Source organism: Oreochromis niloticus, linkage group LG18 (assembly GCF_001858045.2).
Source record: "Oreochromis niloticus isolate F11D_XX linkage group LG18, O_niloticus_UMD_NMBU, whole genome shotgun sequence".
Taxonomy (NCBI): Eukaryota; Metazoa; Chordata; class Actinopteri; order Cichliformes; family Cichlidae; genus Oreochromis; species Oreochromis niloticus.
In genome coordinates, this window is record NC_031982.2 from 26,278,190 (window position 1) to 26,564,511 (window position 286,322).

General features: G+C 40.1%; 15 protein-coding genes and 3 long non-coding RNA genes across 31 annotated transcripts; 14 read left to right on the top strand and 4 right to left on the bottom strand.

The window, feature by feature from the left end:
- Positions 1-270: 270 nt before the first annotated feature.
- ncstn (nicastrin) lies at positions 271-15,676 on the top strand. Its single transcript, XM_005476718.4, has 17 exons — positions 271-401; positions 3,222-3,323; positions 3,772-3,895; positions 5,212-5,333; positions 5,873-6,018; positions 7,774-7,918; positions 8,089-8,201; positions 8,699-8,851; positions 8,966-9,070; positions 9,422-9,499; positions 10,578-10,747; positions 10,831-10,933; positions 11,302-11,403; positions 11,701-11,788; positions 12,276-12,439; positions 12,586-12,798; positions 14,424-15,676. The coding sequence occupies exons 1-17, from the start codon at positions 299-301 to the stop codon at positions 14,544-14,546; spliced, it is 2,154 nt and encodes a 717-aa protein (XP_005476775.1). The 5' UTR covers positions 271-298; the 3' UTR covers positions 14,547-15,676.
- Positions 15,677-17,853: 2,177 nt separating this feature from the next.
- On the top strand, positions 17,854-39,583 carry LOC100695400 (vang-like protein 2). 4 transcript variants are annotated; one of them, XM_005476719.4, is made up of 8 exons: positions 17,854-18,071; positions 28,756-29,134; positions 32,149-32,272; positions 33,283-33,890; positions 35,133-35,266; positions 35,467-35,602; positions 35,726-35,969; positions 36,871-39,583. In XM_005476719.4, exons 2-8 carry the CDS (start codon positions 29,064-29,066, stop codon positions 37,129-37,131), a joined length of 1,578 nt encoding a protein of 525 aa, XP_005476776.1. In that variant the 5' UTR covers positions 17,854-18,071; positions 28,756-29,063; the 3' UTR covers positions 37,132-39,583. The 4 variants fall into 4 exon arrangements, with proteins under 4 accessions (XP_005476776.1, XP_005476778.1, XP_019203550.1 ...); XM_005476721.4 differs by lacking the exon at positions 17,854-18,071 and adding an exon at positions 18,143-18,678; XM_019348005.2 differs by lacking the exon at positions 17,854-18,071 and adding an exon at positions 18,143-18,638.
- Positions 39,584-39,846: 263 nt separating this feature from the next.
- Positions 39,847-41,644, top strand: LOC100695137 (uncharacterized). Its single transcript, XR_001224609.3, has 5 exons — positions 39,847-40,007; positions 40,167-40,258; positions 40,570-40,608; positions 41,064-41,093; positions 41,322-41,644. It is a non-coding gene; the product is annotated as an uncharacterized LOC100695137 (long non-coding RNA).
- Positions 41,645-44,030: 2,386 nt separating this feature from the next.
- nectin4b (nectin cell adhesion molecule 4b) lies at positions 44,031-68,265 on the top strand. 3 transcript variants are annotated; one of them, XM_019348006.2, is made up of 11 exons: positions 44,031-44,208; positions 51,299-51,499; positions 54,419-54,586; positions 57,655-57,933; positions 60,739-60,856; positions 64,003-64,154; positions 64,456-64,621; positions 64,768-64,843; positions 65,134-65,190; positions 65,393-65,578; positions 66,680-68,265. In XM_019348006.2, exons 1-11 carry the CDS (start codon positions 44,046-44,048, stop codon positions 66,947-66,949), a joined length of 1,836 nt encoding a protein of 611 aa, XP_019203551.1. In that variant the 5' UTR covers positions 44,031-44,045; the 3' UTR covers positions 66,950-68,265. The 3 variants fall into 3 exon arrangements, with proteins under 3 accessions (XP_019203551.1, XP_019203552.1, XP_005476779.1); XM_019348007.2 differs by having other exon boundaries at positions 66,716-68,265; XM_005476722.3 differs by lacking the exon at positions 44,031-44,208 and adding an exon at positions 45,436-45,926.
- A 2,855-nt stretch (positions 68,266-71,120) lies between these two features.
- Positions 71,121-74,621, bottom strand: LOC102082071 (zinc finger and SCAN domain-containing protein 22). The gene is made up of 3 exons (XM_005476724.4): positions 74,430-74,621; positions 74,053-74,357; positions 71,121-72,188 (listed from the first exon to the last, which is right to left on the bottom strand). The coding sequence occupies exons 2-3, from the start codon at positions 74,327-74,329 to the stop codon at positions 71,281-71,283; spliced, it is 1,185 nt and encodes a 394-aa protein (XP_005476781.1). The 5' UTR covers positions 74,330-74,357; positions 74,430-74,621; the 3' UTR covers positions 71,121-71,280.
- Positions 74,622-76,025: 1,404 nt separating this feature from the next.
- tesk2 (testis associated actin remodelling kinase 2) lies at positions 76,026-108,161 on the top strand. Of its 2 annotated transcripts, none has more exons than XM_005476726.4 (14): positions 76,026-76,458; positions 81,140-81,270; positions 81,382-81,552; positions 81,809-81,922; positions 85,809-85,930; positions 89,229-89,277; positions 94,661-94,807; positions 96,047-96,129; positions 98,385-98,469; positions 98,733-98,816; positions 99,652-99,738; positions 101,822-101,960; positions 103,597-104,130; positions 105,546-108,161. In XM_005476726.4, the coding sequence occupies exons 3-14, from the start codon at positions 81,430-81,432 to the stop codon at positions 105,833-105,835; spliced, it is 1,857 nt and encodes a 618-aa protein (XP_005476783.1). In that variant the 5' UTR covers positions 76,026-76,458; positions 81,140-81,270; positions 81,382-81,429; the 3' UTR covers positions 105,836-108,161. The 2 variants fall into 2 exon arrangements, with proteins under 2 accessions (XP_005476783.1, XP_005476782.1); XM_005476725.4 differs by having other exon boundaries at positions 76,026-76,111; positions 76,256-76,458; positions 81,140-81,552.
- Positions 107,701-134,771, bottom strand: si:ch211-155e24.3 (zinc finger protein with KRAB and SCAN domains 1). Of its 2 annotated transcripts, none has more exons than XM_025900597.1 (5): positions 134,662-134,771; positions 113,474-113,706; positions 113,268-113,389; positions 112,521-112,623; positions 107,701-110,968 (listed from the first exon to the last, which is right to left on the bottom strand). In XM_025900597.1, exons 1-5 carry the CDS (start codon positions 134,664-134,666, stop codon positions 109,998-110,000), a joined length of 1,434 nt encoding a protein of 477 aa, XP_025756382.1. In that variant the 5' UTR covers positions 134,667-134,771; the 3' UTR covers positions 107,701-109,997. The 2 variants fall into 2 exon arrangements, with proteins under 2 accessions (XP_025756382.1, XP_005476784.1); XM_005476727.4 differs by lacking the exon at positions 134,662-134,771 and adding an exon at positions 113,869-114,044.
- On the top strand, positions 116,965-130,361 carry si:dkeyp-68b7.12 (rho GTPase-activating protein 30). 2 transcript variants are annotated; one of them, XM_005476728.4, is made up of 14 exons: positions 116,965-117,079; positions 117,639-118,018; positions 120,179-120,281; positions 120,387-120,531; positions 120,624-120,706; positions 121,463-121,570; positions 121,883-122,001; positions 122,091-122,262; positions 122,485-122,582; positions 122,919-122,996; positions 124,999-125,706; positions 126,376-126,584; positions 126,726-127,342; positions 128,357-130,361. In XM_005476728.4, exons 2-14 carry the CDS (start codon positions 117,931-117,933, stop codon positions 129,687-129,689), a joined length of 3,861 nt encoding a protein of 1,286 aa, XP_005476785.1. In that variant the 5' UTR covers positions 116,965-117,079; positions 117,639-117,930; the 3' UTR covers positions 129,690-130,361. The 2 variants fall into 2 exon arrangements, with proteins under 2 accessions (XP_005476785.1, XP_005476786.1); XM_005476729.4 differs by having other exon boundaries at positions 124,999-125,658.
- On the top strand, positions 134,500-140,041 carry LOC102082604 (zinc finger protein 354C). Its single transcript, XM_005476730.4, has 2 exons — positions 134,500-134,999; positions 137,194-140,041. Exons 1-2 carry the CDS (start codon positions 134,729-134,731, stop codon positions 138,174-138,176), a joined length of 1,254 nt encoding a protein of 417 aa, XP_005476787.1. The 5' UTR covers positions 134,500-134,728; the 3' UTR covers positions 138,177-140,041.
- Positions 137,847-141,450, bottom strand: LOC112842947 (uncharacterized). The gene is made up of 2 exons (XR_003215024.1): positions 141,335-141,450; positions 137,847-138,122 (listed from the first exon to the last, which is right to left on the bottom strand). It is a non-coding gene; the product is annotated as an uncharacterized LOC112842947 (long non-coding RNA).
- On the top strand, positions 141,190-155,131 carry LOC102082686 (zinc finger protein 184). 2 transcript variants are annotated; one of them, XM_005476731.3, is made up of 5 exons: positions 141,190-141,652; positions 144,867-145,454; positions 150,064-150,819; positions 151,326-152,149; positions 154,952-155,131. In XM_005476731.3, the coding sequence occupies exons 1-4, from the start codon at positions 141,415-141,417 to the stop codon at positions 152,132-152,134; spliced, it is 2,391 nt and encodes a 796-aa protein (XP_005476788.1). In that variant the 5' UTR covers positions 141,190-141,414; the 3' UTR covers positions 152,135-152,149; positions 154,952-155,131. The 2 variants fall into 2 exon arrangements, with proteins under 2 accessions (XP_005476788.1, XP_019203488.1); XM_019347943.2 differs by having other exon boundaries at positions 141,191-141,652; positions 151,326-155,131.
- A 1,781-nt stretch (positions 155,132-156,912) lies between these two features.
- LOC102082804 (zinc finger protein 615) lies at positions 156,913-161,449 on the top strand. Its single transcript, XM_005476732.4, has 4 exons — positions 156,913-157,411; positions 157,652-157,716; positions 159,548-159,641; positions 159,733-161,449. The coding sequence occupies exons 1-4, from the start codon at positions 157,204-157,206 to the stop codon at positions 160,797-160,799; spliced, it is 1,434 nt and encodes a 477-aa protein (XP_005476789.1). The 5' UTR covers positions 156,913-157,203; the 3' UTR covers positions 160,800-161,449.
- A 4,322-nt stretch (positions 161,450-165,771) lies between these two features.
- Positions 165,772-173,653, bottom strand: LOC100707455 (purine nucleoside phosphorylase). The gene is made up of 6 exons (XM_003447503.5): positions 173,496-173,653; positions 170,969-171,138; positions 170,444-170,547; positions 169,161-169,336; positions 167,839-168,029; positions 165,772-166,739 (listed from the first exon to the last, which is right to left on the bottom strand). The coding sequence occupies exons 1-6, from the start codon at positions 173,513-173,515 to the stop codon at positions 166,525-166,527; spliced, it is 876 nt and encodes a 291-aa protein (XP_003447551.1). The 5' UTR covers positions 173,516-173,653; the 3' UTR covers positions 165,772-166,524.
- Positions 173,654-182,648: 8,995 nt separating this feature from the next.
- On the top strand, positions 182,649-197,240 carry LOC100694690 (ATP-sensitive inward rectifier potassium channel 10). Of its 3 annotated transcripts, none has more exons than XM_005476733.4 (6): positions 182,649-183,073; positions 190,458-190,803; positions 192,720-192,931; positions 193,187-193,318; positions 193,999-194,176; positions 195,735-197,240. In XM_005476733.4, the coding sequence occupies exons 2-6, from the start codon at positions 190,458-190,460 to the stop codon at positions 196,130-196,132; spliced, it is 1,266 nt and encodes a 421-aa protein (XP_005476790.1). In that variant the 5' UTR covers positions 182,649-183,073; the 3' UTR covers positions 196,133-197,240. The 3 variants fall into 3 exon arrangements, with proteins under 3 accessions (XP_005476790.1, XP_019203801.1, XP_005476791.1); XM_019348256.2 differs by lacking the exon at positions 182,649-183,073 and adding an exon at positions 184,691-184,880; XM_005476734.4 differs by lacking the exon at positions 182,649-183,073 and adding an exon at positions 184,735-184,880 and having other exon boundaries at positions 190,490-190,803.
- A 10,287-nt stretch (positions 197,241-207,527) lies between these two features.
- Positions 207,528-209,560, top strand: LOC106098398 (uncharacterized). The gene is made up of 3 exons (XR_001224614.2): positions 207,528-207,592; positions 208,767-208,816; positions 209,240-209,560. It is a non-coding gene; the product is annotated as an uncharacterized LOC106098398 (long non-coding RNA).
- Positions 209,561-234,764: 25,204 nt separating this feature from the next.
- Positions 234,765-236,064, top strand: LOC112842720 (uncharacterized). Its single transcript, XM_025899965.1, has 2 exons — positions 234,765-234,973; positions 235,081-236,064. The coding sequence occupies exons 1-2, from the start codon at positions 234,959-234,961 to the stop codon at positions 235,969-235,971; spliced, it is 906 nt and encodes a 301-aa protein (XP_025755750.1). The 5' UTR covers positions 234,765-234,958; the 3' UTR covers positions 235,972-236,064.
- A 28-nt stretch (positions 236,065-236,092) lies between these two features.
- Positions 236,093-239,390, top strand: LOC112842911 (uncharacterized). Its single transcript, XM_025900454.1, has 4 exons — positions 236,093-236,114; positions 238,294-238,593; positions 238,675-238,959; positions 239,299-239,390. The coding sequence occupies exons 1-4, from the start codon at positions 236,093-236,095 to the stop codon at positions 239,388-239,390; spliced, it is 699 nt and encodes a 232-aa protein (XP_025756239.1).
- Positions 239,391-267,382: 27,992 nt separating this feature from the next.
- LOC102077505 (SLAM family member 5) lies at positions 267,383-282,119 on the top strand. Of its 3 annotated transcripts, XM_025900655.1 has the most exons (7): positions 267,383-267,491; positions 274,671-274,970; positions 275,058-275,333; positions 275,521-275,622; positions 277,882-277,925; positions 279,955-279,999; positions 280,979-281,116. In XM_025900655.1, the coding sequence occupies exons 1-6, from the start codon at positions 267,434-267,436 to the stop codon at positions 279,970-279,972; spliced, it is 798 nt and encodes a 265-aa protein (XP_025756440.1). In that variant the 5' UTR covers positions 267,383-267,433; the 3' UTR covers positions 279,973-279,999; positions 280,979-281,116. The 3 variants fall into 3 exon arrangements, with proteins under 3 accessions (XP_025756440.1, XP_013128144.1, XP_025756441.1); XM_013272690.3 differs by lacking the exon at positions 279,955-279,999 and having other exon boundaries at positions 280,979-282,119; XM_025900656.1 differs by lacking the exons at positions 277,882-277,925; positions 279,955-279,999 and having other exon boundaries at positions 280,979-281,156.
- Positions 282,120-286,322: the final 4,203 nt, after the last annotated feature.

Consider the following 286,322-nt stretch of genomic DNA (forward strand, 5'->3'; position numbering starts at 1 on the left):
CCACTTTCTCTTAAAAAAAAAATACACAATTTTTTTAATGTGTGATCTTTCAATATCTAAACTTCTAAAACTTTGCCCGTAACAAATATTATATTATACGACTATGAAAAAGACTCTAACTGAAACTAAATAAAAAAATAAAAAGTTTCAAAACAATAAAAACAAACTAACAGAAACATAGCTGAATCAAAATCAACATTTAACGAATATATATAATATATAACTTTAGTCCACCTCGACTGAGTCCGCCCCTTTTTCTGTAAACCGGACCCAAACGGGAAAACCCGGATGTTTCCCCATGTCAACACTTCCTGTTGTGTTTTCAGCTTTTCAAACCAGGAAGATGGATTTGCTGTCGAACAAATGGATCATTAACTTGATATTTTGTTTGTTTTTCACAGGTGAGTTGTATTCCCCTGTTGCTAAACTTGTGTCTTCGTCTAACTGCTGAAGAACGAAGTGTGTTTCGCTTTCGGACTGTTAGCTTCGAGGACTTCTTTGTGTCCGGTGCTAGCTGAATGCTAAGCTAAATTAGCGTTAGCAGGAGGTTTTCTGTCTGCCTTTAGAATCTATGTCCCGGTTTTAAAATGAGTTTTTCAACTGAGTTCGGTGCTGCGACTGTTCTCTATGCATTTCAGCCAAGTGGATGTGCAAAAGAAACCCAGTATCTCTTGTGTTAATTAAGCCTTTGTGGTGACTTTGTAGTGACAGATTGGGTCAGCCCTCTTCTTAACTCAGCATCAGCGTGACCGCTCGTGATTTCACCGCTGCGGCCGCCCCCGGAGGGATTAAAGGCTGGACCGCCACGCCAGATTATATACATTATATACATATTTCTTGTAGTTTACGTGACTCTCTAATGAAATTAAACACAAGAGAAGCCACTTTCAAATATTTAGAATATCCTGGTAAATCGGCACATAGGTGGACACAGCATCACTTGAGATGAAAAAAAAAAAAAAAAAAATCAGTTTTTCATTTCCTTTTTCTGTTGCTGTGGGGAGATCAGTTAAAAAAAAAAAACCCTGAACAGTTGTGTTTTCTTTTCATTCTAAACTTGACCTTTATTTTAGTGTTGAGTGATCATTTTTAGTATTTTGATAAAAATAAATGCCAGAGATATTATTATAATAAAGACAGCACTAACACTAACATTTAAAATGAATTAAAACAAAATGTTTTCAAACAATAAAAGCTTAAAAACAAGGGAACTTACCCAGTATGGAAAGTAGAAAACGAAACAGAATTAAAATATTTAGAAAATAAGGAACTGTAATAAGTCTTGAACTTACTATAGTTTAAGTGTGGTAAAAGTGTTGTGTAAAAAGAAAAACACCTGAGCATGCTTTAAGAAATAAAAGTCAAAATATATATCTGTGGTGCCCATTACCCTCTTTTAAAACCTTAGCTGGTGTTCGCAAACGTCTGTGGATTTAGTCTCAATAACATGTGTCTTCACGCTTTTATATATCATCTGGGTAATGTGTTTCTATTTTTTGTTAGGCAGCAAATTCTTTGGTATGCATGAACCCTATTTATGTATAATAATTGTAAACAATTCTATGAATTTTTCCGCTTCTTGAAGTGCAAAAACGTACATTTGAAAATGCCATCCTGGACCATATTAAAAAGATGAAACCATGAGCTCAGGTTAAAGCCCCGGAGTGCGAGGACACTGATCCCTCTCATGTAAAGTTTTTGAACCCAGATACCAAGAATATTTTATGTCTTTATGACTCAAGCATATCAAGATTTAGAAACACGTTAAGTATTTTACAACTTCACTGCAAATTTTAAAGCTGACAATCTTCCCGGTGTCTGAATGGGATCCGCTGGCCTGTTTTAGACTGTTGCTGTTTTAGACTGTTGTTGACTTTCAGCAGTATTAATTCACGAGTGATTAGATGCTGTTATAGTGTAACATTGGAAGGATGACAGTTTGAAACCCTGACGTGCCTTGCACAGTATACCATATATTACTTGAGGAATAAAGCAGCATTGTATTCCTTACATTTCATAAAGAACGTAGTTCTATTATTATCCAAATAAAAGACATTAAATAAGCGGCCTGTGACGCAGGATTTATTTGAAAATTATTTCTACAAAGCATGTTAAAGGAAAAGCTCCTCTAATTTCAATGTGGTTCTTAGACATAAAAACAGGCATCTTAACTCTCAATCAGGAATCTTTGGATGTATAGTAGGGGTAACCCTTGTTTCTCTTTTGTGAACTGAGGGGTGAGCAAAGAAGCAAGTAATAGTGATCGCTGTCTGTACAGCTTTCAATAGGCCTATACTTGTAACAACCTGCAACCAGATCTTTATTCATATATACTGAGGTGTCAAAACTTGTCAATAAGGGTATTTCCAAAACTGCGGCTTGGTTCTTTCTTTGGTTTTCAGTTCACACCTCGTTTTTGAACCCATGTTTCGGTGTATACTTCTGCTTCTGCTTTTTTTTGTTGTTGTTTTAAGAAAGAGAATGAAATAACAACACATTTTTTTTTATATATATACAAACTTTGTCATCAAAAGATGAACTCCATTATTCTGCTCCAGTTCACTTGTTTCCCAAACAACCTTTAAACATTACAGTGGGTATTAGCATCTTCATGTGTTCTATGGAAACAGTGGTGCGACATTTATGCCGTGCTGACTAGGCCTCGGAAAGGGCCTCTTTGACAACTTTGTGTTGTCTAATAGTCAAAAACAGCTAGTTGTAAGTGCCGGTTATAAAAATAAGAATTAGTGTTGCTGTCATGCTTGGGGAACCTGCCTACTTATAACATTACTACAGGGACCAGGCTCGTGATAGAAACTATAAGAAATGAGAAAATGGGAAATTGGCCTGTTGTGCCCGGACCTCTGTGTGGATATTTTTAATGCACTGGGAGCTCAGAGTTCATGGTTTCTTCATAGAGAATGAAGCTTGGAGTAGATTGGGATCTAGCATGCTTAAAAGTGTTTAGAAAGTTTGATTGATTTAAATGATTTCTAATAAAACAAATCAGGGGACAATAGTGTGAGTGGAATAGTAAAGATGAAATTTTCCTATTTGTATATGCTTGTGTTTCAAAATTAGGAATGTTTGTATTTGCTGAGCGCATATAGGATATAGCTATTCGTTTTAGACCTTGTAATCATTACATTAAATTAAATTAAATGGCTGAACCTCTGTGTTATGTTATGTGTATGTTCAAATATTTGTTTTTCTTCTTGCAGGTATCAGCTGTAATTCAGTGGAAAACAAGATTTATGTGCATCTTAATTACAGTATCCCGTGTGTGCGACTGCTAAACGCAACACATCAAATAGGCTGTCAGTGTGAGTACATCAGCTTATATTATATTTTGATATTATTGTCCAAGTTGAACCTAGTACATAAAAGTATTTGTTGTAGTTTGGAGTATCTTAGATACACCGTGAGCAATAGTAAAATGCTTAGTGAGCATTAACCTACAAACACAGTTTCCTGTGTTTTTGCTTCAGTTGTTCAAGTTCACAAATGCACATCTGTGCAGCTGTGACAGAAAAGAGTTCTTAAAGATAAAAGCCTGCAGTAAAACAAATATTTCCTGTGGTAACTACTTAAATATCAAAAAACTGAACATCCATAGAAGTGTGTGCTGGTGTCACACTACAAAAGCCTCACCAGCAGCAGTTTTTCCTCTGCTGAATGAAAGTAATGGAGAATGATTGAAAAGCTTTTAAGGACGTTTTATGTCTTGGACAGCAGTAACACAGATATTTCATTCCTTGTTTCGTGTTTCAGCGTCTTTATCAGGTGATGTTGGCGTGCTCCATGTGCTTGAATCAGAAGCAAACCTGGACTGGGTCCTGCAAAATGGTCCCAACCCTCCTTATATGGTTATTCTGGATTCTACACTCTTTACAAGGTACGCTCAACATGTCTCACCCTGTAGTGAAAGCCCCACGGTAGTTTTTAGTGAACATAATCCTCATTTACTCACACTTTAAATCTGTTACTGATTTGCTCCATATTTGATTTTATTTCAAACAGTCAATCGACATCAAAACAGAATTGCAGTTTGAAACTATACTATTACTACCGTAAATCCCGGACTACAGAGCGCACCTGATTAAAAGCCGCATGCTCTAATTGTAGAAAGAAAATCAATTTTGTACTTGTACAGGCCACGCCGGATTTTAAACCGTATGCGTTCCACTTGTAATATGAGATATTTACACAGAAATATTACACGTGAGGATTTTTAACTTTTAATTTAATCCGTAAGGTAACATAAACATGGTAACATAAACGCTATGGTAACATACAAAAATACATACTGCAAATGCTTTTTTTCCTCGAACAGCGCCTGTAACACAGCTACCTTTAAGTATACGTACGTACCGGTAACACACAAATTACGTTGCTTATGGTTTTTTTACGGAACAGTGCACAAACAACATTACAACGTCTCTTAACAACCGATAAAAATATATACCGTATATATACTACTTATCATTTTGATTGGTCTACTGTTACCAGGCAAAATGTTTTTGGCCGCATGAAAAAAAATATGCATTAGCCGCACGTCAGTATAAGCCGCAGTGTTCACAGTGTGGGAAAAAAGTAGAGGCTTATGACCCGAAAACTACGGTAAATGTAAAAGCTGCACTTGGTCCACACTTTGTATATTGTCTATGATCCTGCTAGCCAATCAGAATTGATGCAAGACAGCTGCATTTACACCCAACAATAACATGCATGTGGAGTAGTTGTAAATTATTAGGTTAGAATTAGCTCATATTTCTATGTTTTGATTTCGGCCAATGTGGTAATGCTACATGTCATGTTATAAATTATTGCACTTTGAGTATCAAACTGGAGTTGACTTTAAGAAATGAAATTAAGAAATTTTTCTCTTTCAGCCCTATTTTAGATATTTTAATACTTAACAAAAAACAAAATCTTTGGTAATAAAAATAAATCAGTGGAGCAATGTGATTGTGGCTCTGTTAAGGAGGCCAAGCTGCTATAAGTTGTCATTTACTAACATGCATAATATAATAGATGTGTGTCTAATAGCAGCTGCTAAACTTCAGGAAAGAAACTTGAACCATATTTCAAAAGAATTAACGCACCTATGATCTCTGTGTGTTTTTTGTTTTTTTTATCTTTCTTTGTTTTTTTTGTTTTTTTTTAACCTGTATCATCTCCTGTACTGTGTGCTGGCTGTCTGCTCATCAGATCTGTCATGATGAAACTTAAGACTGGCTCCAGTAGGGTTGCTGGTGTTGTTGTTGTGGCGCCAAGCTCAAATCCAGCTGAGGGTTTCTCTCCACACACCACCTGCCCCAACGAGAACTCAGGTGGGTGGGGGGTTACATGTTAAGGCTTGCTCCACAGTTTTACACAAGCTACAGAAATAAATTATAGTTTGATGATCCTCAGAGAGCATAGCTCATAAAACCACAAGTTGTACCTGGGTCATATTTCATGTTCTGCGCTTGACCTCTGAAACATTGCAGTGTCTGCAAAATGTCTTGTTTACACTCAACAGAGATTTAATTAGAATGCCTTTTATTATCACTGTACACATGTACAGTGAGATAAAGAGCATCTCCTACCCAGTGCAGACATGTGGGAAAAGAAAGGGGGGTGAAGTGCACAGTTCTGCAGCAATATATCAGGTGAAAAAAGGGGATTCACGTCCTTTACTGAAGTTTAAAAAAAAAAAGGTAATTTCACAGTATGAAAATGCTTTGCTGACACCATATACTGTTAAATAGTCCTGGATTCAAACTTTAAATCATTTTAGGAAAGTTAGCTGCTTGCTCGATGGGGAAAAAATCCAACCTTAACTTAAGGTTAAGGTTAACGTTTTTTCCCCTCTCTCTTCCCCCCATAGGTGTGTATTCAGAGAGCTATGACCCAGCCTTGGCCCACTGTAACGTGACCAAGTGGAACCCTCTGGGAAATGGCTTGTCCTACGAGGAGTATGACTTCCCGATGTTCTCCCTGAAAGACGACAACGACACTCAGGCCATAAAACAGGTTATTTGTTTTCCACTTCATGTTGGAGGGTACAAGATTGTGCAGTCACATGATAAGCTACTCATATACTACGAGTCCAAATCTGAACTTGCCTCACTGGTCGTTGAGTTTAGAAATAATGCTCTAAAGCTGTTTCAGCAGCAAACAAGGTCATCTTCATGTAGATCACATTAGTTTAAAACAGAATGGCACAATATTCAAAGAGAAGTTACGTTCCTTCCCTTATAAAATAGACGTGTAAAAGATATCAAATTCAGATTATATTCATAGTATGGAGTCTGAGCTGCTTGGTTTAACCTGAACTACAACTTTTTGTTATGATTTCAGTTTTGACTCTTTGAAATCTGTGGATTAAGGATTTAAAGTTGCTCATAAATAACTACAGTGCTAAGTAAAAGGCAGATGAAATGCCACAGTTTCACCTACTGAAATATTCTGAATGTTGTGTACCAAACAGAGTCATACTATTTGTCAGGTATTTCCATAAAAAAAATGGCTCCAAAAGGCAGTAGATGCACAACATACAGTACAGCGGTCTGCTTTAATTAGCAAATGTGAAGGCTAGCAGCATTCAGCTGCAGCTTTCTGTGTTTATATACACATTATTTAAAGCAGCTATGCTCCTCATTTTAACCCTTACAACTATCCAAATGCAATTAAGCTTGTTTCTTTTGTGTCACATAGTTGGACATTTTAACGTGGGAATCGGGTTTTGCTTTTAAAGCCAGCCTCAATTGGCCATTAGAAGATTTGCAGTTTTTGACACTTTCATGTTTATGGGTTTAAACTTGTGTGCCACTAGTCCACTCATCGGCGCTGTTGTGACTAGTTAGTGCTAGATGTACTAGTCGCTTAATCCAATTTTTTAAATTTATTTGATGCTGAATGCTGGTACACTGTTGTATCCTAAATATTATGCAGTTGTTTGCCACCAGATTGAGCATGCTTGTTGAGAAATGCCATAAATCTGTTAATCAGGCCTGATCGTTTTGTTAACACTAATAATGGTTAGTTCCTTTAAAGGCAAAAGAGTGAGATTGCGAATACAAACAGTGGAAGGGTGGACAGTCTCTCGCTTAGTGATAGGGTGAGGAGTTCAGTTGTATGGGAGGGGCTCAGAGCAGAGCCGCTGCTCCTCCACATTGAAAGGAGCCAGTTGAGGTGGTCGCCTCCTGGGTAAGGTGTTCCAGCCGTGTGTGTCTTACCCTGGTAAGACAGGGTAAGACACACCCCGGGGCAGACCCAGGCCACGCTGGAGAGATTGCGTCTCTCAGCTGGCCTGGGAACGCCTCAATGTGATAGCAAGGTCTAGGCTCCCTGCTCAGTCCCAGAACCTCACTTCAGATAAGTGGAAGGAAACAGCTGGATGACTTATTGTTTTATTATTTTAGATTTTTACCTCTTTTGAAGTGGTTGGTCTGAATTTTCAAACAGCGTACATCATTCATAATGCACGGCACAGTGCGGCACACTTTTGAGTTACAATTTCTTAGTTTTTCAGATGTTGCTTTGTCATATTAATTCATTAATGAAGACCGATTAACGGTTTCAGATTCCTTTTGTTTAGGGAGTTTCTGACATCATTGATTAAACATTCCTCAAATTTAACGTGATATTGTCAATATTATTGACTAGTCGGTTAGTCTAATTTTTTTCCCTCATGCAGTCGACTACGAAATTTGTCCCCAGGAACATTCTTAGTTCAAACCTGTGTATACAGGCGTTTTTCATCTGTGCGCTTTTCTTCATTCACAGTGCTACTACGATCATAACCATGTTGTGAATGGCAGTAGTCCTCGGTACCCACTGTGCGCGATGCAGCTCTACTCACACATGTCTGCCGTCACCGACACTGCCACCTGCATGAGGAGAAATGGCATCAACTTCAGCTTAAACCCAGGTATTTTTCAAGTGTAATTATCTAAACATTACTTAACGTTTTTACAATACGTGGGAAATATTTTCAGAAACATGCTGCAAAAATATTTAAATAAAAGAGTTTTTATTATTATTATTTTATTATATTGCTAATCACTGTTTCTTTGGTCCTTGTTTTTTTTCACCCTGAAGAGACAGTATGTGACCCACTTGGAGACTTTAATGTTTTGGCCTCGACCAGGCCTCTGAACTACACAGATAAGGGCCACAAGACGGGGGAGAGCGTGGTCATCGCAGCAGCGAGGGTGAGTTCAGGCAACAGTGGTTTAAAAACAAAACCACAGTACCACATGTGTTACTTATTAACATGCTGAGAATGATGTGAGTTTGTGAGAATTCAGTATTACCCTCACATAGAGTTTATTTGGGTCGACAGCTGAGGTCAAAATTTTATTCATCTTGCTTTTATTTTGAAAGTCGGTCATTCCTAACCACCTAGACCTGGACTTTCCTGTTTGGCTGAGTGGTGGTTCTGACTGACTTTTATGCCAGCAATCTCTCAGTGCAGTTCTTGTATCCATGACATAAAATGAAGATGAATAATGGCCAAAATATCAAAGTGACTGCTCACTTTTGAGTAAAGGATGTACTATAAATGGTAGAAGTGGCTGATCTGCAGTGTACAGTGGTAGAGTTTGTGTTTACATTTTGATTAATAAAAATGTTCATGGCTAGTTAAATTGAACAACTTGTGTAGATAAATTCTCTGCTTAATTCCTGTCCTCTCCTGTCCTGTCTGCAGCTGGACAGCCGGTCTTTTTTCTTTGACATTGCTCCAGGCGCAGAGAGTGCAGCCTCGGGGTTTGTCACCTTGCTGGCAGCGGCACACGCTCTGCGCAACGCCACCCAGGACGCCCAACCCAACCGCACCATCCTCTACGCATTCTTCCAGGGGGTCAGTTCTTTGTTTTTTCTTTTTTTCTGTAGTCGGTACAGTGCTCAACTAACATTTTAAAATTGTTTAAGTTTTGACTGTCCTGCCATTCATCCATTTGTCTGTTGACCACAGGAAACCTTTGACTACATCGGCAGCTCGAGGTTGGTGTACGACATGGACAATAAACAGTTTCCTTTGGACCTGGACAATGTTCACTCAGTGGTGGAGATTGGACAGGTGTGTATTATATTACTGGTAGCTTTCCACGTAACTGTCATGTGGCACAAACTGCTGAAGTTTAAGGAAAATTTTGTTTGAATTTGGGTATATTTTTTTCATACCTGCATTTGTTTATATTTTCAATACTTTTGGATTTAAGAATAATGAAACTAGAATACCTCTTTACTTGACAATTGAATGGCTTTTAAAAAAACAAATTAAAACTTCTGATTATATATAATGTTTGTTTTTGTACCGTGTGCAGATTTCTTTTGTATTACTTAATAATAATTATTTAATATTAGTTGTGGGTTATGTTTCTGAAGATGTGCAAGTACAATATGATTACTTCGGACTTTCCTGATCTAGGTGGGACTCCATGGAGAATCAAAGCTCTGGGTTCACACTGATCCCGTGTCTCGGAGGAACAGCAGTGTGAATGAAGAGGTTGGTCTCTCTCCGTACCTATATCCCTCTCACCTCCCAAACACTCACGTTTCTGAGCCTTCATTTCTTCCTGTTAAATCGGAGTGCTTCCTCCCCGTTTTTGTCTACTCATATGAGGTCGTCTTATTATTACAGTTTTCTCTAAAATACTGTAGGGTTTTTACTTCACAATATAAAGTGCTCTGAGGTGACCTAGGTGTGAACTAGCGTTATATACATGAAACTAAATTGAACTGAATAGTTGTGCCAAAAGCTAAACTTTGTTTATGTACATACAGTGTCTATCTTTGTGAACTGCTGTTCACAAACGCTGTCCATCTAATCTGACTGAGCTGGAGCTGTTTTGCAAAGAAGAATGGGCAAGGATTTCAGTCTCTAGATGTGCAAAGCTGGTAGAGACATACCCTAAAAGATTGGCAGCTGTAACTGCAGCAAAAGGTGGTTCTACAAAGTATTGACTCAGGGGGCTGAATAATTACGCACACCCCACTTTTCAGTTATTTATTTGTAAAAAATGTTTGGAATCATGTATGATTTTTGTTCCACTTCTCACGTGTACACCACTTTGTATTGGTCTTTCACGTGGAATTCCAATAAAATTGATTCATGTTTGTGGCTGTAATGTGACAAAATGTGGAAAAGTTCAAGGGGGCCGAATACTTTTGCAAGACACTGTATTAGTACACAAGACAAGGCTCTTTGTGTTAGACTGGTGACCAGGCTAGGTTGTACCCCGCATTTCCAGTCATACCAGCTGGGAGAGCCTGGGGTCTTCCTGGGGTCTTCCTGGGGGTCTCCTCACAACCCTAAATAGTATAGGCACTTAGGAAAAAGCATGGATGGATGGGTAAAAGTCCAACATGAGCACTCATTTACATTCCTCTATGCTTTAGTTTTATGTATTTATATACTTGTTATTCTCACCCCATGGCAGCTGGGATGGGCTCCTGTGTCCATGTAACTTGTGCAGAAAAACATCATAACTCTCAGATAAACGGAAAAAAACTGAAACCAGAGCTCACAGTGTGTGTATTACTGCTAACATTTAGTCTTTATTCCCTTCACTGATCTGTTTTAGGTGGAAAAGCTCATCAGAAACTTGAACTCGTCTGCCTTAAATCTCAGCTTGTCATTGCAAGAGCCCAGTTTCTCTCAGCCACTGCCTCCGTCATCCTTCCAGCGTTTCCTGCGAGCTCGGCCAATCCCTGGTGTCGTTATCCAGAATCATAACTCTTCTTTCACCAACAAGTACTTTGCATTTTCTTCAATATAAATAATCATCAATCCAGAGCTAGGGATTTTTTTTAATCTATTTCCTGTTCTGTGCACAGGTACTATGAAAGTATGTATGATAATGCAGAGTACCTGAACATGTCTTACCCACCAAACCTGACGCCAGAGGAGCAGCTGGAATACGTAACAGATGCTGCAAAGGTATAGCTGTTGTTAAAACCGTTTAAAAGTGTGTTAACCTACATTTAAAGTGATTTTTACTTATATTTTTTAAATGCATTAAAAGTATTAAGAGCAACATGACCCTTACTTATTGATCTTTTCTTCTTATTTTTAGCTTGAAAGAGTTTAAATAAAATATATTTTTTTAAATTTAAGATCAGCTTGTTTGAATTATCTTTTCACATTAATAATTTTCCAAAATATAGCAAGTCTATTTTTCTTTAAGCTGCAGAAAGTCACATTATCGTCTAAACATTGTTGCTCTGTTGTGTTGATTTACTGTGGAGAGCTTCATATGAAGTCTTTTAAGCTCTGAAAAACATTCTTTGTTTCCTTGCATCATCAAGGCTCTGACTGAAGTGGCGACCATTGTGGCTCGAGCTCTGTACACACAGGCAGGAGGATCGGACCCCATCCAGCTGAAGAACATTAACGCAGATAGTCAGATGGTAAGTTTATTTATTTTAATAAATGCTGTTTTATTTACAAGCTCATTATTCTTATTTAAATTATCTTTAACTCTTGTCTAAGAAATCTTCAAAAATAAGGACGTTTAAAAACTAACAACTTCTTCAGTCACTTCATTCATTCATTTTGAAATAGAAATTTATTTATTTCAAACTTTGCAGCAAAAGTTCAATAATAATAAATTGTAGATTCTTTGTAAGTGCTTTTTATTTTCTCCTTGATGCTGCTGTTACCTTGTGGGGCTGAACAAAAGTGAATTTGTCTTCCTTTCCTCACAGGTGACCCAAATGCTGTACGGTTTCCTTGTTAAGTCAAATAACTCCTGGTTCCAGCAAATAGTACCTTCAGATTTTGCGATTCATCTGCGTAAGTTGATCCTGTTTTATACTGGACTGTTATGAAAGTTGTAGGAATAAAAAGGCTTGTTATGTGTCTTCAATATGTTTTATGATGATGATGATGATAATGGGAAATTCATCATCATCATCTTTATTTATAAAGCACTTTAAAACAACCACAGCAAAGTGCTCTACATTGGAACTTAAAAATAAAATTACACAAGATATAAATAAAATCCAAATAAAAGTAAATTAATGAAATTAGTTTATAACAAATTTAGTTAAAAGGAAAAATGAAGTCTCTTTGAGGCCAAAAGCCAAAGAATAAAAATGGGTTTTAAGCTGTGTTCTAAAACCCATTTTTATGGGTTTTGTTGATACATGTTGCTTCTTAACACCTATTTAGATGCTGTTTACAATATTGTCCTATTGTTGTTTTGAAGTATAAAGCCTTAAATGAAGCTCATCTTTTTATCAAAACTTTATTTCCTCACAAAATACTTTCTTTCTCTCAGGTGACAGACCCACAAACTTCTACGTGGGGGTGACACAGCAGCACAGTGAACCGACTCTGCTGGTCCAGTACCTGCTGGCCAACCTGACTGGCACCACCGTCAACATCACCCAGGACAACTGCCAGAACCAGAGAGAGGACGAAGATGACAAAGAGAGCAAACATGTAAGATTTACAACAGTGTGTATTTTCTTTAAAGTCAACTTGGGTGTAAGTTGCCCTCTGGCAATTTAAGTAAGAACTTTAAAACCTTTGGAACATCATTTATCTAATTCCCCCCTTTAACACATTGTTCTCAACCTGTCCCTCAGATATACAGCTACATGTGGGTTCAAGGTGCAGCACCTCCCAACAGTACAGAACGAGTGGCGTTCTGCGTTCGCTCCACAGTTCGTCTCTCCAAAGCGCTGTCCCCGGCCTTCGACCTGGAGGAGTACACCTCCAAAGATTACTCAACGTGGACGGAGTCCAGGTGGAAGAGCATTAAAGGGCGCATATTCCTGGTGGCCAGTCATGAACTGGAGGTAAACTTTCCCTCAAAGACACCACAGAAGTGACTGATGCACACACACAGCAGAGAAGTTGTTCTACAACTGAAAAGTTTGATATCTCATAGAAGCCTGAAAGGATTAATAATGTGGGGCGATCGTGGCTCAAAAAGTTGGGAGTTCGCCTTGTAATCGGAAGGTTGCCGGTTCAAGCCCCGGCTTGGACAGTCTCGGTTGTTGTGTCCTTGGGCAAGACACTTCACCCGTTGCCTACTGGTGGTGGTCAGAGGGCCCGGTGGCGCCAGTGTTCGACAGCCTCGCCTCTGTCAGTGTGCCCCAGGGTGGCTGTGGCTACAATGTAGCTTGCCATCACCAGTGTGTGAATGTGTGCGTGAATGGGTGGATGACTGGATGTGTAAAGCACTTTGGGGTCCTTAGGGACTTGTAAAGCGCTATACAAATACAGGCCATATACCATTTTACCAAAAATGAGATATGTTGGCAGCCATTGTACAAGTATGAAAATCAAGTGGTTGATAAAGGAGATTCATGTTCCCTTTTTACCCCGTGAGCATGCAAGTTTGTGAATGCAATAACTCGAGAACGAGGTGACGTAGGAGTTTGAAATTGTTACCAAAGGTGTATCTACTTAAAATCTCAAGTTCTAATCTCAGTGACCTTACTGTCAAGGTCAGAGGTCAAATTTTCTGTAAATCTTGTGAATGCAATAACTAGAGACAAGCCAACGTAGGATTTTGAAATTGATGCCATTGATAGTTGCATCTACTAGGAGGCTGAGGGGTAGCACTGTTGGCCTCCAGTACTTTTTTTGTAAGCAGTGATCTCATTGTTAGTGGAGGGCAGGGATTGTTTTAAGGCACGCGAGTGCTTGTGGGAAAGTCTCATGTTGAAAAAATGGCTTCCAAACAGCAACAAGAGACCAAATTTGCATGGTAATTGTAACAGTGTTCATGATTGGTTGTTGTTTTCTCTCTGATCTAGATTTTCTCACAGTAGTGTTTGTGATTTTAGCGGCCGATCCGGCCTAAACCAACAACTCCGGTTTCCAGAACTACAGCAACAAAAGAGCCTAACAACAGAAACAAAACTGGTTAAATCCTGGCAGTGATTGATTGCATGCGTTGAACAAATTTCAGGTCTCTGCATGTTCATCAACACATTGTACTAAAACAAATTGAAACTCTTTTATCTCAGCATTTGATACAATCCAATTTTGTTGATGTGGTAACTGCATCTCATTGCTTAAACTGGCGCCTTTGGGTTCACCCTGTTTGTATCACTGCAGCTTTAAAGTCACATGAGTTATTTGTAATATAACAGCTCATCACATGAGTGCAAAGCCACAGGCAGCTGGAACTCGACTTCCCTCATTCTTCAGACAGTTTTAGCCCTGTGATAGCTGGAATAATCGCTTCCATAGTGAAGCATTTAGAGGCTTTTTTGTTGATAGCTACATTTAGAACTACTTGATGTTTAAATGTGACTATAAATAAAGGTGATGATATCTTGCTGCTGCTGTGTACACCCTGGGGGATAACAGAAGTTGATACAGTAACTTTGTGGTATGTTTAGAAGTTAAAACTGCGTGTGAAAACCTGAAAATCTTGTTCTATCTGTAACGATTCCCCTTTCTCCTCCAGATGTTGACGCTCGGAGTCGGTGTCGCTGTGCTGATAGCATCCTTAATGTTGACGTACATCATCAGCTCAAAGGCCGACATACTCTTCAGCTCAGGGAGGGAGCCCACCGCCGCCACCTACTGATTCACTCAGAAGTGTCTCAGACCCACGACCACTACTTCTACTACTATTGCTACTACTACTACTTTTATCCCAACCAGACATGGACAGTTTTCTTTAAAACACACCACGAGTAGGTACACAGACAGGTTAGTCTCAGCTGCATCGATGTGGGGGAGGGGGTCGGGGGTGGGGGTTTCCTTTTAGACGACGACTCCGTGTTTATGGACTCACTCATGTGAGGCGTGACATGAGGACTGGACCGGACTGGATTGGCCTGGATGGATCTGGACTCATCAGGGTCATAAAACACACTGGTCAGGCACCAGCAGGCCCTGCCAGTGGAAACGATGTTTATATTTTTTGTTTTAGGTTTTTTTGTTTTGTTTTGTTGTTTTTTTCCCTTTTATCCTAAAAGAATGTTTTGTTTACTGTGTCATGGGATAGGCACTAAACATTGAGCATTACTTTGAGCTGTGTGTATGATTTTGAAAACGTGAATGCAACCGTGTGTGTGTGTGTGTGTGTGTGTGTGTGTGTGTGTGTGTGTGTGTGTGTGTGTGTGAGAACTTTGTATGAGGATTGCGATGGTATGTGCAATACTGTAGCTGTCTTCTCTGTCAGTGTAGTTAACTTATCAATCAGTTTTAATGATAAGAAACCACTTTGAGTCAATGAGCAAGTAGTAATATTAAAAATTTAACATTTTGCAAAATCTGGAAATGTGCAGTGAAATATTTTGATAAGTTTTAGGTTTTGGGGAGTTCTTATAAAATCTGTATCATTCAGTCCAAGTACACATGATGAAACTGTACTTGTAGACCCACTGCAGTTTCACATATTGTGATATTTGAATGGGAATTTTCCAAGAGTCTGGCATGGCTGAAAAAAACAGTTTATTTCTCATCAGTCAGCGGCCATAATGTATTAAAAAAGCAGTCAGAAAGATCCGTTTTAGCAGTGAAAAACAACAGGCTGGTACTCTGCCTTTGCACTCTTTGGTTTTTTGTCTTTTGGTCTTTTTTTTCCCCCCTATGAAGTTTAATTTCTGAAAATTGTATGACACATGGTGATGGGTGTTTGTTTTAAGAGATGGAATTAAAAGACCAATTGTGATGCCTTGATGAAGAAATAAACATTGCTTCTTTTCCAAACTTGTATTTCACAGTCCTTTGACTTTGGCACAGAAAAGCAGGGAAATGTTGAAAAGGGGATCACAAGGAAGGAAATTAGTTTGTTTATTATTTTTTTATTAACCACACACACACACAGGAGATACTAATTTCCACTACTGCAAGGCAAATTTACCTTTAGAAAGTACATGGAAAGAGAATAGAATAGAATAATCCTTTAATTGTCCCACAAGGGGAAATTTGGTTGTAACAGCAGCCAGAAAGACACATATACAAACAAACAGGACACAGAACAGAAACATACACAATTTTTTTTTCTTACAATTTTACATCAAGGACAATGGTTACTATAAACAGAGTACTGTACAGTTATTAAATAAAATTAACTACAGATAAGAGGCAAACCCAGGTTGTAGTGCAAATCGGTTGATTAAATTATTGCAGTTACGGCGCAGATGTAAACATCTATGATTGTTGGGAGCAGTTTAGATTGTACAGTCTGACAGCTGCAGGGACGAAGGACCTGCGGAAACGCTCCTTCATGCATCTAGGATGTAGCAGTCTGTCACTGCTACATCCTAGATGTAGAAGAAAGGCACTGTCTTCTAAATTGCCACATTAACGAAGCATCTAAATCACTGAGAGGAAGACCCACTAGAGCAAGTGTACCTTTTCAAATGCAGCTGACAGCTTCAATCCTTCATCAGATGCAGGATCCATAAATTAGGCCTCGGTGCAGCTCCTCAGCTTATCAAGCAGTTTTAACTCCCTGCCCCTCCTTTCTTTAAGACCGCTTTTTATTCTGATTGGCTACCCCCCAACACAGATGTGACAGTGTTACCCACTGCCACTATTGATGCCTGTGAAGCCTCTGGCTGTTTTTGAAGTGGATGTGATGAGTGAGGAGTGAATTTGACTATCAAGCAGAATTGATTGACATTTATCCTGGATAATCCTTTTTTTCTGACTCCAGCAGACTTCACATTCTTTTCCGTATAAACTTAAACTACCAATTGTGCTCATCAAGGCAGCAGAAGAGTGTTTACTGAAGTCACAGAGTGAGGGAGCCAATAGTTGTTTTTTGACCTTCACAGAGCTGGATTTGCAACCGGAGGAGTCGCCCCCTGCTGGGCATCAAAAGGAATGCATGTTTAAGGCACATGTATTGGCTTGACTTTTCTGACCTGCAGGCATTTTTCTATTGTGCGAGTCAGACCTGTGTGGTTGAGAGATTACCCTGTTAAGAATATCCCCTCGTCATGATGTCACACAGATCCAAGAGTGGAAAAAACTCTTAAACTGAGTGCTTAAAGCAGTGTGAAGCTTTGGCTACCTGCACACATAATTTGAAACTTTGGTCATGTTTAATATGATCATCCATCCATTATCTTCCCCTTAAGCTCACAATGACAGCAATCGAAGCCTTTTATAGACTCGAAAGGCGGGTTTTGAGTTGATAAATTGTTTTAAGAGTCCTTGGACAATAAGCAAGAAAGTAGAGAAACACAATGTGACCTAAGTAATGTAAAGTAGTTAGTGGTAAACCTTAGTCTGCATTTTGTTGGAAAGTAGTTGTAAAACAAATATTGTAATATTTTTAGTAAAACGCAGTACAGAAAAACCTGAATCCTCTGCCAAAAATCTACAGTGAGATCATTTTGAGCTACAGTACTGTGAAAAATGTTTGAGTCACCCTTAATTTCTTTAGATTTTGCTGGGAAAATGGAAAATACGTGCAGCGATTTGCAGAAACAAGTCTCTTAGGTAAAATCGCTTCTAATTTCTGTAAGTAGTCATCATGAATAGTCCTCCAGGCTTCCTGAAGGACATTTGGCATACCTCAACATTTCCTCCCTGTTTCCCTTTTTTAAGAAGCCACCCTTCCATTTCTGACGAGGCTTCAGGGAACACGGATCAGCTGGCAAGGACCTGTGCCAGGCCTTTCCTAGAGTCCAACCATTTATTAATATACATTATTCATGTTGTACAAATTCGTTGTATAATACAAAAAATGTTTTCTTCTTACCTCTAAACTATACGACATATTAAAACCTATTCGTGCTGCATGTCTGGATTCGTAACCATCTTCTTAGCTGCACGGAGGTCAGGAGGTCTGAAAGCATCTAATGATGATGGCGCTTTTAGATGTTCCCGTCAGCAGCTCCATAAACCGCCTCTCTGTTTTAAGAGCCACATTACTCTGTCCCGGTCCCTCTCATCGAGCGCACACTCTCAGAGACATCAGCGCGGTGATAGATGCGCCGTGGCTGAACTACACTCTCTCACGGGCCTGGTCCCCCAGGGGGGGAAACCAGAGGAGGGGCCAGAGTGAAGCGGAGGCGGGGCGCACGGTGCTACGGCTGAGTGGAAGGAGAGTGGAAAGTGAGAAAATACCTGAATGGACGATCCGGAATAAGTAAGTAGTATTTCTTTGTGGAAATGTGTTAAAATGTTAGAAGTGGTGCTGTGGACGCTTGCGCGCTGTTGTAACGCGGAGAGGGGAGCTGGGAAGCTTCGGGGCGCCGGAGATCTCCGGTTTCCCCAAACAATAGTCGAGAGGACGCGATGGTCGCCCTTTTTTTTTTTTTTGAATCCGAAGGGAAGTTTAGGACCCTCATCGGCGCTATTGTTGACCCCACGGAGGCCACGTAGCTACCTGGATCGATTTTAAACGTGGGAGGAAGAGTTGCCTTTATTAATGTGAACAGAAGCGTAAAAAAAGGAGACGGAGAGTGATGCGCCTGGAAGCAAAGAGCGCGTCCGGTGTGACTGCAGGCCGGAGGGTTTGAATTTTGTCCTCGGCGAAGGGCTGGTGGGAATTTGAGTGCGTCCATTCATTTTACTGCGAGGGCGTCCCGTTTGGAAAAGGAAAGGGGAAAGAAAGGGAGCGGGCGTTGGGATCATTTGGCATCAGGACGCCACCGGTGGGGCCTGGGAGTCTCCCATTGTCCTGCCTTTCTCCAACACCCTCCTTTTTCATTTTGTAGGTCGCACAACTCTTTATACTCGCCCGGTTCTTCGCAGTAAGTTAGCCTTTGGTGGCTCTTTGTGCATGTGGAATATTGTTGAAATATTAATGAATGCAGCTCGACTCTTGAGCCACGCTGCCGTAGCCTGCAGCACGGTGCTAAAATGTGTCTAAACACAGGCTGTAATTCAAAGTGAAACAGGATAACGTTGCTGCAGCCGAAACAGGCCCTGATTACGCACAGATCCAGTGCTTGAAACGTCTGTTCGCCCTTCAACTTCTAATTTCTAAGATTTGAGTCCTGCTTTTGCGAGATAAAACTACACAATGCTATCACCAGGCTTTAAAAAAATACCACAGAATGGCTGTAAACTGCTTCCAGTGGGGATGTTTTAGTGATAAAACGGGTCGTAAACATAGCAGGGGCTTAGTGGAAATGGACTGAAGAAGGAATTTTACACAGTGATACCACAGAGATTAAGAAATATGAAGCACAGCTGGTTCATTGTGGAAGTATTGGTGCCCATTAATTTAGGAAATCTGAAGTATTAAGGAATGCTGGCAAAAATCAACTAGATTTCTCCCCTTATTGTTAGAGTTAAAAGAAAAGCTCCAGTATTTTAAATACTACAAATACTATACTTAATACTACTGTTTGTCAAACAGTACAATTATCAAACAGAGAAAAACACCAAGACCTTCAATATTCAAGAAGCTGATGGAGAAAATGTTGTTTTCCTCAAAAAATTACCTCAGATATAAATAACGCTTATTTGAGACACCAAAGCAGAAAATCTTAGACTGTATTTCTTTATAAATAAACTGAGGTATTACTTAACAATTCAAATTGTCCACTGGCCCTTCTTTTCATCTGTAAATTGACTAATTTACCGTTTCAGCTCTTCAGACAGCCCCGCTTTCTGCTTAAAGGGTCTGTCCACACAAACACAGACAATACAGCTTCTCCTCTGACCCCCTGCTGTGTGCCTTCTACTTTGGTTCAATTAATGTATAAGAGAAGCATGACAACTAGTAATGTGAGTGCAGAGAGAATTATGCATGTATTTTCAGGAAGCAAACATGGTAGAAGATTTCTAGTCTTCATATTTGTGTTTAATCACATGGAATCACATTTTGTTTTCTTTTTAAGTCAATGTGTTTGCTTCAGGTTGAAAAAATGTACAAAAAAGCTTCCAAACGTCTTGTGATAAAACATAATTTTGGATGTTTAAAGCACTTAAACAAGGAGTCAAATTGATGTTTGTCGGGTGACTCACAAATTAAATCGTAATTAAGAAATTACCGCAATATCTACATTAATATTGCCATCATTAAAAGATTTCAGTGCTCAGAAACTTTCCTGAGGGGAATACGAGTGTTTTCTATTCAAAATAAATGCATCTGTTTTTGACTCATACAGTTTGACTCTTTTTGACTGCCTTAAAAAATGCAATAGAGTTTCTGATTCCAGTCTGATCCCCACATTTGAACTTCTGCTGTTTTTGTAATCTCTGATAGTGAATTATGACACGCCTCTGCATTTTTGGACTTTTTCAAGCAACTCCTGACGTTTTATAACCCAAACAAAGAGAATAATGATGCTCTGATTTATCAGTAACACATAGTTGGCTGCTGTTGTGAGACTCGCCATAGTCATGAATCATCTCAGTCGCTTCCTGTCTCTGCAGTACTTTTGTTTGGATATGAAGACAAATCTATGCAGAACCAGAAGACAGGCCTGTTGATTCAAACACACCCTATTAGATTTGCTCACACGCACACACACACACACACACACACACACACACACACACACACACACACACACACACACACACACACACAAAAACACCTGCTCCCGTTTGCTCGCCATGTGTGCGCAGACCTGGACAGAAGCAGTTGTCTTGTTGTTCACTGGTTTTACTGATGTGGGTGGCGGTCTCTGTTCTGTCTGTGTGTGTGTGGCCCTTGTTACACTGATGAGCCTCTTCCCCTGTTGGACTCTGGGCGTGTGCATGCTTATTTTCACAGTTGGTGGACTATATCTGGCCTAAAATGGCTATGGAGCAGAGCTGGTCACTTCAGAGGTGTCCCGGCTTGCTTTTCCACCCTGACAGCTGCCGTCCCAGTGCCAGCAGCTCGGCTCCAAAAGTTTTAACAGCAGCTTGATTTCTTTTTGCCGCGGGGAAGTTAGCTGTAAAATCATACATGTGCTTGTTTTGATTACCGTGTGACTAGATCTGCATGCTTGCAGCAAAACAATTACACTGTTAATGGTTTGATTTCCTTGTTGGAATCATTTTTATGGATGAGCATAACCAAAACGGTCTTCTATGAACTTCTGCACTGTTTGAAGCTGTATAGTTACTTTAAATGATGCATGAAGAAATGCATATGAAATCCAAACTGCAAGCCAAAGATGTTTAAACTATGGATTTGACTCAGGAGCGTTGTTGCTTTGGGCTACATTAATTGATTTTGGATGCACTGAGTCATAAACCAGATTGATTTAAATTGAAAACAAAAGGAGTTGGTACATTAAATTCCACAATAAAAAATAATGAAGTTGATTTTAGCTGTTAGGAAGTTGAGGATTGGGACCCTGTGTGGAGGCTGTGTTGTGTGCATATGAGATTTGGTTCCTTCGCTCAGGCTGTTTGTCTTCTGTTTTCAGAGGAAGCTGTTGTCTTTGCTCTCAGTTGATGGCGCATATTAAATGACTTTACACTCCCTTTGGCCTGAGCCATAAAACCTTTGAGCCGTGGCTCTAGTAGGCCTGAAGCCCAGCATCATAACTGTTTAATCTTAGACCACACACACACACACACAGGTTTCTGGACTGGCTTGCAGTGGACAACCCTGGTGAAATCGATCAGAGCTTTTTTTATTTTTTAGAAATTTGACTCTTTTTGCATAAGACTATCTGGAAAAAGTCACACCGGTGTTTGGTTAACAATGTCAGGAGGAACAATGGCTTAGCTGGATGAAAAGAAATGAACCTTTTGTGTAAGGTGCTAATCAAAAACTAGAACCAGTGGTAGGTTGTTAATGCTTTACTGAACAGATTTGTGCTAAGATGTACTTTTACACTCTGGGTGTGTGGTTTCTTTTTTTTTTATACTAATGCTGCTGATTAAAGTTGGAAGGGGAGAATCCTCTTGAAGTCCATGAAGTAGGTCATAGAGGACGGTGGGATGAATAGGAAACCTTATCCATCTTCGTACCGGACCACACCTTTGTAGATCAAGTGTTCAGTCATATTCTCACTATCAGGCCAGCAGAGAGGCAGGTAGGTTGGCAACAGGATTATTTCAGACTGTAAAGGTCAGCAGACCATGTGCAATCTAGATTTACTCATATCAAAATTTTCTGGTAGCTTAGTGCTTTAAGCCACTTGAAAGTGATGTAATATTTGCAACTTTCCTTTCATACTTTCTTTAGAGAGCACGGGCCTTTTGCAGGCCTTGCTTGCAGAGACGGCCCCGTGCGCATTACTTTTTTCAAGCATATGTCTCTCATTATACATATAACAGGCCGAATGTAATGTTTACAAGAAGCTGTTTTATCTACCTCAAAGGTCAAATGCTGAAAGATGATGTCAGCGTTTCAGCATAAAAACAGAGTTAATTTTACACTCGACTCCAGCCTTCGTACAGAGAAATCATTCACTGAAGCTGGAAAAAAGCCTCTTTTTTTTTTTTTAAATTGACAGGAGCCTCAAAAACCCAGAATGCAGTGCTGCCATGGATCCACCTATTTATCCATGTTTTACATCATCCAGCAGTTATTTATACTGTACAAGTCAATTTATGTTATGTTATTTAGAACAGGTAAAATGCTACAGAGAGCTCTCGTCTCCTTACCAGTCGGCAGATATCGTCCAGCCACAAATTTAACATTATTGCTTATGTTTACTTGGATACTGTCAAAACTTTTTAAAACAACATAAAGCAGAAGGACATGTTTGGAAAGTAATTTAGATAACGCATCATCACATAGCTTATCCTGCAGAGCAGCTCTAACTGCGAAAGCTGCAGCATATGCAGCAAAGTAGCATCACAGCTGAGCAAACGGTGGAGTCAAACAGTGCCGTCAGTGCTCACTAGTTTGGGAAGTGCAAAGTTGAAGAGTTGAGAAACATTAACGCTGTGTTTATGTGCCCGTGCATGTAAAACTCAGCAAAACTCTAAAACTGCCCCAAATATTAAGTTCAGTCCCTCACGGCCTCAATGTGCAGCTTCTGAATGTATAGTTCACATTTTGAGATGCGATGTCGTGACTCTGAAGTTTCCTTTACAGCGTTACCACTTAAATACTGATTTTTAAAGGTCAGATAGACTATACCCAGTTCAGTAATTTGCAGCAGTGATTATGATTGTGAGTCCATTCTTTCATTCTTTGGTGAATACCAAATGTTTATCGATACGCCATAGTAAGTGTTATAATGCTAATGTTTCTCATTGTTGCACAGTCTTGGTTTCAGTGCATGTTGTCATAAATGTTGTGGTTAAGCGTAAAAAGTCAGTGTGCCATGATGTGATTAACTGGAATAGAAGGGCACTTGGCAGGAAACAGAAAATGCAGGAATTTAATTACAAACATTACCCTGCTATGTTTGCTAGTTTGTGAGTAAATGTGTGTATTTGGCCGGAGGGCTTTTGTGAACAGTGAGCTCTGCTAGTCTGTGTATTCTACATGTCGTTGATTCAGAGGATTTCACAAGAACCATAATTACTAGTTAAACTTTCAAAACATGTAGCGGATGATTTATCTTCTGTTTAATCTAAATTAAACTTTCACATCAAATCCTAAGATTCATGTTTTAGATGTAGCCTGTAGGTTTCTCCAGCTAAATTAGCTATCCTAATTTCTGAGACGTTAGTTGGTTAAATGCCTTTTGAATTTTTTGTTGTCTTTCATCAGATGCCATCATCAGGCACGAAATTTCTCATGACCTCTTAAGTCCATCTTTCATTGACTTGTAACATGAAATCAAGTCTTCACGTTCACAATGAATGTTCGCTGTGTTAGACAGTAATACTTTCATTTAATTATCTTACCTCTTTGAGAATATGTCAATATTACCTGAGTGCTTTCACGCTCCGCTGATGATAAATCTTTTTTTTTCCCTTTCATGAAACTGTCACCACTCCGCCCACAATGGGAGGAAATGTCAACATATTAAGGTGATAAATATTATGTTTGAATGTCTTTTCTCGTTGCCTTTGTCCAACGTGTTTGTGTTGTATCTCCATACGTCTCTAGGGGGAATTTAGACTCCCATGCTTGGCCTTTTAATTGCTCTCTAAGGCTTTTGGATACATATAACCGTGACAGTCTTCACAACATTTGTCTTTACATGCAAGCAAAAGCACCATTTATGTCAGCAGCATATTTTTGTATGGCAAGAGTGTCCAAGGAGGGTTTGCTAAGGGCTGTGCTGCAAAATGGGAATTATACCAAGGGCCAGACATACAGGATACGGTTTATAGACGTGCTTTAATTAAATCACCAGAACAAAATAAGATCATTAGTCTTTATAAAATGTAGTTAAGCAAACTAACTCTACAAAGAAGGCTTTCCTTCAGCCGACTTATAACAACCTGTTCCACAAGCTTGAAGTTGGGGCATTTAATAAAATCTTGTTAAGTCCTAATGTCAAAGCATAAAACCAGTCTTTTGTTTCAGTCTTGCACAGAGTGCGTCCTCAGCTCTGGCATTGCCTGTGTCACAGGCCCGAACACGACAGCTCAATATTTGTGCAGGAAGCTAATTTAAGAAAAAAAGAAGAAGAAGAAGGCAAAAGCTCTTTGATCACCTAGTCTACCTGTACCATAGAGAGCAGCCTCCTGGCACGAAACAAAAATGAAGCTTGCAGCAAACTCTGCAGCTTCAACACTTTGAGATCAGGACTGAAAGGAGAAACATGTTTTGCTTTAGCTGCATACCTGTTTGCAGTATGTATGACTTCATATCTTTGCTGCTGTATATGTTCAAATGGGAACTATGTTCTTTGAAAACAAATTGTTTCATGATAGGCGTCTGTTAACACTCAGTTAGACATGGACTGTGTAGTCTTGTCACGTTCATTGTTTGCAGGCTTGTCAGATTGCTGATGCAGCGGAGGGTTAGTTTGCCATGAGCACAGGGCGGTGCAGACCACAGGCCAAACTTTCTTGAGAATCTAAAATAATTTGTGAGTTGGATTAAAATTGACAGACGGCTAGGTTGTGGGCTTTGATTTTGACACATATTATAAAGAGCACTAATCTGAGTAATGCTTTTGTTTTCTTTTTATCACTCATGCATTCAAAAAATGACCCATTTTCTTCTGTCTCTGTGCTGTTAGAGTTTCAGATGTAGAGGAGTAAATATGCTGCTGAAACAAGACGTTACGCCTCCATTTTCCTGTGTCGTTGCTTGGAAAGGCAGACTGCATCATTATAATTGCTTAATTGTTATTTATGTGCGTTGGTGGGACGAGCATTATGGGCAGTGATGATTTCCGATTGTTATTTTGGCCAGCATTTCTCTGTCTGGGAGAGCAAATACCGGCTAAGCTTCTACAGCCATTAGATTAAAACACTGTTTAGATTTGTGTCTCTTGCCTGTGTAGAGTATTTGGCTTGTCTGGGAATCTCTGAGTCCTCTCCACTTGTTGTCCTTGTATTATTTTGCTGAGAAGCTCTACCCATATCTGCTCCTCTATCTGTCCCTGAATGCCATGTTTAAAAGAACTTGTGGAGGAGTTTGTTTAACGCGCTTTTCTTTGGTTTGATGCCATGCAGCTTAACTTGATCTAAAATAAGAATCCTCTTGCTTTGCGTGACATTCAGAATGCAGACTTCTGTCTGTTGCAGAGGTTGCATGAAACACAGCTTTTAAGCACTTTATTTGGCCTAAAAGCACAGCACGATTCTGCTTATTCCTCTGCTAAAGCTGAAGATAAAAGCCGATCGTGATGCACCAGAAAGCAGCTGTTAGTCATTGGAGTTTTGTGGTTTTGGAATAAGCATGCTGTTGAGGTTTTGCACATGGCTGCAAGGGTCCAAAATCTTCTCTGGTCTGCTAAAAGTTAGTGATTCCGGATAAGGGGGGATTTCTCATAAAGTTGAGCTATTAAACTTTTCATTATTTGCTGTCATATTTATGCTGGTGGTTAGTGGTGTTTATTTTAAACAGGAAGAAACTTTCAGAAACTGAGATCAGCGCATGTGTGAGTAATCCCTGTGAGGGGACTGGCCTGGTTGTGCGCTGATCATACGCAGAGCTTGGTAGACTGTTGTTTGCATGTTATAGCTGTGCACAACCAGGGGCCGTTAAAAGTCTGTGGGCTGCTCTTGTTTCAGCCACTGATAATCTTCAAGATTATTAGAAAGGCCCTGTTTGCAGGGAAATGGAACAGACTTGCTGCCAGGAGTGGGTGATATTGTCAAAACATCAATTATCGTTTTCCCAAATTTCCTTGAAATATATCTATTAAAAAGATATAGTGAACAATGTTTTATCAGTGATTGCAGCCTGCAGGAAGCACTATTTATTTATTTATTACTACAACACAAAGAAACTGTCCTCCTGATGACACACTATCGAATTCGAAGTGTGACTCTATAGAAACAAGATGCTAGCAGTAGCATTATAGTGCACTGATAGTGGCACAGTTTAATGTAAGCATTAAAAGTAACCTAAGTAACGTTTTCCATGGAAGTTTTAAGTAAAAGTATAAAACAAATGCTTAACATTTTAATAATAATAATATTACTAATAATTAAAGTAGCTTAACCTTAACTTAGACTTACAATATTTTCACATAACACTGAAAAATATTTTCTACCTGGGATCTTGGGTATAGCTTTATCAGGAGTTGCTTGAAGCCCTGCTTTTCCATCATGTAACTGCACCCATAATTTCCATCCACCGTTTTGCTCTCCCTGTCATACAGACAACTAGCAGTGCTCCGGCGGTGCCCGGCGGAGTCTCCGTTGTTTACTTTTTCCAGCACATCATCAGCTCCTAGTATCTCCTCCTCGCATGGCGTCATAGCTTGGTTGTGCTCCATGGTGTCTTTTTAGCACGAGTGTTCAAACAAGTGTGGTGTTTCCACCTTTAGCCGGAACAGCCGGAATCGCATATTTTGCAAAGTACTGTAATTTTTGTTTGAGGTTGTTGAAGGGACTCCCTGTTTACTAAATTATTATTGGAGGCTGCCTCTTGCTGTAACGCGTCTGGGCTTGTTTCATGTGCACTATGAAACTAAACGTATGGGATCTCTTTATCATTAATATCACGCTCTGACACTCGTGCATTTGTCACATACCATTAATCTTTTGCTTTCTATAACCAAGCCAAAAGACACACATGTAGTTTCACTTGAAATAAAGGCTTGGGTGCTCCAAAGGCTCTAAAAGACTCTCTTTCAGTCTTTATGATGTCAGAGAGAGTGGAGCATTGATGCCCCACCCAACCTATTATTCAAACCCTTTGTTTGTGAGGAACAACCAATGAGAAGAAAGATGACTTAAGTTGGGGGGCTTGTTGCAGACAGTGGATGAACTGATGCTTTACCATGGTCCAGTATTTGTGTATAAGCAAATAATGGACCATTAAAAATGATGGTGATGATAATACTACTAATAATAATAATAATGCAAAGAGAGATGGGGAAAATGTGGATGAACTTTAACCGAGAGATTTGGTTTCATGCAGGACTTGGATGAAGGGAAGTGGATTTTAAACTCAATGGTCTTGATGGGGCATAAAAGCATCGTTAAGTGGAATCTGTCCGGCATTGATAGCAGCTAGCCTCCCTCTCCATTTCCCAAAGAGGGCCAATCAAAGCCAGTGAGCCACGCCCTCCCTTTATCGATTAACCACCATGTGACAGCCAAACATCCGTCACGCCGATACTTTTATTTTGGTGATTTTTTTTCCTCCCTCGTGGACAGACAGCGTGTCAGAGGGCGGTGTGAGGTCAGGTTTCCACAGTAACTGTCAGCCTCCAATCCCCCTACAGCTGAACACCCTCATTCATTACCATGGCAGCGGAGAGGCCCCGTTTCCCGGGGGACGAGGGGCGTGAGGGACGGAATGTGAGACAGCGAGAGAGGGAGGGAGAGGGCAAACAAGTTTAGTGAAAACACAGTAATCCAATATGGCTGCCATTGTGACACAGCTAACGGCGGCTAATGCTCGCTGCTTGGAGAGAGGAGATACAGTCGTGTGATGATTAACCTCAGCTGAGACCTGGAAGCGATGAAAGCGTTTGAAGTGAAACCGAAGCCTCAGTTTAGAAGGTTAATGTGTTTTATAGTGGATGTGGGTACCAACCACATAAATGGACTCTTATAAAGGGTCATTTCACTTTACTTTAAAAAGGGAGGAGTTTTGAGGCTTCCTCTTAAGTGTGAGATTAAGAGAGTTGGTGACCTCCCTTTAAAAAAAAAAAAACAAAAAAAAAAACTTTTATGTTTTTTCTGTTTTGTGCCATTTAGTTACCTGTGCAGCCCACAAAGAAGGATGCCCATATTCCTGTCTGTGCCTGTCAGTTAATGATGGTTTATAGGTCAGACCTTGTATGACTGCCGTAGTGATTTTAATGGAAAATGACCACATTAAGACGTGCAAATGAAGCATGCAGACGCCCTCAGACTAGTGGAAAGGAGTTGACGTCTGGCTTATGACTTTAACCTTCCATGTGTTCGCAGACGCCTGCGTTGTTACTTCTTTCTAAAGTTAGGCTTCAGGCGCATTCCTCAGACAGCATTTTGAAATGTGTTATGCTTTTCGATGCCTGATATGAAGCCAGTGTTTCCAAAATGATCTTTATCTTGTAAATTGTTCCAAGGCCGTGATGCATATTATGAAAAGGAGCTTTTGCCCAAGTTTAGAAGTGACGCCCGGGACCCTGTTTTGTACCATCTAGATGGTCTGGTGTGATTGCTGTTAGGAGCACAAGGCAGGAAGCTCAGGCAGGAAAAGGGAAAAGATAATATGAAGCCTACGGTGTATTTTTAGTGTGTTGTCAGTTCAGGTCAACTGCAACTTAGGAGCACAAATAGTAGCTCAGGCAGAGAAATGGCTACATGCGATGCTGAGTTTTAACCAGCGCTCTCTTTTTGTTCTTCTCTTTCAGATCTCAGCAACCTCAGCTCTCCCCTGTTGCAACTCTCCTGCCCATCATCCTCTCCCACCCCTATTCCTTCCTCATCATCTCCTCGTTTTAGCCTCCCCTGCCCTCCCATCCTCCCTTCTCTTGCTCCCCCCTCATCGGCCTCCAAGATAGATTCCCTCAGGAGTAAGGTTGACCTACTCAAACTGCCCCTGGCTCTCTCCACCAAGTCCATCTCCGAGCGCAAAAACCAACTGGGAGGCGTCGGCGAGCAGCGCGGCACGGCGGGAGGAGGCGGGGCTCGTAAAGCCCGCTCACCGCCGACCCGAGACATGGACAACGAGTCGCAGTACTCGGGCTACTCATACAAGTCTTCCCATTCCCGAAGCTCCCGAAAGCACAGGTGGGTAAGACCCATTGAAGTAGGCACACTCAGGCTCATAACTTCATGTATTTGTTTCTGGTCTGTTGTTTGGACTGATTCGAATATTGGTTGGTTTAAATATTGGATCTCTAAGTAAATATTGTGATAACAACATAACTAGAATGACAGCAACAACAACTGTTTTTCTGTATTTGTATTTTTTAATCAAATATTTATGCAACTGCAGCAAGGAAACTCCCCAGTCACTGAAACTCAGCACTGAATCCAAATCTGCAGCTGGTGCCTGATAAATCAGTGATTGTGGAGCTTATATTAGTTAGAAAATAACAGTTTTTAAAGGTTTCGAGTTTATATACAGGTTTTTACCTCATGTGTATGTGGTTTCTAAACTCCAGACCAACACTAGCCATCTGAAAGGATAATTAATCATCAAATGTTTTATCACTTTGTAACAGGTAGTGACATGTGAGGTTTCATAATCAAATTCTCCCTATAAGAAGTCGTCAGTAACAGTAGGGTGTCTGGTATGCAGCGCGAAAGCTTTACAGATGCTGTGGATGAAAACCACATGCTGAGATCCACACTAGGAGACATAGTGGCACATATTTTAATACTGAACACTCACACATCACACATCTATATTGAAAATAGGAATTATAAAGTATACTTACTCATACATAACCTCATATAGAGCCAGGAAGACAGATTTAATTCCAAACACATCCATCAAAGTCACTACAGTTAACTAAGAAAGCAGTTTGCTGATTAACCACTCAAAGAAGCTGAGTGACCCCTGGGCTGCTTTTATACATGTTATCCAGGGAAACCTTAAGGAAGCATTTTCCCTGAATCTATGCGAACGTCTGTTTGCTTGATTAAACTTCAAAGTGTTTAAGCTCCAATCTCAGTTGATAAATTGGAGGTGGTGAGCGATGGCCATGCCTTTAATTTTCCTTTCTGGCAGTATTGTTTTGTTATGCTTTTGAAAAACACCACTGTTCATTGGGTAAAAAAAAAAAAGCTATGAGCGAATTAATCATTCTGACTGTTTTTAAATGAGAGGAAAAAGACATTTAAAACGGATGTAATTCAATTAGTGACTATACCGAGGAATGTAAGACCCATTTCTTTGTTTACGAGGAATTTTAAAAAGTTACAGTTGTGGTCAAAAGTTTCATACACTCATCATGGGCATGAAGGTCACAGTAATTTTGGGCTTTTAACTTTTTCTTTGAACTGTTTTTTTTCCCGGGTGGAACCATACTACAGCATGTGTCTTTAATGAGTGTCTGGATGCACAAGTTTGAATTTATTTTGGAGTGTCTGTATTTCTCACAGGGTCAAAAGTATAAATACAGGCTCAGATATAAACATACACTGACTTAAATCTTTTAACAAGTGGTGCTGAAGATACAATGTCTTTTAACTCGACAAGACCAAGGCCTATTAACCTCTCATTGCTGATCATGATTGTGGGGAAACTGGTTTCTTTTAGCCAGCATAAAAAGCAGTTGTTTGACATCCACTGCTCAAAAGAATGGGGAAACCCAGACTTGCATAAGTTGGGAAGGTCCCTTGTAGCCATTTCTAAACTATTCCAAATCCCAAGATCATCCGTTCAAACAATTGTACGTAAGTAGAACTTATTCACATGTGTCACGACTTTGATCCAAAAAGATCCAAACCGGTCCCCCTCAGATGAGAGGAAATTGGTTAGGATGTTCAGAAACAACCCAGGAACCACGGACATGAACTGGAAACAGCTGGTCCACCAGCGTCACTGTCCACAGTGAAGCTTGACTGAAATTTGCACCTGGCCACAAGGCCATTGACATGATTAGACAAGATAAAGACTAAAATATTTCTATTTGGCCTCAATGACAAAAGGTTTGGAGGATTAAAGGTGAGGCTTTCAAACCTAAGAACACCAAATGTCACGCATGGTGGTGGTAGCATCATGCTCTGTGGCTGTTTTGCTGTCAGTGGTGCTGATATATGATACAAAGTGGAATTATGAACAAGGAAGACTACTTATGACATCTTCAACTTCACATCAAATCAACAGCTAGAGCAGGGGTCCCCAATCCCAGTCCACGAGGGCCGGTGTCCCTGCAGGTTTTAGATGTGTCCTTGATCCATCACAGCTGATTTAAATTGATAAATTACCTCCTCAACATGTCTTGAAGTTCTCCAGAGGCCTGGTAATGAACTAATCATGTGATTCAGGTGTGTTGATCCAGGGTGAGATCTAAAACCTGCAGGGACACCGGCCCTCGTGGACTGGGATTGGGGACCCCTGAGCTAGAGGGTTGAAACTTGGACACATCTGGATGTTCTAACAGGACAAACGTATCAAAACCCGGTTTTGGAGGGAATAATGGAGGCTAATATTAAGATTCTGGAACAGATTGGCCAAAGACTTTAATCCCTATTGAAAATTTGTGGATTATGCTTAAAAACTGGGTCCATGCAAAAAAAAAAAAGAAAGAAAGGAAAACACAAACAAAAAAACAACCAATTTAAGTGAACTTTATCAGTTTTGTCAAGATGAGTGGTCAAATAACAAACCAGAGTTATGGCAGAAACTTAATTCTGGTTAATGGCTATCAAAAGTGTCTGGTTGAGGTGGAGCTTGCTAAGGGACATTCAACCAAATATTAGTGAGGTGTATGTGTATATTTAAGTCTGTGTGGATTAGCGCACAAATCTAAAATAATTTTTTTTTAAAGCTACTAAAGATGTATGTTGTGTAATTATTCCAGCCTGGAAAAGTAACAGTTAAAAAAATCTTTAAAAGCCCTAAATTACCATGACATTCATGCCCAGGATGAGTATATGTGCACTGAACACAACTGTGTCTTCTGTCACAAAGATTCACCACAGCAACTTTGACAGATGATCTGCTAAGACAATAAATAAAAAATGGATAACTAATAGCAGATTGTGTCACGGTGTAACATTGTCACATCATTCGACGCGTCTGTGACTAATGTAGCCCTTTATGATGTGATATATAATTTCTTTGTCTTCAGGGATCGGCGGGACCGTCACCGCTCTAAGAGCCGAGACAGCAGCAGTCGTGGAGACAAATCGGTCACCATCCAAACACCTGGAGAGCCGCTTCTCGATGCAGAGTCGACCCGCGGAGATGACAGGGTCAGTTACAGTGTTTTCTACTTTTTTCTGTTCATACATCGTCATCTTTGACCTCATTTAATCACTGGGCATTACTGCAATTAATGGTTAACATTGTGCATATCTTATCTCACCGATGTTTCTTAAAACTACAATTTGTTCAAAAAATGTTTGTGACTTTCGGTCCTTTAGCTGCATGTCACTAACATTAACAAAGTTAATAGGCTCAGATTACCCTGGAGCTGTATGTTTAATTAAAGTCAAACACTCAGCTGAACTACAAATAGGCCTTTAAACCAAAACTTTGACTTCTCTACTCTTTAGTCAGGTCAAAAATCTGTTGCTGAATTCCCCATCAGTTTTCTTTCTTTCCCTTGTTATCCATTCAAAGTGGTTTCTCAGATTCTTTCAACAGCTCAAGTGTGTTTTCTTAGAGGTGTTAATTATATCGTTTCAGTCCTTTTCTGCCCCGTCAGTTAGCGGGGAGACAGCAGGTGCTGACTTTAAAATAATCTGACTTCACTATTTAAAGTGCAGAGACGTGCTTTCATTAAGGAGCCTGAGGGGACGTATTTGTTCTCAGATGAAGTGAAGAGTCCTTCTTAAAATAGTAAAGGGGCACTTGCATTAAAGCTTAACCAACCTGCAATCGCTCTTGGGACAAAGCTGTTGAGGGCTTAAGCCCTTAACTTCTAATTTTAAGTTTAGGGCTTGTCAGCTACTCAAAAAAGATTTTTAAAAAAGCAAGAACTGTTCATTTGTATTTACTCAGATTATAATTGCCTTCCAACCAGCCCTTTCATGTAAACATCTTGTGTTCATATAAGTAGCTTCAGATTTTGTTTCACACCCTCATTTTCTTAGGTATGACTGAGCAACTCCTGTTCACACATACAATCCCAGCATCCTTAGCCTCTTGAAGAGGTGCAACTTAAGTCAAAGCTGGGGGTGAACTTAATATATTACTCAGCATAGAGATTAAAATGAGTCTGAGTTCCGTATGATGACTAATTGTTTTCTTTGTTGTGCAGGATGACAACTGGGGAGAGACCACCACTGTGGTCACTGGCACCTCAGAGCACAGCATCTCAAACGAGGACCTGACCCGCGTCACCAAAGATTTGGAGGAGTCAACTCCACTGGAGTGCAAGCGTTTTGTGGGTCCAGCATTGGGAGGCTGCCTGAGCTTCTTCGCCCTGGTCACGCCATTAGCCTTCCTCATCCTGCCGCAGGTCTTGTGGCGTGACGCCCTCGAGCCTTGCGGCACGCCCTGTGAGGGCCTCTACGTCTCCCTGGCCTTCAAGCTCTTGGTCCTGCTCATCTCCTCCTGGGCCCTGTTCCTCCGCCCTCCCCGCGCCACTCTCCCACGCTTTTTTGTCTTCCGCTGCCTCCTGATGGTGCTGGTGTTCCTGTTTGTGGCGTCGTACTGGTTGTTCTACGGTGTGCGTGTGTTGGAGCCCAGAGAACGGGACTATAGGGGGATTGTGGAGTACGCTGCCTCGCTGGTGGATGCTCTGCTCTTCATCCAGTACCTGGCTCTGGTGTTGCTGGAAGTCCGACACCTTCAGCCAGCCTTCTGCCTTAAGGTGGTGCGGAGCACAGATGGTGCCAGCAAGTTCTACAACGTGGGCCACCTCAGGTTTGTGACACCAGTCATGGCATTTAGTTAATATCTTTACAGAATTGTTGTTTGTTTCTGGGTTGCCTTCTAGTAACAAAATACGATAAACCTGTTGACAGGCAGAAGATTAACCTCCTGAGACCCAAACTCTTGTTTGACCACAGGTCTGTGCTGAGCAGCATGAAGTATAAGTTGCAGAAAAGCTAAATGCTATGTCCTTACATTAGGATGCAGGGTCGCCTGAAGTCCCACAAAATGAGGGGATCCAGTGGCTCAGTTACTCTGTGGGGTGATTTTTGCTGGCATGCATTGGGTCCTTTGTCTTTACAAAGGAAAGAGTCACTGCAAATCAATACAAAGTTGTCTTAAGTGGGTTTAAGATGTCGTAAGTTGATACTTGGGTGTGTTCACGCTTGTATTTGAGAAGCTTTAGCAAGCTTTTTTTCTCTGCCTGTTCTCTGAACCCACATCCTACAGCAGAAAAATGTATTTTTAAGTTGTCAAAGTCAATCACACAGATTGTTTTTTGGAAACAAACTGAAGGGGAAGTGTGTGTGCATGCATATCTCCATCAGGCCATTATTTTGTTTTAAACTTGAGCAGCATGCAGAGGCATCACAACTTAAATCTGATTTCCTTTTTCCTTTTTTGATGACTCAAGTATTTAATCCATCCCCAGCAGTCACACCTACATCGCGTACACGGTCATTATTTTAAGTAACTTATGTAAGATTTCAGTGAAATACAAAAAAAACATGACACTGCCAGGGACACTCCATGGTTTTGGTGAATCTGGTGGTCAAGAACTGTTTGATGGAAATATAATATATGCTCAATTATTTTGATTATCCCAATGGACTGGGTAAAAATGTGCATATATTTCTTAGCATATTGCATATATTTATTGTTGTCGAAACATTTCTTAGTTTCAACAACAATAAATCTATTAACTTTAAAGCAGAAGTGTCACAAAACCCAGGTAAATATTAGACTACACCAAAAACCAGTTTGGGGGATGTGAGGGGATGCGTTTTACTTTGAAGTATTTTACTGTCCAAACATCAGTGTATCTTATTTTAAAATAATAGTTGAGGTGTGACATTAAACGAGATCACCATCAAAGGCAGAAATGTGAGGAAGGTGCTGAGATATAGTTTACATTTACGTCTGTATTAACTGCAGCCTGTCCGTTGTGCAGTCAGCAGCTGTTGTTTGACCTGTACTTACTGTGACACTGACGACGGATACTCTGTGTTTTAGCATTCAGCGGGCAGCTGTCTGGGTTTTGGACCGTTATTACAGCGACTTCCCCGTCTATAACCCAGCTCTCCTCAACCTGCCCAAGTCCATCCTGTCCAAGAAGATGACAGGCTTCAAAGTTTACTCTCTGGATGGTAAATATAGCTTCCTTCTGCCTCTGACGTCTGTCTTTAATCCAGAAGTAAATCGTTTTTTCTTTAATTTTCGTTGCCGTTTGTTGGTCTACGTCAAAAGCAGGTGGCTTTATAGCAAGAACGGGAAACATAAAGAACTCCTTAAACTACCTGTCTGAGTTCTAATGTGCAGTCCAATAATTCCTCCTTCGGTCTTACAGAAAACACCACCAATAACTCCACTGGCCAGTCCCGGGCCATGATAGCAGCTGCTGCCAGGCGGAGAGACAACTCCCACAACGAGTATTACTACGAGGAGGCCGAGATGGACCGAAGGATCCGCAAACGGAAGGCCAGGTCAGATACACTCCACGCTGCTCGTCGGATGAGGATGAGGGCCATTTATCATCCGCAGAACTTTTCGGGTTTTCATCTTTGATCTGTTGGGTATGTCACCACAGTCTTCTGTTACTCTAATAGGTTGGTGGTGGCGGTGGAAGAGGCCTTCACACACATCAAGCGCCTCCAAGAGGAAGAGGCGGCCTCATCTCCCAAGCACCCCAGAGAGGTAATGGATCCTCGAGAGGCGGCTCAAGCCATCTTTGCCCCGATGGCCCGGGCCATGCAGAAGTACCTGAGAACCACACGGCAGCAGGCCTTCCACAGTATGGAGAGCATCCTCACACACCTTCAGTTCTGCATCACGCACAACATGACGCCCAAGGTGAGTCGACAATAGTTCCAATACACCAAACAGCCTAACTGATATTAAAAGATTTGCTTGTTGGTCTTTGTGGTGGTTTTTTGTTTTTGTTTTTGTTTTTTGTTCTTGTTTTTTTTACATGTTTGAGTATTGATGGCTGTTTTTTTTTTTTTAGCAGAATTTTCTACTAGAGAATTGAATACATCTCTAATGCAGAGGCGCCTGAGTCCCTGATGATAGCAGCCACTTGATACTGTTTTCAGTCTTGTCCTGTGTGTACAGATACTTTCTATTGATTATCAGAACCCTTCTATGATATTAATTACCATAATGATGGTTTTATTCATTTATTTTTTGCTATTTAAGCCCAAACGGTCCCTCATTGAGTGCAGATCTACCTACCTTTACTCCTGAATACTCTCTTTTTGGGATACTTTCTTTTATTTAAAAAACAAAACAGCTTCTATCAGTTGCTATCTTATTCAGAAGAGGTCAACACACTGGATCAGTGTGCATATTTGATCTGGTATGGATGCTCCTTCCATCCCAACATGGCCCATCCGGGGGATTTGTGCTTCCTTTCGGTCTCGAGAGGAGACACCAAGGATCTAGTGTTAGCCAAATATGTTACCACTGTACGACAGAGCCACTTTAAATATAAAATAAATACAACACATTAATAGGATCTTTGCCACTGCTGAAAGGCAGAATTATTGTTCTAATTTTGCAAAACTAGAGTTTGGATTTTTGGAGAGGCTAGTGTTTCTTTTACTTGTTTTAGCGAACAGTGTAGATTGATGAATTGATCTTCAAAGCCGCATCATTAGTGATGTAAATGTAGTTAAGTGCTTCATGGTACTGTAGCGCTAAGACATTAACTGGTGTTTCCTTGGTGATTAAACTCCAACATCCTCCTTTTCAGGCTTTCCTGGAGCGTTACCTCACCGCCGGCCCCACCATGCAGTACCAGCAGCAGAACGGTAGGGGGCGCCAGTGGACTCTGGTGAGCGAGGAGCCGGTGACCTCAGCCCTGCGTCAGGGTTTGGTCTTCTCCCTGCGACGCCTGGACTTCTCACTTGTTGTGACGGTGACGCCGCTCCCCTTCCTACGGCTCGGGGAGGAGTTCATCGACCCAAAGAGCCACAAGTTCGTCATGAGGCTGCAATCTGAGACCTCGGTGTAAAGGCGTCCAGTAAAACGTCTTCTTTTTCCCACACTTTCCTCTCCCCTCGTGCTCACTCCTCCTGGATCACTGATGCGGTGGGACATGTGGAGGCCATGTGGTCTATTCTCGCCCAATCATTTCCCCTCTCATCAACAAACAAACCATTCAGAGAGGAACATCTCTGCGGGCCTCCTCCTTCCTGTTTTGTGATCAACACAGATGCTTGGCGTCAGACTGTGATCAGCTCAACGATTGTTCAAACCCTGGAAGTAAACAGATGCCTTGACCTTTTCTTTTCTTGACGTTGTCTTTACAGCACGATGTAAAATTCTTTGTTCCTCTAAATGGGGACTTTTCCTCCTTTTGCCTCTTCTTTTGCTGTAACCACTGGACTAGTTTACTGTGCTGACTCAACACGTAAACACCAGAGGAAGGGGATTACATCACACGTGTCACTTCCTCTTACTTGTGTCTTAAAATCAGTCCAACTGGATTTCAGCTCTGACTGCAACGCTGGTGTACCACTGCCCTCTGGTCCCCTGTCAGTCGTTGTGTTTAACATAAGCAGGACTGTTGTTGTTTTTTTACATATATATGTTAGAGGAGTGACTTTTTAACTTTCAGAATGTAGCATTTTGTGCAGTGAGTTAACATGTTTCTCTCCTCTGGCCTTGAACGGCCAGTATGTCTTTTTTTTTTTTTTTTTTTTTTTTAATTTTTATGTAACTATTAAGTAAAATGGAAGTACATTCCTAACTCATTGCAACTCCAAACTGTACGTTCATGATTGTTTAAATATGCAGCTTTAGTTTATTTAACACTGGTACTTTTACTATTGATGTCACAGTTTTAGCAGGCCGTGTTACAGAATAAAAATGACATTTTCACCTGGTATTAACTGAGATTCTGAACATTACTTGCATGAGGATTTTAAAATGTGAGCTTGACGGTGTTCTGAATTTTTCATACTGTCAAAAAATCAAAAAGACCAACGGTGCACTCGTCTCAAGTGTCATTACTTGGAATCTATTCATTGCTGCTACTTCCTAAGAACAACTCATACATGCATTATGCTGTTATTATTCTTTTTTTAACTTATAGATACTATGTTTTGGGAAATGTTACTCATGCCTAAGTAGTAAGTGGATTTACTCAGTGCTATTTATAGCTGGTGACTTTTAGATACAATTGAGTATTTTTGGCAGCAGGATGGCGTGAGTGGAAGAATAAATTGCACAGCAATGGAAAAACTGGAGCCAATAACAGGCGGATGCCACTCTTTACAGAGTAAAACATTTCTAATGTCACAATGTTTGACAATATGAAAAACAAGAGTATTACCAGCCTCACTGTTTAATGCAAATGCAATCTGTACGTCCGATGTGTTGAAATGCTGGTAAAATCTTTGCATTTTAAGCGATAAATTCTGCAGATTTTCTGTGACTGATTGGAAAAAAGCATACTGTGCTAAATTCAAGTTAACTGTTTGTGCAACCATGTTTCAAGAATTTCCTTAACAGATACCAACAGAGTTTCTGCATTATTGAGGGTATATTTAGATTCTGCGGAAGAAGTTACGCCTGCACACTAACTCTAAGCCACCCTAATAATCAGATAACAGCATTTTGAGTCACTGTGTGCAGGCGCTCATCTCATAAAACTTCAGTCTATCTGAAAATGGCCTGATTATTAATATTGGAAGTGAAATAATACAGTGTATCGTTACAGTGTAATACCAGGTGTAAATGTAGTCAGTCTCACACTTTTTACACAATTAAATGAATCCAGATGAGGCAGCTGTAGTTTAACTATGAGCTGGCTTATTGGTTTTTTTTTTTTTTGTGTTTGGTTTTTTTTACATGCATATCTACAAGAATCCCAAACCAGACATGTGATTGTAACTCCTCTCTGCAGCTCCTCTGCAGCAGTAGCTTATCACCGCCTCGCCTTGTGCCACGAGCTGAAACGGACACAGTGAACATGCTGCCTACGACCTTTCCTCAGCCTTAGTTTCCAGATGTGGAGGAGCAGCAGACTCTGACTCCGCCACCCCTTCGTCTGCAGGTCCCGATACTTAACCTGATGTTTCCACCCCACAGTTTGCTGAGCCACAGACAAAAGCAGGCTGACTGTCTGCTTTTGTCAAATGCGGTTTTAAAAAGTCCTTCACATTTCTGAAAAATGAAACCAACAAACGCCAGGTCCGATTTGTTCGATATTTCATCTGGTTTTTGTAAAAAAAAAAAAATACAAACGAACAAAAGAATGCATGCATAGATTTATTTTGGGCTCCAAATCCTTTTTATAATAAGTTGTTTTCTATCATTTTTACGGTGCCTAAGTTATGATGATGCAATTTTCAGAATGTAAAAAAAAATTTGTAGATCTGTGTTGTATTTTGTTCTTTTTGGTAACTGTAGCTTGTATAGTGTGCTAGGCTTTTTTCCATTATTAAACCATTTATTACTTACAAGTCTCCTTGTTTCCTAATTTGCAGCATGGGGAACTTTAGTCTGTAAAGCAAAACATGTGACTGAAGCAAAAGGAGCTGAGACTTCTTTTTTTTAATGGGGTTGAAGAAAATGAATATCTGCATTTGATCATTTTGGTTTGCTTTTGTAAGAATCTGTTCTTGAATGCTGTCACCAAAGGCCGATTTGGGTCTTTGGACATGAGCAATTTTCAGCAAAGTTTTTCGCAAGATTTTTAGAGGAACTTCTGTGAAGTTGGGGGATGGCAGTGTGGTAGGCGTGTGGTTTCATAGCTTCAAAACGGACAGAGAGCCATTGACTTCCTGTTCGCGGCTTCTCATCTCTGTGAGTATAAGACATTTCGCTGACAGCCTACAAGGGGAAAAACAAAGCAGATCAACCATCTTATCTTCAGCCCACCCGGTAAGAGCACTCTGCTCTCTTTTTGATCCTGCTCTAGTAGGAGTACTTTTGAGATACCTGTAGCATTGAAAAGGGATGACACGGAGTTAGTGTCTCTTAACATTTTTCTTCTGGTTGTGTCGAGGATCGCGACTAAGTCTGTGTGTTATGTGTGTACAGACAGCATTGAAGGCATGGATATATGTTTTATCCTGGATGGTATTCTCATCCTATATGGCATCATCCTTACTGTGCTGTACTGCAGACTGAGGGTAAGGCAAACAGGAACCATACACACACACAGATCGCCATGATGGACTGTAGAAAGTGTACAGCTGTTCCTTCTTCCTTCTAAATGCAGCAGTTTGTTTAAAGTTGCTCTTTATGTTAGGCTGGAAAAAGTATAGCAAATGTTCTACTAATCTTATAAAACTTCCTCAATTGTGTTCCTTGTAATTGCGTACGAGCATTCTTTTGAGCCAGTTATGTAGAATCATTTCACATCCTCTTCAACATTTCACATGATTAATAAACTACAATGGGAGTCACCCAATCACATGCTTTCTTATTTCTTTTTTGACAGATGCGTCCATCCAGCAGCTCGTCTGGCAGTTACTCAGAGGTAAAATTAAATCTGTGTTATTGCGGAAAATTACAAGAAATGGGGAATTTAATATAAACTCAAGTGTGTATAGAAAAGGGTTTTTTTGGTGTGTCAAAGCTGTTTTTTCTCTGTAACATCATAGTTCAGCTTAAACACCAACCCGTTTTTATAATTTCCTGTAAGCAAGCTGACCACCGACCTATATTATTTATACTCTATGTATGTCGTCACAGTTTCCATCAGTGTTTTTTCGCACCAAGTAACAGTGTCAGATCCCACTTCCTGTAAAAAGGGTCTAGAGTTGCACATTACTCGTATCTCAAAATCTTAGAGTAAATAAAAAAAAAAAGAAAGACTGCCAAATGCCAGTCAGTACCTGAAGAAGCATCTAGTTATTTCACATGTCCAACAATTAGTTGAAAGAATTGCCCCTGAACGCACTCTTGATCATGTCTTTATTTCCATTCACACAGAAACAACCCGCTGGGGGAGGCATCTATGCGGTGAGACTTCTCATTCTAATGCTTAAAAACATATTTAAAATGGCACATGATGGAAAAGTGACAGCACATTGCACAGTAGATGTTTTTCTTTTTTATTCATCTCGCTGGCTGTCACAAAATCACACTTAGGAGTCAGTGCAGGAAATGAACAGTGTCGTTTTAGAGGCGCTTTCACATCAAGTTTGTGCCACTTCACAGTATGTGTGTCTGTCTGCTTGCGTCCTGCAGGGTCTGACCTCCCAAAGTACTGACACCTACGAGACCATCAGAATGGACAAAAAGCCCATTGTCTGAAATAACACAGATTTGGTTCAATGAGGATGCTGTTCACAAAAACACAGTGTTACACCTGTTGAAGCTTTATACTGTATAATACGTTGTGTTGTCTTGTAGCGGGCCGGGGCATAGACTTCCTATATGCACATTTTTCACATTTACTTTGTAAAAAATGCTTCCTGTATTCTTGAACTTTATAGTGTGCATGCATGAGATGTAAAATTACTAAATTTATTTAACTGTTTACTAATAAAAGCTGTGTCGATGAGTTTAAACTGTGTGACTCTTTGTGTCTCACAGCTGGTCTTACTGAAGTTACAAAGAAAAGAGAAGTTTGAGGTTTCTGTTCAAGTGTTCCCTTTTTTGATTTGAGCTGTCTGGACTAGAACTTCGAGTCATGCAAACAGAGCTTAACTTCACTAACCGACCTTTAGGGAAAGCTTTATAATCCCATTGCTTTAATCTGTCATTGCTTTAGTTTAATTCTAGCTGATCGATGCTTTGTGTCAGAAAATTCTGATGACTATAAATACCGGCTTCTTAAAAGCTTCTTTTAATGTCTTTAAGAGGCTTTATTTTTAAAGATCTGACTAACAGTTGAAAACACAAAGACGCTCAATTTGCAGATGACGTCAAAGAGGTTTATGATGATAACTGAGAAGCTGGAACCAAATTGGCAATAATGAAACAATTGTTTCTGCATTTCTTCCTTTCTTAATAAAGACTTTATGATTAGTGGTTAAAGTCAGGTAACGCTTTTAGAGTTTTTAGACTAGTTGCAAAACCAAATGTAACACAGTGACTGATGCAGAAAGATTTTTATTTTTTAATATTGGCCTTTTCCTACTTTGGAAACATCTTATTTCTTTGTGTTAGCTTTTTCATTATGGATGTCACCTTTTTAGAAGAAATTCCATTTCTGAACCAACTATTATGTATTGGTATTGCTCATAACTCAAAATGTTTCAAAGAAACTCAACGTATGATGGTATTTCACAAGTAATCCAAATTATGCAAAAAGTCAGTATTTTACAATTTTGATCCTTTTTTTTGATAACGTGTGCTAATCTCTGAGGCCCAGCTTCAGTGATTCATCTTTATCACAGTTTGTATAGCAGAAAATTAATTGATGATACTAAAAACATCGTCACAGACCAACTTCTTCCAAAGGCCCTGAAAGTTTTCTGTATGATAAAGTACCACGTTAAGAGCCAGATGTGATAATTAAGTTGTACAGAGATCAGCAAATTAACACTTTGGATCCTATCCCCTGATCTTACGCCAATCAAGAATCTACTGCCAGGATGTAAATGGCAGGTGGACAAGCAGGACCCCACAAATTGTCATCAGCTTCCAGCACTGCTACAGCAGGAATGGATCGCCATCAAGCTTTGGGCCAAAAGCTGATATCCAGCATGCCACAAAACTGTAGAAGTTACATTAACTCTCTGGAGAAATTTGATTTATTGGCCAATAAAAGTGTGCACAAAATGCACAAAAACCTAAATACAAATGTAGGTGTATGAAACAAAACTACTCAACTTCTTTCTTCCTTAAAAAAAAATAGAACAGATGTCATAAGACAAAAACACACAAATACTTTAGAAAATTGTCAAAAAGCTAAAACTGCATTCTTCTTCTTCTTTTTTTTTTAAAGGAAAATTAAAAACAAAATTCATGTTTTTGTACCCAAATTAGAGCTGGAACACTACTCTGGTACACTACACTTCTGTTCAAGTAAATAAATAATAGCACAAACAATAACTTGCTTTACAGTTTTTAATGGATAACAACAATAATGAAATTGAAAGATTAAAAAATATAATTTTGATTAAAAGAAAAAAGTCTAAATGTGAAAATCATTGTAATGAAAAAATAAGTATGTCACATTTTTTGTAACATGCTCTCTGTTGATTGCAGACAGGTAAGACCAGATAATACCACCAACAGAAAATCCTGATTTGCATATATATGTGACTGTTCTGTTTAGGTGTCATCTCACAGATAAATGTAGCTGCAGTGGCAGCGGGCAACAAAGGACGTTTAAAATGTCTTTATTTGTCTCACCTACCTTTGACACGGTAATATAACTGGAAATGTATTCAAAACAGACTCGCAGGAGGCTGTACTCACCGGCTGTGTGCAGTTTTCCCCGAGGCTCCTGGCAATGACAGGACAAACTTGCTCACACTGAAGCGTCACACAAGCATTCTGCTGTTACAACATACCCGCATTATCTCGTGAATCAAAGGAAGAAGTAAACATTTATGTTTGTGATTCCCACAGCTCAACTATAATGCATATTTTTTCCTTTTTATCTCGGGGGTCTGCCCCCCCCCTTTTTTTTTTTTACTGCTGCTTTTTATGCAGTCTGCAAAATGATAGATGCGTCTTTAAAAGGCCATTTAAAAATATAACAGGAAATGGTTTAAATACAAAGCTGATACGTCGCAGACTGAGTGGATAGAGTGTTAGAAGGTGCAGCAAAGGTCTCAGGTCTTGCTGAACAAGTGTTGTCACAAACTGTCCGCAAGTCTAAAGCTTCCTGTTTGCTGTGTGGGTTTGTGGATCAGGCCATCTGAGCTTAGGCCAACAAATAAACCACTGAAACTAAAAACAAAAACCCTGACAAACGTTCAGATTATTTTGGAAAAATAGAACAAACTGGCGTCGATAATGGTGTTGCCTTCAAGTACTCCTGGGGAAATCAGTTTGATGAATGCTGTAAAAACAACAGGTAAAAACACGTCCACGTCCTCATCACCGGAAGCCTCCACCTGGTGGGAGGAGCTCTCAAACACCTGGACCCAGCAGCAAAAACTACTACTATTCGCAACAAGTAGGTGATATCACAGTCCATTCATCCACCCATTTTCTTCCACAGAGACGAATTGGGGTCACATTCTGAAAAGAAATGAATGTCTCAGTGTTAATTATATTTTAAAAAAACCTTTCAGTTTATATTCTGGTATAAATGGAAGATGACCGGGGGGGACTTAAAGCATACGCGGTTATGTGAGGATTGTTAAACAAAGGGGGCCAGAACCAGGCCGCGGAAAGGGTTAAATCTAGTCCACTAGATGGCTTTGGAAGACGTGAAAACAGCAATGACAGAGGGCATAAATACTTTCTACCAAACGAGACAGTGTAAGAAAGGAGAAAAATTCATAACATAATGTGTATTTATGTTATGTCTAAAAACAACTTGGTCATACGTGGTATGCATGCTGCCCACGTAAGACTATGTTGTGGCCCACCGTGTAAGATAAGTTTGACACCCCTGGTTTACACAAAGAAACAACAACAACACTTGCACTACTGAAGTAATCTTCACTGTCTCCCCACAATGAATACTTTCTAATGGCTAATGCTACTTGCGGCTTTTCAGAACATTTAGATGCTGTCATTTAAAAAAAGAAATGTTCATCTTTTTAGCATCTAAAATTCTTCCTAACAAACAGGAAAGTAACTATTCTACACTCATACAAGCACGAAAGCCAGTCATTTGAAACCACGTTTGTACACTTTACCTGTTTATTTCAGTTCCATTGTCACTGGTAAGCCTCAGTAGTGGAGGTTTTAACCACACAATATTAACTACTGTTTTATTCTTCATGTTCTTTTCTCTCTTTGACCCTTTTTCCTTTACTTTTTGATCTTGTTTTTCTTCTCTTATTTTGTTCAGTTTTTTCTTTGTGATCTGTTATCTTGAATATAAAAGGTTCTTGATCTTGGTGATTAGCAAAAGGGGAAAAACAAACAAACAAACAAGCAAACAAACAAACAAACAAACAAAAAAGAAAATGCAAGTTTAGCTGATAGACAAAATAGATTCATAAATAAATAAGTAGCCACTACTAATACAATCGTTTCAAACAAAGCCTGATAAATACTCTCCAGAGTAAGGATTTTATTTACTTGCATAATTGTAAGATGACATTGTTGGATTTGTCCAAGAAGAGTAGGGCTGTTAATTAGTGTTACTTTATCTTGCGCCACCTGAACGCAGCGCCAGTGGGCGTGTCAGTGGGCGGAGCGGAGGGAAACAGGTGTAGCGACTCAAACCAAACCTGTATTCTGGTGCTTCTGCCTTCGCGTGACAAGCGAGGTTGTTCTATTATAAACACACACTTTATTTTCCTGTCGTGTGCAAGCTCAAATACAGATTTAACAGTTTCCGTTTTTTGTTCATTTCATTGGAAAAGAACATGGAGCCTCTATCAGCTTTTTGCTAACCTTTGTTCTTTTATCAGTGGAAGTGTGATTTTTTAAAACATTATTTCCCAGTTGAACAGGAAACATCTGCTGCCCCTGGCTTCTTGCTGCGGATTTTCTTTTCCTTTTCTTTTCTTTTCTTTTCTTTTTCTTTTCTTTTTTTTTTTTTTTTAAAGTTTTTTAAACCTGACCTCAGTTTCCCAAATGAATTTGAACATGGAAGCTTAACACGAGATCTGAACTTCCTAGTAAGAGGCTAATAAAAAGAAACTTTTACTTTGGAACCAAACATGAAGTCAGCTGGAAAAAGTGCTGCGCTCCTGGCATTGCTTTCTGTAATCGGTGAGTTTTCTGTTACATCGATTTGCATGTAAATTAATAGTGACACTGCTTCATAAAACACGAATCACCTAAGCAAGTCATTTGGAGAATACTCTGTTCTCTTTTCTGTTAATTGGGTCTGTGACGATTAAGCATTTGACAGACGTGGCTTTAAGCTTGGATATAGTGTCTAAAGTCTATACATTTTGGACTTCGTGGCAGCTTCTTGTGCTTAATGGTGGTGTAATTAACCCAGCAATCTTCCTATGAGTGCTAAAACAATGTCCTTTAATATAGAAGGGATCTTTTTTTTTTTAAGATACTTTATTATTATTGCAGTCTCCATAAGTCTCCATGCCTTTGCTTTACTTGCCATGGTTTTGGCCCAATTGTGCAAAATTGTTCTGTTACAACATGCAATGATTTCTGTCTCCAAATCTTAAGCTCATCATGTCACCGAAGATTCATAAATTTAGAAAACTTTTTAATTTCTGCTTTTTCTAAACAGACATATTGGATTTTTTGGCTACTTCTGATCTCTTAATTGCATTAACTCAACTGGAGAAAAAAATAAAATGAAAAACCTGAACTACAGCCATCTTTAAACACTTTAACTTGTGACAAGCTGTTACAAGCAGGGGCGTTTCTAGGATCTTTTTAATGCGGTGGCTGGGGGCATGGCAAAAAATCAGCCAGGTGGGGTGGTGTGGGGGCAGTTTTGCTAACCTCCACTGCAAAGTCAGAAAATGATCAACCACAAGATGTAACATCTATATAGACAAAAGTAAAGCTGGCTGCGTTACTAAACAGATATCAGATGACTGCAAAACGTCTCAGTCTAAGCTGATGTCGTATAATAAAGACTATTCGTGTATTTACGGAGAGTAATGTCAGAATAAAGCAAAAAGACTAAATTTCAAGTTTTTGTTGAGCTGCAATTTAAGGTGCTGGTGAGAAACCATATTAGTTTCACATTGTGTGTAGTTGTTTTTCTTTTTCTTTTTTTAATTGCAAAACTATTGACTACAACTCCCTACAGAAATGTAACCCAATAATAAGTTTTTAGATTGCAGTGAGATTCTAGGGTGTGCCTCATCAAATTACTTTTTACATTCTTAATTCATTGCACACAGATTTACTCGAAAGCAAGAAAGTAATACCCAGGGTAGGATTTAAACCTGTACAACATGTATAAAAGGAACAATAATTTAGAAGACAATCATTTGTTTCCTTTCCTTCTTTGCATGTGCATTAGCTGCACCATCACACAGCTAGGCTTTTTTTCTGCTGGCTACTAAATATATATTTAAAAAAAAACCCTCAAATGAGTCAGAGTTTATGGACAGGTGCCACCTCATGCCCTTCTGGACCTGCCCTGGGTTGCAAGTAGCTTTATATGGTACAACAAGCCAATAAAACAAATGTTTGTTTTGGACAACAGTGTCCTTCCAAATTTTTGGCAATATATTTGGGAATGCCTTTTGCTTTTTTAGATAACCTGTATTGACCTGTGCAACAGATCTAGCTACCCTCAGATAAATGGTTCTCAATTCAATTCATTTCAGTTGTATTTATATAATGTCAAATAACCACACAGTCACCCCAAGGTGCTTTATACTGTAAGGTAAAGCACCTACAGGAGAGAAATCCCCAACAATAAGATGATATAATATGAGCAAGCACACAGGACAAATTCCCTTTTAACAGGAAGGGGCCTCCAGCAGAACAAGGCCTGTTGGGGGGGGTGAGGGAAAAGAGGAAAGACTGAGAGCGAAGTGCTCTGCTGGGACAGTATGATACTATGAGATCTTCGATATGATGCGGTCTGATTATTCAAGTCAAAGGATTATTCAAGATTATTGAAGAGAAGGTAATATTAGAGAAATATGCTCTTTCTTTCTAGTCCCTGTCAGTACTCTTGCTGCAGCATTTTAGATCACCTGTAGGCTTTTCAGGGAGGTTTTAGGACAGCCTGATAATAATAAATTACAGTCCAGCCTAGAAGTAAGCAGTTTTCCTCATCACTCTGAGACAGGATGCTTCTAAGCAGTCCTGCATATTTGTTTAATGTCAGCACTGAGAGAAATATCCTGGTCAAAAATGACTCCTCACAGTGTTATTGGAGGCCAAGGTAATGCCATCCACAGTGAAAGTCTGGTTAGTCACCAAGTCGCTAAGGTTTTTAATGCAGAGTACAGTAACCTCAGTTTTATTTGAATTTGGAGGCAGGAAATTGGAGTTCATCCAGGCCTTTATGGATTTAAGCCGAGCCTGTAGTTTAACTAGTTTGTTTGTATCGTCTGGCTTCATGGATAAATATAGTTGGGTGTCATCTGCACAGCAATGAAAATGCATGCAGTTTTTTCTAGTATTGCCTAAAGGAAGCATGTATTATGCAAAACGTCCCAGCACAGGTACCGGTGGAGTATGGAAATATATATATATTTATATTAAAAAAAAGGGGTGGAACTCCATGACCAACTTTTATATGTGAAGAAGTCTCCTCATTTACATTTACACAAATTGGAATCTATCAGATGGATATAATTCAAAGCCGTGCAGCACATTTCCTTTAACACTGATGGTCTGTTTGAATCTCTGCAGTAAAATGTTGTGATCAAGAATATCAAATGCTGCACTGAGGGCTGACAGGACACGCATAGTGACAAGTCCACCTTCACCAATACTGTTTCAGTGATATGACGAACTTTAAATCCTGATTCGTGTTCTTAGAATGAACCATTCCTCTTCAGACAATCACATAGCTGCACTAAAACTCCCTTTTTGAGAAGCTTTGAAGTAAAAAGTGGGATTTGCGAAGACAGCTAGATCAAGTAAATGCTTTACAGACAGCTTAAACGTCTGTAGCTTGAAGCATCTTAACAGAGATAAGTTGATCGTATTTCAAATTGTAGCATTAATTAACAGTCTGCTGTTCTGTTGCACTCGCGAGGCCAGCTGACTATCTCCGAGTTATCAGTAATGCTGCAGCCATGAACATGGGTGAACTGTTCTGGTGTCCGCATACTTTGTCCGTGCAGGTGTGGAGAAAGAAGCAGCAGAACAGAATGCAGCTCCGTTGCATTCTTACTCTAAGTGATTTAGAAGTCGTGGCCCAACCTGCGTCTTCCCGTTTTTTGGTGACTAATTCTAATAATGCTCGTCTGCTTTTGTTTCCTCATCAAGTCGAGATTAACGCCATTTTACATTTAGTTTGGACTGTTCTGCTCCAGTTGAAGGAGCAAACAGATGAATGTGAATGTGTTATTTTTACTCTTGACCACAGCTGTGATAAAGTTACGGTCAGTTTGAATGAACAAGAAAAGCTTGTACAACAGCTTTGTGGCGCCCCAGTGTTTGTCTAGAGTGTGTATGTGTGTGTGTGTGTTTGTATAATTCTTTCTTTCAGTTTATCTCTCGGCTCACATTGTCATCTCGTCTCCTTCCTCCAAAAATCTGAGTCTATGTCTGTCTCGAGCTGTCTCTCTCTCTGTCTGGTCCTCATTTATGTCAGCCACACTGTAGTTCTTTGTACCTACTTTTAAACTTTCTGTCTGTGTGAAGAGGCATGTCGCCTCTCCTGTCTGTGCCACCGCTTTGTCAGTGTGTCCTTGTCCTGACTATATCAGATCTGTGGGAGTCCCTGTCCTATATTGGCTTCTTTGTAATCATTGATTAAGCGTGTGAATCAGTAACCACTCAGCAAGGAAGAAAAAAACTTTAAACCCAGAAATCAAAGTGCAAATGTTTTGCATCTCCTGTTTGAATTGTTGATGTGGCTCTCACACCCATTCCTGTTTGTCCCGCGGTTACACGTAGACATTTTACCAGGTGTGATAAATGATCCAGCCATTAGTCAGTTCCGATTCATGGCTTTTCAACAGTTTTGATAGTGAAATACATCACTGAGAGTCGACAAGAACGAGTAGTTGTCTTTTTGTGCTTGAGTTGCTAAAATGGTGGGTAAATCCTGCATTTTCTATAAAACATCATTAAAAAGCGTATACTTTTGTGCCAGAATGGATTCAGTGTGCAGGCAACGTTTTGCAAAACACTGAATTTCCATAAACTTACAGCACTGAGTTAATTAATGTATTCCTCACACAGAAACCTGAGCTCAGGTGATGGAGAATTTGTTTTAGTTTTACTCTGTCGCAAAGCATTCTTTAAAATAAAAGCAAGTCAAACTTGAAACATGGAGATGCAGAAAGTCAATACGAAATGAAACCGAATAAAGCAAACTTTAAGCAGCGGGAAGATCATAGGACACAAAATGAAATCAGTCAACAAACAATGAGACAGCAAAACAAAAAAATGAAACGAGATCCAATGGATAAGATGGAAATATGTGAAATGCAAAACAATAGAAGCGTAAACATGTGTTGGCGGGCAGATGTTCATAGTCTTTACCCCCTTGGATGCCTACTAGGAGTAAACCTTGTTTCTCTCTCTCGTAGTTCAAGCCTGCTTCGAAAAATTAATGACTGGTTTTACATAAGAAAAAAAAAGCAATTCCAGGACCTTTTCTAATGGTGGTCAAACCATGTCTTTATTGATATATACTGTGGTGTCAGATCTCGTCACTGAGGGCTCAGTGGAGTCAAATGCTCTTTTTATGTGGGAAAGAGTTAAAAGAAACTACACACGCAGAAACTTTTCCGTGTTTCCGAATATAAAGGCAGTCTGTCTAAATTGTTTACTGTCAACAAGGAAAAATGAAGTAACAAAGTTTTTGCTCTGTCATGAATAGCAAGTTTGTTCACAAACAAGAGGCAATTTCTGCTTTTAAAAGTCACCTAAAACCAGTTTTTAGCGACTTTCTCGGTGTTGGCATGTCAACAGACCAGCTGGTTAGGTGAATGAGCCAATGCCTGTAGTTGTAAATGTTTGCCTATAGACAAACCTGTATAAGCTATACCCGACCTGCTGCCTGGAGCATTATAGGATAATATCAAGCTTTTTATGATCACCCTGAACAGGATTGGTCATAAGAGCTGTCTGGAAGGAAGCACAAACACTTTGGATAACAAAAGAGTGTCAAAAACACTAAATAGTAGCAAAATAGTTGTCACAGGTTCCCAGGCCCTAAGGTCATGTCTGTTTTGTATTTCTTCACTTTGAGGAGCTGGAACAATATATTTGGGTGTGTTGGCACTGACAGTCTGGCGGGTCTCTGTGAAATCACGGAGAGATTACTATGATGAGTAAAAATGACTGCATGCTTCATCACTTGATTAGGAAATTCCATGTTATTGCGAAATACCATAAATGTAATTTAGCCTTCAAAATGTACAAATGCCAATGATTCGCTGTGTTTCCTAATCCAAACCGCACTCTCCAAATATGCCTTATCTTCCACTGATTAAATCCACATGTTTCTCTTCCCTCCTCAGCCATCTGCGTGGAGGGTGGATTTGTGGAGCCTGCTAACCCCGTCACCACCCAGCGCTCCATGACAGAGACTCAAACCAGACTCCCCTGTCAGTATCAGGTGGAGGGGGAGGAGAAGGTGGTGCAGGTCACCTGGTACAAGGAGCTTTCAGACGGCAGCAAAGATCAGATCATCACAGCTCACTTCATGGATGGCCACACAGGTACTTGACTGAAGAAGCTCCTGTAAAGTCCCTGGGGAAAATAAATATTTCAGTAATAACATCGTGGCAAAGCTTTTTTCTTTTCTCTTTTTTTGGGGGGTAATGAGCGAGGTGCAAGTCAAGCATTGTTTTCCCAGCAGATACTACAGCTGCAGTTGCAGCAGTCCTTGGACATGATACTTAGTGCAAGCATTTATTATCAAGACCAAAACAACTATTTGGTGCATCCTTTGGTTCCAAATACACTTACAGACACTGCCCTCATCAGGTTATTGTTTATGGATTTGAACCTCAGTTATTAAATGCTACATCTGCTTTATAACTGCTTTATCTTAAAAAATATATTGATAATGCAACCTAAGTATTAACGACTTGACAAATGCCAACCATACCTACACTTATTATAATATGCTCTATAATAATCAGGAACGCTAAGGTAAGGTGGTTCTTCATTACTGCAGACCAAAGTTCACTCAAAACCATAAGCACATTTAATAAATTGCACGTGACTGTGCATATAGGTTAAATCATATTGAGAAAGAAATACTATAAAAGTGGTCAGCTAATAACAAAATATAGGAAAGACTTTGCTCTTTGTAATTTTGTGTGCTTTGATACTAATAACATTAAGAATATCTGTATTTCATTTAATTGTTCCATTTTTCAGGTTATTAGAAACATGTATTGTTGTGTTGCTAAAGTTTAAGTGTACCGATTAAGCTCAGTTTCAGCTCTGTATTCTTGTTCTTGGAGCTTTACTTGATTTACAGCAAACACCTCTCAGTTTAAAGATACAGTCAGAAATAAAAAAAAAAACATTATTTAATGAAAAATATATATATTTTACCAATAAATACACATTAGTGTGTAATTATGTCTTCTAATAACTGATGCATTATGATTAACTCAGAATTAATCAATTAGAAATACATAGAAGCAGGCGATGGTTTGTCATGTTGGCCTGCCATCTTGGATACAGTAGCTGAGATTCACACATAAAACATGACGTCAGTAGAGACTGGCCACGTGTGCAGTATGCCCAATATGGAAGAGAACAGGGCTCACGGTTGTTCGCATGCTGTGGTGGCAAATTTGAATTTGTATCTGAACTTTCAGACTCAAGATATAAAGAATCATATTAATGTTTTATAGTGTGAGAAGGGTTCATTTCACCAAAGAAGCAAAAACGCAAAGGAAAGATACAACATGGCAATCGTCTAGATCAGGGACGTCAAACTCATTTTATATTGAGGGGCACATACAGCCCACTTTGATAGTATGTGGGCTGGATCAGTTAAACTCCAATTTCTGTCAGTGTAAAATGTTTAGCTACGCATTCGATCAATGAGATGTCTTAATATAAGACGTGGAAGAGCAATTTCAACATTGTCTTAGGTTTTCTACATGGCAAAAAAAATGCTGCTGTAGTAAATAAAAGAAATTTGTTCACATTAGTCTTTAAGCTTCAATTGTAAGAACTTATGTGTAAAATTACAGAAATCTATAATTGAATTACTTTGGTATATTGTGAATGGCCATGAGAGAGGTTTTATGGGTAGGAAAATCTGTAAAAAAAAGAAATGTACGCTGTCTTTCACAGTTTCCAAAGCCATCCAGCGGATTGGGGTCTTTGCCAGGCTAATTGCGGCCCCTGCCCTTATGTTTGACACCCCTGGTTTAGACGTAATATCATCCTTTTCCTCAAGCCTCAGGCCTCAAGCCTCATCTCCAGAACTGAAGTCAGGGCTCTGACACATAAAAACGTGCATAAACATGCTTATCTATTCCCAATATTGTCACAATTACTTTGTGTCAGCAGATTAGACATCAGCATGAACATCACTGACTCATCGACTCATATCAGACTCCTTTCACAAAGTTTTACAGCTCCCTTCCAAATCGACATGGACACGTATTGACAGCTGAGGTAAACAGCGGACTGTCAACCAGTGCTCACTAAAGATGAACTTCAGTCAGAGTTTGTTTGTCCTACAGCGAGTATTATGCACTTCATTTGGGAGAGGCAACAAAACAGAGTGCAGTTCACTGCAATCTGCAATCTATCGACATCTAGTAAGAGATTTTAGATACTGTAACTTTAAGCAGACTTTCTTCTGATTGGCTGCCCCTCATAAAGTTTTGAACAGCAGGTGGGTGGAGCTTCTGTGCTCTTAGCCAGAGCTTTGTGCCTGAAATTATGATATTAGGGATATCCACTTTCAGTAACACCGTATGGAGCTAAGAATAGAAAAAAATGTCTGAAACTGAGCATAAAGAGCAGACTGAAGCCCAAGCTTAAAGGAAAAGCATTTTAACATTTACAGCCTCAGTGCAAGATCTAGAGGTTGGAGATTGAAGCCCATGTGCTTTGTGAATTGGTGGAGAAGTCAGAAGGTCAAGGTGCTGGTTAATAGAAATGTAATTTGATCCAGAGGCCCACGGCTGGTCCAGTGGGCCATGATTATATGAGTGAATGTGAATCATGTGCTACATCTACCTTTGTTAATTGTTTAAATACCTTTTTCCTCACTGCTGTTGTTAAAGAGTACTCACTACTATGAGTAGACCTGATTTAACGGCTGTTACATTACTCAGCTTATAACACACATCATTTCACTTTCAGATTTATTCATGTAAAGAGTACACACACGAGAAAATAAAACAAAATAATTGTTGCTGTGTTTGTCTCTAATTGGGATGTGGTTTTTTGAAATGAGCTCATCCCAGCAGACCATTGTTTTGTACCTGGATTACTCTTTATTATTTGTCTGTTGTGACGCTGCCTGATAACCGCAGGCTTATTTTAACAATGTCTAACCATTTATTCTCCTTTCCTGGAGCTAATGCTTTTGACAAAGGGTCTGTTTGCCGTTTTGTGAGTGTTGAAGGTGCTCACCTGATGTTTTTGTTGTTTGTCAGAGTTTGGGCGTTACTCTGGTCGGGTGAGGTTCGAGAACAGCAACCCCATCAAGAACTCTGCTCTGATCATCCTGAACACAGAGCAGTCGGACGAGGGCAGCTACACCTGCCATATCTCCACCTTCCCCAGTGGAAATTTTGAGAGGAAGATCGCTCTCACCGTCTGGAGTAAGACTCATCATCCTTTCTCTCTCTCTTTTTTTAATCTTCTTGCCCACATATCCCTAATCCTGAGAGAGCTGCTGTAATGATGTTTACACCATCACCGTCTTCATAGAGGAACTGGTGACCGGGGGAATTCAGAAGGTGTGCCAGCATGGCCACAAGCACTGCCAGCTTATTTTAGGTTTTAGCATGTGAAAAGCTAAAAGGGAAATTCTTTTAATTCTATATTATTCTGTTACTCCAAGTAAAAATTAAGAAAAAGTTTAAAATATTCTCAAGTATAAAAAAGCACCACAGAATCTGCATACACCAAAAATATGTTATGCAGATTCTGATTCTGGTAGGTAGATAGCAGCTCAGCTGTCAAAACATTTCCAAGTTTATTTGGTGTTCCAGAAAGGTGGGGAGGGTTTTCCAAGATCCAAGATAAACAGGTTTCCACCACGAGGAGTGATTGAGTTGAGATAAGTTTGGCATTGATGTAAGTTTCGTATATAGCCTTAAATCACAAGTTTACATAAAGAGCTTTACACCCCCATAATCTTTATAATCTTAATTCTTCCTCTCCAAAGAAGGGAGGACGATAGAGAAACGACTGGAAAAAGCATGTTGTGTATATACAAAGAAAAGCGAAATAAAAAAGTATAATCACTATTAAACAGTATGATATAATTGTGGAAACAGGGTTATGCTTTAAAGAGCTGCCAACTTCGATTTCCCAGGTCTGTGGCAGAAGAAAAGTTTCCTCTTTAGCCTAAAGTCACCTGTTTCCACTCCTTATTTTGTCTTTTGAAAGATCTTTGCAGAACTTTTGCACCCAACTAAAGCCTGGCACAAGTAATTTCCCACTGAGAAAGGAGCTTAAAATTCTGTCCCCTTTCAAATGTTTTAAAAACTCATTTTGATGCAAACAGTTTCTGCGGTGCCGCTGTTGTCCCCAGGCTTCCTCCTTTACAACCATAATAACAGCCCTGGGAATGCTGTTTTTGGACGGATCCTTTGTGAAGTAAATCCTGGAATGATGCTATCATTTTTAAACAACTTTCTCATTTCGCTGCCAGTCATCAGCAGTAACAGACCTGTCTCAACACGCCCCAGATCTGACAAATCAACAGAAACACACAGAGACAACCTCTAGCACCAAATTCCCTCCATGTTGGAACATTCAGGTGTAAAATGTTGGTTTGTAAGTGGAGAAACTGATGCATGAGGCTACCTGCACACGTGTTACTGTCAAAAACTGTAAACTGAACAAACTGGGCATGTTGTTCTTAACGTGAATCGGTTTTAGAGAAATTACCCTACTATGAAAGCACTATGCCGAAAAGTCACATTTGGACTTGGAATTTTTGTTAAAAACTGGGTGTTTGGTTTACAGATACATTTATTTTAATTGGATGAAAAATGATCAGGATAGACGTATCAGCATATTTTACAACACAGCTTCTCTCATGAAGGCACTTTTCAGATAAGTTTGTCAGGTAAATAATGTGAGAGCTGAAATATTTGGAGGGGAGAACATCTCCCCTGCTCACTTTTTCTTGAATTGTGTCTTTTCTTGGCTGTGAGTCAGTCATTTATCACTGAGAAAGCTGGAATCATTCCTTTATTACTGTAAGCCAATGAGTGAAGCATATTTCCCTTGCTGATATGCCGCGCTGTGCTTTTGTGTGTGTGTGTGTGTGTGTGTGTTTTTTTTTTTTTTTTACTAGTTTCTGTTTTTAAAGGTTTGAGCTTTCCTCAGGTGGTGCCCTTTTCTTTGTCAGTTAATCCATAATAGTTGTTGTTGTTAATGCTACCTACTTGTTTTGTCTGATGTATTAATAATCCAAACATTAGTGGAAAGAGTTAACCAGCCAGTGACTGTTTACAACAGTCATGACTGAGTGTGAATCACAATCGTGTTAAACCAGTTGGTGACAGGGCAACGAAAAAACAAAATGTAGCTGTGTGAAAACATCTCAGGTGACCAGTTCTGAGAGAGTTTTGCAACTTTGTGTTCTTACACAATTCCAATGAATTTGATGGTACGTTTAGTTGGAAACCCACAACTATAATATGTGGGAAATTCTCCAAAGTAGAAGATTACTCTATTTATACACTGTATATAAAAGATGGAAGAAGATTTGCATTAGCTGGATAGCTTTTCCCATTTTGATTTTTTTTTACGTTTCTTTTTAGTGTTGCGACCTGCTAACACTTGGTGCAAGTTGCATTAATGCACATGGTACAGAAACGGATGCCTGCTAATTTATAATAAAAAAAAATACTATAATTTAATTGTTACATGTATTACATCAAAAATACATCAAAAATAGTCAAATTCCACAAATACCATGGAGAGGTCCAGTTCAGTGACTCATTATCAGGTGAGGCTGAGCAGACAGCTAGAGCTACATGTGTGTCTGCCTGCACCTGTCAGTCACATAAGCCACACCCACTAACAATGCCTAATTCCGGCAAGGTGGAATGAATGGGCGACAATGGCTATAAAGATCAAGACCTTTTCTTTCTTTCTTTTTTTTAACCAGGTTTTAAACATGTCCACATGTCCAAGTGGTTATTTGAAGATAGGAATCTAGAGGGATCAATGAAGGTCACCCTGCTGGTGGCACTAAATAAAAAGTCAGTGGATCTGTAGCTGGTTCAGCAACATAGAAGATTTCACTGCACTCTGTCTGTTTTTTTTGCTTTAACTTTGCATTTAACTTTCGTAGATCAAATAACATTTTTACAAGAGGTATGCGGAAAAACACAAATGTGAAGCTGTTGTTGTTACTGCAGGAACATTTTTGAATCGTCAGGCAGTTCTATGACTTGAAATTCTGTACAAACTTTCATGCTAATCCCTCAAACAGATTTCATTTGCCAGTCAGGACAAGTGTTGGATCATCTACCCCCTTACCTCTAAGAGCCAAGAAGTGAAAAAGAAACTAACTTGGGAAAGAGACTTTGTAATCTGATGACTGAACTCATTGTGCATTTTTTTTTCTTTAGTACTTCAGCAAAGGATCAACTAGAAAGTCAAAACCAGAAGACTTAAATGAACCTCTTTTCTTTTCTTTGTTTAGTTTTACCCATCTCCTCCCTGGATCCAGTAACTCTTGTGGAGGGCCAATCCTTCCGTGTGGCAGCCACCTGCCGAGCTATAGGTCACCCACTTCCCATTCTCTCGTGGGACACCGACATGTCAGGAACGGTCCAGAACCGCACCAGCGAGACTGGGTCAGTGTCCAGCTACTTCTCGCTCCACCCCCTGCGTAGCATGAATGGGAAAAAGCTGGACTGTTTAGTGTGGCATCCCGGCCTGGAGGAGCCGCGTAGGATCAGCAACCGCCTGGAGGTTCAATGTGAGTATAGCTGTGGAGCAGAAGTAAGGCAGACTGGAGCTGTGGCAATAACCTCATATTTTTAAATGCAGAGTGGGTTTTACTCCAGAAATAATATTGCTGGTTCAAGGAAGAACAATAGAAGGAACCAGAAAGGTCACCGAGTATCATATGGAAAAATAAAGGAGAGATTGGTACCCCTCACTGACCCCTGCCCATTCTTTACAGGTCGGGGATCACACATCGCTCATTCTTGCCCGTCAGCAAAACATTTCCTGAAATAATTCAAGCAAATATAAAATGTGGAGAAGTTAGAATGTTATCTGTTTTTACCAAGTTATTTGGTAGCAAATTCTGTCTCCATACAATGTACAGCTCTATAATTTAGCCTTAACATACAGCACACCAAGCTCGAGCACTGATCAGACATCTTAAATCGCCATAGTAGGATCAGTCGTGGTGGATCGTTGCCACCGAAACTGTCGCCACCGAGTCGCTCAGTGATACTGTGACAGTGACAAAAGCGCTATGGCGGTGACCTTGTTTTCTTTCCTCATGTCTGAAACAAATGTCTCACTTCAAACTTCATTCATGGGAAAGTGCAGGAATGTGAGCTTTGGTTTTGTATACACTGTCCATCCGTCAGACACCTGACTTGCAGAAACCGAGCGAAGGGTGTGGATATTGAACAAAGCAGTTTTAGTCAATTAACCATGAAAGTTTTAAAACAACATGAAATAATTTATCTTGGCATTCGTCAGTAACTAATTTGCACATGTACTACACAAAAGTCACATGTAGTGGCGGCTGCTGCTTAATAAATGCCTGGACCTGCTACTATTTACTAGTTTAATTAGTAGATCATCACGCCCCAATACTGCTTTCTCAGTGCCATCCATATTTGTTTTGGTGTGTTTTGCAGCTGTAAATAGATACTCCGTAACCTTGCATTGTATGAAACAGTGTACGTCACTGCAAAGGGTTTTAAATTACTACACTTATGCTGTTAAGTGCAAACTATATGCTCATATAGAATATGTAAAGAACTGGGACACGCCTGGCTTTTTAGTTAATAACAAGAACAAATAAAGGAAAAAAATGACATAAGTGTTTTTACTCTCAGATTTCTTAAACACTGTTTTTATAGTCCCACCTTTCTCCTTTCACTTCAAGCTTTGCGCTGATCCTTGACGTATCGCGATTTAATCCTCTTCCCTCTGCTGTTAAATATTTATAGGTTATTACTTAAACCAGCCTACGTGTTTTAAAAGCAGAAATTTGAATGCATAACAGCAGTTATGCCAGTTATAGAAGGTAACATGACAAAAACAAACATTAGATTCATGTTTTTTACAGATTTCTTACAGTATTGTAGAAACTATGAACACTATGAACAAATGACAAAAAACGATTAGGTTAAAAAAAAAACAACATTTCTCCTACATCTCATCCAAAATAATAATATTCACTTCAAATGGACACTTGTTAAATATTCAGCCCATACCAAGAATATCACATGTTGACCTAATAAGTTGGTCCCTCCCTTTTATGTAGGTGTGTTTGCGACGATACGAAGCCACTAAGTTAATATTTATGTTTGAACAACTCCGAAGACTAACACTTAAATGCAACACAGCTATAACTAACAGTATTAACCATGCCCATGTTTTTCCTCTAATGGTGTCAAAATGTCAGCATTGAAATCAATAAAAATATTACATTTTTGAAGGTTTTTACATTTTATACTCGAAGTTGAAGTTCTATAACCATTTTTGATACTGCCAAATTCTCCCGTAAAATTAATACTTGAGTGTACAGTATGTATACTACCTGTATATATCAATAACATTACCTAAATGAAGATATTATGGTGATGTAGTATAACAGGAGCATTATGTGTGTGGTCCGCCGTCCATCAGTCTATCACTGATAACTCAACTTCATGCATCTGAGCAAAAGTTACTTTCAAAATATTAAATTTATTCTTTATAACCTTGATCATTCTTGCACTTTCTTCAGCACGTTTTCATTCTTGTATCTTTGAGTACCACCTTAATGTCTCTTTTTTGTGAGTGTGTCGTGGTGGGAAAGACGGAGCTGTTTTCAGCATACATACTAAATCAGCTCATACTTATTAGTATGCTGTCTGGAATGACACTGCGGTTACTCTTTGCTGGGCTATGGGCCAAATTTTAAGCTCTTCCCTTTAATGGGAACGTAAGCCAATTAGATTTTGTTTCACTCTAGTTGCCCAGCAAATTATATTTATAAAGCTTAACTGTCAGTCTTTGAGATTAAAGAGCTGGGTAAATATTAGCTACTATCGGCAGATTTGATCCTGCGGTGGGAAAGTTTATCAGTGATAGGCTGTCCTTGACTACTGTTACTGTATAACTGTGCCAAAACTTGAATTGTTTCAACAATTCCTCTTTGTCTGATTTGAAGGACATTTGTTACAGGTGTGGGAGTGAGCTGTGCCAGCTTGCTTTTAAAATGGGATTAAATACAAGGTTTCAAGCTGAACTTTTCTGCTAATCTTATGTACTCACTGTTACTGTTAAAATCACTGAACTGGTGCTCAATACGCTTAGTAATGACTCCAAACCTCCCAGATAACATTTGAAATTCTGAGACTTGCGAAACATCTTTTTCTCGGCTTTGTAGATTTAAGAGGAGGAAATAACTTCATCTGTTGTGTTTATGGTGCAAACAAACTTCTTTGTATCTTCTCTGCTGCTCTACAGAGTTCTCTATTTGATCTATTATGCAGCATAGGAGACACTAGTTTGTGATGCTGCTTACTTAATATTTGTGTTTCTGTGTCAGACCCCCCAGATGCTACGATCACGACGTCCTCATCTCGCTGGTATGTGGGTTTGGAGAAAGCTGAGCTGGTGTGCGAAGGCAGGGGACACCCCAAACCTCGAAACTTCACCTGGACATGGTACTTTCTGCATTTTCACATACACATCTGTCACTCTGGCAGTCAACAAGACTGTGATGATATCATGTTAAATCCCACCTCCCCCCTTTCTAATACTATTTATGCTGCTAATGTTCTTTTTACATGGTGCTGGAATGTAAGTCAAAACATGGATAAGCCACTGCTAACACGCATACACATGGAGTACACACCTGCAAACAACAAAGGAGTGCGCTCCCATCTAAAGGGGGGGTCCTATCCTCTGCTGGCTCAAATCACGGCTGAATAAAAGGTGCGGTGTCGCGTTGCGAAATTTGAAGTTAGAAGATTTGGTTTCACACGAGGGAGGGAGTGAGCGACACAAGGAAGAGCAGGAGACACATGCTAAGCGTTTAATCATAGTGCCATGCTTTAAATATCACTCTAATGCCTGGTAAAACACTGGGTCTGTACTTTAATTAAAGACGCCAGCCATTACAGCTCTCCCTGTGCACACAGTGATCAAATGTTTTGTGCTGAGTGAAAAATATTTGGGTCATGAGGCAATCTTGAAATATTAAAGTTTTGCTAGTTTCAACCTCTCCACTAAGCCATCCATCACTGAGGCCCCACTGTGAGGAAATCCACTGATTAATTTTAGTTATAATGTCAGTAAACATTTTGAAATGTTGACTTTTTTCCCCTTTGTTTGCTTTTTAACAATGTAAATATATAAAAATACAACCAATAGTCAATATGAGTGGCTAACTGCTGGTCTCTCCATGTGAGCATTTACAGAACAAATCTGTAGTTTAATCTGCATTGAAAACACTGCGTAAAAGAAGCCATTTGTCATTTAGTGGGGTTATGTGAAAGATAGTTGACTAAGGAAATGATCCTACACGTAAGCCATGTGTGGAATAAACAAACTATCATTTCAGCTTTAAATATAAGAAGTCATGCTAGCTGTTTCCGTGTGTCGAGTCTTAATGCTAAATTCTTGGTTCCAGCTTTACATGAATTGGCAGATAACATAAATGTTATCAGCAACCTGTGCATTTCCCACAATGTCTCACTGTTCCTCTAATGGTTTCCAAGTCAGCATTTATGTACATTACATCTACACCCGCCATCCACTTTATTAGATACAATTGCGCTCTCGGCCCTAATCAGCTGTGGATGCATGTAGACGTGGTCGAGACAAGCTAGTGAAGTTAAAACTGAGCTTCAGAACTGGGGAAAAAGTGTGATTCAAGTGACTTTGAATGTGGAATGGATGTGGGTGCAAGCCAGACTATTTGAGAAATAGTGGATCTATTGGGATTTTTCTCAGGTGGCCATCTGTAGAGCTTAGAGAGATTGTCCACGAACATCCACTCGATCCATCTCTATCCACAAGACAATATTTTAGATGTAGTGGATGTAGGAGAGTCACAGCATGTACAGTACTGTGCAAAAGTTTTAGGCAGGTGATTAAAAAATGCTATAAACAAAGAATGCTTTCAAAGATGGAAGCGTTAATCATTTATTTTAATCAATCAACAAAATGCAGTGAATGAACAGAAGAGAAATCCAAATCAAACCAATATTTGGTGTGACCACCCTTTGCCTTCAAAACAGCATCAATACTTCAAGGTAGACTTGCACACAGTTTTTGAAGGAACTCGGCTGGTAGGTTGTTCCAAACATCTTGGAGAACTAACCATGGATCTTCTGTGGATGTAGGCTTCCTCACATCCTTCTGTCTCTTCATGTAATCCTAAACACACTCGATGATGTTGAGATCAGGGCTCTGTGGGGGCCATACCATCACTTCCAGTACTTCTTGCTCTTCTTTACGCTGAAGATAGCTCTCAATGACTTTGGCTGTATGTTTGGGGTCGTTGTCCTGCTGCAGAATACATTTGGGGCCAATAAACAATTATTTATATTTCTGAAAGCATTCTTTGTTTACAGCATTTTTTCACACCTGCCTAAAACGTTTGCATAATGCTGTATGTGCGGCCCAGAAACTGTGTGATGCTGTCATGGGAATGTGGACCAAAATCTCTGAACAGTGTTTCCAGAATCTTGTTGAATCTCTTCTCTCAGGTGTGAAGGAAAGGGGGGCGTCCAACCAGTGCTAATAAAGTGGCAGATGAGTGCATATTTTATTAATCAGAGCAACCCTAAAAATATAAAATGTGTATGTACAACAAGTGTATAAAATTCACAAATGCCTTTCTTGATCTTCTTATATCCTCCAAAGACAAAGTCATTGTTAAATATAAGAGATAACGCCATAAAACATGCAATTTGCTTTATCTAGTAAACTTTTACTTTTACTTTTGGCGCTATCGAGGCCAGCTACGTTCTTATCCTCAGTTTTTTGATTAAAAAAAAAGTGGCAGTAGTTTCACAATATGTTTTTATGTATAACTCATGTAGTGAAACTATATTGTACTCTAGTTTCAGTCATTTCACAATAGCTCTTCGCTTCATTGCACTGATACTGTGGTAAGTCTCAAAAAGAATAAGCCACGGGAGAGATTACAATCTTTTTGGCCAGTGAAGCTGTATTGCACACCTTATCTGTATCATTTCCACCATCCTCGCTGTGTCAGATGCAATCTCCACCTCTGACTCGATTTAGAAAAGGCTGGTCAGAGAAGCTAGGCGGGGTGTTGAGAAAAGAAATCTGAGCCGGGGCGACTTTGACGGGGGGGTAAAGCAGTAGTTAAATAGCTGGTGGAGCACAGTGAAACCAGGGGGGAATATGACCCCTCTCAGTGGACCTGATCAGAAACTGCCTCTCCATTATGTGGCCTGAACAATTTAGGGCTCAGAAGTTGGGCTTGTTTCAATCCCCCAAACCTAGTATTTACCTGGTTTATACAGATGAGCCCGGCATGCTTTGGTTCAGGTGGTTTCACTCTGTGGTGAACCTGATCCTTCACAGTGTTTATCTAAGCGGATAACTTCCTTGATTCAAACCAGTTTTTGAGTTTTTCCTGTTGCTTGCGAGCAAATGTCATTAAATATTTGTATATTTCCAGCTCTCTGGTTTGAACTCTTCTCCTTTCATTTTGTCGTTTGCAGCTATGAGTCACAGCTGTTGTTTCAAACAGTGAGTCACAGGCTTCTGCGTAGTTCACCTCTTTGTGACATTTGCAAGTTAATGGTAACATTTTTCTTCTGATTACTTGCAGGGAAGGGGGAGCTCTGCCTGACGGGGTGTCTGCGGTTGGAGGGAAGCTCGTCTTTCAGCGGCCCGTTCACTTGAGTGACCGTGGGGCCTATGAGTGCATGGTCACGAACAGTGTGGGAAGGGGAAAAACTGAGTATATGCTCAATATAGATGGTAAGTGCAATAAAGCTAATTTTGCATACATTTGCATTGGATTTAATGGAGAAACTGTGCTGCTGCCATGCGCTTTGTTGATGTTTTTGCAGGTGGAAATTTGGACTCATTTGCCAAATTCCTTCTGAGTTGGTGTAATTTTTAACATTTGTTGCCCCCTAGTGGCATTAACAGGGCATTAACAGTTGAGCTCAGTCTGGATTACAAATAAATATTTAAGGAAAGCTGTAGCTGTGTTGTTGTTTGAATGTATTTATGTGCGTGAGTCATCTAATCACTTTATACTTTTATATTCTTTTAGAGGTGCAATGGCGCATTGGTGAAACCCCAACTGATAACCTGATGCTGATCACAATTTGTGCCTCCGCCGGAGGTTTAGTCCTCCTCCTGATCATCATCATCCTGGTGGTTCTCCGCCATCATCGACGCAGAACGAAAAAGCTTAAGAGACAGCTATCTGAAAAAACGTGAGCTAAAGCACATATTGTTGAAGAAGGCTTTTATTAATAACTTCAACTGGGATTTAAACTGATCTATTTTCTGAACATGCTGATTTTCCATGAATCCTCCAAATGTGTGTTATTTTTGTTTGTTTGTTTTTTTCCTCCCCCAGGGATGAAATTAGGAGTTTCTCTAGACAAGCCTCTTTCAGGAGAGTAAACTCTACCAGCACAGACTTCAGATTTCAGGTAGGAATACGCACAGTATTCAAGCCTAACTTCAGAGACAGACACACAAACTCTCCTGCTGACAACAATAAGCTGCAAGCTTGAAGGAAGCCAGGTTGACACACCTGTCCTGCTCGGGTGGAGCCGCTGGCAGCTCAGGCTGATGATTACAGGCTGCTGCAGCTTCAAACAACACTGAAATGTGCAGCATTCATAGACACATATCATTAATATCTCATTCTTGGTGGTTTGTTATATTCCTCTTTGTGTTCAGGTTCACTAATTTTTTGCCACTTTCTATTTTTCTCCAGGGTGAAGACTCCATGCTCAGAATAGACAGCCGAATGAAAAACAGCCAAATGTCTCTGGTGAGTGTCTCGTTGTGATGAAATATATCCAGGTAGAGGTAGAATACTGCTGATCTTGGTTCTGCCTGCGCTGTCTCTAAGGAATTGTTCATATAGCGTCTTCTTTCTAATGTTGAAGGTTTTTTCAAAAATAAAATGCTTTAAGATCTTGTCTCAAATTTGCACTTTATCATTAAATTGAATGTCCTCTCCCTGCCTACAGGAGCATACCCATTCCACTCTGGGTGGGAGGTGGGGGCCAGAAGACGTAGAACTGGATGAACTGGGACGTCCAGTCATCTGGTATGAAGGCAGCGATATACCAGGAGGAGCTGAGGTTGACGGAGTGAAGGAGGAGCAAAGGAAGAGGGTGGAGTCATACGTGAAGAGCAGTAGCAACATGTCGCTGGTATGTGTCAGCGTCTGAGAGATTAAGTTTGAAATGTGTTTAGATTTGTTTGTAATGTGTCATATGGTAACAGCATGCTGTATTTATTGTTGAGTTTGCATCGTAACTGAGGGTGACGTGGTATGTGACATAGAGAAAGGCTGAAGGACTAAAAACAAAAAGGATTCAAATGACAGGAAACGTTTTAGGAAACAACAGCAAGAAACGTCATCTCTGTTTTATTAGTCACTTTATAATTGTTCCTGTCTTCTACAAATGATGACGCTTTATTTAGAAGCAGGATCAGGAATGTAAAGTTGACTGTTTTGCTAAATCTGGATTACAACCTGATGTCGTCACGATTGGCTAATTTCTTAAAGGCTTTCCAAAGCTTCACTTATTAGAGGTTTCATACAACAGAGATTGAATACCAGTGTGCATTCTCTCCTAGCAATTATTACCACAAAAAACGTCATAAGAAATATTGGATGGTCCATGTTGTGTTAGGAGCTTTTTTTCTTTTTTAATCTAGACTTCTACCTCAATAAACTGGTTTTCACTGATCCCATAGACAGTTTTGGTAGAAATATAATGTTTATCTGCAGAATATCCAACTTGAATTTGGATTTTTAGTGCAAGTATCATCAGCCCAGTTTTATCCCCTCTGTGCCTTTTTCAGTCCAACTTCAATTTTTTGGTTATATAAAGGGGACCTATGATGCTCATTTCCAACTAAATGTGTATTCTTGGACTCCAGTAAAAAAGCTTTGCCTGACTCACAGTTTATCCTCTTTATAGAGCAATCAATTTTAGCCATTTTCTTTCTTAAGGCCACCATCTCCAAGCCAACTTTCATCTCATTGGCTTATCATACAGAGCCAAAACTAGAATAAACAGTGTGAAACCAAGTGGTAGGGCAGATTGAACCCTGAGGTTTTGGCTTGTAGGAATTACCTGTTCATCTCCTGACCTCAGTGTTTAAAACTTCAGTTTCAACATTAACTGTTGTAGCTGTATATTTGAGAGAAAATAAGGAAAGGCATAATAGGTCCTCCTTAATATTGGTAACTTTCAGGACAAATCAGGAAAAACGGTATTCTATTTTTATACTGTTTCTACCAGGACTCAGGTCTTCCTTCATCTTTGGTTCCTCTGAAGGCTCAGCAGGATGACGGCAGCGGGCCCAGAGAACCAGACGCCTGCCAGCCCAGGGAGAGAGAGGACTGGGCTCCCACACAGTCTGTAGCAGAAGGACAGGACAATGACGAAGATGGGAACCCCTACCAGTTATCACAGACTCTCAAGTCTTTGTTTGACTACAGTAATGGAGTCCTCAGGCCCAAGCCAAGTAACAATTCCATTATTCTACACCCCAGAGGACAGCTGATCTAGACAGGACTCTCATCTGTGGTATGAAAAGAGAGACGGTCTGTATCTCTGCAGTGACTCTGACTGTGACTTTTGATGTTTGCTTTGAATATATCGGAAGGGTAATTCGTCTCAGGTACTACCCCAATGCTGATGATTGTTGACTTTTACTTGAGAGATTCTTCCTTATTTCTATTAATCAAAAGAAGGTTTTGAGTTGCTCTTGTGAGGATTTTATGACTTCATCTGTGAGGTAATAAAAAAGAGATGAGGAATAATTTGGGGGAAGAAAAAAAAAGTCCTGAGCCAGATACAACTGGTATGGTAGAACTACTCCGTAACTGAAACGTTTTGGACCCAAATTATTTTGAAGTTCCACTAATGTAGAATTAAGTTTATAGAGAGTTTTGCCCTGAAAGTTATGCAAATGAAAAGTATTTTTGTTCTTTAATGTATTGTATTAAGAATCCTGTTACAAATGTTTACTATGTTTGGTGCAAAGCTGAGTTTTGCATCCAGTGCTTCTTGTTTAAATACATGTGAATAGATACAAAGGACTTGAGAATCCTGCCTCATGCAGGACAATATGTATATATTGCATATGTCTATATACACTGATCATCCATGACATTAAAACTGTTGAAAGGTGAAGTGAATAACATTGACTCACTTGTTAAACCTTAGATCTGGCACACCTTTCAGCAACTCCACATCACAAAAATTACTTGAGGAACTTGGTAAAGAGTCCAAGGTGCTGATACAAACTATCAGCTCCTCAGATCCAAATTGAATTAAGGTTTTTGAGGCTCACGCCCTGATGGGTCAGAGCTATTTTTACATTGTTTCCACATCAACTCTTGCACATTAGGTGTTCTAATGTTAATGTCTGATATGTTTGTGTGTACATTTGTTTATTAATACATCTTTACAGCCACCTGCTGCTGTCAGCTTAAAAAAAACCCTCCTTAATATGAAGAACAAAAGAGACAATGCTGAAAGTTCTTTGAACAGCTGGTGTTGAAATGCAGCAAACTGGGTCAGTTTCATCCATATAACTATATAACTATAACTTTTTAGTGCTGTAAATACCTTTTGTAAAAAAAAAAACATTGTGATGATACAAATACACTGTAAATTTTTCTATGCTTTTTTTTTTTAAGAAGATCAGGAAGTGATGTGTATATGTTGAAAATCTTTATTTGTAAAAGTGCAGCTTACAAATGTCCTTTTTAAAAAAACTTAAAGCTATTTCGGGAACTTCATGAAACAGCAGAAACTTTATGGGTTATTCTGTGATAGGTTGATGAATTTAAATAAATTTTCTATTGAAGAAAAAGTTAGGATTTTTGAGAAATGTTTTTTTTTTTTCTTGTCATTATTTATCGATGCAAACACTGATACTACCTTCATATATGAATGATAAAGACATGGAAGACAATTAACTTTGATGCAAAATAAAACATGGTTGTAGTTTTGGGAAGTGTTTACAGGACAGATATTTGCTTGGCCAGATGCCCTAACCCTGTTATGAGGTTATTAGGGACTAGCAGGTCACTGCATTCAGCTAAAAAATAACCCATGGCATTACGTACTGTAAAAAAGATCCAAGAACTAGTACAGGCCACTGTATTTGGCATTAATTTTGTACCAGAAATAACACTGTACCTGTAGGGGGAGTAGTACCACTGCAGTTGGTGTGTGGATGACCAGTGGACAAAAATGCACTAAGAAGATTGAATAAACAAGTACTGAGACTGCGCTTATTATGGTAACAAATGATACTAAGAACTGCGGATACTGATGAATATTTTATTCATGTGCTGCTTGACGTAAGTGCACCATTTGACACAGTAGACCATAAAATTTAGATTGAGAGGCTCCAGGACTGGGTTGGTAAAGGTCAGATGGTTTAGGTCCTATCTGACAATCCAAAAAATTTTGTTTTCATTGGTGACAAACGGCTCTCCTTACTCTATAATAAGTTGTGGAGTTCCTCAGAGATCCATACTGGGACCTATCTATTTTCCCCCATCATATATGCTACCAATGGAACCTTAGGAATATCCCAAGGATAAACTGAATACTGAGTTTTACTGAGACTCAGACTATTATTCATGCTTTTATTCCCTCTGAGTTGGGTTTTTGTAATGGTTTTTCAAAGGTACCAATCAGAAATAACAATAAATAGACTTCAGATTGTGCAAAATGCAGCTGTAAGACTTTTTGCACATGTGACCATATTATCCCAGTTTAGCCCCTTTACAATTCATTTCAACAGTCGCCACAAGCTGCTTTATATTGTAAGGTCCAGACCCTACAGTATTACAGAGAAAACCCGAACAATCAGACCCTGGATGCCCAATACTTTTACAATTGATTTTAAGATTTACCTTATTACTTGTAAAGGCATTTAGGCTTGGACCGAGATTATATACGTAAGAGGTGCGGAGCTCACGCCTCAAGGGCCGGTGTTCTGCAGGTTTTAGATGTGTCCTTGTTCCAACACAGCTGATTTAAATGACTAAATTACCTCCTCAACATGTCTTGAAGTTTTCCAGAGGGCTGGTAGTAATCATTTTATTCAGGTGTGTTGACCCAGGGTAATATCTAAAACCTGCAGAACACCGGCCCTTGAGGCCTGGAGATCCCCAGCCCTGATATATGTGAACAGCTGTTTGCTGTACTGACCAGTGTGCAGCCTGAGATACTCAGGCAGAAACCTGTTAACTGTTCCCACCTCATGCTTAAAGCAAAAAGGTGATCAAGTGTCTGCTTTTAGGGCTCCACGGCTGACTCATTTATATTGTAAGATTTTTTTTTTTTAAATACTGGTATTGATAAGTGCTACACAACCAAACATCATTTCACTAGGCTGCAGCTGTTCACCAAGGTTTGAGCTGACATGGACAACTGTTGCAAACCTTTGGCTGTCATCCTACAACTATAGCCCAGTTAGAATCTGCCCCCTACGGCTTGATGATTGTGAGTGCACATGTAGTCACTCTTGAGATTGTTGAAGGGTCTTAATTAAAGTATTGGGTACAAATACAGTTGAAAACTCTGTGATGCCCTTATCTCTGTGATGAAACTTACACTCAGCATCTTTGATGTTTTACACAGATTGGAATTAAGATGGAATTAAGGATTTACAAAATTTCATTATCTTCACCGTTCTCCGTCCCCTTTTATTAGCATTTATTTTTAAAAAAATCAATAACAAAGACTTTTAAAAAAAGAATATAGAAATCATATCTGTAAAAATGTGGAGTTTGTTCCTAAGGATATATAAAATTTGTGGTATATGTTAAATTCTCTTACAATTGTTTTGAGCCCAGGAGGACACACAAACCCAGCCTCTGAGAATTACAAGCTCGTGTACTCTTTGTGCCAGGGAGTCTTTTGTCATAATGGCAGCTGTAAACTTGGTGCCAGTTCAAACTTGCACTGTGATGACCCCTTGGAAAATAAGTGAGCAGCTCAAAGTACCTGTCCCTCCACATACCAGACAAAAATGATGTTTTATTGCAAGTAAAAGTAATGGAGTTGATAAACCTGAATTAAGGCTGATGTTACATTAGATGGCGTTATTTAATGCTAATGCTAGGTTTAGAACAACAATTAATGTTTCTGACCCTCCGAGTGAACAAGCAAAGTGTGTATGGGGTGGGCCTAAGCCTAGGGCTACAAGGTCTACATCTCCTACCATGATTGGCTATGGATCCTGTGGAAAAACTTTGGAGGAAGTAACTGAATGTTTTGGAAGTTAAAGATGCTTCAGAATAGGAACATTTTAACTCGACTGACCCATGAACATCTAAGCTGCAGTGCAAGGCTGAACAACATGTTTTTTTTCTCTGCTAACAGGAAACTGAAATAATCTCACTTTACCTTAATTTTCTGCTAAAGCAGTATCACAAACACACAATTTAGGCTGTCATGCGGTGACCAACAAATTCTTTGTCCTCTTTTTACATCCTTAGTGCTCTGTGGTGAACCAATTTATCAAATGTCTTGTGACTTTTCCTCACCATCTTTCCATCAGGTCGAGGAAAACTAAGCGGTTAGATGCTGGATGTTTCCTGTCTATCTTAAACTGAATGTCTTAGAGGTCATATGTTCCTAGTATGTCATATGTGTGTTAAAAATCTCTTATCTGGCAGTTCATATGTTCCTGTTTCAGTTCTTAAAAGCCACACTGTGTCAAAATTTTTGTTTATTTCACAAAAAGAGGGCACAGTTAAATCAGTCTGCTACATTATATTTCCAGAAATATCAAAAGACAAACAGAATTTGTTAATAAATCTAGATCTAAAAGCCACTTAGATATTTCTAGCTTTTCTTCAAAATCTACTGAATTAAACTGCGTTCTGTGTGAGAGCCTCTTTGTGAGTCCTTTGATGAGTGCGAAGGTTACTCCTCTGAGAAAAGCACTTGCCACATGTGTCGCATGTGTACGGTTTCTCTCCTGTGTGAATTCGCTGGTGTATCTCGAGGTGGCTGATGCGATCAAAGCTCTTCCCACAGAACGGGCAGATGTACCACTTCTCCCTAATGCGGCGCCCCGCTATAGTTTTGTGCAACTCTGGGTCGTTTAAATGAAAGAGTCTGTTGTCTGTGTTAAAGGTCGACATGTTTTTAGTCTGTGGTTGCTGTTTTTCTGAGAGGAATCTAATGGACATTCCTCTCTCTGAGTGATTTATTGCTTCTATAGGTTGACTTGGCTGAGACTGGCTGAAAGTCACAGGAGCCCTTGATTTACTTGATGCACCTTGAACCGTTTCATTGTCCCTCATAAACCTGTCCGAGTATGCTCCCTCTGCTGAATTATCGAAAATGTCCAAGGCATTTTGAATGAGCAAGATTTCGGAGTCCAGATTTTGAGACAACTGCTTTGGTTCGAAAAAGCACTCCGAGTCATCTGCAGTGTCGCTGTCTCCCACCGAAACAGTCAGCCACTGCTGCGACTCTTGCTCTTCTACAACCTCAGCAGGCTGGTGGTTCAGATTCATCTCGTGGGGACCTGCTCCACTGTTAACGCTGTGATCCGAGTCCACAACCTGCTCCACAATCTGGACGTCATCCTCGTCTTCTAGCTTGACTACTAAGTCTTCGTCATCTTTGCCTGTACTGTCAGATTTGCGCTGCTCACTGCGTTTCTCTTCTGTTTGAGGAGGTGATGACGTTCCCTGATTTGGTGAAATATCCACCTTATCTCTCACGCTCTGATCCGAAGACAAGGTCTGGACCGACTCTATCGTAGGCCCTGAAAGGACACAGCAGACTGTTTAAATTGTTAAGGAAAATCAAAGTTCTCTTAAAAAGTCATTTTTTTAAACAGGTTAACTTTCTAATTAATCGCCTCAGCAATAGAGGCAGCAAATACTGTGAATTATAAAGAAAGGTACCCAAATAACATGCACCTGCTTCATTACAGCGCTGTCTGAAAATGTGACTTTGAACACTGGGAAACTTTTTGACTTAAGTAACAAGCAGATACACCGACGCTTTTAATGACTGTTAGCTGCAGGGACAGTCAAGCCAACTACAATGACATATCACTAAGAAAATCATCATATCACAGTGGAAAAGCTGGCAGTAGAAAATATTTGGCAAGTTTTCCTACAAAATGGCAAAAGTCACTTAAAAGATTTTCTGCCTGTTGACAAATTAGGTAAATCTAGTGAACACAGACCCGTTTGTTATCTACAAACCCAAAACTGAAACCTTTGGGACACGATGTAAAATGCAAATAAAGAGACTGCAATGATTTCCCAAGCTCATAAACCACTTTTTTTTTTAATTCAAGGCATAACTTAGAAAACATCAACAGACAAAACTGAGACATTTTACTAATTCATAAAAATATTAGTTTATTTTGAATGTGACTGCAGTGATGTGTCTCAAAAAGGTTGGATCTTTTGCCAGTCTTTAGGCACATTTTTTCTTTCTTATACTTTGACCTTTTTCTTCTTTAGTAACCCAGTGTGTGTAACTTTGGCTGTGTTCTGTGGATCATTACCATGCTGATATACACCTCTTTTACCACTGGAGGTAAAAGAGGTGTATATCAGGATCCAGTGACAAAGTCAGGAACCTTGGCCCCATTTTGGACAGTGATCTCAGTTTTGATAATCATATTAATCAGGCCACCAGAACTGCCTTCTATCGCTTCAAAAACACATCAAATGTTAAAAAACCCTATCTCAAAGTGAATCTCGGCCCATGCATTTATATGAAGCAGGTTATACTACTGTAATGCTCTATTTGCTGGATTATCCAAATCATCAATAGGACGACTTCAGCTTGTTAAGAATGCAGGAGCCAATCCGTACACGCACATGGAAATTTGACCATATAACCCAGTAATGAAGTCACTTAATTGGCTCTCACTTCAACACAGAATTACCTTTAAAATCCTTCTATTAGTTCATAAAGCTCTCAATGATTCCCACCCCCTTCCTGTACATCTCCGGCTTACTCAGTGTTTATAATCCGATTAGACCTCTCAGGCAGGTGCAGATCTTTTAACACTTCCCAGAATTAGATCTAAGTGTGCTGAAGGTGCTTTCAGTTGCTGTGGTCCTGTCCTTTGGAAGGAGCTAACTGTTATCAATTACAACTGTGCCTAAACAAACTTAAAACATTTTTATTCTCACAGGCTTACAACAAGTAACAGTGTAAGTGGGTGTATATGTGTATGTGTGTGTATTAACTTTCATTTATCATCAGGCTTCTTTTCATCATCAAACTTAAGTCATGCAGGTTTGTGCCAAGGAGCAAGAAAGAAACTACTCTCCTTCTAAACCCAATGTTGACATTACTGTGAGTTGACACTGTTTTAAGCTGCAATGTTAAACAATACAGATGTGCTAAAAACTCCTCCTGTGTACACTTACAAATAGAAGGTGCGGTATAGAGAATATAGTTGTTATATTGTTAAATAGGGGAGAATATAATTGTTTGGAAACGCTGTACTTAAACAAACACATGTCCTCATATGTGCACAAACATTACAGTGTGTTACAAATATTTTGCAAACGGACTTTTTCATCCACGGGGTATTAAATTGTGTGTTTTAAGACAAATATCGTTTATTGATCCCTTGTTTCTGCCGCGGTTGTTCTTACCATCACCGGCGGGCGGCAGCAGCTTATTCTGCTGCTCTCTCTTGGAAAAAGATGATGAGGAGTTATTTGCAGTCTGAGCCCGAGCTGCTAACCGCTCCTTTTCCATCAACAACAACTTTCTGTTCAGAGCCTCGATTTCAATCTCTCTCCTCCGAAGCTCGACCTGGACCAAAGCGAAGCCGTCCTCCCACAGTTTGCCGATTTCCACCACGGCTGCTTTAGTTAGCATCTCCATGATCGAGGTTAACTTGCTCTGGAAAGCTACACTGTTGGCCATTTTCCCCGCGATCAGCAGCTCTGCTGGACTATAAGGACGAGGCAGGACGTTAAACGGACTCGGTGCGTGGAGACAGATCACACAGAAGGAGCGAACTCACGGCGGTAGTTTACATCACAGACGCTCTTTGAGGTGAAAAATATGGAAGTGTAATACAATAGCAACAGGAAACTGGAGTGCTCACGTGATGCTGAGAGTTTACGGTGCCCCTGATGGGTCAAACTTTCTCACCAGCGATATAAATATAATGAAGTGTGGCAGTGTTTGGTCGTTTAAATGAACTGTATAAACAAACAAAAGCAGTTTTGCTGTCTGTAATAAATACAGGGTTGAAATCATCTGTATATTTATTGTTTTTTTTTTATATTGGATTACATTATAATACAACATGTGTTATCTATTCTTGAATAACTGAGGTCAGCTAGAGTCTAAGTAGGGTCTTGACTATGAATATTTCACGCAATTATTAGTTTACAATTAAAAAATTATAATAACAAATGTTGAACGTGAACATATTGACAAAGCAAAGCAAGTGCTTTTCTCAGAGGAGTAACCTTCGCACTCATCAAAGGACTCACAAAGAGGCTCTCACACAGAACGCAGTTTAATTCAGTAGATTTGGGAGAAAAGCTAGAAATATCTAAGTGGCTTTTAGATCCAGATTTATTAACAAATTCTGTTTGTCTTTTGATATTTCTGGAAAAATAATCACATGTGAACATAAAAAAATTAAATAAACGAATATATATACATATATATATATATATGTATATATATTCGTTTATTTATATATATATATATATATATATATTATTATTCGTTTTTATATATATATATATATATATATATATATATATATATATATATATATATGTATATATATACGTATATATATATACGTATATATATATATATATGTAGTTGCCGGGCCTCACCCATCTTAGTAGTCAGCGTATTTGTTATGCGGTTCAGATTCTGTTTGTTACTCTGACACTATCAGGACACGCAGGAGTGGCTGAGATATGTTCTAAAAAGCAATCAGCGCCTATTCAAACATTACCATCGTGTGTGCAAATAACTACAGACCTTTTCTTTGAAAGATATTAGAAAATGTCATCTAGAACAAATTCAGGTGTGCCGCTTGTTTCTTGATTTTGTGAGCGATATAGCTTGGTTAGAAGTGCTGACTGATTTTCTCCACTAGATGAGGCTGTTTTTCCACGAGAGGTCATAAAAGCTGGCGTTAAAGCACCTTGCGAGCAAAAAAAATCATTATAAATAAGGCTTATTAAATATATGGTGCTCAAGTTTGTGATTATTTTACCAGGCAATATATGCCAGATTTTAAATGTGACCACACAAAATAGATCAGAAGTCTTAACGTATCATTGAATGAAATCACATGTGTTTATTGACTAATAAACCAATAAAATGTCACATGAAAATGGGATGGATTTAACAAAAGCAGTGGGGTTGCTGGAGTTGTTACTGGGCAATTCAAAGTTCAGAAATACTTTGAAATCTAAATAAATAAGGGTGAAGTCGTTGTCATGGAATCATCAGCAATGAACTTAAAAATTGCATATCTAGGTATATAGGTATATTTCTCTCATTTTACAGCTCTGACAAGTTAACTAACGCTCGCGCAAATTTCCGCGTGCTCATTGGCTTGTAGACGTGCCAGTCGAATGTAGGCGGGGCCAGTGGGAGTTACTTGGATGAGAGACGAAAGACGACGGAGCTGTCAAACACCAACAATCGACTGAAATATTATCCCGGGCGGTACAAAAACACGGTCATTTGGTCATTTGTGGATACAAGGACAACATAAGCAGTCTCTGAATTGATTGTGACACTTGAGCCTTTGGGAATTTGGACTTTTCAATCGTCGCGACGAGAAACTTCTTGTTTTGTGTGTGTTTGCAGGATCCAGGGGCTAATGTCTGTTAGCTCTCTGCTCAGCTCCAGTTTTGTTGACAAACTAGCCCGTCCGCTAGTCACGAAGCTAGCCTCGCTCCCAGCCCTGCTGTTTTGGCGTTAATTGGACGTTTTCGGCAAATGGCACCTGGTAAAAGACACGAAAACGAGTTTGCACCGTTACTGCAAACACCTCTATGAAATAAAAACAGGTGAGTCAGCTGAACTCGAGGGGAGCACACGCCAATGCTGACTGTTTCTTCTGTGGTTTGTTTACATTTCTGTCGCTGCCAAAAAAACCCCACTTAAAATAACAGAAGAAATGCTGATCGAGAAGTTCATTATTTAGCATATTATTTATACCTCATAAGATATGAATCATGCTTTTTTCCCTTCGCTCGTGCTGTTTATGGCTCTCAGTAAATAAAGTAGTTTTTTCTCCTCTACTCCACGGTGTCTCTCCCCTGGGTTTGTTCCATTATTTCAAAACTTTGAAGAATGAGAGGTATGCATAGGCTCACGTATTCTGTAATAGATTGTGGTCAGATATGATGCTATTCTCTTTTGTTAAATTTGACCTTGTTTAAATTTTTTGCATGGCTTTTTCCAGTGAGTTGGTATCTACAACTCACCAAAGAAAGGGCCTATCAGATTACTGAAATTCTAAAAATTGTTTACAGAATTTATCATTAGAGATAGAGACTATCATAACTTTTACATTGTGTTTGAATGTAGTAAGAACAGGTCTTTGCTCATTGCAGAAATGTGTATGTAGACTCTTACACGTTCACTCACGCCCATTTAATTCCTCTCGCTCCTCAGAGACACTAATCCTAGCTACAAACCTATCATTAGAGCATCACTTAAGTATTTTTTTCTTTTATTTATTGCTGACATTTTCTATTAGTCTCTGGTCCACTGAGACACAGTGGCATGGTGTTCAGGCCCCCAAACTACTGTTAAAACATTTGGCCTGAGGCTGCTTTGGTGATGCCCCATCTGTTTCAGAGTAGCAACAAGCCACATTTTACAGACCCCAAGAAAAAGTCTGCCTTTGAAATTTCCACCCTTTTCCACGTAGAGTGTCTTTAGTGTGGTGTTTTTTAAGTGCACGCCTTTTGGATATGTAGGCAACAGGGTATAGTTTGGAAACAAATATAGTTATGAACTCTGTTGGTTTGCCTACATTTTCTTTTTATCATTTCCAGTGTGATAGAGGGTTATCATATTGCTTAAAATTACAGCTTTCTGTAGTATGATCTTATTTTTTTTAATTGGACTAAGTCATGTTATAGTATGCAGCTGTGGTTGTTTTCCCCATAATTGAATTCTTTTTTTATTGCCAGGAAGTGACCCTGAATGATGTGTGTTTCATTTTTACCTAATGAGTAGGCGTTTAAATTATTACTATGGTTGTCATCATCTTTTGCATATAAAAATAATCATTGTGACTGAAAATCCTTTTTTAACCACCCACTGAACATTAGGCTTTTACAAGTATCATGTGCGTGTCTGAAGTGTTTGTGAGAATGGGAAGTTTTTATTTAGTCAGTTAGGGCAGCTTTGACCACTGATGTGGGTGTGTGAATGCAGAAGCTTTTTTCTGTTGCTTCTCGGTTATGAATATAGGGAGAATTTATGTTCTACTTGCTGGCCTATTCTTGTCTACTCAGATACAGAATAGATGTGATGTATCTGTGTTCTTGGCCTTGGACGGAAACCCCACTGAAATTAGATAGGAACGTTTGGGCCTGGTACTTGTGGCTTGCATTTTTCTTGGCACAGCCACTTTTATTCCTGCCGTACTGTTTCAGCAAGGCGTAAAATGAGGTGTCACTGTTAGGGGGAAAAAAAAAGAAAGAGGAGGATGAAAAGCCTTTTAAGGATGTGGCTGGGACAGAGAATGATCTCAGAAATTGTCCAGTAGGACTACAGCAACTCTCTTAAGGGTCTAGTGTCACTGCTGTTTTTAGGATCTTATGAAACCTCATCTGGGCCCATCATTGACTTTTGCATTTCTGCTTTGCTTTAATGGGCCTCTTTAATATATTCATTTAAAACACTGCACCTGTTTTAAGCTTTTGTCATTATTCCTCTCAAACACAGAAAGGCCAGAGTACATAATGACAGTATTTATAGTATTAGCGATAATGTGAAGTCCGACTTCTACGTATGAGCTCATTGTTGGAACCCGTACTTAAAGGAATCGTTTAACCACAACACCTAGTCTTTGTTTACGTTCTGTTCTTACATCAGGGAAGAAGTTGAAGTCAAATTTCCACATTGGTGCAACATTATGCAAGCGTTTCTAAAATAGCAAAAGTGGATGAGAGTAAGGATGAAGTTGTTGTTAAAAATACCCGTTACAATTTCCTGAAACCCAAAGTGATGTCCATTTTTTGTATATTCACTAGTTCAGAACCTTTTTTTCACATTTTGAGCTTTTTTCTTTTTTTATGAGATCATGAGTCCAAAGATCTCAGCTTCAGAGGGAGAGAGTTCCAGAGTCTGCAGGCAATTGTTGCAAAAGCTCTGTCTACTTTGTTTGATGCACAGTCAGCAGGCCCTGATCACATGACCCCAGACACCTGGTGGGGATATATATTGGTGTTAACGTTCTCTGATGTACCCTGGTGCTTGTCAATGCAGAGTTAATACCAGAATCTGAAATGGACTTTGAAGTTAACAGGGAGCCAATGCAACTTAATTTTACTTTCAGCGACATACTACACAACCTATAGATGTTCCAAGGGTAACAGTGATAAAAATGTTCCTAAATGTGCTTAAAAATGTGCAGAAGGGCTAACAGGTATAACGGAAACAATAAAGAACTTGTAGGCAAGAGAAGTGGAGCATGACCTGTACTTAGAAGCAGCTGCAGAAAAGAATCATTCAGACACATCTGAAGAGAACTACCCCAGAGCAGACCCTGATACACCAACCTACTATCTCAGCTTATCAATGTGATGGTCAACAATATACAAAGCAGATGTCAAGTCAGAAATCAGAATCTTTATTGCCATTGTAGCAATAAAACACTGAACATTGAAAAATGAAAGTGCAACATTGGCATCAGGTACCTTTCTGTGTGGACAAGGGAAACAATAGTTTTGTTTTGCGACATCAATAGTGTATGCCTGCGTCAGACTGTGCCCCGTGTTATTGTTTGTAGGCTTATGATTGGCCAACATTTATATACAGTTAGGATTATTGCTACCTGTTGCACCTGACATCATTTTTTTGTATTGTCATTTAGATGCAGACATCTTTAAATATGAAAGCAGAAAATCCCTAGTGGCAAAACTTGAGGTTGTGAAATAACTCAAATTATTTCACAATGTGTTTTATGGATTGAACACATTCAATCCATAAAACCAAACTCAAAAATCATTTTAATTTCTGACTTCCATGGATAAATGGAACAAACTCCAGTCAACCCTAGTAATATTAATGCAGTGTTACATCAGCATGGTGGTGACAGTTCACCTCTATTTGAGGTGACTTGACTTATGCAGCTTTTTTGTTTTTGTTAATGTCCAACATTGTGGGGGAAAAAACGGGTTCTAAACTTTACTCAGAAGTTAAAACCCCCAAAACAAAAGTCAGAATCACAGACGAACCTACATTTAGAAGTAGTAATGGTTGACTAGTTGACCCAAATGACAGAACCGAACCTTTGTAAATCATGCTGTCAGGTCACATTGCCTTTATTTCAATATTTCTATAATCTTCTGTTTGCAAGTAGGAGGACATTGTTGGAAAAGAAATGGCAAATACTTGTAAAGCATAATTTCTTGGCAGGTTATACCTGTTTTTAAATTGTTATAGACAATATAGTCCATTATCTTTAAATTCAGCTGGCAAACAGTTTATAATTGGATGCTTCTTTCTTTATTACATTAAAATTAACAGGTCACAAGCAATTTGCTGCGTGAAGGTTATTATTTCTCACTGAACTTTATTCTTATTTAAAGGTGTATGTTCTTTTCAGCACACATAAGATGCTCAGTCATCAGGTTAATCTTTAACTTGCTGTTGAGACATAGGATCTCAAAACTGTCTTCAGTGGAAATGTACAGTGAGTGGAAATTTTCTGCTTATGACTTTAAGCAAAGGAAGGCATTTTTTTGGGTACTCTTCAGCATTTACAGGGAAAGATTTATAGGGTGGCTCAACATGTTTTTATCACCTAAAGAAATCTTCCTCTAGCATAAAGTATTCTTAAGATATGAAAGCCACATTGTTTACAGGCATTTAAAGACCTTTAGCTGCAGACGTGCTTTCCTGTTCGCCTTTGTACCCTGCTGACTTTGTTTTGGATGGCAGAAAGGTCCAAGACCTGAGCTATTCCTTGGCTAATCTCCCATAATTGGACAATGGGCCCCTATTACAGCCATTTCATTTGAGCCTGTTGAGTAATATTGGCTTGTCTCGTCCCTCCTGAGACAGGACCCAGTCTATAGTTGCATTTGCTTTTAAATACCTTTAGAATAACATGAAATTGTAACTTGCTCCTTCTTTATTGTTTAGGACAATGTGTAAGACTGCTGGTCAATAAGGAGCCGTAAAATGTCCCAGAGGCACATTCAATACCAAAACGTTATAGTAAAAGAACTGAATTGACTTAAATTCAGTTTGCATAGGTCTTAAATGTGTTTTTTTAGTCTCAGACACTCTCTAGACATTTTGTTTTTGTGACATGACTGCATCAAAAAGTTCTTGCTCTATAATTAAATAGATAATGTCAAAAGGACCATTTTAAATATACAAAATTGAATTTGCTTATACCTCTCATTGGCTACGATGGCTACTTCAATCAGCAGCATAGGAAAAAAAAAAGTCTGCCATGGGGCTTACTCGTTAAATTTCTTCTTTCTTTCTTTCTTTCTACAGGTCTCCAGGGATATACCATACCTCTGTCAAACATGTGAAATCCTTATCTGGGCGAAGTTCTCAGTTACAAGCAGTGATGATTTGGATTACTTGGAAAATTCTTGGGCTCAGATTCAGAAACAGAAGTCTATGTGTGTGATATATTTTCTCCCGCAACACAAACTGTGCAAATACTGTTCTGCCGTGAAACCCTCGGCTCCGCTAAAACCAACCAGTCCACTTGTCATGCGGGTACATTACAGAAAAACACCCATAATACCCTCACTGGTATCACCGTCATTCACGTCACCATGGAACGGAATAAACGCAACTCCATTGCTGGGTTCCCTACACGACCTGAACACCTCAATGAGAACAGAGATGATATCGGAGGGGTAGGAGTGTGTGAGATGGGAATGGCTCCACCTTTGCAGGTTGGTTTTTAGTTTAAAATTGTCACATGTTATACACTATACAGGGCTCCTGTGCACTCTACAACTCAATATAAAGCCAGTGTAGAGCTCGGACAACATTGTAATTATAACCTGTACAGTGTTGTAGTCTGTACTTAGCTATAGATTAGTGGCTTTTTTCAGAAACTGTTTGTAACAACCTCTTCAGCCCAAACAAAGTTGTGGTATGGTCCCGCAACATGCTCATCAAACATGTCCTTTTTTCTGTGTTCTCCAGGTGTCTTCCCCATCATCCTACCGAGCCCTCATCAGTGCCTTCTCCTGTCTTACACGCCTTGATGACTTCTCCCGCGAGTGGATTGGCTCAGGATTTTTCTCTGATGTATTCAGGGTGTGTAGAGATCAGATATTACCTCACTCTTTTCTCAGGTTCAGTCTTTTCTTTCAGTGTCTTCTCATTTTATAACCTTGCCTCATTTCATACCTCAAGCAAGAGTGTCAGATTTGACCTCAGCTGAATTCTTCACCCTTGGTGCCTGACATAGTTTTATTTTGTGGTTCGATTGCAGCCAGTCTCATTATTAGTTATGCTCTGCTAAATGAAGCTGCAGCAGAAGAAACTTTTTTTTTTTTCGGTCTGTTGTATTATTAATCCACCATGACAGTTACAAATTTTTGCATGACTCATTGTGGTTTAGATAAGCAGTGTGACTGCTCATCTAGGAATAGAGCCCGGTTGCATATATTAGAAATAAATGATGATGGCCTAATAATGTTTAAATGTGTTTGTTTTAGTATATCATCAGATGCATTCTTCCTTGGGGTTTTTTTTCCAAGACAGACAATAAAGACCGATCTCTTGTTTCTTAAAGGGTTAACATAGAAGACAAAGGTGACAACTTTGGGGTTTGTTATCTTATTCATTAAGCAAGTTAAGGCTCACTTTTATTTCACTCTATTTTATTTATCAGACTGTATTATAATTTAATTTTCCTTGTCAGCTTTTGTGTATTGGAATTTCAACTTGGCCTTAGAGCAGGAGGATTTGCCATGTACTGCATTGTATGCAACATGAGACCTCCAGTGGAGATGACCTGCTTTGACATTTGGTTTCCATTGTGTCCTGGGTGGGCTGATTGATGATACTGTTGTTTGGTGTCTGACAGCCAATGGTGTTTGAGTGACGTGTGTGTTGTTAGGAACAGCTCAAGCTGATCCAGAAGATTTGTATTGGAGCAGATCTATGCATATTGTAATTGTTTTTTATTAGCCACATTAAGCTTGTAGAAAGTGCTGTTATTCAGCACTATTCTAACCCATTGTGTACTTTGTATGCAGCTCTCAGAAACATGCCACGTTATCTGTGTAAAATCCCTGTAAGTTATTCATAACTCACAGTGCTGCAACTGGGCTAAAGAGTGGATTAAACAAACAAAAAATAAACAAAGCAAACACCATTAATGAATGATTTTAGAGACATTTGGAGTGTGTTTCATTGAAGGGAAACAAGCATAATCACTGTGAGATAAACATTACTCACTTTGTTTCTACACTGCTATAGAAAATTCATTGAACTTCACTATTTTGTTGGTGTTGGAGATGAGCAGATGGTGTTAAATTCCTGTACAAAGATTGTGTATAATACACTTTCTTGCTCTAAGTTTTCGATGCTCTTGCTAGCAGAATTGCTTCTGACCTGCCATTTAATGTAGGTTCAACTTGAATCTCTCCAGAGATTTTTTGTCCTCTGTAGGAAAAGAAAGTGGAAATGATAGATTAGTGATGACATGCTCAAGGAGAATGATGAACAGATAAAGGAACAAAAGGTGGTGAAATTGGGGATGATCTGAGCTGAGGCCAAAGGAGGAGTTTAAAGAGGAGGGACGGATTCTGGTGGATGCTGGGGTGGTGTGGAAAGACTGATGAACGGGATGTGGTGCTTCAGAAGAGGTTTTAGGTGTTTACTGAGTACAAAGGAAGGCGAGGATGAGGGCTGCAGAGGAGAGGGAGAGGAGGGGGGTGTAAGGATTGGTTAGAGGTTGAGTTATTTTGGGGTGGCAGGGGGTTGGTAAAGGGTTTGAGACAGACACTAGGGTTATGGTTTCCATCTGAGAAGGGAGGTGGAAAAATGGGGAGACACTAGAGAGGAAGATGGGAGAGGGGGGAAAAAAATGCTACCCCTACAGACTTGATGATTACTTGGGCATGATGATTTGCTGGAGCCCACAGAGGGGAGAAAAAGGGGGGGATGAGGAATAACTGCAGATGGGGGGATGTGAAGAGTGAGGAATTGGGGGTCGGACGGATGTGGGGGAGGAGGCCTTCAGAGGAGTGGCCATCTGTTGTTTCTGCTGTCCTGTGGTGGGGACTGTCGGCTCTTTTAGCCACGCCCACTCCTTTGAACTTGAACAGAGACATTTTTGTGCATGTGTGAGACACAGAGAGAAGTTGATACAGAAAACTCTCACAGACTAAATTCAAGTTCATTATCCTTTTTTGAAGTTCTGTTTATGGATTGTATATAATAGGGATCATCTTGCACTAAGTAATGAACCTGCAGTGCAGAGAAACCGGTGTTATTCTGTATACTTTCCTTTAATTGTTAATGTTGACTGTGTAATGCACATTGATTTTTGTCCGTGTTGTCAACTTCCCATCCTGCTGATGGGATACCACAGTGGCTGTGTATTGGATGATACTTGCTATAAGATAACATAAATGTGCCTTTTATTTATTTTTAGTCAATATAAGTGTTTTTGGGACTGTATCCCCATTGAATCGAATCTGTTTGTGCTTGTTTGCGCTTTTTAAAAATGTATGCACAACTAAAAGTGACCAAAACTCTTTTACTAACAAACCACATTTATCCAGCATCCAGTATTGAGTCAGTGTCCAAAACAAACCAATATATGTGACAGGTGAACCTTTGTTCTTGTAATGGTTCATGCTTTACCAAACAAAGAATGCACAATGGCTCATACAGTGACATTAGCGGCACTGAAACCTTTTATTCACTGTGCAGTTTAAAATGGTCTTTTAAGTGTTGGTTTAAGTTGCAGCAGAATAAATGATAGCATAACTGCTATACTAATGTGCCAGTTAGCAGGTCTGTTTTGCATGCATCTATGAATAATTTCCCACAGTTAACACCTCATCTGGAGCTTATGATATTTGAATAGTTGCCTTATGTACTGAAGCTCGTCTCTCCTTAGATACAGGATTCATTTAGACTTTTAAAATGACTTTCTTAAAAGCTTTTTAAATGCTTGTGATGGGAGGAAAGAGTTTGCATGTGTAGGTAGATAGATTTGCATACAGTGTCTTAGTCATTTGGTCTGCTGATGTCTAGACAGGCACATTGGGGCTTTCTACCTTTAATAGTAACCGCAGGAATCTATAAAATAATCAGTATTTCCTTCAGTAGATATTAAATATACTAAGCAAATTGAACTGCTGATATTTTAGAACGCGTGTATGTGTGTGCAATGGCTCCAAAGTATAGCTTTAAATTTGGGATAAAAACAAACAAAATCAAAATCTGCATATACGTCTGTATTTCTTGTTACATTTGATGTTGACAAAGAAATATTTGCTTCTAAATTTTGATTCAACTTTGTTGCTTTTGACTTTTAGGCATTTAAATTCCAACATGCTACCAACATAGCACCTCTTGCTGGTCAATTGCAGTCAATGACAAATAAATGCTAGTAGAGTGTAAAAAAAGGTAGCTATTACTTCACTTGCTATGTTATGTGAAACGGTCTGTACTGTTTTAAAGCTTCAACAGGAAATGTTTTAAAGTTGTCACAATCCAGTGACCTGTTAGGTTTGCTGTGCTGGGATAGTCTCCAGCCAGCCATGGAGGGATTGAGTGTGATGCCACAGCTATGTAACAAATCGATGGAAACTAAATCCTGACGCAGAATCATACAAAATTGATTGTGAAGCACTGACCTGACTGTTTCCTTTGTCATGGCTGGTCAGCATTGACTGACCTCATTTCACTTCTCTTTCATATCCTGCCTTCGTTTTTGGCTTCCTCTGTTTTCTTGCCTGAAGAGCCAGATTTTTTTTTAAATATTATTTTGGTTATAATTGCAGAAGAGCTTGGTTACAAGCTGTTCAAGGCCTTAACTGTTGTGCTCATTTTAGGCATTATGCAATCATAGTTTTCTTGCTACAAGAATATGATTAATCTGCCCTAGATATGAAGGATGAGACAGTGTTTGGTTGTATTTGAGTGTAACTGAACACATTTTCATTTGACTTTTTTCCAGGTACGTCATCGAGCTTCAGACCAAGTTATGGCTCTAAAGATGAACAAGCTCAGCAGTAACAGGGCTAATATGTTGAGAGAAGTCCAGCTAATGAACCGGCTTAATCATCCAAACATACTCAGGTTAGTAATCGAATGAAAGTAATTTATTTTCCAGCCAGGGCTCTTAAAAATAAAAAAAATAATTAAAAATTAAAATGCATTAATTTAACTTTTAAAACAAAGCAAGCAAAGTAATTGTTTTGTTCTAGATAATTATTACATTATGATGCAGATTTTAAGAAACTCATTCTTAGTAATAATTTCAGAAACTCTAGATTATATTCAGCACAAATGACTTTGTGCAGAAAATAATTTCTACTAACACCTGCCTGTGTGACGATAAACAAAATATATTTATAGTCTGCCACCCCCTTCACCACCACTTCTCTTCTGTCATTTGCTCATGTGCTTGTGGTTGTGACCTGTTTCCTTTGGAGTTGGTTTGAAACTGTGTCAAACATAGAGCCTATTAGCAATGGATTTTCTAAGCTGCCAACTCCTGTTAGGGTTTCACCAGATGCCTGGAGGCAAAAAGCAAGGAGGGCCCTCTCTGTCAAAGGGAAGGGGAAAGGCAGGAGCTGTATACAGTCATGAACATTTTATTTTCAATTATCTGCTCTGTGATTGACAAAGTGTCAAAAGGTTGATGAAATTTGTGGTCCTTGCTGATTTGTGTTGTCTCCATTTAACATTTTTCAGACTATGAATTAAGTAGAAATCAATGTCAAACAGTTTTAAAAGTGCAGTTGCAGTTTTGCTTTTCTTCTGTTTTTTTTGGACCTAGTACTAAATAAATAGGAATGCTGGTAAGCAGGATGCATTGATAGACTCAACAAGTGCCTCGCTCACCCAGATACCTGCTAATTAGCACCAAGTAATGTAAAAATAAGGTGGCTACTGTCCTAATAGTATGTTAACTTTAAGCCTTAATAAAATTCAAAGTGGTGAGATATACACAAAAATTGGCTACATAGTGTAGTAGTTTATATCTTAGCTTAAAAAGTGAAAAGTTCCCAGTTCGATCCCAGGAGGAGACACAAATGTCTTTGGGGTTGCGTCAGGAAAGGCATCTGATGTTAAAGTCTGCCAAAACAAATGTGATCCCCTGTGAATAAGTGAGCAGCTGAAAGTAGCTTTTTTCACTCTGTGCTGTTCTTATGAAAGGGAAAATTGGATACATGTAGCAAAGCCTGTTTTAGTTGTAAAATTTTAACATGGGATTCTAGAGGACTTGACTCACTTTTGGAGCCTCAAGTTGCCATTTAAGGAACTCTTATTTTTGGCATTTGTGTGTGGGCTTCACATTTCAGCACCACAGGTTGCAACTAGGTCAGAACCTAGGCATCATGATGAAGTTGCCTTTAAGTTCGACTTTCTTTAAAGTCTAACTTCCTGTTGAAGTTAAATGCACATAATCTTTGGTCACTTTCAAATTTGAATCTATAATTACGCTGCTGTCCTGTTGACTAATTTCTCTAATGTCCTTAAAATTATTCTGTCTCTGTAGTGTAACGCCACTTTATTTGACTTTATTTTGTTTTGCTTTGTTTAAACATTAAGAACATTGACACAAATGATCACTGGACAAAGGCCAAAACAAAACTGGAAGCTAGTAAAGATCGAAAAAAGACCCATAAATATGTGAAGACTCCTAAGCCTGTGGATTTGAGCAAGGCTGCCTCTGTTAATAGTTACAGTTACTTATATATGTATAACTTTGCATATTAATGATTTTTCCCAGTCTTTTAAAAAGTGTGCTTTTTTTCAGTTTCAGTTAGTCTGTTGTTAGTTACAGTTTTCTTTGCCGCTGCCAGAAAAATCTTACACAGGTATTGGTGTTTGCACACCTCTGTCCTTTAAGGTGACCCGAGTATAAAATCAAACGTGCTTGTGGAAGTATATAACCAATGGCTGCTGTCCCAGAAAAGTTTTAGTTTTCCACATCTGAAAAATATGAATAGTATGTTTTAATTCCTTGGATTTTATTTGTTTTATGGTGTTTAAATGCAGATCTTATTCATATTTAAACCTCTTCAAATGACATCTGTGGTAAAATGCAAAGGCTATACAAATATATTTAACTTTAATTTTACTGCAGGAAAGTATGGAAAGTGGGTACACTTAATAAAACGTTGAATATGAGATGTTATTTCAATTAGAGCAACTGTTTTGCTACAAAATATGTTTGTTATTTTGTCTTTGTAGTAAATATTTCACATTCTGCTTTGGGCATGTGTGTGGAGGAGTGTGTGTTTACGGCCATGCACACATATGCATAAATATCTTTGTGTGTTCACGGACACACAAGCACACATCTTTTACAATGCCATCTTTGTTAAGCGTGCCTTGTGGATTGTGTGTCTGTGTGTTAACAAGCTTACACTGAAGGGGTCATTGTTAGCTAAAGTCCAATAAGGACCCACAGAGTTGACCTTTTCGTTGCCTTCAGAATTACGAGGTCCTCAACTGAGTTTGTGAACAGTTGGTTCATGTGTTGCTCTGAACACACATAAACACACATACCATTAGATTTCAAGTGAAGGGGTACACAGCCCTCTCTGGGCTAGATATATTTTATAAATAAAGATGAATAAAACGTCATCCAAAATTGAGGAAGAATGATCTGACATCATGATAAGTTGAGGCAGTGTTTATCCTTGATTAAAAGATTTGTCATTGTGGTGGGTTTATTTATTTAGTTATTTAGTTTAATACCAGAAATCAAATTTGTCAGTGTGATTATGAAACACTGACACAACAGAAAGGGTGTTAGCATGATTGTGGTTTTGTTTATTACTAGATTAAAATTTGCAGGCAAGGCAGAGGGAGAAATGGAAGGAATGCAGGTGAAGCAGCTGAGCTGTTATTATCCTGCTGTTATGAGACTGTCTCACAGTAATCACCTGTCCAGTCTTGCCTACTGGAATTTTAATCTTTTCTCAACTGTTGTTGCTGTTTTCTTCTCTTCACTCATAACAGAAAAGGTCAAAAAGTATTTTAATCTATTTTTTATACACACTACATAGCAAGTGATTCTATAGTGTAATGGTTAACACATTTGCTTGGCAAGCAAAAGGCCGTTACTTTGATTCCAGCTGGAAGCACAAATGCCCTTTGGGCTTGCATGAGGAAGGGTATCTAGTGTAAAACACCTCTTGTGATAAGGGAGCAGACAACTTCTTCTTCTAGCAAGTTATTGAACTAGTTAGAAACTGTGTTTGTGGTTTGGAAAGATAAGAACATGTGTCTGTCAGTGTCTCAACCACATTTTTCTTTTATCAAGTCAAATTATTACACACATCTTCAATTAATCTTTGAAATGGTGCTTATAAAACATGTTTTAACAACAACTTAATTTTTCATTGCATCTGTCTTCTAGGTTTAAAGGAGTTTGTGTCCATGAGGGCCAGCTTCATGCTCTCACAGAGGTAGGAGAACATATGCACAAACACACAATTTCACACTGAAGCTTCTGTGCACACTACTATGTGAGATCAAAGCGTGGCTGCTAATGAAAGGTCGAGCACTGGGGCACCTTTGCTATAATTCTTTTTGTGTTAGTGTGGCTTGTGTGTGTTCCTGTTATTTTCAAGTGAACATCACGTAATCCATGAGCACAACACAGAAGTGTACAAGCCTGTAATTGTGGAAAACCAAGAGAACTGAATGTCCTTAGTTATGTGTAACCCTTGGCCTCTGTGTGAGTAAGAGGGAGGGAGAATTCTAATCTAGCTTTCCAGGGACGATAAAGTTTGGATATTATTGTGATTAATGTTATTTAAATTCACATAGACCCATTATAGAAATGTAACATTTTGGTTGTGATAGACAAAATTAGTCACAGAAAATGTCTGCTAGGCAGGTGACATATCTGAGTCTGAATGAAAGGATGAGTTGTACAGAACATCAGGTCTTATCCTCCAAATTACAGAAGAATAAACTGAGCCTGAAACAGAACCCTTGTGGCGTTTATGTTATAGTAAAGGGCCCATCATTACCAAGTAGCTTTGATTTTTCTTAAGTCATTGTGAATACTGAGCAGTATTCTCCAACACTGCAAGTTGCTTTTTGCTTCGCATGTGTGTTTTTTTTGTTGGGGGGGTAATTTAACTAATAAATGCAATGGGGTAGCTATAGCTTGGGAGGTAGAACAGGTCATCAACTAATTTGAAAGTTGGTGGTTCGATCCCTGACTGCTTCAAAGTCTCTTCGGGCAACTACTGAACCCCAAGTTGCTCTCCGATGTGTTCACCGGGGTGTGAATGCTAGATAGAAAACAGGCGTAGAAAAAAGTGCTTCTATACATGTGAGTGAAAAAGACATGTTGTATAAAGCAATTGAAAAGTGCTACACAAGAACCAGTCCATTTACTATAAAATAAATTTGTCTACGTTTTTTTGATTGGATTTTTAAAGTTGTGAATCATGTTTTCTGTTATTTCTCTATGATTTTTCTTCTGTAAGGCAACAGCAAAAGCTCTTTGCTTCGGTCTGTCTCAGGGCTCGAGGCATTCAGACATGGATTTCTTTTTGTCTGTATTTCTGTAACAAAAGGTTTTAACAGGAGTTTATTAGCCTTGTTCTAACCCCTAACATGGAGATTACTAAATGATTAATTAATTAATTTACAAATGGTAATGTTATGCAAACTACAACTCCTGTTTTCTTGCAACACGTGTTTCACATGTTGCAATAAAATTTGCCGTCTGCTGCTTAATGCAGTGTAAATTTAGTCATATCACAGACTGACTTTTCTGTTTGATAGGTTTTAACATTTTATACACACGTAAACTGCCTGAACACTCATTTTATGACAGATGTGCTAATCTCAATCTACATGAACTTTCATTTATACAGATATACATCAACACTTCAGCCACTGATGAGCCAATTCATCTCTGCAAATGATTATATTTGAATTTGCATGATATGGTCAGTTAGATGTAAATGTGGGGTGATAGTCATGGACTATCTGAAGAAAGCATACACTGTTAGAGATGCTCCCAGACTCACACATATGTTCTAAATTACACTGCTGTGCTGCACAGTGAATGTGCTTATTGTAGCCTTGACAAATAGAGACTGACACCAGTTTTATAATAGAACACATCTTGAGTTGCTGAATTTGCACACATGCTTGATCATTGATCGTAGTTGCAAAGGGAAGTACTGCATATTGTACTATGCATACACACTGTGGTAGGTCTTGTATTCCTTCCTTCAGCGTAAACAGATCCTGTTGTGTCGTGTCAGGGCCAAGCTGTATGGTCTGACTCTGGTAGCAGGCTCATGGCGTTTTGTTACCTGACCCCCACTATGTGGCTGTGCTCAGAGGAAGAGGAGAATGAAGTTACTGCATGGCCTCAAGCTGCTTCAGTAACACTGACTGACACGCAGACACAAGCACATCCTATGTCCCACTGAAGCGCTGAAGTGCTGTTAGCATTAAAGAGAGCAAAAGTTGAAAATGATAGATATGATTTTATTATAGTTTCATGCACAGAAAATAAGCCCAGTGTGAAGGAGCTGATAAGACACGAATAGCAAAAGAAAGAAGAAAAGAAAAAGAAGAAAATTAAATAGTGTTGGAAAAGCACCATAACTCACAACTGCTAAATAAATAATCCAGTCTGACGTCTTCTCCAGGGTTTAGATATAAAGGCATCCAGTTAATAAACAACCATTTCATTCTGTCAGTGCACAAAAACATGTCTGGATTTTTAACAGACGTTTCATTAAATAAAGTCCTTCTTAACTCGTCTAAATAAGAATAATACAGGAGAACACTGAAAAACTGAAGAGTACAACCTGCATACCTCCCTTGTATTAATTCTAAAACTTAAAATTATAGTTTTTGCATTTTTTTTTCCTTCTTGTTTCAAAGATTGGCTTTGAATGGTCTATAGCATATGATAGAATTAAAACCTGTTTCACCATTTAGGTAAGGAAATCCTTGATATCTGCAGCTGTTTTTTAACCTTTATTGGATTATGGTGATCTGCTCTTTATAAATGTGCCTGATAGTAACTAGATAAGGTCTACCTGTACATAATTATGCTTTATGTTTTGTTATTAGCTATGTAAATTGTACACACATCATTGCTGTTTGTCTTCAAACTTTCCTGTTAGATTCTTTTTATATCGAAGTCTCCCCTCCTGCTTCCTTCTTACGTCTGCGCATACACGTGTATCAGGAAGGCTTTTGCTTTTATATATTTGATAAATGTTTCTCCACAGAGTAAGACATGAATCAGACAGAAACTTTTAAATTTGTCTGTTTTTCCTGGAAGTGTATAAAGAAGTACCTGAAATTCTCAGAACTGGTTATAGTGGAGGATTTAAAGTCAATTTTAAAGGATCATGAAAATGCTACTCTTGGTTAACATGGTTTCTCCTCAGATTTGCACTGAAATTGGTTTTAACCTTTATATTTTATTAAATATGTTTTGGATATTGTGCTGTGTGCTGCCCTCTTGGCCAGGGCCCTCCTAAAAAGTATCTCAGAGAGTCTTTGACCTGCATAAATATATATAGGGTATAATATAGGATAAATATAGGATATAATAATAAAAAGAATCGTTGCAAGATGTGGGTATCCGGCATCTGGACTGGATTACCCTTTCACATGCAAATTATCCTTTGAAGACTTAGCACAATGTACAGTGATCTAGACCTCAAAGACTTGTTCTGCGTCTGCTCAGCTTCATCTTAATGCATGTTATATGAACTGCTTCTGCAATCGTAATCTGGGCTAATGGTAAGTCATGACCCATGGCAGGATTATACTGCTGTTTGAAGCTGCTCCCGGCAGCAAACAAGAACTCTTTGTTTGAGTCTTTCCAGGTTTTTTAACCTGAAACACAGACAGTCCTCCAGAACAATTGTGACCAACCATATGTTTCTTATTTCCTCAGCTCACTGCATCTTAAATGGTCAGACATGGTACTTGCATGGCCCAAACGTGCTATGTTTAATGATCAGTTTAGTACATCAGTACCTCCATAAACAGGATGAGGTAAATTCCGGGAAATATACAATGCATGAGTGAGAGGCTTTTTAAAATATAACTTTACTTCCACTTTGCTGCTTTTAGTTTACACAACAGGTGCACTCTTCTGTAAAATCGTGTGATTTGCTTTTCTGACTAGGCATACTTTGTGTGTATTCTGTTGGTGTGCTTATAAACTGCACGAAGCAGGGAAGTTGGATTAGTCAGAATTTTTTATTTTATTTTAATTGACTGCACTTGGGATTTCTCCTGTTGTGTTTCTCTGTTTGGAAACTCCAGTCAGGCGTAGACAACAGATGTTGAACTCTGTGGCTACTGAGGAATTTACTGGACAAATACTGTAATCCTCTGACATCTTGAAGCAGTGTGTGCATGTGTGTCACGGCATATCTGAGGGTAAAAGCTCAATATTTTGGGTCCAATCGTCCAGTTGCTTGAAATCCACAAACATTCAAAGCCACAAAAAGCACCTCTGCTGATCTTCTATAGAAATTGAGAAAGACCGTAGTCCGGTACATGTAATTATCATCTGTGGAGATTAAGACAAACATTTCGACAAACTTATGTGAAGAATATTGTTGGTAGTCACTGATGACGGGGCACAGTTTTTACTTATTTTTGCAAAATAATTTGCATTCTTTCCTTATTTTCTTTTAGTTTTAAGTTATGTGGATTTGTTTGTTGGCATATCTAATTTATGTTGGGCTTTGGAATCTAAACCTTTATGACACTTAACCCTGAAATGATCTGGCTAATGTTCAGTTGTTTAAAAAAAGATTCAGCTTGATTGGTACTAATCTGACTAGAAGCCCAGTTTATTTATTGCATGAAGAAGTAGAGGACAGTATCAGCCCTCATTGCTCTAATTCAACACCTGTCAGTCATACAGTAACCACAGTTAAACCCGAGCATCTCCTTATCTCATCTCTCACAGTTTCAACTACAGTTGTTTTTGATATGTGACCGGATTAGAAGGTCCTTGCATGCAAGACCCGAGGTCAGCCACGTTCTTCTGGACCAAAGCTGACGGACAAACTGAAGGTCCCAGTATAGCTTAAACCCACGGAGCAGGTTTACTAATTTGCCTGCACGTTCTTCAGCCTACATGGTGGGCAGATGGTTCCCATTCATGTAAGGAAACCAGCCATTCTGCCTGCCAGTTGAACAGGCTGCAGGCCAGATTTTGTTCAGGCAGTTGGTCGATACATCACCTAACCCACCAAGCAGGCTGTCAGTAGTCACTGAATCCAACTGATCAGTCCTCTACTCTGAGCTGTCAAATGAGCAGCTAGTTTGAGTAACATGATTAGTCAGAACCTCTGTGCAGCTTGAATTTACCTCTGTATTTTAATGATGATGAGTGTGATTGCACCACTGTGACTAATGAATTATGAATTGTAAAGCCAGCAAGTCGTTCTGTTCTGTCGCTGGCAACAGGGAGTGTTATCTTGCCATGACTGGAGTATTCACACTAACTCAGTATCTAATTCCACTGAAAGCAATTTGATATCTCCCCAGCTCACTGTTATAATGACCTGTGTAGGAAGGAAATGTTTTGTTTTTTCAAGCATAGTAAAGCAGTTCCTGGTTCAGTAATACCAATAATATGAAATCATTTGTTCTTCCGCACATTTTGAAACCATATTGCATGATGTCTGTTCTCGACCTTCAGTATTTTAAAAACAGTTTTCTGTGTTCCGCTTTCATCTATTCAGGGTTATTTTAGGGCTGAATGTAAATCTTGTTTAAAAATAATTGGATATTTGCCAGTTAATTTATAAATCTGTCTATGTCTTCCTGTAGTACATCAATGGTGGGAACCTGGAGCAGCTTCTGGACAGCAACAAACACCTGAGCTGGCCAACCAGGGTGAAATTAGCCTGTGATATCGCCAGCGGTCTGGCCTACTTGCACTCTAAAGGCATATTCCACCGGGACCTCACCTCCAAGGTTAGCTAAATGGGTGAATGTGTCATTAAGAGGTGAAACAGGAGCTAAAAATGGTCTGCTTACAGCCCCCAAAAAATGAACACTTGGACATCTTCAGATTAGAACCCCTGTGGTGTATTTCTTGCAAGTGTTTTTGTGGGGAGAACAATATAAAATGTTTGACTTTGGCTTCTTTACGAGTTTTCTGTGGCTAGTATATAATAAAATACTAGTTGGACTAAACAGATGATTGTTTTTCCATTTTCTCATCCCAGCATAATATTCATAAGACTTTCTTAGTGTTATTTAGAAACATTAAAATATGTTCAGGTGTGTCCTTGTAACACAGTTTACAAAGAGGTCAGCAGGTTTAGGAGTAAGTGGAACCTAAAGACCACTATCACTGTCAGATGTGATATTTTGTACCAAGCAGCTTCTAGTTTTCCAACTTGATCCAGAGCCATGTTGGCACAGCGAGGGAACATGAGCAGTATGCACTCTGCTGTAAAATCATATTTATTTCCTCTCTCTGCTTATAGCTCGTCACCTGTTTAAAGAATAAACAAATACCTGCAAAAAAAATAAAGTGTGTGAAATTTTCCACTGGACTAGATGAAAACGCAACACGCAAGAGAAGCCTTTTGTGGTCATATGTGTATTCATAACCTTGCATATTATACTTCCTCAAATTAGTAGAGAGTCTATTTACTTGGAGTCATACCGGTCGGGGAAGTAAATGAACAAAGCAACATTGTCTGCTTTGTATTTATTTAAAGCTATGCAGTGTTCTAAAGACTTATTGTACTTTCCTCCTTTATTGTAGAAATTATTTTGTAGTTTACAGAGCAACATGTTTGTGTACCATTTATAAAGGCAGGATAGACATCTAGTTGTGCACTCAATGTGTCGTACGTTACTCCAGTCAGTTGAGCTGAATGTTAATGTTCTACGCACTCACAGTTTATTTATATGCCAGTCTGAGTAGCTGTGACTACTAAATGTCACAGTTAAGTTACACAGGGTTGTGCAGATGAAGTCAGAAGTGCATGTGCATTAGAAATTTCAATAAACAGCATATTTACAGCCTGTTAACTTAATCTGAAGAGGAATGTTCAACAGGAAAGTTGCAACACCATTTAGAGTAATGGTGAATGCAAGTTCAATAGGAAGTAGAGGTTTGGACTGGTATTACTAGCTCACAAAAGGGGTTTTTTTTTTTTTGCAACTTCCTCAAGCTAACGTGTCTTTCTGCATTCACAGAACTGCCTGATAAAGAGTGATGACGGCATGTACACAGCAGTGGTGGGAGACTTTGGCCTGGCAGAAAAGATCCCTACCAATCTGTAAGGAGGACTCAGTGATCTCAGCACATATTTACCTGGATCATTACTAGTATTAAAAATAATAAACAGTAACTTCACTGACAGAGAAGCATTTGGAGGCCGTGCTTCCATTTTTCTACCAGAGTTACAGTCGCGCTTACTCATATTAACACTGAATCTAAATTGCGTTGTGAAAGGGGCAGGCTGTAACAGTGAAGTCATTGATAATTATCACCCAGTGTTAGCTTGATCTCTCCTCGTACCCTCTCATTTACTCACTGTTTTTAGTTTTTACATTTAGCATGTTTGCGTCACTGCTGCTCTCATCCACCTTGTACTAGACTCAGTAATTTACACCTGTCAAAAACCACACGCACCCCACGTACTGATCGCCAAAGAGTAAGGGAAACGCTGATGAACAGAAGCACATTTAGTAGGTGAAACCACAGGCCCTTTTTTTTTTTTTTTTTTTTTTTTTTTTTTCTTTTCAAAAACTCAGAACTAAAATTAGATTGATTTTAAGACGGATGACTCAAAACTGAAGGTTAACAAGGCTGATGTCTGTTAGTATGTAACCAAACTGAGATATCCGCTCACTTGTTTTATCTGGTTAAAAAAAGTTTATAAAACTTCAAAGCTGTATTGGACCAGTTTTTTGCAGTAAAGTGCTTGCTTGTAGTGGCCACTAACACCTCTAGGTGTGCCACATAGTTTGGTTTATGTAATGTAATTGACTGGGATGATGTATTTGCGGGGTAGCCTTTTTAGCTTTGTCTTGATTTGTTTTAATTTATCTGCACCACACATCCATTTGTGTCAGGAATAAATTATCATATTGCTACTCCATTCAAATGCTGCTCATTGTAATGAGTGGCAGAGAATATTACAGGTCATAAGATTAATATTCCAGCCTGTTTTTTGTTCATTACTGCTCTCCACATGATTCTTTTTGTACCTTTCTGTTGTTGCTGTTACAGCTAACTCACTTAAGAGTCTTCCTCCTCTTCTTCCTCCTCCTCCTCATACCACTCACAGGGTTATTTATTGACACATAGGTCAGGCACTAACATTAACAGCCGCCTCTACAGTTCACATTCTCTTCTTTAGTGTTTTGATAACAGTAGGATAGTATCAGTGCCGGGTTTTACTTTTTTAATCCTGCAGCAGAGTAAAGAAGGAGGGTCTCTGTTTTGTCTTTTCTAAACTATATTCAGGAGCGCTGCAGAGAGACCAAATAATAACTTATGTAATGCTTTATGCATGTGCATATGTAAACATGTATGGGTGTTACTGTGCTGAAAGTAGCCACTCCCGTTATTATTTATTATTAAGTGGGAGAGTGCAGTTTGTCAGGAAATGATGAATCTTGGCTTGCTTGATCCAGTTTAAAAATATATGGAGCAAAGGTCATTTAAGTGGAAGAATTGGGGAGTTAAGAGAAATGATACTGTATCATTTTAAATGTCATAAAAGGTGATTAAAAGGTCTGCCTGGTAGAGTCAATACCAAAAACCATTGGTTGCAAATGAAAATAGAATATGGTTATTTGTAAATCTTATAGACCTCATAGACTTCTTTTAATAACAATTTATAAAGTGTCTGAGAACTTAGGAGACCTGCTGCTAGACCTTTGGGAGAGAAATATTGCCTCATTCTTGTCCGATACGCGATTCTTGCTGCTCAAAAGTCCTGGGTGTTCTTGTTTTGTATTTTTCATTCCATGATGTACCAAATGTTTGCAATTGGTAAAAATTGACCTGCCTGCAGTTCAGACTCTTCTATGACGAAGCCATGCTGCAGTAATGGATGCAGTATGTGTTTTAGCATTGTCTTGCTGAAATATGCAATCTCTGCAAAAGAAGCTGTCTGGATAGGAGCATATGTTGCTCTAAAACCTGCATGTACCTTTCAGCATTAATGGTGAGGTTAGAGTTTGCATGTTTTCACTGATGTTCTATATCTATTTACTCCACTAATGCACTCAAACAGGCTTTTACTTTTTAGTACACGGGTAATATAAAGCCTCAGGTTGTATTAAACATCCTTCCTTTACCCACTTTGTGAACAGGGTCAGCTCTCTTCCTCGTTCTACACTCTCTCTTGTCTTCCTCAAGTTAAAAACAACTCTGAGTAAAAACATTTTACATCAGTGAAGCAGGAAAACAGAGTTCTAGATTCATCTTAAAGCTGCAAAGTTTCTTACATTTTCTGGCTTTTTTACTACTATGGCATGCTGCATATAATACATTATTCTGTTTCTGTGATGGTGTGTTTAGCGCTGAAGGAGAGAAGCTTTCAGTGGTTGGGTCTCCTTTCTGGATGGCTCCGGAGGTGCTGAGAGATGAACCCTACAATGAGAAGGTAGATGTTTATCTTTACAGCCAGCGTTGCTATGGCCTCAGACTGGATTGAACAGAAACTTTGATTAGACATTGTTAGAATAGTTTTGATTAAACCTAAACAAACCCCGATGGAAACCGAATCTTCTGAACTGTCAATAATAGCAGATGATTCGCAGTTTCTCTGATCTGAATTGTGAGAAGGGGGAATTTTCTATTTTTATAAGCAGTCTTTCTTTGCTCTTGTGGGTATGTGTGTAAATATTAACGTCTATCTGTTTTCAGGCCGACGTGTTCTCCTATGGAATAATCCTGTGTGAAATCATCGCAAGGATTCAGGCCGACCCCGACTTCCTTCCCCGCACAGAGGTGACTGCTCATCTGCCTCGTATCTCTTTTCCAATCACATGACCTTGTAATACTAAGTCTACATGTTTGCACTGTACACAGACTAATCCTGTTGCTATACCGTGCCTCTCACCATGTGTATACGGTAAAATAGTTTTTCACAGAACAAAAAGAGTGTCAACCATTTTCCCACCCTTTTTAGAAAAAGATAAGTGAACTTCAAATATTTACTATTTATTCATCTACTGAACTTTCTCATTGTGCTTATGTCCAGGCCATCTTTGCACAAGGCTGACGTTTACCGTTTATGAAGGCTCAGAATATAGCTCTTCAAATTAGTTAAAACCACCCTTTTCAGTTTGATTTATAACTGCAATAGCATCGTACACTGGCATTAAAATTATGAAATGCATGTTAATAAAATACAGAAACTTTAATCACCTGTACATTTGTTTTGCACACCGTTTAACATCAAAATCCCTTACCAAGCATCTGCTGTATGCAAGTTGGCATGAATTCATTAAGAATGATAACTGGTCAAAAGGGTAATCCTTTGCATTCCAGTGTGAATTGTGCCCTTAAGCCGGGCTTAGAAGTGAATCCAAGTTAATAATAAAGTGGCTGATTACTAGTCCTTGATGGTCTAAAGCAAAAGAAAACTTGGCAGCCAGCAGGATCATGTCAGAGGGATTAGTTTGACATGAAGCTGGCTTTGGCAGCTGAGTTACAGTATGTCAAACATCTGCTGAAGCGCTGTCAGTCTCCGTCTTTATCCCACTGTTAGAATATGAATTTCCTGTTTGTCCTTTATGTATCTCAAACCCCTTTGTCCCTCTCGCTTCGCCCTCCTGACCAGAACTTCGGCCTGGACTATCACACGTTCCAGCACATGGTTGGAGACTGTCCGCCTGACTTCCTCCAGCTGGCCTTTAACTGCTGCAATGTGAGTCCGTTATACAACCTCATTCTTTGTAATTTCAGAAATATTAAAAGTTCAGGATTCAAATAATCCTAGTAGTGTCTGTGAGGCTTCAGGCTGCTCTGATTGCTCTGTTTCTAAAAAAATTTTCCTACTATTTAAATCAGTATGATGTCAAAAAGAGCAGATATCTGTCATATAGCCATTTGAGGCCCACCTGCTCTTCAGTCCTTGCGTTTGCAACCGGCAGCCAATCGGAATAAAGTTGGCTTGATAGGGTAGAGAAGCTAACATAGCTTATTTCAGACCAAGTGAAATGAGCGGCTTCATCAAAACCCATGAGATAAATGACTGTTTTGAACTGTGATTCATTTAAAGTGGCTCTTTTAAAGCCCAATAAGCAGCTTAGGTTTATTTTAAGCATAAAAACATGTTGTTTACTGGGAGATGTACGTGGTCATTGCTTATCAATTTCCAATCCTCTGCTTTCAGTCTTGTGCAACGAGCATTTAGGGCTGCTTATCTCTGACCAGCATTTACAGGAAGGAAACAAAACATAACTGTTAAATATTTAAAATTCAATAGAAAAAAATGAATGTGCTTGTTAGCACAAGTTCACTGATAATAAAGACCCACTGTCTGCTTGTGAGAAAACAGCTTGCAGGCAGCAGTAGCTTTAAAGTAGCTCATAAAGTTGAGGCTTCAGTCTGTTTTTATAATGTGTTTACCACAAACTCTGCTATGTTGAGACAACATTTCCCAATTGGCTTTGTCCTGGAGTTTCTACTGTTTTATTTCTAATTAGTTAAGTAACGTTCATTCCCTTTTTCAGAAATAAAGGAGCAATCTGATTATGTGAATAATCGGATTTAGCTTCCTCTCCAGAAGGGGTTCTGTTCTCTAAAAGCGGACCCACTCACTTGGCACGTTCTGCTTTTCTTAAGTCATATACTGGTTTGTTGTAAAAGTATCTAGAATAAGCAGCAAGTAAATGAAACCATAAAATAAAATATATTTGCTTATAGACTTTAAATGAGATTTTGCTGCTTTGTTTTACTCACATGATCACTGAACTGAAAACACGAGTTCTTTTTCACTAAAGTTAATTACAACCACAGATGATGAGAGCATTAAAGATCTTACAGCACCCTGCTGATTAAGACTAGATAGGCTCTTCTATCCCTTCTCATCCTTATCTCTTGTCTTGCTTTTATCATCCTTATCCTTATTCAAGTCTGTTTCCAAGTCTGTCTCTTTCTGGCATTTCCTTGTTACTTCTTTTCCACTTCTTTGCCAGTTGAATATCATCTTTTAGCAACACTTTCATTCTTTTTCACACTTTGTATTTCCTCCCAGCTGTCTACTGCCACAATTTCTTCTTCTTCCATCTGCCTCCCCTTATTTCTCTTGCTTTTATTTTGCCTCTCAGCTTTATCTTTTTCATTTTAATTTCATAAATTTCTATCCTCAATAAATTCAGTCAGTCACTATTCTTGGAAAGGAGGGGCTTTCCTGCATAGGGGAAGTTTTGTAATTTTCTTATAGGGATTTTTAGCTAGAGCCAAATGTTAATCAACTGCTGTAAAATATTAAACACGTTTGAGTTTACATTTCTGTCACATAGGGTGACTCATTGCCTTTAATGTAAGGATATGATTGTACTTGTATGTGCTGGCACCACCCAAAGGTAAATCAAATTCTTAGCCATAAAAGAAACATTTTATTACCAGATTTTATCGCTGAGGTCAGTTGAAAATCGTAGTGACCTCAGATGTTCATTTTACTACTCGTCTTAGTATTATACCACAGTCTGCTGAGCAACTGAACATTTCCCAACTAGAGTGCCAATAAAATTATAAAACAGTCCTTTCTTTATGCCACTAAAGCACCAACCTGTAAACTACAGTTTAAGGGTTTTGGTGTCATCGAGTAATGTAATGTGAACTATGACATTGTTACATAATCAACGCAGTTTTCATATTAAGATAAATGCAATTCTATGTATGTGCGTTTCCCTTTAGCTAGAAAATAATTTACAAAGTGCAACCTTTGATAATGTTTATTACTGTCACTGTCTTCATATCTCCTTTTTTTTTTTCTCCTTTAGATGGATCCTAAACTCCGTCCATCCTTCTCAGACCTCGTCAGGCATCTCGAGGAGATTTTCGCACACCTTAAAGTTGAAGATATGGAGCATGAGTGTGTCCCGCTCACTGGGGACAATGACAAGAAAACCATAGCCAAAGGTAACAGTCCCGCCTCCCACCCTCACATAAAACTTCAGCTTTACAGTCCATAAAGGCTACACACGAAGATGCTTGTAAATTCCTGTGAGGGGAGGTGAAAGGAGGGGAAACTGTAAGCAAACAAGGGAACAGAAATTTCCCCCACCTCACCCTTGCCACTTACAACAGTACAGACTCTGCTTGTCTTATCTTCTCAGCCTGTCAACTAGTCTGTATTTCACCATTTATCCAACGAGTGTCAAGCCTGGCACTTTCTTCTTTTTCCTCCTAACACCACAGCGCTTCTCATCTCAAAGCAAACGGTCACTTACAAAGGTGCTGTTTACACTGCCCTCACCCTAAACACACAGCCAGACTTGCTCAGGCCAGATTTTGCTCCTTCCAAACAGCCTGGTCTTCAGCAGTGTAATAGCCCTTATTTCACTGACGTCTGTATTCACTATTATCGCACTCAAGCGAGCTATTTAAAGTACATCATGTTAACATTTATCTGAGTATCCCTATCACTGACCCAGAGCTCTAACCGTGAATCACTTTGATTCCTGAAAATATAAACTTCATCCACGGTAGGAGAGGAAATTTGGTCAGAGATGAACATTCCTGCTTGAGACACTTAATCCATGCAGGCCCAGGTTTCACTTCTAATTTGGTCCCACGTAGAGCCGCCTGCATGTCTGACACATCATGGAGTCATGAGGAGCCAGTAATGATTTTGTTTAGGCAAGCCCCAGAGCTCCTTTTTTCCCCCCCACTACATGTTATGTCACAGCTGTGACACAAAGCATTTATACAGCTGTCAAGATTATTGTTTTCTTTTTATCCGATGAAGGTGACAGAACATATAACACGCAGTCTTAGCCTGCTGGCATGGGGATGATCCCTCATGTAGCTGTTACCGTGTGGAAAACAGGGCCTGACTGTGACACCTCTCATCTGCTGTTGGTTGTTACATCATAAACTTCCTTTTCGCCATTCCTCCTCTCCTCTGTGTACCCATCCTCCTCCTCCTCCTCCATCTCCCTCTCTCTGCTGATAATATCAATGTTTCCTGAGACCAGGATCACCCTGACAGTAGGAAATGTTTCTGTTGCATAACGAAAACGTAAAAGCTAAATATTTTTCCAAAGTAGCCTTTTTTTAGTCCACATGAGTAAAAGGAGTTTCCTGGAATAAAAGAGACACCCGGGGGTGCACTACAAGCTTTGAGAGAAGCTCTTTTGTGTAGATATATTTATGCTGTTTGGAACAGTTTTCTCAGTACTTAACTTTAAAAAATATTTATACAAGTAAACCCTTTGTTTTTGAACAATGTTTAACAACCACCGGCGAGACTGTTTCTGTAATCCTCCTGTTTTTCCTGCCATGATTTCAGCGTTGCGAGAATTAAACCAAACCACACCACTGAAAACGTCTGTTTAAATAATCCCATGCAGCACCTTGGGAAACTGTTAACATACAGGCTTTGTGGAGCATCTGCATACACTGACTTTAGCCTATTCTGCCATCTAGTGGTTTTAAAATGTTCCTGCTTCACCTTCAGTATGGCTGTGTCAGAAGAAAACCTGAATACACTTCTGTACATTCTGTAGATTTTATGTAAGATGATCACAGAAAGCTCTTGTTCTCTTCATTTAAGGTGAGAAGATTCAAGGCTTCAAGCGAGGTAATCCTCTTGGTTTCCAGAACGATAAAATCCCTCCTAAATCACCCCGCCCCAGACGAAACATCTGGCTCAGCCGCAGCCAATCAGACATCTTCTCCTGCAAGCCAGGAAGAAAAGTCAACGTCCAGGACCCTTACTATAACCCCCCTACTGCCAAGAGAGCCTCCAAAGCCCGCAAGATCAACCCTTTTACAGCCCGAGAAGATCTGTGCGGTGGGAAGATTAAGTTTTACGACGTGCCCAGCAAGTCCGTCTTCTCCCTGGTGTTTGACCTCCACTCGCCACCTGGAAGTGTGTTCAGTAACCAACCGTGTGCTCTCGGGCCCGGAGGAGCCCAACAGGAGGCGTCTTATTACTGGCAGCAGCTGCCGGGAAGACAGTGTCACTCCTTACCGGTATCGCCCCAGCTTCCTCGCTCTGAGATCTTCCACCTCGCCGCTGCTGTTAGCACCAACAACAACGGTTCTGTTAACTGTAACTCCAGTCAGCTGTCCACAACTCTTCCAGGTGAGCTCAGCAAATATTTGTGGAAAGATAAAAGATGAGCTTCAAGTAGAAAACAATCAACTAGATTAGATTTTTATGACTTAAAAAGCTGGCTGATTGTCTCTATTGAAGTGACATGTCAGGGACATTTGTGATTAACCAAGCAGTTAGCATGTAATATGCACAGTATGCATTGTAAATAAATAACAATTTAAATTTCTGCGTGTGTAGGTAACTTGCTCGCTTTGTAGTTTAAATTCTAAGCTAGAGGATTGTGAACTCGTGATATGTTTCTTTTCAGCTAAGAGTGCTAACAGTGCACCATACATAAGGCAAATAAGGCAATAATAACCAGAAATAAGGAACTCATGTTCAGTGCTACTTTTGAGCAGGAGAAAAGATCATGGTTTTAAATAAGAGCACAACACGTTATCTTCTGTCAGTGATGACCACAGTAATGACCACACCATATGTGTCATATTATTACATTGCCTGTTCACTTTTAGGTTACTGTAACAGTCTTCAGTCATCATCTGTGAAGTCAGTTTCATTCAGTCTGTTTCATATAAATAAAACAGGGTGGGCCATTCTGCAGGAGCAGGAACAGAACAGTGTGTAATTATTAAGGCGGTTTCCTCGTTGATCAGTTTTTGCTCCTTTAGTGTAGGTTGACATGTTAATGGGATTATTTGAGTTCCAGTGTAGAGAACACTGGAACAAGGACCATTACTGTATCGATATGGTAATGGTCATCGATGGTTCCACATAATTAGAAGCTAAAGTTTGGAAACTTGCAGGTTTAAATGAAAAGCCATGTTTGAGGTTGATGAATAACAGGCAATATTTGTCTGCAGACGCCATGTGCGACCTTATTAAAGTCGTTCTTTATGATCTCAAAATAATAATGCACTTTGTATGTCAGACAGGAAATTCCGGTGGCAATCAAATATAGCAACAATGTAACTGATAGTAGCTTTCTATGACTTAGTGTCACCAATTTACCCTATTTACACAAGTTTATGTTTAGCCATAGATCAACATGTCTGTCTTACTGATAGTGTGAGAAATCTGTGTTCATCTGATTATCAACAACGCTGCATCCAAACTACTTCAGACTTGGTTGGTTAATTACCAGGAGCCAGAATAAGTTCACTGCTGAGTTTGATGTTGCTTGGATGAAGGATTCCCATATTTTGACTAGAAGTTGTTTGACCAAATTACATGCTCTGCTCTGTGTGTAGGAGAAGTGACACACACACACACACACACACACACACACACACACACACACACACACACACACACAGTACTATTGTTGTATCCTGTAAATTGTAGCTACAAAGAGTTGATTGATGATTTACGGCAGTCTTTTTGTTGTAACCTTTTATCCTTACTCTTTCTGCTTTTTTAAAGAAATTTATTTATTTTTTTTACAGGTACTAACTCACGATCTGATACAGGCCAGATGGGAAATGACATCCGGCAAAAGGTGGCGCTGAGCGGCTGGGCGAAGAAATACGTTGTGGTTGAAATCCCACCCTACTGCAGGCAGAGAAGAGGGGAGGATGACGGGGAGGTAGAGGGAAGCAAGGAGGACTCGTTAGGGGAGAGCTGGTCTCCGATGATCCCCAGCAGTGAGAGAGACAGTGGAGAGGCCATGGACTGCTCGAGCAGCCCGGAGGAGGAGCAGGAATGGGAACGGGGGACAAACACATGCCCAATGTAATGCACCCCCGCAAAACACGCAAACACACTGAGGTGGTGGAAAAGAAAGCAGGGAGGACTCTGACTCCACGGGGGCAGCGGAAAACTGCTTTTAAAAGTAGACTGGACACATTTCAAAGGTTTTTGGAGAAGAAAAGATAAAAGGAAAAATCACTTGATTGTGATCTTTCAAGTGAATGTATCACCTGTTGAATCAGTCAAGCATACTTGATTTGGATAAATAATTATTTTTCAAAGTTTCCGCCCAGGTGTGAAAGTCGCCAATAGCACAAAAAGCTTTTTATCAACGCAACGGACCCTCTGCATAGAGATTATTTTTCTGAAAAGGTTGTTTATATTTAATTTTGTGAGATGTAGATTTTTTTCTTTTTCCTCTAGTCAGTGTTTTGTCTATGATGAGAGGTATTGAAGAGCCATTGTGTTGTTTAGGTTTTGATACTTGTTGTGTTCATTGAGATACAAATGCTTATACTGAATCATAAAAACCCCACAGATTGACAAGACCGTACGCTGATATTCAGATGAGAACGTGCCTAAAAGCACTCATGAGACCGATGTTGACAGTTGACAGAGTTAAGGGTTCGTCACTGATTTCTCTGTGAAATTGGGAAAAGGGTGGTTCCTCACTGCTCATTCCTCCAAATTTAAAAAACAAAAATAAAAACAGGCAACTGAAATCTTTCAGGAACATTTCTTGTTCTTTTGACATTTTTTAGCCCGCTAACTTAAAAGTACAGAAATCTGGTAGCCACTTGAAGCCAAGGTAGTCTTTTGATGCGATCAGAAGAGAGATAAACTAGTCAAACTAAAGCCAGCCAGTCTAAGCATTTTTTATTTCTACCCTGTGTTGGCAAACATAGCTATTGTAATAAATGTCTTGTACATTTCTGAACTTAAAAGTTGCTGTCAGGCCAGATTTCCAAAACAGTCCCTTGTCCCTCCAAAAAAGAAGCAAGCCAAAACACAGGTTATTTACTTGGATGTGTTCCAACTCAAGACAAGTTTAAAGCCACACGATGCAACTTTTAAAGAGCACAATTTCCTCCAATAAATAAAAAGCCAAATGTCTGAGATCATACCACCACAAAGGCTGAAAATCCTTCCACGTTATGCATGAATTATCCCTGGATTCAGAAGGATATCTGGATCTAGCTTCATATACATCTCAAAAATATATCACAAACTCGGTCTCCCAGTTTTGATCATGTAAAGTTTTGATGCAAAGTTTCCAGTTTTTCGCCATCTCTCTGTGGTGATAAATCCTTCCAAAAATTCCTGCATGTAAATTTGTATGTACTCCAAAAATTAATCAGTCCTGCGTTTGCCAAGTCTCACCACTGATTTTGTTTTTTTTTTAAAAAGGGAAAAAAAAAGATAAAATAATAATATTAAATAATCCGTCCATAATATTTGAGTGCTTCTACTAGCAGACGAACCATCCAATGTGTGATGGGTTTGAAGTAACAACCTGTTTCCCACATTACTCTTCTGATTAAATATTACAGGATGAAGCTACTGAAGCATAATTAAATCCACGATAAGGTTGATTACTGTAAGTTATACAAACAGTGTTATCAAACAGTCCTTACAGATATGTGCGTTGTCAGAAACTTTTCATGGTGGTATTGTTTTAACATTGGTGATACTGGAATCACTTAAAAGGACTTGTTGATGATTGGGTTTAAATATGTTTTCCAGTTTAACGTCACAACCTGAAGTTTCAAAGTCTTTCGTGGTGACTTTTCCGCTCTAGTGGAGGGAAAATATTTAGGCAACAGGAAGTGCCGCAAATAAATGCAATTGTTATTTGGTAAAACTGAATAATTACAGCGTACAGTACAGATTTTTTTTTTGAAGCTGCTAACATTTGGTTCGGTTTGTTTAATGAACTATGAGACCCTGTGACTTGTTGTACTTTACACTCCACTGAATTGAATCAGTCGTCTTTAGTTTTTCCATGTCTATCTCCACTTTGAGTATTAAAATCCTTGTAAATGTCTATCCGAACAGCTCTCAGTGTACAAACTAAATGGCTCATAAAAATTAGATTCATAGTGTTGAACATCAGCGCCGGTATTTTTTCCTTCATGTGGCTTTTGTTGCGTTCTGCTGATCTCAGTCTGATCCCTCCAATAGAAACTAAAATGCACATGTAGAGTGATATATACAGTCCTTTCCTATCACTACTCCTCTATGCAACTTTTATCACAGATTTACAGGATAAAGGATCTAATTTCATATTTATAATGAAAAAGTAATGTCTTACCTTTGTATATTTGTGTAAAATGTTTGTGGTACTTGCCTTGTCGAATACAGATTAAGATGTTTTTTGTTTTTTCTGATTGAATAACAAGTTTCCCTGAGTTTTTCTTGCATTTCTCATTTTGTCCTTATTCAATTCAGATTCCAGAGCCTATTTTAGCTTTCAGAAAAGATCAACCAGTCAGTCTTTAATCAGTTTCTAATCACCAATAACCCTAACAAGCATCACTGGATTGGAGGAGGAAGCTAGAGTACCTGAAGCTACACGGGCAACATGGGAACATTGAAACTCTAGACAGATTCAAACCCAGGAACCTTCTTGCTGTGAGGCATTTGTGCTAACCACTGGACCATCCTAAGCGAGATCTGTTTCTAAAATAAATAAATAAAACTTTGGCTCCACAATTTGATTTCCATGCCCTGAGACTGAAAACAAGCGGTGCCAAAAGATCGTTAGTTTAATTCTCATGAGTCATATATTTAAATAAAGTAGTCTGACACTTTCCAAAACCCTTCAAGTCTAATCTGGTTAAATTTCTTTCAGTTTACTGAAATGTATTTATTGTAATGAGTGGTCACAGCCATCCATCTGCAGGCTATCTGCATCCATCTCCAGTTCAGGGTCATGGGCCGAGAGACTTATCCCAGCTGTCACAGGGTGGGAGGTGGGGTACGGCCTGCAGAGGTCGCCTTTCTGTTTTATGACCAGTAACATTCAATAAAATTCAAATCAAACTTAATCCTCAATTGACTGTTTGTAAAAATGTGACCTAGAGGTTTAAACATACCACAGTTCCTACTTCAGTTTGCAGTTGTAAGAAGTTATTTAAAACATATCTAATTTATAATCAAATGATTTCCAGCTTATAAAAACACTGACATTGTGCTTGAAAATGTAAAAACAACAACATGGGAGGGGAGGGGGTGCAGAGATTACTGCTTTTGTTAGAACCAGACAATCTCTTCTTGACGGCCCATCAGTTTTTTTGTACTTCTTTGATTTACCCCCAGCATGAGTAACTTTGTTATTTACTGGAAACACCACACACCGATCTAACCTCTGATAGGGCTGAGATGTGTTCAAACACAGAGGACCAAGTTCAAATGCAGAGCAACTTTATTTACTTGTTCAAATGTGCAGTTTGGGCTCCAGAGGGACAAACTTATCAGGATTAAATTAACATAAGTTAATATCAAAGACAATGGATATGAAATTGGTAATTTAGGAAAAACAACACGGTTGAAGATGAAGAGAGAAGAATGGGAGGTAGAAAGCCTCTTTAGCTTTTCATTAGCCTCTCATTAAGGCTGATGGATTAACACACAAAGCTACGTTTCATGAGTCATTAAAGTGATTTGAAACCAGTAATTAAAAGGACTGAAGCTAGCATTAGTATTGCAGTCTGATCACAGACTGTATATGAAACACTGACATATCCTTCAGGTCTGAATTTTAAGCCATTGGAGAAGTGCTTTCAACCTGCATTCTTTTAAAAAGCCAGTAGAGGGCGACTCTATGAAAAAAGAACTCCGTTTTACTCAGTTTGTGACCTCAGTAAACATGTCTCACTGAATAAATGTGTTCCTAGTTGGAGTAAAACAGCGTACCCTGTCTATGAGTTCATTTCCACCCTTTACTCACCACAGCTGGCTTAAAAAAAGAAAAATAAACTTAAAAAGATAAAACACTTAATAACAACTTTCCACAATCCATCTTTTGCATGCAGCCTGTGTGGAGCCTGATGGAAACACATTAGCCGGGCCATAAACCTGACTGTAGTTTTATAATTCTGTCCCACTCAGTCTAAAATTATGTATATATGTAACATCACAAAAACAAAACCAATTAGGAAAGCCATGAAAATGTTCTCCACACGGGCGGCGGTTGTATAAAATAAACGTTATAAGTGCGCTGTTTTCTGATGAGACTTGAGGCTGGAGCGCTGGGTGAAGCACTTCCCGCACAGTGAGCACTCGTAGGGCTTCTCCCCGCTGTGGACCACCGCATGTCTGATGAGGTTGCACTGTTTGGTGAAGCTCCGGCCGCACTGCATGCAGCTGAACGGCTTCTCGCCCGTGTGACTCCTCAGGTGCTCTTTGAGCTGGCTGAACCTGGTGAAGCTTTTGTCGCAGTACGTGCAGCTGAACCGCTTCTCGCCGAGCCCGGACCTCCAGGGCGTCCTCATCCTCCTCGCCAGGCTCAAGCTGCTGCCAACCCTGTGTGTGGGGAAGGGGCCTGCGGGGTTCGGCCCAGTCCGGTTCTCGTCTGGATTACTCGCGTGAGGAGCAGTGTCTCTGCTCTGATGCTGTAACTGTTGAGGAATCAAGGTGGGATCTGTGGAGTTCATCTGGGATGCAGAGTTTTGTCCTTCCTCTGACTGTGGCATCTTACATCCAAAACTTCTCCCTCGTCTTTTCACTCGTGCAGAACTTTGCACAAGAGAATTGAATTTCCCAACAGAGTGAACTCTGGGTGCCACATCCTCCAAATGCAACTGGGCTGGAGATGCAAATGCAGCAGGAATCTGCTCAAACTGCTGCCCGGTGTACGGGACACCTGGGTCACCCATGTCTCTGCACATGCTGGATGGCCACAGCTGCCCCTCAGCTGTCTCTGTCACAACAGTGTGTGCTGAACCGAGTGGAGCTGCGTCCTCATCGGCCTCTTCCTCTTTCTCGTGTTTCACTACAAGTTCAATCCCATTTTGGCTGCTGTTCAGCTGCTGCTCTGGGAAAGCGCTGTAGCCGTCTACTTGGGAAACCAGATCTTCAGAGAGGGCCGGGTTTTCAGCCGAGCAGTAAAGCTCTGCAAAGCTGTCGGCCTGGTCAGGATTTGTTGTGTCGAAATACGGCTGATGCTTGGCTCCAGAGACTAAAGAGAACACACAACCAGAGAGATGCCTTTAATAAAACCTCTAATCATTTAGAGCAAAGGTGTCAAACATGAGGCCAGGTCTCCAGAGTCACCCCACTGGACAGCTTTGGAAAATGTGAAGGAGGGCGTAAATTTTTCACATTTTTATTTTCATATATTTCTGTATTTTCATAAATTTGACAGCCTGCCCAACTATTAAAGCTCTTCCCCGTGGCTATTCATATTACACCAATGTAATTAAGTAATAATTAAACAATTAAATTAGAGAAAATCTCCTGTTTTTTTTCACAATTTGTCCACAGTAAAATACATAAATAAATAAAATGGGACACTTTTGTGAATTAACAAAAACTTTCTGCTTTATAATTACAGGACAGTCTGAACAGTGATAATTTTACACATTTATTTCTTACAACTTAATCCCAAAGAGTCAAGCTGACAGATTTATTTTATTAAGCAGAGCAGCATTTCTTTATCGTGATGTGAAAGTAAAAGTAAAATTGTGCTTCTTTTTCCTCATATTGCGATATATCAGGGATTAAATGTGCAGTTAAACCTCTCTGCACCAATAGAAAGGGAGGTTTCACTGGTCTGGCCCACTTGGCCTCTGAGTTTGACATCTCTGATTTATAGTCAGCAAATAACAGTTTGGCTCATTTGAAATTAATTTATAGTTGTAGTTCTTATCAGATCATATCCTGGGCTTTGCATTCAGTGCAATGCTGTTAAACTGCAAACCTAGACAAGGGTCTACAATGAATTGCTATATCTTACTGCCAAAGAACACAGACCGTCACTTTAAAACAAGTTTTTTTTACACTTAAAAATAAGTGTTTTGTTATACAGCAGGTATAAATCACTACATATCTGTTTTTGCTTTATGGTCCGAGCCACTCACCGGTTGAGCCTCATTGTTAGAGAGTACATGTAACAGTGACAAACAGAACTCCTCTACACTGAGTTTAGGAGAAAGCTTGTGTAGTTAGTCTGCCTTCTCTCCCTTTTAGGATCTACAACACATCTAGTGTCTTGTATTCAGGGGGTGATGTATGGAGAGAAAGCGCCCTGTTGTCAGAGTGGCACACAGGGTGTGTGGCTCCTAAATGTCCTCAGGTGTAATCGATTGACTGCCCCACCATTTAAAGGAAACCTTCCCATCTTTTGCGTGATGTTCTCTTCTTTTGAGATGGAAGCTCTCGTGGTCTGTTTTTTTTCCACCTTTCATTCACTATTTAGTTTAGGGAAGTAAATACTGAGTTCTATGGCACCTTTTTGTTTCTTTTAGCCAGGCCTCCAGACCGCGTATACTTCTTATGTCTCTGTTTACAGAAAATAATTTGTCTGTAAACTGGGGGTGTAGCATCAGCTCTGGTGCACATTAGCACACGTACATATTAATTTGTACTCAGACTCAGGCTTCTCATCTTATGACCTGTATATAAACAGTGCATTTATTTACCTTTACAGCTTAACTGAGCAAAATTAAGTATTCCTTGTGCCTTAAACATCACATTGTTTTATTTCTTCACTATAAAAGGTGTGGACTCACTTGATCTGTCCTCTGCATCATTTTTCCACATATCCTCTTCTGCACACTCCTCTTTGATCCGTATGTGATCAGGCCCATTAGCAAGCTCCACGGCCTCAGCACACTGCAACAGCAGGCGTAGCATTAGTGGTTAAATAAGATGACACATGCACTGCGTGGTCAAGCAAATGCATCAGTGCTTATATGCAAGTTGTGCTAGTAGAGCTCTAGCCCATCTACACTGAGGTTAAATAAGGTTAACATCACAAAGTTATAAAGTTTTGTACTTATGAGTCAATATAAAACAATTATTACATATAGTTTAATTTACTTTCCTGTGTTTGCATCTTAAGGATGTAAGTTTTTAAAATAAAAACGTCCTTAAAGCAACTTCTGAAGCTTAATCTTAGAAATAGAGAGCGTGTCTCTGTCTTCCACAGCATGTCTTCTATCCTGTCTTCCTTCTCTCACTCCAACTGGTCGCGGCAGATGGCCCCGCCCCTCCCTGAGCCTGGTTCTGTTTTTCCTTCCCACTGTAGCCAAAGTGCTTGCTCATAGGGGTCATATGATTGTTGGGTTTTTCTCTGTATATATTATCGTAGGTTCTACCTTATAATATAAAGTGCCTTGAGGCGACGGTTGTTGTGATTTGGAGCTGTATATTTCAAGACTGGGCTCTTCTAGCTAAAGGCTCTGTCTCCCACTCTCACTTTTGGAACTTCTATGAATGGAATAATATGGTGCACTGGTATAATAGCAGTACCCTACCTGCTGGGGTTGATCTGGAGCCTGAGCTTCCACCGGTGTGTCCCAGTGCGAGCGCTGAGTTTCTTTGTTCAGAACTACTTTGACGAGAGGAGAGAATCTCCCCGCTGATGGATTGTTAAACACTAAGAGAGAAGATCACACAAAAACTATCAGTTATAAACAACAAAAACATGACTCCTCAGCATCTCTCAGGCAGGTGTCCCCACCTTTTCTCCTGGCCCTCATCCGGCTCTTCCTCAGCTCTGCCTCCATCACCTCACACTTGCTCTTCAGCAGGTCGATGTCCCGCCGGCTCTGGCTCACCTCCAGCCTGAGCACCGTGCAGCTCTGGTCCACACGCCGGTTTATCTCAGCTACAGCCGCCTTGGCCAGGACTTCCATGACGGACAGCAGCTGACTCTGGAAGTCGCAGCTCTCCATCTCGCACCGGTTTCGGCTCCTTGTTACAGCACAAATAAACGCGTTAAGTTGCACACGTCTACGCGTGCTGTGCGTGAGTCTGTGTGAAAGTATTAGAGCAGTGCATCCATCACCGAAGCACAGTGGCAGATGTAACTGCAGGTTCTTCCGCGTATGCTAGAGGGACGCTTGTTTTTAGTACCTCTGTGATCCAGACAGACGGTCACGACTGAATCCTTCCAGACAAAATTCATGCAAAAAACAACAACAAGCTGATAAATGCGTCTGTGCGTGTTTAAAAATGTAGTTTCCACCATTACAGGAAGTACTTAAACCACACACCAAACTCACTTGCAGCCACAGGTGACGTTGTGCTATTACCGTAATTATTGCATACAAGCGCACTGCGCGTTTAGCAAGTGTGATTGCGGGTGACCGTTTTTTGGGGTTTTTAAAAAAAAATTAATTTAGTTTTTTGTTAACAAGTTAAGCATCTACAAGAAGTTTGTGAAAAAAGTAAAGGCCTAACCAGATTTAAATATCCACATTTTATATGTAACTCCAATTATAATACGCTGTAACCTATCTACTACCTTTATAAACAGTCAGATATGGACTTAACTGTACGTACAACAACTACTATTTTTCCGAGATACAGATGTCTGACATATTGGATGTGTAATATGACTTTGAAATTTTGGGGGGTTATTTTTTTAGGCATGGTTTAGGTTGTCATGTCCATTTAGTGCAAAGATTAAAGTGATGTTGGGCCGCAAAAGCCACAAGGAAAGAAGCTCCTCCTTTGACTGTAGTTACAGTGTGCGTAGCATGGCTAGTGTGGCCAAAGGAGCATTTTTCTGCTGTTTCAGTACTTTTATTCTAAGAAGAGACTTAACCTTCCTGTAGCATTTATAAACACATCTGAAAAGAAAGAAAGAAAGAAAGAAAGAAAGAAAGCCATATGGGACGTAACAGCCAATTTAAGTGGTGAAAAAATTATGATAACAAAAAAAAGAGAAAGAAAAACATCATCAACTTAGGTTACAGTTACTAATATAAACCACTCTGTCCAGGTTTTATCCCTTAAGTTTTCGTCCAAACTTTGAGACACTCCACCTTAGATGAAAAAGCTCACTGCAAATCGGCATTAAGTTGTTCTGAGTGATGGGCTTCACCCTGTAATCAACTCTTACAGGATGGGGATGATTATACTGGTCTTTTTATACTATCTTTTGGAAAAATGATGATTGTCCAGTAAAGTTCATGAGACTTGTAGAGTCAATCAGTGGGCATGCGGTGGCCCAGCAGCTTACTAACACACTTTTCCTTGTTTTACCTTTAATTTGTCCTGTATGCTGTTTTTTGTCTATAGTCTAATCATCACATAAAATTATTCCGAAAAAGGTTATGCAGGTATAAGGTATAAAAAACAAAAACTATCATGGCGTGAATGATGCAGGAACGCACAAAGGCAGGCTAACAGAGACTCCGACAAGGACAAAGGAGGGGTTATGTAAACCCACATGAGTAGGTATAGTAGAAACACCAGGGTAAACGAGATGCAACTGAAACTAATTAGGACAAAAACAAAACAAGTTTAACTAATGACTAAGAAAACAAAACAAAACAGAAAGTAACCACATGGGGAATTCCATGACAAAGACAAAATCTTGAGGAGGCAAGAAGGAAAGGAACATAAGAAATCAAATATAGATAATATTAATAAATTATTTTTTTAATATAAAACACAGCCTTAAACCGAGGCTAAACCAGCAAATATACACTAAAAAAACAAAACAGAAACAAAAAACCCACACGTGGCCATCCATAAAAATGACCAACCTGCAAGAAAGCAAAAAACAAAAAGAAATAACGATCCATCCATTTTCTTCTGGTTATCAAGTTCAGGGTGGCAGTGGGGTTGAAGCCTGTCCCATCTGTCCTCGGGTGAGAAGTGAGGTACACACTAGAAGATGAGGACACCATTCTGCTGCAGGCCTAAAACAAACAACCATCCATGCTCATGTTCACACCAACAGCCAGGTTAGAAGGTGGTGGATTTGAATCCAGGACCTTCTTGCACTGCACCACTATGTAATTTCTTAGTTAGAGCCTTCATAGATTTTGGGAATGCCTTGCAGAGTAATGGCTCAATAACCTACAGGAAAATTCAAAACCTTAAAATCCACAAGACTAACTAAATGATTTTCCAACAATTACATGTGCAATATTAACCAAGTGCACAACCTGGCAAATTTAAGGTTATTGTTAAAACACTGTATAAAGCACTGATATAAACCCATTACTAATGACCTAAGAGTGAATTATAAGTGGTGACTATGTTGTGCCAATTTGTTAGAGATGATACAGCAAGAAAATTGCATGATAACAGCTGAAGAAGCAATGGAGCATATTAAAATACAGGAAGTTACAAAACTGTAGCTCAGAGATGCAAATAAGTAAAGGAAGGTAAACCATCCAGAGAAAAACAATCGGAGAACAATCAGGTGTGATAAGTATTCCACACTTACCTGGTTTAACAGGGATTCTTACAATTAAACCTTTTACAGTAGAAACCATCTGTGATGAACTGTAAAAGGGGAAAAGCCCAGCAGGTCCACAGAAACTCATCATAAACATAATGTTTTGAGGGCTTTATTTCAAATAACAGGATACTGCAAGAATAGCATCAACACAGACAGTGTTGTATGTACATGTACACACACACACACACACACACACACACACACACACACACACACACACACCTAGACTTTGTGTTTCTCTGCAGTGCTTTGTGACTCTTTCGTTACTTTGTGGTGCATTCGTGTCCTTTGTGGTTTTCTGAACTACTTTTCTTGCTCGTGTGTTTGTCTTCTCCTCCAGTGGCACAGTGTCATACTGCTTCGTGATCTGTGCCCATTTGTATTTGGTAATTAGTAACTAGCTTTAGTTTGTCATATGATTTCACTGACACACTGAATCTTTGTATGACAGCTGTGTGGAACTCCAGTGATAATTCTTGAGCCCCTATGTGATACTTTCCTGGTACTTATATTAGTATTTATGTTTATATTTATATTTAGCTATGATGTAAAACTGTTAAAATGGAAGAAAATGCAATCAGATTGGTTTTCCTCATCTTTAAGGTACGTACAGATCTACTTATTTCAGTCAGGGTGATGGAGCTCAGCCCACAGAGAGACAAACACAGCACATATGAGGGAAATAGATGAACTATACAGATACTATGAACTGATTTCCCTACTCAGCAGAGGCGGAGAAACAGAGGGCCAAATACAGAGAGAAAGCACAAGAGAAGGAGAGACACTCAGGAAGTTAAACAGGGGAAGTTTAGTGGTTTGTTGCGTCATCGTTTTATGCTGCTACTTGTGTGCCGATGCAGAGTGAAGGTAGGAACACTTGTGTTCGCTTTTTAATTTGTTTGTTTCCTCACATTTAAAGTCTTTTCAAAAACGTGGACCGATAGGGAGGGGTGGTGGATGATAGGAGAGCAGCGGCAGGTGTCAGGAAGATGGAGAGAGTGGGGAGAGAGTTTGAGCGTCTCTGTGAATCTATATGTTCAGTGCTCGACTTCCGCTGAAATGAGAACAGGGCCGCGATGGCCCTGACATGAGGGCACGGAGGACAGACCGGGCTCCGTAGTGAGCGTAGTCCTCAGGCAGGAGCGGGGATTAGAAGCTTAAGTGGGCCCACCACCTCAGAGAAACCTTATAGCATGATTGGAGCGAAACATTCAGGGGCTCTTTTCAGTGAATACGAGAAGTACAGACGCAAGGGTGTGGCCTTTCATTCGAAAATAAATTGAGTGCATCAGGGGGAAGTGAAGAGCCACATATGCAAGCCGAGCATTCAGTGCAGTTTGTTTGATTTCAGCTGTGAGATTGTTCATTGTTACAACGTGAAACTGCTATATCCACAAAGAAACCGTTATCATTTCTGCTTTTGCAGGGAGGAAGACACAACAAAGTATGTCCTAACACTCAGTTTTACGTGACAGCCCCAATGCAGCGCAGCTCACAGAGGAAACAACCTGCACCTAACAACATGCACTGAGGCAAAGGAAACATAAGCAACAGCAGCACAGTCAAATCTCTGAAATGTGCAACGTTTTATCAGAGTCATCTTCACTTTAACCATTTTGGTCAACACATCCAGAACAGACAGTCAGTGAGCCTGACCGTCACCAGCAGGGTAGAGGGGACCAGTCTGAATGTGAGGTGAAAAGAGAAGACAGGAAGAGATGAGGAGAGTTCGAAGAAGAGGGGGCAACAAAGAGAAGGTGTTTGGATGTGATCTGTTGGAGCATCTAAACACCTCTGGTCAAGAGGGTAAGTGAGCAACCCTGACTGGAAAACATGTCCCACTCTTATTGATGTTTTCTGCTCTTGCCATAGTTTTCTTCATTGCATTAAAACCATCCTGCAGAGATAAATCATTTACATATGGGTGTAAAACATCAGCAGAAGTACCGCTCATACCATTTAGATAAAACAAGTCATAGAAGTGTTACTAAAAGTACAAATTTAATTCTCTGACAGGTTTGCTTTAAGCAACCTGCTATTAAGCATGTTTGATGGGATATTTCTCATGTTTCTTAACTGCTTAGCATCTCACTCTGCAGTAATACTTCGAGAAGATATAAACCCAATAAAGTGCTTGCCTATGCTTTTTTAAAAAGCATAGGCAAGTAGTGAAGGCCAACGTTCAGGTTATGACTTTGCTTGTCAAACCACACCAGGCTGACTCAAACATTTGAAAAAGTCTTGATCATTTTATAATGTGACCCCGACTGACTCATTGTGGGCAAAGCGTGGGACATCGCAGGGCAAATTACTTTGGGGGTAAGTAAAAAAAGGCAAAGACTTTTGGGAAAGTATTCTGGCACTGACGAGACAAAGGTTGACTTTTTTGGAAGAACATCAGACCAACAGTCATAAGTGGGCATAGTGTGATGGTCTGGGGCTGCTTTGCTGCTTCAGCACGACTTTCTGTAACTGATGGAACCATCTCTCTACCAGAAATGCTCAAGGAGAACGTCTGGCAAACAGTTCATGCCCTAAACCTCAAACAGAGTTGAGCTGTAAAGAAGGACAGTGATCTGAAACACCAGCAAGTCCACCTCTGATTGGCTTAAAACACTCCAAAATGATGGTGTTGGAGCGTCATAGTCAAAGATTCGACTGACATCCTTTAGCATGACCTTAAACTGGTCATGCTTGAAAACCCTCCAGTGTGGCTGAATTTATTCATTCTGCAAACATGAGTGAGCCAAAATTCCTCCAGAGCAAAGTGAAAAACTTCTTGCAGTGATCACAAATGTTTCATTGCAGTATTTGTTGCCATGGGTGGCACAGCCAATTATGAGGTTTAGGGGACAATTGGACAATGAAATCACAATTTTAAAGCTGCATTTTATATTTATTCAGGTTGTCTTTGTCTAATATTACAATTTGTTAGATAATCTGAAACATATAAAATATAACTGTGACAGATATGCAAGAAACTAAGAAATCAGATGGGGGCAAACACTTTTTTGTGGTACTATAACTGGAGAAACAATGATTTTTGCACTTAAGCTCCTGTTTTATTTGCTGGTATTTTAAGATTTTAGCAGGGATGCAACACATTTCTTGTCAGTAATATTTTCACTTAATAAAATAAACAAAAAATATCGGACATAATGTCAATAAATGGGGTGAAAGGATGAGGCAGGTATCTGCTGTGCGCCTGGCCAACTTAACTGCGACCCTTAGAACAGAAATATTCCTCTCAGGGATCCATGTAGTCTTTGGCACTTCTGTGCTTCAAGCTAAATGCCCACATGTCAACAATGACAAAGCAAATATGATTATTTTAAGCAGACAGAATATTTGCTGTATTCACAGTCATAGTTTGGTATGCTAATTTTTCTCACCATCAATAAGCAAAGACAAAACAACAACAAAGCTGTGGCTGAAATCAGTTTCATGTTTCTTTGTGTCAAATCTCAGTATTACAGAAATTTACACCACAATACAAGTTTTTTATATATAGTATAAATGGTGTGGTGACTTTGACCCTAAAATAAGTTTTTAAAAAGGTTTTTAACCCTGGAAATTATATTCATTACAACAGTCTTTCATAGGTTTTGATTGAGGAGTCTTTGAGTCATATGTCTGATGCTCTGCAGGAACGTCTAGATGTCAGAGGATCATTATCTATAAGATCCGTGGACCATGAGAAACCGGGCAAATTTTCATGGTCAAAAGTCATCAGTATGCCTTGGTTATAAAATTATAGATTTGATAGACTTATTTTATTAATATTAAAAGGAAGTAATAGATAAATATAAAGTATATAGATGGCATCAGACTTTTTGCAACATACTTAAAAACAGACACAAAATTTGTAATATGAAAAATATTTGTATCTAAAGATGACAGATTGAACATGTTCCATGCTTTTATTAGGTCAGTATCCAGGTTATTCATGTCAGTCTCCTTTCACAGTTCCACTGGTGCTGCGATGCTGCAGTGAGTTTGTGGAGCATCATGGGATTGTTGATGGGATCTACAGGTTGTCTGGAGTGTCATCCAATATACAAAAACTCAGGTAAAATGTGTTTTTGTGGTAAAGCTTTACCTGTAAATAAACCTGTAAATATAATCCACATATATTTTAATGGATATTCGGTTATGTTATTATCATTCAAAACAGGGGTGAGTTTGAGAGTGATGGTAATCCTGAACTGAACAAGGATCTGTACCTGCAGGACATCCACTGTGTCAGCTCTTTGTGTAAAGCTTATTTCAGAGAGCTGCCCAACCCTCTGCTCACATATCAGCTGTATGACAAATTTGCTGTGAGTATCCCAGACATGCGAAAAACTAAACTAAAAATCCTTGACTGGTCTACTACAGGCATGAAAACAGAAAATAACACATATTCTTACAGGAGGCTGTGGCCATCCAGCTAGAGGAGGAGAGGCTAGTAAAGATTGGTGATGTCCTGAAAGAGCTACCAGCACCTCATTACAGGTACAGGCCTCTGCATCCCAATGACAGTTGCTTTTACTATATAACAACCTGTATTTCTGCACTGAAGCAAAGGGCATCTCCTCCTATTTCTCTCCAGTAATTATCACAACAGATCAGCTCAATTTTATTACTTCACCAGAGATTAGTTTTAGGGCTTTTACAAAGTGCACACTATTTGGTAAAATAATTTTTTTACAGGCTTTAGTAAATTCTTCTATATGTAGATTTTAGTTCACTGCCACGTGGAAACCAGGCAGGAAAACATTACAAAACTGTACATTTACAGATAATAACACTGGATCCAGTGAAGCTGCTTAAATACATGTAAATGGGCTGAACTGGGAGACCAGAACCTAACTTCATGGTTTTGGTCCGGTATCATCCATCTATTATCATGAAACATAAGCACAGATGTCGACACTCTTCTCTCCCTAACCACCTCCTCCTCCAGGGGCATCCAAGGCATTCCAAAGCCAGCCAAGAGAGCGTGCCCTGGGTCTACCCTGGGCTCTCATTACAGTTCAACATGGCTGAAATACTTCACTTAGTTGGATCACATAGTCCAAAAGTCCAGTACAGCTACCAATTAAAAAGCAAAGAACTGACCAGATACAGTATCACCTTTAGGAAAACCACCATTAATCCCACATTTATGAATCCAAACAGATGATAATATTGCTCAGTACATGGCTGATGTGTAAAATAATACAAGGTTGCAGAATTAAAAGCTGATCATGTATCATGTGTGTCCTTCAGGACTCTGGAGTTTCTCATGCGTCATCTTGTCAGAATGGCCTCGTATTCGTCAGAAACCAACATGCACGCCAGGAACCTGGCCATTGTCTGGGCTCCCAACCTGCTCAGGTGTGTTAGTGAAAAATCACTGTGTGTTGGATATGTGCTCTTGTGAACTGAGGGATATACTACCTGCTTTCATTTTGAGGGAAAATATATATATAAACTGTAGAAAGTTACAGTAATTTCAATTTATATTGTATGTGATTCAGTACCTTGTATCGTGTACCGCTCCCTTTGCTTAACTGTTCCTTGTTCCTTTTCTGCTTCACTGTGTTCTTCTGCTGTTTTCATCCATTCCTTCCTCTCCTTTAGCTCATAGTCATGTCTTGTAGTTCTGATAATCAATCAGTAAACCAATCTATCAATCTGCATGAAAAGGTCTAAAGACATTGAAGCGACAGGATTCAATGGCACTGCGGCCTTCATGGAGGTCAGGGTCCAGTCCATCGTGGTGGAGTTCATTCTCACACACGTCCCTCAGCTGTTTCCCGACGCAGGTCAGAACACAGATATGCATCCACAGATACTCACGTGCAGAGATAAACTTATGTACCGCTGCTTAAAATCTTTCCTCTAACCTCTTCAGACATATCAAATGAGAGAAGGAAGTCCCTCCCATCCCCATCAGCATTCCCCAACCCGGAGGAATGTTTATTCCGGCCTGTTCCCACCCCAGCTTGTAGCTATGGGAACATCAGTCCAGGAGATGGTCCACTTCCCATAAGACCTTACCATGCCATCATTGAAGGCACAGACAAGTGAGTAAACCATTCCTTTATCTGGGTCACCATTACTGTCCGTTATACACAAAATGCTTAGTCGCTTACACTTTTTAGAGTATCAGGTGAAGATGAGATGAACTGAAGTCAGCAGCAAGTTAAGCTTATCTCAGGAATAATGCAAGTGATGCTTGTATTTTAGAAAACAGCATTTCTTTTCATATGAACTTCTTGCAAATGTGCGTGTCTTGCTCGCCTCAGGAGGAAAGGATCCCTTAAAGGCAGGAAGTGGATGTCCATCTTTAACATTGGAGGAAGATTCCCGGATCCACGGCGAAGACACAAACCTTCAACCAAAAGTACAAAATCTTCACATAGAAATGAGTCACAACATTTATTCCTACTAAGTTAATTTCTCCTTTTCCATAAACAGGTTTGCGTGTTGTTAACTTTATTCTCTTTGGTTTGTTTTCTAATTTCTTTTCACTTTATGGAATAGTAACATTTAAACTGACATTCAAACTCACATACTTTTAAATATAAATATTTAAAAATGTAAATATAATTTGTTTGTGGTTTGGCACATTTCATTAATGTACTTTTAGAAAACTGCAGTTCTCCCATAGATCAGTGCCAACAGCTTCTCTATATATATTATCTCACTTATCTTAGAAATATTTTTTATATTTTTTCAGCTCCAGAGAAAGAAAGGCCTGCTCTGAGACCTGCAAGAAGCATGGACTCCCTCAGCTCCCCATCCTATCCAAATGAAGGTATCGTCTTCTGAAACATTAAAAAGATGAATTTGTGACTTAGAATAATAAATAAATGCAGTAAAAATGTTAACAAGTAAGTGAATTTCATATTTATTTAGATGTAAACTCCTCTCTAAAGAATTTTAAATGTTGATTTAATTTGTTTGATTTGATTAAGCTGTAAGACTCTGAGGTTTGTTAAAATGTGAACTCACAGTGCTTACGTATAAGAAAAAAAGAGCAGATAAAATTTCATTTAAATGCATCTGGTGATAATGAAAAGCTGACTGTGAACTTCTTCCACTATAGAGTTGAATGGAGTTTGTTTTCTGATGTCTTGAAGATAAAATCGCTTTTACATGACATCTCGTAGAGTCCCGCTTTGAAGCAATTAAGCCACCCCCATCTCAGTTTTTGGACCGTGCTGGTATTTATATAGTGCTTTTAATTTTTCTAGTCTTACTGATCTCTCAGAGCACTTTACCAGCAGTGACTACAAGTCATATTTTGAAGTAAGAAGTGACCACACTTACTAGTGGTTTAACTACAACCACTAGCAAGAATGGCTAGCTAGAAACATTTATAGACTGCATCAGTGCAATGCAAAGAGTGACACATGCAAATTAATCTTAAGTAGCACAAAGTAAAATGCTAGAATTTAACCCAGTCTCGTGACAAAATGTGAAATCCATTAGCGTTTATAGGCACCAGTTGATTTGTTTTTTCCCATGAGAGCTAGCGTAAATTTGAAGCTAATCAGTGCATCAAAATGAATCATTCAGTTTGAAGAGGCTATGTTTTTTAAAGCAATGGACATAGAAACTTGCGGTAAATCTTAAAATATTATTAAGGTTTTACATACAAAACAGCACTTCGCACATCATGTTCTACCTACATTTTGCCTCCCCACCCATAACCTTCATTTAAGTTTTAATTTATATTCTAATATCTATAGGTATTTAGTATATATTCTTATTTATTGTATTTATATAGAGAAATATATATTATATATACTGTAAATACTACATATTCTGTTTCTGTATCAATGACACCAGGAAAAATTCCCCGTTTGTGTAAAACCTTTGCAAAAAACGTGATTCTGATTCTGAAAATGTACAATGTTCAAAAGTGCTCAATATTGAGCAAGCCATATGTCCATGTGATAGTCAAACTCGTGCCATACTTTTACGAGCATGTCTGGAGTCACTGTAGCCACTGCTGTTGTTAATATTTAACCTACCGTACACCATGTGGAACTAACAAATCTCTAACGAACCCTTAACAGAGCAGTTAAAATAAATGTCCTAAAATACCCATTGGCACCACCAATCCCAAGTCTCCTAATGTGGACCTGTTCTCCACTTAAACAAGAGAAATGATTTTGTGTACCTGGAAAAAAATTACTACATATAAGATGAGATTGTTTGGAGTAAATGAAAATACAACACAAAATACATGAAGTTGGTATCAGACATACACAAACTCATGTTTGAAAAAGAGAAGATAGAAATTTAACACATCAAGACCTCCCCTCTAATATAAATACAAATAGAATGAATAAGTACATGAACATAGAAATGGGATATTTGTGTAAAGGAAAGACACGATTATTTACAAACTGCTGTGAGAATATTTTGCCACACTGGTGCAAAGCATACTTTAACTAGATTTTCACTTGTCAAACCTGGAGCATAGACCTTTTGTTGGGTTTTTCAATACAAGTAAGCACAAAGAAAGCCACATCATTAGATAAGCTCAAAATACTCCAAAAGGCACCAAAAGCACAAATACAGTCAAGAGGTCATGGTTCAGACCAGCCCAGTGAAATTAGCTGAGATCAAGTCAGCGCCCAAGGTGCACAGTTGGGTGTTTCAACATGGATAATCATGCATAAACTTGATTTTGTCAATCTTGGAGGATTCATTGTTGATTCTAATGATTGTTTGATGGTTATATCAAAATTTAAACTCAACTTTACCTTTAACGTAGGCTAAACTCGTATTTGTCATTATATTTTTAGGTACCAGGCGTTCTGGCCAGCGCCCTCCTTCCACCAACATGTCTCCCCTTGTCACTACCACCCCTCAGGCTGTCTCTGAGCTCCCAGTAACTTCAGGTGGATTAGGTGCCAGTGAATATGCTGTGACCTACCGCAGGGGAACAGGGCTAGTAAGCGGTGGTGCAGGCGTACAGGGTACCTACACAGCTCTTGATCCAGAAGGTTTAGGATTAGCAGGCAATGATACTGTCCAATCCAGATCTCCAGGAATATCCACTAAAGCTGGTCGGAGAGCAGCCATGCACATCACAGGACCCACCATGGTTACTGTGCCACTACATATCACCTCTAACCTGGCTTTAGGGGTTCTTCAAGGGGGCGGGGCTGACAGGATCATACACCGTAGAGACAAAAACGGGGGAGACAAGGCGGGAGCAGAAAAGGCAGCGAAAAAGGTAAGCAGAGTAATGGAATGGAACGTGGAAGAAACCAAGAAGGAGGAGGAGGAAGTGAAAAGTCAAAAGGAGAAAAGCAGTGAAGAAGACGTGGAGACGACAGAGGATTCGGTGGCAGCAGTTGGTGCTGAGGAGAAAACGGAAGAAGCAGCAGAAGAGAAAGGAGATGAACCTAAGAGACAACGAGCCAAAAGCCTCCTGTCCAACTCAGAAGAAGATAACAAAGGTGACGCCAAAAATGCTGAACAAAATGCTGAAGATGATGAATATATGGGTAATTTGAACTTGTTTATTACAATGGCCACTTTTCCTTTCAAGGACTGCAAATAATAACTGTTTTGCATATCATTTATTGATTATGTGGTTCAAACTTAAACGTCTTAGCTGCTACTACAAAGATTGCTTTAAAATAGTTAAGAGCTCCAGTGGACGTATCGAGGAAACACTCCCAGGGAGATTAGTAACTTTTCTCTTTGCTAACTTTTTCTAGTGTAACCCTGAGTTCTAATGTGATTTTATATAAAATTCCACAGTTCTGTTAAGTTTCATAAACGGGTCAAACGTTTGAGCTTTGACTTTTCCGATGGTGCCCTTTAACAGGAATACCAAATGCCTGCCAATCTGACTTCTGTACGTGTTTTGTGCAAATGACCACATTAGGGTAATCTGAAGGATGAAATCCATTCAGCTGCTCTGAGTCCTTTTCCCCCAGCCTTTGACTGTAGCCTTTTAAAATACTTGAGCATTTTTGTTTTTATTTATTTCCTCCAAGCACATTTTGAGAATCAGTCAAAAAATAAGCCCAATAATCTTACCCTCATATTTTCCCCAGAAATTTGTTTTTTCTCTTTGTTTTTCTGCAGCTGTCTTAGAATTGAACTATTGCAAGTACAGTGCAACAACAGTGAAACTCATTAACTCATGACCGTTGTTTCATTGACAGAAATGAAAGTTAGTGAGACGTCTAAGCTTCAGCCAGAGGACACTCAGCACGAAGATAATGGAGAGTTCGATGCTTCTGATGTTCTCAACTCAACAGAGGTGGCAGGCGACAACCAGAATATGTTTGGCTACATTCAAGACAACTTTGAATTCCTGGACCAAATGGACTGCAGTGGAATGGAACATATGGACTGCAGTGTCTCTTATCAGGTGTGTTTTTGTATGGTTGCAAATCTTTCTTAGCACAGAAGAAGTTGGAGGTTTGCAGAAGAAAATGGTTATTTGCACAGGAGCAGTATTACGCTGTATTTGTGAAAACTTTTTAATGTGGTTCCTCTTTTTTCCCATTAGGTGCAGGAGTTCTCTGTTGAACCTCCTTGTCACTCAGACGATGAGTATGAAACAATGGCGCAAGCTCAGACTTCTCCTTGTCCTCCAGAGCCACAGTCACGCCTGCGTCCAGGCCCTCAAAGTCCCAGCGAGTCAAATCCACACAGACCGCTCAGCCTTGACTTGCACAGTCGACACACAAAATCCCTCAGCCTGCCTTACATGACCTCGCCTGTCCACGGACCAGATGAGTCTTCATCTGAAGACGAGGCTATGGGGGACGACATTGGTGATAACGAATACAGTAGCGAGGAAGACGAGAGCATGTTTGTTAAAAGCCTTCCACCGGATTTCTTTTTGAACACAATCTCTGGGTTGGAACTAGAAACCGATGGACAAGAAAGTTCCCCTCATGATAGCGTTTCTGTGCATTACATAGAGAGCTCTGAAGAAAGAGACTGCCAGTCACTGAAAACTGAACATTCGGCATGTACAGAAACAACTACGGGAGAGCGGGAGCAGGTAGAAGTGAAAGACAGAGAAGATAAAAATGGACTGGATGAAAAGGAGATGATAGAAAAACAAGAGGAAACTAAAGTTCATCAGGAAGGAGACCAGCTGGAAAACGACATGCAAAGGTGACAACTGATTACAGTCTCAGATTTTAGTATTTATCATTATAGTTACCATGCATGTTCATTTTTGTCTTAATCTTTACTGACTGGCAGACCGAGAAAGCACAATAACAACTACTGTATCTATTATTTTACACTAACAGTGAGCCAGATAACCACAACAGTATGTGTGATTGTAGCTTAAATGTTTGATGTTTAATTAGAATACGACCAGGTTCTGCACTTCCTGTCTGACATATGATGTTTGAGCATCTTTCAGTTCGTTATTTTGGTTTTAAACTCGCCTTATTGTTTTCGTCTTCTCGGCAACCGGGTCCAGCAGCAGGAGCAGCTATTTTCAGAAACAAACAACCTAATAATCTGAATATACCCAGACAACAGTCAGCCAGTGAAACCTTCAGACTGTAATGACCCAGATATTTCCCTCAGGAGTTTGAGAAGGCCAAACAAAAATAGAATGGAGAGCGAACAGGCTATTCGACCTTTCTTATGAGAAACGTTATTCCACATGAATGATAAAGATGTAAATAGTGCTAGCATGCATATAAACTTTCAAAGGTTTACATGTCAGTTATGTTTTTGTGGCTGATTCTGGAGAAGAAACCCAACTGCACGCTTTTCAAACTATAATCACTTCACTCTTGTTTTGCTGTGGTGTTTTGTTTTCCAGTAACCAGTAGTTAAGTTGTGTGGTCACAGTGGCCACTACTTGGATGATTTGAAGGCTAATGTCTGAAACTTGTGTGCACCCCCTGGTGGAAAAAAATTAAAAGTACAGTGTGGCAGATAGCACCACATAGCCTTCCCGTCCCTCCATTAGAAAATCACAACGAACTGAGCAGCTTGAGAAATGCTACAAGAATAAACTGCTACAAGTTTAATTAAATCAGGAAGAAATATTAAATAAGAAGCTCAAAATCAGAGCTCCAAAAATCCTATAAATAAATGTTAATATGTCTTAAAGTCTCACTTATATTGTACGCGTCTAAACTGTTTTTGTTTCTTATTTATCTGCAGCAGAGAAACAGAGGAACATCTGGATATTATGAAAGAGGCTGAAAGTGAAATAGCCTCAACAACCTGCTGTACAGAGTTTCCACTGCCAGTCACCGAGGACACTGATGAATCCAGCAGTGTGGCTGGCATGAGCGTTGAGGAGGTGAAGGAAGTAGTTGAAATTGCTCACAGCGATTGTCCATCTCAGGAAATGATTAACCAGAAAGAAACTGAATCAACAAATCATACCGGAAGCTGTAATGGAGGGGGTACAACAGAGAGAGACAATAAGGAGGGGGAGAACGGTGTGATATGCAATGAAATGGAGGACATGTGCGAACAGTTTGTACTGAAAATAGAGGAAAGTGACGAGAAAATGAGGGAAGAAACCTCAGAGGGAAAAGCTGACAGAGAACACGACAGTAGCAATGAGCAGGATACCCAAATCTGTGGGACACACAATGACATTTGGGAAGAACTTGAGGACATTGTATCTGAAGTGATAGAGGATGAGGAAAAGGCGCAGTCTGAGAGGGAGGGTGATGTTGGGCAAGAACATTTGGTAAAAGATGAACAGGACGAAGAGCACGGATCGAAGGAAATGGTGGAAGACGACAAAGAGGAGGCGAAGAAGACGGAAGGTAGGATAGAAGTAGACGGTGAACCAATGGAGACGGCTGAAGGAGCGCTAACAAGTTTAGAAATGCAACAAGAGTTTAAGGAAGATGAGACCCAGAGAGAAACTCATGAGAAGATGGCCAGCAAGGAAGACTCTCAGGAACATGTCACAGCAGAAGCGTTTTCAGATCAGCCAGAGAAAGAGAACGATGGTAAACAGACAGCTGATGAGGAACTTGAAACTGCGCTAAGTGAAGATAACCAATTTAAAGAGGTGGGCTCTGATATGAAAGAGGGAAGAGAGAGTGAGAAGAGTGACGGCCACTTAGAGGGTGTCGGAAGCACGCTGGTCTCCTCACAGCCGAAGATCTACCAAGTTAAAGCCGTGCCGGTTGTGCCTCCGAAGCCGCAGCACTGCAGAATCACCGCCCTGACCATCCGACAGCAGCAGCAGCAAAGAGAGAGAAGAGACGCCGACAGAGGGAGAGACAACGCGCTGAGAGTCCCAGGAGAGCAGGACAAGGACGGAGACCAGAGCGACGAGGGCTCTGAGAAAAAAGAGAGTCCAAAACTCAGGGGAGATAGCCGGGAGAGAGAGGGGAGGAGGGACAGGGCCGAAGTCAGAAACAGTCCCCTCAGCATGTGCTTTGATGAGGCTGTGGCCATTGCAACCATGAGGCGAGAGAAAGAGAGGGTGAGAGAAGGAGAGGCGGAGGCAGAGGCGCTGGGGAAGTGACGTAGAGATTTGAATTGTACAAACTAGTTTTCCGCACACAGAGTTAAAGGCTGTATTTTCTTATGTAGACAGGTGAATTTATTCCATTATACATTACAGGAACAGCAGCACTGCCTATTTAAGGCAACTGATTTAGCCGTTTCGGTATTTCTTTGTAGCATGCAGAAACTCGACGTGCAGTCATAACCAACAGTTTTCTAATATAAATATTGTTCAAGGGAAGATTTGTTCTCTGTTTGTTTGCCAGAACAGAATAGACCGCTGAGATGATTATAAAGGGAATCAGATGGGGTGGGGTGGGGGGTGGGGTTTGGATTTACACGGTCAGCATCTTGAATCCTGATATTAAGAGGAATAAACTGAAACAGGTGACAAACACTGAAGTGCTGCTCCAGTGTGACAAACCATCTGGATGAACTGCTAGTTTCAAGAGTCAGGGTTGCTAATCTCAAAGTAAAAATATTCGCATTGAATACACTCCCTGTTACACTCGGTGTTTGCACGAGTAACGAGTTTTCTCTCTCGTTACAGAAAAGTGTACATAAAAATAGAGATTTGATGCCAAATACAAATGTGTTTAAAAAGATGCATAGACTATATCATTTAGCAGGAATATGATGTCAACAGATTCAAAGTTGTTTTGCATTGTGTGAATAAAACATGTTTTCAATATGCTGTGTCTTCTTCAGTCCTTCTTTATTTAAACTTTATCAGAACAAACAAAGTGTTGGTGCTGGAGCTATAAATAGCTTTTATTGTTACGTTATAATATTGCTGCTGGTGTGATATTTGCTTACATCTTCAGGATTTTAGCTGACAGATAAGCTGATAAGGTAAATACAACAAATCATTAAAATAATTTCTTGGCTAAATTCGACTACTGTGCGCATCAGCTTTAGAAATCACTCCAAAACTAACTTGACTTCCTTTTCGTTGATAACACCGTCTAATAAACATATATCACACATCACTACCATCTTGTTAACCTTCATTTTACTCTTGCTGCCATCCTTGTGTCGCAAATCACCCCCGACACTCTTCTCCACCCACCCCACCCTACCTGCACTCTTCTTCACCTCTCTTGTGCACTGTTCATTGCTTTTGATGGTTGACCCCTTGCATTTATACTCATCCACCTTCACTACCTTTGCTCCTTATATTCACCTTTTTCTACCTGCCTCCCTCTCATTCACACACATGTATTCTGTCTTGCTTCTGTAACCTGAAGCTGAAGGTCCTTAAAACAAAAGAACTCATAATGGACTTCAGGAGGCACAGACAGGTCCATTCCCCTCTCATTATAAATGAAGAACGGGTGGATTCTGTCTCCATCTTCAGGTTTCTGGGCACCCACATCTCCATCGATCTTACCTGGACCCACAGCAACATCGCCCTGATAAAGAAGGTCCAGCAGCGGCTGCACTAACTCCAAGAATAACCTGGAACAGAAGCTGCTGCTGGCCTTCTACTGCTCCTCAGTGGAGAGCGTGCTCTTCTACTGCCTGGGTGTTTGGTACGCAGTGGCCACAACTGACAACAGGAAGGCTGTGCAGAGGGTAATTAACACCTCCCAAAAAAATCATTGGCTGCCCTCTGCCTCTCCTGGAGGCCATCTCCAGATCCTCCTGTCTCAGGAGAACCAGGGCCATCACAGGTGACCCCTCAATGTCCCACTGCCCTCTGGTCGACACCTCAGGTCAATCCGGTCCTACACCTCCAGACACAAACAGCTTCTTCCATTCGGACTGTAAACAAACACTGTCCTCCCACACCCCACCCCTGCCCACCCACCTCATCAATCTGAGCCATGGTCTGAGTAACCCCCATCACTCAGGCCACTCACACACGGACTCTATTCAGACCAAGTCGTTTCTTTGCAATACTTCCAAACACTTTGCAACTATTTTGTTCTCTAGTGTGTCTTTTTTTCTATATATTTCAACTGTTTGCTTTTTATTTCTGCTGTAAAGTCATAGAAACAAAACAATGGTTTAAACAGAAAGGAAGAAAAAAATTACATTAAATTAAACTAGAAAGCGAAAATTTCAGAAGAAATTTTAAGTGTGCCTATGCCGCTGCTAATCAGTGTAGTTTGCCATTCATACGGCTGCTTAGGGCAAAACTCAGAAGAGCAGCCATTCTCCACCATGAACTATGGTAAAAACAAACACCGCTCACGCTTCACAGATAACAGGTTACAGTTTTGTGTAAAGATGAAGTTACTTCGTACAGCGCCGATTTGCAGACGCTGTGCACACAGGTTCATGAGCAGAAGTCCCATTGTACCACGGCAGATCCGACAATGTTTGCATGAACACGCTTTGAAGCATTACGTTATGAACCACTTTTCACACATGGTTGGTTTACCCAAACAGCCGGCTGTAGCTTTTCAACTCACAGCCCGACACACACCAAAAAAACAGCCGAGAGAGCACAGACTACGCCCGAGAGGCGTGATTGCAGGTGCCGCTCAGGTGGGTCCACCTCCCCTGCAGCGGCACTGCAGACCATGCCCTGCCACACACATCAAACACGTAAAATAAATATTTATGCACTTTCGCATTCACTTTTTGTTTTTTGTTATTTTTACACAGTGTTCTGAATGATGAACAATGGTCTACAGCCAATCTTGTGTATTATTATACAAACTTTGGTTGTAAGATTCAGATAACTATTTAATAAAAGCTAAGTATTTTATATGAGAGTAAGAAATCAAAGTTTAACTTTGTGTCCACCTTTCCCTGTTAATGCCCTACCTGGCCCCCTGGCAAAAGCTTTGCTAGATCCGCCCCTGCACAGTTACCAGCTGTCAGCTACACAAAAACAGGAGGTTGGTGTTTATTTGTCTCTCAGAAACAGTTCATAACTTCCCTTCAACTCATTCATGTCACCTAAAAGGTAAACCTGTTTCTCCATCACCAGTTCAGCTCTGATGATTCAGTAAGGACATCTCCTGGTTTGGAACAGCCGCTTCTACAGCTGTGGCTCCAGCAAACATCAGCTGATACTAGAAATTAAAATCAAATGAATTCTAACAACAGCTGATCAAGCTTAAACGTGCTGCTGTTGTTTAGCGCAATAAACAAGAGCGAAAAGCCAATCGTTGATCAGTTTCACGATTGAAGTTGCAACAGGCGAGAGAATCACACGGGAGGCTTTGTAAGGACAGAATAAATCGTAATATTTTCTCTGAATGTGGGACAATTCCCTTTGTACGGCAACTCTATGAACTAACCCTTGTGAATAAAATAAAGTCCAACGTCAGTAACTTAGTGCGCACACAGCTGTATATAAACTCCCGTGGCAGTACGATTGTAAAAGGTCAACGAAAATAAATTACACCTAAACTCGGTTTATATCTGACCCAAATAGAGTGCAGTTCATAACTTCTTACCTGAAATTCAGTTCACCTCATGCTCCTGCCTTCGGTTTCCAGCATCATCGGCCCATATAAACGAAAAATAAGTCCAGCTAAAACACATACTGTCGGCGAGCGACCGGGTGCTGACACGAGTTTCACCCGCCTCAATGTAAGCCAAGCCTGGGTGCTTTTTCACGAAGGGTCGCTAGCGGTGCTAGCTAGCTAGCCGGCTATCAGCAACACGTAAGAGAATTGTCGCTAATATGGGATGTCTCCATAAAACGAGCAGATATTTGAAGTTTACACACCTACATTCTCGCCTGAAAATATCTTAAAAGTGTATTTTGTGACCTAGAAACACGACATATAAAACGAAGTGGTGTCCGCCATTGTTTGACTCGGTAGAGGCATGCTATGAAAAGCATTGCGGTTATAGAAATTAAAATCAAATGAATTCTAACAACAGCTTATCAAGCTTAAACGTGCTGCTGTGTTTAGCGCGATAAACAAGAGCGAAAAGCCGATCGTTGATCAGTTTCATGATTGAAGTTGCAACAGGCCAGAGAATGACAGGGGAGGCTTCATAAAGACAGAATAAATCGTAATATTTTCTCTGAATGTGGGATCTGACCCAAATAGAGTGCAGTTCATAACTTCTTACCTGAAATTCAGTTCAACTCACGCTCCTGCCTGTTAGCAACCACCGGCGGTCGCCTCGCTGCCTCTTATGTCTCGTTCGCGGCATGTCCTTTCTGTCACACACTGCTGCCCTCGGTTGTAGCTCCACCATCTAACAACTCAGTTAATTTTTCCACATCGACCAGCATCATCGGCCCATATAAACGAAAAATAAGTCCAGCTAAAACAGACTGTTGGCGAGCGATCGGGTGGTGAAACGTTTCAGGCGCCTCACTGCAAGACAAGTCCGGGTTCTTTTTCAGGAAGGGTCGCTAGCGGCGCTAGCTAGACATAAGGCACACATAATAAGAATAATAAATCCGAGGAATAGTAATATGTGTGCCTCTTGGAATAGGCACACATAATAAAGAATAAAGAGAAACAGGAACTCAATAGTGTGGATGCCTCCACACAATAATAAAGTATAATAATAAAGTAGAATAAAGAATAAAGAGAAACAGGAACTCAATAGTGTGGATGCCTCCAGCATCCACACAATAATAATAATAAATCCGACGAATAGTAATATGTGTGCCTCTTGGCATAGGCACACATAATAATAATAATAATAAATCCGACGAATAGTAATATGTGTGCCTCTTGGCATAGGCAGCACACATAATAATAATAATAATAATAAATCCGACGAATAGTAATATGTGTGCCTCTTGGCATAGGCACACATAATAATAATAATAAATCCGACGAATAGTAATATGTGTGCCTCTTGGCATAGGCACACATAACTAAAGTAACGAAGTCTTGATAGTCTTTTGTGAGGAGGAGATTGTAGGCACTGCTCCGTTTATTATGAGAGATTTATAATCATTATTATGTTTATTAGATGTTTTACAGCAGTCGCTTTTACATCATATCCGCCTTTTAATTTTCCCGGAAGGGAACCAAAATAACAGCAGGGGAGTTGGATCTTACCACATGTATCAGCTGGTAGTGCAGCTTATATCTGAAGCCTGCTGAGTTTTAATCTTCGGGTCGGAGGATGTCTTTTCCCTCATCGTTTCCTGCGCAAGTCGCAGCCATCATGGACGTCCTGGCGAAGGCGGCGGTGGCAGAAATCACGAAGCTGGTGGAGGACGGGAGTCTGGTCCTGCGCCTGGAGCTGAGTCGGAGGGAAGACGAGAATCAGGAGCTCCGAGCAAGTTTGAAGCTGATAGAGGCTGAGCTCAAGAAAGCCCAAGAAGCTGCCGCAAGCACAGCTACAGAGGCCAAACACACGCAGACGACAGCCGAGGACCTGGTGCTCCGAACGGGTAAGAAACTGCAACATCTGGAACTGACCCAACGAACCCCATTCAAAAAATCTCAAATTTTAACTTCCTTTGCTTATAAAAAATGTTTCCTGCACATTAGAACATAAATGATCATCCCTATCATGTTGTGATGGTTCAAGGTTAAGTTCGGCTTCAGTATGAATCTTTAGTAAGTGAAATGTATTTATAAAGCACACTCAAACACTGCTTTCACTTATGGAGGACCACAAGAGCCACACGCATCAAAATAAAGAATTCTGTGCTTAAATAATGAATTGTAGAATAAATTCTGCATTTGTAAATTCATTCTTGAAATTATTTAATTTCTTCAAACATTATTAAATATTACGTTACTTTAGTAATTTATTTTAAATAAAAACACTATTTTAAAATCTATTTTTCAAAATTAATTATTAATCCATCAATAAATACTTCAAACCAAAAATGAATTTCACAAAAAAAGAATTAAACTCTCAATAAAAACCTCATTTCAAAAACTATTTTCGAATTCCAAATTAAAAAACTGATTTTCAAAATCTTTTTTTAAAACACAATTTGAAAAAAGAGAAATAAGTAAATGGTTTCAAAAATCAACGATTTACTTCAGACATTTAAGATTCCACTCCTCATTTGAAAATCCATTTCAAATGGAAAGAGTAAAGGGAAGTTAAAGTCCAGACTTAAAAGTACAGATGGAAGGTGCTCTGCTTATGTCAAGCAGTAACAGTCTAAGGAGAAAGCTACTGGACTTCTTTATGTTTTGTTTAGACCTTTCACCTCTCATCCAAGAGGCTTCGTCAGTTCTAAAACCAGTGGCTTATGCGTTTATGTTCCTCATCACATGAGCCAAGGTCATTACCACCAGATGTTTCAGGTGAAACCACTGTGAGACCTTGCCTCACCATATCGTGTGACCCACTGAGGTCATCTGATGTGAGGTTAAGGAATCTCAAGAGTGCATTATAGGTGACTGAATCCTTTACCAACATTTTATTTTAGTCTTTGTAGTTTATTTATAAAGATAGTTAAATGTAAATTTCTGTATAGTGTCTTTCTAACTGCTGGGATATTTTTTTTATTATGTCTTGGTCAAATTTGATGAATTAAAGTAATTCATTTATTACATTCATTTTCAGATTCAACAGACTGTCGTTTTAGCAATATATCAATCAGATAAAACTCTCAAGAACCTATGAAGATAAAATGGTTTATTGCAGTATATCAAGACTTATATATATCAACATTTTAAAACAAGAGTTTATCAGGAAGCAGTCCTTTGTGACTGACTTGTGTAACCTTTTCCAGTAAACAAGTAAGGAAAGCACTAAAACACTTCTACTGGTGAAACCGGTTAAATGCTGGGGCTGTGCGATATGACGAAATATATCGGATGACAAAATGAAAACGTCTATCATTTCAAATTATATGCTATTGTTTCTTTCGTGGTGTCACAAAATACACAGTTTACGGCAATGTTTTTTCATCAGGGCAGAGAAAATACCAGCATAGCCAGTGAAGATGAGGTTCTGCCTCATCTTCACTGGCTACCAGGTGGCTCCAAACAGAAGGACCAGTCAAAACAAATCAAGGAGCTTATTCCTAAACGAGGGGCTACCTCTCTCGCATGGACATGGTTTGATTATGAAAAGTCTGACACAGACCAGAAAACTGTACTATGCAAATTACGCCGCAAACTGGTCCCCACCTCAGACTCAAACACGACAAACCTCTTCTACCACCTACGCAAGAATCACGTGAAAGAGTATGGAGAGAGTTTACGGATGAGAAGCAAAAAAGAGCCATCAGGTGCTCAAAATAAACCTGAGACTCAAATGTTAGAACGGGCTTTTCCCCGCAGCACACCATGAAATAAATGCTCACAAAGAAAATGGCAGCCGTTACAACTCATATCTAAAAATATACAGTTTCACGCATCGGTCAAAACACTCGACTCCAGGTACACGACGCCCAGCTGAAAACACTTCACACATGTTCAGTTGCCTGAGATTCACAGAATTGACAGAAAAAGTGCTATTTTGGGATATATTTCGTTATCAGGATGAGAAGCTTCTTGTATTGGGATATGAGGATTTTGGTCATATTGCACAGCTCTATTAAATGCTCGGTTGACTAATATTTGTTGGTTGAAAATCGAAATCGAGTGTTATCACGGGTGTCACTCTTTTGATTGCAGACAAAAACGAAGCTCAGGACATGGTTGCAGTGTCTCTTCAACCAAAAACTGCCCCAAATTGGACAGAGGAGAGCCAAAACATCTGGCCAGTGGTGAAGCACGAGCCAGAGGATGAACCTGCTAACACCGAAACAGAAGACAACACAGCGAGAACAGGCGTTTGCTTCAAGGCAGAGCAGGATGACTTGGTGTGGCCTGCTTGTAGCATGTTTGAGAGTAACCCTGTGGCGTTGCAGCAGCACATGCAGATCCTCCCCTCTCACGCTGAACAGTATTCTCCTCAGAGGAACACAGAAAGTTCCTATAATTCTTTACCGTCTGCTGCAGAGGAAACTGCAAGCGTGCCAGTGAGAGTGGAGATAGAGACGCACCCCGCGTGTATGGGAGGCATCGCTTCAGACTCTGTTCATAATAAAGAGTACAGACGTATTTCACCCCCTGCAGGCAGTCAGGGTGACTGCTTGCGAGCTGAGCCGTTACTCCCTCTGCCTCACGTGGAAACAGCCGCAGCAATCTCAGCAAGATTAAATCCTGAAGCTCTTAACCAGAGTAGAGATGTCTTTAAAGCCAAAAGGCTGATGAAGGTGTGCAGACCTCATCAGAAAGTCTACATCTGCTCTTTGTGCAACAAGAGTTTCTCGTGCCTTTCTCAATTGGAGAAACACGTAGCCGCCCACCAACCCTCCAAACGATTCAGGTGCCTCGAGTGTGGGAAATCTTTCACCCAGAAGACCCGGCTGAGGACGCACCAAAGCGTGCACACCGGGGAGAGGCCGTTTAGTTGCAAAATCTGCGGTAAGATGTTTTCAAGGCAGGACAACTGCCTCAGACACGAGCGGTTCCATAGCGGGCTGAAGCCGTACAGCTGCAGGCAGTGCGGTAAAAACTTCACGGTGCTTGGTAACCTCAAAATACATCAAGAGATCCACCTGCAAGGAAGACAGCGATCAGATACTGCAGCTCTCAGAGATGGACTGCAGTAGTTTGAACATTTGCATGAACCTTTTATTTTACAAGTGTGCTTTGACAGTTTTATTGGAGTGAATGAACGGAAACATAAAAAACCTTCTGATTTGCATTACAGGGGGGCAGATGCATGAGAGTCATTATATTTATCATTTCCTTTCACTTGCTTTTCCATTGGCCGCACACCTCTTTGTGAGATATTACACATAATTAAACAAATATAATTTGACATTGGTCCCATTAATGTGACAAAATTCATCTCCTGGGAAATTAAACATAAAAAACATTGAAACTTTTTTCAAAAATAATAGTTACAATGTCTTTTTTTCCTGATTGCATGATCATAATGAACCTAAAAAAAAATCACTGCTCTGTAGATTATTTACTTTTAAGGGAATATTATTGTGTTTTTGAAAAAACATATAGGAGTGGGTAACATGTATTGATGGGTAACAGATAATAGGCATTGATTTGTAAATAACTGTATATGAAGAATTTGAGCTTATTATATAATTTGTCTGACTAGGCAGCTCATTCTCTTTTTCATGACCATATGTGATGCAGATGTGAAATGTAAACGTGAGGTCAGAGGTATAATTAGATAGTTAGAGTCCCCGTATAGCAGTAACAATTCGTAAATGTTGCAAATAAACAAATGCAGCAGACTTTTAATCTAGTTTTAAAGATTAAACACATTTTATGAAAGTTTGACCTTATTTGACCACAACCAGCACAACCTACACAGACAGAAAACATTAAATAAAACAGAAACTAAAAAGTAACCACTAACTGATAAATAAAGGTTGATGTAAAAGTTATTTGATTTCCATAAATGTCAACTATTGATTGATTCTCAGGCTGGGAGTAGGAACTACTAGAGAGGAGGGGAAGATTTTCTTTTTCTGTGTTCTCATATAAATATTAGATGGCCTTTAAATGCAGTCTGAGTAGCAAAAAACTCTCTCAGGCATTGAAACTGCACGAGCGTGGTGACGTGTGAAGGGCTCAGAGGAATATATTCAGTCTTTGTTTTCAGTTTCCCCAAACATACCACCAGCAGACTGTGTAGTGTAGATGTTCCTGTCGTGTCAGGGGCTTCCTGGAGGGTGCCTGCACTCATTTCTCTGAGAATGGCTTCTGTGGTTAACTCCAACAACTTATATGAACCGGCATTCTTCAGATGTTTTTGCTGCTGGGCACATTGAACTGAAAAGAGTTTCCATTAAATTATGTTAAGCTTTTCTTGAACCTGCTGGCTGGGAAAAGGATCTCTTAAATAAAACCAGCAGGAAATGGAAGAGACCAACTGTGAGATGCCCTCCCTCTGCCATTGTGACTCTTTTTATGTTAGCTTGCATGCATACAAACGTCCTCTGTGACACATTAGTAAGAAATGGTCTGTTTATTGATGTTAACCGTGATGCTGATTATGCTCCCATGTGGATGCGCACATGGACAGCTGTGTCCATGGTGTGTCGTTGTTTTATACTACTTTTAAGTCCACATGCAGGGAGCACATTGCACTGTAGTTGGAGGGCACATGGATGTCTGATGATACCCTGCAGGTCCCTTTCAAATTCACAGATGTGGAAACATATTTTTTTTCCATAAGCCATTTGTGTGTTACTGTGTTTGGGTCATTCTTATGCAGTTTTAGATTCTTGTTCAAGAAAATGTTTCATTTGGAAGTTTTAGCTACCTTATTTTTTCTTAATTTTTAATTCTTCAATGACTGTAAAAATACTCAAAGAAAACTGTGATTGGTGTGTTTGTAACTTTGTCATAGTTCTGTATTCAGAAGTATTACAGTGCCTTGAAAATATACTGGTATCTGTTGTTGAAACATGTCTGAAGCAATTAAATGGTTGGTCCGTTTCTAATATTTGCTCTTGTGATGTAGTTATTAACAGGACAAACTGTGTATGTGACTGAAGATTACTTGTCAGATCTTAATTACACACATTTAATGAAAAAGTAAAAACTTTTAAGTGTGCCAGGGATAATGATTGTGTGTGTATATTCATTGTCTTTTGTGGGGGGGTTCTAACAGTTTAACAAAGTGCAGACAGCACAACAATGAGTTAATTGCCTTTTTTTGAATTGAAAGTGCTTTTTTCATTTAAAGCTTCAACTCTGGGATTCAAATGGTTAGATAAACCTGTATAGCTGCTCAAATATCTAATCAGATGACAGTAGCTCAATCCATTTAGGCCTTTAGACATGGTCAGCAGGATCGGTTCAAATCAAGCATCAGAATGGGGAAGAAATGTGATTTAAGTGATTTTGAACACAACATGGTTGTTGATATTAGATGGGATAATCTGAGTAGTTCAGAAAGTGCTCATCTACTGATATTTTTGTGGGTCTCACGGCCCAAGTCAGTGGTGCTTGTTTCAGTCATGCAAATATACTGTTTATAAGGTTGAGGAAACCTGCGGTCAGCAGAGAATGAAGACGTCACTTTGCCTTTCTAACTTTGTCTCCAAAGCACTCAACCTGAGCTGTCCCTCTGATATATTCATTTCTAATCGTCTCCATTCTGGTTACTCCAAATAAAAATGAGAAAATCTTCAACTGAATATGTACACGTACATGTATGGTACATATTAATTTTACTCTCAAGCGTTCCTAAAACTTAGCAGCTCTCCATTGTGTTGGTGCATAGAACTGAAGGGAATTTGAAATAATCCCCAACTCTGGTTACAACACTTTTAGATGAACATAATCCAGATTCAAATGTTATAAAAGCGTATGATTTCTTTTGTCGTGTTGCACTTTGTATACGGTCCCTGCAAACTCCTCTCACAGCTGCTGTGTGTGTGTTGTATTGAAGTTGGTGAGGCTGTTTTAATGATGTGATTGGAAACATTGTAAACTTCTTATGAGTAAATGCTTGAAGAGTAAATATGGTTCCTTTAAATCTTTTGAAGACTTTTTGTTTTTGGTTGAAAAGAAAAAAAAGGGTCCAGCAGCCCCAGACGTGCGGTGACAATATGCGTTGCGCTCTTCTCCGCGTTTTTACGGTATGTGTGTCATCACTTCCGTAAAACGGGAAAGTGTTTATCTCTTTGTACTCATTAAAAACCAACATCAGGCTAACCAAATGCCTGCAGGCTGGGAAGAGCCAGCGGCTCCCGCATCGGCCTGCTTCGCTTAAACCCAGCCGTTAACTCACCTCCCTGACGCGGGACCCACCGAGCCGCTTCTCTGGCTTTAAAGTTCAGCCCTCCTTCACTCCTTGGTCGGTTCACGATAATGTTGAGCAGCGTTGCTCTGCGCTCCCAGATCGCCTCCGTGATTGATGCCTTGTCCAAAGCAGCCGTGGCAGAAATCGCCAAAGTTGTGGAGGATGGCATGGTGGTGCTGCGGCTGGAAATGTGCCAGCGTGAAAACGAGATCAAGAAGCTGAAGAGCAACATCGAGCTCCTGCACGGCGAGCTGAGAGCAGCCCAGCAGGCGGTGACCCTGAGACCCGACCACCACGGGAGAGATGGTGAGCTGGACCCGAGCTAAACCACACCTCAACACCCTGTAGCTGCCGTGCTAACCTGGCACCTCTTTGCTGAGAGGTGCCAACTTACTGGTACACTGATGCAAGGTTTGTCAGGGACGAAAATGCACAAATCTCAGTTTTAAAACTTTTATAAACGGGTGACGTAAAGGTAGAGAAATACTTTATTAAATTCTAGAGTAAAAAATTATTTATAAACAAATGTTTGTGTTGCCACGTTGTGAAAAATCCCCCAGCACAGGCTTTGGCTTTTACTTGCTCTGCAATATTATGGGAAATCGTTCCAGTGGTCATTTTGGATCATTTATCTTTTGGCTGCAGGACATGAGGACCAAAATAGGTCTTTTTAATGAGCTGGCATGTTTGCAGTTATATAGTGTAAAGAAAAGAATGTAAGTATTACAAAATTGTTTCTCTTCTTTGCGATAAGATATTAGCAGAACTTACTTAGAAATAGATTTTTGTCCAGATGCCATGTGGACCTTTTCTGGGGACAGATATGAAATACACAAATCTATTTTCTCACTTTGTTGTAGATCTTTGAGTGATTCATTTCATTTTGAAGAACATTTGGTACAAATATTTGGTTTGTTTCATGAGTCAAAGTCTTATCCCGCCTGCTCACATAGGTCAGAATAAACAGTATTACTTACACGGGGATGAGTTCAGTGCACCAGTTGTGCTTACCATATTTATTGCTTAATTGCCATTAAAAACAAGAAAGAACATATTTTAGAAATCTGTCATGTTTAAAACAAAAACGACTGAATTCATATCTGATTACTCACACTGGAGCTGGCACACTGGAAGTCAGAAATTAATCAAACAGTTATCCAGTAAAATTAATATTATTTTTTGTTTGTGAATGCAAGTAAATAACAGTAATTTGTCATCTTACTTTAAAAAAGTAATAGTTTTGTCTGCTTTTTTGTAAAACCAAATTAAAAGTTATTGGATGTAAACAATAGTTATATTAAAATATTAAAAATATCACTTCAATAAAAGAGCTTGTGGATACGGTGGGTTAACCGTTACAGAAACATAAAGATTGATTTTTGGTAATTACTGTTAATTTAGGGCAGCTGTGGCATAAGTCTTATATTGGATGGTGGTCTAAAAATGTATTAAGCGCTGTATCTTTCCAAAATGTACAAGAAGTCGAGATAGTGATGCTTTTACATATTACTAATATTCACATATTTAGCGAGCTGTACAGCTCATGGATTTGTGGCATAGGAGATAAAGCAGGTCGTCAGCTAATTGCAGGGTGGGTGGTTGAATCCTTGGCTCCGCCAACGAATCCATCAGAGTGAGAGATGGTTTGAAAGCTCTGAGTCAATGGGCAATATTAAACAAATATGTAGGGCTGCTGTCTTGCATTTGCGCAGTATCTCTAAAATTAGAAACATCCAGTCTCAGAGTGATGCTGAAAAACTAGTTCATGCATTTATTACTTCTAGGCTGGGCTATTGTAATTCATTATTATCAGGCTGTCCTAAAAACTCAGTTAATCCAAAAGGCTGCAGCGAGAGTACTGACAGGGACTAGAAAAAGAGAGCATATTTCTCTCACACTGGCTTCTCTTTGTTGGCTTCCTGTTAAATCCAGAATCTAATTTTACAATCCTTCTCCTCACATGCAACATCGGTTCAGTTCAATTTTATTTATATAGTGCAAAACACAACAACAGTGAAAGGTACTTTATATTGTAAGGTAAAGACACTAATCAAACAACCCCACTTTGAGCAAGCACTTGGCGACAATGGAAAGGAAAAACTTCCTTTTAAAGAGGAAAAAACCTCCAGCAGAATGTCCTCAGGGAAGCTCAGCCATCTGCCAGGACCAGCAGGGGTTGTCTGAATAATCAGGCCCCATCTTATCTTAAAGACCCCAATAGAGCACTTAGCTCTCAGATTGCTGCCTTACTTATGATTCCTATGATGTTTAAAAGTAAAATGGGAGGCATCTGTGGAACCAGCTCCCAGTATGGATTTGGGACACCCTCTCTATTTTTAAGATTACGCTTCAATTTTTCTTTTATGACACAGTTGTCAAACTCCAGGCCTCGAGGGCCGGTGTCCTGCAGGTTTTAGATGCGTCCTTGATCCAACACAGCTGATTTAAATGGCTAAATTACCTCCTCAACATGTCTCGTAATTCTCCAGAGGCTGGTAATGAACTAATCATTTGATTCAGGTGTGTTGACCCAGGGTGATATCTAAAACCTGCAGGACACCGGCCCTCGAGGCCTGGAGTTCGACACCCCTGGTGATAAACCGTATAGTTAGAGCTGGATCAGTTAACCCTGAATCCTCCCTTAGTTATACTACAGTAGGCCTAAGTTGAGTATTTGCTCTTGCTCCTTTCACTCACTATGTTTGGTCATGGGACGTTGCCCCTCCCTGTGCCTCTTTCTACCAGAAATTTCCTTCTGTTAAAAAGGGAGTTTTTCCTTCCCACCATCGCCAAAGCGCTTCTTTACAGGGGATCATTTCATTGTTGGGGTTTTCTGTCTATTGCTGTAGGTTTCTTTACCTTACACTATCAAATGCCTTGAGGCAACTGTTGTTGTGATTTGGTGCTACATAAATAGAATTGAATTAAATGAGGCTTGTAGTAAAAGGCATGTTGAATGCTCGTTTAGAGTAGAAAAGCAGGTTACAGAACACTTTTAGCTTTGCTATTTATGAGGTCCAAAATAAATCTGTGCACTTTGTGAAACGTTTTAAACTCACGCATAGTGTTTGGAGATATTGCCATGTAACAGTTTTGCAAGTTTTACCATGGACTTGATTTCAAAACTTGAATAATGTGAAACTAAAGTGGTGCGTCCATACCCTGCCAAGACCAATGTCCTGTTTTGCAAACTTTTAGAACATAATAACAGACGGAAGTTTAATAAGTTCTTCCTTTGCCACTGCTTCAGCTCTCCATTAAACTTCATGAAAAGCAGATCAAAAGTTGTGTAAACACAAAATCAGATGAACAAATGGCATTCAGCTAATGTCTATCTTGACTCTCATCTTGGGGAAGAATTAAAGGTAAACACTTTAATGTATGTTATTGGTTTGTTTCTGTCATTTCACATATCTCACCATCATCCTGGGGAAATTATTTCCTCCGGCTTCTAATTGTTTTGGAATTAAGTTAGTGATGGTTTAATTCAGTTATAACATCAATGTTTATCTTTCTGCAGAAAGCCAGGGTGGTGCTGGTGATGCGAAGAACTCTCTTGAAAATGTGCATGCTGATGATGGACCCGGCACCCTGTCTGCTCCTGAAGTGAAGGTCAAATGTGAACCTGTGGAGGAGGAAAATCAAGAGGCCAGCAGACAGTCCGGCAAACCAGGAGAAGAGCTGCCTCTGTATGAAAGTGGACAGTGGAGATCGACGACACAAAATGAGACTGGACACAACAGCTCTGATTATTTAAGTTTAGGACAGAACTCCCTGTCGTGTCTTTCAGAATCGTCTTTGGACAGTGGGCTGGTTGTGTCCTGCAGCAGCTCTGGTGGATTTCAGCAGAACCACTTTGGTCGTGGGTTACTGGGTTATAGTCTGTACCGCAACGCGTACAACACGGTACGGAGGAGGACGGTAAAGAGGTTGCTGTTTAAGAAAGGCTTTATCTGTCCGTACTGCGGCAAATGTTTCGAGCGCGCGGGGCATCTCGAGCGACATAAAAGGATTCACACTGGCGAGAAGCCGTATCGCTGCGAGATATGTGGGAGGCGCTTCAATCAGAAATGCAGCCTCAAGGAGCACACAAAGATTCACAGAAGATGTAAGTAAAATGCTTCTGACTATGAGGTTTTTGGTTTGTAGCTTTAAGTTGGATTGTAACCAGCTCTCATCAGTGAAACACTTGGTCAGTTAAAGCTTGTGGTTAAGAAACTGTTGTGGAAATGAACATAGTGTTCATCTTCAATGCTTTCAAGCACTGAACAACTGAACAAGCAAACTATTCTGAGGGTGCAGGTATAGACACATATTTCTCATGTACTCGTCTAAAACTTCTCCCACCCTGTTTGCCGACTCCCTGCTTTCTTTTTTTGCTGATATATGCCTGTTAAAGATATTTATCATGCAATATTATTCCTTCTACTAGCACATCCCCATGTATACTATTATTTGACGTTATGTATTTTTGGCTCTGAAATGAAAATTAAATTCAATCTTATTTATATAGAAACAAATCACAACAACAGTCTCATCTAGGTGCTTTATATTGTAAGCTAAAGACCCAACAATAAGAGAGAAATCCCCAACAATCGGACAAGCTCCTATGAGCAAGCTATTGCAGTATAACAAAGGGAGGGTTCAGGAGCCCCAACTATATGCTTCATCAAAAAGGAAAGATTTAAGAAGAGAAGAAGAGGGGCCTGAAAGCTGAAGGCTCTGCCTCCTATTCTACTTTTTAATCCCTAAGAACCAGTAAAGTGCTCTGGTGGGGGGATATTGTATTATAAGGTCTTTAAGATAATATTGGGACTGATTCTTCAAGACTTTGCATGTGAGAAGAATATGTATAATGTTAAATGTTGATTATGAGACGGAGTGTTTCAGCTATTTTACAGAGTAACATGAAGGTATTGTAACAAGTAGTATAACAAATAACTTTTTCCTGAGAGAAATTGAGTAACGTTTTAAGAAATTTTAATTACTATAGTTGAGCATCGAAGTTTTTCAGCATAAATTTGAGACAGGACATGCCTAAATAAGTCTTTGGATCTAAATGAGATGTTATTGTGAACTTAAAATTATACAATACTTTTCATAAGGTGTTATAGGTGCATAGATGATAATAATTGATCATTTATACCTACCTACCTATTGTTTGGTGGTTGCTAGGCAACATGATGGCAGGATATACTTGATAGAGATATGAACTTTGTTCATGCTGAAAGTACTTTGCTTGTTGCACTTTGCTGTGAAGCTGACAGCTGCTCACTTGCTGACATTCCAGGTTCTGGTTGCCTTGGTAACTCTCTAAGATTGTATGCCAGTCAACAGTATCCTGTACTCTCATTGGTCCTGTACTCTCATGTTGGCGTCCTGCCCCACTTCAGCTGCCAGCAGTTATTTCACTCGTAGTCACCTGAAGTCACCAAATGTCATTCATGTTCTTTTCTCCTCACTTTTTTTCTTCCATGTTGCTTCCATCTTTAGATGTACCGGTCCTCCAAGTTTGGTTGCTCAACTCACGATTGTTTAAGTGTAGTTGGCAGACAAAGAAACAAACAGAACAGATGATTTCAGACACAAAGACAAACACAAAAGCTTCTTATTAGAGTTTTTCAGGAGCATCAACCACAGTCACAAACTCTGTCCTAGGCAATGTCTCTGTCAGATTAAGCCATTGTTCTGAAGAACTACAAACTGATTGACAGCTCTCCCTACTGGTGGCAGGGTTGGCAAAACAAAAACTAAATAAATGTGACGCTTGCATTTAGTGCCATATTTATCATAAAGGTTTGAGCTATTTTCACACAGGAACTTCATACAACGCTAAAAAGGAACCTGTCACAAAATAGTTTGAAGCTGCCTGTTCTCACTTCTAACGCAACAGGAAATCTGCTTCAGAAGGTTTCTTACTAGCAGAAATACTGTTGATTTTAGGTGATAATGCCATTCAGGTATGGGACCAAAACTAACTCGAGTGTGACTTTGCGCTGACAGTTGAAAGACCGTTGTTCTACATCCTCGCATGCAGCTCCTTTTGTACAATGACTAAAAAGGTTCAGGGTGAAAGCAGCCCTGGACCCAGTTAAGCTGCTTCTCTGCTTTTCTAACAGTCTGAACATGAGCAGAGGAAAAGTTGTGAAAACAACTGTCGTACATACTCAAATATTTCAGTAACTGCACAATCATTGTCGCTCTCAGAAGGGCCAAAAGACTTTGTGTTACCCTTGGCAGTTTTCAAGTCTCCAGTAGTTTGGAGGTACATGAAAATCAGGGTGTTGCTGCATAATGGTCTGTGCACTCAGGCAGTATCCTCCTGATAAACGTCTGGATTTAAGTTGTAGAACGAAGACATTCTTTCCTCTGTTTTCCTACTGAAGGAGGTCAGGACCGGTGGCTGTTTGGTTGGTGGGGAATTACTGCATTGCTCAACGATTCTTCAGCAGGGCTGGATTAGGGAGGTTCACGGATTTGTGGAGGATCAAACTTGGATGCCTGGGGTCATTGGCTCTCTGCCAGCGTACAGTATTTAGATTTTACTTATAAGAATGAATGAAAGATTAAAGACACATTTAAAATTATATGTAATTTATATGAAACATATAGAAGCAGTAATTTTATCTTTTAATTTGAAGGTTCATGTCACTCACATGACACTTTAGTTGCTAGTTGTACGCCGTGGTGTGTTATTTTTATCTTCTGTCTCTGAGTCTTGGTTCACAGTTTGAAGTCAGTAAGCACAGGAAAAATTATGTGGGTTAGGTGTGACGACAGTGAGTGAGTGGAGGGGAACGTGACTTAAAGGGTCTCAGTGAACAGCAGAGTCCCCCTTCCTGCCTCGTAGAGCCAACCTTTAGCTTTGTGCTACCCAGGGCAAGACCACCTGCGTCTGTACAAGACCCACTGGATATTAGTTACCGAGGTTGAAACCCAGTTCATGCATGTAACGTGACACTATTGAGATGTTCAGTGCCCTCAAGACCTTCAGGCAATTAACCAATTTTCAGCTTATTTTCTGCTCATTTTAGCAGAGCATAGTGAGCAATACAGAGGACAAAAATGACCCTCTGTGTTTGCAGGCAGATGAAACATAATAAATCATTTCAGGGGTTCCCTCAAAGTATTTAGCATAGTTGGTAAGCCACCATAACTTTGTGTTCAATGTGTTCATGTGTGGCGTCAAATCCAAACCATTTCCAGATGTCTTCTTAGACGACATCATGATTATTGTCAAGCAGGGGTCGTGAGTTTCCTTCACTGTGGGTGTTTAAAGGAAAGAATTTCTAAAGCTTAAACTGCTGATGGTAAAGAAGCAGGAGCATTATTTTCCATACCAGCTGATCACTTTGGTCTCAACGAAACCTTTTCAGGTATGACCTGCTCAAAAAAACAAAAAAATGTTTACACCTCATATTTTTATCAATCATTAACAATAAAAAAGGAGTTTGTTACATTTAACTTAAGGGTGAGCAGAATATTCCTTTAAGCCAATAAATAAACAAATTCAAAATGATTAAATAAGTTTGATTGCTGTTTCAACCCTCAGTTGCTCTGTGGCTGCCAGTGGGGCTACCATTTCTGTAGTGTGAGGTCGAAACCTGCTAACCCCGTGAATATACCAAACATGGCTGCATGTTCTGGCTCGGAAGCCTCTGGAGCTAATTGCACCCACTCAAAATGATGATTACAGTTCCACCAGATGTGCTGCTGTGTGATTCAGAAGCATTGTAGGAGTGACTTGAGGTCTCAGTGCTGCTTAAAATGGAGCCGGGTCTATTTTTGATGAAGAGGCCTCAAGTTGCACAGAGCAGATTAGGGAGGCGGAGAATCTGGTCAGTTTTCAATATGAAAGACACCCCCCCCCCCCCCCCCCCCAAAGACTAAACGCTTCACTTCTGGTGTGAACTGACACTCTGAAAAGCGCTGAACAAAAAACTGGAGGTCACAAAACACCACAGACATACACCTGACTCAAATTTGACAACATGTACCAGTTTAATCTTTGTTTTTGTTTTTTGCCTAAATAATAACTAAAATAACTTTTGAATAATGAAAAATGCTTATTTTTGATGAACTTATCCATTAATTAAATAACTGGAACACTATAGTAGACGTCGTAGCAGACCTTAGTCCAGCCACTATTTTCATGCGCACCTCTGAAGTTGCAGTGACAGCGTGTTGAGTGTTTTCAGGCGTCATTTTCCCAGCAATGTTTTCTCCAGTTCCTCCTGGAGGTCCTGAGGTGTCCGCAGGCCGAATTCTGGCCAAAAACATCAGTGTGTCATTTATATTCAGTCTGGACAGGAAACCTATATTTAATATTAATTTTTCCACATTCTTGGAGGGTCTTTCAGTGTGCTTTAAATGAAATCTAGCCTTTAATTCAGATGAGGCTGGCACCATAAAAAAAAATATTTGCTACTGGATAAATTTACATTATATTAAATCATATCCATCCATCCATTCGCTTCTGCTTATCCTTTTCAGGGTTGCAGGGGGTTGAAGCCAATCCCAGCTGTCTTAGGGTACACCCTGGACGGGTCGCCAGTTTGTCGCAGGGCTGACTCATAGACAGAGACAACCAGTCGCACTCACATTCACACCTAGTGATTGAATATAAGATGATCCCTTCTGAAACCAGAATAAACTCTAAATCGTCGATGTTTAAAAGGTGAATTGTCTTATTTGTCCTCCTCTCTCTGCTTAAACAGGTAATCAGTCAGGACCAGTCGAGATCCAAGTGGCTGAGCAGAAACTGATTCCTGAGGTGAATCCACCTATTGATGCGCATCGCCCTGAAGAAGCGAGTGTTAAGGATGCTCTACTTAAGAGTGAGGACATTCTGCCAACACCTGTACAGGTTAAATCTGAGCCCGCAGAGAAGAACATCACACCGCCACCGCTCTTTCACGCGGGGAACGAGCAGACAAGAGAAGGAGTTGAAACCCTCGGCGACACCTTCACAGCGTTTGAGAGAGACAGCCAGCAGTGGATGCCCAGACTACAAAACAACCCTGAGATGGGCAGTGCAGAATTCCTTAGCAGCTCGGAGCAAAACATGCCATCATTCCCCGGGATGGCTCAGTTACTCCCACCACCAGCTGAAGCTTCTTGTAGCACCTTCTCTTTCCCAGGAAAACCGTACGGCGAACTCAAAAACAGCATGATCTCCCAAACGCCCTTTGGATCCTCAGACCCTCTTATGATCTCCCAAGAAGGAGGCTTACACGGTATGACAGAGACCTTGATGAATCACGTGCATCAGAGGAGAAGCAGATCTTTTCAGGTAATCAAACCAAAGAAGTGCTTCATCTGCTCGTATTGTGGCAAGATCTTCGAGCGAGCCGGACACCTTGAAAGGCATTTGCGAATTCATACCGGTGAGAAGCCGTACGGCTGCCACATCTGTGGGAGGTGCTTCAATCAGAAGAGTAGCCTCAAAGGCCACATGAAGACACACAGAAACGGTAAGAAAGGGGCAAAAGTATCGTTTGAAAGACAGAACTTATCTGTAACATTATAGATGATTGGAAAAAAGCAGGTTCACGTTTTGGTAGCTGGAACAGTGCATCTTTGTTTGGAAAAGCTTAAAAATTGGTACTTTTTTCTTAATGAGACACAGGTTTCACAACATGGTAAGAAATTTATTTCTGAAGAAATTCATTAGGGGGAAAAAAGCAAATTAACAGTATAATTCATTTAGTTTTGGTCATGATAAATATGAGTTTATCAATTCTGAAACCAGGATTAAACTGTGACACAGCTTCCTGTGGAGCAGTTTGTGGCAGTCTGGTGAAAGCTGTGAATTGGTTTTTTGTTTGCTGATCATATTGGAGATTTTCTACATCCCCATTAAATGTGTATTTTCCAGTTTATGGGATCCATATGTGAAAACAACCAGCACTACTGTATATAACATTTGTTGGCTAACACTATCTGCTAATTAACGTCTGTTCTTGTTTTTTCTGGAAAGGAGAAAACCCAGATGTGCTGGAGCCACAGCACATGATGTTTACACTTCCTGATAACCAACTGTTGCAGAACTTGGCAGAATCTAAGAATGGACTACCACCTTTTGAGGAACCCTTACCAGGCCCCACATACGGTGGGATGGCCAGGGAGGAAACGGTTATGGTAAAGCTGGAGCCTAATGGAGAGGATTTTCAGGCTGTAGGTCAGGGAGGGACTGATAATGGCACGGCAGCACCAGATCAAAGTCAGCTGTGGACATCTGGGATGGAGAAGAGCAGCGATGCCCCTGAACAAACTGTCTGTGTACTTCTACAAGATGTCAAGTATCACCTCAGTCCTGCTGCCGGAGGTGCGAGTGAGCAGCAGGGATATACGTCGCCAATCAAGGATCTGCCTTTTCTAGACAACAAAGAAAATGAAGAAATGATGCTCGGCGACCAGTATTCTGTCATAGGCATGCAACCCAGCAGCTCTGATATAACTCTCACACCTGAGCCACACGATCAGCATATCATACACAAGGTGGCTGTGAGTGATTACAACACGGCGAGTGACCGGACTCCTGAAGGGGGTGTTTTTGGATTTAACATGAACTCGTCAACCGACCACGAGGGAAACTGTGGCGAGGACTCTGCCACGCAAAACTGCTTCATATGCTCGAATTGTGGCCAAAGCTTTGATAGCTTCGATATATTTCAGAGACACCAGTGTGAGAAAATCACAGAGCAGCCTTTCAGCTGTGAGATCTGTGGAAAGAGTTTTAACCAGATGAGCATCCTGAAACTGCATCTTAAACTGCATGTGGACTGAAATATACAAAAATATGTAAGCACAGCACACACGTACAGTTATTCCTATTATTTATATAAACACTTGACATGTAGTAAAACTCTCAAAGGCTGAATCTGAAGAACAAAATGTTGAGGTAGGTTTTTGGTTTTTTCCAAGCTCAAAAATGATCCGTCTGACTTCTGTGACATTTTTAAGTGCTCACAGAAATGTTTTCCTGCTGCTTCGAACCACTTCATCTGTTTTTGAATTGATTGAGGAGTGTAATTGCTCTGCAACACAACTGCTCTTTACTTGCTCTGTATTGTTCTGTGCTGGGCTCTTGAGTGCCTTTCACAATAGTGTAATTAATATGAGGAGAGAAACAAAGTTGAGAGTATGGAAGCGCGATGCTTTCACTTGACATGAACAAAAATACACCTGTTTTTTTTCTGAATTAATATAATTATCTTGGAAATCCAAAGAAAAGCTTAAGATCTTAAAATCCTAAAAGAGGAGAAAGTCTTTGAGTCATGTAGTTGATAACATTACAAACTGTTTGCTGTATATTTATGTGTTTTTCTGGGATCCCTTAAACATCAACATACAGAAATAGCAGTATCTCCCAATGTTTTAAACGTAAGCAAATGAACATCCATCTTCCACTTATGGGGGGCCAGATTGTGGGGGCAGCAGCCTAAGCAGAGAAGCCCAGACCTCCCTCTCCCCAGCTACCTCCTCCAGCTTGTTCCCAGGCCAGCCGAGAGATATAATCTCTCCAGCACGTCCTGGGTCTACCCCGGGGCCTCCTCCCGGCGGGACATGCCCTGCACACCTCGCCCAGGAGGCGCCCAGGAGGCATCCTTGTCAGATGCCCGAACCACCTCAACTGGCTCCTTTCGATGTGGAGGAGCAGCGGCTCTACTCTTAGCCCCTCCCAGATGGCTGAAATTCTCACCCTATCTCTAAGGGAGAGGCCAGCCACCCTTCATAGAATCTCATTTCTAACTGTGTAACACTAAGTGGGGAGTCAGGAATCATCATTACTGTTCAAGAAATCAAGCTTTCGTGTTCTTTTGAGATCTTACGTGAAATATGTTTCTTTGGTTGCCTCAAACGACTCATTTTTAGCATTTATGCACCTGCAACACCTTTATTTTCATAAAGGTGAATTATATAAGCCTAGAAAACCACCTTTTAATGGGCTAGAATGACCCATTTTAGCATCTAAACAATATCTGACACCTGGGTTAACCAGCAGCACAGAGAGAACAAACAGTGCTGCAGCATGTGCGTGTACTGGTCTCATTAATTCAGAAAAACAGGAGCATTTTTGCACAAGTGAATCCATTATGTCTCTATAGGTGAGAAACATTAGAAGCTGTCAGATGTTCTTGTCTGTAAACAGAGCAGTGACTCAGACTTGTCATTAGTTTATGTGTTACTAACTTTTTTTTTTTTTTTAAGTAACAGGCCAAAAACAAATGCTTGATATTTGCAAGCTACTAACTAAAAGCTTTTTCTGTTATTTAAATGCAAAACTTCAATTTTCTTTTAATGTAAACTACTCAAAGACATTTATTTTGTGTCAAAAGTACTTTATTTTATTATAGTAGACAGTACAGTCCTGTAATCAACCATTACCTCAACCCATATGACACTGTTCAGCTTTTTGATGGAATTTTAAAGGGCCTTGCTTCTTAAAATGTTTCCTTTACATTTGAATTACATTTTTAAAAGATAGACAGAATAGTTACAAACATAGATTTCATTTCTCATTATCACATAGTCAATTTGAAAATATTTAATTGTTTTTATTGGTACAAGTGCGTGCATTATTTTAACATATTACATTGAAATTTAGCGCTTTCTGCTCTTTTATTTGCTATTCCATACTATAGCATATATAACGAAGCAAGTTACTGGACCAGTTTTTCTGAGCTTTGGTTGAGACATCATGCCATTGCTGTTAAAGTGAAATAATTTAATTTTGCATCAGTAAAATAGATTTTGAGATATGGGCTGATATTTAGTTCTCCCACAAGGAGTTTAACTGTTATAGAAGTTAGTGTAAGGTAAGTTTTAAACTTAGTTAAAGACATTCAAATAGTTTCATTTTATTTCTGTCTTCTTGTGGGCTGCACACTCAACCTCAAATCACAGTATCTTCTAAAGTTGCATGAAATGTGTGCTTGCACTGTAGTGCCACATTCTGCGAGTTTGGTCTTAAACAAGACAAATTACAAGCGGATATTCTTTAACTTTCCAGTCGAGCCAAGATTTCAATTATGTGACATTTTCCACTAACCAAAAAAACAATTTCCATGAAGAAATGAAAGGATGAGAGTTAATGATGAAGAATCAAAGAGATGGTTGTGCATTAAATACCTCATTTACATCTATGGTGACTATCAAGAATTTCAAATGGTCAAAGACTTAAGTTTCTCTTTGTTTCTTTGACTACCTATACCTACCTACGCTGATATTTATTGTGTCAAATGTATTTTTATTTATGACCTGGGTCAAAGACATAATCCAGAAACTAGTTACTAAAGCAGTGTTGAGTATTTTATATAGACAACGTTGTCCTGAATTGTTAGAAGGACAAATGGACTTAAAGAGGCCATTAAAATAGCACCGACCAAGCCTACAGAGAGACTGAGGCAGGCATTGTGTCACAAAACCATTTATTGTATCATACGAGTGCTTCTGTTTGGTTTGTTTTTTTTGTTTTTTTCCATGGGAATGAAATTCCTAACCTGCCACTGCAGTGTTGATGCTTCTCAAAAGTGCATCACAAAGTTAACCTCCTATAATTTTTCTCCTTCCTTTATATGAAGTGTTTTCTGTTTACTTTAGTACAGTGGCTTATACACAAGGCTGCTGATCAACAATTGCTGAAACCCAAGGCCGTTGTGGAAAGATTTACATTCACTTTGTACATGAAGTTGGATTACATATGAAAGGATGGGTAATATGTGAATAACAAAATGCAATTTTCCTCTTTTGTATTTTCTAATAAATGCAAAATTCTGTGTTTGAGTTGTGGATTATTTTCGTATTGATCAGTCTAAGTAATTACTAAATGTTAAATCTTTCCAGTGCTGATTTCTTCCTTATCTCCATTCTGTTATATCTCCTACCTTCCTCCTAGTCTTCCAGTTTTTCCATATTCATGGAAAAAATGTAAAATTGGGACCCTGTAGGGATCCTTGAAGGAGCCTAATTTACACAAAATGTATAAGTTCTCAAATCACAGATGGGACCTTTGACGGTACGTTTTTTTTTTTCAATTACTAAGATGCTATAATTTTTTTAGGATCCCTGGATACGTCTGATACAGTAACTGTGCATATTCTAAAGTGGGCCAGTGTGCGACTTGGGAAGATGAATGGCTGATGAGCAAAGTCTGTGAGTTAGTTGAGGCAGACATCACATCGCACCAAGTCTGTTTAAGTGTAAAGAATCTTTCTCTCTGACATCTCATGCCAGCATCTACCTGTAGTTCTGGAGGGATCTGACTCATCACTGTGCAGTTTCTATGTGTAGCATGTTTGTGGGGAGTAATAAGCTCAGTAATAAGAGAGTCATTAAACTTTAGTTGTGTAGTTGAGATTAAGAGGAGGAGATTTAAAAGATGGGCGATGTTACCGTGACTACCCTGATCTTGAACCCCAATAACGGCATTTTGGTTGTTGCCATGTTGTGTTTCTTGACATCCTGCCGTGGGCACATTTGGATGAATAGGTGGAGTTTTTAGTTATCACATTAAGGCTTGTTAAATTCTGTTATGAAGGGAGTTATTACTTCTAGAGACAATCAACTGTCTGTGGCACCAAGCCATAAACATTTAAAATTTTGCTTGCCACAAATGCCCTGTGACAATGTGCACGTGTTTCTTTTGGTTCTGTCTGCTTGGTGTCGGCTTCATTCTGAGTCGAGGGCAGTGGTAAAGGCACAATTCCACAATGTCTTTAAACTGACAGTGAAAGATGGACTCAATGAAAGTTTGTATTAATTGTGACCCACCACGAGTGGCTGAATTTAGGTTTCTCAAATCGGTTTTGTGTGTTTCAAACTTTTTTGAAAACAGCACACTGGGTGCTGGCAGCTAAGAACAAGAAACTGAGGCTACAGTTCACACAGGCTCACCAAAACTGTACAATATGAGTGATGAGTCTTGATTTCTGTTGCAAAAATCAGATTTTAGGGTCACAATCTGAGGAAAAATTGGGGTTCGGAGTGCTACTGGTGGTGTAGCAGTGTGGGGGATCTTTCCTTGGCACAGTTCGGTGCACCTTGGTACCAATTGAGCTTTTTTAAACACCACAGTCTGAGTATTGTTGCTTGCTCATCCCTTTATGACCACAGTGTACCCATCTACCGATGACTACTTCCAGAAGGATAACACACCCGTCAAAAATATGTTAAGGGTTTAGTCTAGAGGTATGATTGGTCTGGTACTCATTTGTATCAAGAGACCTATTTCACAGGTTTTTCTTACACAAAAAAAAGTCTCCAAACAAATTCATATAAAAGCAAATCAAACCCACGTAGGTTTTCTTGTATTTTCTAAATATTGTACTGATGTCCTGGAGTCCCAAAGAGAAGGTCTGTTGTTCCATTTGCACACATTTCCTGAACTTTCTTTATTCAAACATTTTTTTTCTATCTTTCTTTAGTTTTTACTACTACTGCAGTTAGTATTTGTATGTACAATCTGATTTGTTTTTTGAGACCACGTGGCATATTTCCCAATTAAACACAACAAGAATCAAAACTAATCTTTGGGCTGGTTATTGACTTTTATCTCTATCTTATTTCTTAACCCACAATTTCCTTTCTACGTGCAGTTTTAGCTCGAATTTAACACCCATGGGTGATGACTCAGAAGGATGAAGGCCTCGTACCTGTTATTCCACCGCGCCTCTATTAGTGTATTTATGGTAAAGCCCTCCGCCACACGGAAGAAAGCTTTCAGCTAGCATGATGCTCACAGGGATGTAAAAATTTTCTACTGCGTCGCTTCTTTTCACATTTTTTAAACCACTGCTTGGAAGCACTTACTAATTCTTCATTTACCTGGCATATATTACTTTGAATGAGTCAACATGGCGACGTGCATTCCCTTTCAAACACAGTTATCCTCAATAATGGAGGTTCTGGTGAAGGCAGCAGTGGCAGAGATATCCAAACTAGTCGATGACAAATGTGCGTTTCTGCATCTTGAAATATCCCGAAAGCAGAGCGAGAACGAGATGCTGAAGAGGAAACTGCTGATGATGGAGAGCAAAAATGCGCAGCTGCAGCGAGGATTCGGTAAGATTTTCATCACTGTTTGTTCCAACTGACAACTCAGTGTGTTGTGCATCTGAACGTAGAAGTAGAACAAAACGCAGGAGGAATTTGATTTAAAAAGCCACCGCTGCTGTGTTTTATATTAACCTCTGCTTATTTTTGTAAATTAATTTCGAGATATTTTACTCCCCCTCCAAATAATATCTACTTTTCCTCGGCTCGAGCTTTCAAATTGAGATTTTTCTCTCCTTCTGCAACCAGAAAACTACATGGACAGAGGAACTGATGTAGGGAGCAACTGTCCGCACCCTGCAGGAGACATGAAGGTCTGTGTTTACTACATGCTCTAATAATTGTTGCCTTTTGGACAACATTTGCTCTTTTTTAAAAAAAAACAAAACTTTTTTGTTTTTAGAGAAGTCCTACATAAAATGAACATGTTGCTGCAAATTTCAATGTTTACACAGTTTAAAAACATACCAGCTACATGGAAAAAGTAACTACGCTTATTTAGATATTTTAAAAGGGAGACCTGGCATTTAAACAACCATGAAGTGACATGTAAGGGATAATTTTGCAACAGCAAAAATGGTGATTGAAGGATAAAAAAAATGTTTTAAAGGAAAGTCAACAAACTGTTAATTTTAGTCCTTGTTAAGTTAAAGTTATTTCAATAATTCTTCAAAATAGCACCTGTAGGTGTTTCATGATGGTTACGGTGGGGTAAGATTTGCCTCTAGAGTGATTTTGTTACCCCTCTATGTGTCACACACCTAGTCTTAAAATCAGTTCCAGGTTAGGCGTCAGCGATTTGAGCTTCCTTTAACAGTGACAGCTGAAAGCTGTGAGGTTTGTGCTCTGCTCTTCTCTTTGCTGTTGAAGTTTGTGGTTGTCATCAAGACAATATCTGAAGAGTGTCTTCATTAAAAAAAACAAACCCAAACAAATCAAAACAAGAAAACCTGTACTGCCTGTGAGCATTCAAAAATATCTCCAAATGATATGAAATAAAATCCCCCACATGTGGAAGGTCAGTTCAACCCAGGGGCAGATTGATTGATGCAACAAGAAGTCTTGCAAAAACTTGAGCATTTATTCATTTATTCTTTAGCTGTTAGTGTCAAAGTGTTAACATCAGAAAAATAAAGAAACAGTAGAGCTGTATGGTGCAGAAAAAAGACAGCTTTTCATGAGAAAAACTGTTCACCATCTGTGAAGTTTAGTGGTGGAAGAGTTGTGGTTTTGCACTGTTTCGTTGCCTCTGCAGTGAGGTTGCTTATACTCATTTATTTACTTGTGAGTTCTACTTTATATTAAAAACTGCTTAGATATAATGTGAGGTCATCTGTTGAGTTTGCATTGAGGGGATTCTCAAAAATCTTTCATGTTAGAGTGATCAGAGATTTTCACACCAAGACTGATGAACACTTGAGAAAAGCCTACAAAAAGTTACAGTGTTAGGACGTGGATATACGTTTTGTAGTTTTGTACACCAGCACAGTGGATTTTAAATTAAACAATCGAGATGTGGCTAAAATTCAGACTTTCAGCCTTTATTTCAAGGGGTTTAACAAAACTGTTGCATTAACATCTTATTATCTTTATTTTGTTTTTCAAAACAATTAAAAGTTTGCCTGTCTAAACAAAAAAGCAAGACATTTTAGTGGATATATGTACTTATATGTATATCTGTATGTGTGTGTGTGTGTGTGTGTGTCTATTCACAAATTGTAAAGAAAAATGAGCAGCTGACACTGGTGACAAACTAGTTCAAAAACTGGATCAAAAACCTGTGTGTTATTCTAATAGTGTCAGTTGTATGATAAATGTCACCTCGCTGCGGAAATGTCACCTCTTAATCTTATAGTTTTGGTTTCATTGCTGAGACTTTGCTAATGTGCCACCACTCCCATAGGTGTTTATTTATGGCAGGTAGCTGTGTTAGAACAGAAAAGCTGAAAAAGGGTTTAAAAACACCAAAAATGGTGGATTAATAATTAGTTAGTTGTTTGTAGAGGGGAAAACAAAGCTAAAAGAAGTGAAATATAAAACTTAATTTGGCAGAGTCCGGTGTTGCAATCTCTATATTGTTACCATATATCTTTGAAGTTCTCAAGTAGAAAAACAAGTCAGGTAATCCATCCCGTTTTTGTGTAGTTTCCTGAGATCGAGGATGCCACTGTTTCCTTTACAATTAAAGAAGAAAGTCCAGATGAGGCACTATGGATCAGTGATTCTGCTGGACCAATTGGTGAGTTGAAGGCCTAGGTTTTGTGCAAGAATTAAACCTTAATTGAACTTTACACCCCCATCTAAAGTCTCCTAACATGTCTCACCTGCAGGTTCTGCTGTTCAGTACCCTAACACTGCTAGTGCTCCAGAGAACCAGCAGTTTGAAGAGGGCCACCAGTTAACCCATCCAGAGGTTGCCAGACAGAAGCCATCAGAATTCAGTGACTCATTTAACTCTGCCCAGCATGCAGTAGACATCAGTGGCCTTCAGTTCACAGTGAAGACAGAAAAGGAGGAAGACCGACTGGCATTCAGACAGGATGGGTGCCAGCACAATGTGGGGAAGCAGACTCAACTTGCTGCTGAATTTTCATTGGATGAAAGGGAGAACCAAATTTGGTCGTCCATAATTGAAGGTAATGACATTGACACTGGTTTCCCAGACTTCTCTAGCGTTGTAGAGGAGTATTCCAACACGTACCCGGACCATTCAGATCCAAATGTAGCTTCTAACCCGAGCAAGTCGACTAACGTCCAGCAGTTGCCTTCTCAGAGGATTTGCAATGGGATTTACAGCAACGAGTATCAGAAGGACGGTCCACAGTCGTCAGATTTCCAGCCCAGGTCGCAGGCTCCGTTGTTGCAGCAAGACAAGCAGAAGGAACAAATATACTCGCAGAGAAATGCGTCACACTCCACTCATCTGAGCCAGCTAGAGGAAGACCCTGAGAGGGAGACCGCAACTCGAGACGGACCAGTTGTAACTCAGTCGCACAACACGTTCACACCGAGCAGCTTTAACCCTCACAGCCTACACAAACCCCTCTCCGGGACCGCCCGATGCTACGGGTGCTCGCAGTGCGGAAAGTCGTTCAGCCGCCTGCACCAGTTCAAGCTGCACCAGCAGAGCCACAAGAGAAAGCGAGCGTTTTGGTGCACGGTGTGCGGGAAGAGCTTCCAGTGCTCGTCGCACCTCAGCATACACCACCGGACTCACACGGGAGAGAAGCCGTACGGTTGCGGACAGTGTGGGAAGAGGTTCACGCAGCAGAGCAGCCTGAGGGTGCACCAGCGGACGCACAGCGGGGAACGACCATACAGCTGCTCACAGTGCGGGAAAACCTTCATCCTCATGCATCATTTAAAGCGGCACAGAATCATTCACACCTACAGCTGAGGTGGTGCAAGAGGTTCAGGTGAAAGATGACGGTCTGAGAATCAAATATTCAGTGAACGGCAGCTTTTTTTTCCAGTGGGATTTTTTTTTCACCATATGGCATTACCGAACAACTTTGTATATTAATGCATATTTTACTATGCAAAATCCATCTGCGTGGATATCGACATGTTTGCTTCTTTTTAAGTACTTAAAATGATCAAAATGTGAAACTGAACTGCACCCTCATTCACACATTTGTGAAACCCTTCCAAAGCTAGAAATCCAAAAAAAGAAGAAAAAAAAAGGAAAACAAACCAAGCTCTTAAATTGCTGAGTCATCATCTAAAACCACGCGGCTTTGCTCTTACTGTTACCTGCATAAGTGCAGATCTGCTCTGACTTCCTGTTTGTTTTTGCTTCTCATGTCGAACTGGGGTTCGTGTCATCTCAGTACTGAAACCTTACAAGCACAAGATGCTGATTACCCCCATTCACTCTGACAAAGGTTTTTCATTCAAATTCATTCAAACTTTTCTCAGGTTTGTGCTTTAATGTCAGACGTTCTAAGCCTGCCTGACTCGTCCTCTCTGTTAGATTTTCCATGAAACTCTTCCCATAAACCCTTTGCTATTTGTTATGCTTTATATTAAAACTGTTATCAAAACCAATAGATGCTTTTTTTTTTTTTTTTTTTACTGTTATACTCGCATGAAAGACTCTTAAATTCAGACCTTTAGATGTCAGTATTTCTGGTTTTGGACGTCACACTTTTTCATCAGCAAACTTCGAGCTCTTGGGTGCAGCTACTCGGGTAGTAAAAATGAATGTCACGTTGTGGTTTGTACTCACAGTTATGTGACTATAACTCACAGGTACACACTTCTGTTTGCTCCACTTCACGTGCCCGGCCGTGGAGCCCTGGCTGCTCTGAAAACTTTCACTGTGAGGTTAATTAGCTATGCGAGACAGGTGTGCCTCTGCTCAGCTGGCAGTGCTCCCACCACACCACTCCAGCTCTCCTTCTTACAGCTGAACCAGGAAACCACTCCCTGCTGACACGGAGTTCCTCAAACTTCTTGCCTGAGTTCACTATCATTCAAAATTAGCCCTGCAAATATTATTTTAGTCCATTAACTGTCAAAAAAGATATATGACTGATTCAAGTGATTTAACTCTTCCTCAGACCTTTCCAACACTCTTGTCACGTTGACCATTAAGTAATTCACTATTTTGTGAGTCGTTAACAATAGAAATGGATCCGAGCTGAATTTTAGCATTAGTAAAACCTTTGGGGGTTTTTCCCCTTAAAACAAAAAGTTTGAAAACCACAGTTTTAACTTTTTGTGTCTTGAATAACCTTTGCGACACAATTTGGTCCAAAGACATCCAAATATGCAACAGGCAGACACACAGACATATAAACACTGTTGCTAGGGGACCACCTTTGTAGCAGTTCTTGTTGGTTTCTATAGGATTAAATTTTGCCCTGATGACACACCGACAGGTTCACAAAGAAAAACAACTGTCCAAAAACCAATTATATGAAAGACGAGAAAAAAACAAGCATTTGATTTTAAGATTTGATTTTGTAACACATACAAGATACTGAACTGGAACATTTGCTATTTAATTTACTCTGTCAGCAATCAGTCAGCGTTGCTCAGATCATAGCATCCTACTTTAATCCACCAAATTTCTGTCTGCTTCTCTGCAAACTACAAGACTTCAGCAATAGTCATGGCAACTAATCTTAATCTTCTGGATGTCCTTATCTAGATTAAATTTTATTTTACCTAACAAACACCCACCAACATGTTAAAATGACCCTTTTTTAGCATTTATACATTTATCATTTTATTTAAGGATTGTAGCATTTTAATTGCACAACAATTAAACGTCTCTATTGTTGTGGGCTCTTTAACTTAAGCATAAAGCGCCTTGAGGCGACTGTTGGGATCTGGCGTTATAGAAATCAAATCAAATTGAAGTGACAATAACGTGATTTATATCTGCAAAACTTGCCTGCCGACCACCGAACAACAGACTGAAATCGCAGACAGACATTACTGCAGCATGCCATGTACTCATCAGATTTGCAGTCAGTCCATTAGATGAGATACCAGCAGAGGGCGTTGGAACTCATCCAGGGTGACTGTGCAAAAAGGGAACTATGCTGCTGCTTGAACAGGAACAGGGAGTTCACACTTTGATGTTTATTACAGGAACTAACAGCAACCACCTGCCTGTGAACTTCATGAATTTTACAGCCTCTTACATAAACCTTCACTGAGAACCTTCACTGAGAACCTTCACAGACGTACTCTTACATAAACTGCTCTCAGGACTGTCCTGCCACAGGCACATCAGCCTCTGTCTCTTTGCGTTATCCCACCTCTTCATGCTTTGTGTTCTTCACTCACTGTTTTCTCTTGGACTGTCAGGCTCTCAAAGAGGAGAAACCCTGTAACACTGAGACAGTAGATTGAGTCGTACACAGGCTGGAACAGGCCTGAGATCATTTGGATAAAACTGATTCCTGTAGTTTATAAGATAAGCCTTTTGGATTGTGGGATTGCTCCAGTGACAGTAATGCCAGCTCACCTGGTTTATACTGAAATCTCTAAACAGCAGTGGATTACTGCGAAATTTACTTCTATGGTCTCCAGATAACAGATCCATGAAATAACACATTCATTCTGAGAAAAATAATGCTGGCATACCTGAAATAAATTTTTTTTTAAATTTTGCCTCCATCAAGTAAATATCCCAGTTTTACTACCAAATATGGCCTTACTCTAGGTTTGTTCTGTTAATAAATGTTGGAAATATACAATTCTAAAGTATGATTATTCTGCTATAATGTTAAATATTAACCTTGGTTAACATGAACATTTCAATATCATCCTTATGAACACATCAACACTGTCACATCAGTCTTCTGTGTGAGGTGACCTTGAGTGTTTTGAAAGGCGTCTAAAATAAAATGTATTATTATTACTATTGTTATTACCTCACTGTCCCCTTTGCGAGGGTTCAGACTCTTGGCCTTGTTCAAAACCTGTCAGAATATTTAGTAAGAGCACGTGCACAGAACTAATATGGAAAGTCTTGTTGGTTAAATTTAAAGTTTATCTTTGTGGGTAGGATTAAATACACAGTATTAATGTGGCTGGTGCAGTGTGCCCCGGTAGACAGCGTGTGAAAAACACTTCCTTTTTCTTCTACATTATCTTTCGAGAACAGCTGTCATATTTGTGAGACTTACTGCATAATAGTTTTTTTTTTTTCGCGTGCATGCACACTAAGAGGTTAGTGGAGGAAGTTTTCAAAGCTAAAATGGGGCTTATTTGTCCAAAAATTGGCCGTTTTAATGCAACCCCTCAGTTTATCCTCTGTGTAAAACATCCTGTTTTAGTTCACTTCACCTACCATTGAGCCAACTTTCTGTCAGCTGGATGCCACAAGGGTTAAACAGTAGGTGGGCGGGGCTTCTGTGTTCTTAGTTTTATAGCTGCGATGACAGTAATCGTGTTCCCTCTAAATAATATCACTCAGAGCTGAAGCGGAAATGTCTAAACCTTTGACTCTTAACTAATAACTTGCACACATGCGGACACGTTATTTGTGTGTGCGTTTTCAACTATTGTTCAGCTGTTTGTCTTGTGTAAATATCTGATCATGACTGCAACTCAATGCATTTCAACATCTAAGTTAAACTGGTGACACAGTTTACAGAAAATCATCCGAAAAAGAGAACAAATCCTGTGAACTTCACTTTTCTAGGTTAAAATGCTTTGTTGATGCCAGAGGTCAGAGGAGAATGGCCAGACTGCTTCGAGTACATTCAGAGATGCAGAGGTGCAATCTATTTGTATGGCCTTATTTGTAATCCTGTATATATTTCCACTCACATTTCAGCAGAATCTGTCTTTTGCCGTCTTTTACCTCAGCTGGAAGTTGTAGAACGTGTTATCTGTGGAGATTCAAAGCTTATATGTAAGGTGTGTTCAAGTCAAATAGTGTGGATCAGTACCTTGACTTTCTTGTTTGAAGGAGGAACCAGAAGTGAAAATATGTCAACCGCCTTGCGTTTAACATATTTTTATGAATAGCAAATTACTTGCAGTACATTGTGGACTCACAGAGGTTTATGTGCGTACTTTTCCATAAATGTAACCTTCACACCCACAGGATGCCTCTTTGTTTCTGTGTATTTATTCAGCACATTTTGTGCAGACACCTGATCGCCCTCTTTTGGATGCTGGATTACAGACAGCTTGTAAAATTCTCACGACCTTGTTTGGCTATAAACAGCAGTGCCTGAGCGTCATGGAATTTTTTTTCTTTTCATGGGTGGAGGAAGGGAACAAATGGCAGTGGGTGATATTTGGGTAAGAAAGTGACCAGAGGTGGCATGCAGACTAGAAAATGCATGGGAAAGTTAAGGGAGGCTGTCAGTGATAAGAAAGGACGATAAGGATTGCAGAGAAAATGAGAAACAAACTGAGTACTCAGGGACACTTACACTGAGCTAGCAGGTTGTGCTTTAATTGAAGGTTTTCTTCCAACAGGCTCCTTTATGTGTGGACACAGTTTGGATTTCTGCACCTTTTTGGTCCAACAGTTTTTCTTTGTCCTTTAGGTGAAGCCGAATATTAAAAATAACATTAAAAATTTAGGAGTTACTTAAATTAAGCTGATTGGATTGTCTTTACTTTAGTGGCACATTTACAAGGTAATAAATAAACCAAAGGGGTACAAAAATATTACTTGAATGAAAGATACTAACTTCACAAATAAAAGGTAAGAACAGTCAGGAAATGTTTGCACACGAATAACAAAAAAACATGACTTTAATGAGTCTCTTAATGCTTTAGCACGAAAACGAAGATTGATTTAAATCATTTCAAGATGACTGGAGAGCGACATCCTGTGATTGATCACAGAACCATTCAGCCCTACAGTTTCAAACGCAGCACACAAAAACCACTTTAGTTTTCCAGCAGAGTAATTTATTGTAAAAGCTGAGCCATAGTTGTTACAGATCTTAGTAAAGTACCACTAAAAGCACAGACTGACGCACAGCCGGCTCGTTAGTTTACACGGTGACAGGAAATGGCAAGACATTTTTTATCTAATCTACTTTCTTTCATAACTGTGCCATGTCTCTTTCTTCAATGTAGTCTATACATTTTAAAAAAAACAAATATAAAAAACCTACTTAAATACATTTTCTATAAATAGTTTATATTTTACATTTTCTCTACAAAAAAGGAACATTATTACCACTTTTGTCAAATTGACAGGAACGTATGCTGAATGAGTTGGTCCTCTTAAATAAAAAAAATGTGAACATCATTTGTTTTTCATATTAGCGAATAGTTGACGTGAGGGAATGTAAGAGAATGAGAGAATAAATAGATTAATAATTTAGGTTTCATAACGCGATACTGTTTCACTGAATCCCTTTGCAGAGTACAGTATAGAGTACAGTATACTACAACAGGAAATAGTTGAGAACTTTTGTCCTAAAACAGTATCTGTACAGTGTAAATGTAAACAAAGCTCATGTGTGGACCAGTTTCCAAGCTCATAAGACTAAAATGTTTTTGCTAAGAAAGCAGTTCATCATACTACAAGCATTGTGCTTTAAAAATTGCTTTTTTCTTTAAGCGTTTTGATAGAAATCCTCTAGCTGTGATGCAGAGATCAAGTGCAGTGATGGTGGCCACCAGGTCATCTATCAGTTATTGATGTTGTGCTCCAGCTGAGCCACAATGGTGGACACCAGCTTCTCCATCTGCTCGGCCCTCAGCCTGCCCGTCTCCAGGACCTCTTCGTGGTTTGCCTTCTCGTGGCTGTCGTAGTCCATCACTGCGCGGTTGCTGATCAGAGACAAGGCGAAGCAGCGCATCCCGGTGTGGCGGGCGACGATCACCTCGTGTACTGTGCTCATCCCTGCATTAAAAATTGAAAAGGTAAGTTATAACACTGACGTTCTCAATATGCTTCCTTCATTAAATGGCATAAAGCTTATCCTTAAATGAGAAGACCAAATATGAAATTATTGTCAGATTTTATTTAGTATTGTACATCTGGAGGTAGTTTTGGGGGCAATCATTTTCTATAGAGGGATAAGACGTTTCGTCTGCGAGAAGTATGCTGATATGTTGATTATTATTTTATCCATTAAATGCCATTAAATGCCTTTTTTGTGTTTTACGGTCCCTAACAAGAATTTTCCTTTGCCTTACTTCTGAAAATGGCCTTTTCTGCGTATCATATTATAAAAGAGACTGTTTAATCAATTAAAGCTTAGTGAGAAAAATGTTAAAGCAGCTCCTTTAACAAGTAAATTAATCTGATAAGACTTTCAACAGGCCTCCTAAAAGCTCAAGCACCGATCCTGAGCTCCCCATGAGTAACACAGCTCTTCACCTTATCTCTCAGGGTAAACATGGATCTGTGATTTTATTCTTTCAGCCACGACACACAGTTTGCAGACACAGATGAGAGTAGGAACCTAGATCAACCAGTAAACTGACTGCTTTACTTTTGAACTCTGCTTCACCCCCCATCCTGAACAAGACTATTATCTGAACTCTTCTCCTTAAATAAGCAACTAATATCCATCCTAGAGCAAGAAATCCATCCTTTCTGACTGAGAACCATGTCTTCTGACCATTCCCTTGATTCCTTACTAGCTTATATGAGTTTGCTGTGACACTAGAGCCTTTGTTTCTCCTTGCTTAGCTAGTTTTTTTTGACAGTCCCTTTTGGAACTAGTTCTACCTGACTGGTACAAGATTACCTGCCTGTGTATCGTACTATGATGTGTATCAGTGTCTACACTGTAATAGGGCTGACTCCCAAAATAATCCTTTTGCTTTTGTGAAAATTTAATGTATATATTGAAATTGGGGAGATTTTCCACTCATTCAAAAAGATTTCTGCTTGTAGTTCTGATGATTTGGGACAGGGACAACATGAGGCGCGTAGAAATATTAAAACAGAAGTCGATGTGTTTTTGTGTGAGAGAGCAACATTTAAAACTCACCGACAGCATCAGCGCCTAGCATGTGCAGCATGCGGCACTCGGCGATGGTTTCGAAGGAGGGGCCTCCGAGGACGCAGTACACGCCTTCGCGCACAAATTCACTAAAGCTCAGCTCTGCCGCCACGTCGTGCGCCAGCTGCCGGAGCTTGCGGTCGTAGGCATCAGACATGCAGGGGAAACGCAAGCCAAACCTGAAGGGAGAACGGGAGTGTTGATGCAAAAGAATCTACACAACAAAAGACAGGAATCTACACAGCTATGACTCAGTACTGAAGTTACCCAACAAATAGATACTCAGAGTTTTTTAATGCGCTCATGAGAAGATAAAAAGCTCACAAAGGATATTTTTCATCAGTCAAATTGTCTTATCTTTCAGCATCTCTTGTGCTATCTTCATTATAATAGACCAACATAAGCTGATCATAGTTTTAAGTTATTAATGTCTCACCCTGGCTCTGTGGCCAGCATTAATAAAGTGTCACGCAAAGCCTCCAGTGTGAAGCCATCCTAAACAACAGGCATGCTTGCTGACCCTAAAAATCAAATGCCTATTGTTGTTAAAGGTCTGAAGAGTCACAGTTTTGTGTAGGAGGGCTCAACAATGCACATTTGTCATGGTGGAGGAGGGAGCTTAGAACAGCTCAGTTGTCTGCACAGTGACAGTGTAGCCCTCACTTGAATTATTTAACCAAATGATTTGGGGACCATGAGTTGCTTACAAACATAAAATTTGCGATCTTTAGGAGGACAATAGTCAGTTATGATAAAATAAGTAACAGAATGAGCAAATTCTGTTACTGCAGCGCATCTTTTCTAACATTCATGTAAATGTGTTTGTACCAAGGTTAAACCTGAACAAACTAAAGTCCAAAAGGTGACTCTCTTGTGGCCCCAGGGCTACTTTTACTCTGACTAAATTTCAACCATGTGTACGCTGAGAATGTAGCACCGTGTAGCACCAGGGTGAGGCATTTTCCGAGGTCTTGTTAATGATTTTAGCGGTCGGTCTGTCTAAATGTTTATACTGAGCTAAAGAACGGCTCATTAATAACAGTTTGTTTTTAATTCAGAGGAAATCTTCTCCAGCGCTTCTTGTTACACAGGTTCACATTCAGCCTGCTTTATTTATAACAACAGAAGTGCACAGCCCTTAGACTGATAGTGGACTGGTTGACTTTCCTAGCTACAGGGAAATGTTAACAATGACTGGAACAGCAAAATTTAATGCTTAATGTACTGAGAAAAAAATTAGCTAGAAAAGCTTCAAACCAAAAAATGCTGCCTTAAATATCTGCTTCTACCCCTCCCTCACCTCCACCTACCTGTCATCATTGGGTCCAGACAGCGGGTTGACCCCAGCAAACCCTGGCATGTTGATGTGGTCCTTGATGACCATGATGTCCCCCACTTTGTAGTCCTGGTTGAGGCCTCCGGCTGCGTTGGTCATTATCATCGTCTCTACGCCCATCAGCTTGAAGACGCGCATGGGCAATGTGATCTAGTAGGAATAAGTGAATATAAAACACACAAAAAAACGTGTGTTAACATTATAAGACAAACAAGCAAACCTCATGCAAAGCGAACATTGAATAACACAAGAGAAATGAAATGTGTGGAAGGAAACTGCTCTCAGTTATCGATTTGCCACATTCACCTTCATTTTTTAACACACTGATGTAACAATAGACACAAAGAAATTTCCTACACTGATAACCTGAAGACAGTTGTCTTCTCCCGAGAACAGTGGACATAACAAACTTACATCAATATTATATTTAAGGAGCCATCCAAGTCAGAGAGAGCACTAATTTTCTCATTGTTTAGTCTCCATGTGCTCCACAGCAACAGTCTGGGACTGAGTAATCTTCCAGAAGCCTTAAAAACCTGAGATTTAGATTTGAGATGCTCAGCAGCTGTGTGTGTCTGCAAAGCTCCGAGCTGGCACTTTTTGTGGGAATAACTTTCAACTAGATAAACTGTTCCACTGTAAACACTGGACAGAAAAGCCTGTGGATAACCCTGTATAATCCTGACCAGTGTCTGAGGGGAAAAAGTTCCTGCTGAGTTTTTAAAATGTTTTTATTCAAATCTTTCTGGAGTACAGAAAATTTTATTCATCCACATTTTGTATCTTTATGATTGGAGGTATATTACGAGCAAATCTCTCTAAAACCTTGTAAAACAAATCTAAGTCATCTCTATTGTGCGATTAGGTAAAACGTACATTAGAATAAATATCTGCTGTGTTGTGTGAGGGACACAAACCTTTAATTTAGCATTTTATGATACGGACTACAGGGGTTTAAAGTACTGGGACTTAAGTGCTGCTAACACTCACAAACCACAAAGCTAACATCGGGTGTGGAGTATCGATACAGAACATTTACAATGTTCAGCCATCCAGAAATGACTGTGACTGCGTGCTTCCTCTCCCCATCCCTGCCTCAGGTTTCCTTTTGTCCTCTGACTGAATACAACCTAATGACCCTGTCAGACTGATATGGAAGGCCCTCTAAATGGAAGAACCTGTTCTAGACCAGAAGACTCTGATAACAAAAAAACGACAAGCTTTTAGTGCCCTTGTTAGCTTTTTGTCTCTACTCACCTTCTGAATGGGGTAGCCCTCGTACAGGTGGAACCTGCCCTGCATGCATACACATGGCTTCCCTTTTAGTGTTCCAAACACGAGCCGGCCAGCATGACCATGCACTGCAACACACACACACACACACTGTTAGACACCCAGTGAAATTCACAACAGCCCAATCTTATGGCAAAGTGTGAAGTAGTCATGAGTCAGCACAGTTGGAAAGCTGGATTTGACAACCAAAAAGATGAAGCTCTACACCTCTTTCTACACCTAATCCAGTATTTGTATTTCTTAATTCTAACTGAACAGTTTATATGGATTAACTCACCCTTTTCTAAGAGCAGTGTAATGAAAATTCATGTCCAAGAATAAAAAAAATCAGCAGATTATATCTTATGACTGTTTCATAAAGTGCCATGGGACTGTGTTGAATAAAGGTCACAAACATGTACAGACACACACACACACACACACACACACTCACACACACACACACACACCAACAGTTGTGTTCCCCAAACAGCTGGAGGCTGTGGATACCTGTACTCCGGGGGAAGTTGGGAATATCGCTGTATTTGAAGATCTGCGGGTCCTTGATCATTTCAGCCAGACCTCCCAGGCCTGAACCGCACACGATTCCCACAATCGGCCGCACCTGTGTGTTTGACAGCAGCCAATCAGCTGTGGTCTTGCATTCGTCATAGCTGACGCTAGAAAGCAAGAGAAAAAAAAAACAAAACACATCAGCCAAGTGTGTGGTCACATATGAAAACATGAAGTTATGCAGTGCTACAAAACAGAACGTGGCCTAACATGTGCGGACACCCAAACAAAGTCAGTTTTTATTTATAGTATTTATCTCAGAGGTCTGAAACAGAGCCTTTAGTCTTCTTACACACAAATGCATACTGCATACAGCATTCCTTTACCAGGAAATAACAGTGATTTGCCTTTTTAGCCGATGGAATTTGTAAGGAGGAGCATCCTGTACAGTTCCTGAGCTGAAATGAATGTCTTGAAAAGACATGTACAAACACACTTAATTTCCTGTTATTGTGCAAACATACAGTGTGTCACGGTCAGGTGGTTGAGTGAAATGCCTGTGTGATGTAAACAGTATGAAATGTTTCTCAACCAAACATCGATGCACTTTTTATTGTTCAGTTTTGTTTGTCTGTACATTTAAGGAGTCAATTCTCACATCAACACTGACGGTTTTCTGCCTTCTTTGCCCTGATCTCACCCACCAGCACGACCCTTTAACTTTACTTATAACCCTGTTAATTTCCTGAGGGATATCACTGTTTTTTAACTATATAAATAATAAAGTGTTGTAAAGCCACTTGATTACAGCCACTAGGTTATTCCACATGAAATAGAACCAATGAAATAACATAAAACCTTAAAAAAAACCCCAAAAGTAAATAGTTTAATCAAAAACTAACTAAACATTGTTTAACCTGTCTGTGCTCTTTTCTACAAACACTTTATCTTTAACCGGATCAAAGTAAGCTGTTAACAAGCTCATCCGATATAAGACATTAACAAAGACTGGGGAAGTGTCTCATTAAAACACATCCAAGCTGAATATTAGCATAAAAAGGGGCAACAAGATAGCATCAGAGAACTTGTTTATTCTGCCTATTACACACCAATTATTGCCAAATTAGCTTCACTGCATGCTTGCCCTCTGGCCACCCCCCTCATCCTATGCAGTAGATGCAGACACATGTGGTTAGGCACTGATTTGTAGAGTGGATGCATATCCCCAATGGAAATATCACATGTAGTTTTAAATATCTTTCATTTCATTAGTGGTACAAAGCATCCCAACCCTTCCCCCACTCACCCACCCAAGTGGAGCTTTTGTAATTAAAATCACCACAGTGTAATTACCACAAGAATAACTGAAGACTCTGGAGGAGTTTGGGAGTTAATCCCGCCCTTTGAATCCCAAAAGCCCTTTAAAGACCTTCTTTTTCGTTCAGAAAGAAGCTTCACAGTAGTTGGAAAAAATCCTTTTCCTTTTGATTTTGTATTTGTTGGACCAGCTGTGGCCCAGGTGGTAGAGTGGGTCTATTAATGATGCTACTTCGATCCGGTGTTTTAACCAGTACAAGATTCAAGATTCAAGATCCTTTATCTGTAACATGCATAGTTATAAGAGTACAACACGCAGTGAAATCTGTCGTAATGTCCACTATAATAATGGCAGTATATTCTTATTTTATATAAGGATAACAAAACGATAATAATATAGAAATCGGGGGAAAGTGAAGAGATGTTCTTTTTTTACGCACTCAACATAAAAAACAGAATAAAACAAACAGAAATTATATTCTAATCTTTCTGTTCAATCGTTTCCAATGTTTTCATTCTTTTCCTCTTCCAACGTGGTACGTGCGCTCCGTCACTAACCCAGCCCACACATTTATGTGATGGTGGTGGAGCCCGTAGCTGACTCACGGACACCTCATTGGTCCCATATGTGGTCAAATGAAACAAACTGCGACATGAAGGAAGCATTACGGCAACGAGGAGATTACAGTGTGGGTTCACTGTGAATAAACCACCTTGCTGTGCCAGTAATGGGACAGCGGGTTGCAGTGACGTCACGGAGGATCTCGTGTGGGGTTTTTCCGCCCCATCCATCAGTGCCGGTGGGCACGTTGTAGCTCTTCCGCGCGTAATTGCGCTTTCAAAGACTGCGGAAGAACTCAGGAAAATTGCCAGCGGAGCGGAGAGATGTTAAAGCCTCAGGCAGTTTTTCTTTTTTCTTTTTTTACATTAGGACCACCGTAATTAAGCAGTTCGAGGATATTAGTTTCCTTATTGATGTTCGACAGAAGCAGCTATACACATTCAACAGAATAGAAACCCGGTGATGGACTACACAAAGTTAATCCAACCTCCACACAGAAAACGTGTGCCAGAGGTGCGAGTGTTTGGTATTTGAGGGATTAATACATCATAAATACAGTCTGCCCACACGAGTAGTTCTAATCACACACTGATGTCTTTAGTCTTTAATACGAATAAAAAAGGAAAGTACGAATAGTTCACTCACCCAGAGATAAAGTCGGACATGATGGAATGTGATTCAGATGGAGTCAGCAGGTTGTTCTGTGTTGGAGTGAGTCCTGTCGGTATTATCCGGGTTTCCTGATGTGGGACCGGTTTTAGGTTTACGCCTCCACCCTTCTATGTCACTGCTGGCATAGCATGACATCGGAGGCTCTGATTGGTCCACCCACAGGCGTGTGCCTCTGATGCACTGGTTAACACAAGTAGTCATAGCAATAGGTGCTGCGTTCAGGATACAGCGCGTCGACATAAGGAAGGGGGTGTGTTGACGGGAATTAAGACAAAAATCCACACGAGGCAGCTTCTTGAGTAGCCGGGATCCGTCCTCTGTTTTTGTTACAAGAGGAAATTAGTGAGACTGCTCCCACTTTGACTGAAATACACCTCTAATACTTAAGAATGAAACTGAAAAAATAACTACAAATTATTAATACGCATTTGTCCAAATATACCAACTGTAAGACATTCTTTATTAATTATATATAATATTCCTGTAAGATGAGTTAAACTTGTTAGCCTTTTATTATAAACCATTTAAATGTACTTACTTAGCTCATATATTCTATATTACCTCACTTTATTAACTTTCTCGAGCTTTTATTTAGCGTCTTTTTACACCCAAATGAAACTAGCTGCTGCGCCACAAGAATATACCCACTTTGGGATAGATAAAGAACAACAACATTTTTAATAACGGGATCAAAAACAAGCAAATGTTTCTGAGGGATGTTAATATTATACTATTTGAAAAGGAGATGGAAGGTAAGATGTTGGGAGTTATTCTTTAGCTTTTTGAACAAGCATTAAAACTTTGGACGAATTTCCCACAGGACTTGAAGGCAGCACCAAACCCCATTCATGAACGTGGTCGTGCAGCTTTTGGTGCTGATGCAATCGCCCTGCACGTGACTGGCCATAGGCTACACAATATCCGGCATATTTTAATTTTCTTCTAGTATTTACTAGAAATATTAGAAGAAATAAATTGTCATAGATCAGAAAGCTTACCACATACACACTTTGTTGACAAATGGTTGGGAAAGGAAAATCAACTTTCCAGAGTAACTTAGCCACACGTGGTAAGAGTAGGCATTTCTTCATGTACTTCAAACAATGAAAATTTCTAGTTTATCACCGATCTGTGTTTGGAGGTAAGAACTGAAGAATTTTTTTAAGCAACAGTTTGCAATCATTTACTATAAATATTCAATTCAATTCAATTTTATTTATATAGCGCCAAATCACAACTACAGTCGCCTCAAGGCGAGTCAGTCATTTAAAAAAGAAAAGAAAAAGTAAACCCACTTTCAGTTCTAAGGTTTTATCTTTATATCTCTCAGGACATTTTTTTTTTTTAAAGTCATCTGTCGGGTACAGAGGGTGATGCATTTGGATTTGTTTTGTAAACACAAGACCTGGACACCTCGCGGTTAATGAGTTGACCATGACCTACACTGTATACCAAAGTATTCTACAGTCACATAGAGCTTGGGCCCTGCAAAAGGAAAATGATCCCAAGCAGTGCAGCAAACAGAATGGTTGAATGGTGGGTTGTAATTAGTTTTTTCACTCAGCATTTTTGCTGAATTTCTCTTGGATATATAATAACACTGTAATATATCATGTACCATCAATCATCTGAGGTTGCACTTAAATAAGTTTAGAACCTGCTGAGAATTATTTTTAATTGTTTCCTGATATGTTCCCTTTTTTAATGCCGTATATTTATAAGATGAGTGTAAGTTGTTGTCAAAAGAGCTGAAAAAACATTTTTCAGTCAGTTCAGATTATTTTGTCAGTCTGCTATTTTCCTACAGCTGTTGCTGCTTACAGAAATGAACTGTCACGACTGGCGACCATTCCTCTGCTCATGGCTGAACATGCACTTCTCCTCAGGCATGAGGGGACACTTGGGTAAAAGGGCTGGGCTTCTTTAACATTAAAACGTTTCATTTCATTGGTAGTGAGGAGTTCAGCACTAAATCTGCCCTTGGGCTCTTACATAATGAAATACTACACTTCAGAGAAGACATACTGCAGATGTTGGTGGAACTCGAAGAGAAGTATATGTTCCAAAACGGAGGATATATTACTCATGAGATTTAGTGAATATTTTCCATGGGTTTTACCACAAACACTGGGTCTAAACTCCTAAAGATCATTGCAAGTGTTGCCCCAAATTTCACCAAAATCTGGCGAGCACTGTTTAAGCACCAGTCATTCTTTAAAGTGTTGACTAAGTAAAAATCCTAACTTGATGTTTTTACAAAAGGAAGGCCGAACACTTTTCCAAAATAATGAGGAAGAGTACTTCAAGTACAAGTTAAATGGCAGCCCATTTGTATGCATGTGAACATAACTGTAGCTTTAGTGAATAAAGAGTTTTAAAACCAGATGGTTTTAAAATGACAGGTTCATACACGTGTAATGTATGCATGCCAGAGTTTATGTGTTCACTATATCACAGCGTGTCCTGTGTTATATACCTGCTTTGGCAGCTGTACAGAGCAGCCAGTGTTCTGTTACATACTGTTATGTAACTGCTGGTTTGTATTCACACGGCTTCCTGACGTGCCAGCCAAAACCCGCTTCTCTCTCTCTGAATACAAATTAGAAACAGGTCACAAGTGCAAGAATTCTGCTTTGATAACCCAAAGCAGATTCGAGCTACTGTTTAATTGTAGGTTAATTGTCCTTTTACGTCCTTCTATGGAGCAACAGCTCCACAATGAATTAACCAGAATTCCAGATAAAATTGGAGTTTATTATTTAGGCCCGGCCTTAATGAAATTTGTTACATGCATACTTTGTTTTACTCTTTTTTTTTTCCTTTTACTTCCTCCACAACATCCACAACCTCAACCCTTCATGTTGAATTTATTACATATTCATGTTATTTCCTGTTGTTTGTAGGCCTCAAACCTAACCAAGCTAACCAGTTAGATTTGATCTGCAGTAGTGAGGCATCCATGCCATGTGGATATTTTATATACAAACACAGTCAACAGATAGGTAACATACAAAATGCTGAATGAATTAATAAATCAATAAATCAATATTAACGACTTAATTTAGCAAAGCAGAGCTATGATTTGTTTATTTGAGTGTTGGATCCTAGAACAAATTATTGTTCTGCACTAAAAACCTTTTTTCCAGAAGCAGGAAACTCAAAGTCGCTACGCAAAGGCTGAGAGTCGTCAAGTAAAACTGTCTGCACAAGGATGACTGGTTCAGCTGTGGCTCACCAATCAGCCTCTTAGACGATTTAACATTTTGGTTGAGTAACTTTCTACTTTCTGTTCTTTTAGAGATAAACTTCCAAACCATGATACCAAGGAAAAGGATAAAACAAACTTGATCTTCTTCTGGTTTCTGTTGTTTCCTGTAGGGGTCGCCACAGCCCTCTGATAAAGGAAGAATGAGGCTTAATTGTGAAGCTGAAGAAACTTTTGCCTTTAACACACATTTATGTGTTTCAGTGTGTCTTTGAAGGTGAGCATGTCCTACTGGATACAATGCTTATTCTGTAACATGCATTTCTTAACAATGAAAGAAAGTGGGTCATTTTTTGTGTTCTGACTACAGACCTATGAGCTGACTTTAGCCCTCATGTTGTGTTCATTTCGTGTCAAACAATTTTGTGTTCCCACTTTATTAATCTCATTAATCTGAGCTTATATGTCTTGAATTTGAGTTCTAAGAAACATAATTTCTGTCTTATTTTGATTATAAGAAATAATCGGATGAAACGGTATACTGTGTATTAGAGACTACTCTGGGTCAATATTATAATGAACATTTGTTTTGAAACCATCTAAAAAGTTTTATACAGTCACATAATGTAACCTGTTGTGTTCCTGGTCAAAAGTAACCAGGAATGTTTTACTTGTGCACCGAGGAAAGTATCCCAAAACTACACTTGCTTCTGACACATCTCCTGACCAAGACCGTAGGAGATGAAGAAATTGTCATCTTATGTCCCTGAGACCAATCAATCTCCAGAACCACAACCTTTGCTTGTTTCTTTTCAGGAAATCTTCTTTGTCGACAAAGGCATGGAATCTTAGGTCAGTCTGATAAGTTAACTACATTTTTTGGAGGTAAAACTTTTAAATTGGTCAAATTTGACCTAACACAACATTGGGGTTAAAAGCATCATGTCACTAATGATGGCAGTTTTGAATCGTTAGATAATCAACATGTATTCCCATTATTTTGTCAAAATAAAGAAAATAATAAGAAGTATCATATCCATCCCTAAAGACGGGAGGCGGCGTGGTATAAAGTGGTTATTATGGTTGCTTTCATCATCTTTCATGAAACCTTTAACAATGAAGTCACACACTAACTATTCGAGCATAAAATGAGGTTTGGTGCCTTCGGCCACCAGTAAGGGGCGCTCCATCCTTAAAAGCTGCTGATTCTGTAGGGGACGCTGATGCTTCACCAGGTAATGATTTGGAATTCAAAGCAGAATTCTCATACTGAGCAACTGTGGTTCTAGCAGCAGCGCCAGAGGTATTATAAGTGTTGTTTGGACACCAGATCAGAGAAGCTTTCATGAGGACTTGCTTAAAATTCCTTGCTCTTGGACTTATGCATATAATAATCTTGCATCTAAGGTACACTGCAGTAACATATATGTCTGTATGTTGCAGAAATATGTAAATATATATATATATATATATATATATATATAACCAAGTGGCCGGCATAGTGTACAGGAACATCTGTGCCAAGTATAACCTGGAAGTCCCGAGGTCAAAATGGGAGACGCCCCCAAGGGTGATGGAGAATGACTGAGCTAAGATCCTGTGGGACTTCCAGATACAGACGGACAAAATGGTGATGGCTAACCAACCGGACATAGTTGTGGTAGACAAACAGAAGAAACAAACAGAAGAAGACGGCCATAGTGATCGATGTAGCGGTCCCGAATGACAGCAACATCAGAAAGAAGGAACACGAGAAGCTGGAGAAATACCAAGGGCTCAGAGAAGAGTTCGAGAGGATGTGGAGGGTGAAGGTAATGGTGGTCCCCGTGGTAATCGGAGCACTAGGTGCGGTGACTCCCAAGCTAGGCGAGTGGCTCCAGCAGATCCCGGGAACAACATCGGAGATCTCTGTCCAGAAGAGCGCAGTCCTGGGAACAGCTAAGATACTGCGCAGGACCCTCAAGCTCCCAGGCCTCTGGTAGAGGACCCGAGCTTGAAGGATAAACCGCCCGCAGGGGCGAGATGGGTGTTTTTATATATATATATATATATATATATGCCCCACAGCTGGATACTGGAATGCCTAGAATTGTACAAGATCAACAGGACCCTAAGAGCCTTCATCAGGAACTCAATGGGGATGTGGCGTACAACACTGGAGGCCACCTCCAAGCCCATAGCACAAGTCACCATCAAGTGCGGGATCTACCAAGGAGATGCTCTGTCCCCACTGCTGTTCTGCATAGGCCTGAACCCCCTCAGTGAGCTCATTAACAAGACTGGCTACGGATACCGACTACGGAACGGAGCAGTTGTCAGCCACCTCCTGTACATGGATGACATCAAGCTGTATGCCAAGAGTGAACGAGACATCGATTCACTGATACACACTACCAGGCTATACAGCAATGATATCGGGATGTCATTCAGGCTGGAGAAGTGTAGTCGGATGGTAACAAAGAGAGGGAAGGTAGTCAGAACTGAGGGGATCGAACTACCAGAAGGCAACATTGCAGACATAGAGGACAGTTACAAGTACCTGGGGATCCCGCAGGCGAATGGGAACCATGAAGAGGCCGCTAGGAAAGCTGCAACCACCAAGTACCTGCAGAGGGTCAGGCAAGTCCTGAGGAGTCAGCTGAATGGTAAGAACAAGATCCTGGCCATCAACACCTACGCCCTGCCCGTGATCAGGTACCCTGCTGGGGTAATAGGCTGGCCAAAGGAGGAGATAGAAGCCACTGACATAAAGACAAGAACGCTCCTTACCATGCATGGAGGGTTTCACCCCAAGTCCAGCACCCTGAGGCTGTACGCTAAGCGGAAGGAAGGGGGCCGGGGACTGGTGAGTGTCAGCACCACAGTCCAGGATGAGACAAGAAACATCCACGAATACATCACGAAGATGGCCCCAACTGACAGCGTGCTCAGTGAATACCTCAGGCAGCAGAAACCCAAGAAAGAGGAGGAAGGCGAGGAACCATCATGGAAGGACAGGCCCCTGCACGGTATGTACCACCGGCAGATAGAGGAGGTGGCTGATATCCAGAAATCCTACCAGTGGCTGGACAAAGCTGGACTGAAAGACAGCACAGAGGCACTAATCATGGCAGCTGTGTAAAGATGCCCATATACACACACACACACACACACACACACACACATATATATATATATATATATATTTCTGCAATGTATCTAAAGTGTTGCTGAGGAGATGAAATACCATCAGGTGTGAGTGACTGGGCCTGCAAAGAGCATAGCAACTGGTGGCCTGAATGTTTGCTGTAAACTCACATATAGTACCTCAGATATTGAGGTCATTACCCAAACTTCCTGTTCCTGTTAAGCACATTTTCACCTTAACTTTATCATATGGAAACTTGCTGTTTTTTCCTTGCAAGGGAAACAGGTCCCTATGATGTGGCTGTGTGAAGAAATAAAGGTCATCTGAAAATGAGTAATACGTCTACCACACACACACACACACACACACACACACACACACACATATTTCTAGCCTAAACCACAGTGAGTTATACTATAATGACTTGTTTTTGATCTTAAAAGGGAGATTATTCTTCAAATGATCAATAGTAGGAAACACTGTCATATGTTTCCCTCTGCTGACTAAATCTGGAATTGCAGCAAGAGTCAAACGTCTGCAATTGGCACAGCTACTATTTTTTTAAACAAAACATCAAACATCCATCCATCCATTTGTCCATCGCCTAAAGCTTATCTGAAGCTGACAGATATTGAAAGGAACATACTATGATAATGTATTTTTATTGTTATTATTGCGGCATCATAATTACACAATGCTGGATGCTAAACATAATGAATAAATGAACCAAGTCTACATTTTAAATAAACCCTGAATTTGTAAGTCTGTCATGAATATTGGCAACAAGTTTTTCTTTTAAACTCTCTGTAACCTGTTTTCACCTTAGCGAATTCACCAAGCAGAAGTAAGAACCGGAAGGAAGTGGGAAAAACAGCAAAACAGCAACTAAATATGCAGAGAGAATCAGATAAAAGGCTGCAGAGAGAAAAAGGAGGGTGAGAAAAAGAGTTTCTAAAGAACGGAGGTAAGTTCACCAACACCACCACTAGCATGAGCCAAGAGCACTGACTGACCCCACCACACACACACAAACACACACACACACCCCTACTTTTCTTTCCTAGCATGCACGTGAAGAGAAAAAGCAGTAAACAGCTGATTTTTTTTAACAGCTTTTCACACTGAAACTGAATCACATGCATGCAGGTATGTATGTCTCGACGTCTCGAGCACTTAGCACCTTGAGGTTTTAGATGATCAAAGTCATGCTCAAAAAGAGAAGATGGTGAGATCATCATTTTTTTGCAGATACCACATTTGATGACATATCTTCAGTTAGAATATGTTGATACTAATACTTTTTAACTAAGTGAGAAAAAAACGATCAGTAAGTGGTATAATAAAGATAAAGTTTTACAGTAAAAGGGAAGCCATATTTTTATCGTTACCCCTTGCTTGGTCCAACTTCCTAGTCAAGTCAGAAGTACTGACTATAATTTACAAGAACTGTGGAGGAAACTGAATGTGGTTGAGTGAGGCTCGTACAGGGCTGTGTTGGGGTAAAATTAGCACTGAGGGTCGGTGCACAAACTTACATATAATTAGTGTGCAGTACAGCAACTTTATTTGGACAGATACTTTCCTCACATAGTTACATAGTTAATAAAGATAGTTTCTGCAGCGCTTTGCACATAATATACCTGCCAAAAACAGACAAACACTAGACTGGGGGGCTATTAATGCACAAAGGTTAGCATGCATTATTTTAACAAAGTGAAATACTTGGCTAAATGCTTGAATGTTGTTGTGTTGTGATAACTGGATTTTCAGGCTAAATGACTTAGAGCTTGCTGTCACTGTGACCACAAAACAACCCTTGAAGAAACTATTACTTCTACTTTTACTTTAAACTTTATAAACAAACACACACTTTATAATTCTTGCGCTCATACACTAATGTTGAAGTACAAGCACCTTGCGTGGAGATGCCCTGCAAAATGCAAGAACAAATAACCAACTAACTGCCACAAATGAGAAGAATACAAGTTCATGCTGCTTCAGCCTACGCTTTGATTTTAGGATTTTTGCTCCTGCAGCTTTATAGACGTGCATGCAAAAACTTACTGTATAAGAAAAGCTCAGACAGCGGGGTTTAATCTTATCTTTTTCCTTCCTCTTCAAAGGCCACACGCTCATCGCCACGATCACACATATTTTCCGTTTCTTTTGAATGCACAGAAAACTTTTACACAGTTTCACAGTGGTTTTGTAGTTTCCACAGTACTGACTTCCTCTTCATCTATATGTCTTGTTTTTTTGGCGGTGCGGGGGGAATACAGAAAGGCTCCAGTGTTGCTTTAAAATAGAACATCTTGATGGCAACAATAACAACACAAAAATAAAGTTCAGGACTGATCCTGCACTTTGTTCAAAGTGGACTCTTCTGCACATGTGACCAATGGTCCTCATTGACTATCCCTCTTTCTATTAAATAATGCTTTGTCACCCTCTCCTGAGCCAGACCATGGGGTTGTATTCACCTCACGGATGCCCCTCTTTATGTGGCGGAGCTTAACAGGATGCTCCGTACAGACGCTCTTGGACACAGCAAACGCCGGGCACAGAAGAAATGAATAGGGTGCTCTGTGGTTTCCCTTAAAAGAGTGTTTGTGTGTGCACTTGTGTGTGTGGGTTTGCTGCAGGGGCTGGTCTGTTAGGGCCATTTGTTGGCGCGTGCACATGTGCTTGTGTGCATTTGTGCAGAATGTGCATGCGAGGCCCTGAACATGTGCGTTTATTTCTCTCTGCATGAATCTGGTGTGCTGCCTGTATGATGTATTCATGGCCCTTTGTGTCATTTTAATAAAAAAAAAAGGAAAAAGGGGAGACTGTGGGGAGTGGCGATCAATTATTACACCAATTACACAGACTTTCAGGACACAACAGGGATTCAGGAATGAGAGAGCTCAGAGGGAAAAGTGAGAGAGGGGCCTGTTATAAAGCCAAGTCCTGTCACTTTGGGAAGAATTTGTAGCCAGTGAGACCGGGCTTTGGGTCCCAAACAAGAGCCCGATGAGCCAATGACTGTCTCCATAATTCTCCTCAGCGGTGTATCAGTGTCGTGGGACGCAGGCTGTTGAAGTTACTCCTGTAGAGTTACAGTCCCAATCGTGTCCTGTGAGCATGACAACAAAGCAGCCATGTGGACGAAAGGCTGAGGCTCCAGGCTCCTAACTCCTCTCTGTACGGGTCAATTAGATTGCAGCCTGCGCTGAAAAGGTAAGCAAATGAATTCTCAACAAAGTGCACTGGAAATACCAAAAAAATAAATCAGAGTCGGACACGGTGATCATTATTCTTAAAGTAATAATTCTCCATGGAATTAATTCTCCAGGACAAAGCGATTAGTATAGATGTGTGTAGTTATATATTTGAGCTTATTAAATTGATTTGATTTTTTATTGCATGTATTGTTAAACCTAAAAAATATTTCAGAAAATGCTGACTTACTGCAAATTAGATCATGAGAGCATTGCCTTGCACAGTCAGAGGTTGCAAAACATAAAAATCCATGAGAGTAGCATAAACGATGTTGAATATATCATTTACAAAATAAAAAGTTAACAAAGGGGACATTTCTTTTGTGCTGCATTTTGAACTAACGTTTCTCAGTTCCTCAGTGTTTCTCTAAATAGCCTGGTTTCTGGAAGATGATAGATAGATGGACATTTTTTATCAGCAATCAGTTTGTCAGCAATCATCAGTTTGTTCTTTCCATCACTATAAAACATACCATATAGAACAAACTTAAAAATGCTTTGAAAGCTGTGCATACAAATCGAGTTCAGTTCATTTTACAGTGTAAACCAGGCAGAAGGTTTATTATTGTGCATACTTGCTCCAGTTTATTATTTCAGTTTACCTAAAAAAAGCTCCAATGCTGCCTTAAAAGAGGTAAATCAACAGTTTTTGGTGAAAGTCTGATCAACACTTGAAGAAGTTTACACTTCCCCGCATCTCCATCGCAATGAAACTATAGCATGATATTGTTGATTATATTTCCCCAAATCTGATCTTTAAAGAGGGAGAACACGTCTAATACATGAACTTTAGATCGTCAGTAAAAAGACGCTTAGAGGATGAGAAAAAAAGTTTTTATTTCTTAGTGAATCTTACGTTATTTGGGAGTCTTATGAGATTCTGTTGAGGTGAAATTTTTGACAGAAGGAAAGAAACAGAAATAACAAATAAAATAAGAAGGGGGAGAAAAGTGTGTGTGAGTGTGTCTGGAGGGGAGGGAGGGGGATTACTCCTCACTCCAGAATACTAATGAGGGCCTTTTGTCACAGATCTTTCACTCTTTCCCCTTCTGTCTGTGTGCTCGTTTTTCCCCTTTACTCATTTCTCCCTCTCTCTCTTTCATTTTCACGCACACACACACACACACACACACACACACACACACACACACACACACGCATCACATGAGGAGATTCCCTGACTTTCACTCATTCATTCACTCAAAAAACTTTAATATAAGCTTCCCTACCTACAAGCCTAATTCAACCAAAATGTACTGATTTTTGTTTACATTGTGATGACTTGCTTTTCTTCCACCAGTGAAACGTTGAGTCTTCACAATGTGAAGACGTATTTATACTCATACAACATGACTGGTACACATGCATAGCTGTGCACTTGTATTTACATACATACAAAATGACACACCTACATTCACATAAAAACACATGTAATTTCAATCCTACTCTCACATAATCACACACTGACACACGCACACACACGGATGGGTACAGAGTCGTTTTTGTCAATGGCGCCTTTTGTTTCTTTTATCTGAGCTCACAACAAAGCATTCCTGTGTACACAGAGGGGAGAGAGATAGAGAGAAGGAAGGAAGGCGAGAGAAAGAGGAAAGGAGGAAAAGAGAAAGAGGGAGATCAGGAAAACATCCACCGCTCTTTTTGTCAGACAAAAGTTTTGATTGGGTTCTTGGATTCGGCTCACTGAGGCCGCAGGTACAGTAAAGTTGTAGCGCTGCCATGGAGATGGAATACATCCTGCTGGAGAGGTTCGTTAATAGTTTCCCTCTCATTTACTCCCATTTACTCTATTAGTTATCTGATACATGGCTGTAGTGGAATTTGCGAGCGTATTCGTGTGTGCGCGGCTGACAGGGAGAGGGCTGGGTAAGAGGGTGATGCAGAGTTGAAAGAGTGAAGTTTTCAATTGATCCATTGTAAGTGCAAAGCCTTTGAATGGCTCACAAAAGTGTGATGTAATTAAAGCTGATCAGTTATGTAATCCACGATCAGCAAAGGAGCTATTTTTGATTTATGCTATGAGGCAAAAGTATATGGACACACTAGAGATGAGAATGGTGAATAATATTTTCACATCTGTGCAAAAAAGTAAAAAAATGTTTGCAGAAGTTTAGAATTTATCGAAAACACTGACCTCAGCCCTGTCTAATGCCTTTGGCATAGATGCATGCTACAGGCTGGGCTGTAACAGTGTATAATAATTAAGTGCTTTACTGCACCTAAATGCAGTTCACCGGAAATTTATTTGACATCGCATTGTTTGCGTGCAAACTTCCTCAAAAACATCTCTAGGCCTGTTGTCTTGTTTCAGATGTCTGTGAATTGTTACAAATGTCAGCAAAGCGATTTTTCTCTGAACTGTTTATATGAATTAATTTTATTTTGATCAAATTTTTAAGGGACAAAATCTGTTATTTAGAAAAAGGAGAAAAATCAAGAGTGAATTGTTTTTCTTTCCTATACCTTTTACGCATTTTTGTTTTTATTGTGAACATCCAAGTAGGGCCCAAACCCTGCTGAGAATCCAAGTAAATGATAATTTTCATTCACATGAAGATGACACATGTAAGTCACCCTAAAGTGAAACATAGGAGACAGCAAAGCAGTCCCCAGCACAGCGGCTGAGACTATTGAATGAGGGCATTTTAAAGTTTTGCTTTCAGATTCTGTTCGGCAGTCTTGCCATTAATTCCTTTTATGGAAAAAACCCTCAAAACTTTGCTTTGTTGTTTGCGTGATGTGATGGTGATTACCCCAGACCTCATTTGCAAGACAGCTGAAGCTTGCCCAACTTATTCTTGCACAAGTAATTTACATTGTCATTTTCTGAGGAAGCTAGTCTGTCAGAATTAAGCAAATGCTTTAAAAAACAGTGTAAATGCAGCTGAAAATAATGTCAGTTTGACTAGCTACAAGAATAAAATGCTGTTGAGCCACAAATTCACAATGTTTTTAGTAATATGTCTGTCACACTGATCATTATATGCAGAACATAATAAACACAATTTTATTACAAAAGATTTCGGTTGCATTGCAAGACTTTTTCTTACTTAGGTAATACATCTGAGTACTACTACACCACTAATATACGTTTGGAGCTGTCATTGAGTGGGATCAAATCCCTGAAGCCAGGCTCCAAAATTTTATCAAGAATCAGGAAGCTGGAATAAGATTCCCAGTAATCACAAATTATCATGTTAACAGGTGCCCACTTACTTTTTGGCCTGAGAGGACCATGAAGACCAGAGAGCTTATATTCTTTTACATGAGAGGTAGAATTTTACATTCTGCTTTAATGAGCATGAGAAGTTCTCACAGAGTGATCTTGTGAGGATCCAGAGTGTAAAACACCCATGAAAAGACTTCACAGGAGTCAAGTCTCAGGCTGAACAAGGCCAAAGCGCACAGAAAGCTAAACTGGCCTTTTCCCTATCCATCTCTCACTGTCTCTTGCCGTCTCTGGTTTCCAGTCAGAAGTTCACTCTTTGTCCACTAAAGGTCTCCCTGATCAGAATCAACAGTAAGCTTTTTAAATAAACTTTATCTTGATAAATGTCTGAGTTTCCAACAAAGATTTTGACCTTAATTGACTCTTTCAAGTTTCTTTTCTGTCCTTTGGATCACAAATGAGTCTCTGTGTGGGTTGTTTGTTGCGTCAATGAATGCATCCTAATTACTGTCTTCTTTCTTTTCACCTTCCTCTTCCTTATCTCCCTCTTTTGTGGGCTATTCTCTCACTTGACCGCCATCATTTGTTGAACGTAAGTGAGCGTGTCAAATTATGCAGGAGCTTAGCTGTCTGACATGACTTGTATCTAAATGCTCGTTCATCTACACATTCATGCAAACATATCAAAATGTAAAAACTGAAATACTTGCTATCAGATTACGGGGACATTTGAATTTCAATTTATCTTCCTAAAGACAGAAATAGACAGGTCTTTTATGTTAGATGAGGGTTAGTCCAAATATGGGACTAAACATTGATTAGCAGCTGTTTCTCTTCCTGTTTTTCATGTCACATCAAATATACCTCGCCCAAACCTGGTCTTAATAAAGATCTAACCACACTAACAGATGTGTGAGCTTGTACTTCCTCTTATGCCACATCTGCTCTTGAGCATTCACCATCATGTTAACTGACACAAAGTGGAGACAGGGCTGGACTGGGACAAAAAATCGGCCCGGGCATTTTGACTAGAGACCGGCCCACCAGGTATTATAGGAAAAACCATAAATCCTTTGAATGAAAACAAACGCTGTTGTCACAGTGATGTACACTGTCTTGTTGGTATATGTGTATCAGTCTAATAAACTTAAACCTACACCATCCTCCCTATTCTGGTATTCTAAACAGTACCCGAAAGTAGACTGCCTGGTCGAGTTAACCTCCTGAACTATCTACAACACATGGTGAAAACCTGAAATTAAGACAGAGAAGACTAGAGTTGAGACATGATCATTACTGATGACAGATTTAGATATATTTTCATAAACCATTCATTTGCCACATCAATAAACAGCATGGCAGGGCAAAATATTTTTTCTAACATGGCAACCTTTAAAAAGTGAAAGGAGATAGAAAGACAGGTGAGAAAGATGATGGCATTTTACACACAGTACTGGTACAGTATCTAGAAAATGTGGGAAAATGCTGGCATCATAAACAGTACTTAGCTACTTCTGAAGAAATTATGATGGGACCCTAAAAAAATACTATGTACAATAATGGATTTCAATACATTTTACATCAGATGAAAACGTTTGTTGTAAGATTCAGAGCGATGAACAAACAAGAGAGAAAAGCCGATCAGCTGATCACTGATCAGTTTCATGACTGAAGTAGAAACAGGAGAGAGACGGGGAGAGAATGAGAGAAGAAGAAACAGCTGTGCAGCGTAAACATGGAATAACTCCAGCTTTGTGTCTTTTTCATTGTAGCTGAAGTCCAGGACAAACTGTTCCTTTTCACCTCAATACTAAACGCGCAATATTTTCTCTGTATACGAGACGATTACGTTTTTTAAAGGGACGGTTGGAAACTCTAATAACTAACCTTATAAATAAGATAAAAGTTCAACATCAATAATATCACAGCACCCGCCCAGCAGTATAGAAACTCCGTCATGCTAGCTAGTACGCAGTATGTAACTGACTGTAAAAAGTCAGCATAACGAAAATAAACTCCACCTAAACTTGGTTTATATCTGACCCGGATAGACTGCAGGTCATAACTTCTTACCTGAAGTTGAGTTCACCGCCTCGGGTCTCTGCTCCTCCTGACTTTCCGCCATCCACCTGCCAGCGTGTTGCATCTGCTGGCCTCCACCACTTGCTAATGTTACTGAATCTGTAGAAGCTCCGCAATAGCCACCACCAAACAATTGAGTTATTTTTACACATCTCCCTTCATCTGGCCAATCCACCACCTTTCAGTGTTTATACCGTTACGGAAAAAAACGAAGAAAAAAACCCCTCATCGGCCCATAAAAACGAAAAATCACCATCGGCCCACCGGGCAAATGCCCAGTATGCCCGATGGCCAGTCCAGCTATGAGTGGAGCTGACAGCTGATAGTGATGGAGATGCTGTCAGTCTGAAGAAATGCATGAATTTCAAAGAACATGCTAAAGGAGTTAGCATCTATGAGTCAGAAATGTCTGTCAGAAAGCTATGTGACATTTTACTGTTGTGTTTGAGGACATACAGCCAGTGTTATTCTGGTCTGAAGCATGCTACATACTTGTGTGTGTAGTTTATCTTTCCATCACTGGTCACATGTTTGTTAGTTTGCTTTTTTCTTTAGTACTTTACAGCTAGTGATTCACAGGCACCACGTGGTGAGAAAATGTATGACTTCCATGCATAACTATACTTAGTCACTGAAATTTACTATTTGAACCCACATTTTAATGACTCACTCTACCGTTTAACCACCGTAAAAAGCACCAAGCAGCCCACCTTACCTGAAAAACATGTACAGACTATTCTAAAGAAATGATTTACACAAGAGGAGAGTTCTGTATCTTCTATGTGACACAACACATGAAGCTGAAACCCCTTAAGTTTTGAAACGTGAGGAAATGTTTGTTCTTCCTGTTTCAGGTTTTAGTTTCAAAGATTACAATCAAAAGAAGAACAAAGCGCCCCTTTTGGGGCACACAGTGATGGCATATGTCACTTCTTCTTCATGACAATATTTCAGTAAATTTCCAAACACCAAGAATGCCTATTTACGGAAATAATGGGCAGAGTACAGAAATTTAAAATGTGTTAGTGTTAACTTGCCCTCTAAGGTTTTTTTCTTTTATTTCTCACATTTTTTTAATGGTGTTATCTGTTTTATATTTTTAGGGTTTACACAGTCTAACCCATCCATACTATAAGAACAGCCAGATGGCACTGGCCATACCTTCTCATAATCCTTGATTTCCTGCCTCTAAACTGTTGGCAGGGTGGCATTTGTCATTGCTGCTAAAATATTCATGCTTCAGAAAACTTTCCTTGAGCCATGATATTGGAAATGAAATATATGGTACATGTTAATATGTGTATTTATTCATTCTTCTGTCAGAACTACGCACTGAATATGGGGTGTTCTAATATTAACACAGTGAATTTTAGTAAATTCCACTAACTATTATTACATTCAGTCAGTTTCTGTTGGAGAGTGACTCATGACCAGAGTGGATTCCTGTCTGAGCAAACTCCCAGAACAGTTTCACCAACTAAAGGATTTCCTGCAACAACATGTGTGGGTCTGCATGACCTTTCATCTTTGTTATTCTGTTATTAAAATTATTACCAGGCTGAAACAAACACATATTAGACACATAGTTTAAATGTGTTAATGTGAGAGCAGATATCTGCAGGGAAGTTACTAACACCTGCAGCTAGTCATTGTGATAAGTTTGTAGTCTGTATACAGGAAGCCACTGTTATCAGATTGGCTCTGCTTAAATGTGAAACTAAAGTTCCTCTAACATAGATGTGACGGATGTCACACTCAGCTTGTCTCTTTTCAGCTAGCAGGCTTACTGTTGTGAAGGAGCTCAAATCATGAGCTTTTTTTGAAATCCAACCAATTAACTTTGTGCCTACACCTAAAAAGAAAGTAAAAGCAAAGTAAAAAGCACAAAACCACAAAATGCAAAGGTTTCCTGCAGCTTACACAACAGCTTATACCTCCAGACCCCTAACAAGGATTGTGCAGATCCTGTATATTTTAAAGCATAATATATTTTGCGCTCCAGGATGAGAATGTGTACTTTGTGTCAGACAAATGACAAATAAAAACATTTTATTCCATTTTTTCTATTTCCCAGATGACATCTGCCACACCTCCTTCCTCCCGTAGCTCCTCTCCACATAAAGTTTGCCACTCACAGACACAGACAGATGTCTTAAAACCTTTACTTGGTGGTGGCATATCTAGTGGGGTAGGGTCTCTGAGGAAGAGGAGACGTGTCCTGTCCAAAGATGGGCGAAGCAACGTGCGCATCGAGCATGTCAGCGGACGGAGTGCTCTGTACATGCGTGACCTCTGGACAACATTTCTGGACATGCAGTGGCGCTACAAGTTCTTCCTGTTCACTGCCACTTTTGCAGGGACCTGGTTCGTGTTCGGGGTGCTGTGGTACCTGGTCGCACTGGTGCATGGAGACCTTCTTGGTGAGAAAGCAGGGAGAAATTTAAAAGAGCAAAGACCAGGTCATAGGTTCATACTGACGCTCCTCCCCGGCCTTCAGTTTAACACATGGAGTCATTCTAAGTGATCTACATGCGGGTTTTCAGTTAAAAGTTTCAACTGACATTAACAATCATTCACTATTACACCTGAAAAGTGTTTTTCAGTTACATAATTAGTAACTGAATCATACAGAAAGTTTCCAGTTTTGACTTCAAGTCATCTGCACAAAAAGTACCTAATCTTCCTGAGCAGGTTTGTGGTTTTTATGGGTCAAATACAGGAAATGTCTGAAAAAATGTCAGTGCTGACTTTAAAACCCCAAATTATTTATACATTTGAGAAACACTAAAACCTGCGGGTCAGGGCAAAAATATCTAACTATTCAAGTGTTTCAGTTGTCTTCCACTGACAGTTTAATACTTAGACTTCCTGCTGACTTCCTGTAAAAAGCGAAAAACCGCTGTGCTGTGTGTGTGAGTTCAAACCCATTCAAACCGAATGCACGCAGTCATTGCATAAACTGAAACAGGAGTGTTTGCTAAAAAGCCTCCCAGACTTCAGGTGTTCATTGCGCTGTACACATCATGACTTCTTGCAAAACCTCAGTCATGTCTGTTTAGGACATTCAGCCTCAATGTTTGTGCAACTGAGCAATGCAAGAAGAAGTGTGAAACAGATCTCATTGCCTTCTTCACACCAAAACAAAGAGACCACAGAAAAGTGCGAAAACAGCCATAATAGTGAATATAACCTTGACTAAAGCAGTGTGTTGGTGCACAGCAATACTGTAAGGGAAAGTGGAGCCAACAAGATCTCCTGTTCAAATCAAATCAAATCAAAGTTTATTTCTATAGCACATTTTAAAAGACCGGAGTACATCAAACTGTTTCACAATTGTACCGCAATGCGGGTAAAATTAGGGGCAGAGCATGACAGGTAAAACACGGTAAGAACAGTACAATTACATAGTGCAATGCAGCGGGTCAAAGTCAAACTAATTTGCTTCAAAAGCCGAGTTAAACAATTGAATGGACTCAGCTGTGCGGACATCGACTGGGAGATTGTTCCAGAGTCGGGCGGCCATAGCAAAGGCAGGGTCACCTCTGGTCTTTAATCAAGACCTTGGTTGCACTAAGAACAGTTGGCTAGACGATCATAGTACTGTCTTAGGGTTATACAAGTCGAGGAGATCAGATAGCTAGGCACCAGGTTATTTTGAATTTTAAGAGTAAGCAAAAGTATTTTAAAATCAATACGGTATTTAACGGGGAGCCAGTGTAAGTTAGCTAGGACAGGGGTGATGTGATCATGCCTTCTCCTGTCTTAAAGCTGCCAGTGCTTTTCAGTTTAATTGCTATATATTTTGTTATTTGTTTGAATTTGAATCTAATCATGCATTTAATAAAGCATTTTACTTACAAATATGGAACCATTTACGAGGCTTTCCAAGAGATCTATTGTCAAGAAGCATTGTTAAACAAAAAAATAACTAACTAATGTCCTTACTTTTTGTGCTAACCAGGATACACATGCAGTGAGGTTGAATGTTATAGGAGGCTTGTAAAGAGATGCAGAGGCTGTTGTTTCTTTTTTTACTGAACTTATCTTGCGGTTAAAGTGAAGTTTTAGATATAATCTGGCAACTATATCATATCTTTATTCTATCTTAGTTTTCGTTTAACACATGCTTCTCCCCCTCTTCCTCTGATGTCACTCGTGTTTCAGCAGACAGTGTGTTTAACAGTAAATAACAATATCCAGACTTTAAATATTCTGGTCTGTTGTTCCATAATAATGTGTATAAAACTAAAGAGTAAATAATAATAAAAGTGTTTATTTTTATATTTTAGAATTACTTAAAAGAGCTATTGATGCTTTTTTAAACATGTTCCTCCAGAGTTTGACCCTCCATCAAACCACACGCCCTGTGTGATGCAGATGCAGACGCTTACGGGGGCTTTCCTCTTCTCCCTGGAGTCCCAAACAACCATTGGTTACGGTTTTCGCTGCATCACTGAGGAATGTCCAGCTGCCATAATCCTTCTCATAGTTCAACTGGTTATCACCATGCTCATGGAAATCTTCATCACCGGTACCTTTCTGGCCAAGGTAGCCAATACATGACATATCCTTGTAAGATGCAATGAAAAGAGACAAGTGCCTTGTATCAACAAAGCCATGCAGGCCTTAATTTGTGTTTTGAAAACATTTTAAAAAAAAAAGCAGAAGTTGTCTAGTCTTAAACAACACATGCAGAGCAGCATGCAGCGCACTGCAGAGTACATGTGAGCTGCATGTTTACTCAATAATTTTTATTACATAATCATTAACAAAGATGACTCTGACCAAGTTCCTCCTGATCAGGTTGCCCGGCCAAAGAAGCGTGGTGAGACAGTGAAGTTTAGCCAACATGCTGTGGTGTCCGCCCACGAGGGCCGACCCTGCCTCATGATCCGGGTGGCCAACATGCGCAAAAGTCTCCTAATTGGGTGTCAGGCAAGTATGCATGCAGATACTGTGAGTATACAGTAGCTGGGAAAAGTTCCACTTGTTACAGCCAGTCTAGGGGACCCGACCGCAACAAGAGGAATGATCCACCCCCAGTTCGACCCCAAGCAGCACATCACACCATAAGTTAAAATAAAAGATGGTTTATTTACAAGAACAAAACAAAAATGGGTTTCACAGGAGTCACTCAGGCTTCGGGGTGGACCCACGCCAAAATAACAAACAAAAGGAAACTAACTCAGAGGAGTGACTGCTTGCCTAGCCCCAAAGAAACATAACCAAACGACAATCACTTACCTCCCTGACTAACAAAACATGAGAAAACTGTGCCCAACTGAAAAGGCGATCCACCCCTACTTCCTCCTGGATTCACAAAACAACACAGGGCATGTCCCAGCCCCAGCCAGTCTTATACTCCGCCTCCAGATCATCATCCAATCCGGGCACACCATCTTCAGGATCCACCACTCCTGGAGGCGCACCTGCACACTCACATTTACATGTCAGAACCCCAGCCCACGACAGCAGCTGTAACACACTCCATACTTGTAAAGACTAGATAATAAAATAGGTTTAGAGTTCATAATTTGTAGATTAATGTGAATAAGAAATTTGTCAAACTGGGAACCAGTTGAGCTAAAGCAACATGTGCATAATATTCCTATCAGGTGACTGGAAAACTGCTCCAGACGTCTCTGACCAAGGAAGGGGAGACGGTTCGCCTGGATCAGAGAAATGTTCCCTTTCAAGTGGACACTTCCAGTGACAGCCCCTTCCTCATCCTGCCCCTTACCTTCTACCATGTCATCGATGACAACAGTCCCTTGCGAGCCTGGGCAGCCAAGGGTGAGTTTGGTGATGAGAGCAGTAGACTCGGTGGGTGGTGTCACAAACTGCATCAGAATGCCTTCTTTGACATTGACCTTTGTGTCTCATTCCTCTGTCATTCAAACATCTGGCCCTGAAAAGTTTCTAGTATAATTTTACCTCCTTCCAAGCTGCTTGGAGGAAAAGGCAAATGATTTCAGCAACACTTGTGTTGTAGAGAAAAACATCATCATCATTTGGACAACCATTCTTGTTTTCTCCCTTTCTGGTGTATGTGGAGGCTTTAACAATAGACATGCTTCCCACAAATTGTAGTTAGTTAATAAGCCTAGTAATGAACTGTTAAAAATAGCTTCAGTTTCTGAGAAATGTCATGACTAGGTTTACAAAAATTGAATTTATGCAGAAACAAATTTCCTCTTTTTGGTTGTGAAGTCAGAAGAAGAAGCTGTATTTGTTAATGTAGTAAATATGTCACATTTTTCAGGGGTGTCAAACTCATTTTAGTTTATGAGCCACATTATAGTTATTTATTGATCACTGATTAAATAGTGCCTAAATAAACCCCACCTATTTTAAAAACAGATGAGCATTTGGAAAATTTTAACAGTACTTCCAACTGAGACAGTTTTCATAGTTTTGTTTCACTGAAAACGCAACAAAACTGTCTCAGTTCTTCCAAAAGTGTCTACAGTCATTTGAAAAAAAGAAATGTGAAATGAAACAGCATGGTCTCTGATTCCCAACCAGACCATGAGTGATGTCCCTTTAGTAATTAAATGGCTGTAAAACTGATGACAGTTCTGTCTCTGCCTCAGATGAAAAATACACAATTATAACGCGATTCTTCGGCAGCACAATGTTTTCTGGAGCACAGAACAGTGGAGAGACTCCAAATGATGCCGGCCTCCTCTGTAATTTCCAATCGACCCCTCGGAGGGCTGATTTTGAGACATGTTTCATTTTCAAGACTTAGTTTGACATATTTTGTATGTCTATTACTTCTTTATCTGTATGGACACTTGTTTTTAACACCAGTTTTCATCTGTATGAAGATTCACAAGCTGGGCTGACGTCCTCATTTTAGGTTTGACAGCGTTTTAGTAGGTAAAGGTGAATGGCTTGGACATGAATTGAGCTGCGATTTGGGGAAGGCCTCGAAGGGGACTGTCGATGGCTCCCGGGCCTGGCAGATCCCTGTGTACTAAATAGAACTGAAGAAGTTAAGAATTGAAAACAAGGAGTGAGGGAGGGAGGGTGGGGCACGTAAACGAGAATGAACAGCTCGCAGAACTGGGGGAACCTATATAGATGACAACCAGAAGGAGCGTGTTTGGAGGCGTTGTCCTGCTCCTGAAATTCAGATAATAATCGAAATAATCTCCAATTAAAAGAAGATACACACAAAATGCTCATAGTAACATAAATTAAGAGCACTACTAGTGGTTAAAAAACCTTTACTGTAAGTCTTTAAGTTAAATATTTTTATTACTTTCTTTCATCCATTTGTCCTAAGGATATTCTTGGTCTTTAACTTTAATGTGCCATTTCTTTCCATTGTATGTACCGTCTTCAGGTGGTGGCTGGACTGACCCAGAATTGGCTGACTTTGAGTTGCTGGTGATCATGAGCGCCACTGTGGAGCCAACCTCAGCCACCTGCCAGGTTCGCACCTCCTACCTGCCAGATGAGATCCTCTGGGGCTACGAGTTTCCCCCGGTAGTTTCCCTGTCTCCCTCAGGGAAATATGTAGCGGACTTTGCCTTCTTCGACAAAGTGGCCAAGACCAAGACCACCCCCATTTTTAAGCCATCCAGCCCCCAGCAGGGGTACCAGAGCAATGGAGGGGGGACTGTACCTGAGGCGACTGATCCAGAGAAGATTCGTCTGGAGCAGAGCTACAGGGAGCAACGAGGAGAGGACCGAGGTCGGGTCAGGGACGCTCCTCTGAGTGTTCGCATCAGCAACGTGTGAAGAGTTTAAACAAGAAGGTTTAAAAAGCAACAGGAGACGTCGCCAAGTTCAGTGTAAATAACAAATCAGTGAAACATCATATCGATGAACAGAACAGATTAATGTTGAGTACTGTATGAACATGTGGAGTATGTTATTGTCAAATGCTTGCTGGGTATGATATATATATATATAGATACACTCATCTGACTGTATTCATATGAAGGAATAACGTCATAACTGGCATAACTACAGCTCTTTACATCTGATGACGGCACAAGTCCATTCACTCCGAATACACTACCTACAGTTTTTAACTCAAAAAACTACAATACAAATGATACAAAAATCAAGTAAAGAAGATGGAAATCTCAGTGGCCACTAACCAAGTTACAAAAAGGTGTGAGACAGTGGTGTTTAATTTCCATTTTTTTCAAAAGTAGAGCAGAATAAAGAGCAGGTTTGGAGACGTTATTATGACAAAGTAAGATGGAAACACCCACCCACTTAAGTAGAAGCACTGAACCTTGTATAATACGCCTAAAATGCATGTAAATGTGTGGTTAATATACATACCACGTTACATGTAAACATTTATGTACAAAGGTCATATGACTCTGAGTTTTTGCAGTAAAACACATCAGCTGTAAAAGCAGTTTTTCTGCCTCCTGCAACCCCCCACCCCCAATTTCCTCTAAATGAGTAACGTATTTTTATACTTCCTGGTAAAAACCCAAACATGTACTGTGATAGTTCAATAAAATGTAGCACTACAACTGAAAAGTAGACAAAGCTGATACGTTCAGTGTGACCTGCATGTTGGTAATGGTGTTTGTATTTCATGATTTCTGTCATGCGTGACTGATGTTGCTGCTTCAGAACATAGCACTTTATGTATATGATGTAAATTTGCACCTTGAAAAGTAAAGTTGAATGTGTGTTAAATTTTGAGTCTACTAAAAGCACTCAAACACTGAAAATCATTGAATTGTTAGTTTTAAAAAACAGATGATTAATTTTTTTTAACAAATCAAACTGTAACGGTTTTTTGTACGTCTCTGTAGCTTTAATAATATTAATGTGTCCAGATATGCACAAATATTAAAGGAACTCTCCTTTATGCAAAAAACAGTAGCCTACTATTCCTTGAACACTTCTGTGATCACTTTGTTAAATCCCCTTATTTTTTTTAGTATACAAATCACACAAAAAGGGGAACAGTAGGATACATCACAGGTGAGTGCTGAGATGTGAGAATGTGGAATAGTAATAGTTAGAAATGAAGTGATCCATGAGCTTAATGGATCTGAATAGGATGAAAAATACATGTTTTGTAATACTTGCTTCACATTATGAGTGTAAAGTGTCTTTAAAGACCAGCTTAGTGACTTATTCTTATCTTTGGTTTTCTTCATCCTCCTCTTGTACACCACTTGGACCACTTGAGCTTGTACCACCCTGGAAACTATCTCTGGAAGACTCTCACTCTTCTAGGAAAAATCTTGCACCATGTGGACTTTCCGCTGCTTGTCAGGGAATTCTCATCTCATTTTGCACTTTCCTGACTTTTGTAAACATTTTTTTCTCTGAGCTGTGACAGATATGCTCTTATTTTAGTCAGTTTATTAATCCACATACTACTAAACAGCGTTTCTGGCCTCTGATATACATAATTAAAATGATTGTGTATAGGTCTTAGCTATATGCTCATGTGGAACCATCTGTTTAGACTGTAAGACTTAAAATGAAACTGCAATTGGGGTTTAAGTCTTACTGATACTATGTTAACCTCAGCTGCATCCTACTGAAACCCTAACATAAATTTATCAGCATGTCTGTAGATTTGTAACATATCTACCAAACACAGCTTTGCTAACATGATCATTTGTCTTTGGTCCGGTCATAAAGGGGGTGGGATCTAGTTGGATGTCTTTGTCTCTCTTTGATGTCATTTCTGACGCTGACACATGTCAAAGATACATTTGTATTGCTTAAAACACTGAAAATAACCCTTTCATTGCTCATCTTGTTAACAATTATAACGGAAAAGCCTCTTTAAACTATTTATTTCTCACTGAAACATTTTTAATAAAAACTAAAAACAAATAAACATTCAACTAATCCAAAAAAGGAAAGAAAAGCTGACAGGAACCAGGTCTGGTTTGACAAAACGTTACGCTGCTTCCTCATTGATCATTTGAGAGAATCATGACTCGTGGTGTAGTCCTGTTTGCGCTATTTTTGTTCTACATAATAGAAGTACAAGGTAAGAACTTGTTCTTTTTTCACAGCTACTGTGTTATTTTTAAAGACCTTTTAGCAATTAAAATCAAATAACAAAAAATGCTGTTTTCAGTAATGCCTTTATTTTAGTCATGATGCTAATAAAATTCAAAATGATCCAGTAGTTTCTACTGAGATGTTGATTTAGTAGTGTGAATATCTGCTCACATTTGATTTGATTTGATTTGATTGGTAATTTATTTCAAACATGTAAACAATATACAGGTACATTTAGAAAAGAAAATAAGAGAGAGAAAAAAAATACTATACAAAAAAATCAATACATTTCAATATAGCTGCCGTTCTGATTAATTTACATGTTGAAAGGGAATGGGAAGAAGTAAACACTTATTTAATCCCACCCCTTTGCCATAAATTATCAGTTAATATTTAGTTAGCTTTCTTACTGATATAATTTGTAATAAAATATAGTGAACAGATTTCTGATATACTATATACTATACTATATATTTGCTGTTGGGGCATGGGGGGAACAATAACATATCAATACTGCCTTACTAGGATAATCTACTCAGTATTAACATTGCTTTGAAATAATACAATGGTTCAAATGTAGTATGTACTATAAAATATGACGTAGAAACACAAATGAATCATAACTCTGTACGCTCTAGATACTGGAAATACTACAATATAAACTTTATGAAAAAGTGAAAAATAAAATAATCTTTTCTGTTTCATGTCAGTATCTGTATGTCTGGCTGTATGTTGTATATAATATATGTATATTATATTTATCTTTGTGTAAAATTAGTTTCTTCTGCTGCACAGCAAAAACCCAACGAGGAAACCAGAGTTGGAAATAACTTTTTTTTTCTGAGGATTTCGGTATTTCCTTTGTACTGTTTGAATAAATATTCAGAATTATTACACGTTTGAGTGGAACCAGCTGTACATTGGCCGGCATGACTATCATAAGATGTTCTTTTAATTTTTATGCCACCAATTCATAACCAGTCAGACAGGCATAGTATTAATATCTTCATTAACACACAGCAGGCTCATGAGCTGATGCTAAAAAATTTTTGGTCCTCTTCTACACTTTGCACAGGTCAGCCTGTAAGGTTTATTTGGTGGCTTTGTTTGTAATACTGCTGCTCCCCTCATGACAAATCTTGAGCTCCACCAGAGTCTTGGTGCTCAGTGCCCAGCAGTTTGTATGAGAAGGGTTTACCCTACATTTAAAAAACATAAAGATTCTATCTTGATCTGAATTACCTCACTGAGAGAGACAGAGAGAGCGCTCTCTCTTCAGTATCTTTATCAGGTCTGCTGGAGTTTTATTCAGTTATTTTTCCTGCTAATGCCAGAATGCTGGTTATTACTGACGTGTAGGGGCTGGAGCTTATTTCTCCTTAAATTATGGCTCAAAGTTAGTATCACCCTGTGACTTTAGCATCACAGTAATTTTCCTCACTGTCTCAATCTTCTCTTGATTTATCTTTTATATAAGCTAATCTGAAGCAAAAATGCATTTATGATGATGCAAACTGTATTATACTGAGCCTTAAAAACACTTTGATCAGTTAATAAATATCTTAATCTTATTTTAGAAATCTTACATCGATCTTGTTAATGCAAGACAACAACTTGACAAAAAGCAGCTTTTATTACAGCAGCATTAATTTAACATATTGTTTTTAAATTTTTATAGCATTTAGCACGTTATGGAAGGAATTTGAATATGGAGTTACAGTTAATGTTTGAATAATCTGTGCTACTTTGCGCCACCGTCCAATCATTTGTTTTCATGAATGCTCAGCTGGTCTGTCATTATCAATTATGGGACTGCATTTTCTCCTCTTATTTCATAAAGGATGATCACAGTGCATCCTTTGCTAAAGTAATAAATTAATAAAGGAAGCACTGAAGCTTCCTTTCCTTAGCAACTGAACAGATCAAACAATTCTTAATGTGTCCACTACACAGATACTCAGATAGGTCACTTCAGTCATTTAGGAACCTTCTTAAGCAAAATGGACTCTTTGAAGTGACCCAAGAAGTTTCTTATTTTAGCAATATTGCATAGATGAAATAAGGCAGTCCTAATTTTTTTTTTAATGAGTGCATTACTGGGTTACTGGAGACCACAGTAACCCCATTCATATAGGGTTAGGGATATGATCTGCTTTCACTGATTAACAATAAATGGGTATCATCTTCATAACAATAAAAATAAATCCAGGGTTTCATATATAAAATAAATATGAACCCAGTGCAGCAATACCTATTTCTATATTTTGATATCTGTAGTGCAGGTCTCTAGACTAACTTTTTGCCACAGTTGCACTGGTGCACCTAACTTTTTCTCTTAGGTGTACCAGCACAAAAGTTAGGTGCACCCAAATTTTTCAACTACATCGCTTAACACCGCAGTTTTACATGTTCACTTTAAAAAAAAAATTCTGTCTATACAGACAATATTGATTTGGGAATGATTAACTAAAAATCTTGTCAACACAAAGTTCTTTATTTGGAGCACAGTTCTACAGGACAGATAAGTTACCGTATTTTTCGGACTACAAGGCGCACCGGATTATAAGGCGCATTAAGCGAAACAAAACTTTACTCAGCACATTCTTCTTGCTTCCTCCACTTCCGTACAATTGATTCATTAATGTTAAATTCTCTCGCAGCTGCTCTATCTCCATGTTCTCCTGCGTGACTGATAGAGTTTGAAATCCGCTTCGTAACCATGTCTCTTAACAGCTGCCATTTTGGGGGCCTTATGCACACACAATACGGTAATATTATGTTGAAGCACGGCTCCGAGAGGCTTCTGACTGCGGTAGCCATATTGCTCTGACAATCCGTCAAGCGGTGCGGCTTCGTAGCTTACCAAAGTCGTACTAACACATTTTAATGGATCATTGAGCATCATGTACCATATAAAATCACTTTGTGATCAGTAAGCACAACCAGAATTGATACATAAGGCGCACTTTTGAGAAAATTAAATGATTTTAAGTGTGCCTTATTGTCAAAAAATACGGTACTAAAAACTCTTGTGCTTTAAGTGCTTCATTGAGCTGAAATTTAAACTTAAAATATCTCAAGATATATAAAACAAAAAGAAAGTCAAAATTAAAAGTGCCTCAAAGGCTTCGAACTGAACATCTTATCTTGGGCATGGGCATCTGAGAGCTTCCGCCCTTGGCTATCTATTAATTAATTTAGGCCACGATATGGACATGATGTGTGTCTGTTGTTGACCACACAGAGACTTTCAGAGTTGAGAAGACGCACTGGTGCGACCTAGGATTTTTTTGGCAGAACATTGGCACATTGGTGGAATGTGCAGCTGTTGCCGCATGCTTTCGGATTATTGGGGGAATTCCCTACGTCATTTCCCCTTTCTGCGTGTCTGTGCAGAGGTGCGCGTGACACACAAATCATTCGAACAGTGCAGCACGGATTCGGTGCTGCAGCGCTTCAGTGGTGCGTTCAGCTACTCTGAGCAGCACCTTCATGATTGGTTTAGGCCACAATATGGTCAAGTTGTCTACTGTTGGCCACACAGAGACTATGAGAGTTGCAGAGACTTTTTTTTTAATTGGAACGGCTGGTGTGACCTACGATTTTTTTATTCGCACCATTGAGAATTTAGGTCCCATTTGCGACAAAATTGGTTGCACTCCAGAGCCCTGCTCTGGTAAGATGTTGGGATCAGCTGTATCGGATGCTGCAGTGAGGTCTAACAGGACAAGCACAGAGGCCAAAGAATCATTCACTAGTGCCATTTTGTGTTATAATGAATCTCTGTAAATGCTCACATAGCTGTTTTACAACAACTTGTTATTTATGTATTTTTTTTAAAGGAAGATGACACTTATCCATAAGTAGCTAAGGCTTTGAGAAAGGGACTTTTATGAGTTTATTTGCAGCCATCTTAAACGCCTGTGATAAATAAAAAATAGAATATGATCAATTTAGCATATCCCCCCCAACCCCCCAAAAAACAACAACAAAAAACCAAAAACAAAACAAAGCAAAACAACCCCCCCAAACTAAAGCAATAATTAAGTGACAGCAAGCAAGCATAAGCAAGACTTATGTGAACAGGTTTGTAGGGATGAAGTCCGAGAAACAGTAATTACTGAGGTTATAGCTGAGGGAGATCATTGAGAAAGAAGGAGTCTAGAATATCAGAAGTTAATAAATCTGGGAAGGCTGTGATTAATTTTTTTTTATAATAAGTAGCATTTTATTTATAAAGATATTCACGAATTTATTTCAAAAGTAACACAAGGCTTAACAGAGCTCTCAGTCTTTGTCAGCAAGGTACAGTGTTGAAAAGAAATGTGTGACTATTTCTTATTTTTCCACCTGAATATTAAGGATTACTTTATTATTTTTTTTAGACAACAGTCTTTCACATTGCTGGAAAGCCGCTTCCTTTTTAGGTTATTCCTTCTAAATTGTATGAAGGAGAATCCTTGATGCAGACTATCCTGTGTCATACTAAATGAGGAAAAAAACTTAAGATGAACTTTTGTGAGATCTTGCTAAACTAACTCGGGATCTGATCTCGCAAAATAGACTGCATACTTCGCAGGTCGTATTTGAAGGCCGGGGGTGTCCAAATTCATGGGCTGCATCCTCCTGAGGACGCATTTGTAGGCTGATTATGTCACAGCGACGCAATGAAGGCTGTCCAAATTCGTAGACTCCTCCGAATGCAGCCGACAAATGCACCCTCCTTTTCCCCAAATTTTGAAGGATGGGTCGAGTGTGTCCTTTGTGGCCCACCATATCCCAGAATTCATAGCGCGGCTCAGCCAATTCAGTTTTCAACAATGGCGGCCGTTACTAAGTTTCTAATAATACTCTTATTACTCTTTCTGGGTATCAAAATAAACTTCTAACATATTTTCAGGCGAGAATGTAGCTGTGTAAACTTCAAATATCTGCTTGGTTTATCAAGACATCACATATTTGCAAAAGTGCTCCGATGTTTTCGGAGACGTCTGTTATCCACCAGCTCGATAGCTAGCCGGGAGCTCGAGGGTCACTAGAGCTGCCGAGAACGGCAAACTCCCGGCACATCATTTTCAGATCACTGCTGTCTTTCTTTTTTCTTGTCTTTCTTTTGCTGCTCAGGTTAAAAGTGATATATAAGTCACTTAAATAACCTAAAAATGTTATTGTTTGGCTTTTTTCAGTGTTTTATTTGTTCATGAGTAAATTGGTTTGGCTGAGATTAAAGTTATTGGATTAGATTAGATAAAATACAACTTTATTAATCTCTCTGGTGGGTTCCTCCTTGGTTTTCACACAGCTGAATAAAGGTCAAACAGAAAACTGATTAACTCTCTGGGGCCCAGGGTATAATTGGCCGTTTTTGACTACTTTTTAACCTTTATATTTCACCTTTAAAAAACTGTTTGTCTTGCCTTGTTTGGTATCATTATTTTCAGCACAACCTCAAATATCTGAAATTGGAGTTAGTTTTTCATTTTGACATACTATATTTGCACAATTGATCTAAATTCAGACAAAACATTTAAAATCCGAGTAGAAAAAAGTTATATTTTTTACTGTAAAAACCACAAACATGTTTAACAAATAATTTTCATAACTTGAAATGCAAATAGAAATGATACTTTTCTAAAAATTATGCACAAGTTTTGCAAACAACAAAGTTATATGGTACTATTTACCTAAAAATGCAGCCAAGGCCTCAGGCGTTTCTTATATAACAATTTACAACTATTTACAGAACAATCAGGTGTTCTGCAGCAAATAAGAAGGCACACAAATTATTTGTGCCATTACAAAACAATAGTTTGTGTCCACTATAAGACAGAGGAGAACACCACAGGCCTAAATCCTGCAGGTCTGACAACAGGACGTGTATCAGTCCAGTTTTCCATGTGGGAACAGGTTTACACTGGAATCTGCCTTTGATGGCTTTTTTGGAGCAAATGTGACATTCACAATTAGAACTGACACACAAAACAAAACAATGACTACACAACACACTAACTATAGCCTCCTAACACGCTAAACGTCACTAATGTCTCACACGTGAAAACTCGCTCTCTCTTGTTCTTTCGCTCGCCCTCTTTCGCTCGCCCACTTTCTCTCGTCGTCACTCCTAAAACTTCCCCCTCTTCCTAAACAACCAAATGCCACATGTTGCCATATCATTTTTGATTGGTTGACATGGTGGATTTTAACACCAATAGGAAAGGGGTGTTTTTTCTTTTTCTTTTTTCACTCGCAAGCCGAGAGTATTTGCTAGCGCTGTCCTTAGAAAACGCAGTTTTTACCGTTTCTTCCCGCTGTAAACACCACTGTTTTGTTCAGAAAAAAAAACATCGCGTGTATTTTTTATCATAACTCTGGTTTTACGTGGCTCATGGACACAATTCAAAAACTGGTATATAAAGTCCACGCTTTCGACCCAAGTTGAAATGGAGACTGAGTCGCTGCATCTTGTAGCTGTAGCATCTTAATTTGGTCATGTCACTTTGACACGCGCGTCCGTCGACCCCAGAGGGTTAAACAGAAGTGTGAGATGGTCAAGAATTTACACCAGTGTCCTGTTATATTTTACATAGCAAGGAGTAGACGGCTGAGATTAATAAACTTCACCGACACAGCGGTGACGCAAATCTGAAGGCTAGACTGTCCAATTTCACAGCCGCTCACCTCTGGCCTACCCGACCTTCTGAGGACCTGGGCCACGTAGACCGCGAAGGCCAGGTCCTCAGGATGATGCAGCCCATGAATTTGGACATGACGACGTATCCTTCGTAACCCAACCTATCCCAAAATGAGACCAAAACATTTGTGAGATCTCGCAAAACTTCAGCTTTATTTTTTTTCTCCCATGTCCCTTGCGGGGCTCCATATTTGGTTGATGTAGAGTGAAATTCTGTTTTTCAGATGTGTTTGAGGATTTTGGCAGTTAGTAAGACTTGATTATTAAAATCATTCACCACCATGAACTTTGACCAAATATTCACTAACTAATACATAACAGTTTTCCTCTTTGGTGTATCTGAAATCATTTTGAATAATTTTTATTTATGAATTTTGAGGGTATTTTGTTTTCTGGTTCATTTTCTGTGGCTTGTGAGAAGACTGTAGGGATGGGGTCTTGGTGGGCATTTAATGAGACGTAAGCAGCTGAAAGATATGTAAGACTGCCTCTCTGCTTCCTGGTCTCAACCCTGCATAGATATGTTTCGGGTGGATGATATATTCATTCATATGTCTAGCTATTAAAGGTGCACCACCAGCATGGGATGGAAGCTGTAACTCCAACCAACCAGGTTTATTTGTCGTGTGAAGCCTACACCATTTTCTGTACATCGTAGGCAGCAAGCAGTTAGATGTGACTAAACAATAATGAAAATAAACAAACAAATAAATAATAAAAAGCTGCATTTGATTTAGGAGGATTGCTGTTGTATTCTCACTATTTCCCTTGTTATGTATTGTCTCTGTCTCCTTTTGCTCTTTGTTGTGTCCTTCCTTGTAGTCTGTTTTCCCTGAAGACTCATAGATTTACCCAAAAGTTTGATTCTGTTCATCTGGATATACGTTTTTAGTAAGAGAAACATTTTGTCACTCATCCAAGTGACTTCTTCAGTCTTGGATCAGTGATGAAATGTTTCTCCCAGTGAAAACGCTGCACCCAGATGAACAGAATCAACTTTTTGGGATGTCCTTACCTGGATGATTGAGCATGCATCAACACACTTATAGATTGTTTTCCTTGTTTTTCAGCCTGCATTATTCAGTTCTATGTTCAGCAATAAAACTGCCTTTTAGTTTACCTCCCTTGTTTCCAACTCCTGCATTTGGATCTGACTCTGCCTGCCACACAGTCAACACTGACATGTTTTTTGTTTTTTGGACAGGAGAATTAAATACTATTCCAATTTAATTTTTTGTGATCTTAAGTTGACATAACCTTCTGTCATTATAGTAAATTTTTTATGTATAGCTATGCACACAATTCTGACATCAGTGTTGTTATTACTGTTGTTAATTTTTTTTAATTGTTTTCTTTTAGGTCTTCCACATGTGTTTGTGCTGCATGGAAAGGACTTACACTTGGATATAGAGAAACCTGTTAAACTTGACGAACAGACAGATTTGTTCTGGAAAGTTAATTCCAGGAACAATATAGCTAAATGTGGTTTTAATAATGATCCAGTAGTGTATAACAAATATGCAGGAAGGGTTGAGTTGTTTGGACCAAATTTCTCTTTGAAATTAAAGAATGTACAACACAGTGACAGTGGAGATTATAAAGCAGTTGTGGTTGGGGGACGAGACCAGACTGTGGCTGAATACAAGGTCATAGTTCAAGGTAGGTTTCTCTTTTCATTATTATTTTGAAATGTTGATATGTTATAGACCTGTTTTAAATACTTTAACACCTGTTTTTCCCCAGATCCAGTGACTCCTGCTGAGCTGACAGTGGAGTCTGTGTCCAAGAACTCAGACTCCTGTAACCTGACTGTGACCTGCAGCACAGTGGACCTAAAAATCAGCAGTAGTTTTAGATGTGATGGTAAAAACTGCTCTCATGCAGGAGCAAAGGATTTGAAGGCCACAAAAAATATTTCCTCTCTGATTGTTTACCTGCAGCAAGACACCGTTTTCTGTAATCACAGCAACCAAGTGAGCTGGAATGAGACTAAGAAGGTGCTCAAATCTTACTGTGAAACAGAGACAGGTGAGAATAAAGGTCATAATGAATGAAAAACTGATATAACCAGATTTTAAAGGACTTGTTGTGTGGTGTTTGCATGTTCTCCCCATGTCGAACTACTTGTCCAAAGACATAGTTTTTGGGATTAACTAAACTGATGATTGAATGTAGGTGTGAACTGAGCAGTGACTGTGAATGGTTGTCAACAAAATCTGTATTGCCTTCTTAAAGAACTTGTTTAAGCAAACTGCCACAACCAGGGGTGTGAAATGTAATATTGTAGGGATCAGTAAAAGATTTGCTGCTATAATATTTTTTTTGCAAATAAATCCTGAAGAAGAAGGAGAAGATGGATGGCAAATAAATCCTAGTACTGAACTTGGTCAGAATTTTTGTGATATAATAATTTAATTTCATTACAGTGTCCAGTGGAGCCACCATAATTGCAGTACCTACTTCTGTTCTCTTGTTGACTCTCTTCATTACCCCTTGTGTCATCATGAAATGTAAGTTCCAATGTTTTTTATTGAATTGGTAATATGTAAAGCGCACAAAAATTATATTTTGCCTTTAAGCATACACTTTATACAAATACACATTCCTCATATGATTAGTTAATGCCACAAGAAGCACAGATGAAGATATATTTTAGTACAGCAGTAAGGATCTACTTTTGAGTATGCTCTCTGTGTGTTTATAACTGTGTTCATTCATTGTGGAATGAGAGATTTAAGATGTAAATTAAAAATGAATAACAATATCAAGTATATATATCAAGTATATATAAATAATAACAAAGCCATTAAAATTATAAAACAAAGATGGGAAGTGGTCAGAAGGAAATTCTTGAATTAATTTTGTTGTTTTCCCTTCCCCCCTTTTTAAAAAACACAAAACAAAAAGTTAAAGACCACAAGGAAGAATGACAGAGGAGAAAAGGTCCCTAGCTGTGCCAGTGTACATATAGACTTGGAAAACATTGGAACAGTAAACATTGTTTTATTATCTTTAAGAGGTCGTGTAATGATGGTTACAACAATTCAAAGGCAATCTTGACTTCCACAACCCATTAGAGAAAATTGAAATTTGCATTATCTATGTAAAGATGTATGTTGTCTGTAAATATATGATAAATATACCTCAAACTACTCAAATATTATATAAGATGATAAATGTCAGTGTTAAATTGATATGTAGTGTATATTCTGTAAATATGTGGGGGTTACAGTGTAGTCATTACAATAGTATGGCTGCTGTTCTTGTTTTTGTGTGTGTATGTGTGTCTATGACAGCAACCATAGGCATGTTTTTTCACACTTAATGAAAGCTATAAAAATATAAATCACTTTGACTGCAAAGAGGGATGAGTTTTTTTCTGTCGCGTTTTTTTTTTTTTTTTTTTGGTAAGCAGACTGAACTGTTTACAGTCTACTGACAGAACAGGGTTGTATCAAAGTTCTGTGTATCTAGCATGAGTTAACATAGAAAATCTGGAATAAATGTTATTGAATTAGTCCACTATATCACTTCTGTTTGGCTACAGTGAGATCGTTTTTTATGTACTAAAAAAATCACCATGTAGAAAATGTAAATATAACACTTTAATAAGGAAATAAAATTTGTCGTGTAAAATATAAATTTCAAGCAAGTCAATCTATATTTTCTATGACTGACTTACAGGTAAAAGTAGAAGAGGGAACCAGGAAAATACTATATATGCGGTTCCTGAGGTAAGCGGAAACTTTTTTTGAAAAAACAAAACAAAACAAAACAAAACAAAACAAAACAAACAAAAAAAAAAAACAGAAGAAGAACCTCTCCCACTTTGCTAGTCAAACTGTACGAACAAATGGTTTAATTGTACAAAATCTTTAGTTTGTTAAACAGTGTTTGCTCATGTGTAGTTGTAGACTTCAGTGTAGTTTAAAATTCAACTTTCTAAAATCAACCGTATCTCCTTTCTACACCAACTATTGCATCCAGTTTGCTGATGCAGATCCAACATTATGCTTCTTCCTCCCACATTTAGACATCAATGTTTGAGATAGTTTCTTGCATTCAGACTTCCTGGCTTATTATTGTATAACATATGTAAGATAAAGTAATCATGACTGTGACATTTTCCTAACAAAGCACTTTTGGTTTATTTCCAGGACATCATTTCAGGCCAGACTCAAAATCAGACTCCCTCAGGACATGAATCATGTAATTCTCCAACATCTACTTATGCTTTGGTGGAGTTTCATACTGGACAAAAATCCACTAAGACTGAAAACATCCCTCAGCCAGAGACGGTGTATGCTCAGGTTGACAGAGCGGTAAAGCCCAATTCTACAGTCCAACAACAAACACCCAGAGCTGAAGAAAATCAATAACTGTATTTATAATGATCAACAGAGTTCACTGATGTACCATATGTGCAAAACGTGGATGTTCATTTTACTGTGACCAAGAGAGAAACATGTGAATCAGAAGATTATGGGTCTGTTCACTCACATGTAGCTCACTTTAGACACAAGAGACTGGTTGCTGAGTGATATTGTGGTCTAGCTTAGAGGAAGCTGGATATTTCTCTTAATTTGAATTAACAGAGCTAGTTCACCCAATTTTTATTCTTTCAAAGTTTTTTTTTTGAGAAAATGAAATAGGCACAGAGTTTACAGACATACCAACAAAGTGGGTAGAGTCAGCTAAGAACCAGTGAGTTAGTGTATGTAGCTCCAGACTATTGTGAAATATCTGCAATATTTAGTAAGTACTGTTATTACATTAATAACATTACATTACATGTACATATGTTTTCTTTTTATTTCTATCATAGATAATGGTTGTTGCATGAGTAATTGTGTCCGCACAAGCATTTTTACAGCATGTTGTACTCTGCATGATGACTGTGCATGTGACAAATAAAGGTTGTTTGTTGCTTGTTTGTTTTGTTTTAATTGTACTCTAACTACTTTGGTTTTATTATACACAAATCCAATGCAGTTCTTTTTAACTTTAAAAAATATTCTAAGATGATACAGTCTTGAAAATGTGAAACTATTTATAGGTAGATATAATGGCAGAGGTATCAAAGAGGAGGAGAATACATGAACTAACAATATATATTTAAGTCTTAAATGAGATGCCAATTTATTTGGACTCATTTAAACTTGAAACCATTCATAGGCAGATAAGGTAACATCCCTTTTATCACACTGTGCAACACAGCTAATCATACAGATAAATAGACTTTGGTAATAAATTACCAATGGTCATTTTTTCAAACTTCACAAATGTCACGTGGTTGTAAAAACAGTAGCCATAAGTGTGTAGTCTGTATGGGCTTGTGTGCAATTGTGGCAGCGATGGAGAAAACAGAAAAGCAATTTTTTCTGTATTTTTTTCATGTCTAGTCAGATTGACTGCAGTAACATGTTTTCTTTGTAGAGATCGAAACGATAAAGAGATTAGCACCAAGTCAGTTTGAGAGACTTTTGCATATGTACATGGATTCCTCTTACATGCAGTAAGGAAGAACATCAAGACGCTTTTAACTACAGTATATAGTATATAGTGTCCATCCCCTTTGTCCATACATATTGGCAGCTGTATGATAACCCATATCTCCTAAAGGTCACTGATCACATGCTTCCCACTTAACTTTGGATGTCTGTAAATACATCCAAAAGTATATGTCGTATGAACCACATGAAACCAGATGCATCTAACACTAATTATAAGTGCATAGGTGTGTGTGTGTGTGTGTGTATACTTCTCAATTTCATTTGTTTTTTCACAGATATGAGAAAAGCCTCTGTGTTCTTTTTGATCAGCTGTGGTTTTCTCTTTGAATTCTCCCATGGATGCCATTAATTCCCCAGTCTCTTTGTTTTCAAATCATGAACTCTGACTTTCACTGAGTGTCAAGCTCTTTAAGTTTGTGCAGCTTCCCCGCTTGAAAGGGATTGATGCATCTACCACAGGTGTTTAACTGGATTTCACTCAATGACCAGGCAGATCTTTTGTTTTCCGTTTTCTTTAATCTTCTTTTCGGCCATAGTCAGCCATAGGTGAAAAACCTTTAAATACAAACCAAAAAAACAAAATACAAATTATGTTTGTTATCACACATCTGAGAATATTGTGAACAATACCAAACACATCTTTTTTTAAAACACATCAATGCAGTGCATAAGCTTCGTAGCACAATATTTACTTGAGTATTTTTAAATGCTCAAATTACATAGTTCACTCTAACAATTGTACATACAACTTAAAAGATACTGCTTTCTATAAAGTGCTTGTCACGGGGTGCCGAGGCAGGCCGTGTGAAAATATAACAAAAGCAAAACAAAACAGGCGCACTAGAAAGCAACAAACAAAACACGAGTCCAAAACCAAAAGAAGACAAAAAGGAAACACACCAGAGCTCAAGAAAACAAAGTCCAAAGCAGAACAGTTCAGGGGGCCGACAGCACAGGAGCCCAAACAGTTCAGGGGGCCGGCCGTGTGGAAGGCAACGGTGGCGACGACGTAGAAACAGTTCAGGGGGCCGACCGTGCGGACGGCAACGGCAGCGACCCAGGCGAAGGGAGTCTGGGGGCCGCCCACGACGGCGATGGTGCCTGGCCAGTGGTCTGGAAAGTGGCCGGTTAGCTGCAGACCCAGATGAGGCAGGACCAGGCGACGCTGAAGGCGGAGACACGGAGGCTGGACCAGGCGGCGCTGAAGGCGAAGACACGGAGGCTGGACCAGGCGACGCAGAAGCAGAAGCTGCAGCTGGCATGGATAATGAGGCCGAGGCTGGACCAGATGAGGATGAAGACTCAGAGGCTGGGCCAGACGAGGATGAAACAGAAGCAGCAGCAGACGAGGATGATGAGGCTGCAGCTGGCGTGGATGATGAGGCAGCTAACTGAGCTGAGAGTGGCTGCTGCTGAGCAGAGGATAAGCTGTTCACACTTCTATCTGCAGCACAAATGACAGCCCCTGAATGAACAGTCCCACAGCTCGACACAGAGAAAGAGTCCTCACTCACCACAGCCGGTGATTTAAAAGTCCGAACGTCCGGCTGTGGGGTGGCGCACTGGCAGCGCGATCGTCGTTTTTTCCCCGCAGATGGCTCCGACGGGCCGGGTAAAACCACATCCGGCAAGTGAGGCTGACGCGGCTGCTCCGGGTGGCTGTAGTCTGTTGCTGCTGGACCAAGTCTGATATTTCCCGAGCTCGCGCCGCCTCCCGGGCTTCATACAAGTTGGCCAATAAGTCCAAACATCCTCTGACCTGGCGGAGATAGGGATTTCCTTTGAGGATCACCTCAATAGCATTTATCCCCACGATCCTTGCTCTCATATTAGAGGTGTGGGTTATCCACTCGACCAGGCGTTGGACTCGCATCAGATCGCTCTCCCCGGGTAAGTCTGCTGGATCCATGTTGTGGCTGGTTCGTACTGTCACGGGGTGCCGAGGCAGGCTGTGTGAAAATATAAATGGACCCAAGATGCAGACTGCATAGTAGGGAGCGAGCTTTATTTAACCGAAGGTGAAATACAACACAAAAGAAAGGGTGGCGAGAAACAGAACTGTAAAAACACTAAACACAAAACCAGAACACGAATGAAGGTACCTTGCATGGAGAATGACCAGGAAGACGGAGGAATAAACACAGAATGACGGAGGGGACTAACGCAGACGAACCAGCAACAAGGACGAGGTAACACACACTATAAATACACACGCCACGAATCAGGGATGGGAAACAGGAGGGGAACACACCTGGAAGACATCACAGCTGACGAGGCAGGGGAAACATAAACAGAACACACTGACATAAGACACAGACCTTCACAATAAAACAGGAACTTACACAAGCAAGGACACAGACTAAGAAACGCGGACTAAACACAGGAATACATGGGCAGAACCGAATAAACACTAAACAGAGGAAGAACAGAACCAAAATCACAATAGAAATACACAAAACGCTGGGTCAAAAGGACCCAGGATCATGACAGTGCTAAATTAAATGATCAATCTGCATTAGAACTTAAGCAATAACAATAGTATTTATAACCAGCTTCTCTTAACCATCTTCCATATGCAGACCAACAATAAACAATGGTGCCGCTCGTAAACAGGCGACCAACTCACGGCACAATGCTTTTTCCTCAGGGCTCTCCACCTCCTACTCGGTTTGACTTGACACCTCCCACTCGATCTTCCCTTGGAACACGGGAGATCGCCAAGTTCACAAGCAAACCGCAGTTTAACTCATCCAATTGAAGCATGATGCTGACGGCTTGGTTCCATTTTGCTCCTCCACAGGTAATAGAACAACTAGACGTCTGATGTCCCTATGAAGGATGGTAGCTTGAGTCACTGGAGTCGCTCCCTTTGAACCAGAGCTTAAGTCCTCCGCTCTCAAGGACTTAGCCACAGAACCGCTGTAACTTGAGCATACCCGGACATTGACGTCCCTCACAATACTCTTTTTGTCTGGATTAGTGCTGACAACTATGCCCATCTTGAAGTGTCCTCTCAGCGCATTCTGATCACTTAACCAAATGACATCTCCAACAGCGACATTTCTGCGTGCAGTGTGCCACTTGCTCCTTACAAACAAATTAGGGCCAGCAAGTTGGCTCCAGGACCTCCAAAACTTGCTCACTTCTGCCTGAATCGCCTGCAGTCTCTTATAGGGGTAAACGGAAAAGTCAAACATCTTGAAGTCCCCATTTTGGGATGCTCGACCAAGCAAAAGACTGTTGGGTGTGATGTAATGAATACAACCTTCCCGACTTTGTACTCTGGCATCAATCGGGCGCTCATTTGCAAGGTTAGCTGCCACATGAAGAGCTGTCTGGAACTCACTGTAACTTAGTCCAGACTCCCTTCCAAGACTCTGGAGCGCTCTCTTCACAATGCGCACAGCAGCCTCAGCAACTCCATTCCTATGTGGGGAATCAGCTGGATTAACTTTCCACATCCACTCTGTTCCATTCTTTGCCGCAGTCTCCTCCAACTTGTTCTGACTTTCCAAAAATCCGTAAAGTTCCTTCAAGACAGACTTTGCTCCTATGGTGCCTGGGTCTGACCAGATCTTTCTTGGATGTCCTCTAATTGCTGTAAATCTCTGATAAGCCATCAAGAAGCCTTCAGTCGACAAGGAGTTTACTAACTCCGTGTGAATCGCCCTGCTGGCCATACAACAGAATACAACCCCCCAAACCTTTATCATGACTCTTTTCTTGACGTCATCCTTCACTTGGTAGGGTCCAAAGAGATCCACTGTTGTGAACTCAAAAGGTAAAGCAGGTTGAGTTCTTTCCGGAGGTAAGTCACCCATTATTTGCCGGCAACTCTGTGCTTTTGCTTTCTGGCAAACCACACAACCATCAACAACCTTTTGAGCAATCCTTCTCCCTCTTATGACCCACGCTTTCTTCCTCATTCTGAACAGGGTCCCAGCAACTCCCTCATGACTCTCATTGTGGGCCTCCCGGGCTAACAGTGTAGACACCCAAGCATCATAAGCCAAGATGGGAACACTAATCTTGTCTTTCTTAAAAGCTTGCACTCGGCCACCACAAACAAAGAGCCCAGAGCCTGGGTCTTTGTATACTACCAGTCTATCTGTAGTAGTGCTTGGGAAGACTGCGCTGTTTTGTGCTGCAAGGAAGATGTCTCTTAGGGCATCTTCACGTTCCTTCACTGAAATTACTCCTGCCAACGGGACTGCCTCCCACTTTGGGTCATTAGCAGCTGGATTTCCCCCAAGAAACTTTCTAGCTGCTCTCCAAGTCCAAGCAACTGATCTAACCAATCGAGTTAGGTCACTGAACCGCTTGACATCTACAAGGTTCTTGATGATTGACCCTGGAGGTGGTCTTCGCTGCTCTCCCTGGGCCTCAGCCCGACTTTGCTTTTCTTCTTGCCCTCTTATCTCGGCCCTTGTCAAGGCAGTGACAAATGCCTTTCTTTGCAGCTTATTGACGTTTTCTTTGGCAGTGGCGGCTAACTCTTTAGCTGACCTAACTGGCCACTCACTGACAGGCAAACTCAAGAACTTTGGACCATTTTGCCATTCTGAGTCTTCATCTAGATCTCTGGGACTAGCTCCTCTTGTGACTACATCCGCAATGTTCTGAGGGCCAGGGATCCACCACCAATCTTGAATCCTTGTGCTGCTCTGTATTTCTCCAATCCTATTTGCGAAAAAGGTCTGATAACCATAGCTCTCCCGCTGTATTGCCCCGATGACGGTTTGGCTGTCGACAAAGTGATATCACCTCTCAACCTGAATCCGGCTTTGCGCCTCAAAGTATTTCTTTAGGCGTGAGGCAAACACTGCCCCACACAGCTCTGCTTTGACATCCCCTTTGTGGTCCAATGGAGTTAACTTAGCTTTGGACTCCACCAACCTGATGATTGTGCCCAGATCTGAATTCCACCTTAAGTACAACACTGCCCCATAGGCTTGCTCACTTCCATTGGAGAAAGTAATTGCACAGGGTTCTTCGGTGAAGCATGGGGGAGTTAGCGTCCTTGCAAATGTGACTTTGCTGAGCTGGGCATACTCCTCAAAAAGCCTAATGGCGTCCTCCCTCAGGGCATCTGAGAGCGCCATGTCCCAAGTGTCCTTGACCAAGCAGCTTTCTACTTTTGTCTCTTGGAATGCTCTGCGAACTAAGATTGCTCCTTTTTGCTTTGCAGGGGTGACCAAACCGACTGGATCATACAACCCATTCCAGTTACTGATCATCCCCTTGGACAACTTGACTGCAGCTCCACGCTCCACCATGTCATGCACTTGAGCGGCATAAGCGGCTTTCCATTCAGGCTCCTTGGCCAATTGCTTCTCTGTCCGGAGGAATGTGCTCTCAACTCCTCTTTTGTTGTCTGGTAAGGATGCTGGATCTTCAACCCAGGGGTACTTGGCATGCCAGTGTGGTTCTTCGCTGTGGCCATCACCTGTGACATAGGTGAGCCCTTCTCTTATTATTTCAAGCTCTCTCTCCTTGGCCAGTGTCATTTCTTTCCCACCTGGCTGGCAATTTCCGCAACGGCAACCCCCACACTTTGGCTCACATGCAGCACCAATACTATCCCACTTCCACCACTCTAAGAATTCTCAACTGGCGGTTGAGTTGCTTGACCTCTGAAGCTTAGCAGGAACATGCTTCCTTGTTGAAGACTGGTCTGAGGCCTCGCCAATGAGCTCCTCATACTTGACAGCTGCTGCTCTCATTGACCTGGCAAAGTGTGTCTTGGACATGTGGGCAGAGACAGTAAGCTCCTCGAAGAGCTCAGGGTGAGTTCCCCCAACCGTCTTTCCAAGTGGCCCATCCCATAACACAAGGTCACCAATGACTCTGCTCCTCTGAGGCGCTAGCCGACCTTCTTTATGACTTATAAGCAGATGAATGTCTTACATTCATCTGGGTTTTTTATAGCGCCCGTGTCACCGAGGTCAACCAGGTCTTGAAGCGCCTTCTCCACAGCTTGAATTAATTCCACTATTTTTCTTGGCTGGTGGCTCTTAACAGCTGGCATTCTCTGTAACTCCTCCACTATTTCAATAGCAATTGATGTTTGATTGCCGAACCGATTCTCCAAAACGCGAAAGATGTCATCTGCAGTGTTGTAAGTGGTGAGTCGAAGTTCTCTCGTTATTTTCTCATCTACACTATCAAGTAGCTGAAACTTTTTGATCTCTTTCGAACCAGATGGCTCCGCCTGCCCCTGAAGAGCCTCCCATTCCTTCTTTCATCTGTGGAAGTCTCGTTTATTTCCAAGAAACTTGGGAAGGGCTGTTGGCTTCAGCTTGATGATTGGCATGGGGCAGCTGGAGGTAGCTGGCAATGACGTCAGGTGATCAGCATCCTCCTTTATTCTCATCTCCAGAAAGTCAGCTTTTCTGGAAACCAGCCTGGGGATGCAGAGTTCCAGCTTCTGGAGATTGCTTTGAAGATCCCTTCGAACACTCGATGGGATCCAATGCTTCCACTTGCTATACCTCTCCTTTGCCACTCCCACCAGTTCCTTCAGGTGGCCAAGTACGAAATCATACACTTCATAATTACTGTCAGGCTTAATGGCAGCGACATGTTCACACTCAGCCTCTGCTGCCTGTAGTGCTGTGGACAATTCTGCACTTCCAAAGTTGGCCCAGAGAGTCTCTCTGACTAGAGTTTTTATTGCCTTCAGTTTTAACTCACATTCATTTGCAGTCTTTGCTAAGTCGACTTTCTGCTGTTCTGTCAGCACAACTGCTTCACTTGTGTCAAGCTTTGCCTCTAGTTCTGCAATGAAACCGGCCTCTAGATCATCACTGGCCTCCATGAGTTTCTCTGCTTCCATTGTCAGTCTATTGAAACTGTCTTTGAGTTCTCCTTCAGTCATATCCTCATGCGTCCTCGTAATGCCATTAACCAGACGAGAGAATGATCTCTTTGCTGTTGTCCTCACTCCTTTGAGTTGTTCAACTGACTTCCCAGCAGCTTGGTCTGCCATTTTTGTATGCTCAGGCTTGAACTGGGGTTTAATTACTAATAGGAATGGCACATGCAAGTTGAGGGATTCTCCGAATTTTCTCTTTGCACTAATTATTCCCTTTTCCCAGGACTCCAGGTCAATACTCCCAGATTTTGATTTCCTGGTTTTTCACTGTCAAGCTCTTTAAGTTTGTGCAGCTTCCCCGCTTGAAAGGGATTGATGCATCTACCACAGGTGTTTAACTGGATTTCACTCAATAACTAGGCAGATCTTTTGTTTTCCTTTTTCTTTAATCTTCTTTTCGGCCATAGTCAGCCATAGGTGAAAAACCTTTAAATACAAACCAAAAAAACAAAATACAAATTATGTTTGTTATCACACATCTGAGAATATTGTGAACAATACCAAACACATTTTTTTAAAACACATCAATTCAGTGCATAAGCTTCGTAGCACAATATTTACTTGAGTATTTTTAAATGCTCAAATTACATAGTTCACTCTAACAATTGTACATACAACTTAAAACATACTGCTTTCTATAAAGTGCTAAATTAAATGATCAATCTGCATTAGAACTTAAGCAGTAACAATAGTATTTATAACCAGCTTCTCTTAACCATATGCAAGCATTAACAGTCTTCCATATGCAGACCAACAATAAACAATGGTGCCGCTCGTAAACAGGCGACCAACTCACGGCACAATGCTAATGCTACGTAGGCTAGCGGCAGCCGCGATTCTTTAGCAACTCGCTTCAACCAGTCTTTTAACATAGTCAGCAACCATTTCCTTACCGGCTGCCTCCCTGGCTTTGTAGATACATCAGTTCCACACAATATCCATGTTAGTGACAACTTATTGAAAGAATTATGCTGGGTTAACTTTCCTGTAAGTGGCAACTTCCTGTTGTTGCCCAGTTCGCCTTCTTTTTCCTCCCAGACAGAAACCCAGACACAAGATTAGTTCCACCCTCCAGTCTGACACTTACTTTTTTTCCTCAGGGCTCTCCACCTCCTACTCGGTTTGACTTGACACTGAGACGTGAAGCTTAGAGTTCTTTAATGTTGTTCTGAGTTTGTTTGTTTGTGACATTACTCTTGCTGTGCTCTTGGAGTAATGTTGGTCAGCCGGTCGTTCTTGGGAAACTTCAGCTTTTCTCCATTTGTGTATAATGGCTCTCACTGTGGTTCACCTAGTCTCAAAGTATTAAAAATGGCTTGTAACACCTTGGCGCATGTGATTAGAGGATCACCAGGGGGTCCTTTGTCCCTCCTTGGGGGGATACTCCCACTGGGTTTAAATCTGGGACTCTCGGCCATTTGACCTTAGAACTGAAGAAGCTTCTCGGATGAGAGGTGAAACGTCTTCAAGCAACTTAAAGAAGTCCAGACGCTTTTCTTTGCAAACTCCTTTGACTACGATGACCTGGATGACTGAGAACCTTCACAGACACTTGTAACCCTTTACAAAATGATAGATGCCCGTGTTACGGCCCTAGCAGTGCCGCCTCCTGAAGTTGTCTGTGTGGGCGTGTCCTACCATCTCTCCTGCCTTAGGTGCCACCTTTTTCTTCTGTGCAGCTGACTCTCGTCAGTAATTAAAGGGATTTAATTCAATTCAATTTTATTTATATAGCGCCAAATCACAACAAAAGTTGCCTCAAGGCGCTTTATATTGTACAGTAGATGGCACAATAATAAATACAGAGAAAAACCCAACAATCATATGACCCCCTATGAGCAAGCACTTTGGCGACAGTGGGAAGGAAAAACTCCCTTTTAACAGGAAGAAACCTCCGGCAGAACCAGGCTCAGGGAGGGGCGGCCATCTGCTGCGACCGGTTGGGGTGAAAGAAGGAAAACAGGATGAAAGACATGCTGTGGAAGAGAGACAGAGATTAATTACAGATATGATTCGATGCAAAGAGGTCTATTAACACATAGTGAGTGAGAAAGGTGACTGGAAAGGAAAAACTCAATGCATCATGGGAATCCCCGGCAGCCTACGTCTATTGCAGCATAACTAAGGGAGGATTCAGGGTCACCTGGTCCAGCCCTAACTATATGCTTTAGCAAAAAGGAAAGTTTTAAGCCTAATCTTGAAAGTAGAGATAGTGTCTGTCTCCTGAATCCAAACTGGAAGTTGGTTCCACAGAAGAGGGGCCTGAAAACTGAAGGCTCTGCCTCCCATTCTACTTTTAAATACTCTAGGAACAACAAGTAAGCCTGCAGTGCGAGAGCGACGTGCTCTAATAGGGTGATATGGTACTACAAGGTCATTAAGATAAGATGGGGCCTGATTATTTAAGACCTTGTATGTGAGGAGCAGGATTTTGAATTCAATTCTGGATTTAACAGGAAGCCAATGAAGGGAAGCCAAAACAGGAGAAATATGCGCTCTCTTTCTAGTCCCTGTCAGTACCCTTGCTGCAGCATTTTGGATCAGCTGAAGGCTTTTCAACGAGTTTTTAGGACATCCTGATAATAAAGAATTACAGTAGTCCAGCCTGGAAGTAATGAATTGAGGATTTAAGCCCAGAGAAAGATGAGCTCTGGGCCAGAGTGCCATGTGAATGGTTACAGCTAGTGAGCTGGGTGTTTTGCGGTTTGCAGCTAGTGAGCTGCATGTCTGTGTTTGCACCTAGTGAGCTGCTCTCTCTTTTTGACGTTTTTACGTTTTACTTTATTGAACAACAGTTGAGTTTTGTTTGTTTCCTTAAATGGTGATAGCGGCTTGTCCGTCTCTTTTAGTTGAATATTAATAAAACTCATTAATTTAACCATTTTGCCTCTGTCTCCTTTTTCTGGCCCGGACACATTTTGTTACTTCCCCCCTCATCGCCTGGACCCTTTTGGGGGAACATAACAGCCCTTGACTTTGTTTCTCAGGTGGGTTTTTTTTTTTTTTTTTAGAATGTAGCATGGTTTGTTGCTTTTTAACATCTTAGCCTGCTTCAGTTTGGCAGACAGCTTCTATTTAAGTGAATCAACAGTTCTGCCAGTAATCAGGCCCGAGTGTGTTTAGTGACCTGAATTTAGCTTTCCAGAAACTGATTAGTATCACTTGGCTACTACTTAACCTCTTAATTCTTAGGCAATAAGAGTGTACTTTTTCACATTGCTATATACTAGATATTTTGAGCATTGTCCTGATGTAAATGAATTCATCATTTACAATTTACACCCTGGTAACATCCATGTGACATGACTTTAGATCGAGGAAGTATCATAGTCGTGGGTCTGGTGACCCAGTGTTCATGTGTTTTTGAGTTTTGTTAATATTCTTTGAGTTGGTGTCATTTGTGATTTTACTTCTCTTAATTGTTTTGTGCTTATGTGATAGTTTTTAGGTTTTGTCCCTGTGTTTCACATTTCTTGTGTTTCCGTGTTCCATGTTCCATGTTCCTTCTCTGTCTTTCCAGATCAGTCAGTCCCCCATGTTTGTCTCTCTTCCTGTTCTCAGTGTTAAGCTTGTGTGTCTGCGTCCACATCTCCTTATTTGTTGTGCTTCCTGTTTTATTTTGATAGTCATTGTCCTGTGTTCAGTGTATTTAGTTTTGCCTCTCCTTTGTCTCGTTATGTCACATTTGTCACCTGTTCCCCATTCTCTCGTTTTCCTGCCTGTGTATTTAAGTCTTCAGTTTTCTCCTGTTTGTTGTCAAGTTCTCCACATTAGCTCTTGTCATGTCTTCCAAGTTCGAAATCCTTTGTCACGGAAAAGAGGGACCCAGACGCGGTTCCTTTTTCACAAAGGGCTGGTCCGGACGGGCCTAATCTGAGAAACATGGAAGACGTTATGTACCTTCATAGCAGACGGGAGGGCCAGCCAGACCGTCACTGGGTTCAGGACCTCCTGGATGGCCAAGGGGCCAAGAGACCGAGGGGCCAGTTTTTTTGACTCAGTCCGAAGAGGAATGTGTCTGCTGGAGAGCCACACCTGCTGGCCGACCTGATAGTCTGGGGCGGGAGTGCGACGGCGATCCGCCAATGCCTTGTTCTGCTCAGCAGTTCTCAGGAGCGCCGCTCGGGCGGCCTGCCAGACCCGATGACAGCGTCTCAGATGGTGCTGGATGGAGGGGACTGCCAGCTCTCCCTCGGAGATGGAGAGGATGGGGGGCTGGTACCCCAGCAATGCCTCGAAGGGCGAGAGTCCCGTTGCCGACGAGGTGCTCGTGTTGTGGGCGTACTCCACCCAGGCCAATTGGTCGCAGCAGGTCGATTGGTTAGATGAGGCGACACACCGCAACATGGCCTCCATCTCTTGGTTTGCCCTTTCGGTTTGACCATTAGTTTGGGGATGGAACCCGGAGGACAAACTGACCTGAGCTCCCAACTCCGAGCAGAACTCTTTCCAGACCCGCGAGGTGAATTGAGGGCCTCGGTCAGAAACGATGTCCTGGGGTATGCCGTGGAGCCGAAACACGTGCTGCGTCAGTAACTGGGCCATCTCCAGGGCAGAAGGGAGCTTGGGCAGAGCGATGAAGTGGGCGGCCTTGGAAAAACGGTCAACAATGGTTAGAATGGTGGTCTTACCTGAAGAGGGAGGCAAGCAGCTGACGAAGTCCAGGGCAATGTGCGACCATGGGCGTTTAGGAGTGGGCAACGGTCGCAGGAGGCCAGAAGCAGGTGAGTTGGTGGTCTTGTTCCGTGCGCACACCGGGCATGCCGCAACATAGTTCTGGACATTGAGAATAAGAGAGGGCCACCAAAACAAACGTTGTAGAAAAGAGACGGTACGACTTTTACCTGGATGGCACAAAAATTTGGCGGTATGTGCCCAGTGAATGACCTGACTACGAGCCGTGGCCGAAACATACAGTTTACCTTTCGGGCCCGTGCTGGGGTCGGGTTCCTGTCGCTGGGCGTCCCTGACCACCTTTTCAATCTTCCATGTTAGCGCGCCGACAATGCAGGTGGGGGGCAGGACGGGTTTCTCCTTTTCATCCTCGCCAGTCTCGGGTGCGAATTGGCGGGACAATGTGTCGGGCTTAGTATTCTTAGAACCGGGCCTGTAAGTAATGGAGAAGTGGAAACGAGTGAAAAATAAGGCCTACCTGGCTTGTCGGGCGTTGAGGCGCTTGGCTGCCTGGAGATACGCCAGGTTTTTATGGTCCGTCCACACCACAAAAGGCTGCTCAGTGCCCTCCAGCCAATGCCGCCATTCCTCGAGAGCCAACTTGATGGCGAGCAATTCCCGGTCGCCCACATCATAATTTCTCTCAGCTTGAGACAACCTACGGGAGAAGAAAGCACAGGGATGTAGCTTGCCTTCGACCTGTTGGGAGAGAACTGCCCCCACGCCTGAATTGGACGCATCCACCTCCACGATGAATGGCCGACTGAGGTCCACCTGGACGAGGACCGGAGCCGAGAAAAACAGGTGCTTGAGTCGATCAAATGCTTGCTGGGCTGCGGAGGACCACTGGAAAGACAACTTAGGAGAAGTGAGGTTGGTTAGAGGAAGGGCTACCTTGCTGAAATCCCTGATAAAGCGGCGGTAGAAATTGGCGAAGCCCAAGAACCTCTGCAACTCCCTGCGGGTCTTGGGAATGGGCCATTCCATGACAGCTTTGACTTTGGCCGGGTCAGCCCGTAAGCACCCCTGTTCCACAATGAAACCCAGAAAAGAAACCGTTTGCACATGGAACTCACACTTCTCCGCTTTCACAAAAAGGCGATTCTCCAACAGGCGCCGTAGAACCAGACGTACATGGTTGATGTGCTCAGTCTGCGTCCTGGAAAAAATCAGAATGTCATCCAGATACATGAAGACAAAATGGTTAATAAAGTCTCTAAGCACATCATTAATCAGGGCCTGGAAGACAGCAGGGGCGTTAGTTAGACCGAAAGGCATAACTAAGTATTCGAAGTGCCCCAGGTGGGGGTTGAAAGCCGTCTTCCACTCGTCACCCTTGCGGATGCGTACCAGATGATAAGCGTACCGAAGATCCAGTTTGGTGAAAATGACCGCCCCCTGTAACAGTTCAAATGCTGAGGCCAGCAGGGGGAGTGGATATTTATTCTTTACTGTAATCTTGTTCAACCCTCGAAAGTCAATGCAGGGATGCAGGCTTTTATCTTTCTTTTCCACAAAAAAGAATCCTGCTGCTAAAGGTGAAGTAGATGGGCAAATAATACCTGCGGCCAGAGACTCTGTTATGTAGACTTCCATGGTCTCGCGTTCCGGTTTGGAAAGGCTGTAGAGCTGACTCGTTGGCAGGAAGCGCCTGGGAGAAGGTCAATTCCACAGTCGTAAGGCCGATGTGGAGGCAAAGACAACGCCTTATCTTTGCTGAATACCTGGCCGAGGTCATGGTATTCGGAAGGCGCCAAGGTAAGATCGGGGGGCAAGGAACTTTTCACAGAACTGGTCCCGGGGCTATCCGGGACAGCGGCAAGTAAACACTGTTCATGGCACCGCATACTCCAGCCTGTAACACATCCTTTGGCCCAGTCGATTTGGTGGTCATGATGTTGGAGCCAGGGAAATCCCAGGACCAGAGGCATGTGGGGGGCTTTGAATACCAACAAACTGATTTTCTCAGAGTGATTTCCCGAAATAATGAGTGTAACCTCCTGAGTGCTGTGTGTGACGGAGGCAAGATGGCCGCCATTTAAGGCTGAGACCTTCAGGACTTCCGGAAGGAGAATTAGCGGCAAGCCTAATTTTTGGGCTAACTTCTGGTCTAGGAAATTTTGTTCTGAACCAGAGTCAATGAGTGCGCAGCAGGAGTGAGTGAGTGAAACATTAGTTTAGCAGGTCAGCTGAGGTGAGGGAACACCTTGGTTGTGGCGCCCGCCAGTATCCCCACAATTACTGACGGGCCAAGTCTTTTACTCGATCTGGACAGGAGTTGACAAAATATCCTCTTTTACCACAAAGAAAACACTCACCGGTCCGTTGCTTGCGCCCCAGCTTGGAGGAGGAAAGTTTGGCTCGGCCGAGCTGCATGGGTTGCTCTTCATCCCCGTGTTGCTCCTCTTCCTCACCTTTCCACATCAGAGTAGGGAGGTCCCTAGATGTACCTGTGCCCCCGACAGGCCGCCGACCATCCCCGGCTCTTTTGCTGAACTCCCGCATGTGGTTGTGTAAGTTAATACACATATTGATTAGAGCAGACAAAGTTTTAGGCAGTTCTTTGGTTGCCAACTCATGCTTAACGTTTTCGTTAAGGCTGTTGAGGAAGGCCCCACGCAATGCTTTCTCCTCCCAGCCCGACTCCTCCGCCAGGATCCAGAACTCCACGGAAAAGTCCGCAACACTCCTCCTACCTTGCTTCAGAGAAAACATGCGATGACCCGCAGCGTCAGAGCTAGCTCCTTTATCAAATACACAGCAAAACTTGTTGAGAAAAAGGTCATATGAAACAGAGGGCTGGGTACTTAATACTGCCTGTGCCCATTGAAGCGCCCGCCCAGTCATGAGTTGCACTAAATAAGCGATTTTAGCAGAATCAGAGGCAAAGGCACAAGTTTGTTGTCTAAACACAAGAGAACATTGCGTCAGAAAACCACAACTCTTCCCCAACTCGCCATCGAATTTCTCCGGTGCGGGGAGTGAGTACTCTCTCTGCCGCAGTGGAGGTAAAGGAGGAAGCGGAACGGCTGCTGCCGCATCTAGCAAAGGGGCGGGCTGTGCTGGAGCCATATTAGGTGAGGAAATCAACATACCTTTGAGCTCAGTTATGGCTTGCAAAAGCGCGGCTTGTTCCTTTGAAACGTGCTTCAGCATTTCTTCATGTCGCTCCAATACTTGCGCTTGGAGAGACAGCTGGCGTGAAGCAGAATCCGCTGGGTCCATGGTGGTGGGATTATTCTGTCACAGAAAAGAGGGACCCAGGCGCGGTTCCTTTTTCACAGCAAAACAGTGCGTTTATTTACAGTGAAATAGACAGATGAGTCCGACAATTCACTCCAAAGTGCAATTTTCCAATAGTGCCCGTCCTTTGCTCCCAGTGTTTTCAGTGCTGTAACTCCGTTAGTGTGTGCTCCCCAACTCGCTTCTCCGCTCGACTCTCCTGGAGGAAGAAGGAAAATCCACAGTTAGCCACACGCTAGCCGAATACCACGATCACACGTCTCGCACAGACTATACCAGTTAGGAGTAATAATCCCATGTCGACAGTCGCCGCGGGCCCAGGTTAAATACCTCTGTCTGGCCAGGGGGATGATTACCAACAGCTGGTCAGGTAATCAGCTGCAGGTGGGCCGGCAACAGCAAGGAGGGACCCCTGACGAAAGTCAGGGGTCCCTCCTCGCGACGAGAGTGACGAAAGTCGCCAGGTCACGCCTTTCCCATGGCGTGCACTTCCGTAAAGAGAGAGGGAGAAGCAAAACAGACACACACAAAAATAAAAACAAGCAAGGTCGTCCGGAAAGGACCGTCCGACCGTGACATCCTTAGTTCTAGTTTCTCTCAGTTTCCCTTACCTTAAGAATGGTTCCTTTATAGCATCTTTTCTACTGAGACCACTTACATTTACAGATGTGGACAAAATTTTTGGTACTCTTCAGTCAATGAAAGAAAAACTCATAATGGTCACAGAAATAACTTTAATCTGACAAAAGTAATAATAAATAAAAATTCTATAAATGTTAACCAATGACAGTCAGACATTGCTTTTAAACCATGCTTCAGTAGAATTATTTAAAAAATAAATGCATGGAAAAGGGCTGGACAAAAATGATGGTACTTAATATTTTGTTGCACAACTGTCACAGCGAGTGGGATGAGCCGTGTGTAAAGTAAAGTGTAAAGTGTGTTGTGTTAGTCCCCGAAGGGAAATTACTCCTCTGCATTTAACCCATTCACCCAGTGAAGCAGTGGGCAGCCACCAATGCAGCGCCCGGGGAGCAGTGTGTAGGAACGGTACCTTGCTCAGGGGTACCTCAGGGTAGCCGTTCAGTGGAGTCGAACCTCCGACCTTCCGATCATGGGGCAGACACTCTACCTACTGAGCTATCCCTGCCCTCCGTGTGGAAAATAATAAAGGAGGATCCAATCGCAGGCAAGAATGAAGGTGAGAGGGTGGTTTATTAAACACAAAATGAAAAGGACAAAACAGCAAAACGGGACCGAAACTATCTAAACTGAGAACAACTAAACTACTGACACAAACCAGGACCTGAACATGAAGGAGGATGAGCGGAGGTAGCAGGCGACGGACAGCAGGGAGACACACAGATGAAGCAGGGTAGATACGCAGACGGACCAGCAACTACAATGACTAAAGACGTGACTTAAATACACAGAGAAACACAGGGAGATTGCACACAGGTGGTGGACACAGCTGGGAGTAATTAATGAGACGAGACAAGAGGTAAAACTGAACACACTCACATGAGACGCAGACTTTCACAATAAAACAGGAAACAAGAACACTACACCAAGACGCAGACCTGACACTGAGAGACAGACAGAGAATGACACATGGAACCTGAACTCACACAAAACATGAGAACACAAATCCTAAATACAAATAAACAGAAACATGGAACTCTAATAACAATAATCATCAGCACCATCACCAAAACACCAAGATAACTGAAACACAGTACCAGAGAAACATAAAGAATAATCCATGATGCAAAAAGTAAACCAAAACATAATAAACTCAAAATACTGGGTCCAACGGACCCAGAACCGTAACAACAACCTTTTGAGGCAATCACTGCAATCAAACGATTTCTGTAACTGTCAATGAGACTTCTGCACCTCTCAGCAGGTATTTTGGCCCACTCCTCATGAGCAAACTGCTCTAGTTGTTTTCGGTTTGAAGGACACCTTTTCCAGACGACGTGTTTCAGCTCCTTCCAAAGATGCTCTATAGGATTGAGATCAGGGCTCATAGAAGGCTACTTTAAAATAGTCCAATGTTTTCCTCTTAGCCATTCTTGGGTGTTTTTAGCTATGTGTTTAGGGTCATTGTCCTGCTGCAAGACCCATGACCTGTGACTGAGACCAAGCTTTCTGACACTGGCCAGCACATTTCTCTCTAGAATCCCTTGATAGTCTTGAGATTTCATTGTACCCTGCACAGATTCAATACACTGTGTGCCAGATGCAGCAAAGCAGCCCCAGAACATAACCGAGCCTCCTGTTATGTTTCACAATAGGGACAGTTTTCTTTTCTAGATATGCTTCATTTTTCTGTCTGTGAACCTAGAGCTGATGTACCTTGGCAGAAAGTTACATTTTTGTCTCATCTGTCCACAGGACATTCTCTCAGCATCCAGAAGCTTTGTGGCATGTCAACATGTAGTTTGGCATATTCCAGTCTGGCTTTTTTATGATTTGTTTTCAACAGTGGTGTCCTCCTTGGTTGTCTCCCATGTAGTCCACTTTGGCTCAAACAACGACGGATGGTGTGATCTGACACTGATGGTTCTTGAGCATGAAGTTTACCTTGGATCTCTTTAGAAGTCTTTCTGGGCTCTTTTGTTACCATTCGGATTAGCCTCTTTGATTTGTCATCAATTTTCCTCCTGTGACCACATCCAGGGAGGTTGGCTACAGTCCCATGGATCTTAAATTTTGGAATAGCATGTGCACCTACAATCACAGGAACATCTAGCTGCTTGGACATTGGTCTTATAGCCTTGACGTTTAACATGCTTGTCTATGATTTTCTTTCCAATCTCCTGAGACAACTCTTTCCTTTGCTTCCTTGGTCCATGTTGACTGTGGTACACACCATGTCACCAAACAACACAGTGATTACCTGGAGCCCTATATATAGGCCCACTGACTGATTACAAGATTGTAGACACCAGGGATGCTAATTAGTGGACACACCTTGGATTATCATGTCTCTTTGGTCACATTATTTTCATTATTTTCTAGGGGTACCATCATTTTTGTCCAGGCCTGTTTCATGCATTTATTTTTTAAATAATTCCCTTGAAGCATGGTTGAAATCAGTGTCTGACTTTCATTGGTTAACATTTATAGAATTTTTATTTATTATTACTTTTGTCAGATTAAAGTTATTTCTGTGACCATTGTGAGTTTTTCTTTTATTGACTGAAGGGTACCAACAATTTTGTCCACGTCTGTACATTTACTTACATACAAGATTAGGGGTTGCCACCTCAGCATGCAGTCAAGTCTTGCTAATGACCTACTAGTTTTATTCAGGTGTGTTCCAGCAGGGAAACATTTAGAAGTTTTAGGACACCGGCCTTTGAGGACTTGAGTTTGACAAACTCTGTTTTAAGGAGAAACACCGTGCACACAGTGCAATACCAGAGTGCCACTATCTCAAAAAAAAAAAAAAAAAGAAAAAAAAAAAGAAAAAAGATGCAGTACAGTGTTTATCTTATGTTTCCAAAATTCAGAATTGATTTTCTCTCAAATTTCTCTCAGAAAAGCTTAATTTTACTGCTTTAAATGAGTGGACACTTATTTAAGTAGCTGTGTTCACCCGTTTATAACCGTTTCCTTTTTCATAGGTCTATGTTTCAACACCTCTTGCAGCTTCAGCTTAGTCTGACTGTATGACAGATGTATGACCTACTGCCCTCTGTCTGTGACACTGAAGTAACGTCACAATATCAGCAGAAAGTCAGAAAGTACTCTTTCTGACTTATCTCTTTGGCTCCCTCTCCTTTCCTTTTTCTTGATCTGCTCCCCATGCATTACAAACAGAAAACAAAACAAAACAAAAAACAAACCACAGAGGTTAAAAAAAAAAGAAGTAAAAGCTGTTCAGTGAACCAATACGGAACCGAAATGAGAAGCTTGAAAGGACCCACAAGTGTGGTTTGACAAAACATTATGCTACCTTCTTCACTGCTCAGTTGAGAGAATCATGACTTGTTCATTCCCTGGTAAAAACCCAAACATGTACTGTAATAGTTCAATTCAATGTAGCACTACAACTGAAAAGTAGACAAACCTGAACCGTGTTGTGTGACCTGTATGTTGGTAATGGTGTTTGTAATTCATGATTTCTGTCATGCGTGACTGCTGTTGCTGATCAGAACATAGCACTTTATGTATATGATATAAACTTGCAACTTGAAAAGTTAAGATGAATGTGTGTTAAATTTTGAGTCTACTAAAACCACTCAAACACTGAAAATCATTGAATTGTTAGTTTAAAAAACAGATAATTAATTTTTAACAAATCAGACTGTAACAGTTTTTTGTATGTCTCTGTAGCTTTAATAATATTTAAGTGTCCAGATATCCACAAACATTAAAGGACCTCTCCTTTATGTAAACAATGGTAGCCTACTATTCCTTGAACACTTGCAGAAATCACAGACAAAAAAGTGGAACAGTAGGATACAATGCAGGTGAGTGCTGAGATGTGAGAATGTGGAATATTAATAGTTACAAATGAAGTGATCCATGAGTTTAATGGATCTGAATAAGATGAAAAATAATTGTTTTGGAATTATTTCTTGACATTATGAGTGTAAAGTGTCTTTAAAGACAAGCTCAGTGATTTATTCTTATCTTTGCTTTTCTTCATCCTCCTCCTGAACAATCCACCCTGAAAACGATCTCTGGAAGAACTCAGTCTTCTAGGAAAACTCTCACATTATGTGGACTATCTGCTGCTCATAAGGAATTCTCGTTTCCTTTTCCACTTTCCTGCATTTTTTAAACATTTTTGTCTCTGAGCCTGTTGTGAGTCTTCCAGTTATGTGTTTAGCTGTGACAGAAATGCTCTTATTTTAGTCAGTTTATTAATCCACATACATGCAGCAATAAACCACATTGCTGGCGCGTGATGTACATAACTAAAATTATTGTGTATAGGTCATAGTCAGCTATGCTCATGTGGAATCGTTTGTTTAGACTGTAAGACTTAAAATGAAACTGCAATTGAGGTTTAAGTCTTATTGATACTATATTAACCTCACCTGCTTCCTACTGAAACTCTAACATCTCATAATCAGCAAGTCTGTATTTGTTAATGTAGTAAATATGTCACATTTTTCAAGGGTGTCAAACTCATTTTAGTTTATGAGCCACATTATAGTTATTTCTTGATCAACTATTAAATAGAACCTAAATAAACACACGTATTTTAAAAACAGATGAGCATTTGGAGAATTTTAACAGTACTTCCAGCAGAGACAGTTTTCATAGTTTTGTTTCACTGAAAATGCAACAAAACTGTCTCAGTTCTTCCATAAGTGTCTACAGTCATCTGAAAAAAAGAAATGTGAAATGAAACAGCATGGTCTCTGATTCCCAACCAGACCATGGGTGATGTCATTCCAGTAATTAAATGACTGTCAGGCTGATCACAGTTCTGTCTCTGCCTCAGATGAAAATTACGCAGTTACTCTTATAACGTGATTCTTCGGCAGCACAGTGTTTTTTAGTGCACAGAACAGTGAAGAGACTCCAAATCATGCCGGCCTCCTCTGTAATTTCCAATCGACCTTGTGGAGGGTTTGTAACAAATCTACAAAACGCAGCTTTGCTAACATGATCATTCGTCTTTGGTCCAGTCATAAACGGGTGGGATCTAGTTTGATGTCTTTGTCTCTCTTTGATGTAATTTCTGACACTAACACATGCCAAAGATACATTTGTATTGCTTAAAATACTCATTACCTTACTCATCTTGAAAAAATATGGCTAACAAGCCTCTTAAAAAAATTTTTTTTCTCCCTGAAACATTTTTAATAAAAAGTTACAACTGTTCATTTAACCAATGCAGAAAAGAAAAGCTTTACTAGTCCCAGAGGTGTGGTTTGTCAAAATGTTATGCTACTTCCTTCACTGCTCATTTGGGAGAATGATGTCTTGTTGTGTAGTCCTGTTTGCTTTTTCTTTGCTCTACATAATAGCAGTACAAGGTAAGAACTCGCTCTGTTGTTTTTACAACTACTGTTTTGTTGCTTTTAAAAATCTTTTGGTAACACAAAATGGTGTGTTTTTAGTGATGCTGGTATTTTAAGTCATGATGCTGATAAAATTCAATATTATGCAGTTAAATGTAGTTTACACTGAGATGTTCAGTTAGTAGTGGGAATATCTGCTACAATCGTAGCCAGTAATCCAAAGTCATAGTGAAAGTTATCCCTCAAAAATACTTCAAATACAACAAGATCTCCAGCTGAGCCAAACCCAGGGAGGTTATCTGACAGATTTTGAGTAAAGGGGGAAAAGAAGCAGGAAAAAAGATAAATCAAAGTGTAGAGAATCCAAAGACAAACTCTGGGAGAGAAAAGGCAAATGTTAATGACATGAGGTATATAAACACATTGGGAGTAAAAGGTGGATGAAGAAAGGCTTATTGCATTTTGGGTAGACCCCCAGTAATTTCAGTCAGTAGTAGTAGCATCACTTAGTCATGGTTTGTGAATGAAGTTGCTTATTGAGATAATATTGTAGTATTAGATTTTTAAATAGTAAATGGACTGATCCTCATATAGCGCTTTTCTACTCTCCCAGAGTACTCAAAGCGCTGTATACAACATGCCTCATTCACCCAAGCACTTCCTTCTATACTTCAGTGCAATCTAACCAACATTTACACGCAAATGAACACATTGGAGAGCAACTTGGGGTTAGTATCTTGCCCAAGGATATTTGGCATGCAGACTGGGGAAACCAAGGATCAAACCACAAACCTTCCAGTCAGTAGCTGATTTGCTCTACCACCTGAGCCACAGCCACCCCATTTTCAAGGTGTGATGAGACCTGATCATTTAGCTTTTTCATGTGTGAGAAGGATTTTAAACTAAATTTGTGATTTAAGAGGAAGGCAAAGAAGAGACACTAATATAGAAAAAATATAACCTCTCCTTTTAGTTTGTGTTGGTGCAATGTTTTGTACTAATTGAAGGCTTCTCAGTGAGCTTTTAGAAGAACTTGATAAAGAATTGCAATAGTCCATCATAGAAGTAACAAATACATGAAAATCTTTTCAGCATCACTCTGAAACAGGGGATGTGTTTGAAAAGCTTTCCTGTCTCCTTTTCTTGACCAAGGAAACTAAGGAAAGAAGGGTAGGAGAATTCATAAGTAGAGAGCAGTATATAAATAGTTACATCAGAGTTTTCTCCTTCAGTCTCTCCTTCATGCATCCTCATCAGGTCTGCTTAATTTTTAGTCAGTAATTTGTGCTGCTTATGCCAGAATGCTGGTTGTTACCTAGATGTACTGAATCGTACACATGTTAAATGGACTGGTTCTCATACAGCTCTTTTCCACTCTGAGAACTCAAAGCACATTATACTATTTGCCTCATTCACCTGTTCATACCAATGACTGTTTTTTACAGTCATTGGTTCATACTAGCATTTTTTGTTATGCCTTTCTATGTAAGTGCTTCTGTAACATTCACACAGACTCATCGGAGAGAAACTTGGTGGGTTAGTATCTTACCCAATAATTTTTGGCACGCAGACTGGTGCAGACAGGAACGAGCCACCAACCTTCCGATTAATATGTGACCTGTCTGTCGCCACAGCTACCGTTACATCTCCTTAAATTATGGCTACACTTTGATCAGTTATAGATCATAATGTCAGTGTGGAGATCTTACATAAATCTTTATCCAACAATAACTGGACAAAAAGCAGTATTCATTTAACCCTTTAAGACCTACCATAGAATCAACTCCGCCAGAGCTTATATTATATTTTTACATGCTGTAGTGCCATTTTTGGGAGCATTTCAAGTTGCTACACATCAATACAACCATTACAGCCCAAATTTTAATAATATGCATGCATTAAGTGCATAGTAATTACATAAATTGCAAAAAAGTGCAATAAACTACAAAAAAATTGAAAATCGTTTTTGTTTTTTTAACATATATTTCTAGTTAGACAAATTTAAGAGGCTTATCCCGCAAAACTGTAAATACAAAAAAGTTGCACAAAATAGTTTCCAACCACAGGAAATTTATTTCGAGTGTCTTCATAGTTTTATTTTTGAAATACACCAATTTTTATATACTGCAGGAAAAACGAAAATAAATATTATAATGCAAATTTGCAAAAAAAAAACAAACCAGCATATGCATCAAAATAAACTATTTCGAGCAGTGCAATTTGAGTTCTAAGCATCCCAGAAACGATAGAGAAAGTCATAAAGTCAAACATAACTTTTAAAAACACCTTCAGTATAGACCATTGACTGTAGAAAACACAGTTTTCTACAGTCAATGGTATAGACCTGAAGCAGTATAGAGAATAACACCCTCCCTCCTACTCTTACTCAGGGTCTCATAACACTTATTCCAAAACCAAACAAAGACTTACTTTTTATTGATAATTGGAGACCCATCTCCTTGCTCAATAATGACTATAAGATTATGGCTTTAATACTTGCTAACAGAATTAAAGAGGTCTTGGACACAATTATCGATGAGACACAATCAGGCTTTATGAGAAATAGACACATTTCTAATAACATTAGACTGGTTCTGGATTTACTTAATTACTCTGATTTGGTACCTGACAATAGCTTCATTCTCTTCCTGGATTTTTATAAGGCTTTTGATACAATTGAACATCAATTTATTTTCCATTCTTTGGAAAAATTTGGCTTTGGTGAATTTTTCTGTAAAGCTGTCAAAACCTTATACACGAATGGCAATAGTTCTATTAAAATGATTAACGGCTCCACCCCGAGATTTGACCTGAAACGTGGTATTCGCCAAGGATGTCCTATTTCACCATATTTATTTTTACTTTGTACACAAATTCTTGCAACTAATATCTCAAACAGTGTTGTACAAGGAATCACCATAGCTGATAAGGAGCTTGTCATCAGCCAGTTAGCCGATGACACCACACTCTTCTTGAAGAATGCAAACCAAATCCCTCCAGCTCTTAGTGTAATTAGAGATTTCTCTGAGGCCTCTGGTTTATGCCTAAATCTAAAAAAGTGTGAGTTACTACCAATTAAAGACTGCCCTGCAAATACTATCTGTAATATTTCTGTTAAACAAGAAGTCACATACTTGGGACTGTTAATATCCAAAGACCAAAAATCAAGATGCTCTTCAAACTTCACTCCAATTATACAGAAAACCCTAAAAACGTTCAACCAGTGGCTGCAAAGGGACTTGTCGTTGAAAGGTAGAGTGTTAATTACTAAAGCTGAAGGGATATCCAGATTAACATATGCTGCTCTCTCCTTACATCTGGATAAGAAAATTAGTAAAGATATTGACCGTATGCTCTTTAATTTTATATGGAAAAACCATACGCATTATATTAGAAAAACTGTTGTGATGAATAAGTACGAATCAGGTGGGCTTAACGTCTTAGACTTTTCTACTTTAAATAACACTTTCAAAATTAATTGGGCTAAACATTTTCTTAAAAACCCTACCTCTATCTGGAACTTTATACCATATCATATTTTCTCTCGTTTTGGTGGCTTCAATTTTATTTTAAATTGTAATTACAATGTTGAGAAACTCCCTGTAAAACTTTCATCCTTCCATAAGCAAGTCCTCTTAGCGTGGACCCTCATTTATAAACACAACTTCTCACCTCACAAATACCTTATCTGGAACAACAGAGATATTTTATTTAAAAATAAATCACTTTTCCTGGAAACTTGGGTCCAAAATGGGATCCTATTGGTGGCTCAACTGGTTAATAAAGAGGGACAACTACTTACTTACAATGACTTTATTGCACTATATAATTTTCCAATCAGTGTTCAGGAATTCTCAGTGGTGCTTGGTGCCATACCCTCAGGGACTCTAATGTTATATAAAAACACTGACAGCTCAATATCTACCTCAGTCACTCTCCCTGATCCAGCTGAGTCACCAATAGGAAGAATCTGCTTTTCACAGGAACTTGGTAACAGCAATAAGAGAATACGTAGTTTATTCCAAGAAGATGTCGTCTCTCTCCCATATGTAATATCTTACTGGAACCGATATGTTCCAGATATCAAGTGGAAGACAGTCTGGATGATCCCCCATAAATATTTGATTGTAAATAAGGTGAAGGACGTCTCATTTAAAATTCTGCATAAATGTTATCCAGCCAGTCACTACATGGTAAAATTTAAAAGAGACATAAATACTAACTGTACTTTCTGTGGGGATCATCCAGAAACTGTGACACATCTTTTTTGGTACTGTTCTTTTACACAGAGATTCTGGAAGGAATTTAGCAGGTTTGTTATTGTCCATATTTTAAGGGAGTTTTCTTTACGATGGGAAAATGTTTTATTCTGTTTCTTTAAGTTCCCCAAGAAGAATGATAAATGTTTTTTTATGATAAATTTGTTAATACTTTTAGCTAAATTCTTTATCCATAAATGTAAGTTTACAAACAAAACACCATTTTTCTGTCATTTTTTTAAGGATGTGGAAATGTACATACAATCAATATCAGACTCTACCAACAAAAAGGCTCTCAAAACAATATATATCTGTGAATTTTTGCGTGTATTCTTTTAACTTTTTACCCCTGGCTTTGTGTGTTCATGTTCTGTTGTTTTGTATACTTCATCTGTTCGTATGTTGTATACTCATTGTTTGTTAAATAAAGTTAAAAAAAAGAGAAAGACCTGAAGCGAACATGACGTCACTTCCGGTTTCGGGCAGGTAATGGCGGACATGCCATAGTTTGCGCTGACGTCTATTCCAACGTAGGAAGTGTTATAAACTGCTGATCGGATGGCAAAGCGTGTTTCTGGAATATTATGTTTTTGTTGCTGCAAGTGCTTTTTATGCAATTTTTGCAAAGCTATATGTGGAAGGAAACCGTGACCTAGGACATGCTGATGGTATAAGATGTAATTACAACTCCTCCGGTTTCATATGCAAAAAAATTATTGCGCTAGCTTACGTTCTACCAGGATTTAAAAATAGTTACGCAAAACGGAGACCGGCTTTAAAGGGTTAACGTGCTGTTATTAAAAATTCATAGCGTTTAGCAAATTATGGCATGAAAGGGAAAATGCAGTTATAGGTAATGTTTGCATAATCTGCGCCACTTTGCTAAAAGAAGTAATAAAGAAAGTGCTGAAGCTCTGTTCCTTAGCATATGAACAAACAGTTCTTATTATGTCCACCACACAGATACTCAGGTCACTTCACTCATTTAGGAACCTTCTTAAGCAAAATGGACTATTCACAATTACCCAAGATGTCATAGATGTTAGCAGTATTGCACAGTTAAAATAAGAGACTCCCAGTCTTTTGTATGTATCTGGTTAAACACCTTGTTTCTGAGGTTTTATGGTGAAATACTAAAAACCTCAGTTTTGTCCAAATTAGCCTGTAGTTTAACAAGCTGATGTGTCATCTGCTTTCATTGAGGAAAATAACTGGGTATCATGTTCATAGCAATTAAAAATGAATCCAATGTTTAGTATATGAAATAAATATGATTGAAACCAGTTCAGCAATACCAATGCTGTATTCTAATATCTGTAGTAAGATGTTGTGATCAGCAGTATCGGATGCTGCAGTGAAGTCTAACACGACAAGCACGTAGGCTAAAAGATTTTTCATTAGTGCCATTTCTGTGCTATAATGAATTTCTTCAAATGATGACATAGCTGTGAGGTTTTTATTATTATTTTTCTTACAAAAAGGGAAAATAAAAAATTCATCTATAATCAGCCATTTCAGTAAAGAGGTATAAAACAAAACTCGTGTCAGTGTCAAAAATATATATGGGTATTGTATATACCTATATGTATTTAAACTAAAGTGATTGCTTTTCAGCTGTGGTTTGAGGATTTGGCAGTTAGTTTTCTTCTTTGGTGTACGTGAAATTATTTTTAATATTTTTTGTTTATGAATCATAAGGGTAACCTTTTTTTCTGGTTCATTTTCTGTGGTCTGTGAGAAGACGCTCTCTGAGGGGATGGGGATTTCACGAGGAGATGTGCAAGACTGCATCTGTGCTTCCTGGTCTCAACCCTGAATAGATATGTTTTGGGTGGTTTGATATATTCTTCATATCTCTAGCTATTAAAGGTCCACCACCACTGTGAGATGGAGCCTGTAATTCCAAACAACCAGGTTTTCCACAAAAAGTTTATCTGCTATGTGAAGTCTACTCCATATTCTACACACTACTGACAAAAAACGTGAATGTGACTAAACAATAATAAAAATATTTAAACAAATAAATAATAAGAAGTTGCATTTGATTTAGGAGGACTGCTGTTGCGTGCTCACTGTTCTGATGTTCAGCATGGTCGGTTCTGAGTTTTTCTGGAATATTCTTTTAGTTTTTGCAGTGAGATTTATTTACTGTATGTAGTCCTCTGACTATGACATTGCTTTTTGGTGTTTATCTTTGCCTTTTATTCCTTGGTTCCACATTAGATTTTGCTAATTGTCCCAGTCTTGTCTCCGTGTTCTGCCTTCTGTCTGTGTCAGATTCCGTGTCCAGGTCAGTGTTTGTCATTTCCTGCTTTATTTTGGTGACCTCTTGTCTCTTATGTTTTTGGTTCAATTCAGCTTCTGATGTCTAATTACTACTGATCAGTTTCAAATGTTTTCTCAGTTGTTGCCTTTTCCTTAATTATCCTGTGAGTATACAGTGTGTCTCAGTCTCCTTTTGTGCTGTGTTGTTTCCATCCTTATAATTAGTTTCTCTTGTTTTTCCAACCAGCATCAATCTGTATTTTGTTTAATTGCAGCAATAAAGTAAAATACAGCCTTTTAGTTTACCTCTCTTATTTCCAAGTCCTGCATTTGGGTCAGTCTCTGCCTGCAGCACTGACATGTTTTTTTTGTTTATCTTTTTTTGTGTTCTTTTAGGGCTCCAGCCTTTGTTTCTGCTGCATGGAAAGGACTTACACCTGGATGTAAAGGAACCAGTTAAACTTGACAGAAAGACTGATTTTTTCTGGAAATTTAATTCCAGTAACAATATTGCTAAACATGTTTTTAATACTGATCCAGTCGTGTTTGACAACTATGAAGGAAGGGCTGAGTTGTTTGGACAAAATTACTCTTTGCTAGTGAAGAATGTACAACACAGTGACAGTGGAAATTATACTGCAGTAACAATCAGCGGAAAAGAGCAAAGGGTAGCGGAATACGAGGTCATAGTCCAAGGTAGGTTTCTCTTTTCATTGTTTTGAAATGTTCACACATCATAGACCTGATTTTAATACTTTCATACCTGTTGTTCCCCAGATTCAGTGACTCCTACCAAGCTGACAGTGGACCCTGTGTCCAGCAGCTCAGACTCCTGTAACCTGACTGTGACCTGCAGCACAGTGGACTTTAACATCAGCAGTAGTTTCAGATGTGATGGTAAAAACTGCTCTCATGCAGGAGAAAAGGAGTTGAAGGCCACAAAAAAATGTTCCTCTCTAAAAGTTTACCTGCAACAAGACACCATTTTCTGTAATCACAGCAACAAAGTGAGCTGGAATCAGACCATGAAGATGCTCAAATCTTACTGTGAAACAAAGACAGGTGAGAATAAAGGTCATAATAATGAATGAAAGACTGAAATAGCCACATTTTAAAGGCTTTGCTGTGTGATGTTTGTGTTCTCACCATGTCTAACTACATGTCTTTGGATTGTGGGAGAAAACATCCACAATCCAACTGGTGACTGAATGTAGGTGTCAAAAAATCTGTTTTGTTGTTTTAATGTTTAACCAAACTGTCACAACCATATATATGTCATTTAATACCCTACTGATCAGTTAAATATTTGCTGCAGTGGTAAATATTTTTGTGTGTGCAAATAAATCCCAGTACTTAACTTGGTCAGAGTTTCTGTGATATAATAATTTGATTTCTTCACAGTTTCCAGTGGAGCCACTATAATTGCAGCTTCGACTTCTGTTCTCTTCTTTTTTGACTCTCTTCATTTCCTTTTGCATCATCATGAAACGTAAGTTCCAATGTTGTTTTTTTTTCTTTTCTCAGAAAAATGAATGAATTGCTGCTACTTAAAGTACACAAATTACAGCTTGCATTGAAGCACACACTTCATTTTATTTAGTTTTAGTTGCTATGTTTACCTTCAATAAGATGTTTACACCACAATTTTGAAGTTTAGAGTTGCAGCCAGACTTCAGCGAAGAGCGCAAAATCAGAGGTTGACCATCTTCAAAAATAGCTCCCAGACTGTTGGTCAACAGTCAGTGAAGTTTAATGTGTGTATGATACAGAGGAAGTCAGTGACCTGCCATTGTGGCTGTCCTCTTGGACTCAGTCACTTACATGTATCCCCGAGCCAGAAGCTTCTACTGGGGTGTAGCTATTTTCTACTGTAATTATGCCCATTCATTCAAATCATGGCTCCACAAGATGGCACTTCCTTCTCAAACACTGTTTAAATACAACAAATTTGTATAAAAGCTTTGTAGGGCATGCACAAAGGCTTTATACAATTATTTTTTGCTTACCAAAATTTGTGTCCTTTGTGCACACCAGCATTGTCTGAGGGGGGAAAAAAACAAAGCAACAACATTTGAACAGAAAACATTGTTTTCATTAGCTTTAAGAGGTCGTGTAATGATGGTTGGAGCAATTCAAAGGAAATCTTGACTTCCACAACCCATTAGAGACAATTAAAATTTGTATTATCTACCTAAAGATATACGTTGTCTGTAAATATATCACAAATATACCTCAAACTACTCAAATATTATATAGGATAAATGTCAGTTTTGAATTGATATGTAGTGTATCTTCTGTAAATAGGTGGGGTTACAGTGTGGTCATTACAATAGTATGGCTGCTGTTCTTGTTGTTTTTTTTATGTGTGACTATGACAGGTTCCATGGGCATGTTTTGTCACACTGAATGAAAGCTGTAAAAATATGAAAATCACTTTGACTGCAAAGAGGGACGAGGGTTTTTCTTCTTTTTTAAGCAGACTGATCTGTTTACAGTCTACTGATAGAACGGGTTTTATCAAAGTTCTATATAACTATCATGAGTTAACAAAGAAAATCTGGAATAAATGTTATTGTATTAGTCCACTATATCACTTTTGTTTGGCTACAGTAAGATCATTTCTTTATGTACTAAAAAAATCACCTTGTAAAAGATGTAAATGTAACACTTTAATAAGGAAATAAAATTTTCCCTGTAAAATGTAAATTTCAAGCAAGTTCATCTAAATCTTTTGTGAATGACTTACAGGCAAAGGTAAAAGAGGTAACCAGGAAAATACTATATAAGCAGTTCCTGAGGTAAGCATTTTTTCAACTCTCCCAATTTACTAGTCAAACTGTAGGGACAAATGGTACATGAGCAAACACTGTTTCACAAACTACTTTCTAAAATCAACCCCATCTCCTTTCTACACCAACTGTTCCATCTAGTCTGCTGATACAGATCCAACCTTATGCTTCTTCTTGTCACATTTAGACATCACCGTTTATGATATTTTCTTGCTGGGTTATTATAGTATAAATGTGTAAGATAAATATTACATTTTCATAACAAAGCCCTTTTGATTTATTTCCAGGACATTATTCTAGTCCAGACTCAAAGTCAGACTCCCTCAGGACATGAATCATGTACTTCTCCAACATCTACTTATGCTTTGGACTTTCACACTGGACAAAAATCCACTAAGACTGAAAACATCCCTCAGCCAGAGACGGTGTATGCTCAGGTTGACAGAGCTGCAAAGTCCAATTCTACAGTCCAACAACAAACACCCAGACCTGAAGAAAACTAGTAACTGTATTTCTAATTATCAATAGTGTTCAATGATGTACCACATGTGTAAAATGTGGATGTTCATGTTACTGTGACCGAGAGAGAAACATGTTAATCAAAAGGCATATGGCTCTGTTCACTCACATGTTGCTCACTTTAGACACAAAGATTTGGTTGTTGAGTGATATTATGGTCTAGCTTAAAGGTAGCTGGCTATTTCTCGTCGTTTGAATTAACAGAGCTAGTTAACCCAGTTTTTATTCTTTCCAAGTCTTGTTTTTGAGAAAATGAAATAGGCACGACGTTTACAGACATACCAACAAAGGGGGTAGAGTCAGCTAAGGACAGATGAGTGTATGTTCCTGCAGACTATTGTGCAATATCTGCAATATTTAGTGTGCACTATTATTACACTAATAATCATACTAATATATGTTCTCTCTTTAATCTCTTTACTAACTTGTCATAGATAATGATTGTTGCATCAGTAATTGTACTCTAACTGTGTTATTTTTATTATACACAAATCCAATGCAGTACTCTTTAACTTTATAATATAATAAAAAATATAATATTCTAAGATGATACAGTCTTGAAAATGTGAAACTATTTATAGATAGATAAAAATGTCAGAGGTCTCAAAGTGGAGGAGAATACATGAACTAACACAGTACATGCAATGTTCCCTCTAAGCTGCGCGCACATGCAATTGCGCACTGCTGGCACGGTCTCTGCACAGAAAAAAAAAAAGCTGCGTTGCGCACAAAAAAAAAAATCTAGCCTGAATTGAAATTAAAGTAAATACGTTAGTGTGACACACTGTAATGTGTAGTCACATTATGTGATTTAATTTTTGTATACTGGATAAGTTTTAGGTGTAGTTTTGTTAAGGCAGGGCCTTAATCTTGTGATTTTTGTTGGAGATCCAACATGTGGTGTGATCCCTAGTTACGCCACAGGAGGGCACTTCCGCCCTAGTGAGATGGTTTAGTGTGACGCTACTGCTTGTCTTCAGATCTGGCAGAAGCGAGAGAGGAAACACACTACCTGTCGTCCATCTCATGATTTATCTGTTCTTTTCAGGTTAGTAAGTAATAAGACCACACATGTGGCCCACATAATTTACCCGACAAATAAGGGTAAAACCCAACCAGCAGTTTGTTATGCTGAGATCTGTATTTGTTTGTTTTGCTCATTGAAATGTGTTACGATCGAGAGTAGGAGCTAGCTTAGCTCGCCGCAGGCTGGAGTATACGTCGGCTTTGTTGTTTTCTAAACTTAAGGTACCCTCGTGTAACGAAAGTACACCACGGCTCCTGTATATTTGAGTTAATGTGTTCACAGAGACAGTTTGATGTGTTGTCACTGTTATTGTCTAAGGTAATAATAAAGTAGTAATGATTCTGATCGCTCTGCAATGTTGATGTGGAGATTTCCACTATACAGATATGCCATTAGTATATGGTAAAGTATTGGAATGTTTGCTTTATCAAACTATGTGTGAAAAAAGAGTGTGATTTATAGCTCTTAGTAACAAACAACAGAGATGACTGTTAGATTTTTGTTTATACTATTTTAGTTTATTCTGATTTTGGGCTTTGGGAATGTGAGACAGAGATGTTAGGAAGTTTTTGCAACCTGTTGTGAACACATGAATGTGTTTAAATAAAGATCTGGCAGAAGCGAGAGAGGAAACACACTACCTGTCGTCCATCTCATGATTTATCTGTTCTTTTCAGAACCAGACATAATCTGTCAACCACCCTCTTGCTTGGGGTGTGTTACAGATTCTTGGGGGCTCGTCCGGGATTGGCTCTCCACATTGCCATGAGCTAATCCCACAACCTACAACACCTCGTGCTGGTAAAGCTGACAGCGTTATGCCAGCTGCCCCAAAGTGAGCTGTCAGTGTGAGACAAGCTGAGACCAAGTGAGGAAGAGGGCTGGACCCAAAAGCAACCTACTACGAGAGACTGGGAAAGACGTCGTCATAGCAGACCAGGAGAGGAAAAGCCTGGTATGGGACATCAGGAAAAGCCTACTGTCGCTGTCATCCAACGAACTTTTCCAGATTGCTTCTACAGTCGGCCCTGTTCCAGGCAAAGATGCTGCAGAGCTTTCCAGTGCAGATGTCGAGGGATGTTTCGAGTACATCCACGCCTTTATGTACAGTAAGAACTTGCTAGATGCTGAGGATAGGGGCATGGGAGAACTACTAGCTCTAAAGGATGTTGTCGATGAGGTTGTTCAGTCCCAAAGTATTGTAATCCCACCTACTGGGTCAGCCCAACCAGCTAACACTGATGTACTATTTTCTGATGTAACAAATGTAACCAGTCCTGTAACAGCAAGCGCCAAGCTAATCACTGAGACAACTAATGAACTCAGCTGTGACGTTTCACCAGAGAATGTCCAAAAGATGCTGTTAGACTATGAGGAGTTGAGCCGAAAGCTTGGTAGGCTGATGCACATTCCCACACCACAAGCCACAGCACAACCTACACTCTCAGTCCCACCTCACTCTGAGGCACAGATGGACGTTTCCAGACACAGAGGACCCGAACAAGTAGTGTCATTGAAGGATCTGTCCTACATTCATCGCCGTGAATTCAAAGTTCAAGGAGGCCAAATTGGAGATCACTCATCTGATATTAGCTTTAACAGTGTTTGCAGACAGATAGAGGAGGGGATAAAGGACAATTTCACTGAGTCTGAGATCGTGAGAGGTGTGCTAAGAATAATAAAGCCAGGGGATTTCAAGGACATGCTGGTCAATAAAGAAGACATGACTGTGGCTGAGCTCAAGGGATTCCTCCAGTCGCACTTAGGCGAGAGGAATAGCACAGAACTATTCCAAGAACTAATGTGTGCCAAACAAAATGAGCATGAAACCCCTCAGCAGTTCCTCTACCGTGTTATTGGACTGAAGCAAAGAATATTGTTTGGGTCAAAACAGCCAGGGACTGATATCAGGTATAGCCCAGACACAGTACAAGATGTCTTCCTACACACAGTGTATCAGGGAATAGGACACAAGTACAACGATATTCGCCGGGAGCTGAAACCTTTACTTTCAGACAACACAGTTACAGATGAGACAATCCTAAAGCATGTCATGAGGGTAACAAGTGATGACAGTGAACGACAAAGGCGTTTGGGGTCAACACAACGTTCAAAACAAGCTGCTGCACATAGTCTACAGGTTGAGGGAGAACAGGTTAAGCAGGCAAATACAAAGAAAGAGATGACAGAGCATAGAGCTAAATCAGATGAAGTACAGAAGCTCGCAGAGAAAATAGATGTGCTCACCAAATTAGTAGACACGCTAGCAGAGAAAGTGGAGAGAAGCCAGTCATACAGCTGTCTACCCCCCAAACCACAAGCAACCAGAAGAGGAAGCCGTTATGGTTGTCCAAAGTGTGTGCAGGAGGGGTTACAAGATTGTAAACACTGCTTCTTTTGTGGCGAACAGGGACACAGAGCTGTGGGTTGCCTAAAAAACCCTAAGCAGCAGGGAAACGTGAACCGGTTGCTGTGGGGGACAAACAGTAACCGGAGTTCTTCCCAAGTCCCAATTCACAGACAGAGGAGCTGAAACAGACACCACCCACAATGTGACGGGGAACAGTAGGTTCAAAACAACTATTGAAACAGCTGCTGTTAACAAAAAGCATAGCCGTGAGAGAACTGCTGCTGACCCCCTAAAAGACATGACGCCTACCAATGAACCTGTTGCCAAATTAATAGGTAGGAAAGCTTTGACTAAGTGTATTCTCAATGGCCTCGCAGTCAGTGCTCTCTTGGACACTGGGGCCCAAGTCAGCATAATAGACCGCCATTGGAAAGACAAGTACTTACCTGATCTTGACATTCGTCCTCTGACTGAGCTAATTGAGCTCATGGAGGATAAAAAGACACTGGAAGTGTATGCAGTCAATGGAGGACTAATCCCCTTTGACGGCTGGGTGATCATAACCCTGAACTTACCAGGAAATGAGGACCCAGATTTATCAGTCAGTGTACCCTTCCTGGTGAGCTCGTTGCCCTTAGAAATGCCTCTTTTGGGATTCAATGTGGTTGAAGTAGTGATTCAGGGAAAACCAGATAGTCTAGCTTCCACTTTAAGTCGCCTCCTAGGTGGGGCAATGTCCATCCCTGATGACACAGCAAAGACCATTGTCCATTTTGTGCAGACAAAAAAACCTGTTTCTGCTCAGGGGCGCCTGAGAACAGGTCCGAAAGACAAAGTCATCCCAGCTGGTAGCGTAACCTGGGTAAAATGTAGAGTACCACCACAGTTTGACCCTGGTGACCCTCTAGTACTGTTCGAACCTGAGGAAAATTGCCCGCAGTTACAACAGCTAGATGTGGGTGAGGGCCTCTTAGAAGTTCAGATGGGCAGAACTCCACATGTGAATTTGCCTTTAGGGAACCAGACAAAACATGACATTATTCTACCTCGAAAAGCTTTGATTGGCAGTATCCAGCCTATCAAAAAATTGTTGAGACTGACTCACTCCCAAACAGAGACCTAGAGATTCAGAGTCCTACCACTACACCACCTACTCCAAGTTGTTCCACTCTATTGTGGCATCCACCGGTTGATGTACATCACCTCACAGAGGAGCAGCAGGGAGTTGTAAGGGAAATGCTGTTTGAGGAGTCAGCTGCTTTTGCAAAGGATGCTAATGATATAGGCTGTATTACAAGTCTAGAGCTGTCACTAAATCTTAAAGATGACATCCCTGTGCAAAAAGCCTACAGCTCAGTCCCAAAGCCATTATTCAATGAAGTAAAGGAGTACATCCAGGACCTTTTAGCAAAGGGCTGGATAATCAAATCAAAATCTCCTTATGCTGCCCCTGTTGTATGTGTCCGCAAAAAGGATGGCACATTACGCCTGTGCATCGACTATCGGTTACTGAACCAGAAAACCATTTCTGATAGGCACCCGCTGCCCCGTATCCAAGATCTGATCGATACGCTGGGGGGGCATTGCTGGTTCAGTATTCTTGACCAAGGAAAGGCGTACCACCAGGGATTTATGGCAGAGGGCTCAAGGCATCTCACAGCCTTTGTAACTCCCTGGGGGTTGTATGAGTGGGTCAGAATACCCTTCGGCCTCTCCAATGCGCCTGCAGCCTTTCAGAGGAGTATGGAGGAGATGCTGGATGCATTTAGGGATGAATGTTGCATTCCCTACCTAGATGACATCCTCTGCTATGCCAAAACCTTTGAGGAGCATGTTGAGGGCGTCCGCAAAGTTTTGAAAGCACTTCAGCATCACGGTGTGAAGCTACGGCCTAAAAAGTGCGAACTCTTTCGCAGACAAGTAAGATATTTGGGTCGCCTTGTATCAGCAGAGGGTGTGCAAATTGATCCAAAGGATCTAGAGGCTGTGCAGTCACTCAGGGCCAAAACACCGCAGACTGTCGGCGATGTGAGGCGGCTCCTGGGGTTCCTCAGCTATTACCGTAGCTATATTCAGGACTTCTCACGTATCGCAAAGCCTGTGTATGAGCTTCTCCAAGCCAAGTCTGACATGTCGCGAGCACCATCTCACCAGAGGAAACCCAAAGGCAGTCAGCTGTCTTCCAATACTCCTGTGGTGTGGACTGGGGAACACCAGGGGCACTGGAGCGACTCATTGACATGCTCACCCACCCTCCAGTCCTGGCCTACCCAGACTTCCACTTGCCTTTCTTGCTACACACAGATGCCTCAGAGCAAGGCCTTGGCGCTGTACTCTATCAGCAGCAAGATGGTAAGCTAAGGGTTATTGGGTATGGCTCCAGAACGCTGTCTCCAGCCGAGAAAAACTATTGCCTGCATAGTGGGAAATTAGAATTTCTGGCGCTTAAATGGGCGGTGTGTGAAAAGTTTAGAGACTATCTCTATTATGCCCCACACTTCACCATCTATACTGACAACAACCCTCTGACTTACATAATGAGCACCGCTAAGCTTAATGCTGTTGGGCATCGCTGGGTTGGGGAGTTGTCAGATTTCCGGTTTGAGATAAAATACAGACCAGGAAAGGTAAATATAGATGCTGACACGTTGTCCCGCATGCCCCTTGACATTGAGAAGTACGTGACAGCATGTACTGAGGGGCTCTCTCATGAAGTTATGCAAACCACATGGGGTGGGGCCAAAGCAGCCCAGGAACAGGATGTAGCTTGGGTCGCCGTCCTGGCTCTTACTGCCAACACGAACCAAGACCCCCAACTTCACTTCCAACCATAAGCAGTGAGGAGTTGGTGAAGGCTCAAAGGGAAGACCCAGCTGTGGGAGAAATCGTTCGGCTAAAAGAGACAAACGCCGTAATGACCAACGAGATACGACAAACAGTAGGTAAAGCTGCAAGGAGACTGCTTCATGAATGGAGCAAACTGTGCCTTGACAATGGACTTTTGTATCGACGTACTACTGAAAGACAGCAACTTGTCCTCCCAGCAGTTTACAAGGCCAAAGTACTAAAATACCTCCATGACGACATGGGACACATTGGTACTGACCGAGTACTGGCCCTAGCTAGAGAGAGATTCTACTGGCCATTTATGAAACAGGAAGTTGAAAACTACGTCACAAAGAAATGTCCCTGCATAAAACAAAAAAAACCGGTTGGACATGTCCGTGCCCCAATGGGTACAATCACTTCAAACTCACCTTTGGATCTTGTATGCATAGATTACCTGCACCTAGAGCCCAGCCGAGGTGGGTATGAATATATCCTGGTCGTAGTAGATCATTTTACAAGGTTTGCTCAAGCATACCCAACCAAAAATAAGTCAGGCAAGACAGCAGCTGAGCGCATCTTTGGTGATTTCATCCAGCGTTTTGGATATCCCGGCAGGCTGCATCACGATCAGGGTCGTGAGTTTGAAAACGAGCTCTTTAGGACTTTAAGAGAGAAAGCTGGGATTGGACACTCAAGGACCACACCGTATCACCCCCAATGTAATCCCGCCGAGAGATTTAATCGGACTCTCTTGCAGATGCTTAGGACACTCAGTGACAAAGAAAAGCAATGCTGGAAAGATCACCTTCAGCAAACAGTGCACGCTTACAATTGTACGCGGCATGAGTCAACGGGGTATTCCCCTTACTTTCTGTTGTATGGGCATCACCCCCGTCTCCCAATAGACTTGCTGTTTGGCCTGGTTGGGGAGAAAAAAACTGTCTCACAAACATTATGCCGAGAAGTGGGCAGAAAAGATGACTGAGGCGTATAAGATAGCCAGTGACAATAGTAAACTGTCCAGCGCGCGGGGAAAATCCTACTATGACAAAAAACTCAGGGGTGTCGTCTTGCATCCTGGGGACAGGGTCCTCGTTAGAAATCTTGGTGAAAGAGGTGGGCCTGGAAAACTCAAGTCATACTGGGAAAAGAGTATCTACGTAGTCAAAGCACAAGTAGCCGACAACCCCGTGTATGTCGTCTACCGAGAAGCAGGAGATAAGGATAAGACCAGAGTGCTTCACCGTAACTTGTTACTACTTGTGAATGACTTGCCAGTTGAGGCTCCACAGCAGATTCCCGAACCTACACCAAAGAGACAAACAAAATCAAACAACCTGCCAGGGGACAGAGGCAGGAGAAGGCAACAGACTGAAACAAGTGACTCAGATTCTGAAGAGAGCAATGGAAAATTCTGGTTGAGGCTTCCTGTAAAAGAAAGAGAGCCCATCAAAGGAAAGACTTACCATAGGATACCTACTGCAGAACAGCCTGACCCAGCCTCCGCTGAAGGAAACAGTCATGCGAAGGTATCTGTCAGGGAGGAAAGCTATATTGGCCGGCCAGTCAGCCAAGATCAAGTCAGTCTAGGAGACAACCTTCCAGAGGTGCTTTCACTACATGACCCAGTCCCATCAGAAAGTGCAGATGATGAACTGTCAATTCCAAATGAGGATGAACTGTCTGCACGCACCCCTCCACTATGTTCCACTAGCGACATGAGAAGGTCGACTAGGGAGAGGAAACCAAGGCAAATGCTGACATACCAAACACTGGGTGAACCATCGTACCAGCCTCATCCTACAGTTGCAACGCTCTCCTCACCCTACATGCCACCATGGACAGTTCCTTATCATATTCCAACACCCACAGGCTTTGCACCTCACCTTCCATATGCTTACACACCTTACATACACACACCTTTGCTATATTGAATAAGTGTATGTGTCAATGTTTTGAGAAAAATTGAGGTTTGAATGCCAGGAGCCATTCTTATTTTGTCAGGGAGCGTGTGACACACTGTAATGTGTAGTCACATTATGTGATTTAATTTTTGTATATTGGATAAGTTTTAGGTGTAGTTTTGTTAAGGCAGGGCCTTAATCTTGTGATTTTTGTTGGAGATCCAACATGTGGTGTGATCCCTAGTTACGCCACAGGAGGGCACTTCCGCCCTAGTGAGATGGTTTAGTGTGACGCTACTGCTTGTCTTCAGATCTGGCAGAAGCGAGAGAGGAAACACACTACCTGTCGTCCATCTCATGATTTATCTGTTCTTTTCAGGTTAGTAAGTAATAAGACCACACATGTGGCCCACATAATTTACCCGACAAATAAGGGTAAAACCCAACCAGCAGTTTGTTATGCTGAGATCTGTATTTGTTTGTTTTGCTCATTGAAATGTGTTACGATCGAGAGTAGGAGCTAGCTTAGCTCGCCGCAGGCTGGAGTATACGTCGGCTTTGTTGTTTTCTAAACTTAAGGTACCCTCGTGTAACGAAAGTACACCACGGCTCCTGTATATTTGAGTTAATGTGTTCACAGAGACAGTTTGATGTGTTGTCACTGTTATTGTCTAAGGTAATAATAAAGTAGTAATGATTCTGATCGCTCTGCAATGTTGATGTGGAGATTTCCACTATACAGATATGCCATTAGTATATGGTAAAGTATTGGAATGTTTGCTTTATCAAACTATGTGTGAAAAAAGAGTGTGATTTATAGCTCTTAGTAACAAACAACAGAGATGACTGTTAGATTTTTGTTTATACTATTTTAGTTTATTCTGATTTTGGGCTTTGGGAATGTGAGACAGAGATGTTAGGAAGTTTTTGCAACCTGTTGTGAACACATGAATGTGTTTAAATAAAGATCTGGCAGAAGCGAGAGAGGAAACACACTACCTGTCGTCCATCTCATGATTTATCTGTTCTTTTCAGAACCAGACATAATCTGTCAACCACCCTCTTGCTTGGGGTGTGTTACATTAGCAATTCTGTTTTGCAGTATGAGTCAGTAAGTGACTGTCTGCTCCAGTATGGGATTAGAACATGCCACCTTATCCCATAGTCCAGCCAATCACACAATTCACATTGGTATATACGCAGCTAATCAACGTCGTTGACAGCCTATGGCATCCTTATGTGCCGACACCGGAGTTTTAGCAAGCAAAGCGGCGTGGCTGATGTGGAGTGAAGCCACGTTAATGACAACGTGTACAACCATTGGAGATGTGAGCAGGACAGACGGAACAATTGACGGAAAAAGTGTGGACTTCATACCAGTTTTTAAATTGTGTTGATAGGCCACGTAAAACCAGAGTTATGATAAAAATATATATAATGTTTGGTTTTCTTCCTGAATACTATTGTTGTTTATATTTACTGCGGGAAGAAACAGTAAAAACGGCGTTTTATAAGGAAAGCGCTCGTAAGCACTCTCCACCTGTGAGCAAAAACAAAACAAAAAAAACCCCACCCTTTCATATTGGTCGAAAAATGTACCATGTCGACCAATCAAAACATGGCGTTTAGTTGTTTAGGGAGGGGGGAAGTTTTAGGAGTGACGGCGGTGTTTTGATATTATATGATATTTGGGACGTTTAGCGCAAATCTTGTGTAGTTAGTGTGTAGTGTCAATAGTTTTGTTGTGTGTGTCAGAACAATGAGGCGACTGCTGAATGTTACAGGTGTTACAGGAGTGATACATCTCCTGTTGTCAGGCCTGCAGGTATCAGGCTGTTGTTCTCCTTTATCTCATAGTGGACAGAAATTATTTTTTGGAGTGGCACAAATAATTTGTGTGGCATCAAATTTGATGCAGAACAGCTGATTGTTCTGTAAATAGTTTGAAATGTTTGTTTAAAAAACGCCTTGGCTGCATTTTTAGGTAAACAGCTGCAAAAAACTTTGTTTGCAAAACTCAGTAACTTTTTTGAAGAAGTAACTATATAATTAATTGCCCAGCACTGGTCATTATATGCTGTATTTTGCAGACAGAGAGTTACAGGACTCTCTCCCAGACCACAGACTCATACTCATAAAACAAGTCAGAGTTTTATTAAAAAAATTAAGTTTTGTTTTCAAAATTTGAGTTCAAGTTATTTTTACTTCCAATAGTGTTAACATACTACACAGGTCATGAACAAGAGTTTTTTTTTAAAATTTTCATTGTAAGTGGGCTAAAGCAGTTAATTAAAAGTAGTCTAACATAAATGTAAATGTTGTAATTTGATTATTTTAATAAACCATGTAACTTGGATGGATTTGATGCTGGCGTGACCACAGTGCACACGTCTGCTGTTGCTCACAGTGGTCCAAGGGATCGCTCAGGGAGTTTGTGTGTTCGCTCAGACACATGAAAAATTTGAGGGAACATTGCATGTAAGTCTTAAAAAATGAGATGCCAGTTTATTTGGATGCATTTAAACTTGAAACCATTCAAAGGCAGATAAGGTAACATCACTTTTATCACACTGTGCAGCACACCTAATCATACAGATAAATAGACTGTTCTAATAAATTACCAATGGCCATTTTTCCAGACTTAGAAAAAAAATGTCACATGGTTGTAAAAAAACAGTAGCCATATGTGTGTAGTCTGTATGGGCTTGTGTGCAGTTGTGGCAGTGACATTCTTCCCACTTAACTTTGGATGTCTGTAAATGCAACTGAAAGCATATGTCACATGAACCACATTGAACCAGGTGACACTGACACTAATTATAAGTGCATAGGTGTGTGTGTGTGTGTACTTCTCGATTTCATTTGTTTCTTCACAGACGTGAGACGACTCTCTGTGGTCTTTTTGATCAGCTGTGGTTTTCTCCTTGAACTCTCCCATGGAGGTCATTTTTTCCCCAGTCTCTGTTTTGTTGAATCATGAACTCTGACCTTTAAAGAGACATATGAAGCTTGGAGATCTTTAATGTTGTTCTAGGTTCTTTTGTGACCTCTTTACTCCTGGTCAGTGCACTCTTACAGTAATATTGGTCGGCTGGTCACTCCTGGGAAGCTTCAGCACTGCTCCAAGTTTTCTCCATTTTTGTATAATGGCTCTCACTGTGGTTCATCTAGTCTCAAAGTATTAAAATGGCTTAGTAACCCTTTCCAGACTGATAGATGTCAGTGACTATGCTTCTCAGGTGTGTCTTTAGATCGTGGCATGGTTTGTTGCTTTTTGAGATCTTAGCCTGCTTCAGTTTGGCAGACAGCTTCTCTTTAAGTGAATCAACAGTTCTGCCAGTAATCAGGCCTGAGTGTGTTTAGTAACACTGAAATCAGCTTTCCAAAAACTGCGTTTGATTAGCAGCACCTGGCTACTACTTAACCTCTTAATTCTTATAGAGGCAGTAAGTGTAGTTTTTTCACATGAATATATACTTGATATTTCGAACAAGTGTGACTTCAACATTTACAATTTAGACCCTGGTAACATTCATGTGGCTTTAAATGGAGGAAGTAAAAGTGTTTTTTACACATAGAGTCAAAGCTTTCTTTTTCACATGACTGTATATATCTTTGATTTTCAAAAGTCTTGAGTCAAACCTTATTTCTTCATATTTTGCTTTTAAAATGATGTAATAGGTGCAGCATTTTACCTGTGCAAATATAATGTGTTGATTTAAACATAAATAAAGATGTTATTTTTTTCTCACCACTTTTTTCTTTTTTTTTGATGTGGTTTGAGGATTTGGCAGTAAGTAAGTGTGGCGGGGGCGTGGTTGTCTGGCCTGCTGCTGAGGAGGGGTGACACAGTGAGCTCTCTGGGCGGCACGAAGGTGGGGAGGGAACAGGTGTACAGGACTGTGTTAATGAGGGAGATGTGTCTTATGTCTTCCGCAGTGAGAAGGAGTGGATGATGCTGGGAGAGAGTCGGAGTGGCTGCGTCCGAGGCAGGTGCCAAAAACCACAGAAGGAAAACACTATTTTTCAATGAAGGACAGTGTGGGAATAAGGAAATATTTTACTGCTACTTATAGTTATCAGCATTGTCATTGCATTAATTAACATTGCATTAAAACGTTTATTAAAGTTGCTGGCATTACGTTAAAACTTTTATTACAGGTGTTGTCATAATCACAGATTAACATTTTTATTACAGGTACAGCTATAATCATTTTTATACACACATTGCAGAATTGTGCTCATGTAGAGTTGATGCTCGGTCTATTTAAAGGTCTCAAGCTTCGTCTGGCGCGACTGTCCAGGCGATCCATGGTGTAAGTGACTTAGAGCAACAGAAGGTTCAAAGCATGCATGCTTACAAACACAAATGACCTTATTGATTCCAGACCAAAGGCCTGGGATTCATTTTTGCTTCTAACTGCATTTGAGCTTGCCTAGTAACAGGTGACAGAAGAAGAGTCAAGAAGAGTGCTTTTGTCTGTTTTTAGCTTTTTGACTGAATATTTACTGTAACTGACGTATATCATAATTCTTGTTAACGCATGAAGGGGCGTAACCCTGATGAATTAAAAGCAGTCTGAAGTGTATTTTTGGGTGGAGATCTATGCTGATGTGTTGCAGTGTACATCTTCCCGCGCGTGTGTTCAATAAACTCATCTGTTTGACTGCACCTTTCTGGGCCTCCGGCATTTTTTTTTGTTCTCAATATTTCGAATCGGTACAACAGTTTAAGCACAACCCAGTCGTGTGTGTGTGGGTCCTGTGTTACAGTAAGACTTGATTATTAAAATCATTCGCTACCATGAACTTTGACTGAATATTTATTAACCCATACACAATAGTTTTCCTCTTTGGTGCAATTGAAATCATTTTGAATAATTTTTATTTATGAATTTTAAGGGCAATTCGTATTTTGTTTTCTGGTTCATTTTCTGTGGTCTGTGAAAAGACAGTCTCTGTGGGGTCTTGGTAGGCATTTAATGAGGACGTAAGGATAGATATTTCAACCATATCTCCTAAAAGTCACTGGTCACATGCTTCCCACTTAAATGTCTGTGAATGTATATGTCACATAAACCACATGAATGCAGAAACCAGATGGATCTGACACTAATTATGAGTGCATAGATGTGTTTGTGTGTAAGAAAAAACATCCTAACAACTGCTTATGAAAAGAAGATTCAAGATTCAAAGATTCAAAGCGTTTATTGTCATGTGTACCAAGAAAAAACATTTCTCTGTACAATGAAATTCTTTCTCTGCTGTCCACACACAAATGGCGGTTAATATGTACAATAGATAAAATACAAATAGCATGAATAAATAAATGGAGACAAAAAAAAATTGAAGTATTAACCCTCTCAGGCTCAAATTAAGTTTTAGTTGCTAATGCACAACCACGTCATGCAGTGGTACTTCTGAGTAAAAAAAACTTGTATGTAAAAATATGTATGTGGGGTAATCAGGTTGTTAGTTTTTAACTGTTGCAAATCTGCAACGCCTGCCTGGAGAGGGTTAAATAGATTTATATGCAAAAAAGCTATGAGCTTAATATGCTGGTTGATATGTGAAGTGACCTAATGTGCAAAAATTCATTATTATTTTTACTGTTAAAATAGGGCAGCTGTTCAAGAGTCTGATAGCAGTGGGGAAGAAGGAGTTGTTGAGTCAAGATGTTCTGGATTTCACACTTCTAAACCTTTGTCCCGAGGGCAGAAGTGTGAACAGTCTGGAGGGTGTGTGTGAGGGGTCTGGAGGGTCTCGAAGTGGGTGTAGAATTGATTGAGGTCATCCAGCAGATTGCCTGCAGAGCTGATGGTGCTGATGGCGGCCTGTACTCTATGATGTGCTGTAAGCCATACCACCCGCCTGGGGTCAGCAGAAGAGTTGAAGCCATGCAGCTTCTCGCTGTACTGCCTCTTAGTCGCTGTAATGGCTTTCCTCAGTCCATACTTTGCAGCTTTGTACTCTGTCTCATTGCCTGATCTAAATGCAAGAGACTGAGTACACAGCATTTGTCGTACCTGACTGTTGATCCAGGGCTTCTGGTTGGGGAACTTTTTGACGTGTGTGGTGGGCACAATATTGTCAACACAGGCGCTGATGTACCCAGTCACGTATTCAGCATAGTCCTGTATACTGACAGAGCAGTTCTCCATAGTGGCTGCAGTTTGAAACACATCCCAATTTGTTTGTGCAAAACAGTCCTGTACGATGCTCTCAGACTCTGGGGTCCACAGTTCAACAGGTTTGATGACAGGGTTTGATTGTTTCAGTTTCTGCCTGTGAGCCGGGTACATGAACAGAGAGATATGGTCAGACTGTCCAAAGTGGGGACGTAGTGCAGCCCTATATGCACCATGTATGTTGCTGTGGACCTTACGTCTCAATTTTTTCATTCAATTATATTTATATAACACCAAATCGCAGCAACAGTTGTCTCGAGGTGATTTATATTGTAAGGTAAAGACAATTTAAAAAAAGAGAAAGAAACCCCCAACAATCATATGAGCAAGCTCTTTGGTGACAGTAAAAACAAAAAACTCCTTTTAACTGGACGAAACCTCCAGCAGAACCAGGCTCAGGAAGGGGGGGCTATGGGGTGAGGGAGGAAGACTGAACTGAGACATGCTGCTGAAGAAAGCCAGAGATTGATAATGATAAATAATGCCTTCCATTCTACTTTTAAATACTCTAGGAATCACAAGAAAGCCTGCAATCTGATAGTGTAGAGAGCTAATGTCTACTATAAAGTTATCAGGTTAAGCTGTTACTTGATTATTCAAGACCTTGTATGTACGGAACAGGACTTTAAATTTGATTCTGGATTTATGAAGGAGCCAATAAGGAGAAGCTAATATAGGAGAAATATGCTCTTTTTTTCTGCTCGATCAACTGAAGGCTTTTCAGTGAGTTTTTAGAGCAGGGGTCGGCAACCCTAGGCACGCGTGCCACAGTTGGCACGCGAAGGGTTAACTGATGGCACAATCATAGCTGGACTGGCCATACCGGGCATTTGCTCGGTGGACCGATGATATATATATATATTTTGTAATGGTATAAACAATGAAAGGTGGTGGATTGGCCAGATGCTGGCCGGTGTGTAAAAATAACTCAGTTGTTTGGTGGTGGCTATGGCGGAGCTTCCACAGATTCAGTAACATTAGCAGGTGGTGGAGGCCAGCAGGTGGATGAGAGAAAGGGGAGGCAGGAGGAGAGCCCCGAGGCAGCCGCCGGTCCGAGTGTCAGGTGAACTGAACTTCAGGTAAGAAGTTATGACCTGCAGTCTATCTGGGTCAGATATAAACCAAGTTTAGGTGGAGTTTATTTTCGTTGTGCTGACTTTTTACAGTCAGTTACAGTAACTCGTACTGCATACTAGCTAGCATGACGGAGTTTATATACTGCTGGGTGGGTGCTATGATGTTCTGATAGTGAACTTTATTTTATTCATAAGGTTAATTAGTAGAGTTGCCAAAGTCCCGTAAAAAGACGGAATCGTCCCGTATTCAGAGAAAATGGCGGAAAAATGGAAGGAAAAATGGCGCCGGTGAGGTCGGCTGCCGTGCTGGATGCTCTGCCCCAACTTCTCCACTTTTTGCGGTTTTTCGCCACTTTTTGCTATATCTGCCATAATCTTGGATGGGCATCATGCAAAACACACAAATTCGCTACAATAGAGACACTCTGGTTTCTATTAGTCTACAATACGCGAACATTTCACCATGTTTAACTCCGGACCCAACCTGGCCAAAGGAGATCCTGAGAGAGAACAAAGGACGCGACCCTAAGCAACGGCCTTGAGGGAAACGAGCCGGCATCAGGAACGCACACCGCGCACCCATGCCCAGTATCCTGCTAGCCAATGTTCAATCCATCGAGAACAAGCTTGATGACCTCAGAGCCAGAATCAAGTTCCAGAGAGACATTCGGGACTGCAACCTCCTCTGCTTCACCGAGACTTGGCTGAACCCAGCGATACCAGACCACGCCGTGCAGCCGGCGGGGTTCTTTTCGGTTTACCGCATGGACAGGACAATGGAGTCGGGGAAGAAAAGAGGTGGTGGAGTGTGTTTGATGGTGAACAACAGATGGTGCGACAGCACAAACATCTCCCCACTCACACGCTCTTGCTCGCCCAATCTGGAACTTTTGATCGTTAAATGTCGCCCTTTCTATCTCCCTCGGGAATTCACTGCGGTCATTGCCTGCACTGTTTACATTCCGCCTCACGCGGACTCGGACACTGCCTTATGTGAGCTGCATGAGGCTCTCACACATCAACAAACACTTCACCAAGATGCCGCACTCATTGTTATGGGAGATTTTAACAGAGTGAATCTCAAACGGACATTCCACAACCTTCACCAGCACATCAACTGCCCCACCCGGGGCACTAGGACATTAGACCACTGCTACACCCCGTTCAAGAACTGTTACAAGGCTCAGCCCCTGCCGGCATTTGGAAAATCGGACCATGCCGCCATCTTCCTCATGCCTACCTACAAACAAAGGCTAAAGCAGCAACCACCAATCAGGAGGGAGGTCGCTCGCTGGATAGACCAATCAGTGGCCGTGCTGCAGGACGCACTGGATGACGCAGACTGGGACATGTTTCGGCGCAGCTCTGATGACATCAACATGTTTACGGAAGCGGTTGTGGGATTTATCGGGAAACTAGCGGACGACACAGCAGAAAGAACTATCATCCGAACGTTTCCCAACCAGAAGCCGTGGGTGGATAAAAACATCCGCGACGCTCTGAGATCACGCACCGCTGCCTACAATGAAGGGCTCGTCTCTGGTAATATGGACCTATACAAGGCTGCGTCCTACAACGTGCGCAGCGCGGTCAGAAAGGCAAAGTGGAGCTACGGGGAAAAACTAGAGTCACAGCTACGACAGTGCGACTCTAGGAGCCTGTGGAAAGGACTGCGGACTATAACGGACTATAAACGACCAGCTTCTTCAATGATGAATGCCGATGCTTCACTGGCTGATGAGCTGAACACATTTTATGCTCGCTTCGACGCCGCAGCAATTAAAACAACAAACGGCTGCGCGCGCTCGGAGTGCACCAGTGAAGACAATGCATTCATCATCACAGAGCATGCCGTGAGGAACACCTTCAGGAGGGTGAACACCAGGAAGGCAGCAGGACCAGATGCAATCCCTGGCCGGGTCCTGAGAGCCTGTGCTGACCAGCTAGCACCGGTGTTCACAGAGATCTTCAACCTTTCCTTGGCCCAAGCAGTGGTTCCCACGTGCTTCAAACAGTCCATTATTGTTCCTGTTCCAAAGAAACAACAGCCCGCTTGCCACAATGACTACCGTCCAGTAGCACTGACTTCAATTGTGATGAAGTGTTTTGAAAGACTGATGAGAGATCACATCACTTCTTCACTTCCTGCCACCATCGACTCACTTCAGTTTGCTTACCGGACTAATCGTCAGAGGTGGGACCAAGTCATTGTTTTGCAAGTCTCAAGTAAGTCCCAAGTCTTTATCCTCAAGTCACAAGTCAAGTCTCAAGTAAAGTCAAGCAAGTCAGAGTCAAGTCGCAAGTCAAGACAGACAACTTTCAAGTCAAGTCCCAAGTCCGAAACTTTGAATTTCAAGTCCTTTCAAGTCTTTTTTTTAACCCTCTGGGGTCCTGGGTATAATTGGCCATTCTTGACTACTTTTGATTTTACTTCTATATTTCACTTTTAAAATATGTTTTTCTTGCCTTGTTTGGTATCATTATTTACAGCACAACCTCAAATATCTGAAATTTGAGTTATTTTTTTCATTTTGGTATACTATATTAGCACAGTTGATCTAAATTCAGACAAAAAATTCAGAATCCGAGTAGAAAAAAGTTATATTTTTTTACATGTTTAACGAATCATTTTCATAACTTGAAATGCAAATAGAAATTGTACATTTCTAAAAATTATGCACAAATTTTGCAAACAACAAAGTTATATGGTACTATTTACCTAAAAATGCAGCCAAGGCCTCAGGCGTTTTTTATATAACCATTTAAATCTATTTACAGAACAATCAGGTGTGCTGCATCAAATAAGAAGGCACACAAATTATTTGTGCCAGTCCAAAAAATGTAGTTTGTGTTCAGTATAAGACAGAGGAGAACACCACAGGCCTAAACCCTGCAGGTCTGACAACTGGAGGTGCAACAGTCCAGTTTTCTATGTGGAGACAGCGTTTACACTGGAATCTGCCTTTGACAGCTTTTTTAGATCAAATATGAAATTCAGCAGTCTAACCGACACACAATACAAAACAATAACTACACAACAAACTAACTATAGCCTCCAAACACGCTAAACGTCACTAATGTCTCACATATGAAAACTCTCTCTCTCTCTTTCTTTCGCTCGCCCGCTTTCCGTCGCGGGTGTCACTCCTAAAAACTTCCCCTTCTCCCTAAACAACCAAATGTCACATGTTGCCTTATCATTTTTTTGATTGGCTGACATGGTAAACTCTAACACCAATAGGGAAGGGGTGTTTTTTCTTTTTCTTTTTTCACTCGCAAGTGGAGAGCGTATGCTAGGCTGTCTGTAGAAAACGCCGTTTTTGTCTAGCATCCCTGTTGAGAATAACCTTTGCAAATAAACAACAGCTAATAACAAGATCAAAGTATTTTATTTGATGTATTGACATAAATGACAGAAGAAAAAGGCCATGTATAGCAGGACTACTCAATTACACACTAAGGTGGGCCAGATTTTCTAACCCCAAAAAAAATTTTCCCAGGCTCAGACATGCAAAAGTTAAACACGACCATACACTAATTGCAAATTAAACACAGTGATTTTGAATTGTGATGTGATGGTAAAATAAGTATTTGTCAGTCTAAACTGGGTTAAATCTACGGGGTTAATGATGGGGAGGAGACGGAGAGACTGAGTACAGCTACAGAACCCACTTTCTGAAACGGACCCTGCTCACCATTCACCGACAATTCTGAGCTAACAAGTTGCATGTTATTCTTGGATGCGCTTGCAGGACCGGATTTAAAATAGCATGACAAACATATCATACCTGTTAAAGCCAAACAGTATCATCAACGTAGCCCGAAGAACATTTGCTAATAAGATGAAGTTAGCTAAGTCAGCTGTCTCATCGTAGCAAAAAAAAAAAAAAAAAAAAAAAAAGCACCACCTACCTTCTTTATGTAACTTCAAATGTCGGACAAAGTTGGAAGTTGTTCCATCTCCGTCTGTGATTCTCTTCTTGCATGTTTTGCATATTGCATTTCGTTTTTTGTTGACTACTTCGTAGTTTATGTACCCGAAAGAAATTACTCTTGGAAGCATTTTTGGCTCGAGCGTTTTTGTTCTTGTTTTTGTCAAATCTGGTTAATTTGATTGGCTGTGCTACAGCCCACGCTCACATACATACGGAGTGTGGTAAGAATGAATGAATGAATAAAGTGAATTAATGGTCCGCACTTTTTATATAATATGTATGTTAAATTTTAGATTTGGGTAAAATATCAAGTCTTTTCAAGTAAACAGGTTCAAGTCCAATTCAAGTCCCAAGTCACTGGTGTAAAAGTCCAAGTCAAGTCACAAGTCTTACAACCTTTTTTCAAGTCAAGTCTAAAGTCATAAAATTAATGACTCGAGTCTGACTCGAGTCCAAGTCATGTGACTCGAGTCCACACCTCTGCTAATCGTTCCACAGACGATGCCATATCTCACCTGCTCCACACATCCCTGAGTCACCTGGACATTGGCAGAGGGAATTATGTTAGGATGCTGTTCGTGGACTACAGTTCAGCATTAAACACAATAATTCCCTCTAAGCTTTTCACCAAGTTGACGGATCTAGGACTCAGCTCAGCACTGTGTCAGTGGATCCTCAACTTCCTCACAGACAGACCCCAATCAGTGAGGGTGGGAAAACAAGTCTCCCCCTCCATCTCACTCAGCACTGGAGTACCTCAGGGCTGTGTTTTAAGCCCCCTGCTGTACTCACTGTACACTTATGACTGTGTAGCCACATCAGACACCACCTCCATTGTCAAGTTTGCTGACGACACTGTTGTTGTAGGCCTGATCTCCGACAACATCGAGACGGCCTACCTGGAGGAGATTAGGAACCTGGAGAACTGGTGCCAGGAGAATAACCTCCTAAACATCAGCAAGACTAAGGAGCTGATCGTGGACTTCACTACAAAGCAGGCGAGGAATTACAAACCCCTCATCATCAGTGGCACGCCAGTGGAGAGAGTGGACAGTTTCCGATACCTGGGTGTCCACATCACTCAGGACCTGTCATGGTCCTGTCACATCAATACCCTGGTTAAGAAAGCCCGTCAGCGTCTCTTCTTCCTCAGAAGACTTAGAGACTTCCAGCTGCCACTGAAGGTGCTCAAGAACTTTTACTCCTGCACCATCGAGAGCATCCTGACGGGAAACATCTGCACCTGGTTTGGGAACAGCACCAAGCAGGACAGACGAGATCTGCAAAGAGTGGTGCGCTCGGCCGAACGCATCATTCAATCAGAGCTCCCTGACCTGCTGTCCATCTACACCAAGCGGTGCAAGTCCAAAGCTAGGAAGATTATGATGGACCTCTCCCATCCCAACAATGGACTCTTCTCACTGTTGAGGTCTGGGAAGCGCTTCCGCTCCCTTAAGGCCAAAACAGAGAGAATGAGGAGGAGCTTCTTCCCCCAGGCTATTCGGGCCCTGAACCAGGTGTAGGACTGGACTCTCCCACACACATCACATCACTATAAGACTGGACTCTCACACACATCACATTAACACACGCACCACCACACATTTCCTATAATTTATAATCTTTATAATCTCTTTCTGCTATTTGCACATTTTTTACTGTAAATTTCTAAGTTAATTTGTAAATTTTGTAGTAACCTGTAAATTGTAAATACTGTAAAACTTTTTTCTGTCATTTAATGGTCGGGCATTGTACAGCTACAAGCATTTCACCCCTATGTCATACTGTGTATGGTTGTGTGTGTGTGACAAATAAAATTTGAATTTGAATTTGAAAATATTACGCGTTTCATGTTGAGCTGAAAAGGAACACAGTTTGTCCTGGACTTCAGCTAGAATGGAAAAAGACACATACCTGGATTTATTCTGTGTTTACGCTGCACAGCTGCCTCTTCTTCTCTCATTCTCTCCCCCTCTCTCTCCTGTTGCTACTTCAATCATGAAACTGATCAATGATCAGCTGATCGGCTTTTCTCTCTTGTTTGTTTATCGCCCACTTTGCGCCAGAAAGAGGAAACCGCCGGATGTCGCGCTACACAACAGCAGCACGTTTAAGCTTGATCAGCTGTTGTTAGAATTTATTTAATATTACTTTCTAGTATCAGTTGATGTTTGCTGGAGCCACAGCTGTAAAAGCTGCTGGTCATGATGTCGGTTTGGATATCCTAGTGAGAGGGAAACATGAAGATGAAACCAGGAGATGTCCTTACTGAATCATCAGAGCTGAACAGGTGATGGAGAAACAGGTTTACCTTTTAGGTGACATGAATGAGTTGAAGGGAAGTTATGAACTGTTTCTGAGAGACAAATAACACCAGGATCCTTTTCTATGTAGCTGACAGCTGGTAACTGTGCGGGGGCGGGTCTAGCAAAGTTTTGCCAGGGGCCAGGTAGGGCATTAACAGGGAAAGGGGGTCACTAATAGAAGAATAGAAGAAATATTTCTTACTCTCATTTAAAATTTCTGGCTGTTATTAAATAATTATCTGAAGCATACAACCAAAGTTTTTATCTGATGTAAAATGTATAGAAATCATACATATACCAACAAGACTGTACATCACTGTCACAGCAGTGTTTGTTTTCATTCAAAGGCTTTATGGCTTTAATATCTGGGGGGCCGGTCTCTAGTCAAAATGCCCGGGCTGTTTTTTTGTCCCAGTCCAGCCCTGGGCACGACATGCAGTGAATTAATCTGAGAGGGTGCATTAAAATATAAATGGCCGCGCCAGCGGTGCACATCGCAAATGAGCTCGCATATTAGTTGTGCCGCTTCTTAATGACGGTATCTTAGCTAACAACCCCAACTACCAGATTCAACTTGTAATTGGCTAAAAATATCTTAGCCTACTGGTTAGAGGGACGTTGCTAGCTTTCCACATTCCAACACTTCAAAAGCTTCAGGAGCTGTCCACTCAGCACAGCATCAGCACCACGGAGATACACGGATACATCTGTAGACTCGAGACAGAATTCACAATGCGTTTTTGGGACTTTCAGGCGTATGGACCAATGTTTTCTTTTCTGATCAAACCAGAAAGCTTTAATGAGCAGCTAGATTTGTCTCGCATTAACTGGCTGAGTTAATGCCAGTTAATGCAACATCAAAGCAGCTGGAATCCATAGCTGTGCGTGTTCATGGAGCTTGCATTTTCACCTGTTGGACATCACTAACTGACAAGTTTAACTGTCTTCAGAACATTGCAGAGGCCTTATTGACAGTATTTGGCTCTACATATCTGTGTGAACAGATTTTCTCTCACATGAAGAGTGTCCTCAGGTAGCCGTCTGAATGCTGGACACTCGGAGACCTGTGTCTCTGAGTGGGAGACCAGATTAACATGTGTATCTCTGTATTAACAAACATGCCTTATTGGCCCAGTTTATTTTTCTTATCATTGTTGTGAGGAGACCATAAATAGCATGTGCATTTTCTGTTGTACAGTCCATTTGCTGTTATGGAGTTCTCTTTATGGATAAAAAGTGTCTTTTTTTGTTTCAAAATAGCTGATAACTATTCGCCGATAGCTGCCAACATCTGCAAACAAATATAATTCTATAAAGTGGTTCTATATAATGTGTGACTGTTAATATAGAGCGTTATTAAATTTATTGCTAATGCAATCATATGGCACACTGACTTCTGAGGAGATTTTAGATGGCACTCGTCAACAGAAAGGTTGCTGACCCCTGTTTTAGAGCATCCTGATAATAATGAATTACAGTAGTCCAGCCTTGAAGTAATAAATGCATGAACTAGTTTTTCATAATCACTCTTAGACAGAATGTTTCTAGCAGTCCTACAAAAGTGAATCCAAGTTTCCTCACAGTGTTACTGAAGGCCAACGTAATGCCATCCAGAGTAAGCATCTGACTAGAAACTGCATTTCTAAAAATCTACAGCATGCTCTAATCACTGTAATGAAATGTAATGGTGGACAGTATCGAATGCTGCACTAAGGTCTAGCAGGACAAGCACAGAGATGAGTCCACTGTCAGCCATAAGAAGATCATTTGCAACCTTCACTAAAGCTGTTTCTGTGCTGTGATGAGCTCTGAAACCTGACTGAAACTCTTCAAATAAGCCATTCCTCTGCAGATGATCTGTTAGCTTTTTTACAGCTACACTCTCAAGATTTTTTGAGATAAAAGGAAATTTGGAGACTGGAGATAATTATCTAAGACAGCTGGGTCAAGTGATGATTTTTCAAGTAATGGTTTAACTACTGCCAGCTTGAAGGCCTGTGGTACATAGCCGATTATTAGAGACAAGTTTTTCATCCTGTCTGTAGCGTGGCCGATTCCAGCCCTTGTGAACAAAGGTAGCTGCACTACTATCGGCAGTTCGACATAGCGTCCTCAATGCTGGGTAAGCAGCATTTGTGCTAAATGGATTGTGATTTCCAGGATTTGCTTGCTGCCTGCCATAGCCTCTGTTCAGCAGTCTATGTTTTGGCCCAGTTGAGCTGAAGGAAACGTCTGTACAGCCGCTGCTTTGGGCTTAATCCTTGAAGGAACTGCTGCCTTGTCTTATTTTTCTCTCATCATGCGTTGTTTTATCTACAGTTTTATTTTGTAATATTGTTTATGCTTGTGCCCACGTTATTTTTACAAATGTAATTAAAGACATATTAATATTGGACATCTGCCTCAGTTGTGCATCTTTGAACCTGTGTAAGCTTTTCTGGTTTCTAAGACTTTAGGATTTCTTTAGGGGTAAATTGTCCCCTATGGTGGCGTTGTCATTTTTTTTTTTTTTTTTATATAACCCCTTTGACCACTTCGTCACACTTAAGTGATAAAGTATTGGTGTTTTTACTATACACATTTTGCATTTTCATTGTCTAATTGTCATATCTACTCTTATCAGTAGCAGCTGAAAAAGAGAGAAAATTAATACAGAGCCAAAGTGAGTCCAGCCTTTTGCTAAAGGTTTCCACAGCAGTCCCAGGTTTTCATGTGGTCCCTTGAAAAAAGTAATTGCCCACCCTTGCTCTAACAGCAAGCTTGACTAGAAACCTGCATTCATAATCTGTGTGGTTGCAAAGTGCTGACATAAATTCAGTAGCTGCTTAGATCAGTGTCAATAGACTAAGAAATACTAGAATTTCACTCACCAAAACTAAAGCACAACCTCCGTGAGTATAAATAAAACCATATTATTTGTCAGATAACTTAATGAAAAATGATTTAAAAGGCACTGACAGCACATACATGGTTTGCACATCACACAGCAAAGGTAGCCACACCCTAACTTACACTAAGGAACTTGGAATAAAAAGCAACTGGATTTATTTAAGTTTCATGATGGTGTTTCCCCTCTCATCTTCTTCAGCTCTAAAACCAGTTGAAGTCCCAGGTAGTTAAACTCTAGTGGGGCTTGCCCCTTAAGGTACTTACAAAACAGAACCAACTCTATAGAACGAGGGTTTCTACAGACAAAAACATGGATGTGCCATGGGCTCCTCAGCGTCACCCATTGCAGCCAACCTCTACATGGAGGAAGTGGAAAGTAAAGCTTTTGGCGCTTTGAAAGGGACAGTACCTAGCCACTGGTACAGATACTTGGATTACACCTGGATCAAAATCAAAACCCAAGATCTGGAAGCCTTTACTGTTCACATCAACTCAGTGATTAAAAACAAGTTCAGCGGGGAAGATAAAAGAGATAATAGTTTGCTGTATCTGGACTGTGCTGTGTGCATCGAGGATGATAAGAACCTCAGGGTAAGGATTTAAATTGATGTGTGGGACTGTAGCCTGAAGTGTGTATTGTTAAATGGGACATGTTTAATTTCAGGTCATTTTATGTAGAAAAATTTCTCCAAAGAAGAATAAGTAATGTACTATATTACTTTTTTGAAAATTCCTCTTTGTAATATGTTTAATTATGACATTTTTTGAATAACAACCCCAAACTGATCACAGCAAAGAGGAGACATACCTCCAACATGCACAACCATTTGACCACAGAGGATGCAATTCATTTGCACTACTGTAATGTTTTTGATATGCTGTTTAGCAATGGCGGTGACTCTCAAAGCAGAGCCAGTGAGAATCAATGAGGAATTCAATCACTCAGTGATATCATTAATGGAATCCAAATTGCTAAATTCTCATCAGTTACCAACTCTACTGCTGAACTTCCACTGCTCAGCCATTGAGGGGATACTTACATACTGCATCACAATGTGCTTTACACACTGCAGAAGAGGCTCCAAAGAGTGGTCAACACAATGCAGCAGATCATCGACTGAAACAATTACAAAAGACTTCATCCATTCTACATCTCACCTGTTTGACCTACTGCCCTCTAGGAGGCACTGCAGTATCCAAATCAGCACCAACACACTCAGGAACTGGTTTTTTTTTCTCCTCAAGGCATCACTGCTAAACACAGACACCTCCGACTTAAACTCACACATCAGTGCCTCTCAAACCCATAAATAACACACACACACTAAAGCATGCACATAACCTCAGCAGTCAATTTACAATAATATAGAGCAAATTTGTACATTTGAATATTCTGGTACTTTTAGATGTGATGATGTTTAATGATAAAGTTTTCAGTTTCAGTTACTGCATTAAGCTGTTGTTAATTTTTGTGTTTTCAGTTTTGTAATTTCTGTTGACAGAAACACTCAATTTCTCAGCAAAGCTCTGGCTGTAAATTTAGAGTATATTTATATCAATTATGGAACTTTAAAACTGTCTTTTTTGTAAATGGAGGGTAAATGGGACGAGTCAGAGAAAACACCTGAAAAGAAAGTATGACAAAACAGGAAGTTCACACTTCCTGAGTCAAGCTTTACAAGAACTTTGAAAGCTTTACCAGAATTTTGAATGCACACATCAAGATGCGTTGCATTTTACTTTGGGGAGCAATTTTGTGGATGTATTCATCTGAAATAAAAGGTAAATAGCTAGCTTTTATACTAATATTTAAACTTGTTGATCTCCTGTAATTTATTTGCCCTTCATTTATGCTCAAATCAGTTTCATTTTTAAAGGTGTGTATGCTGGTAAATAAAAACCTCCATCAGATGCATTAAACCTAAAGTAAAAAAGTAAGAGCCTGTTTTTAAAATGTAAAATATTTCTCTTAAAATATATAGAGCAAAAGTAAAGCTATCATGAAAGTAAATACTCAAATAAAGTAAATATACCTAAGAAGTCTACTTAACACAGTAACAAAGTATTTGTACTTTATTTCTCTACAAAGTACAAACTAACAATGTAACAAAGTATTTGTACTTTATTATTTCTGAGGTCTGATTTCCAGGTGCTCCTTTGTAAATTGCATTGAGCAGGACTCTAGACTAACATTTTGCCTCGGTTGCATTAGTGCGCTAACTTTTTTTCTTCAATGGACCCAAATATTTTAATCGCATTGCTTAACACCACAGTTTTGCTTAACACCACAGTCCACTTTTATTTGAAAATTGCTGTCCATACAGACAATATTGATTTATAAATGATTAACAAACAATCTTGTCAACACAAAGTTCTTTATTTGGAGCACAGTTCTACAAGAAAGATAAGTTACTGAAAAAGTGCTTGTGCTTCAAGTGTTTCACCGAGCTGTAATTTAAACTTAAAACATCTCAAGATATATTAAATAAAAAGTAAATCTAATTTTAAAGGACCTCAAAGTGTCTCAAAGGCTTAAAACTTAACATTTTACTATCTGAACAGCTTGATATCTTATGGACTATTGCAGTCTCCTTTGCTGTCAGATGCCCCTCAGATGGCCAACTCCTTCAATGTGTATGTGACAACACCTATAAATGTATGTGGGGGTTTTTTCTTTTGAAGAATTATTTCAGACTTGAACTTAGTGAACGGAACATCTTCTTTGGCAAAATCAAAGGCAATGTTAAACTTAATCATCCCCTCGGCCTCCTCTGACGACCTGTTTACTGCTGCCTGCCACTGAAAGGCAGTGGGGAGAGGGGACACTTGGGCATACAGTGTGTTTTCTGGGTACACTGTGCTTTTTCAGCGTTTTAATTCAAAATGTATTAGCACCTGTCACAAAATTAAACAGAAGTTTTCCCAATCCCTACTAATGTTGAATGTTATCTTGTTTCATGATACATGTCATACATAATACCTGCCATTATCCAATAACACATCTGCTTACCTGCATCTTGTGCTCCTTTCTCCTCCACTTTTCTCTTTTTTTCAAAACTGAGGACCTGATGGCTTTGACCTTTTCTTTTCCATCTGCCATCAGTAATTTTGCACTCCAGCGTCAACGGCCATCCCCCGACCCGAGAATCACTACAACATAACCTATAAGACCTACTCCTTAGTGAACAGATTCGGTTTGTATAGGGGTTTATTTTTCTGGGATTTCACACAACCCAGAACAAAAAAAATTAATACATAGTAGGCTTGGATTGACAACATTATGAATGAAATGAGTTTTATTTGGAAACACCCTGTCCCCCTCCCCTTACGACAGGTTGTGTGTGAAACTTGTGTGTGATAGAATTTAAAAAAGACATCTTAACAATCTAAGTCACATCACGTGACCGTGCAACATCTAAACACAAGAGGTGGGAGGGGAAGCAAGGTGTGCCTGCTCTGCGCTGACACAGGAGCGGCGAGTCCGGTGAGCTGGCTTTTTCGTCTTTGCCAAAACCACAGTATTGGAAACAAGAGCGGAACTTAAAGTAAAGAATCGATCTCAACAGACTAGTATTGATCCAATGTCGATGTCGATATTTGGGGGCGCCCTTACTTCCCGCAAATCAGCAATAGAAAACTGACCGGTTCCCATGCAATCACAAATTCGTGGTGTGTTAAACATGAGAGATTGATGGCTCTGTCTGAGAAACCTGGCTATGACTTTCGGATGGATCAGGCCTTTACGAAAAAGTTATCAATCGTTCTTTTCATCTTTTCTCATTAGTCACAGCTACATCTACTTCTATCGGGCCTAGGCTACTCTATCCGCCAGCACTTTCAAAAGTACACACACATAGGCCTAAAGGAATATCTGGACCACGGCCAATCAGAGAGGTCCCGCCTTTGACTATCTCTGATTGGTTTGACCATGATATGGGCATGATGTGTATCTGTTGTTGACCACACGGAGACTTTCAGAGTTACAAAGACTTTGGTTTTTTACTCGAATGGCTGGTAGCACCGATGCGACGTCAGATTTTTTTTGGTTGCACCCAGGGGCGATTTTAGCCCATTTTTGGGGGTGCTGAAATGAATCAAAGCACCCCCAAAGATTTCTTACTTTTTTTTCACAATATTTGCTGTTTGTGTGACACACTACTAAAAATATAAAAAGCATACAGTACTTGGTTGAAACGTAACATTTCAACAACAAAAGTGTAGCACTCTCGTGTGATGCGACGAGCCAATAATCACTCCCGACGTTAGTCCGCTATAAAACTTTTAATGTGTACTCCAGCACACGGTAAAACACACACCAAGCCCGCGAACCGGAAGAACAAAACTCCCCCACCATACTATTCCGGTTGGACTAGTCCCCCACAGTTATGGCAAGTCTGCGCAAACAAATATTGCTTGGTGATCATTTAACCAATGATCTACAAAAAGTATAGATACCCCCCCCTCCCAAAATGGTTTGTTCCAGCTCGCCTCTCCCCTGCGCTGGCTCTAGTGCCCTTTCTGCCAGAGCGATGGTGGCTGAGACGCAGTGGAGCGCAGGTGAAAGTGCCTGGCTTAAAACAGGACATATTAGCTGCATTTAACCTTCAGTTACTCTTTATATAGTTAGGTAGGAGTCAGACCATGTTTCTTTTTAGCTGAAAAACATTACACCCAGATAACCTGCAGTGTTGAAAACGTGTTTTCCGATGATGTTTGCTACCCTACAATCCGTCCTGCTCTGTAGTAAAATCAGCGACACATGACCGTCCTGTTGCTCCCATTGAAATTTATATAACCTATTTAAAATCTAAAACTTAAAATTGTCCGCAGCCTACTGTTGTTACCACTGTCCTGTTTTAAATGGATACTTACTAGCTAACTGACTGGATGCCCATTAACCTTATAACTCCTGTTGTGTGTGTGTGTGTGTGTGTGTGTGTGTGTGTGTGTGTGTGTGTGTGTTTGTGTAGAGAGAGACAGCCAGGTTCATAATGGATATAAGGAAGTTTTTTCAAAAAAGGAGCCACATTCAGGTAAAAGTGTAAAATCAAATGATCCGTCAATCAAGAATAATGTTGGATCAGTGTTTCAGTATTTATATCTTTTATTAGATGTTCATGTAGTTTGGTTATTTGCCTTTTGGTTGAAAGTACACTAAGAAAGGACTTTTTGTTAGTGATCTTAAGAGTATTTTTTCATATTAATGTAATTTTTCATCTAATTGAATACAATCTATTTGTGTATGATTGTCAGTCCGAAGAGGGAGAGAGGAAAGAGGGGAACGTTAGGAGAAAGTACAAGGTCAGGAAGAACCAGGTAGGAAACAGACAGGGAACAGTGACAGGCAAAACAGAAACTGTTAAACTGACAAAGAAAAAAAAAAAGAATTTTACTCACAATCTGGAAGTTGTGTGAGTATATATTAATATTAAAGCTGCTATACAGAATCTGCTAAACAAACTGGGTTGAAACATTTTTGACCTTCTTTAACAACATTCCAACATAACATTATAATTGATTGGGGAGATTAAAATTAACTAGAAAAATTTGCATTTCCTGCAAAAATGCTGTGTGGATGCCTTAACGCTGAAGCTGTCTGGTGAAAAGCTGAAAACGATGAAAAGTTGCAAAAAGTTGTATGGTGGTGAAAAAAAAAAACAAATGCCACCCTGAGCAGGATTCGAACCTGGCCCTCCTGGTCTTAAGGCGGCTATTCATTTCCCTGAGCCAAAGTCATTCTTACAAAGAAAAGGTGGAGAGACGGACAATTCTGCTGAAATGAGCAGAAGCTGCTGTGAATTGTGCTGATAACAGGTGAAAAGGCTGAAAATTTTGCAGAAAAGAGGTGAATCAGCAGAATTTCTGCAGAAAAGAGGCAAAGAAGCAGAAAGTTGCGCTGAAAAGAGGTGAATCAGCAGAATTTCTGCAGAAAAGAGGCAAAGAAGCAGAAAGTTGCGCTGAAAAGAGGTGAATCAGCAGAGTTTCTGCTGAAAAGTTTTTTTTTTCTGAAAACAGCCAAAAAAGCTGGAATTTGTGCTGAAAAGGGGTGAAGAAGCTAAAGTATACCAAATCAAAGTATTTGTGCCAAAACATAGTGTTTCTGCCATATTGTGGTACTTCTACATTACAACATGAATAAGGATTAAAGATGAAAGAAACTGGCAACAAATTCCTCCACTACAAACCAGTCTGATACCACTTCTTTGCAGTGTTCACGTTTACTAAGGCACTACCCAAAAGGCGCCACAAGAGGGCACTCCAACACAAGAGATGACCTATGTACACTGATGCACTTAGTAACAGTCAGCCTCCTACTTAGCCATAACGTAATACAGCGATATTACAGTGTACAAATTCACATAAATTTCCAGGGGAAAAAAAAACAAAGCAGGAACAAGCCCGATTCAATTCGATTTAAATCTGGGAAATTTTGCCTCAGTCAGGAATATTATAATTCAGATCAGTACATTTACATATTTTTGTATCTATAAAAAGGAAGCTGACACTCGCAAGACTTTATCAAAGGTGTAAGCATCACAGCAGATGCCTTTGTGTCAAAGTAGCTGAAGATAAAACACAGAAAAACATGAAGGTGATTTTCCTGGCCTGGGATTTTATAAAAATATTCTGCAGTACATCAAAAACGAAAGAAAATCATTAATCAACATATGAACATTACCTCTGAAGTTACAGTGGTTTTATTAGAGACACGGCTAAGCGTTTTGCATTTTGCATAGTTTTAAAAAGTTTACATTTGTTCAGAAGCCTATTGAACAGCAGAAATGAGGCTTTGGTTTCGGAAGTAAATAAAAGGAAAAAAACAGCGGCCGACAGCGCTGTAAACAACGATAGACTTGTGCGTAACAAGCAAGCGAATAATGCAGAAAACAGATTTTTAGACGGGAAACTGTTCTTGAAGTACACTAAGAAAGAGAGAGAGAGAGAGAGAGAGAGAGAGAGAGCTGTGCATGAAGTGTGGTGGAAGCAAAACAGCAAAAGTAAGAGGGAATTCATGATGATGTTTTTGTGAAGCGTAGTTTGGATCTCCTTTTGCTGCTGGTTCGGTCAATATTGTTTGGAGAGAGATAAAACTAACAGCTTTAGAATCAGCGCAAAAAGGGCGTAAACACAAAGCGCGGACCCGCCGAAACATCAGGAATCAGCGAGCTGTCGGCTTTCAGCCCCGACCGTGTCCGTGCCGTCGGGTGAGAAAGGCGACATCTCACTGATTCTGATCCGTCGGCGGGTCCGCGCTTTGTGTTTGTGTCTTTGTGCAGAATCTGTGTACCTGCTCTCATTTACTGTTTTAGCTGTTTGGTGGTGGTTGAAATTTTTTGAGGTTTAACCTGAGATTCTGGCGTTTCGGGCAAAATCGATTCAGGATTTTAATGAATCGATATCATGTTATCCAAGCCAGAATCGATTTTAATCGATAAATCGATTATCAAAACCCACCCCTAGTCTCATTGTGACAAGTAAAGTGTATCTTGGCTGGCTGGGCAGCTCTCTGGGTGCTCAGCACCCCCAAAGCTCTGATCCTAGAATCGCCCCTGGTTGCACCATTGAGAATTTAGGTCGCGTCGCACTCTAGAGCCCTGCTGAGGATTGAATCCTCCCTAGGATGTTGATTTAATCTTCATAGGAGCCACGGTATCCTGTGTTGTATACAGTGAGGCTACAGCACTAGTAAGATGATAATTAACCTGGAGGTAAAGTTTGGGCAGATGCTTTGGAATTTACTGGCATTCAACACTGAAGGAAATAAAGGTGGAATAACTTCCTTAAATTTGGTTACAACACTTACAACATCAATGAAATGAAAAAATGAAAAAACAAACAAACAAAAAACCCCACAATAATAATTTTATCTCACTGAGCACTAAATCAGAGAAAAAGTCAGGAAGTTAAAAGGCCAGGTGGACAAAATATAACAAGTTTTGTTTTAGTGCATGGGAGGCCAAGAGTGCAACTTTTAAAGTAATCCCAACTATGTCCTGGTCTTTGGTTGATATATAGAGTGAAAGATTGCTGGAACTCCTTTGCAGCTGTTATTTACTAAGAGGACATTAAAGAGCGAGAATATTTATTAGCCCATATGTAACTGTTTTGCTTTTTGGTGCAGTTGAAACAATTAAAACAATATTTTTTTGAATTTTAAGGGTAACTTTTAAGGGTAACTTTTTTATTATTTGCCTACCTGCCTACCTCCTACTGTTATTAAGCTGACCTTCTACTGTTATACACTTAAAATCGTATAACAGTAGGAGATAAGCTGCAGAGAGATGTGTGAGACTCTGCTTACTGGTCTCAACCTTGGTCATGTTTTGATTGGTTTAAGATCTCGAGAAATGAGAGGTGCACTATCTGAAGTGAGATTGAAGCTGTATCTCATAAAAGTTCAGGTTTTCCACAAACATAATTTCCTCAGGGCTGATTAAAGTATTCTGATTCTGATACTGATTATCTGACGTGTGAAACCTATAATGTTTGGTGGGTGCCACAGACAGCAAGCAGATGTTAGATGTAAATGGACTGGTTCTTATACAGCACTTTTCTACTCTGAGCACTCTAAGTGCTTTACACAACTTGCCTCATTTACCCATTCACACAAGCAATTTTTTTCTATGCCCATGTGACTAGACAATAATGAAAATAATCAAATGATAGGGTGGAGCAGTGGGTGATGTCAGTAGAGGTTGACCAACACAGCTGGTCTCCATCGTCCAATCATGTCTCCCCCCTGTGTGAGTAGGTAGGTTACCAGGACCTGACCAAAGTGCTTTGTGAAGTGTGCAGAGCAGCAGAAAAGCTCTGGTGAAAAAAAGTACTACAAAATAAACATCCACAACACTTCAACAATATTTGTGTCAGGTCTTTTTTGTATTACTGTTGTGTTTGGTTTAACAGAATTGGAGCTGAATGTTCATGATTCTGATATCTTTTGGTTTTCTTTTCCTTTAGGGCTCCAACATGTGTTTGTACTGCATGGAAAGGACTTACACTTGGATGTAGAGAAACCTGTTGTACTTGACAAAAAGACTGACTTTTTCTGGAGGTTTAATACCACTAATTATGTTGGTAAAATTAGTTATAATAAAGAAATAGTATTATTTGATGGCTATGAAGGAAGAGCTGATGTTTTTGGACATAATTACTCTTTGGTATTGAAAAATGTACAACACAATGACAGTGGAGATTATACTGCAGTAGTGACTGGGGGAAAAGAGCAAAGGCCAGCTGAATACAAGGTCATAGTCCAAGGTAGGTTTATTTTTTAATTTTCATTGCTAAATCCTGTCACAGCATATATCTGTGTTAATTCTATTCACACCTGCTTTTAATTCCCAGATCCAGTGTCTCCAGTTAATCTGACATTGACCTCCAGCAGCTCAGACTCCTGTAACCTGACTGTAACCTGCACTATAGTGGACCTGAACATCAGCCGGACTTTTAGATGTGATGCTCACAACTGCTCTCTGTTGGAAGAAAATCTCAGCACCACAGACATGTGTTCCTCTCTGATTGTTTATCTGCAGCAAGACACCGTCTTTTGTAATCATAGCAATGAAGTAAGCTGGAAAAAGAGCACAAAGGTGCTAAAATCTCAATGTGACACGAAGTCAGGTAAGATTAGATGGCATAGAAATAATGAATGAAAATTCTAAAAATAAAAATATTTGAAGATTAAGTTTTCTACTCTAGCAAAAAAAAAAAGCTGCTGTAAAGATCTAATATTATTATTTTTTGTATTAATAATAACAACTTAGAATTGTACAGTGCCTTTGTAATCAGTTTTGTTTTTCCTTTACAGGCCACATAGATGCCAACAACACCATCGTGACTGTGTGTGTTGTTGTTGCCATCATCATAATCCTCGTTGTAGGTTATATTCATCATCGAACGAAACAAAAAAGTAAGTCCAAGCAAGTATTTATCAAGATATTGCAAAAGTAAATAAATAAAAAATCATCAAAATATTTGTTGTTGCAAAATACATTGCTTTTTGCCAAAGTACTTTACTGATCCCGACTATGAGTGACCACTGTGTCCATTCCACGCTTTGCCTTGCTGAAATGTGAACTCTACATGCATGTAGAAGTTGCAGCAACAGCAGAGGGAGATATTTTATTTCAAGCCAACATGAAAATAATTATGGGAAAGCATTTAAATGGACATTATTAATACATTTACACGTGTATACATATATTAAGAACCCTGGAATGTACTTCATCATACAGGGAGTGCAGAATTATTAGGCAAGTTGTATTTTTGAGGAATAATTTTATTATTGAACAACAACCATGTTCTCAATGAACCCCAAAAAACTCATTAATATCAAAGCTGAATGTTTTTGGAAGTAGTTTTTAGTTTGTTTTTAGTTTTAGCTATTTTAGGGGGATATCTGTGTGTGCAGGTGACTATTACTGTGCATAATTATTAGGCAACTTAACAAAAACCAAATATATACCCATTTCAATTATTTATTTTTACCAGTGAAACCAATATAACATCTCCACATTCACAAATATACATTTCTGACATTCAAAAACAAAACAAAAACAAATCAGCGACCAATATAGCCACCTTTCTTTGCAAGGACACTCAAAAGCCTGCCATCCATGGATTCTGTCAGTGTTTTGATCTGTTCACCATCAACATTGCGTGCAGCAGCAACCACAGCCTCCCAGACACTGTTCAGAGAGGTGTACTGTTTTCCCTCCTTGTAAATCTCACATTTGATGATGGACCACAGGTTCTCAATGGGGTTCAGATCAGGTGAACAAGGAGGCCATGTCATTAGTTTTTCTTCTTTTATACCCTTTCTTGCCAGCCACGCTGTGGAGTACTTGGACGCGTGTGATGGAGCATTGTCCTGCATGAAATCATGTTTTTCTTGAAGGATGCAGACTTCTTCCTGTACCACTGCTTGAAGAAGGTGTCTTCCAGAAACTGGCAGTAGGACTGGGAGTTGAGCTTGACTCCATCCTCAACCCGAAAAGGCCCCACAAGCTCATCTTTGATGATACCAGCCCAAACCAGTACTCCACCTCCACCTTGCTGGCGTCTGAGTCGGACTGGAGCTCTCTGCCCTTTACCAATCCAGCCACGGGCCCATCCATCTGGCCCATCAAGACTCACTCTCATTTCATCAGTCCATAAAACCTTAGAAAAATCAGTCTTGAGATATTTCTTGGCCCAGTCTTGACGTTTCAGCTTGTGTGTCTTGTTCAGTGGTGGTCGTCTTTCAGCCTTTCTTACCTTGGCCATGTCTCTGAGTATTGCACACCCTGTGCTTTTGGGCACTCCAGTGATGTTGCAGCTCTGAAATATGGCCAAACTGGTGGCAAGTGGCATCTTGGCAGCTGCACGCTTGACTTTTCTCAGTTCATGGGCAGTTATTTTGCGCCTTGGTTTTTCCACACGCTTCTTGCGACCCTGTTGACTATTTTGAATGAAACGCTTGATTGTTCGATGATCACGCTTCAGAAGCTTTGCAATTTTAAGACTGCTGCATCCCTCTGCAAGATATCTCACTATTTTTGACTTTTCTGAGCCTGTCAAGTCCTTCTTTTGACCCATTTTGCCAAAGGAAAGGAAGTTGCCTAATAATTATGCACACCTGATATAGGGTGTTGATGTCATTAGACCACACCCCTTCTCATTACAGAGATGCACATCACCTAATATGCTTAACTGGTAGTAGGCTTTCGAGCCTATACAGCTTGGAGTAAGACAACATGCATGAAGAGGATGATGTGGACAAAATACTCATTTGCCTAATAATTCTGCACTCCCTGTACGTTTTTCTTCACTACTGACTTCGTTGCTTTAAATATTTATCTCTTCCTGCTGGTACTGCAGCGTTCGCATACAGTAATGAAATTTCTGCATGTGTGTCTTTTTTACACTTTGGAAAGGTGAAGCTTGAAATGGACGCAGTGGGCTGGTGTGTCTATTACATGCTCTGCCGTGATATCAGGTTGGAGTGCCATGCCAGGTCTAGTTTATGTGTGAGAATTCAATTATTCTGATAAAATTTGGATTTAATGTAACATCAGCTGAAATGACTTAGGAATGCAGAATAATAGAAATTGGCAGTTAAAGCCTAAAAAAGAAAAATATAAGTTAAAGCAAATCACTACATATTTATTTATTTATGTCTGACCACCAGATACCAGAGAAACCATTGAAAACACAGTGTATGCAGTTCCTGAGGTAAGTGTGGTAAATGAGATTTGACTTAGGTAAAAGCAAGCAGGTTCTAACTGACACATATTTGTGTTACTGGTCACACTACGTGTTTTTGCTCAGGTGCTTTGAACTCAATCGCTCTGCTGAATCTTTAGATGTTCCATGCTTCATTTAACCAGAGGGTTCAGTCTGGAAAGTAAACCATTTAAACTAAAATGCCTTTCTTTATATAGTTAATGTGTTATCAGATTACTGAATTTTTTTGCTTGTGCTTATAATCTTTTATTGAAAAAAAGAAATTCCGCTCATACTGGTCCCCAAAAGGGAGTCAGTATGAGGAAAAAAAACAAAAACCCCATAACACACAAAGAAAACACAGATATCATGACACCATAACACAATAAATCACAGACAAGGTATATGGGAAAATATTCCAGTGTGAACAGTTGCATCTGGGACGCTGCAATCTCGCGATTGCGCCTCCGGCTGAGCCACTGTCCACATCAGATGGGAGGAAAGCATGGGAGGCGCTGGGTGAGGGTGTATCAGTATCAGTGTACGTGTGTGCGTCTGTGTGGGGATGTGTATCCTGTGTTCAGCCTGAGAGAGTGTCCTTTCGACTATTAGGCAAAAATCAACAGTCCGCAGCCTACGCAGGTGGCCTTGAGGAATAGGGCAAGAGAGTCAGTTCGTTCTTGTTATTGTATCTCTGGGAAGAATTGTTGTTGTTCTCCTGGGCATCAACCTTCAAGCATTGTCCAGCTGGCGCTGTCGGGGTGGGGGTGTTGTAAATGTTGTTTTGGGATGAACAAACTGTATCAATTTTACAGTTGTTCTTAATGTCCATCACTGGTCTCCTGTTGTATCATCCGTTTTAGAACCGTGAGCTCCTCCAAGATCTTTCCCATATTGCATTCAGTAAGAACAGTCTGAGTACTCACAGCTCTTCCCACATTTTCGATCATAGCGTCCAGCCTTGTGGGGTTTTGAAAGGCATTCACCGCTTTCTTCAATTTCCGATAAGCCAGGGCCAAGCCAGCTCCGATCAGCAAGAACCCCGTTATCATGGTTCCGAACAGGTAGATGTCTTCAATGTCCTCAATAGACAGTCCCGCCAGGCACACGACGTGCCACTTCTGCCACCTGTCCATCGTGTATCTAGCAGGAAACGTCCCTCCAGGACACTTGGGCTCTCCCGAACCCAGGCTTCTCATCGAGAATAGAGTGCCAATTGCATTGACAAATATCCAGTTATAAGAACAAGTGACACAAGCAAATGTCATAGTTTGGTTACTAACTGGAAAACTAGAGGAAGGACAGATAGGCTATTAACTATTAACTGAAACAAACAGCCAAAAAAAAGGCTGTGGCACCCTCCAGCCTTAGAATAACCCACACTTGATTGTTCTATTCAGGTGTCGGAAGCATGGAAAAACATCACCAGCACAAAGCCAAACTAACAATTTCATCTGAAACTTAAAAGTTAAACAGGGAGGACAGCCAAAAAAAACAAAAAACAAAACAAACCCCCACAGGCCACAAATCCAACCCAGCAGTACCATTACAACATCTTCCCTTCGAGGGTCGCCTCCAGGCAGCTGTAGACAGTTTTTCAGTGGAAGAACATGAAATGTAGTATAAATTTTGGCAGCAGGTAGTTTTAAAAGAAAAGCTTTTGCATTGATGATTTTCTTCGTTCCGAAGGGTCCAGTATACCTGGGTGAAAGTTCTTAGTGATACCTCTCAGACGAAAATCTTCTGAAAATAAACAAACCTTCTGACCAAGGGAGTGTTATTTCCTGGGGTCCTCTGGTTGGCAGTTCTTAATAGGGCCAACTTGATCTGTCTCCAGAACCATAAGCAGCAGCACAGGTGGACAGAGACAACGATTACTTCAACAGAAGGTTGGTATGGAAGTAAAGAATGAAAGGAAGAGAGACCAGCTGCACCAGAAGTTAGACAGTTGTGTGCATATTCTATCCATGTCTAAAACAGCTTCAAACCCTTAATTTAGTCTTTCAGTTTGGGCCTGATTTGAAATGATCTTTTTCAGAATACAAATCTACAGTGAAGATAACGCTGTTGCCTTGTGATCAAAGTAAGCAGTAGACAAGGTCTAAAGTTATGTGAGTCAGCAAGGGCTGTAACTAACCTGAGGTGGGTTAGGAAACAGTTTTATTGCTAGCAAAAATATTTGCGGGTGTCCTTATCTAGAGTGGTCCACCAAGTGGCAGGTGAACTTGGCAGTGTGGACCCAATGGATAATCCATGAGTGTATTGAGAATGACCTATAGAGTTTGTTAGGATGGGCTTGAGCTGGAATCTGGCTCAATAGATTAAACATCTCGTTAAACAAACTTTATACCTCCGAACGCACAAGAGAGTGACAAAGTGGTCTCTTTAGCTGGTTAACTAGGTTCTGTGGAGAACTGCTGAGACAGCATCTGATTAAATGTTTCATGAACCAGAGTGATAGTGAAATTAAAATGCCCCCAAAACAGTGACCACCTAGCCTGCCTGGAGTTTAATCATTAGATTTTGCATGAATGATAAACTCTTGTGGCCAGTCTGATGCTTGCCCCCTTCATCCAGTGCCTCCAGTCCTCCAGAGCTATCTTCCCAGCTAATAGTGCATTTTCTAAGATATAGTAATTCCTTTATGTGGAAGACAGACAGTGGGAGAAAAAGACACAATGGTGGAGTTTAGCTTTAGAGCCAAATTACCTCAGCCACAAATTGCTTGTGTAGGTCTGGCTGCACTAAGTCTAGTGCTGAGTTGAAGACTCTCCCTAATTCTTGTCAATTATTCTTAGCCTCTGAACTGCACTTGCAGGTCATTGCACTGTTGATTAAGAATATCTTAAAAGTATGTGTTGAACACATTTGAATAAAATGTATTTGGATAAAAAAAATCATTGTAATTTTCTTTTGCAGTCATGGATACAGGTGATCTTTTGTTAATCACAGTAAAATTCCTGCTTATGTTAATGCAGTTTAATGGCACTATTTACAAATAAAGTCTGAATGAAAATGGGAAATACACTTTGCAAAAAAGCTATCTATAATTTATTTTCCAGGTTATCCGAACAACACCACCCGTGGAACAGAGTCCAATCAGTGATGCTTCTCCAACATCCACCTATAGCTTTGTGAGACCTCACACTGGACCCAACGGATCCACTGAGGCCAGAAGCAAAGCTTTGCCTGAGAGCTTGTATGCCCAGGTAGAAATTCATCCCAGATCCTAAAACCTCTTCAGAAATTCTAATTCAAAGTTTAAAAAGTAACTGCCTACCAAAGACAATACAATTGTCAAAGTCCTCTTGGAGAAAAAAAGGGAAGAAGAGAAAGTATATCACACATGCAGAGAAAGATTTTATGTTTTATGTTTTATGTTATGTTTACTTAAAGTAAAGTTAGTATTGCCTAATACTTATTTATACATGTTTTTGAAGACTTGAGTTATTTTTTCTGTTTGGCAGCAGTTCCTCAACACAAACAAAATAACTGACCAATAATGTTTTAGAATGTTTTAAATTTGAAAAGGTGGTACTAATATTGTGTGAACCAATCTCATTGTCCAAAGCCTGTATTAAATAGATGTGTTATGATTGTAACCGTTCTGTGAACAACTTATGTGTCATGGGTTGACTACCTCAAGCTCCTTTCAGACACAAATGTTTTTGTGTTAGTTCATTTTTCCTGCATTTGGGCCCTTTTTCCTCAGACTGTCATTCTCCTTATGCCTTAACTGACCTTTCAGACCAGTAAAGGATGGTAAATGGCCTGTATTTGTATAGCGCTTTACTTAGTCCCTAAGGACCCCAAAGCGCTTTACACTACATTCAGTCATTCACCCATTCACACACACATTCACACACTGGTGATGGCAAGCTATATTGTAGCCACAGCTGCCCTGGGGCGCACTGACAGAGGCGAGGCTGCCACCGGGCACTCTGACCACCACGGGTGAACGGGTGTGAAGTGTCTTGCCCAAGAACACAACGACTGAGACTGTCCGAGCCGGGGCTCGAACCGGCAACCTTCAGATTACAAGACAAATTGCCACGATCGCCCCAGAACTGTAAACAGCAGTTATAAGCTGATAATAAAGAAGTCCTCAGACTTTGTGCCAACGTATAACAGATGTGATTGCCTATAAGTGCAAGAATGATCTAAAATAAAGCTATCAAGCTATAAGGAGGTTCATTTTCTTTAGTCAGGGTCTCTGCGTCTGTTTGTTACATGTCCTGTTTATTGTGATAGTCTATTGTGTTGTGTGTTTTGTGTCAGGTTTACTTCCTCGTCTCATGATTCCTCCTCTATACTCCACTTCCCCTCATCACCCTCCTGTGTATATCTTGTCTCAGTCTCCCTTTGTCCTTCGTCAGAGTGTACTGTTCAGTTCCCCAGTGTTATTCTTGTTTCCTGGTCTAGTATCTGAGTTCCTTAATGAGTTTTATAGTTTGGATTTGTTTTTCAGTTTAGTTTTTGTGTTTTACCTTGTGTGCTATGTTTTTTTTTTATATATCAGCTCAATATAGAGCGTGCCTTTTGTTAAACCTCCACCAGCCTCTGCATCTTGGGTCCTCATACACCATATCCTGATACCTGTCATTTCAATTTCACAACAGTAATGTCAAATTATATCCACCAAAGTTGGATTATACATAATATATCTTTGAATTGATCTTTTTTCAGTGTTCAATGACTGTATAGCATACATCTTTACTGATAGAATTGGATGCACAACTTTTGGATTCCCCAAATTACCGTAACATTCATGCCCCTGTGTGTGTGTGTATGTATGTACTTCTGGCCACAGTTATATATAAAGTTGTCATGTTGACTAGTAAATACAATTAAGTACATCAGTTTGCATCAACAGGCCAAACAGTAGCATTGGCGTGTACTTGATAGTATACTAAAGGAGGAATATAATGTTGGAAATCACTAATTCTGTTGGTACATAAAGTAACCAACTTTGTATTGCAATGGGAGAAGAACTGGTTTGTACTGTATGCATACCCTCTACCCTCTGCACTGCTCTAAATCTTCCTTATCTGTTGTCTTCTACTTGCACAGCCACATCCTTACTCCTCAACCTCTTTAAATGAAGATTGAAGGTTGCTTTAAACATGTATTGAGCATATGCCTTCACATGCACAAATGACTGTTTCTGCTGTGTATGTTGTCTGATAAGGTTCATCCCTCAAATTAGGTGCCTTTTCTATCCTTGAATTATTCACAAATCAGTGTTAAGTAGTTTAACAAAAAACAAACAAACAAAAAGCTGGCTACACCCTTTGAGTAGTTCCGTGTTCATGCATTGATAACCACTTCCTTTTTCATAGAGTTTTAACACCTCTTGCATCTTCGGCTCAGTCTGAATGTTTGACAGGTCTTACTAAATTAAGGTGTTATAGTTTAGGTCTGAGCTGACCACAGTTTCACAGCAGCTTTGGTGCTTGGGAGCAGAAAGTCTCACTCATATTCATAATAGTACAGACTAGACAGGCATAAACACAGAAGTTATAGCTCAGTAGATTTGATTCAGGCTACAGGATCAAACTTCAACAATCTTTCCTTATATTTAATATAAAAACTACTCTGCTCATCCCAACCATACATTTGTCCTGCCTGTACAGAGAGAGGGGAAGTCATGTGGCAAAGTACCACAGGACCTGCATGTAACATGTACGTGCAACACTGCAGTGACAAATAAAGGAGTGACCAACGCGTTTCGGCTTGCGGCCTTCATCAGGGTCATTGTAAAATTTGAAACATCCATCCGCATATCCTTTTCAGGGTCGCAGGGGGTGCTGGAGCCCATCCCAGCTGTCATAGGGCAAGAGGCGGGGTACACCCTGGACAGGTGGCCAGTCTGTCAAAGGGCTAACACACAGGGAACAAGTTGCAACATGGCAACTGCCTCAACGCTACCCGAAATTGAACCTCCCCCACCCTCATTCAGATCTGGCGTTTGGAACTATCTTGGTTTTCATGTGAAGCATGACCCTGATGGTAAGCGCATCATGGACAAAAGTAAAACAGTATGTCGGATGTGCGACGCAACACTCAATTGGTGGGAACTAGTGCGTTAGCGCAGTTAGCTTGTTAACGTGTTGACGCTGTCCAGCCCCACGCACGGGGCGATCTGCGGTAACTCGTTAACGGAGATTTGCTGTGTTATGGCGTTAATGTCATTTTAACGAGATTAACGCTGACAGCACTAGTGGGAACACAACGAAGGCGCAGCCACATTATCTTGATGAAGGCGGTCGCACTTTTCTCCTCTCCTCCTCCTCCTCTCCCTTAGCTTCCCTGCTTAGCCTCTTGTGTCCTTGTCTAGTCTCGTGTTTTTTGTATTACTTTTCCCTGGAACACTCTCTCACAGTCTGTTTTCTAAAACCTAAAAGAGAATTATGGATTTGATCAACTGGTCCCTGAATGCAATTGACACCCTTTTCTCAAGTCTGGGCTCGGGTGAGCCTGAGTGCTGAAGATATCTACCTATTCGGAACCATGATAACAGGGTTCTTGCTGATTGGAGCTGGCTTGGCCCTGGCTTATCGAAGAATTAAGGAAGCGGAACCGGCTGTTCAAACCCCCACAAGGCTGCCCGCTGGGATTGAAATGATGGGACGAGGCGTGAGTTCTCAAATGGGCTCATTGAGTGCAGCACGGACAAGATCTTAGAGAAGCTCATGTCTGCCGTGAATACTCAGAATAAGACCTCTGAGTGCAGATTGGATTACATCTGGAGGGGCTCGCTCGGAATAACACCTCTGAGCGCAAATTGGATCACATCTTGGAGAAGCTCACTGCAGTCGTGAGTTCTCAGAATCGGCTCTTTGAGCACAAGAATGACAACATCACGGAGCGTAAGTTTGATAACATCATGGAGAAGCTCACGGCTCTCCAACGGGACATTGAGAGACCAGTGTTGGACTGTTAGAACAGCTTTGAAATTCATATGAGTTCATATATTGTACAGTAGATAGCACAATAATGCTATCTATCTGCTATCAACCCTCTTAATCCAAAAAAGGAACAACTCATATGGCTCCTACACAACCATCACACCAAAAACCAGGAACATTAAAGAAATAATTTTAAAACATTGGTATATTCTTCAAATTGAGCTTAAAGAACCACATGCATGGCAAAGTTGCAGTAAATTGCAGTAACAGCAGAGGGAGATATTTTATTTTCAGCCAACATGAAAATAATCATGGGAAAGTGTTTAAACAGACATTACTAACACATTTACATTTAAATACATTTTATAATATTAGCACATTAGCTTAATCGTTTCTGGTGATTAAGGACCCTGGAATGTACTTCATACATTTTTTTTCTCACTACAGACTTCTTGGCTTTAAATATAATATCTCCCCCTGCTGGTAATGCAAGTTCTGCATGTGTGTCCATGTCATGTCTTGCTTTGGAGAGACAAAGTGTGAAATGGACACACTGGAGCAGCATGTCTATTATGCCTTTATGCATTCATAGTTCTTAAAAACGTAATCTTATCATCTCTTGTATTACCTGCATGGGTTGATCATTATTTACACTGGGACCAATAGTTCAGATTAACCACTAGCGAATCAGAATGCTAAGCAGTCCCCTGCCTCTATAATCAAGAGCTCAGTCTGATGATGTAGTTGCAGAACATAAATCTGAGGGACTATAAGTTGGACTAATGTTGCATTCATAGAAAGTAAATTTATTTTGTGAAAACTCTGTTTCATGTTTTCTGTTCTGAGTTAATTAGATCAGGAAAGCGGAGCCATGCTTGACACCGTGTTATTACTGCCAATGTAAGAACAAACTACTTTGTTACAGGTAAGAGTCTGATAGCACTGCTTCACTATTTCAGCTAATGAGTTTATTGTCATTGTAGGGAGCTTATGATTTATAATAATATATACCAGTTTTACTGCCAACACCTATATGTAAAACCTAAAAACACATGTCAGAGGGTAACTGGGTGATTTCGAGTTGAGTATAGTGCAATGTTGATGTTAAAATGAGAAATGTTATTGGGTTTAAATATGATTCTGTCTTCAATATCTCATATAAGATTGTGTTCCTGTGATTTTGACCCTGTATGTATGCTTCCTGCCTTACAGTAGGTGCTGCCTTTTTTTTGGTGTAGCTGACTCTACTCTACGATTAGTGAGCTGTGCATTGTGGCTGCTTACTCCTGCTCTGTGAAGAGGAGCGTGTGTTGGTGATTTAACATCACTTTTATGTTTAGTGACCAACTCTTGTCCTCCTGAAATACAGAGGGACCCCAAATCTTCTCAAAGTGAGCTGCAATTCACTAAAGAAAACCATGGAAGTCCAAATCCTTCTCAGAATTATAAGACAATATGGCAATGATGATGATGCGCAGAGATGGAGCTGAATCCAAGT

Excerpts from the sequence above, each read along its gene's own strand:
- ncstn (XM_005476718.4), top strand. The coding sequence starts at position 299 with ATGTCAACACTTCCTGTTGTGTTTTCAGCTTTTCAAACCAGGAAGATG. Across the intron at positions 3,324-3,771 it reads ACATCAAATAGGCTGTCAGT|CGTCTTTATCAGGTGATGTT; the intron begins GTGAGTACATCA and ends TTCGTGTTTCAG. Across the intron at positions 8,202-8,698 it reads TGGTCATCGCAGCAGCGAGG|CTGGACAGCCGGTCTTTTTT; the intron begins GTGAGTTCAGGC and ends TCCTGTCTGCAG.
- LOC100695400 (XM_005476719.4), top strand. The coding sequence starts at position 29,064 with ATGGACAACGAGTCGCAGTACTCGGGCTACTCATACAAGTCTTCCCAT. Across the intron at positions 29,135-32,148 it reads CGAAGCTCCCGAAAGCACAG|GGATCGGCGGGACCGTCACC; the intron begins GTGGGTAAGACC and ends CTTTGTCTTCAG. Across the intron at positions 35,267-35,466 it reads CAAAGTTTACTCTCTGGATG|AAAACACCACCAATAACTCC; the intron begins GTAAATATAGCT and ends TCGGTCTTACAG.
- nectin4b (XM_019348006.2), top strand. The coding sequence starts at position 44,046 with ATGGTGTTGCCTTCAAGTACTCCTGGGGAAATCAGTTTGATGAATGCT. Across the intron at positions 54,587-57,654 it reads GATCGCTCTCACCGTCTGGA|TTTTACCCATCTCCTCCCTG; the intron begins GTAAGACTCATC and ends TTCTTTGTTTAG. Across the intron at positions 65,191-65,392 it reads AAAACAGCCAAATGTCTCTG|GAGCATACCCATTCCACTCT; the intron begins GTGAGTGTCTCG and ends CCCTGCCTACAG.
- LOC102082071 (XM_005476724.4), bottom strand. The coding sequence starts at position 74,329 with ATGGCCAACAGTGTAGCTTTCCAGAGCAAGTTAACCTCGATCATGGAG. Across the intron at positions 72,189-74,052 it reads GCTGCCGCCCGCCGGTGATG|GGCCTACGATAGAGTCGGTC; the intron begins GTAAGAACAACC and ends GTGTCCTTTCAG.
- tesk2 (XM_005476726.4), top strand. The coding sequence starts at position 81,430 with ATGGAACGGAATAAACGCAACTCCATTGCTGGGTTCCCTACACGACCT. Across the intron at positions 81,923-85,808 it reads TTTTCTCTGATGTATTCAGG|GTACGTCATCGAGCTTCAGA; the intron begins GTGTGTAGAGAT and ends ACTTTTTTCCAG. Across the intron at positions 98,470-98,732 it reads ATGAACCCTACAATGAGAAG|GCCGACGTGTTCTCCTATGG; the intron begins GTAGATGTTTAT and ends ATCTGTTTTCAG.
- si:dkeyp-68b7.12 (XM_005476728.4), top strand. The coding sequence starts at position 117,931 with ATGAGGAGAGTTCGAAGAAGAGGGGGCAACAAAGAGAAGGTGTTTGGA. Across the intron at positions 120,707-121,462 it reads CTACCAGCACCTCATTACAG|GACTCTGGAGTTTCTCATGC; the intron begins GTACAGGCCTCT and ends TGTGTCCTTCAG. Across the intron at positions 122,263-122,484 it reads ATCATTGAAGGCACAGACAA|GAGGAAAGGATCCCTTAAAG; the intron begins GTGAGTAAACCA and ends TGCTCGCCTCAG.
- si:ch211-155e24.3 (XM_025900597.1), bottom strand. Across the intron at positions 112,624-113,267 it reads CTCCAGATCAACCCCAGCAG|TGTGCTGAGGCCGTGGAGCT; the intron begins GTAGGGTACTGC and ends CTGCTGTTGCAG. Across the intron at positions 110,969-112,520 it reads TGATGCAGAGGACAGATCAA|TCTCTGGAGCCAAGCATCAG; the intron begins GTGAGTCCACAC and ends TGTTCTCTTTAG.
- LOC102082604 (XM_005476730.4), top strand. The coding sequence starts at position 134,729 with ATGTCTTTTCCCTCATCGTTTCCTGCGCAAGTCGCAGCCATCATGGAC. Across the intron at positions 135,000-137,193 it reads GGACCTGGTGCTCCGAACGG|ACAAAAACGAAGCTCAGGAC; the intron begins GTAAGAAACTGC and ends TTTTGATTGCAG.
- LOC102082686 (XM_005476731.3), top strand. The coding sequence starts at position 141,415 with ATGTTGAGCAGCGTTGCTCTGCGCTCCCAGATCGCCTCCGTGATTGAT. Across the intron at positions 145,455-150,063 it reads CACAAAGATTCACAGAAGAT|GTAATCAGTCAGGACCAGTC; the intron begins GTAAGTAAAATG and ends CTGCTTAAACAG. Across the intron at positions 150,820-151,325 it reads CATGAAGACACACAGAAACG|GAGAAAACCCAGATGTGCTG; the intron begins GTAAGAAAGGGG and ends TTTTCTGGAAAG.
- LOC102082804 (XM_005476732.4), top strand. The coding sequence starts at position 157,204 with ATGGCGACGTGCATTCCCTTTCAAACACAGTTATCCTCAATAATGGAG. Across the intron at positions 157,412-157,651 it reads GCAGCTGCAGCGAGGATTCG|AAAACTACATGGACAGAGGA; the intron begins GTAAGATTTTCA and ends TTCTGCAACCAG. Across the intron at positions 159,642-159,732 it reads TGATTCTGCTGGACCAATTG|GTTCTGCTGTTCAGTACCCT; the intron begins GTGAGTTGAAGG and ends TCTCACCTGCAG.
- LOC100707455 (XM_003447503.5), bottom strand. The coding sequence starts at position 173,515 with ATGTCCGACTTTATCTCTGG. Across the intron at positions 171,139-173,495 it reads ATGTCCGACTTTATCTCTGG|CGTCAGCTATGACGAATGCA; the intron begins GTGAGTGAACTA and ends CTTGCTTTCTAG. Across the intron at positions 169,337-170,443 it reads AGGGCTACCCCATTCAGAAG|ATCACATTGCCCATGCGCGT; the intron begins GTGAGTAGAGAC and ends TATTCCTACTAG.
- LOC100694690 (XM_005476733.4), top strand. The coding sequence starts at position 190,458 with ATGACATCTGCCACACCTCCTTCCTCCCGTAGCTCCTCTCCACATAAA. Across the intron at positions 190,804-192,719 it reads GGTGCATGGAGACCTTCTTG|AGTTTGACCCTCCATCAAAC; the intron begins GTGAGAAAGCAG and ends ATGTTCCTCCAG. Across the intron at positions 192,932-193,186 it reads CCGGTACCTTTCTGGCCAAG|GTTGCCCGGCCAAAGAAGCG; the intron begins GTAGCCAATACA and ends CCTCCTGATCAG.
- LOC112842911 (XM_025900454.1), top strand. The coding sequence starts at position 236,093 with ATGACGTCACTTCCGGTTTCGG. Across the intron at positions 238,594-238,674 it reads ATACGAGGTCATAGTCCAAG|ATTCAGTGACTCCTACCAAG; the intron begins GTAGGTTTCTCT and ends GTTGTTCCCCAG. Across the intron at positions 238,960-239,298 it reads TTACTGTGAAACAAAGACAG|TTTCCAGTGGAGCCACTATA; the intron begins GTGAGAATAAAG and ends ATTTCTTCACAG.
- LOC102077505 (XM_013272690.3), top strand. The coding sequence starts at position 267,434 with ATGCGTTGCATTTTACTTTGGGGAGCAATTTTGTGGATGTATTCATCT. Across the intron at positions 274,971-275,057 it reads ATACAAGGTCATAGTCCAAG|ATCCAGTGTCTCCAGTTAAT; the intron begins GTAGGTTTATTT and ends TTTAATTCCCAG. Across the intron at positions 275,623-277,881 it reads TCATCGAACGAAACAAAAAA|ATACCAGAGAAACCATTGAA; the intron begins GTAAGTCCAAGC and ends TCTGACCACCAG.